The sequence below is a fragment of the Puma concolor genome, chromosome E1 (assembly GCF_028749965.1).
Source record: "Puma concolor isolate L17-30 chromosome E1, mPumCon1.1.hap2, whole genome shotgun sequence".
Lineage (NCBI taxonomy): Eukaryota > Metazoa > Chordata > Mammalia > Carnivora > Felidae > Puma > Puma concolor.
In genome coordinates, this window is record NC_141680.1 from 47825202 (window position 1) to 48056529 (window position 231328).

The window sequence follows — 231328 nt, forward strand, 5'->3', positions numbered from 1 at the left end:
CAGCAGTATGGTTGCTGGTAAGAGTGAGGACGTCTGTCTTCAGTGGACAGATTTTTCTCTGGGTTTCTGGATGCAACCCCAACTAGCAAAAGCACTGCACCCCTTTGCGCCAAGGACGCTGACCCAGGGGTCGCGTAAATGCTAAAACGACGTGCAAGTGTTTGCGCTCCGCACACGGCCGGGGGCCCTGCCTCCCCCTCCCCCAATCTTCGCCCTGGTGGCCGAGCCCTGGGCTCCGCCCCTTTCCCCCCAGACCCGACCAGGGGTCCTCCTAGGCGTGGAGGTAGCGGATGCTCGCCAGAGCAGACGTCCGCAGAAAGGCGGGATAGAGGGGGCGCCCGCGGCCGGGCTCTGGCCGCCTGGGTCGGCCGCGCGCCCCCGCCCCACCGAGCCTCGCAGCCCAGGTCCCGCCACGCCGTGAAGTTTGCGGAAACTTTTGCAGTCGCTTCCCCGCCCGCGCCAGCCGGGGAGCTGTGACGCAGCGTCTGGGGCTCCAAGCCCGGACTGAGAAGAGAGGGAAGGCGAGGCGGGGAGAGGGAGGGCGACGGAGAACGAGAGAAAGAGCGCCCGCCGGGGTCCTCCTCGACCCCGCGGATCCTCCTCTCCGCTTCCCCTTTCTTTCCCCCTTGGCGCTCTCTCTGCGGCCCGGGCCCCGGCCCCGCGCCCGCCGGCGCCTCCTCCCCTTCCCATCCCACGCTGCCCGCTTCCCTTCCCCTCTACCCCTCAAACCCTCCTCCGGGTTCTGCGCTCCTCCCTCCGCCCTCCCTCCCCGCCCCCCCCAACCCCCGCTCCGGGCCAGCCTCCTTCCCTCCTCCTCCCCTCTTCTCCCCGAGAGGCATCACTTCGTCCCGACCCGAGGAAGACGCGAGCCCCTCGCGGGCGGTCGTCACAGCCCAGCGCCCGCGCTGCCACCGCGCGCCGCGCCCGTGCGCCCTCGGTCCCCGCGTCCCCCAGCGCCGCGGGCATGGGGCCCCGCCGGCCGGGCCCCGCGCCCTGGTCTCGTCACCTGCTGCGCTGCGTCCTGCTCTTCGGGGGTCTGCACCTCGGCCACCCCGGCGCCCCCGGGGACGCCGCCGCCGCCGCCCTCCCGGGTAAGGCGCTGCCAACTTGGCCAACTTTGGGGGCCGGGCCGGGGGAGGGGGGGGCGCCGGGGAGCGGGCCGCTCTCGACTTTTCCCTCCTTTTTTTTTTTTCTCCCAGAAGCGCGTGTGCGTGTTCGTGTGTGCGTGTGCGTGCGTGTGTGTGTGTGTGTGTGTGTGTGTGTGTGTGTGTGACTGGGTTTTTAAAAATCGTCTCCGCTTTTCTGAAAGCGGGGTGGGGAGGAGAGGGGAGGAGGAGCACGCCGGGAGGTGGGGGAGGACCTGAGTGGAACCAGATGTGGCAGGCGGCGGGGGAGGGGAGCTCGGGGGTCTCGAGCTGCCTCGGAGGAAGAGGGCGGGCTCCGGGAGGACCCCCGCGCCCGCCCTCCCGGACCACCCGGCGCCGGCCCTGCCCTGGGCCCGGAGACCTGCAGGGCGCGTCCGGGGAAACCAGAGGCTCCCTCCAGGCCAGTCTCCTTGCTTTGCCCCAGGACCCATACGTTATTATTGTTTTCGAATTATTCGTAAGGGCTCCTTTGCCCTTCCTGGCATCTCGGGGGCGTTTATATTTTCTTTTCCACACTTGTTTTTCAAGGACAGCTTGTGGCATGTGGCAACCTCACTGTTTGAAGGAAACACTGTGGGGCACTTTTGTGCCCCCAGGATGCAGCGACAAGCTGGGCACTGTGTGTGTGTGTGTGTGTGTGTGTGTGTGTGGTGGTGTGTGGGTGGTTCTGACCAAACTGGCACCCCTCCAGAGTAGACAGATCTTGGGCCCCAAAAAAACTGCTAAAGATGCAAAAATCCAACCAACCAACAAAACAAAAAACCGAACTTGTGCCTTTTCTTTCTGCTGCTCTTTCAAAGGGTGACAGTGACGTGTGGGGACAGACAGACCCCTCACCAAGAATCTGAGAACTAAAGGGAAAGATCTACTTCCGGAGGTGGGGGGGGGGGCGGTGCAGGAGTCAAAGCTGGAACCTCCCGGGAGTGTAGTTACTACAGCCCCAGTGCTGGGCCCAGCTTCATCTTGCTTTATGTTTAATTTGCGGATGGGGGTCAGTGGAAGGGGACAGTAGTGCAGTGTTTGCAGTTTTGCGCAAAACCCAAACAGCCCCCCGGAGGGTCTGGGTTCTCTAGCCATGGCCAATGCTTGCTTGCTTGCTTGGCCTGGGCAGTGTGACGTAGAGGACCAAGACCCGTATTTGCCTGATTGTGCTGTCCGGATTGTGTGGATGGGAGCGATGGGGTTTGGAGTGACCCACATTCACGCCATGTAGACACCCCACCCCCACCACTGAACTCCACACCCACCTGGAATTGAATGTTAGACGCAAACCAGGCAGCATCTCCCTACCCCCCGCTGTCCCCTGCCTCCCTGCCCTCCTGCCTGTGTCTTGCTCCTCTGTGAAGGATCCCCGAAGAGGCAGGGTGGGAGGGGTGGAGGAGGATGGCCCTTCTAACAGCCCAAGAGCACATTTGAAAGTCAGGCCCTGGGAGAGTGGTGGCCTAGATGCTGACTCGGCCTTTTCCCTCATGGAGCTTTTGACAGAGGGAGCTGGAAATGCCTGGGGAGAGGCCCCATCAGGGAGGGGGAGAGGGTCCCCTCTGCCTTGCCGTCCCCCCTCTTCTTGCCCTCCCTCGGACTGCGTCTCAGGACGTGTAGCCCCCGCAGCCTCAGAGGGGCCCCTTCCCAGTGGCATCGCATTGAACACCCCCGCACGAAGCTTAGGTGTGGGCAGGGAGGTGGCGGCGGGGGGACGGGTCCCCACAGCGGCAGTGGAGTGACGGGAAGGAGAAGTTGTTACCAGTGCTATCCCTGCACATCATTGTTCCCTCGGCTGGAATGCCGCTCCTCTAGGCCGCAGTCGTTCCTCATGCCCCTGTACCTGATGAATTTGGTAGTCACGGGTGGGAACAGTTTACCGCCATCAGGATCCTAATGGTCCAGGAAATGCTTGGGGGGGGCATGGATTGGGCTTGGCAGGCCAGTGTGCTGGGGCGGAACTTAACCCTGGGGGGTGGGGGTTGTCTGCGAGTGGCTGTCTGACCACCAGCAGGGGAGCCCTGTGGGGTGAGAGTATGGGGCACCACAGCGCCCCTTGGGGGCAGCGAGGCAGCAGTTTGGCAGTGCCTTTGTGGGTACGTGATGGCAGAACCCATCTCTTCTCCAGCTCCGTGGAGTGCCCCACACAGTGTGGCTGGAAGACCTCTTTGTTAATTGCAGGGTTGGTGTGGGTTTTTTTTTTTTTTTTTTTTTTTTTGTAGCATTCACTGCTCAAGGCTGAACCAGATACTTGGGGCGGGGGGGGGGGGGGCGGGCGGTGGTGGAAGGTACAGAAGAGTGTAAGACGCATCCTCAGAGCAAGTTTTGTTGGAGGCGGGAGAAACTGAGTGGGGCAGAGGGTCCCCAGGGCTCTCTGTGGGACCAGGCTTTGCAGCGGCAGGGAGGGGAGCCGAGAGGGAGACCCGGAAGGTGGGCTAGCTGTCTGGGAATGATGTGGAAGCTTGCTAGGCTGGGGTGTAGAGTTGGTGAGTTGGGTGGAGGAGAGGCTTGAAAGGGGAAGCTGGCCAGGTGGCTGGGAGGCTAAAATGGGGGAACCACTTGCTGGTGGGGGTGGGGAATCCCAGGGACCCCCTGGGGTTTCTGAACAGAGGAGGAACGGGATGCGGATTGGAAAGAGGGTTGCTGGGGTCCCGGGGATCAGGTACCCAGGTTGAAGGGTGAAGAGACCTTGGGAGGTCTTCCTGTGGGGACAGACCACTGTCTAGAGAATGAGACGTTCCTTCTGAGAGGCAGGCAGGTATCCCTGCTGCTGCCAGTCAGCCAGACAAATAGCTTGCACTTCCGGCCCTGCTCCTGGTGAGTCACAGAGTTCAGAGCCTCCTTATTACCCGCCAGCCCCCCAAAACCCAATCTTCCCTGCTCCACCCCGCTTGCCTTCTGTGGGCTGCCAGGGCCGGGGTGGCGCCTGGCTTGAGCCGCAGGTGATACTGGGGAGCTGGCCCTCCGCCTCAGGCTCACCTGGACAAGGCGAGGGCGCAGGCAGGGGAGGAGGAAGCCCAGGTCTTTGTCCCCATCAGTGCACATTAGAGAAATCTTCCCTTTCTGATGCTTGCATGGTGCAGGGATTTGGGCCGATGAGATGATTTCAGAAGTGCCATGAAATTCTCAGAAGAGTATTCGTTTGGATTCACCGCTAATTTAAGCCCTGTTGCACCCCGCGGAGGGATGAGGTGATAACAGTGATGGCTACCATTATTCATGGGCCGGGCGCCTCGCCCAGGGCTTTATAGGCAACAGCTCTTGTATCTCACAACCCTGGGAGGGCGTCACCACCACTGGCAGTCAGCAGATGCGAGATGTTAAGTCATGTGCTCGAGAGCACACCACCACAGCGCTAGAAGGTGGTAAAAGCAAGATGCGAACTCAGGTGTGGCTGCTGAGCCTGAACACTTCAGTACCAGAACATGCTGCGTCTCCGAATTACGTGGTATGTGTTAGGAAAGGCTGGAAAATTCTGCTGGGTGGGTTTTTCCCCACTAGCTCTAAGCCCTCTAGAACATCCTCTCGATGAGTCTGTCCTGAGAGGATCCCTAGGAAGACGGTAGAGCGGGCAACCCTGTGTTTATTTATACCTTGGCTGTGTCAGGGGGCTTGTCTCTCCCCCAGTCCCACTGGGCCCAAGACACAGGGACTGAGACCTGCTCAGCGTCCTCAGGATATCTGAGATGCCCCCTCTGAGGAGGCCTCCGTAAGCGAGTGACGGAAGGGGTCTGATGGAGGAGGAGCCAGCCCTCCTCCCCCCGCCCTGCACCCCAGCTTCCCAAAGGTTAGGGATTCATAGGCTCATTCATTTGGTCCGAGGATCGTGGGGCTGCGCTGAGAGCAGGGATGGCTGTGGCCTGTTCTTTTGAACCCACCTCCGCCTACCCCTCTGGTGGGGGTCCCTGGACTTGGAGGGCCTGGGCACTGCTGACAGGAAGAGTCCCTTCCTGTTTGCTCCTTCATGAGATGGGAGGGGCCGCTTCCCATGACTGGATCCTATAAATCTGGGTGGGGTGGGCCATGGCAGTGGTGATGCAGCTCTTGGATCTCACCCTGGGCACTGCAGATCCCCATTACTCCTCACTCCTCAGTGGTGTCAGTAAACAGGCAGGCTGGGTGAAGGCCACACAGTGGCATCTGTGACCCTGGGGACCTGCCGGCATCAGCCAGCTCCAGCCACTTAGGGGACAGATTGAGTCGGCTCCCAAGCTTCACACGTGGCCTGATGGGCAACGCCAGGGGGGTTCCTGCCCTTCCCCCTCCTCTCCCCTTGGCTGTGCAGACCCCTCCCATCCTGCTTGGCCGCAGGGTGGGGGGATGGGGGGGCTGCTTCTCTGCTTCACCTCAGCCCTGCCCTTCCCCACTTCGGTTCCTCTGACTGCATTCTGCCCCCACAACTCTGGTTGTGTTTCTAGATGATGGCTAGGAAACCATAGCCTCTTCCCAGGTCCCCCGGCCCCCACACCTTCCCCCTGTCCTTAGCACAGTCTGCTCCATCTCCCCTGAATCTTCCTCTGCCCCGGGATGCCCTTCCCTTTTTCCTCCCTGGCTCCTGCCACTCTGCCTTTCAAGACTCAGGAACCCAGGGGCGCCTGGGTGGCTCAGTCGGTTGAGCATGCGACTTCAGCTCAGGTCATGGTCTCACAGTTTGTGAGTTCGAGCCCCACGTCAGGGTCTGTGCTGACAGCTCAGAGCCCGGAGCCTGCTTCGGATTCTGTGTCTCCCTCTCTCTGCTCCTCGCCACCCCCCCCCCCCACCCCTGCCCATGCTCTGCGTCTCAAAAATAAACAAAAAAAAGGGCTCAGGATGCTGGGAAAGACACAAAGGAGTCTTGGTCACTGCCTTGGGCTCACCTGGGCTAAGGGGAGACCAGCATCCAGACACTGCACGTGGGGCTAAACCCCAGCATGGAGTGGGGGGCCCTCTCTGTATCTCTTTCTCTGGGTCACCTCTGGGATGACACAGTGACATACTTGTGTCCTGAGCTTCCTACAGGTAAAAACAGGAAGCCAGATTCCCATCTGTTCCTGGCACCCTCCTGAGAGTGTCTGGAAGGGGAAGCTGATGTGGTCCCCCCACCCGGCCCAAGTGTAGACTGAGGCAGAAGCAAGGTGTGGCCAGGAATGTCCCACCTCCCCTCAGTCCTCCAGAAATGTAAATCGGGACTGAGGTAAGGCCGCTCACCAGCTGTGTGAGTTTCTTCATTTGTAAAAGGGGAAAAATAAAACAAAACCCCCTCCTTAGGGGTATCATATTACACAGAGATGAGATAATATGTGTATGAGATGCATGCCTGGTACGGAGTCGATTTCCTAGCAAACCGTATTACATTATTGCTATTTTCATTATTATTAGGAAGGGAGAACATGAATACCAAGGGACTTAAATGTGAAAAAACACAGTCCTCAACAGATGAGATCCTAACTATAGTACTTTTGTTTTGAGATCAAAGCCGGTCTAAACCCGTTACATCTCAGTGACACTTCGCCGGCTACTCTGAGTGCCTGAAAGTAACCATATTTTTTCTGAACCTCAATTTAAATCCAAAAGGAAAAAAAAAATCCTATCCTCAGTTGTTCTTGCTCCTAAAACCCTTCAATCCCCCACCTTCCCTCTTCACTTCCCTTCTTCATGAAGCTTCTCCAGCTGACCTTCACGTAGGAACTGAGGAGTTTCCTAGACTGGACTTTCAGTGTGAAAACCCAGACAGTCCCCGGCAAATGGAGTTGCTTCCTGACCCCCGGCCACTGTAGCGTGCTGCGTCTCGATGGTCATGGTAACTAGGCTTCTGGATTATTAATTTCAGTGACCCTCCTCAGGCCTCACCTTGCAGTGTGGGGGTGCTGTCGATACCCTCGGTTTAGAGAATGCATGCTCGGTGGAAAACAGACCATACGGAAGTGAAACATAAACAGTTTGGGGTCCTCCCTCCCCTCAGCTCACAGCTTACAGTAACCCCTGTCATGGGGTCATCTTCCGGTTTTTATGCATATGCACACACACACATAAATACTCCTTTTAGACAGTTGGGGCCTCATTTTATACTGTATGATGTAACAAAGTAATTTTTATTTTATAATATTCTTGTGGGTCTTTCCATGACAGGCTAGAGAGCTGCCGCATCCTTTTTTTTTTAATTTTTTTTTAATGTTTATTTTTGAGAGAGACAGAACGCGAGTGGGGGAGGGGCAGAGAGAGAGACGGAGACCCAGAATCCGAAGCAGGCTCTAGGCTCTGAGCTGTCAGCACAGAGCCTGATGCGGGGCGCAAACCCACAAACCACGAGATCATGACCTGAGCCAGAGTTGGATGCCCCACCGACTGACCCTCCCCCCCCCCCCGGGCGCCCCACTGCCACATCCTTAATAGTGCCCAGGATTCTGGTGAAGGGGTGTACAAAAAAACTCCTTTCCTACAGATGGACACTTTTTGAAAATTCTCTCCTCCTCTGGCCTTTGTCACTCAGTTTGCATCCGTGGTCTCTGCCTCCTGTCTTCCCCTCCATCCTCAGTGCAGAGCCCAGCATTGCTGCCACATTTGTTCCTAAAAGGCAGATTTAATCCTCAACAGAACAAGGTCTGAACTTTCAGAATTGGGAATTTGAGGGCCTGCTCAGTTCAGGTTCTACCCTTTCTCTTCAACCCCTGGCACAAATCAAACCGACCTACTTGCTGTCGCGCACAGATGGCCCTGGTTCTGCCCAGCGCAGCCTCTGCTCAGGTTTTTCTCCCAGCCTGGAGTGCCTGCTTCCACAGGTCCGAGTCCCGGCTCATACCTGAGGCCTCAAGTTGCCCTCAGCTGGAAGAGGCCTTTCTTTCTAGAACTCCTCTCATGTTTCGTCCCTGCCACCTGCCTGGTGGAGCCACTCCTTCTCTTCCTGGACTCCGGGACAGGCAGTTATGGCCCCACACTGGCCCCGCACAGTGCCTTGGACACAGTGGCATTTAGTAAGTACTTACTGAAACAAAAAAAGGAATGAAAGAAAAGAGCAGACCAGTGTTCAAAGAACCTCCCGTCACCGGTTTTACTGAGGTATAATTGACCTGTAACATTGTATTAGTTTAAGGTGTGCAGCATAATGATTTGACACACATATATGTTGTGAAATGATTGCCCCATCCATTGCCTCACATGGCTACAAAATTTTTTTTCTTATGATGAGAATTTTTTTTTGTAATAGAAAGGCAATAAGGAGAGCTATCCTTCCAGCGTTTTAGATGACGTCACAGTCATGAAAAACATATGGCATGGAATTAAACAGAAAAGAATCCAATGGACTGGAATAAATTCCAGAAGTAGACTTAAACTTGTTATAAGAACTTAATGGGAGAAACACCAGAAACAACACATTAGTGGGGGAAAGAATCTTTACTTTTAAATATTATTGGACAAGTAGATTATAATTATTACAGTTTTAATTTCAATCTATAGCTGATCACACTTAAGGGAATTTATAGGGCCTGTTGTCACATGGAAAGTGAAAAGATCGCTAGCAATTAAAGAAATTAACTTTCTTTAAATATGTAATTAAACTAGCAAAAACAGAATACCTAAACTTGACAGCTATGAAGACACCAATCTGTATGACTAGGGCACTATAAATTGGTTCGGTTTTTCAGGATTCAGTCTTTCAGACAATATGTAAGAAACTAGTTATGTAAGACTCCATATCCTTTGACCTCATTATTCCACTTTGGGGAATTTATAAGGCATTAATCCCAAAGAAAAAAAAATGCTCATAGTAGTGCTATTTATAGTAGCAAAACAAACTGGAAACCATTTAAATGCCAGATGGTAAGATAATGGATAAGCACCTAAGATGTCTTAACACAATGGACAATTTATGTAGCTCTAAATGGTAAATACACAACTAATGTCAGTGCATGCAGATATGTCTAAGAAGGCAAGGTCTCATGACCACAAGGCAGTCTTACAAAATACTATGCACATGCTAGTAACAAGCGGGGACGCATGCCTTATCATGGACCTTCCTTTTTTGTTTATTCACTTAACTGTTTTGGTTTTGTTTTCCTGAGTGCTGACAATGTGCCAGGAGGACCCCCAGGGGTGGCTCAATTAGTTAAGCGTCTGACTCTTGATTTTGGCTCAGGCCATGGTCTTGCAGTTTGTGAGTTTGAGCCCCATGTCAGGCTCTGCACGGACAGCTCTGAGCCTGCTGGGGATTCTCTCTCTTTCCCTCTCTCTCTGCCCCTCCCCCATGTGCGCTCTCTCTCTCTCTCTCTTCTCTGTCTCGCTCTCTCTCGCTCTCTCTCTCAAAATAAATAAATAAACTTTAAAAAAAGAAGAAAGATGGGAGCCATAGACATCTCTGCAATCTCAGACATGGGGTTGGGAACCTGTCTGAGAGGAGAGAAGCCCTGAGTGAGACCAGCCTGGGCAAATAGGAATTCAACTGGAAACAGCCTTGCAGTCAGTCATGGCCCCCAAGAAAGGATTTTCTGGTATAACCCCAAAGATGCTTAACCTCATTTCCGAAGGATCTGAGGCTAGAAGAGCAATGCTGGTTTAGAAGAGCCTGGAAGCACTTTATAATAGCCAAACAAACAAATGTACTTTGAAAGAAATGTGGATAAATTACAGAGTATAGACACACAATGAAATATAATGCAGCAGTGAAAGTAGTGAACCTCAGCGACATGCATCATCATGGGTGAATCTTGGAGACAGAATGTCGAGTGGGGTAAAAAATCCCAGAGTACTACTTTGATATTATACTTCCTCAAGCCATTGGAAAAGCTGAGAAAATAGTGAACACCCATATACTCTTTACCTAGAAGCACCAACTGTTAACGTTTAGTCACATTTGCTTTAGCTCACTGTGTGTGTGTGTGTGTGTGTGTGTGTGTGTGTGTGTGTGTGTGTGTGTCTGTCTGGTGAAGCTTTGAGACAGTTGTAGGCATGACATTTCACACCTAAATACTTCACCATCAACTCAAAACATAGACGTTATCCTTTATAACTATAATACCATAATCACATTCAAGAAATATACAACCTTTTTTTTTTTCTTACATGCAGTCCTTGTTTGGATTTCTCTAGTTGTCCCAAGAATACCCTTTACAGCTGTCTTTTTTAAAGTCCAGGATCCAATTTGTTGTCACGTCTCCTCAATCTCTTTTATTCTAGAATAGTTGCTTGGTCTTTTTGTCTTATAAGCATTGCATTTTTTTAATGGCTTCAGGCCAGTTGTTTTGTAGAATGTCCACAGTCTATATTTGTCTGATGTTCACTCATTACATTCATGTTAAACATTTTTGGAAAGAAAACTACATGGGAGATGTTGTGTCCTTTCCATTGTGTCACATTAAGTATGTTTGTTCCTCTGTTGGTAATGCTAACTTTGGTCGCTTGGTTCATGTTGTTTACCAGATTTCTCCACTAAAAAGTTACGTTTTCCCCTTTGTGTTTAGTAGATAATCCAAGGAGCTTCAACTAAAACAAGGAAAGGAACAGCTAAAAAAGCAAAGTTATTAATAGCAGCACTATTCATAATAGCCTCAAACTGAAATCCAGCCCCAACTAAAAACTACCCAAATGCCCATCAACAGTAGAAGGGATACATTAGAGTAGCCCCACACAAGGGCATAGTATAGAGCAATGAGAAGGAACAATCTGCAACTCCGTGCAACAGTGTGGATGAAGTTCACAAACACTGAGCAAGACGCAAGGGAGCTCATGATCCCGCTAATATAAAATACAAGAGGCAAAATTAATCTTTGCTGTTTGAAATCAGGAGAGTGGTTACCATTAGTGAAAGCAGTTGTGACCAGAAAGAGTCTTAAAATTTATTTATTTATTTTTTTAAATTTTTTTTTCAACGTTTTTTATTTTTACTTTTGGGACAGAGAGAGACAGAGCATGAACGGGGGAGGGGCAGAGAGAGAGGGATACACAGAATCGGAAACAGGCTCCAGGCTCTGAGCCATCAGCCCAGAGCCCGACGCGGTGCTCGAACCCACGGACCGCGAGATCGTGACCTGGCTGAAGTCGGTCGCTTAACCGACTGCGCCACCCAGGCGCCCCAAGAAAATTTAAAAAGAACAACACACAGGGAAGAGAGATCTATTATGTCTTTGGCAAGAAGCTCATAGAGGCCAATAGGGAAAAACACAGGAATCTCCAGTAGGTGTTTTTTTTTTTTTTTTAAGTTTATTTATTTCAGGAGAGAGAGAGTGAGAGGGGAAGAGAGGCAGAGGGAGAGAGAATCCCAGCTGGCTTCACGCTCTGTGAAGAGCCCAACGCAGGGCTCGATCTCACAAATGGTGAGATCATGACCTGAGCAGAAATCAAGAGTTTGGCGATTAACCGACTGAGCCATCTAGGTGCCCCTCCCCGGTAGTTCTAAGGCATCTAAAATCAGAATAGGTAAGACAGCAAAGGCTGTGAACAGAGTTTTGCAAAGAAGACGAGTAGCAGTATCTAATAAGCCTATGGAAAATGTTTAAAATTACTAGCAAACAAGGTACCATTTTCACCCCTGATGATAGTGCCAACAAAGATTGATGTAACAATATGTTCAATATAACATTTATAATTATGAAAATCTATAAATTGAAGACTATTAATAGGGAATAAATGAAAGGTAGTATACAGCACCTCATGGAATAGCATAGCCATGAAAATGGTTTTTACAAAAGTTTTTAGAGACAGAAAAATCCTTTTGCTGAGATGTTAAGGACAAAAACAAGATTCAGAAACGTCTGTGTAGGTGTGTGATGTATCTGCATATATAATGTGTGTATATATATACACACACTGTACACATATATGCATATTATGTGCATACACATGAGTATATAGTGTATTTTGAGTCTATAGATAAAATTGGTAGAAAAGTCATACCAAAATTTAGCAGAGGTTATAGGTCACATTCTACTGTTCTATACCATATTGTGTTACGTATTATCCAACAAGGGTGATTATAGATAAGGCCTTTTTTTTGTTTGAACACGTCTGCGTGTTTGGCGATTGGGAGGCAGGGGGCAACTTTCTCCTCGTCCAACCACGTGACGCCAGCAGCACTCCCCTGACTCCCACCGCGTAACTGGTCCGAGCCCGAAGCACGTGACTCGGCAGAGCCAATCAGGGGCGCGCTGGAAGGGCGGGCCTTTCTTGGGCGGCCAGGACGCGAAGGTATCTGTCTTGGGCTGCGGTTCGGCCAGGCGACAGCGGCCTGGCCCCGGGAGGCGGGAGGGATGCTAGGGAGCGGGGTGGGCGGCCCTGGGGCCTGAGACGCTGACCTGCCGAGACCTTGGCTGCGGTTTTCCCCCCGCTGTTACCCACCCTCCTCTCCCGTCGTTTTTTTAAGTGCCGAATCGGAGTAGGGCCTCTCCACCCGGGGCTCAGCCTTCGGGGCGGGTTTTCCGAAAACGCAGGCAGGTTCCCGGGGCGAGCGCAGGGTCGCGGAGCGGCTGTGGGGACCCACCTCCACGCTCTTCCCCTTAACAGGAAGAGCCTGTTTGGAAAGCCCCTCCAAACGCGAGGCTGCCCCTCTCTACCTTGTACTTAGCCGTCGAGTATGTACAGAAGGGGGCTAGGGGAGAGGACCCACGACGCTGAAGTGCAAGTTTGCACTTAGACAACAGCAGGACACAGCACTCTAGAAGCACTCAGTAGCACTACGTACGTCCCATACTGGAGAGCACATCAGAAGGGCGCCAGTTAAGGGGACGGGCTTTTGGAAGGCTTTGTGCTTTTTAAAATTGTATACGTTTCTGTATAACACTGTTTGTGCAACAAATGGGAAATGGAGACTACACGAATATTTACTGAGCGCATCAAGTCGGCCAGAGTCAGTGTTAAGCAATTCCACGTATACAATATTTTAAGTCTCCTATGCCTCCCTTTCACAGATGAGGAAATTGAGACAGAAACACTCAGAGCCAGGATTACATAGCTGGTGAGTGGCAGAGCCAGGGATGTAATGCTGGCCTGTTTGGTTCTTTCCATGGTCTTCTTTTATTTTACAAATAAGTATTGATTAATATATAATGAACGTTTGGGAACCCACCACCTAATCCAAGACAGAGGACATTCCAATACTTCTGTCTAGCTATGTGCTTCTCATCTGTCTTCCTCTTCATTCCCCCCAACCCAACTCTGCCCTGAACTTTGTGTTTATCGATCCCTTGGTTTTAAAAGTTTTAATTCTTGGAGTATAATATAAATATAGGAAAGTGAACATACAAATGTTCAGTTCAATGAGTTTTCACAAACAGCACACCCATGAAGCCAGTGCTCAGATCCAGCAAATAAGAGCATTACTAGTATTACTAGTATTCCAAGTGCTTGTAAAGATGTTCCGTGGCCTAATTAGACATGAGCATTTTTTCTTTGTGAACTGTGTTCCTATCCTCGATCATCTTCTCTCTTCAGATCTAAGCGGCTTAAAATTATGCAGGTGTCTGTGTTTTTCTCATTGACTTACATAAGCTTCTTGCTGCATTTGTTACAAGTATTTTCCAGTTTGTTCTTAAGTTAAATTTTTTATTTGGGTGGCACCTGGCTGGCTCAGTCACACAGCATGTGACTCTTGATCTGGGGTCATGAGTTTGAGCCCATTTTGGGTGTAGAGATTACTTCAAAAAATACATCGTAGGGACATCTGGGTGGCTCAGTCGGTTAAGCGGTTAAGCATCTGACTTCAGCTCAGGTCATGATCTTGCGGTCTGTGAGTTCGAGCCCCACGTCGGGCTCTGTGCTGACAGCTCAGAGCCTGGAGCCTGTTCCAGATTCTGTGGCTCCCTCTCTCTCTGCTCCTCCCCCACTCATGCTCTGTGTCTTTCTCTCTCAAAAATAAATAAACATTAAAAAAATACATTTTGGGGTGTCTGGGTGGTTTAGTCAGTTGAGCGTCTGACTCAGTTTCGGCTCATGTCATGATCCTGGGGTAGAGGGATCGAGCCCTGCATGGGGCTCTGTGCTGAGTGTGGAGTCTGCTTAGGATTCTCTCTCTCTCTCTCTCTCTCTCTCTGACTCCTCCCCCACTCGTGCTTTCTCTGTCTTTCTAATAAAAACGGAATACATTTCCGTGATTGTAAAAAATTGCACTTACTTACAGCATTAAAAAAATCAAATAGGAACAAGTTACCAAAAAAGAAAATTTACCTGAAATCTCATCACTAAGAAACAACCACTGTTAACATTTTGGAGAATATCCTTCCAAATTGCCTCCCTTCTCTCTCCCCCTTCTTTTACGAAACTTGACATAAATGTTTTCATGTTGTTTTGTAACATTCTTTTGTATGCCAATACGTTATTGATGTATTTCTACCCAATGCTTCTGTTGGTTGGGTAGGATTCCATTGTATGGTTGTACCATAACTTATCCCTTGTTGGACATTTGGGTCATTTCTCATCTCGCTGTTGTGGATAACTCTGTATGCATCCTAGCACATTGGATCTACAAAATAATGGGTATCCTGGCTCAGGCTGGGGAGGTGGCTTGACTGGCATCAGTTTAATGCATCCGGACTCACCCAGCTTCTTTGTTGTTACGCGTCTCTGCTCCTTGGCACAAGGACTAGGTGTTTTGTCTCCCCCACCTGTAGACTTTCCCGGGGAGCGTCTCTTCTGGTTTATTTCTGTAATCTCCCTTTCCAGATGGGCTGAGTTTAGTGTAGAACTCTGCACATATAGGTTGAGGTCACTTAGGGGTTACATTTGAAACAAAGGACAGACAGACACACACACACACACACACACACACACACACACACACACACATTATCTTTTTAAAATTAGCAAATATGTTCATTGTAGAAAATGCAAGGAAGAGAAAAAAACCCACCAGCTATCTCTTAAGTCAGTGATAACCACTGTTGACACTTAGGTGTATACAGTGGTTCTGAAACTCTGGGGTGCCTGGGAATCTTGTTTACAATCCAGATATTCCTTTACTCTGCGGTTCCAATTCAGTAGGTCTGTTGCCAGGCCTGGGCACCTACATTCCTCCCCAGGCAATTTAGACACTCAAGTTTAAGAACAAGAAAGTACCAACGTTTTTCCAGACATTACTTGATTTAAAAGAAAATAGAGGGGTGCCTGGGTGGCTCAGTTGGGCAACCAACTTTAGCTCAGGTCATGATCTCCCAGTTTGTGGGTTGAGCCCCGCATCAGGCTCTATGCTGACAGGTCAGAGCCTGGAGCTTGCTTCGGATTCTGTGTCTCCCTCTCTCTCTGCTCCTCCCCCACCTGTGCTCTGTCCCTCTCTCTCAAAAATAATAAGTAAGCGTAGACATTTTTAAGGAAAATAGAAGTGAGATTGTTTTATTTTAATATTTTAGTTTAGTTTTTAAAAATATTTATTTAAGTAGTGTCTACACCCAACATGGGACTTGAACTCATGACCCTGAGATCAGGAGCCGCATGCCCCACTGACTGAGCCAGCCAGGTGCCCTGCATTTGTGCTTTTGAAGGCTTTTTTTTTTTTTTTTTTTTAATTTTTTTTTTTTCAACGTTTATTTTATTTTTGGGACAGAGAGAGACAGAGCATGAACGGGGGAGGGGCAGAGAGAGAGGGAGACACAGAATCGGAAACAGGCTCCAGGCTCCGAGCCATCAGCCCAGAGCCCGACGCGGGGCTCGAACTCACAGACCGCGAGATCGTGACCTGGCTGAAGTCGGACGCTTAACCGACTGCGCCACCCAGGCGCCCCTGAAGGCTTTTGATAAAAGTTGTCAAATTCTCCTCCAAGAAAGTCACCCTCCTACTACCATGGAGGTTACTGCTACTTCCATAAGCTCACTTTTTGCTGGGCAGGTTGGTGAGGCCTTTCTGTCCGTGGGCTCAACCAGTACTGCCAACTACCTGGTGGGTAGTACCCAGCACGGCTCCTGGCACAGGCTGACCCTTTTCTCCACTGAACAGATGACAATACTGAGGGATGAAGAGGTCAAATAACCAGTTTGAGAGCAGGGATTCAAACCCAGCCTTGTATCTGGAGCCTGAGAGCTCTTAACCACACCATGATTTTGTTTATTTTTTATTTATTTTTAAATACATCTTGTTTTCTTTTTCCTTTTTAATTTTTATTTTAGAGAAAGCACAGGTGAGCAGGGAAGGTAGCAGAGGGAGAGAGAAAGAGACAGTGAGAGAGAGAGAGAAAGAGACAGTGAGAGAGAGAGAGAGAGAGAGAGAGAGAGAGAGAGAGAGAGAGAATCTCAAGCAGGTGCCACACTCCTGGAGGAGCTGGACTCAGGGCTCGATCCCATGACCCTGGGATCACGTCCTGAGCCGAAATCAAGAAGTGGCCATTCAGCCAACTGAGCCACCCAGGAGCCCCACCACAACATGATTTTAAATTGATATCAGAGAGTGATGGTTGTGGGAGCAGTACTTTTTTTTTTTTATATGGTTCTAAAAAATGTACAAAAGAAATCAGGAAAAGGCATCGGAGGCTGGGGAAAGAGAAGTAATATGAGGGGACCGGCACAGACATTCCTTTGTAGGTCAGGTCTAGTGTGTTACTGTGGGTCTGGGAGATGTCACAATGGTGGTGGCCGTAGTGCGGTGTTGTGTATGAGACCCTTTGTTTCCGTCCAGGGCAAAGCAAGTTACATTCACAAACATTGGACACTGAGGCAGGTTCTGTGGGATATACAGAAATATTTGGTTTCTTCAGAGGTGTTAAGATCTCCTGTGTCTTCCTTCCCTCAGTTTTATTTGCTCTAGAAACATTGTAACAATATAATCGAAAGTTATGTGTAATCCCAACCTCCTGTCACAACAAATAATTTTGTGTTTTCACTTTATTCCCTTCTGTTCATTGTCCATATGGAGATCTGTTTTTAAGAGGGTATAATTTATTTAGAGGATGTTAAACCCTTACCCATAGGACACAGCTTGCCTTCTCCCTCCCCTGGTCCTGTTCAATTCAGCACACACGTAGGGAACACCTGCTGTATGCCATGTGCTCAGGAGGCGCGTGGATGAGACACAGCTCTTGTTCTCCAGGAACTGGTCACTGAGGGAGACACACCCTAAAAGGATCGTGTCAGTATTCCATAGACTGCTCTCCCTGTAGATCTCCCCAGGAGGAGTCTGTGAAGAGTCAGGGAGAATATTTTATAATTCAGTTTACGGGTAAGAAGACAGAGTCCCCTAACGTCATTGAGATTGTAATGGCAGGATCAGAACCTGAACTCCTGAGCCAGATCTGAGATTTCCTTTCCAGCCTCCTTCTTGTAGGTAACGGGGCCCCGCAGCCGCATGACTGCTTGAGCCCCAGAGAAGGTCCCTTGCAGACTCTGTCCACCCGCTGTCCCAGCATCTGCCAGGGTGAGGGGTGTGGGCACTACCCCACTCCCTTCCACACTCTCCCTTCCAGCTGCGTATTTTGTGACCTCATTTTCCCTTTACAACGGCCCTTGGAGTTTATTTCTGCAGAACCGGAATGTGGTAGGGACCAGGGTACACCCCAGGCCGCCCTAACTCTCCCAGAGACCCCCCTCGCTTTGCCCTGACACACTTTGCGGCCTCTTCCGCCTGTATCTCCCTTCCAGGCACACCTGGGGAGGGGCCGAAAGTTGAGAGGCCAGAAACAAATGGTGGTTGCCAAGGCACCCACGGGAATTGGGGGGAGGATCCTGCGTCTGGACTGTGAATTTATTTTTCTTTTAATTCTGTGGAAGACCAGCTTAAACACTTTCGTCCTTGGCCTTATTTCCTCTTATCGTTTCCTCTCATCCAGATAGCAGCATCTGCTAAGCCTGGTTCCCAGGCTCTCTGCTGCAAAACAAAGATTCTTGAGCTCACAGCCGCAGTCAAGGCAGAGGCTCTTGCTTAAATATCAAAAAATAGTTATGGCCCTTCCACTTACCGAGGACTTACCAGGTACAGAGCATCTTCAAGCATTTTCTTGCATAATCCTGCCAGAAACCCAGGAGACGGGCCTTATTAATGTCCTTCCAAGAGCAAGGCTTGCAGAAGTGAGGCAGCCAGCCCCAGGGCCCACACAGGGATTTGAACCTGGGTGGGTACAGATTGCAGAGCTCATCTCCTAACTGCTCGACCGCTGTGCTTCCCGGAGAAGGTGTGGGCAAGGTGCTCTCGGCCTGTCATTCCAGAAGCCGGCAAACATTTGATCTTCGGCATATTGTGTTAGGGAGATCCTGAAGAGTGCCACGCTTTGCTTCTAGAACCAAACAAGTCATCTTTGGCTGCTGCCACGTCAGAAGGTCAGGAAATTGCCAGAGAGCAGAGGAAAAGGGTCATTATGAAATGTGTCATGATTTCTCAAAGTCTTGTGCTGCGATTCAGAAATGTGTTACGAAAGGGATACGACATGTCACAGGGACATTGTGCTTGCAATAGAGCCTCACTTAGAGGACCCTCCCCCCCTTTTTATTTTTGGTTTTGAAATAGGCATAGCTGTCTGGTCATTTTTTTTTTTAAGTTTATTTATTTATTTTGAGAGATAGAGAAAGTGCAAGTTGGGGAGGGGCAGAGAGAGAGGGATAGAGAGAGTATCCCAAGGAGGTTCCACACTGTCAGTGCAGAGCCCCAGCCCAACCCGGGGGGGCTCAAACCCAGGAACGGCCAGATCATGACCCTAGCCAAAGTCGAAGCTTAACTGACTAGGCCACCCAGGCGCCCCCTCTGGTCACTCTTAATAGAGACCAGGATACTGAAGAACATTTCTCCTCTCTGATAAAAACAGTCGTGCAAGCATGATAATATGTGGCTGCTTTCATTCTACCTCAGTGTTGGGTTGGGGGCTGGGGGGTTTGCAAAAGGGGTGGGTGGGGACTGTGGCAAGCTAGTGAGCGCCCTCCCAGGTGGGCAGCTCCACCCATGAACCGGGACTGGCTGCCTGTGGACACACTGGAAACTGGAAATCCAGATTATTATGTAAAATCTGTCTGTCTGTCTGTCTGTCTCTCTCTCTCTCTCTTTTTAAGTAGGCTCCATGCCCAATATGGTGCTTGAACTCACAACCCTTAGATCAAGAATTGCATGCCCTACTGAGCCAGCCAGGGGACCCTCTGAAATCTCTTCAGTTTTAAATGTTGCCTCACTTTTCTTTCACACACTGTGATGACCAAATATAACCCACCTGTAGGTTATCAATTTAAAGCACCGGGAATAAGTTGTTCAGTGCTCAGCTCTGTACCCGGTCCTCTTGGACTCCCCTCTGAGCTCTGCCCCTTATCAAGCTGTTATCAAGCTGTCTTAATCTCTCATTTAATACCTTATGTTCCTCATCTGTCAGGTGGAGATGGTAATTTTACCTACTTCTGAGGGCCGCTATGAGAATTAACGAGAAAAGGCTTGAAACCTGGCACCTGGTACCTACCAAGCCCACAGTAAACATTAACTTTTATATTTCAATACTTTTACATCTCATTATTTGTGTCTCTTTCCATAAGCGCAGGGTGACGTTATGTCCTAGTTTGCCTGGGACAGCCCTGGTTCAATCTTGTGGTTCATGTGTAATTATCATGAACTCCCCTTTTTACTCTCAATATTAGACAATAAATTATATGGTCAACCTATTTAAGCAAATACTGGCATTGTGCCATTTAGGACTTTAACAAATTGTATTTCAAATGAAAAGATCATGGTTCCAGTTGTATGAGGATCTTTGGACAAGTCACTTAGGCTTTCCATGTTTCTGTTTCCACATTCTTGTCAAAGTTTCAGAAAAAAGAATGAATCACTGAAGTATAATTAGTAAAAGTTTCTTGTGCACACACCAAAGATTGCAAACCAGGAGGACTCAAACCGAAACATGGAATGAGGCTCAGAGGTATATTATTATAAAGCACTTAGATAGTGTGGAGGCAGTGGCTGTTTATACTTCACAGCGATTAATTATAATATTAGAGCTTTCTTTTTTTTTAAAGTTTATTTATTTATTTTTGAGAGACACACAGAAAGTAAGTGGGGAAGGAGCAGAGAGAATGGGAGAGAGAGAATCCCAAGCAGGCTCTGCACTGTCAGCACAGAGCCCGATGCAGGGCTCGAACTCCCAAACCGAACTCACCAACCGTGAGATCATGACCTGAGCTGAAACCAAGAGTCCCATGCTTAACCGACTGAGCCACCCAGGCACCCCTAATATTAGAATTTTCTTAAATGAAAGGGAAATGGTTCATGGTTATCTCGTATGAATTTTGGGGATCCATTTAAGTTTTGCTTATAATTTTCAGAGGCACACGTTAAGTATTGACCCAGTTCAAGTTAGATTTGCTTGTGTTGCAAAATAAGCTAAATTAAGCTTTGCTTTTATGACTAAACTGGTTTTGTCTGCTCAGGGAATTTTCAGGTCTGGTCTCCCTATGTGTTTGATTTCACTATTCTAAAGGATTGACAAGATGAATTCTAAGATTTCCACAGTCTGCGTTCATTTTGTCATTTGACAAACATTTATTGTGAGTCCAGACTATGCCAGGCAAATGCCCAGCATGTGGAGAGGCCAGAGACGGAGGCCAATAAGGACCTCTCGGGCAGCGGGGTGGGAATCCCTACCAGGTTTTAAAAGTGTTATTTGAAAGACTTATCTAGAAATTGTTCACAAAATGTTTCTAGTGAATGGAATGTTTATATTTGAAACCTCAGTTTCTAGCAAACAAACCATTACATGCAGTGTAATTCTCTACACATTTCTATCTTGTGAGTGGCTATCTAATTTTAAAAAATTATTTCAGTGTGGAAAATTGGAAAATACAGAAAGGCCCAAAGGAAATTCTTCCGTTGACTCTTCAATGAGCCAGGGGCCATCTAATGTTTTAGCTTTAGGTTACTCCTCGCCCCCACACACCTGAGGCCACTTTGTCAAAACTAAACTTTAAAAAGCGGCTCTCCCCACATTTGCGTATTTCCTAATAAAGTAATTCTCCAGCCATCCATCCATCCTCCATCAACCAGGTATGGAATACCCAACCTGGCGCTGTGCCTGGGGCCCCAGACGGCTCTCCTGTCAGCGATATAATGAAATTGTCCGTTCGCGACTTCCTCCTGCAGATAAACAAGCGTGGCTCAGCACTGGTAGGGGCGTGCTTTCATGCGTCGGTGGGCATTGCTGGGCAGGTGACTCGGGCGCCTCGCCTCCAGTCCTGAATCTGGCTCTTCGCGGGCGGGCCAGTGGGGTTGGACGGTGCCGGCCCAGAAAAAGCCACTTCCTGCCGCGACCGGAGCGGGCCGTCGTTGTGAAAGCGGCCCCCTGGGGGAAGGAAGTGACTTTGCGCTGTTTATTTTGGCTGCGGGCTGGCAGACGGCGCCGGGGGCCGCGGGCCGCGCAGACCCCGCGTTCGCAGAGCGGGGCCGTGGAGCTGGTGGGCGGAGGCCCCGCGCGGAAACGCTGGGGGCGCGCTGCCGAGAGGGGGCGCCGGGAAGGGGGGCGCGCGGCGCGGAGGGGGGCGCGCGGCCGCGAGGACCCAGAACTCCCGGGGACGGCGGCCCCCTGCCCCCAGGTCCTGGGGCGGGGTGAGGGAGGAAGGGGTCGAGGTGTGCCCACCCCGGGGATGCTCCCGTGAGGAGTCCAGCTGGGGAAGGGGCACAGAGGACAGGCCTGGGAGCCGACGGTCCGTCCGGAGCTTAGAGGCGTGATCGCTTCTGTAGGGGCCCGGCGGCATCCCCGTTTCATCCTGCCAGATGGGGCCCGGGAAAGGACAGGCCGCAAAGATTGTGATGCCTTAGTTTGAGGAGACAAAAGCCGGCAGAGGGTGAGATCAAACACCACTAAATCGCCAGGGGGGAGGCCAGGGCCTGAGAGTATTTGGTTCCCAGAGAGCCCGGAGGGTGGGGGCCGAGGGGTGGGGGTGGGGGGACCCGGCAGAGTTGCAGGAAGGTGAAAATCGCCTCTCCGATTTTACGAATAATCCAGGTCGCTCCCACCCGCTTCACGTACCCCCTCTCTTGCGTTTATTACGTGGACGTGACAAGTCCACCTCAAGCCGTTCCCCGCCCAGAGTCTGCTTTAACATCTTCCTGGGACGGAGCAGGTCACATTTTGCAGCACATACGTTTTAAGGGGGGAGAAGAACATCTCTAGAAATGACTGATAGAGGAAGCTCACCATGGCTGGAGGGAGAGAGGGAGAGACACCACACACACGTGTGACAGCAGCAGAGGGGGGCTGCGTGTGCCGAGTTTGGTCACATGCACTTTAAGCAATGGAGAGCAGGCAGTTTGGCCCCGCTGGAATGCAGGGGTGGTTGGGAGGAGGGAGGAGAGTGTGAAAAGCCTGGAGGGTGGAGAGTAGACGGAAGCCCACAATCGCCCAGGATTTGGGTGGAGATATCGCTCAGTTGGACAGGGCATTGGGCCCCTGTGTCCTGTAACTGTCCTGCCCTTCTGTGAAGGGATGCCCCGCCTCCCCCATCCGGGTCCAATGTGCGCATGGACCTTCTAGCAGAAGGTAGGGCAGGGTGGGGTGCTGGGTCCCCAGGGTTAGCTTTTCGACAGGGAGGGGCTGGCAGCTTCTGCTGACTCAGGACATTTCCAGGCCTGGCCTCAGGGCCAAGCGGCTTATTGAAAGCAGCTGCTCCTCTTGGCCGGTGGCCCTACGGCCCCTGGCTCTCCCTGGGATGACCCTTTGCCTCTGCGTGGCCTGAGGAGGCCTGAGGAGAAGGGCCAACTACAGAGACTCAGTGGTTAGAGGTCACCCTGCCATGCCCCCGGCGACCAAATCTGGTCAGCCCCCAGGGCTCACCAGCTTGTCCCTAGGAGCTGAGCCAGGCTGGTGACTGGGTCCCCAATCTTTGCTCTCGCCATTCCCCCACCTTGGAACATCTTCCCTTGCTCTTGTCTCTGCTGGTGCCTCTCAGGGTTTTGTTTGACATGCCTCTCGTTCAGCAGATTTTGAGAGTCTGCTGAGTGCCAGACACTCCGCTAGAATTAACTTCCCCTCTGCTTCCTTCAGCACCATGTCTTTCTTGTAATGGAGAGCAGCCGTCTTATCCGAGGTCAGACCTCTGGCTGCCTTCGCTGCTGGGCTGAGTGCCGGGAAGCTGCTGGGACAGCTGAGAGCTTTGCTCCTGAGAGACAGAGACAGTTCTGAGTCTTTTGCACTCAGCCTCAGGACTCCGCCAAAGCATTGCGTGTACCTCACAGCAGATGGGAAAGGAAAAGAGGCCACGGTGAGAGTCAACAGGGAGGGAGGAGACAGGGGCTCCTCACTGTAGGGCAAATAGCCTTAAAACCCAGTTGCTTCTGAGCACAGGCATAAATGTCCAGGCTGACGACTTGGAGATGTCTGAGAAGGAAGGAAGTGTGGACACTGCAGCAGAAAGATTGCTGTTATCTGGAAAATCCATGCTTTCCAACACTTTCATCCCCAGCCACGCAGTATGAATTGGACCTGGGGGTTTTACACACGGGCTGACGTGTTGCTTGTAACTTTTTCATGGATTGCTTCATGAGTTCTGCCTCTCCGGCTTCATTGTAAATGTCACGAGGCCAGAGGCTGCATTGTCTAATTTCCCCGTCGTACCTAGTCATTAATGCTTGTCATCTGCACAAGTGAGAAAGCCTCTGGGGGAGCAGGCAGAAGGGTGATTAAGGAGGATGGGGTGGGGGTCTGGCCTCCAAGTACCTCCTCTGACAAGCCCAAGAGGCCCATCGCTGGTCTGAGGGTCAGAGGGAATCCTGGAATGGTAGCCTCTGGGGAGTAAGGAGGCTGGGAGAGAGGCTGTGGCTCCAAGACGCAGGGTTGTGTGTTTATCAGGGTCCTTTTGGTTACAAGGACAGAAACCCTTGTAGACAAGCTCAGCACAAAAGGGGAATGTGGCTGCCAATGAGCCGGAGTGATTCACAGGCTGGAAGAAGAGCCACAGGAACTCTGGGTCTGGGACTGGGTATTCAGCACATGAAGACTAGTTTCCTCCCCTTCCACTGCTCAGCTGTGTCTCTTTCTCCAGTGTCCCCATTCTCGTCTGTAGCAGGAAGGTCTTTCCCTCATGGTAGGAGACATGGCCATTGGCAGCCGCAGTTTAGTGATCACAACAGAGAGAGAAAATCACGTATTCCAGGGGAGGCCTCTGATCAGCCCTGTTTGAGTTATGTGCCCAGTCACCGTGCCAGGGGGATGGACGCTGTTACTGGCCAGGAGTGAGCCTTGTGCCCACTCACGTAGCCAGAGCAAGAAAATTATAAATAAGAAGAAGAAGGGATGGGAAGTTCATTGGGCAGACAAAAACAAAGGCCAGAGACTGAGAGAAGTTCAGTGAGGTTCAGGGATTCTGTTACCATCTCCATATCTTCCATGTAGAGCCCAGTGCCAACCAGACCATATGGTGGTGGGGGCCAGATTATGTCTCTGTTGCTCCCCACTGTACTCTCAGAACCTGGCACCGTGCCTGACACCTGTGAAATTCTCAGTACGTGTTTGTTGAGTGAATGAATGAATGAATGCATGGATGGATGGATGGATGGATGGATGGATGGATGGATGGATAGATGTGCTCAACACATAGCTTCCTGCCCGGTTTCATTCATTTCTTTATTCACCCACTGAGCAAGTACACAAGGAGCCACACACAACCTGGTGCACAACACTGTGCTGGTCGTGGTGTGGTTGCAAACAAAATGCAGGAGGTCGTCCTTGTCCTTGAGGGATGTATGTACCACAACCCTTGTGAGGGGCATTTCTACTTCCTGTGCTGACGCGTGATGCTCCCCAGGGCATGTGGAGTGAGGCTAAGGGATGGGTAAGGCTGGAGGGGGCCTTCCCGGGATGGGGGGGCATCAGGCCTCTGTACCCTGAGCTCCCTCTGCTGCCTCATGCGGGCTGGCTGAGCACAGGGCTGCAAAGAACACGGTCTCAGCTCGAAACACCTTTGTGCCCTTCCCTCGCCCCCTTACCGTTTCCAGCTCAGCCAGGGCTGGGCTTGATCTCTTCCTGCATTGGGCCCTGGAGAAAGAGCCTCCTTTCTGTGAGGGCCCAGGCACTACCCCCTAGACTTTGGGTGGAAAATGCTCTCTCAGGAACTTGCCCCACTCAGGTCCCGGCTTGGCAAAGTCCCCGGGATCCACCTCCAAGAATCCCCCTCAGCTTCCCCTTTGTAGCTCTCTTGCCTTCCACCCCTCTGCTCCCAAATTCCTTGTTCTTTTCTCATTTGCTGCCAAGGCAGTTCTTTGACTTGCCTTCTTCACCCCTGCCTCCTCCAGACCCTTAGTGTCTTCAGAGAGTCTCCCGCCCCCTCCAGAAGCACAGCTCTCTCTGACACCCCCAGACACCTGGCTTTTAAGGGCTTGTTTGCCTCATGTTCTGCCATGTCCAAACCCACTGTCCTTCTCTAACTAGGACAGTGCTGTGTGTTTCCTCCTGGCCCCAGCGTTGCCTGGGACATGGCACACACACAGCAGGTGCACCAGGAAGATACGTGGATTTGAACCGAGAACCTAGGATGTCCTAGGATGGAGGGGACTTGCAGGCGTGGTTCATGTGACAGAGGAGGAAACTGACACCTTGAAAAGTACTGCGATTGGGCGTCCTAATCTCTTCTCCTCTCTGGGTCTCAGTTTCCTCATCTGTCAAGTGAGGGAAAGGTGGCCTGACCCTGGGACTGCCTCCCCCCAGCTGACACAGACCCCTTCAGACCCCTCATTTGCCATTTATTATGATGCACAGCCTGGCTGGAACGCTTCAGCCCACATGTGGGTTTTCTGGTTGGGGAGGAGCAGAGGGTTCTATCCCCCTGGGCTGCTGTGGGCTCCTGTGATGTTTTGGGCTGCATTGTCCTGTCCCATCTCTGAGAAACATCTACAAAAGCAAGCACTATTTTCTCCCTTTTCCGGTCCCAGGCCCTTTCCCTACCCCCTGCCAAGGGCCACTTTCTGTTACTACTGACTCTTCTCACTGGAGAGGACTTTTTGAGAATCAAACACCCAGTCCTTAGAGGAGCCTCAGGCAGGCCTGGATTAAGTCATGGGGCCAGTTTATGGTTCCAGAGTGTGGCTGGAAGGGAAGGAGCAGGCTGTGGGGAGGGAACAGAGGACGCCCATCCTGGTTTTGTTGAAGAATAGAGTGACCAGTGTCCCTGCACCATCAGCCTTCTTACCGTGGTGTTTTGAGCACTCAGTGACAGAAGCCGTGACAGTGCTCTGTTTTAAGAAAATTAATTTGGCAGCTGGATCAAGGAACAGAAAGATAGACTGATTGGTTGTGATTGTTATCTAGGCAGGAGATTCGTTCATTCATTCATTCGTTCATTCATCCACATGTTCATCCAGTATTTATTAAGCACTACTGGGTGTAAGGCCGAGTTGTAGGTGCTTTGGGTGCAGTGGTGGAAAAGACTGAGAAAGTCCTTGGGAGCTTATGAACAAGAAGAGAGACACACAAAATAGAAACATGTCAGATAATGAGTTCTGCTTCTGGAAATACCAGTGTAGTTGGTAGCAGTCTAACTCTCTAGTCAAGGGTACTTATACACAAAGGATATAATATAAAACACAGTGGTTTGAGAGCAATCAAAAACAGGTAGATTCTGGGGAGGAAAAAAATCGCCAAAAGAAAAGAAGTGGATGAAGTGAGAGGTTCATTTAAGCAGCATATCTCCCTGAGAGCACTGCCCTATTTGAGGACCTCAGACAGAAAGTGGCAGTTTTACTGGTCACCATTTGGGGCTTCTGGAAGCTCCTAAACTGTGCATGGGCAGGGCGAGGCATTCGGGAACCCACCAAGAAACAGCAGCTGAGAGACAGAGGTTTCAGATGCTGCCTGGTCCTGAGGGAACAGAGTTTGGAATTCAAGATCCACTAAGTTAGAGGGGCTTGGTAATTGCCTAAGGTTTTCCTTTGAAACTCCAGAAGGGTCTCACCTTATGATTAAACCCAAGGCTAACAGCCGCACCCTAAGACTAAAGGCGAAACCAAAACAACCCCACCCTAGCAAAGCCTAAAGCCAAGCCTCTACAGGATCAAGATGATCCACCAGTAATTTAACTGCCTGCCAGAACAAAACTCAACATTCTTTTTAGGAAGATAAAAAAAAAAAAACTCAGACTCCCTATAACATGTCATCTACAACATCCTGTATACAATAATAAAAAAAAAAAAAAATCAGACTTTATAACATTACCCACAATGTCCAGTATGTAACAAAAATCACTAGACATGCAGGCAGCTGGAAAAGTGACCCATAATCAAGAGAAAAAATAATCATTAGACAAAGGTGCACAGAGAACCCAGATGTTGAAAAAAAAATCAGAGAATAATAAATAGTGAAGATAACTACAGTTGAGCAATATGATAGAGAGTAACTGAGTAGCTACTACAGGTCCGAAGGGCCTCTTTAAAGATGTGACTTTTCTGAGAAGTGAAATATCAGGCAGGAAAAACCATGCAAAGACCTTGAGGCAAGAAAGTACGAAGCCTGGGGCTCCTGGCTGGCTCAGTCAGTGGAGCACATGGTTCTTGATCTCAGGGTCGTGAGTTGGAGCCTCATGTTGGTTGTAGGGGTTACTTAAAAAAATAAAACCTTAAAAAAAGAAAGAAGGAAGGGAGGGAGGGAGGGAGGGAGGGAAGGAAAGGAGAGCATTGTGATTTGAGCAAGGAGCAAGTGTGATCCAGGATCAGACTGGTAGGCAGGACCAGATCATGTAGGATCTTGTGGCTCATGGTAAGAAGTTTGAATTTTATTTGAAGAATGATGAATTAATTGCCTTTGAAGGACTTTAAGTAGGAGGGAAACATACCTCACGTATGTTATTTTATATCTTACTACGAGTGAGGCTGTTTCAAATAGTTACGAGCCAGTTGCATTTCATTTTTTTAGCTGTGTATGTGTGTTCTTTTCTACTACGCTGCTGATATTTTCCTCATAAGTCATTCTATTTTTTGCAGAAACTTTTTATATTAGGGAATAAGCTATTTGCCACCAGTAATTTATGTATATATTTGTCATTGGAATTCTGGCTTTGTTCATGGTATTTTTTTGCCATGGAAAAGATTATTATGTCATTGAATTCATCACTGTTTACTTTATGACCTTCAACACTCCAGTATTATTTTTTTAAAGATTTGGGACTCACTTACACCTTTAAAAAAATCATTCCAGCTGGCCAAGAGAATGACTTATAGAGGGATGATAAGACCATGGTGGAACAGAAGGAGCTTGAGGTTTGGACTCCGAAGACCAGGACCAAATTTCAGCTCCTCTCTGACCAGCCTCGTGATCGGTCAAATCATTTCACTACCCTTAGTCAATTTCTTTACCTATAACATGGAATAGTAATGATAATAAATGGCAACAGCAATAATTTACAGTGCTCTTACTGTGTGCCTGACCCTGCTCCAAACACTTTACAGGTATTCTCTCATTTAACCTTTACAATAGTCTGATGAGGAAACTGAGTCAGAGAGAGGGAATGCGGCTTGCCCAAGTCACACGTTAAGTGGCAGAGCTGGGGTTTGTACCCTAGCTGTCAGATTCATGCCTTTAAGACCTGGAAATTATCCCGAGGGGGTAGTGGTTCATGGATGCAAAAATTCCTTGGTGACAGGGATGTGCTGTGTGTGTGTTGTGTACAACTAGGTGATGAAACGTGGATGTCAGGCCTGGGCTTGCTTCCTGGCTATGTGACACCGTGAGCAGGTCACCTCATGACTCTAAACTAACCATGATCCTCTCTCTTTTTTATTCCTGTCTCCCTCCCTCCCTTCCTCCCTCCTTCCCTCCCTCCCTTCTCCCCTCCTTCCTTCCTTCCTTCCTTCCTTCCTTCCTTCCTTCCTTCCTTCCTTCCTTCCATCTCTCCCTCTCTACCTCTCTTTCTCAGCTTTACTGAAATGTAAGTCATGTCTCAAAGAACTCATCCACTTAAAATACACGATTAATTGGGTTTTACTTTATTCACAGAATTTGGCAGCTATCATGACACTCTAACTGTAGGACATTTTCATCATCCCAAAAGAAACCCTGTACCCCTTAGCAGTCACCCCCCATTCCCATCACAGCCCAGCTCCCAGGCAACCACTGTCAACTTCCCATACATTTAAGTCTCCATTTCTTAATCTGTAAAGTCAGTGTGCTCGGGGGCAGGTTGGGTTTCACTGCCTTCCCCAGAGTGTCTGCACAGTGAGGCAATGGGTGAATTGATGAGTGACTGGGGGAAGCTCTAGCTTTAGCCCAGCTAAATGCTGCTTAAAAAATGGTGTGCAATGGTTCTGGGAGGCATGAGTGGTTGGATATGGAGGTGGAGGGCGTTCTAGAAGATTCTAGAAGTCAGGAAAGGAAGGAGCCAGTGAAGCTGAGGGGCCAAGGAGAAGAACAAGACCAATTACTCCAGGCCAGAGAGGAACTTTGGTGGGAACACCACACTGTGTCATGGAGCCTGGGATAAAGTTGTGATGTGCCGAGTGATGTCAGTGTGTCCACTGCTCCTCACAAGATCTTGGGAAAAGTATACAGTGCCCAACTTGCCAGGTGGAGTCGGGCTTGCTATTTGAAGGTGGGATGGAGGCCTGAGTCCTGCCTCTAGGCTGAGCATGGGACTAGAGCAGAGGCTGGCCATGCAGCTGTTTTCAGGCTCAGGGGCAGCGTCTGAAGGTGGCACTGGCCATCAAGAGCCAGCCAGGAGAGCCCCTGGGATGGCATCATGCCCTGCCTTCCCTTCCAGAACCCAACGTCTTCCTCATCTTCAGCCATGGACTGCAGGGCTGCCTGGAGGCCCAGGGTGGGCAAGTCAGAGTCTCCCCAGCCTGCAACGCCAGCCTTCCCGCCCAGCGCTGGAAGTGGGTCTCCCGAAACCGGCTCTTCAACCTGGGTGCCATGCAGTGCCTGGGCACGGGCTGGCCGGGCACCAACACCACAGCCTCCCTGGGCATGTACGAGTGTGACCGGGAGGCCCTGAACCTCCGCTGGCACTGTCGCACCCTGGGTGACCAGCTGTCCCTGCTCCTGGGGGGCCGTACTGGCAACACATCCAAGGCCGGCAGCCCCGAGCGCGGCGACCAGACCCGCGGTGGCCAGTGGCGCATCTATGGCAGTGATGAGGATCTGTGCGCTCGGCCCTACTATGGTGAGAGGCTGCTTGCCGGGAAGAGGTGGGCCCCCGCCCCGGTGTCAGGAGGACTGGAGCCACAGAGTGACAGATGCGGGAGCGACAGATACAGACCCTTGGCAGCCGTATCTTTGTAATTGTAATGGGAAGCATTTGGGAATAATTAAGAATATTAACCTCAAAGCATTTATTTTTAAGGACTTAAAAAATTAATACATGCTTGCGAGGACCTCAAACGGTGCAAAAGCGTATCACGTAAATTTAAAATTCCCTTCTCCCAGGTCCACTCTCCAGGGTAGACCCTAGAGTAACCCCATTGGTGTCTTGCTCCCCATTTTGCAGGGGCGACCGGGGACCGGGGTCACTCGGTAAGGGGCCTTTTGTGGTGGACAGCTCTGTCCAGGGGGGTCCTCTTCCTGTAAGACATCCTGAGTTCTGAGATGGAACTTGTGGGGAGGGGCAGCTGGATTTTGGACAGGCATGAGGGGCGCTGGGGGGACCCCTTCCCAGCGCTGTGGGATGAGCAGCAGGACCTCTCCCAGGCTCCCTGGTTGATCTGACGGCAGAGGGGGCCTCAAAGCCTTAAGCGCCGCTTTGGCCTTCCCATCGCTGCCCCATCCCTGGCTCCCTGGGGTAGGTGGTTTTCCCTGAGGGGGGAGGGAGGCGGGCAGCCTCTGGGGTCCAGATGCCAAGACACTGGCTCCGTTCTGCAGAGGTCTACACCATCCAGGGAAACTCCCATGGGAAGCCGTGCACCATCCCCTTCAAGTATGACAACCAGTGGTTCCACAGCTGCACCAGCACGGGCCGTGAGGATGGGCACCTGTGGTGTGCCACCACCCAGGACTACGGCAAGGACGAGCGCTGGGGCTTCTGCCCTATCAAGAGTGAGAGCAGGGTGGAGAGGGTGGGCCAGGGTGGCTCCTGGAGGGAGGCCGACCCCGAGGGGCCTCAGCGTGGGTGGAAGAACTTGCCGGACTGGGGTGATAAGATGCCCCTCCTCGTAGCGCGGAGCAGCGTGTGTGGGGTCTGCACTCCTTGAGGGACTCCCGTGTGGGACCCATGTCCCGCTGTCGTGGTGGCAGGTAACGACTGTGAGACCTTCTGGGACAAGGACCAGCTGACTGACAGCTGCTACCAGTTTAACTTCCAGTCCACGCTGTCGTGGAGGGAGGCCTGGGCCAGCTGCGAGCAGCAGGGGGCGGACCTGCTGAGTATCACAGAGATCCACGAGCAGACCTACATCAACGGTGAGGCGGCAGGGCAGTCCCCGGGGTGGGGGTGGGGGGATCCTGGGTCTGGCGGCCCCGGCAGGGCAGGGCGGCGGCAGCCTGGGCCCTGCTGCCCGTCTTTGGAGGGCCCTGGGCCCTTCCTGCTGGTGGGGCACGGATGCCCTTGGGGGGGGGGGGGCACACAGTGGGAGGGCCGCGGGTGGGCCAGTCTCTTTCTCACTGTCTCTGACTTGCTGTCAGGGCTCCTCACTGGCTACAGCTCCACGCTGTGGATTGGCCTTAATGACCTGGACACCAGCGGAGGCTGGCAGTGGTCGGACAACTCGCCCCTGAAGTACCTCAACTGGGAGAGTGGTGAGGCGTGGGGTTCGGGCGCAGGGTGGCCGGGGGACTGCACAGGCATCTGGTCTCCTATTTATTCCTCCCCGGGAACCCTTCTCCAGGCCGTGTGGGGGAGGGGCGGCGGGGCAGGTTCCACCCCCTCCTGGACCGGGTCCCGCCCCATCGGGGCCCGTGCAGTGGCCTTGCGTAAACTAGAACCCGATGTCCTCTTCTCAGGGCGCAGGGCCTGGGGCACGGGCTGGATTTCAGGCCCTGTCCGTCCCTTCAGCTGCACCCAAGGCACAGGCAGCCCGGCCAGGGAGGCCCCGGGGGCCGGTCACCAGTATCGGGAGGAGGGTTTGGGGTGAGAGGCAGCGAGGGGCCCCGAGGGAGCCGGAGGCTGTGAGGAGGGCCCGGAGGAGGCCCGGGTGTGAGTGAGTATCTCTCTCCCGGGCTGCTGGCGCCCTCCCCTCCCCTCCCCACAGATCAGCCGGACAACCCGAGTGAGGAGAACTGCGGGGTGATCCGCACGGAGTCCTCGGGCGGCTGGCAGAACCGCGACTGCAGCATCGCGCTGCCCTACGTGTGCAAGAAGAAGCCCAACGCCACGGCCGAGCGCCCGTCCCCCGGTGAGCGGAGGTCCCGGCGCGGGGCGGGGGACGGGCCTGTCGGGCGGCGACACAAGGGACTCTCTGCTGATGGACTAACCGGAATGTGGTTAAATGCTGGTAATCCGCACGGTCCTTGTAGCAGTCCCACTTATCCGGAGGTGACAGACATCTCAGCACACAATTGGAATATCCCGAGTTGTGTACCACTATAAAAATATGTGTAATAAATGTTAGAGAAGACATGCCTAGAGAAGAAACTGCTTAAGCTCCTGAGAGTTAAGGAGGGCTTCATGGACGTGACATTTGATTCAGGCTTTTTAAGTTGACTGTAAAGAGGTGTGAGGGAAGGGCATTCCTGGCAGAGGGAACAGCATGTGCAAAGGTGCAGGGGCTTGGAAGTATATAGCAGCTTTAAGTTTGGTGAGGATTGCAGTCTAGTTGGAGTGTAGACTCTACATAGGGTGTGGTGTTTGGACCGGCAGCGTGATGGCGTTATAAATGCAGACTCTCAGCCCCTCCACCTGGCCTCCATTTCACAGGATCGTCAAGCAAGGTGTGTGTGCAGGTGCAGCCAAGGCACCCTGGCTTAGAGGGCATGCTGAAGAGAACAGTTCAGAAAGGCAGGTTGCAGCCAGTCCCTGAAGGGTCTTGGCTGCTGGGTCAAGTTTGGGTGGGGCCAGGTAGGCTGTGGGGAGCCTCTGCAGGTTTTTAAGCCAGGGAGTGTCTTGCTCACATTTGTGATTCACAGAGATAGCTGTAGGGGCCTATGGAGGAGGTCGGGGTAATGGGCACAGCACCGTTCTGGGGACTGCTGCGTGTGGCTTTGGGCAAGGAGCTCTGTCTCTGAGCGCAAATCGCGAATAAGCTCCTACCCCTTGCAGGGTTGTTGTAAGGCTGGAGACAGGGCCTTGCCCAAAGGAGCGTGACCGTGGGTAGCAGAAGATGTTCGTCAGTGTAGGTTGGAAGGGCTACGACAGGAGTCCAGTAGCCGTGGGAGCCACTGCTTTCTCTCCTCCTCCCCTAGGGATTGGCACCCCACACATAGGGCACCTCCCCTCTAGCTAGAGGGGGCCTGGGGCAGGCACCAAGTCAAGGTCTTCTCAGACCTAGAAGGAAGGAGGGCCCTACTGTGGGCAGGCCTGACCTATCTGTGGCCCCCTTTGGGCCTAGCTCCTCACCAAGTCCCCTGTCTCCTGGATCTCCCCAGTGTGACCCCATTGGGGGAGGTCTCCTCTGAGGCCTCCTGGATCTGCAGATGTGTCTGTGGCCTTGGACTGACTCTTTCTTCCCACTCTGCATGAGGCATCTTTTCCGAGCAATTTCTCAAATGCGTTCTGTCTTCTGGGTCTCATCATGCAAGGCATGTCATTCCAAAGGCAGGCACCGTTGTGTCCTCAAGGCATCCATATTTCCTGAGTTTCTTTCCTCCCAACAGCCAGAAGAAGGCCCCCTTGGGTCTGAACTTGGGTTCTGTCTGTGGCGGCAGCCTTGGGTCTTAGCCGGGAGGCCCAGGAGATGATTGACAAGTCAGAGCCGAGGAGTGAGTCAGCTCAGGCTCAGGCCTCTGAGAAGCACTATGCTGGACCCTGGAGCGTCTCACAGAATGGAGTGGATCCCAGAATCCCGGTCTGGGGTGACGCTTCCAGTGGGTGCATGCTTTCCTGCCTGGCTGGGCAGAGTCCTGCCCGAGCCTGACATTGTGGGTGGTTTAATAAAGTCTTGTTTTCTCTTGCCAAGGCCCAAGTGAGGGCTTGTTTGCTTCAGCTGCTCTGGGACCCCAATCCCTAGAGAGTGACTCTGAAATGCATGGAAGTGGGGGTGAGGAAGAGCCTGTCCCTGGTTAGTTTCTCAGCCCTGAGTGGAGCTGAGGGTAGGGGAAGGAGCAAGTGACTTCTTGGGCCTCTGGCCTGGTGGCCCCACTTCCCCATCCCTACATCCTGGACTGCCGAGGTCGGCCCTGGGTCCACACTCAATATATGCTCTCTGAGGTAGTGACAGTGGTCTCATTTATTAAGCAAGGTGGACATGAGCTAAGTTTGAATCTTATAATAGGAAATACCATTAAAAATGTTTTTAATGTTTATTTTGAGAGAGAGAGAGAAACAGCATGAGCGGGGGAGGGGCAGAGAGAGGGAGACACAGACTCCAAAGCAGGCTCCAGGCTCCGAGCTGTCAGCACAGAGCCCAACATGGGGCTCGAACCCACGAACAGTGAGATCAAGACCTGAGCCCAAGTCGGTCACTCAACGGACTGAGCCACCCAGGCACCCCAGGAAATCCCATTTACAGAGGAGGAAACTGAGGCTCCCAGGGCTGGTCTGACCTGAGTCTCCCCACTCATCTCTTTCTGAAAGCCCTAGCTGGATGGGCTGCCCTGTCCTGGGTGAAATTTGCCACCACTTCCTGGGGCTCTGCTTCTGGGCTTCCAGCAGCCCTGGAGGGCTTTGTCTTTTTAGAACCTTTCAGCATTCGGACCTGTTCTGGCGGCCAGGGCTGATCTGAGGCAGGTGTGGGGAGGAGGTGACTTCAGGGCCCTGCCCATGTTGACACTCAGCGGGTCAAGGCATCCTGGCTGGGTGGCTTGGTCCTGAACGGCACCTCGTGGGTCTCCGCAGATGTGTGGGCCAATGTGAAGGTGGAGTGCGAGCCCAGCTGGCAGCCCTTCCAGGGCCACTGCTACCGCCTGCAGGCTGAGAAGCGCAGCTGGCAGGAGTCCAAGAAGGCGTGTCTGCGGGGCGGGGGCGACCTGCTGAGCATCCACAGCATGGCCGAGCTGGAGTTCATCACCAAGCAGATCAAGCAAGGTGAGCGGCTGCTCGTCCACACCCGGAGTGGAGGGCAGGGCCTTCCCAGCGCCCATCCGGTCCCACCCAAGAGGCTGTGGGACTGTCCCTCTGCTGCTGGTGGCTGAGGCTGACCTCTCCGTGTCTTCTCTCCCCTGTCCCCTGCTGCATCCCAGAGGTGGAGGAGCTGTGGATTGGCCTCAATGATTTGAAACTGCAGATGAATTTTGAGTGGTCTGATGGGAGCCTCGTGAGCTTCACCCACTGGCACCCATTTGAGCCCAACAACTTCCGGGACAGCCTGGAAGACTGTGTCACCATCTGGGGCCCGGTGAGAACCCCCTCTCCGCACCCTCCTGGTGCCGCTGTCAGCTTCTGCCTCTGTACCACCACCCCATGGCCTCTCAGAATCCCCCACTTCCCCACCTGCCCCTTCCCTTCCATGTACAGAGATCTCGAGGATTTGAATCCTCCCCACCCTCAACTGGCTGGGGCACCTTGGGCAAGTTACTTAACCTCTCTGTGCCTTGGTTTCCTCATCTGTCAATGGAACACTAACAGTGCGAACCTCAGACAGTCATTGGGAGGATTAAAGGAGTTAATTCTCGTGAAGCCTTGGGATTCTGCCTGGCACGATCTTGGTCTACCGGCTGCCCTTCCCTACCGGCAGGTGGCATCAGAAGCCACATTTTGTGGACACACTCCATTGGCTGGGCTGCTCTGTGCCAGCCCTACCCAGCCCAGGGTCCTGTCTCCTCAAAAAATTATGGGGTGATGGCTGTTTGCCATGGTTTGGGCTCAGATGCAGTGTGGGTAGATGTAGGAATTGATGTAGAGCTTCAAGTAGAGACAAGAGAACCTTTAAAAAGAGACCAGGTCAGGGGCGCCTGGGTGGCGCAGTCGGTTAAGCGTCCCGACTTCAGCCAGGTCACGATCTCGCGGTCCGGGAGTTCGAGCCCCGCGTCAGGCTCTGGGCTGATGGCTCAGAGCCTGGAGCCTGTTTCCGATTCTGTGTCTCCCTCTCTCTCTGCCCCTCCCCTGTTCATGCTCTGTCTCTCTCTGTCCCAAAAATAAATAAATGTTGAAAAAAAAATTAAAAAAAAAAAAAAAAAAAAAGAGACCAGGTCAGAGGGACAGAGGATGGACTCCAGGGACAGACAGGACATTCTGCTGTGAGATGCTGCAAAACGGTGCCAGGACTGTAGAGACAGAGCCATCTGGCATAAGGGACGCTATTTAAAAATTTATAAACAATTATTTGTTGAGTGTCTGCCACGTGCCAGGCATTCTCCTGGGGACTGGGACACAGACACCTCTGCCCTCTGGATGGAGCTAAAGGCAGATAAACTGCTGGCGAGGAGACTGGGGACACAGGACAGTCTGGAACACAGAGAAGACAGGTCTCTTGCTCAGGATCACACAACAAGTTGGAGGCAGGGGCACGTCTAAAAGTCAGGTCCGCCAAAGGGTTTGGGGGAGGGGGGTGCTGAGACTCTCCCTCATCCTGTGTCCCTAGGAAGGTCGTTGGAATGATAGTCCCTGTAACCAGTCCTTGCCGTCCATCTGCAAGAAGGCAGGCCAGCTGAGCCAGGGGGCCGCCGAGGAGGACCACGGCTGCCGGAAGGTGAGGGTGCTTCTGGAGCTGCCCCTGGGTGGGGCCAACCAGAGGGGCTCCCAGAGGAGGGAGGGAGGGGAGAGCCTCCCCCGGCATCCTCCCGTGCTTGGCACATCCCTCCTTCCTACTCTCCACACTGCTCTGTTCCAGAAAGAGTGATAGTGGCTGAGGCAGGGTGGGGGTAGGGTGGAGGCTGTTGGGAGGAAGCAGAGCTCCCCACCCCCGCTCTTTTTGGGGAAGCTACTTCTCAGAGGCGGCAGAGAACAGGAGATGGGTGCGGGCAGGCCCCCAAGTCCTCACCTGAGTGAGACTGCTGGGGTGCATCCCCCACCCCCGCCCGCCAGCTCTGTCTCTGCTGGCCCACACCTTGCCATCTGACACACAGTGCGCTTGTCTGTCTCCTGGAGGAATGAAGCCCTTCTGGTGTCTCCTTCCTTGCATTCCTAGCCCCAGGGGCTTCCAGATGTTCAGGGAGGGAGAGGGCCAGGACTGCCCACATTAGTGGGGCAGTGTGTGTATGAATGAGGGACCCATGTCCTCCTCCAGGCCCTCCCAGGCTCCCCACAACCTGGCCCTCAGCCAAGCAGGGGCGTAAGTGGTGTGGATGAATAAGGGAGGTTACTCAAAAAAGACACTGAATGATGTTTTGGCCCCTGGTGTCTCCATCTGCCGAGGCCACGTTCCTGCCAGCCCCTTGCTGCCAGTCTGGCTCCTCACTCTGTTTTCCTTTACCGCACCCCCACCTCACTTGAACCCCATGCTCTCCCCTGGGGAGGAGCCCGATACAACGACAGGCACGACCTGAAGTGGGGAGGAGAGAGAGCAGGGGCCCTGCTGGAGCATCTGGGGGGCCGGCATGGGCAGGGACTGGCCCAGGGGCTCTGTCCTGGCTTGGGTGAGGTGGGGGCAGGGGAGAGAGGAGGAGTGACTAACGGCCCTGGCCCCAGGGCCACCTGAAATGTGCGTGCAATGTTGAGCAGCCCCAGTTAACACCCTGGGAGACCTGGGGTCTTAGCACAGCCTCCCCCCCCCCCCCCCCACCTCGCCCCACCAGCTTCTCTTTTGCTTGGGCTCATGCTCAAGGGGCTATAACTTTCTCCCAACCTCAAATCCACCCCAGGCCTTCCCATTTCAAGAACTCCTGGAGGTGAAGGCCCTGGCAGGCACCTTGTGTCATCTTAGGATGGAACAGGGCTGTGGTCAGGACAGGAGCAGCCTTTGTGGTGTGGGTTCAAGTCTGAGCTCCACCTTGTACTGTCTGTGTACAAAGTCTGATCACTTAATTTCTCTGAGCCTCGGCTGCTGTTGTGAAAGGCAGGAGCAGAGAGCTCAGGGTGGCCCAAGGGGCGGGAGGTCTGTTGGGTGAAGCCTTGCCTGGTCCCCTCGGGGTTGGATGGTAGAGGACCAACCACCGAGGAGCAGTGGTCTCTTCCAAAGCTTCACTGCTCCTCGCTGAGGGTCCGTCCCCCCACCCCAGGCTAGCTGCCTCCTCTGCTCGCTGTACCTTTTCCAGGACCCGAGGATTACCCAGCCTTTCCTGGCAGCTCTCCCAGCTTTTCAGCTCTGGTTTCACAGCCAACTGGCAATTTTCCCACCGTGACTCTTGGTTTAAATGCCTGAGAGAGGAGTCCAGTGGGCCGCCCATCTTTCTTCACTGGCCCACAGGCGGGTCACTGGCTGCCTCCAGATCAGCCGCCCTTGGGCCATGCTTCCACCTCTGGTCTGGCAGTTGTGGGTGATGGTAGGGAGTGGGGAAGTGAAGTGGTAAGATGCAGAACACAGCACAGGAAGAGCCGTCTCTGGTGTCCAACCAGTCCCCTCTGTCCTGTGCCCAAGCCTGTGGCACATTCAGTGATGCCACCATGGCATCCCCCACCCCAGGAATTCTGGCTGAGGGAGGAGAGTCCTTCCCACTGACGTCCCTCTTTTGCCCACTCTCTCGAGCCAGGGTTGGACATGGCACAGCCCATCCTGCTACTGGCTGGGAGAGGACCAAGTAAGCTACGGTGAGGCCCGGCGCCTATGCACCCATCACGGCTCTCAGCTGGTCACCATCACCAACAGGTACAGGCCGGGACCGTGTGCCCAGACCAGCCCTCAACACCTGTCTCAATGCCTAATGTGGACCTTGCACCAAACGGGGTGGCGTTGTAACATTAAGCACAGAGGGACCTGAGTCCTGGGAGCCTCAAATGGCTTCAGGACCTTTTTTCTAATATTGTCATGAGAATGATTCCCGTTTATTAAGTGACCCCAGTGTAGGGCAGGGCCTGGGCAGGGGCAGGAGCAGGAACAGGTGTAGATATGGGTTGGATGCCCAAGAGAGGCCTTGGCTGTGTCTGATTTTCTCTACTTTCTTCTCAGCAAGGCACGAAGGTGCAGGCAGTGGGCGGGGAGCTTGGTTGCTATGTGTCAGCTGTAGGGTCCCCATGGGTCCCCCAAGTTACTGGTTGGGGGGGCAGGGCATCTGGCCTGTGGCCCAGGGAGTGGTCAGGGCTGGGGCGAGCTCCCTGCCTGACCAGCTTCTCTTCTACAGGTTTGAGCAGGCCTTTGTCAGCAGCCTCATCTACAATTGGGATGGCGAGTACTTTTGGACCGCCCTGCAGGACCTCAATAGCACTGGCTCCTTCCGCTGGCTCAGCGGGGATGAGGTCATGTACACCCACTGGAACCGTGACCAGCCTGGTGAGCCCTTCCCGCACGGCACTTGGCCAACCCCTTCTTTGACCTTCCTTGGTGAAGCCAGGAGGCCATATGGACCTGCCCTGCCGGGACCGAGTCCCAGGGCTTCCCAGTAAACTGATTATTGGTACAGTGTGGTGAAATGGTTAGGGGCACAGGCTCTGGGGCCAAACCACCTGGTGCATCTTTGAGCCTCAATTTCTCATCTGTCAAATGAGGATAAGGTACTTTGGGGTTGAGATGGATTAATAGACGTGAAGTGCCTAATTATTGTATGTGATGCTAGCACAGGTGCTTGCTATTATGATTATTGCCATTTCACATTCATTATCTTTTGTAGCCTTTTCAATTCCCTGATGAGATAGATGGTCAAATAGCCTCAGAGAAGTTAAGCGACTTGCCTAAGATCTCATGCAGGAGCAAACACAGAGCTGGGACTCTGCCTCCATTCCCTTCCGGGTCCCTGCTGCCGGCCGAGCTGGTCACCCAGTGTGCAGGGCCCGGCTGGGGTGGTGCCCTGTGGGGAGGACTGGACCACGAGTCCTCAGCAAACGGGTCTCTTGCTCCCCCCTCCAGGGTACAGCCGTGGGGGCTGTGTGGCCCTGGCCACGGGCAGCGCCATGGGGCTGTGGGAGGTGAAGAATTGTACCGCGTTCCGGGCCCGCTACATCTGCCGGCAGAGCCTGGGCACGCCGGTGACGCCTGAATTGCCTGGGCCAGACCCCACGCCCAGCCTCACCGGCTCCTGTCCCCAGGGCTGGGGGTCAGACCCCAAACTCCGGCACTGCTATAAGGTAGGCAGCCTGCCGGCGTGGGAGGAGGGAGCAAAGGAGCTGCACGCCCGGGGTGAGGGCAGCCCCAGCAGGGCCCAGGCTCGATCCAGGCAACTGGGCCCCAGGGACAATGTTTCCCCACAGCAGCTTGCAGACAGAGGTAATTTCTGATGACAGGCTTGTCAGTGGAATGTCAGGTGTGGCACATAATAGGTGCTCGATATACATGTGAGGGGTTGAAAAAAAATCATGGAGATAATCAGTTTCAGAGGTTCCCAAATGTTGGGGCTGGGATGTCTGCTTTTCAGCATCATCTAGGCAGCTTGATAAAAATAAACTCCTGGGGCTGCCACTGTGGAGATTGGGATTTGCTAGATTGGGGTGGGGCCTAAATTTTTAAACCCTGCTGGGTTCGGGAGCCACTGACATAGTCCAAGGTTTTTTGTTACATGAGGAAACTGAGTCCAGGGAGGGGAAGGGACTGGCCCACAGCACACTGTGGCTGGTTCAGGGGTCTGGGCAGGGGTATTCTCTAGGAGCTGGCTGTGCTGGCTCCCCTCCCCGGAGCTCATTCTCTGAGGCAGGCTTGTCTTAGGTAGCCTGCACCCCTGTCCAGTGCGGCCCCAGCCCCCTTCCCCACTGCTGTCACGGGAGGGCATGTGGACCCGTGGGGACAGCTGGGACACCTGGACTTTGTTCCTGTAGGTGTTCAGCTCAGAGCGGCTGCAGGATAAGAAGAGCTGGGTGCAGGCCCAGAGGGCCTGCCAGGATTTGGGAGCCCAGCTGCTGAGCCTGGCCAGCTATGAGGAGGAGCACTTTGTGGCCAACATGCTCAACAAGATCTTTGGGTACGGAGCCTGGGGCGGTGGCCTGCACGCACCTGTGTGGGCTCTTGGTTCTGCCGGGCGCAGGGCAGGGGGCAGGGTGAGGGCGCCCCCGGTGAGGCCTGTCCGAGGGCTCGGAATGACCTGTGTATCCGCAGCGAGTGCCAGGACCATGCTGTCCTCCCTCAGGTAGCCGTCATCTCCCTGGACTTGGAGACTTTGTTGCTCACCAGTGTCAGGGAGTCAGCAGTGGCCCCCTCAGACTCACAGACTTTGACAAAAGTAACTGCCCTTCCCATCCCTCTGCAAGCTGATCCAAGTTGAGCATCAACACCCAACACCCCCAACACCATCCCGTAATAACCCACTCTCCTCAATAAACTGCTTTTCCTGGGAAAGAGGAGGACAGAAGCTACAAAAATGAGCGTTTGCCCATGGGGGTCCCTCCAGGACCCTGTGTCTGTCCTGTGGGCTCCCAGCACCCTATGACACAAAGCACGTTTAATCCCTTGGCACTGGGAAAAGGCCAAATGGACCAGGCTTCCTGAGATCTTAATTCCAGGGCCATGTCTTCCCAGCAAACATCAAGGTTACGTTATTTGACGTAAATACAGCTCTTGTCAATGGCCTCTCACCACGTCTCAGGCACTGCACTAAACATTTAATCCTCATTCAGGCTTGTTTTCAACCCTACAAAGTAGACATTGCCACTGACCCATATGGGCTGATAGAGAGATTGGGTTATTTGCCCACTGTCACAGAGCTGCTCCACGGGTGACCCCGGACTGGAATCTACTTTTATCTGAGTCCAGAGCCCCAGGTCAATGCTCCATCCCCATCAACTTACTGAAATCCTGAAGTGAAAGCCCACAGTCTTGCTGGCAGGGCAAACCCCACCGGAAGGGAGCCAGGCCACCCTCCCCCAGTGAGCTGGGCGTCTGGTCCAGCGAGCTCAGTTCTCTGGGTGTGAAGTCCAGACGGGAGAGGCCCCAGGCCCTTGGGACTGCTCCTCTTATCCCCGTGTCTTCTGTCCCCACCCCTGTGTTGTGCTGAAGTGAATCAGAACCCGAGATCCACGAGCAGAACTGGTTCTGGATTGGTCTGAACCGTCGAGATCCCGGAGCGGGACAGAGCTGGCGCTGGAGCGACGGCTTGGGGGTGAGCCGGCCTAGAGGGGACAGGCCAGCAGGTGGGCGGGGCTCGGTTGTAGGCGTGGTCTTTCCGGGCAGGACTGGTCCTGGAGGTGGGCGAGGTTTAGAGGATTTAGGGTATTTGGCTTGACCCCGCACGTTAAAGAAAGGGGGGCGGGGCGTCCAGCCCAGGTTAGGGGTTCCCAGCTCAGGTCGGGCCCCTGTTCGTCTGTCCTTCGGACGCTGAAGCGTGTGCCTCGTGGCTGATAACTCTCTCGTACCTCGACCTCCAGTTCTCTTATCACAATTTCGACCGGAGCCGGCACGACGACGACGACATCCGGGGCTGTGCAGTGCTCGACCTGGCCTCCTTGCAGTGGGTGGCCATGCAGTGTGAGACGCAGCTGGACTGGATCTGCAAGATCCCTCGAGGTTGGGTGGGATGGCGCTGGGAAACGGGGGGATGGGGTGAAGGGCGTCGGTGCCGGGAATCCAGGGGAGGCGTCTCCGTTCCCTGCAGCGTCTCTGTCCCTGTTGTCCCTGTAGGCACAGACGTGCGGGAGCCTGACGTCAGCCCACAAGGTGAGGCCCCCGCCCCGCCCCCCCACCCTGGGCTGTGTGGAGAGGGTGAGGGGCGTCACCTCCCGGGCAGGGCCTGGCTGAGATGGAACGAAAGGAGTTAGGGATTCGAGTCCAGGGAAGGGGAATCGGGACGCCTGGAGCCCTGTCGGCCTCCGTCTCCAAGCAGGGGCAAGCGTGGGCCTGGAGTGGTTCCTGCCCCGGGTCCTAGCGGCTCGAAAGCCACCTACTGCCTGCCTTTGGACCGGGCCTTGCCCACCGGGAGAGCAAGCAAACCCTGGCTGGCCGCTACTCGCATGCTCACACTGCCCCCGCAGGCCGGCGGGAGTGGCTGCGTTTCCAGGAGGCCGAGTACAAGTTCTTCGAGCACCACTCCACGTGGGCCCAGGCGCAGCGCATCTGCACGTGGTTCCAGGCCGAGCTGGCCTCCGTGCACAGCCAGGCCGAGCTGGACTTCCTGGGGCACAACCTGCAGAAGGTGAGCACTTGAGCAGGCAGGGGCCTGCGGGCAGGACCTGGAGGAGAGGCCCTGCCACCCCTCATCTGCCTGACCGGTTTCCCCAGTTCTCTCGGGGCCAGGAGCAGCACTGGTGGATCGGCCTGCACACTGCAGAGAGTGACGGGCGTTTCAGGTAGGAGCCTTGGGGGGGGGGGGGGGTAGCGGGTGTGGGGGGTGCACATGCCTGGATGGCCACCCACGGTCCAGGTGGGAGCTAGGGAGGCTGAGGACAGAGGCAGATAGACCTGAATTTGAATCCAGCTCTGTTCCTCACTGGCTGTGTGGCCTTGATCGAATGGGCCTTGATTTTCTCACCTAAAAATGAGAATAATGCTGCCTGGTAAGATTGCTCTGAGGATTAGAAAGAAGTTATGTGAAGTCCTTAGCACAGCATCCAGCATATAATTGGGCACCAAATAATGGCAGCTCATATTATGCTGGGGCCACTCTTGAATAAGGCCCCCTCAGGACATGGGCAAGAACATATGATGTCCAGAGGGCTCTCTCTGTATTCAGTACCCACCTACCATGCATGAAGAGGCTTGAGGCAGCGAGGACCAGGAGCACATAGGTATCTCAGCACACTGTTGCCCTTGGGCCTCTGCTCTGGGATTCTTGGGCTTTTCTAGGTAGAGAATGAGAGCCCAGGGAGGGCTGGGCTTTCCCTGGAGGCACCAGGTCTCTGGGTCCCCAGCTGCCCTCAGCTCAGTAGCCTCATTCTCAGCCTGGAGCCCCTGGACTTGGGCCCTTTCCTGCCCCCCTTTTGGTGGCCTTCATTGCTGCATACAAGGGAGGTTGGGCCCAGGACCAATGCTGGAGTCACCTCTGCCTGGTGCCATTGCAGGTGGACAGATGGTTCCATTATAAACTTCATCTCCTGGGCACCCGGTAAACCTCGGCCCATCGGCAAGGATAAGAAGTGTGTGTACATGACCGCCAGCCGAGGTGAGAGCAAGGCGGGGGCAGAGAGGGTGCAGAAGCCCAGGAGAAAGTTGATGTTGGGGGCAGTGAGGTGAGCCTAGGCAGGACCGACAGTCTCTTCTCATTCTCTTTGTTCCCACAACCCAAGAGGGGCTAGACCCAGAGAGGGGACCTGTCTCCACGGTCCAGCAGCCATAGAGGACTAGAGTTTAAATTTTTTTTTTTTTAACGTTTATTTATTTTTGAGACAGAGAGAGACAGAGCATGAACGGGGGAGGGTCAGAGAGAGAGGGAGACACAGAATCTGAAACAGGCTCCAGGCTCTGAGCAGTCAGCACAGAGCCCGACACGGGGCTCGAACTCACATACCGCGAGATCGTGACCTGAGCCGAAGTCAGACGCTTAACCGACTGAGCCACCCAGGCGCCCCATAGAGGACTAGAGTTTAGATAGAGCTGGACACAGGCACCTGACCCCCATGCTCTTTTCTTAGGGCATGAGGTAAGGGTGCTGCCAGCCCTGCCCTATGCTAGAGCGACCGCCCCCCTCTTTCTGCAGAGGACTGGGGGGACCAGAGGTGCCTGACAGCCTTGCCTTACATCTGCAAACGCAGCAACAGCACTGGAGAACCACAGCCCCCAGACCTGCCGCCCACGGCTCTGGGGGGCTGCCCCTCTGGCTGGAAGCAGTTCCTCAATAAGGTAGGAGATGGGGAGGGGGGCCCCCCAAGGGAGTCAGGGGAGAAGATGTGAACATGGCAAGGCCGACTTTCAGGAGTCCTGGCCCTTCGGCAACATCAAATTCGTGGCCCCTTGCCTATGCCCACCAACGTCTCTCCTGCTTAGCCCTGGTGCCGGGGTTAGACTCCCTGGAAAACAACTTCTTTTGGTAGCACCTTCTAATCCACCAGGTAGAGTGTCCACATAGTGCGGTGAGTTTTCGAGATTAGTGGTTGCCAAACATTTCGATAATGTTTGATAATTTTGATAATTCCTGTTAGGAAACAAAATACTGAACGTTCAAAGAATATGTATGTACATTGTATATATGTGTGTGAATATGTATATATTTACTTCTGTACTAATGTGATTAATGTTATATGTATTAAAATATGCACAAGAACAAAAGAATATAAAGCATGAGCTAAAGATTGAAAGAGAATACAGGTATTTTTTTGAAAAAGTATTAAAAAAAAATTTTTTTAATGTTTATTTATTTTTGAGAGAGAGAGAGAGACAGAACATGAGTGGGGGAAGGGCAGAGAGGGAGAATTTGAAGCAGCCTCCAGGCTCTGAGCTGTCAGCACAGAGCCCGATGAGGGGCGGGGGGTGGGGGTTGAACTCACAAACTGTGAGATCATGACCTGAGCTGAAGTTGGATGCCCAACTGACTGAGCCACCCAGGGGCCCCTTGAAAAAGTATTTTTAAGTTAAGTTTAAAAATGTTTTCTATATTAGTGGTATGAGAAAAGGCCTCAGAAATGATCAATGATAATAATTTTTTGTATTTAAGTAATTTGGATAAGAGAAGGTAATTGCATTATTTCATTATTTAAAAAAATATCTTGGTCTGACACTTTGTGATTCGGGGCTTCACAGGTCTTCAAATTATTTTGGATTTAATGGTTATTGTAGATGAAAAGGTTGCCTCACAAAGACAAATACATCAGAATGAAAAAGTTCATTCATTGTTGGTTGGACTTTTTTCATTTTCCAGTCTTTCTACCAGTTAAACAAAGGTTTTTGTTTAAAAATCAGCTAGGAAGTTTCCGCATTCTAAACTAATCTGCCTCATAAACTAATCAGAAGACCTGATTAAGATGGTTTAAGAACAAGCCTTTGGAAGATTTTTTTTGAAACGCCATTTAGGAAATTCTTTTCCCAAGGGTTCTGAGTGTGCAGATAGGAAAGTTTGGGGCGGTAACATGAATCAGAAGGGATATGTTTCCAAACAGGGCTTCAAAATGTTCCTTCAAGAGTGTGAATTTCTTCCCCAAAGTGGTTACTTCTGCACTAGTGGGTTGATTTGTAGATCTGATTAGACCTTCATTGTTTTCACCTCGTGGTGAAAACACTGCTGAGAGGAGCAGCAGTTTTTTGTTTGTGCTGGCATCATGAGTATGAGCTTCAGTCCCTGCTTGCTTTGCCGAGGTTGTAAAACCACTTAGCCGGATTGTGAGGATTAGATTAGTTAACCCCAGATCATATAATCCGTAAATCTTTGTCCTGTAGTGGAGTGCAGCCAGCCCTTGGTGTCATGGAGCTCTTACTGTCTTCAGAATATTCAAGAGAATATTATACCTTTTCTAGAAACAAACACGTGTATTATTAAAACTTCGGAAAACACAGAAAGAAAAAATAAAATTCACTCACTCATCCTCTCCAGAAATAACCACTATTAATATTATTACTCCGCTTCTTGCCTTTTTCCACATAATTGAGATTGTACTACATAACACGATCAAACTACGTAACACGATTTTCTTTCTCAGGGCTGTATTTTGAGCATTTTTCTCATGTCATTACCTTTTTCAAAAACTTACTCTTGTGGCTTCTCCTACCTGATATAAAACAATATATCATATGTAGGTAATTGGTCTTTCTTTAAAAAAAATTTTTTTTTATGTTTATTTATTTTTGAGAAAGAGAGCATGTGAGCGGGAGAGGGGCAGAGAGAGAGGGAGACACAGAATCCGAAGCAGGCTCCAGGCTCCGAGCTGTCAGCACAGAGCCCGACACGGGGCTTGAACTCACGAACTGCGAGATCATGACCTGAGCCGGAGTCGGACACTTAACTGAGCCACCCAGGCGCCTCTAACTGGTCTCTCTGTCTTAATGCATCAGCATTATTGTGAAGATACCAGTTACTCCCCTGTCAGAAGCCTTTGAATTATGAGAGGCTGTTTGCCCCTTCGCTACCTGGCCCCAGATACCTTGCTCTGCTAGTTTTTTGCCCTCTTTGCAGCCCCATAGCATTTGGATGTAAGGATCTACCTCTCCCATTGGCCTTAAGCTCCTGGAGGGCAGGGTCACTGGCTCCTGACATATCACTAAATATACTTGCACATGATAGGAGGTCCCATAGTGTTTGTTGAGCTGGGCTGAATACTTCCTCTCTTTAACTGCTGATACTTGCTGATACGGGTGTGACCTTGCTGCTTCTCATCTTGTGACTAATTTTGCTAGTTATTTAGAGGAGGCCTCCGTGTCTCTGAACTGCTTCTGTGAAACCAAATGCATGGGCTTCATGATAAACCTCCCCCAAACTTTTGCGTTATTTCTGGGCTTATAGTTTTCTACCCCAAATCTGACGTTTGCATCAGTAAGCTCATGCTAGAGCTGGTCATAAGAGTAATAGTAAGAGCTTTTACTTGTTAAGCTCCTGCTCCTGTGTTGTGCACTGTTCTCTTTAACCTTTAAAATGACCCCAAAAGACAGATTTTTTTTATTCCCATTTTACAGAAGGGTTAAGTTAGATCTGGAATCTGAGCTGCACGTCCCCCGGCCCTCTGTGACTCCAAAGCTTCCTTCCTTTCTTTCTCCTCCATCCTACCAAGGAAGAAATCACTGGAAGTCATTCATTTTTAAATAGTCTTCACTTGAAAGATTTCCCACACAGGTTTCCTTCGACCTTACAGAAGTAGTGAAGGTGGGAACAGAGAAACAAAATTACAGAGTTACAGGCTGCTGCCTAATAAAGATCATTCGAAAGTAAAGCTAAAGTTGGGGGCGCCTGGATGGCTCAGTCAGTTGAGAGTCCGACTTCAGCCCTGGTCGTGATCTTGTGCTTTATGGGTTCAAGCCCCGTGTTGGGCTCTGTGCTGATAGCTCGTAGCCTGGAGCCTGCTTCAGATCCTGTGTCTCCCTTTCTCTCTGCCTCTCCCCTGCTTGTGCTCTGTCTCCCCAAAATAAATAAACATTAAAAAAAAAGATAAGGATATCATACAGATGAACTTTTAAGTTCATGGGGTAAAATAACGGATTTCAGGCAACACTCAAAAACGTGTTTAGCTGAAATTGAGACAGACCTTGTCTCCATGCGTGGTCCAGGCTCTGCTGTCATAGGTAATAGAGACTTTGGTGACCCAAAGAAATCCTGCCACTGACAAACTCTCCTGAGTGTAGGGACGTGTGTGTGAATGTGGGGTGCTGGGCTGAGAGGGCGCCAGAGCCTTGTTCAAGGAGCCCCAGATGTCCTGCTTCTGATTTATTGTTCTCACAGCCCTCAAAGCCTCCCAGGGCCTGCCACTGAGGGCTGCACAGCAGAGTTTCTGGGTTTGTGGGACAGGATGGTGGGGCAGGACATCATGTCTCCCCCTCCGCCCCAGTGTTTCCGAATCCAGGGCCAGGACCCTCAGGACCGGGTGAAGTGGTCAGAGGCACAGTTCTCCTGTGAACAGCAAGAGGCCCAACTGGTCACCATTGCCAACCCCTTAGAGCAAGGTAGGGCCAGCCCATGGGAGGGCCCCAGTATCCTCTGACGTGATCCCGCCCCCCCCCCCCCCCCCCAGGATGGCTAGAGCCGAGTGAGCGAGGGGCTGTCCTGTCACTCATAATTCTCTCTTCTGGGGAACTGTAGCCTTCATCACAGCCAGCCTGCCCAATGTGACCTTTGACCTTTGGATTGGCCTCCATGCCTCTCAGAGGGACTTCCAGTGGGTGGAGCAGGAGCCTCTGCTGTATACCAACTGGGCACCTGGGGAGCCCTCTGGCCCCAGCCCTGCTCCCAGTGGCAACATACCGGTGAGGAAGCCCCTCCCTCTGCACCCCCACGCCAACCTGCCGCACTTGCCTTCACTCCCGGGGTCCCCCTGTCTTCCAGCCTCTTTGCTCAGAGTGCAGCCTTTCCAGGGCAGTGGCACAGGGGAAAGCTGCCGGGGCTCCCCTGAGCAGTTCCTTTCCCCCAGACCAGCTGTGCGGTGGTCCTGCACAGCCCCTCAGCTCACTTCACTGGCCGCTGGGATGATCGGAGCTGCACGGAGGAGACGCATGGCTTCATCTGCCAGAAGAGCACGGGTACGTGTCCCCAGCGAACTCAGAAACGTCAGCACTGGGGCCACATGCTGTGGGCCATGCCAGGAGGAATGAAACATAGTCTCATAGACCCAGGACCCCCCCGAGGTCACCCCCAGAGTCTAGTATCTGCTTGGGAAGCAGATGGGCAGAAAGGCCAGGCGCCAGTCAGAGGGAAAGGCAGTGAGTGCTGAGGGTCTCAGGAGGAAGGTTTGGGAGGATGGAGGGCTGACAGGGGGCAGCTAGACACTGCGCGTGCCTGTTGTCAGGAACCCGAAGTTCCGCATCTGAGGCACCTGCAGCCCCGTGCATGTTCTACATGGGTTCCTGGGGTAGGACTAGGTTGCCCCTCCGTTTATCAGCAAGAATGTGTTCTTAGGAACAGTGCCTAACATTTCCTGTTAGTCTGTGCCAGGCACCGTGCCCGGCAGAGACCTGGTCTCTGCCCCGTGGCTGGTGCTCTCTCAGCTTCGTGCCTGGAAGTGGGGTGAGGGAGGCAGAGCCTGGCCTGAGCTCTGCCCCCTTCCCTGTAGACCCTTCCCTGAGCCCATCCCCAGCAGCGTCGCCCCCTGCCCCGGGCACTGTGCTCTCCTACCTCAACGGCACCTTCCGGCTGCTGCAGAAGCCTCTGCGCTGGCATGACGCCCTCCTGCTGTGTGAGAGCCGCAACACCAGCCTGGCCCGCGTGCCTGACCCCTATACCCAGGCCTTCCTCACTCAGGCCTCCCGAGGGCTGCGCACCCCGCTCTGGATCGGGCTGGCCAGTGAGGAGGTGGGCCCCCAACACTTGTCCTGACGCCGGGGCTGGGGACCGCTCCCCTGATTTCCCTCCCTGTCTCCTCCCGACTCCTTGCCTTACCTTACCCACCTCCCCCTACCCCCCCATCCCCTCCCCCCACTGGCCCCCTTCTTCCCACCCTGATGGCCCCCTCGTGCCCAGGGCTCCCGGAGGTACTCCTGGGTCTCGGAGGAGCCGCTGAGCTATGTGAGCTGGCAGGACGGGGAGCCCCAGCAGCCAGGGGGCTGCGCCTACGTGGACGTAGACGGGGCCTGGCGCACCACCAGCTGCGACACCAAGCTGCAGGGTGCTGTCTGTGGTGGGAACAGTGGTGAGTGCCCAGCCGCTGGGGCCGAGGGGTGGGCAAGGCGCCGGTTATCCCGGGGAGGACTCTGGGACACTTCTTCAACCCTGCATCCCCGCAGGGCCCCCTCCTCCCCGAAGAATAAGCTACCACGGCAGCTGTCCCCAAGGGCTGGCCGACTCCGCCTGGATTCCCTTCCGGGAGCACTGCTACTCCTTCCACATGGAGCTGCTGCTGGGCCACAAGGAGGCGCTGCAGCGCTGCCAGAGAGGTGGGCCGGGGCAGGCGAGTGCCCACGTGTGGGCATTTCAGGTGGTGACCCCCGGCGTGGACACTTACAGACTCCACGGATGCAGTCCCCCTGCTACGCTCCACCTGTAGGCCGCACTCACACATAAGTGCCCCGTCGTGTTCCGATTTACAGGGACCACATGTGACATTACACGCATGTAACACCTGCCACGCACACGCAGACGCCCAGACTCCACACCATCCTCTACCCAGGCTTCCAGAGAAGAGGGCTGGGGCCTCTGGGAAGGGGGAGGGGGGTCTCCGCCACCCCCTGGGGAGACCTGTCTGCCCTGACATGGGCCTCCCTTGTGTCCAGCGGGTGGGGCAGTCCTGTCCATTCTGGATGAGATGGAGAATGTGTTCGTCTGGGAGCACCTGCAGAGCTCTGAGGGCCAGAGTCGGGGTGCCTGGCTGGGCATGAACTTCAACCCCAAAGGTGGGTACCCTGTGTGTGGCATCGGGAGGGTGAAGCCTCAGGGTACAGGGGGGAAGCCCTCCTCCAGGGCTTGGTGGGGGTGAGGGCTTGCAGGAGAGGGGAATTGGTTCTAGAACAGGCCTGCTCTCTTGCACCCGCTCCTGCTCCACCTTGTGTCCTCTCCCCCACACCCCTCAGTGTCTTGTTTCCCATAGGAGGCACCCTGGTCTGGCATGACAACACAGCTGTGAACTACTCCAACTGGGGGCCCCCCGGCCTGGGCCCCAGCATGCTGAGCCACAACAGCTGCTACTGGATCCAGAGCAGCAGCGGGCTGTGGCGCCCGGGCGCCTGCACCAACATCACCATGGGCGTCGTCTGCAAGCTCCCTCGAGGTGAGTGCGCTGGCAGATGCTGCGCTCAGCCCCCTGCTGCCCCCACTCGGCCGGCCGGTGCTGGGCCTGGGCCAGGGGCCTGCTTCTCATTCTGCCGGAGACAGGGCGGGAACCGACAGGCCCCGGGGCCGCCAGGACCCTCCCCCGGGATAAATTGGTCTGTAGGAGGGACTGGCCCTTCCTACAAATTTCCAAACTAGACAGCAAACCCATCATTTTGTAGCGGTTAAGGGCAGGGACAAGGTTCAAGCCCCGGGCAAACCACTTTACCAACTCTGTGACCTTGGGCAAGTTACTTGAAGCCTGTGGCCTCAGGGTCTTCCTATGTAAAATGAGGATAATAACAGTACCTACGAAATTAAACGAGTTCATGAGCTCATAACGTGGCTGGCACTCGGGAAGTGCTGTCTCCGTGTCTGCTTATTATTTCTGTTAACTACTTCGGTTATTGACTGGTCCCTCCCTCTCCCCTGCAGCTGAGGAAAGCAGCTTCTCTCCATCGGGTGAGTCTGCAGCTGGGCCCAGACCAGCCCTCTCCCCGCTTTTCCCCCCGCATGCAGGGCAGCAGGTGGGCAGGTGGGCAGCCGACGGGCAGCCTGTCCCCTGAGTGTCCGGCTTGCCGCAGCAGCGCTCCCGGAAAACCCGGCGGCCCTGGTGGTGGTGCTGATGGCGGTGCTGCTGCTCCTGGCCCTGCTGACTGCGGCCTTGATCCTCTACCGGCGGCGACAGAGCGCGGAGCGTGGGACCTTTGAGGGCGCCCGTTACAGCCGCAGCGCCTCTGGCCCCGGCGAGGCCACTGAGAAGAACATTCTGGTGTCTGACATGGAAATGAATGAGCAGCAGGAGTAGAGCCAAGGGCGTGGGCAGGGTGGGGACAGGAGGAGTGGGGAGGCTGGGCCCTGGGTCAGCGGGGCCCCCCCACCAGCTACCAGCCCAGGTGGCCTATGGAGGGGTGCCTTTGGGATCACTGTCGGGAGCTGGGGCTGAGCAGGGCCTGGCTGGTGGGGTCCCTCCCTCCCATGAGGGCTGGGCTGAGACCTGGCTGAGTGCAGAGTGGTGTTTCCCTTTTGGGGGGCCTAAGATCTTGTCACCTAGGCCTGTGCCCCCATGGTGACCGGAAGCAGGACGGGAGCCTCTTTCTGCCCCTTTCTCCCCAGGCCCCACTGCCCAGGCCTGCTGACCCACGCCCCAGGACCCCCTTCTCATTGCAGAACCTGAGGGTCCTCCCCTGAGCCCTCAGCCAGCCTCTGTCGCTTCTCTCCTTCCTGGCAGCCTAGGCTCCCAACCCCTCTCCCCCATCCCCTCTCCCTGCTTCTCATGCAGCCCTTCCTTCTGAGCCAGAGCCCCAGGGTTTGGGGAGCCCTGTTGCTCATGGTGGGTGTCAGCGGAGGGAGCCAAGCATCTGTCACTCCTGTGCCTGCTGGAGTGGCCCATGGGGCATGGCAGGAGGGGCCTAGGTTGGGCCTGAGAACCAGGGCACCACTGGGGTGTCACCTGGGCTGGAGACAGGACTGGGAGAGACGCCCTGACCTTCTGGGGGTGACCGGGCTGAGGTGTCATCTCCTGCCGGTTAGGGGAGGGCTCTGTCCCTAAAAAGTCCCCTGTGGGGACCAAAGTAAGTTCCCTAACGTTTCCAGCTCCTGGCTCTGGTTGGGAGAGAGGAGGGGGTTGCTAGAGCCCCGGGGACCTCAGAAGCAGGAGACCGCCCTCTAGTGGGGCCCAGAGGAACAGTGCCCAAGCTCCTGGGGGGCCCAGTCCCAGGGCGCTGACTCAGTGCCTTCCGGAACCCCGGCGGGGGCTGGGGCGGGCGGCCAGTCCCTGTGCCACGGCGCGGGGCAGTGTGAACACAGACTCAAAGACGTCCTTTTTTGTAGTTCTTAATTTTTTTAATGTGCCATTATTGTGAAAAAAAGAAAAGAGAAAGAAGCAAACAAATAAAACACCTTTAAGAGGCTTGAGAGAGAAGGGTTCGTGCTTTGTTCTGTCGTCAAAACTTCCTCGTGTTGCCTCAGAGATAAATGTCGTGTTTGGAGTTCGTGTTGTGTGCTCCTTCTGCAGTCCACCATTTTGTTACTATGCCTTGGCCCCATGGAGACCCCTGCACCCTTGTCTCTTCTTCTGGACCCTTGCCTTTCTGGGCCTGCTCCCCACGTTCCCTATTCCTGGGGACGTGTGTGTAAGTAAGTGACGGCTCAGGAGCCACCTGACGGCTATGTGAGCTTCGGCAACTTAGCTCACTTTTCAATGTGTGTAAGATAGGAGGACAGGATGAGCTTCCTGGGGCTGCTTTAAGGATATTGGAGGATCAAATGAGATCATCTGTGCAAAGCAGTTAGCAGCCCAGCACCTCCGAGCTCAGCCAGTAAGGGCCTCATAAATGCCAGCTGTTACTGTTATTTCTGGGCGGGGGCCCCCAGGGCAGCCTTGGAGGTGCTCAGGCCAGCCCTGGGCTGGGGGTTCCACGTCACCATCTTTCAAGGCAGCCACATACCTGTCTCTGAGCTTCGAGAAAGTGCACATTTGTTCTTGGGGAGTTTGGGCTCTGAAACCCCCCAGAGGCGGGGTCGGTGGCTTGCAAGACCTTTCTCCCACCAGCATTCACTCCGGATATTTGAGCTGCAGACAGCAGTGAACAAAGAGAAGGCTCTGCTAGTCAACGATGCCAGGTACGTGCTAGGTGCTGTGGGGAAGACTGAACTAGGCCATGGGAAGGGGGTGTTAGTTTGGACTGGCTGGTGGGGTAGAGTCTTATCAGAGGAAGTGAGATGAACCTGAAGGAGGTGAGGGAGTGAGCAATGGAGACACCTAGGTAGGTCCAGGCCGGGGGGTGGGGGGGGGCGGTGCGGGCTGGGCCCTGCTGTGTGTTGGTCCCTGGTGCTTCAGAGGACCAGCAAGGAGGCCAGGCTGGCTGGAGGGTTGGGAAGGGGAGCATGGGGGAGTCCAAGGCCTTGAAGGCAGTGGTAGAGAGTATGGACATTGTTTGAGGTGTAATAGGAAGTCGGTGGGAATGGCTAATCCGATTGTCCTTTGAAGATGGTGGTGTGGACCTGTACCTCGGTGTGGCCAGGTTCTGGGCACCGGCACATATTACGTGCATGTTTTACCTTGTTTGTGATTTTTGAAAACAAGTTTCTGTTTTTTGAGTAAGTTGTAACACCACGTGGTTCAGCGTCTAAACCTAAACAGTATGAAAAGATACACATTGAGAAGTCCAAAGCTTTTGGCCTGGACAGTAGGGTAAATGGGATGCCATTTTTTGAGCCGCCCCCCCGCGCCCCCCCCCCCCCCCCCCCACCGAGGTTGGGCTTGTGAGCTGCTTCTCTGAACCCGTGACTGAGGCCAAGCCCGAGGCCATCGTCCAGCTCTCGCCTCCCTGCAGTGGCTCTCCTCTGACGGGCAGCAGCAGGACCCGTGGAGGGAGCTGGTCACTTTGGGGAGGGAGCCCCAATCCCACAGGGGAGGGGTCCTTAATGATTAATCCACTTCCCCCTGAAGCGATTTGCTCCCCAAATTAGGGAGCGGCTCCCTTTGTGCGCTAAGGGCCCTGCCATTATCTGCAGCTCAAAAGACTGCTTGACCAGCCTGCAGGGAGCCACCTGGGGGCAGAAGCTCCCTGGGCCTCTGCTGACCCCTTGCCCTGGGAGGGAAGAAAAGCTGAGGGGTAAAGGCAGGGTCACGGGATTCCTGGGGGTGGGAGGAGCAGCCAAGGAACCCAGGACGCAAATGTCTAGTGCTGCCTGGGGGTAGCGATGGTGAGTGTCCAGAGGTTTAAATTATTCCAGAAATACCTATCCTGGCCCCTCTATCCTTCCCTCAGGTGGCTGTTGTTCTCACCAGAGCCCTGTTCCCCGGCTAAACACTGGACTTCACAGACACCTGGGGTCTCCCTGTAGACTTTGTTCTTTATGCTTGGGGGCTCCTGCTGGCCCAGAGGAAGGTAAGGGGAGGCTCTGGCAGCTCTCTGTCAGGGCAGGAAGAAGGCTCTGGGCCGGGAGCAGCCATTTCCCTCGGGCTTCTCAACAGTGCTGGTTCTGATGGAGTCCGCCGAACCTCCTGTCTTTCTGTTCATTTCAATTCCATAAACATTAAGGACGCCTCTGCATTCCCTCTCTGCCGGCGGCAGGATCTCATCCCGGTGGGCCTGGCCGAGGGCACTGTGTGCCAGGCACCAAGGCCAACCTCCACCTGCAGGGCTAACCTGGCTCAGCTCTGGCCTCCTGGATGTTCGGTGACAGCTCACTGAATCCATGAATGAACGGGAGAGTGGGGCCGCCCTCCAGAGAACAGTGTCAGGCCTTTTCTCACAACCTCTCCTTGTCGAGGCAGAGATGGCCTCCTCCCAGGTGTCCTGGCAGAGCTGGGCTGGCCCAGTGGGCAGCACTATGAGGCCGCAGGGGTGAGGAGCCAGCCAGCCACACCACATGGCTTTCCTGGAACGGGCTGTCTGAGCCCTGCCAAGCTGCCTGGAGCACTGGGGCTCTGGTGTGTGACAGGCACAAGGTAAAGAATTGCATCTTGAGGGCAGACCGGAGAAAGAAGGGCAGGAGGGGGAAAGGAGAGGAAAAAGGGAGGGGCCTCAAGGGGGGACAATGAGGTCCAAGTGCCCAGACGTTCAGGCCTTTATCATAGGGCTCAGGGCTGCCAAGAGGCCCCAGGAAAAGGCTGACCTCAGTCTTGACTGCCACCAGAGTCGCACAACCCGAGGTGTGATTTCAATCCTTCCTTGTCCGGAAAAGCAGGCGGGCAGCCAGCCCTGGAGGGAGGAGAGGAGCTAAGCAGTAAGCAGGCATCCGCCCCCCTCCCCTTGAAATGGATTCGTCGCTGGCACTCAATGCAAAAAATTGACTATCTTCTGATAGCAGATGGTGGAAGTTTAGTTTTAGCCGTTTCCAGGGAATCCTGCTCGGCTAAGGCTTTCTGGTCCACTGGGCGGTTTTCTCCTTTCCTCCCCGGCACCTCTAAGTTCTGTGGTCCTTTGGAGTATCCAGCGACACGGTCCCTGGTCATTGCAGCTCCCTGCTGGTTGATGAAGAGATGCCCTTCTTTTGCCCTTGTGTGTGTCTCTTTGGGACTTGGGAAACTTTTGGACAGTGTCTTTCCCCATACGGGGGCTGCAGGGGACTCAGGACACTGCCTCAGACAGGCCATTCCTCCATGATCGTGGTAAAAATCAAAATATTCATTGAGTATTTACTATGTGCAGCCCTGTTCTGTTTGCCATGAACTAACTGATTTTATCCTTTCAAGACACCACGAACAGGTGAGGAATGGAGGCACAAGAGGGGAGGACTTGCCATGTCACCTCTTCCCCACCCCACCCCCCACTGCTCTATAGGAATTGTGGCAGAGTCAGCCATGGGAACAGAGAGCCCCTGGGATCTTGAAGCCAGTCTCTGAGACCCAAGAGTTTTGTCTCAACCTATCATTTCTGCTTAGAGTTTCAGAAGCCTATTTTGAGCTTAAGGGTGGAGAAGGACGGCTTTCTTTTTGCCCTTCCAAGGCAGTGGAGGAGGGAGACGTGGGTAGCCTGGGCTGGGGTAGGGCTGAGGGTTACAATGTACGATGTGCGGAATTGCAGGGAATACACAGAAATGAGGTGGGCACTCGGTTGATATGTTAGACATTTACAAGGTTAAGGATATTTAAAAACTCATATTCGCCTCCTCAGTGGGAGTTGACTCATCCAGCGTGCTGTTGTGACAGGGTGCACTCCCCTCTTTCCTACTGCCTGTTCTTCTGGGTCCTACTCTCATTGTGCCAGCCTGGGTTGTGACTGTGGAAGCTCCCTGCTGCCTATGTGTGGACTCTCAGCTCCCTGTCTTGGCCCCACGGTCCCCTAGCTCCCCTGCCCAATGAGCCCTTTCTAGCCAGTGGCTCCCACCATACCCTATGTTTGTATGTGCTCCCCACCTGCCCCTCCCTCCACCACCTCTCTGCTTACCTGAGCTCCACCATCCTTCAAGGCCCTTTTCTCCTCCACAAGCCTTCCCTGAACCTTTGGCCCTCCTGGAGCTGGTTAAGGATATTACCCCCTCTCTTAGGCAGTCTGGGAGCCTGGCCTTGGCCAACAGACTTCATCCTGTAAACTTCGGTGCATCACACAAGGTTAGGTTTGTGATGGTTAATTTTATGGGTCAATTCGACTGGGCTAAGGATACCCAGATAGCTGGAAAAGCGTTACTTCTGAGTGTGTCTGTGTTTCTGGAAAAGAGTAGCATTTGAATGGGTCGACCGAGTAAAGAATATCTCCTTCTCCAGGGTGGGTGGTCATCACCCTATCTGTTGAGGGCCTGAAAACAACAAAAAGGCAGAGGAAGGGTGAATGTTCTCTCTGCTTCAGCTAGAACATTCGTCTTCTCCTGCCCTCAAAAATAAGCCTTTCTGGGTCTTAGGCGTTCAGTTTTTGGTGATTGTTTTTCTTTTTCTTTTTCTTTTTCTTTTTCTTTCTTTTCTTTCTTTCTTTCTTTCTTTCTTTCTTTCTTTCTTTCTTTCTTTCTTTCTGATTCTTATTTTTAAGTAATCTTTACATCCAACGTGGGGCTTGAACCCACAACCCTAAGATCAAGAGTCACACACTCCACCGACTGAGCCAGCCAGGCACCCCTGGCCTTCAGGTTTGAACTAGAACTACCTCACAGACTTCACTGGAACTTCAGTTTGCACGTGGTAGATGGCAGGATTTCTCAGCCTCCGTCATTGCATGAGCCAATCCTTCATAATGAATCTCTTTCCATATATTTATAAATTATACCTTATTGGTTCTGTTTCCATGGAGAGCCCTACTACAAGTTTCCTCTCAAGTAATGTGGGGTTAGTAATATCTGCCTCACAAGCTTATTGTGAGTCCCCAGGCCCAGCTTATAGAAAGTGCTCTATGGGTGGCATCTATATAACCTTGATTTGACTTTTTCTGTATATATCCTATTGCCCCAGAAAGGCTATGTTCCTAGGGGGCGGGCATCATTTGTTTTCTGTGTGTCCTTACAACCTGGCACATGGTTGATGGTTGATAAATGTTTGAGGGTCATGGTGAAGGCAAAGGTTTTGCTTTGTTTTTTTTAATCCATATTCCATCTACTGTGTCTCAACCTCTAATAGATTTTGACAATATTTACTCAGTTAGAAAGGGGCAATGTAGCCCTTTTCACCAGGGTCTTTTTTTTTTTCTTTTATTTAACAGAGATTTTATTTTTATTTTTATTTATTTTTTTTATTTATATATGAAATTTATTGTCAAATTGGTTTCCATACAACACCCAGTGCTCATCCCAAAAGGTGCCCTCCTCAATACCCATCACCCACCCTCTCCTCCCTCCCACCCCCCATCAACCCCTAGTTTGTTCTCAGTTCTCAACAGTCTCTTATGCTTTGGCTCTCTCCCACTCTAACCTCTTTTTTTTTTTTTTTTCCTTCCCCTCCCCCATGGGTTCCTGTTAAGTTTCTCAGGATCCACATAAGAGTGAAACCATATGGTATCTGTCTTTCTCTGTATGGCTTATTTCACTTAGCATCACACTCTCCAGTTCCATCCACGTTGCTACAAAAGGCCATATTTCATTTTTTCTCATTGCCACGTAGTATTCCATTGTGTATATAAACCACAATTTCTTTATCCATTCATCAGTTGATGGACATTTCGGCTCTTTCCATAATTTGGCTATTGTTGAGAGTGCTGCTATGAACATTGGGGTACAAGTGCCCCTATGCATCAGTACTCCTGTGTCCCTTGGATAAATTCCTAGCAGTGCTATTGCTGGGTCATAGGGTAGGTCTATTTTTAATTTTCTGAGGAACCTCCACACTGCTTTCCAGAGCGGCTGCACCAATTTGCATTCCCACCAACAGTGCAAGAGGGTTCCCATTTCTCCACATCCTCTCCAGCATCTATAGTCTTCTGATTTGTTCATTTTGGCCACTCTGACTGGCGTGAGGTGATACCTGAGTGTGGTTTTGATTTGTATTTCTCACCAGGGTCTTTTAATAAATGAGACTTGATCCTTGAGGTACCTCAGGCCATGAGAAGCCCCATCAGTGGAGCCCTGGGCCACAGCAATGTTGAATTAATGGTGCAGGTAGATATTAGTTCTGCTGTGTCTTTCCCACCGAGACCTCAGAGGAGGCACTCTGAGGCACCCGAGGAGGGTAAATCCTTGAAATAGTTTTCAAAAAGTCAGTGTTGGCTGATGTAAACCTGTGACAATCTCAGGGTAGCGGCCTCAAACATTGTCCCATCTTATAGTGGATTGGGCCTGTCAATGTTTATACGGCCACCTCAGATTCCATCAAGCTCTCTATAAAACTTATTTTTTATTTTAGAGAGAAAGAGAGCACAATTCGGGGAGAGGGGCAGAGGTGAGGAGGAGAGAGAGAGAGAATCTTTTTTTTTTTAATTTTTTTAACATGTATTTATTTTTGAGAGACAGAGCATGAGAGGGAGACCCAGAATCCGAAGCAGGCTCCAGCCTCGAGCTGTCAGCACAGAGCTTTACACGGGGCTCAAACTCACAAACTGGGAGATCATGACCTGAGCCGAAGTCGGACACTTAACCGACTGAGCCACCCAGGCACCTGAGAGAAAGAGAGAGAGAGTGAGAGAGAGAGAGAGAGAGAGAGAGAGAGAGAGAGAGAGAATCTTAAGCAGGCTCCTCGCTCAGTACAGAGCCTGACTCAGAGCTCCATCCCATGACCCTAGAATCATGACCTGAGCCAAAGTCAAATGTCAGACACTCAACTGACTGAGCCACCCAGGCGCCCTAAAACTTATTTTTTTTTTTAAAAATATGTATTGTTCCTTCTTAGACATTTCTCAGTATTGGCTCCTGGACCAATTCTTTAGTCTTGAGTCAACCTTTGAGTGCAGTTGAAAAATAAAGGCCCATTTTCTCATAGAATGATTAGGGCTTGGGGCTGCATTTGTGAATGGAAGAATTTGAGGTTTTAGGAGTTTTATTTACATCAGAGAGATATTTTCAACTGGAATGGCTCTTGTAGATTCTATTAACATTCAAAGGCGTCTCTGTGCTTTGCTCTCAGCTCTTGGAGCTAGGCTGCCTGGCCACACCCACCAGCTTGCAGTAATAGAGTCACTTTAACTGGATCGTGTCAGGGATGGACAAGATTTTGAGGGAATTCAGTCAGAACTCAGATTTCCTAAAACCCTGCCGACACCGTCACTCATCTCAGGTGACCCCGTCTTTGTGGCAAAATCTGCAATGGCTGCTCCTGGTCTTGGAAGGTAGGAGGGAGACATACCTCTTTCTTCTCATTTTCCCTTTCTCTCTCCCTCTTCTCTCTCATTCTCTGTCTTTTCCTCCATTTTTAGAGAAAATTTATTGAGGCGTATTTTACAGTTATACCACAGAGTTCATCCATTGTGAGCACCCAGTTCGATGAGCGTTAGTAAATTTGTCCAGCTGTGGAAGCATCACCCAGGACCCAGCTTTAGAGCAGCCTCCTCACCCAGATCCTCTTGAGCCCGTGTGTAGACAGTCTCTCCTTCTGGTCCCAATCCTGCCACTCCCGGTCTATCTCTATAGTTTTGCCTTTTCTAGAAATTGTGTGTAAATAGAATCATACAGTGTTGTCTTTTATGCCTGGCTTCCTTCACTTAGCATCATGCTTTTACATGTATTAGAACTTCATTCCTGCCATCTTTTATTATTTTTTTGACTTTTGTCCCTCTCTCATACACACACAAACCTTCTCTGAGCTTTTAATTTTTTTTAATATTTATATTTGAGAGAGAGAGAGAAAGAGAGTGCGTGAGGAGGGGAGGGACAGAGAGAGAGGGAGACACAGAATCTGAAGCAGGCTCCAGGCTCTGGTCTATCAGCACAGAGCCTGATGTGGGGCTCGAACTCATGAACCGCAAGATCATGACCTGAGCTGAAGTCAGATGCTAAATTGACTGAGCCACCCAGGCACCCCTGACCTTTTTTTTTTTTTTTTCTTAACCTCACATGTTGGCCTAGTCTTTGGGCCCTACAGTGTCAATAGGAGAGTTGTATGGAGTCCACACACCAAGCCCGACCTAAGTAGGTACTACAGGGGCTGCTGGCCATTCCAGCCTGTCAGAGTCCACAGGGTCCACGACATGTCACCGTGATGGTGGGGAGCAAGGAGAGGTGGAGGTGGGGAGAGGGGTGAGATATGCTTCCCTGTCCCCCAAGTTTGAGGCCCTGAGCCTTTGTGCAAAGAGACCAAAACAAAAAACAAAACACACACACACACACACACACACACACACACACACACGGAAGCTGGGTGAATTAAGTCCGTTTACTGAGGATGTGGCTCGATTCCACTCAGCATGGAGTAAGGCCTGACCAGGTACCCTCAGCAGAGGGCCCCCCAGGCTGCTGGGCTGGCAGGGCCGCTGGGTCACCTGGGCTTCTGGCTGAGCCAGCAGCAGGGCCACCTGCAGGGTCCCAACAAGCCCCGGGCTGCTTGGCTTGCGCTGTCTGGGACCGCACTGGGGCTGCGCCGGTCGCTGCTGCCGTCCGTATTGCTCGGGCCAGACCCCGAGAAGAGAGGGGCACAAGGGGAAAACGGTAATGTAAACACTTTGGTTTCCGTTTCAGTAAAGAGGAGGAGGAGGAGGAAAGGAGGCATACGGGGATGTAGAAGAAGCGACTGTGGGGCGATGTCCTTGGAGAGCTCCAGGGCCAGCTCCCTTGCTAGACAACGTGGCCGTTGCTTTCGTTTCCATCCCCCAGCTCGGAATCTGGAAAGTAAGAAGGCATCTCAGGCTGTGGAGCCATAGTGGACAGCGAGCTCTGTCAACCAGGGTGTGGCTGGGCTTCCCCTCCTGCCCCCACCCCAGCACCTGCGTGCGCACACACACACACACACACACACACACACACACACACTCGCCGCAGTGCCGGCAACAGCGCAGATAAGGGCCCGCTGTCCGGGGAATCCTCGAATGCCCCTCGGGGCTTCCAGCCAGGCCAGGGCAGAGGGGACTGTAAGCCCCTCCACAAAAGCACCTTAGTCCACATCCTCGCCTGACCTGGTGTGGCAGATGTTTGCAGGGTGAATCCCCAGAGGAGCCTTGCTGCCTCTCAGGGCGATGCCTCCACATAAACCTTTACTTGCTGGGTGGGGGAATGGGGAGAGGGTTGAGCTAGGTCTTTAAGAAATCTTTCAGAGATCAAATGGCTGGAGGTAGAGGGTCCTGCGATGGGAAGACAGGGAGCAAAGAGGCAGTGGGGTGGCAGTGGGGGCCCCGGGGAAGAGGGGGAGTATGGGGGAGTTGTCTTTATTCTTGGGGGAACTCTTGTTCTCAGAATACTTTTCCCATTGGCATCAGGAGTGCTCCCTGACTTATCTGGAAACCACTGAAGAAGGGCAGGGAGCAGGATTAATTGACATCCTGGACCCTCTCTGCCTCTGCCTGTGCTACAAGGAAGCTCCAGCCCCACGAGCTGCCCCTGTGCCCTGGCCTATCCTGTTCTTTCCCCCAAAGCTAGTTGCCTAGACTTGTGTCTATGGGGGTGAGGTGGTCTGGCCCAGCCTTTGGCCTGAAGACCCTCAAGGCTGCACCTGTCCACACCTGTACAGCTGGCTACAGGAGGCATTGTTCCCCTCCCAGGCCTTGGACTTGGCTGTGGTGACAGTCATTTGTGTCAGTCATTTGTGAAGTGCCTGTTGGGGGGGGCTGGGTCACAGAGCCATATGGCAAGTGGTGGAACTTGGGCACACCCACCCAGGAACTCTCCGAAGCTGCTTTTGCCTCAGTGCTGCCGGTGGCATTTGTGTGCTCCAGATCCAGGGGAGGGGGGAACCCAGTGAGAAGCCTGGCATGGGCACCACGGAGCCTCAAAGAGGTTGGCGTCTCCTTGTGCCACCTGATGGGCCCCAATGTTTCGTCTTTTTCCTCCCTTTTTACCTGAACTGAGCTAGGGCAGCTGTGACTCAGCTCTGGCAACCCAACTTAAAAAAGTGCTGCCGACCAGGTGAGCCATGCCAGGCTTCTGGGGAGCAAAGGAGAGTGTGGCCGGAGGAGGACCGGAGGCATGTGCGTCTATCTGCCTCTGGCTGCCCCGCTTGTCTGGGTCTTGATTGTGGCCCCGGCCGGAAGCTAGGCAAGCGCGGCACCTGACCAGCGTGCCAAGATAGCCCCTCTGTGCAGGGCCCTCCTCCACCCGGGCTGTATCCCCAGTGTCTGGGATGGTGCAGGGAGAGAAGGCCTAGACCCGCGTTTCCAGGGGAGCATAGGCTGCCCCGCGTTGGGGCAGATCCTACAGCTAGTCCCAGCTTCCTGAAGAGGGGAGGGCAAGTGACGATCAGCGGGACCATCTGCCTCTGAGCGACACAGGGGGGCAGCAGCGCAGCGCCAGGCACTTGCAGGGAGGGCTCCCGCAGGTCTCGGCGGAGACTCTTTTTTTTTTTTTTTTAAGCAGAGCCCCAGGGATGCTCTTCCCCTGCTCTCCAGAGAGGGCAGGCTCCCCTGCGGCCCGGGCGAGGAGGCCCCCAGACCCCCGGGGAAAGGCTGCGTCCCCGGGACCGCAGGGCGACAGCGACCCGCGCTGGGCAGTAGGGGTCGCCCCCGCCCAGCCCAGCCCAGCCATCGCGCGCGGGCCGCGGGTTTCCCGGGACCGGTTAGAGCCTCCGGGGCGGGGGCGCTGGGAGGGGCGCCTCCGCCGCCCTGCCCGGAGCCGCGGCCCCCCCCCCCCCCGCCCCTCCCCGGCCGGAGCGCGGGCCCAGGCGCCCGAGGTCTGCTCCCGGCCGCGCCCTTTCGGAGCAGGGGCTTTCGCCGAAGGCTGCCCCTGGGACCTGCGAGCGAGGCGCAGAGGCGCTTTCCCCGAGACACAAAGGTCTTTTCTAGATCTCCACGCTCCCTTCCCGGCTGCCGCAGGGGGAGCAGCGGCTCCGGGTGGGCCCAGGCGGCAGGGCCGGGAGGCGGGGCCCCGAGCGGCCCCGGGACCTGGCGAGGGCGCCAGGGGACGCGGGGGGGGGGGGGGGGGGACACCGTGGCGCGCTCTGGGCTCCTTTTGTGAACGGAGGGAAGCGTCTCCTCCCCGCGTCCCTGAGAACGGTCAGCCCGGGTTCTCAGCGCTGCGTGCCCCGAATAATAAATTGGGTTCTCTGGGGGTCGGAATCCGGGCCCCACCCTGTGGGGCTTTGAGCTGGTCGGGGTTCCCCAAAGCATCGCCGCGATCGGCTGCGTCGGGATCCCCGGGGGTCCACCCCACCGTCTGAATCCGAACCCCTGGGAGGGGCCCAGGAACCTGCCCTTTTGGTAAATCGCCCAGGTGATTCCGATGGCGAGGCCAGTGTGGGAATCGTCGTTCTAAACCTTCCACCTGCCTTAGGGCGGGCGATTGTAAAATTTCTCCCCTGAACTTCTGGAGATGGGATTGTCACACCCGCCTCAGTCCACGGTAACGTTCATTCTCCCTGCTGATGGAGGAATCCTTCCTGAGTCTGGCTGTAAACCCTCCTGCTTTAATTAAGCACATTTTCTTCCGTGTGGTGGGGTTTTTTTTTTCCTTTTCTTTTTTTTAATGGGATAACGAACCTGTTGGAAGACAGCTGTGCTGCCTCCTTTGTGGGACCTTTCTCGGGGGACCTGCTTTCCTCGTTCAGCCTCCGTATCCGGCTGAGCCGCCTGACTGGACCGCGTGGTGAGAGAATCCAGGACAGCCACTAGCCCGTGAATGAACGTGGTCCCTTCCCGTGATGGCTAAACAGCTCCCTTCCAGGGTTTAGAAGATAACCCAGGAGGCTCCCCAAGTACCGGATGCTGGAAAATCCCAGCAAAGGCGAAGGGAAAAAAGCCTGCAGCCAGCCCTCCGGAGCCCGCCTGACCATACCATCTTCCCTTTGGCTGGCCCTTGTCCTTGATTTCAGGATGAGTTAAAATTCTTATCTGCTGTGCCTCCAGCCTACTCGGACTCGCTTTCCTGACTGCTGCAGCTAGACTTTCCCAGGCTTGGTGGGGTTATTTTTGCCTCTGGGTGGTGGTCATTACTTCCTTCCACAGTATGAGGTTCAACACAGCCACGGGGGAAAAAGAGTAAGTTAGCAAAAACACCCTCAAGATGGCAGGACTGACCCCCAAACCTACTTTCATTTTCTTCCGGTCTGGGTTGTGGGTAATTTCTTGACAACTATGAGAAAGAAGACAATGAAAAATGAATTTTTTTTTTTCTCCAAAGCAATTGTGAACAGATGTATAATTCCCCGGTCTCAGGAATGTCCTAGGACTCCCTTACATCACCTTAAAGGGGCAGAGGTGCCAAGGGCAGTGTTGATATTCACCCGCAGGGCTTAGCCTCTCCTAAAGACGCCAGCGGCCACGACCCAGGTCACCTTTGCTGGTTCAGGGCTTCTAAATTTGGCCATGTGTGCGCAGACTTGCTTCCTTTCAGCAATTGATCTGAGTAGCAGAATCCCATTCTGGATGGCCCGAATCATCCACAAGCCAGTGGGGGTGAAAGCCGTGCTAATTGGCCACTTGCCTCACCACTGGCTTTTAAACAATCGGTTGTATTCTCTGCCCGGCAGGAAGCAGCAGGCCCATCAAGGCTCTGGGCTCCCTCTTTGTTCTGACTTTATGGCATTTTATGCCACAATGAGAAACACTGTGTACTCCGTGGGAGCCCATTGTGCCAGGCTGCAAGGATGTGGCTCCTGTGCGGAAGGGCTGGTGGTCTTCCCCCCAGCAGAAGAGGGGCTTTGTGACAGGCTGGAGGACAAAACGAGGGGTGCCAGACGCTGTTCCTAGGGCAACTGCTGGCCATTGTGGAGGCAGCGTTGGCCCCTGGGTCCCTGTCACCCGCAGACTAGGGGGAGGGCAGGAGAAGGATGGACTCTGTCCTAAGTAGCAGTCCTGGGGACGGGGTAAATTATACGCCAGGACTGAGCTATCCGCAGCTCCCATGCCCTCCTGCTGAGCCGGCCACATCCCGGCCTAGACTCAGAGCCAGGTGACCGCATCTATATTAACCAGGCCTCATTCCTCAAGGAAATGCCTTCTGGGTGAGCGGGGAAGTTTCCCCAAATGAGGGCCAAGCCTGGGCCTCAAATATTTTGGGTCGACTTGGTCCTTTGAGGCAAGAGTTTTGGGTTTTCTACGAACAGTGTGAATGGGAGGACCTGGAGAAAGTCCCTGTGGCCTCACACGTGAATGGGCCAGTGGGGTTTCAGAGCTCCTTCAAGACCCTGCCCGCCTCCCAGGCCAGCCGCTGCGTTCCCTGCCCCTCCTCCCAGTTTCACACAGGTGGAAGTTGCCCTACAGGTGAAATGTTAATACAGCACACCCGGGGCAGGAAACCAGGGCGGTGCGGGTGCTCACTCCAGGAGGACGCAGGCACTGTCATGATCCCTGAAAGGCCCGGGGTCCCTTCTGCTCTTTGCCTTTTAGCTCATGGACCGAGATTCTTTCTATGGTTTGACGTAGTCCATGGAGGTCGGCACTTTGGGGCATCGGGGAGCTGCCTTGGGCAAGCAGGGAGAGGGATTCAGGGTACAGGTACATTTCATCGAGGAAGTGGAGAGCATGATACTGACAAAACCTATGGCTAGGAGAGAGCCCAGGACAGGGGACTTTGTGGGTACTGGCCCTGAATAATGGAGTACCCCACATGGGCACTGAGAGGGAGGGAGGTGAGGGAAGGCGAGTCCATTTAGCTTCCCCACAGAGGACAGCCCTGTGTCCCCATCAGCTTAACAGGCAGCTGGTGGGGTCCTGCGTTCTCTGGAGATGCTTCCACCGTGAGCATTTGGAGAAAAGGCCAGTTTCCTGCTGGGCCCTTGCAGAGAGTAACAGTCAGTGTTTCCTTCAGCCTGGACCTCACTCTGTGCCCTTTCCGTCTCCAGTGCCCCCACCTGGGCCCCCTTAACCCATCCCACTGCAGCAGCAGCTGCCCGCCCTCCACGTAGCTGCTGCAGTTTTCGCTCAAAAATGCAAATCTCCCGGCCTGCCAGCCTGGAACTAGAAACCCTCCCAGAGCTGCACACAAACCCACCAGCCCCTGCTCCCTGCCTCCGCCTCCACACTCACTTCCTGCCAGCTCCAGCCGCGCTCCTCTCCTCGACTCTCTCATACAAGTCTTTCTCATTTCTCTGAGCCTCTGCCTTTCCTTCTGCATGGAATGCCCTTTCCCTCACCACCATCCCTTGTCCAGCTGCTAAACTCCCCAAGATTTGGTTGGGACATCACCTCCTGAGCTGATCATGTTGGGGGGGCAAGCATGGAAGCAGCTTTGGCATGAGGCTTCTCAAGCAGTGGGAAGGCCCATGGCAGAGGGTACAACCCAACTGGATTAAAAGCAAGTCCTCTTGGAACGTTAGTTTGTGTCTCTGAAGACCCTGCCTGGACAGTTGGTCCTGGAGAAGGAGTGGTAGGAAGGGGTGAGAAGGGTGGTTCCTCCCGGGACCTAACTGCTCTGGGCGCTTCCGCATCTGGCTCCTTCTTCCATCGTAAAGCACATTTCTTGATACTCTTGGTTACATGCTTATCTCTCTTCAGACTCGGAGCCCCTTATAGGCAAGGAGTTTGTATTCCCAGAATTTAGTTTAGAACCTGGCACGTAGTAGGCATACAGAAATTCTTTGAATAGACAAATATATACCTTGAACTTGAGAGGGTTCCTTTACCTAGAATACTGTTCACGCTCCACAAATTTGTGCTACTACTTTCTCCAAAACATAACTCAAAACTCACTTCCTAGAGAATAGGCTTTGGTTTATTAGTTCATTGATTTGAGCATCAAAGGTTACTGAGCACCTACTATGCGGCAGGCATTTTCTAGGCACTGGAGGTTTGTGGGTCACAAAGAGAGATAAAAATTCCACGACCGAGCTGCCAGTGACCGCCACCCTCCCCCCACCCCCGCCCCCCAGGAGACCATGTCCTCATTTGCAGTCATTTAGCATTTTGGTAATCACTCAATGGCCCTGGAGTCCACAGTGCCTGGGACATGATCATCAAATATGATTGGTTCACTGTATGCCCAGATCATCAGACAGGTGTAGAAGGCCCGGCTTTGCCTTCAAGTAACACAACCTCATGAGGGAGACAAATGGTTTGTTTATGGGATCACTGGAAACCCCAGAAGTCCCAGCCAGGGAAGATCTGGTTAATTCACAGCCTCTAGAAATTCACTGGATCCACTGGTTCTCTTGACCAAGTGCTACTTTCCAGTTATTTCCAGTCTTTACAAATATGTGAGTCTCATCTTCCAGCTTGGTCAGAATGGGACAACATGGCGTCATGTCAGGTGTCCACTTCCCCCGATTCCCATCTCGGCACCCGAAACAAGCCAGGGCATGGATGAGAGAGTGAGTGAATGATCATCGCCATGGGCAAGCATTCATCACTGGGTGTCTTAATGAGACACCACCAAGGAGTCAGACATGAATGGGTTCTCCAGTTCTGATAGGTAAAGGACAGAAGGGTTTTTTCCCCAACATAGGGCCTTTTTTCTTTCTTTTTTTTGCTACATGTTACACTCAGATTCTTAGTATATTCTACAAGAAGATCCCGAGACTCAAATCCAGGAGAGTGTGAATTTGACAAAAGTCATTTGTTTTTGTCCTTCCATTTGGGTCCCTCTTAACTGGCTATTTGTACTGGTTATTGTGTGGTGGTTTTAGTGCGTGAGATCTATTTCAGGGTTTCCCAAATTAAATGTAAGCCTAAGAGTGTTGCCCTGTCCATTCTGCTTCCTTCTTCCTTCCCAGCAATCTGGGTTCCCAGATTGCTCCTGGTGTCACTTACTCCTTCTCTAAGATAGTTTTACCAGAAAGTTCTGCAGACTCAATGCTTTAAGGCCTTGGTTTTCACCCATGGGGTTGTACTGTACGTTGTCCTCTCGTGTTTGTCCTGCAGTCCTGGAGGCTAGCATTGCTTACATTAGCCTGTTGAGGTTTTAGCCATCTGTAACCTATATCAAACACTGGGTGCTTTGAAGTTCAATGTGCAATAAAAAGTTCATTAAAAAAGATGTGGAATCATGAAAATAAGGTTACAGAAATGTTAACAAAGGATCGTTTCCTGCTTCCTGTATTTTTTTTTTAAATGTATTTCTCTGAGGAATTTATGTCACCATTAAAACTACGGAAGAGTTAAAGGAAGGACAGGCCTGGGTCAAAAAGAGGGTGAGATTCCTGAGGAGATATCTTGGCCAAGACCCAGCCTGTTTTCTTAATTGAGAGCTTGAGGTCTAAGGGGAGAATTTATGCCAGAAAAAAAAAGGAGGGACAAATCTAGAATTCTTATGACTGATGGTTTGAACCCAGCATCACTAATAGGGATGGCTCAGAAGCCTGCTGTCATTGCAAGGTCTGGGCTATGTCAGGGACCCTCAGAATCACTGGGTTCCAGCCTCCAGGCAGGTGCCTCTTACCCACTTGAGGAAGAAGAGGAGAGAGACATGAAGAGAGACAGAAAGTGGGGGACAGAGAAGAGAAAGTCAAGAGAAAGAGAGATGCATAGGGAAAGGGTGGCAGAGTGTCACCAAAACTGCCTTGTGACACGACTGGTGGCTTGCCCGTCGCCCACACTGCCTTGCTTGCCAGTCACGACCTCCTGATAGGAGCAGAGGTCAAGTTTCAGGCCCCGAGGGGCATTGAACGCTAAAAGCAGACCAGTCCCTGGCATGACTTTAAGGTAAGTGAGGTACCCGTGTCTGGCTACGGAGTACGCTTTCCTGGCCTGGCCACAGACAGGCATTTGGCCAAGAGGGAAGTCCCTTGGGGCTCTGCGTTCTGACTGGACAGTGACCAAATGTACATTTTGCTGGACTTTGCTAAGTCCAGGCTCCAATTAGTAGCGGGGCCAGGCTTCTCCCCCCAAACTGCGTGGCCTCATAGAGGGCTCCTGGTTCTCCTGTTAAACGAAGGGCAGCCCCAGATGACTATTCCCGGTGAACACATTGTCCCCTCTCTAATGACAAATGGGACACTGTCGGCACCTTTATTTCCTGGCCTCACACATGCAGAGACACTGGAATAACACACTCTGGGAGCCGAGGCAAAAGAAACAGTTCTCCTTGGGGGAAGGCCCCTGTTTTTTATGGACCCTCTGAGCTTGGGCCATGGGCACGCCTCACAGCCTTGCTGGCCTCTACTTGGGGGAGCAAATATCTCCAGAGACTCACTTGCTTATATGACCAAGAGTGACCATTTAATTGCTATTTATGTTCAATAGGAAGCAATCATGTGATTATCCCTTACTTTTCAGCCAGAAGGCCCACTGTGCATACACTTAGCAGCCACTACGTCTTAGTCCTAATGATGGCAGTGCCATATCCTACCAAGTGACCGTGAAGGCCTCAACAGATTGCACATGTATTAACCAGCGCTGCAAGGTTTGGGGGACTGCTGCCGACGGCCCGGGTCGGAGCCACACTCACCCTCTCTCTGATGACTCGGTTGTAGTTGCGTCTCATGAGTTCTGCAAACCTCTGCTCATAGAGGTGAAGCAGGAGCGCCAGGTACAAGCCTGAGTTCATCAGCTCATTTTGTGCCTAAATATGGAAAAGAGACTCCTAAGTGCATCTATAAACTATTCACGGTCTACATCACAGGGCAGAGGGTAGTAAGGACACCGGGTGACAAGAAGTGGGACAAGACCCCAAACCCCAAGGCAAGGCCTGCCTTTGGGGATCAGAGAACAGAGCAAGAGAGGGGGGATCCTTTACTGCTCTCTCAGGGCAGAGGCTGGAAATTCTTTACTGCTTAGTGGAGGATGCCCTGAAAAAGCCCCGTGCTCCAGGCTCAACCCCATGCCTTGAACGTTTATTGAGCAGTTACACGTCAAAGCCTTGAGCAGGGTGTTGTGGGGAATATGAGGTCCTGCTGGGAGCCCATCGTCTGGTGTGGGACAGCCTCGTTCAGAGACGGTTCTAGTACCAGCTGCAAGTGTCACATGCTACACTGGAGATGCACGGGGAAGAGAGACCAGTTTACTAAGACATGGGGAAGGCCCCTTGGACTGTCCCGAATGGATGGGAGCACCTTGGGTGGGCTCTGAGGGTCGGTGAGGGCCTTTCAGACAGAGGCATGGAATGCCAGCAAAGGCACAGGGGCGGAGAGAGCAGAGCACGTATTGGGTAACATCCCCTACGCACTGGTGTGGCTGGAGTGTATGGGGAAGGTGTTTGTCTTGGACTGAAAAACTCTTTGGGCATGGGCTGGCGAGATGGGAAGGTGGGAGGGTATCAGGCCGAACCAAGAGTTTGGATGTCCTGCTGTGTGTGTATACCTAGCTACCTGAGCGGAGGAGTAAACACAATGAGATGTGCATCTTAGGAAGGAAAAGTTTTCTGTGGGAGAATGTGGAGCACAGATGCCACGGGCATTTTGTTTTCCTAGATCCCTTGTTTGTCCAGAGAAAAGGCCCCAGGTCTTAGTTCTGTGTGTTTCTCTCTGTATAATTGGGCTTAATGATGGTCTCACCTAAAGCCCCCAGCCCTGGCTGGTCCATTAACTCCCAGAGGGCAAGCTGAGCATGTGCCCAGTAGAGTTCCAGATGGACTGAGAACCTCAGGGCCTTGGCTCACCTCTTCCTCATTCCATCGGTGGGCTTGGTTTGTTCTTCTGTTTTGAGTGCCCCCCGCCCCCCTCCCCCTCCTCCCCACCCTCCCCTACTCCTTTCACAGGACTTCCTTCGCAATGTCTCCTGCTTGTAGAAGCCTTCCTGATGAACCTTATTTTGCTTTTCCTCAGCGGTGGGTTGTGTTTTATTTTTCTCACGGGTGCTGGGAACATAGGGAGGTACACAGGGAGGGTCTGGCTGTCTGGCTGAGGACAGCTCCTCTGTCCTCAGTGCCTTTGGTGGTCTATGCCACAAGGCCTGTGGACCCTTTCTGGACCTTCAATAAATTAGGGGCATTAGAAACGACTCCTCCTCCTCCGCTTTGTTTCCCTGCCTGGCCTCCCATCAGATCCCCATGGGTGGGGGAGGGGGAAAGGCCAGACCAAGCTCGGGAAGCCCCTGGGAGACTAAAATCCCTAGCAGAGGACATGGCCCTCTGCATCACCCTGGGCAAAGGTCAGAAGTGTGACTGTTTCCCTAGGATAACTGAAGCTCAGACCTGACGCAGCGACCACCTCAGTGCTTTTCCCTTCCTTCCGGGCCTATCTCCCTGTTCCCATTGCATCAAGGGTAGCTCAGGAAGAACAACAAAACAGCTGCCAGAAGAGGTGCCCAGGTTGAGCAAGGATCGGTGCACTCTTCCTTCTGGATCAGGTCCAACTCTGGATCTTGACCACTGGCCCCAAGGTCACGGCTCAAGGCCCTTCCGCTCTCCTACGGACCTGTCTTTAAAGGCTCTAGTCAGCTGTCCTTAGCAGTTAGCCTCCTATTTTTAGCCTTTGGTCGTGTTTTCTGTGCTCTCCTGACCTTGGCCTAGAGCGGGCAGAGAGGAAGTTGCTTGTTTTCACTTTTTTCCTAATTGCCTCCTCCCACCTGCCTCCTTGTCGGCTGTCTCGCAAGCCACCGCCTCTGGGAAGCCTTCCTAACCCACACCCTTCGGCTCCTCCCTGCACACTGAGCCTTCTCCCTTGCTTGCTTCTATCCCTGGCTGGCGGTGGCCTCCCGCGAGCTACTGCTGGTTTTCTCTCCAGCACCCTCTTCGCCAGTAAGCCTTTGTGCTGAGAGACACTCCGATGCATAATGGCAAATCAATCAGCTAGAAAATGGCTTGGAACGATCAGGTTTGTCAAAGCATTCAGGGAAATCATTTACTTTTTATGACTCAATAAGGCCCGGAGGCATGCAGATGGGGAAAATATCCACTAATGTTTTCTGCAGATAATTTGAAAAGTCACTTCTAGCAGATTGTGTCTCTTCTCTGGCCTGTGGGAGGGAACCTGTCACGTGGCACCATAAATCTCACTGGCCGGGGCCCCTTGATGTGCGCCCTTTGCAGAGCTGGTGATGCACCACAGAGGGGCTGAGCTGACCAATCAGAGCATGCGTTTGCTAGTGAACTCAGTCATCTCAGGCTCCGAGCCACAAGTGGGAGGGACTTGTTATCACAGAGAGTTCCAGGGCATTTGTTCGGCAAGGGCAAAATGAGCTGGGTTTTGGAGCGTTATTTTTGTAGCTCTCCTGACCCTCCCTCCCCGAACCATTCTGGTGGGGCATTGACACCCATGTGCGGTGTCGGCAGTGGGTGGGTGGGTGGGGGGCAGGGAGGCTCGAAAGAGAGGAGGCTCATGAAGCCATGGACAGGAGCCCCGAAGAACTCAGGCTGCCTGCCAGATGTTTTTCTTTCTTTTCTCCCACCTCCCTCCCACCCCTTCATTTTGTTACTATTCATTTGGGCCAAGAGATTGGCTACCTATGGAAATTCTCCATATAATCCACTCAAAGACGCAGACAGCCTGGCTGAATGTCCTATCAAGTCTTCAGATGTGTTCAAGAGATGCTCCTAGGTGTGAGGGTGATTAGGTGGCTGCGTGTGTCCAAGGACATCTGTCCGTGGCGGCGATGGAGCAAAGCCAGGCCTGTGCTTCAGAGCAATGACAGCCAGAGGCCCGCTGAGACCCTCCTGTGCAGCCGGGCAAAGAAGACAGCAGCACATCTCCATCACGCAGTGGGCGTGGGCCCCCAGAGCGGGGCAGCCTGGGGCCATCGAGTGCTGAGACTTCGGGTGGAGTTTTAACTGGGCCTGACCCAAGTGACTCCAGTTATAAAAAGGGGAGAAGTAACCTCTATCCTGCCTGTTTCTCCAAGGTGTTTTTGGCAAAATGAGCTAATACAAGTGGACGTGGTATGTTGCAAAATAAAAATATCCTATGAGAGGCAGAGAGGAAAGATAGGACTCAGGGCAAGGACCACATGTGCCTGTTTGATCCTGTGCTCGTGCCTAGCCCTGGATATTTGGTGTGTGCTCAATAAATATATGTACAGATGAAAGAATGACAAAAATGTATGATTTTGGACCAGACGGTGGCCCATTTAGCCGTGTTTTTTGACCCTAGTCACTCCCAACTTGAATGTGCATCAGAATTACTGAAAGGGCCTTTTAAAACATAGCTGCTGGGGGTCACCTGGGTGGCTCAGTTGGTTAAGCATCTGACTCTTGATTTCAGCTCAGGTCCAGATCTCATCGTTCGTCGGATTGAGCCCAAGCCTAGCATCAGGCTCTGTGCTGATAGCATGGAGCCTGCTTGGGATTCCGTCTCCCTCTTTCTCTGCCCCTCCCCTGCCTCTGCTCATATGCACTACACATGCTCTCTCGCTCTCTCTCTCTCAAAATAAATAAATAAACTTAAAAAAAAAAAAAGCAGTTGCTGGGCACCACCTCTCCCCCTCCCCCAGATTCTGATTCAGTGGGTCTGGTGGGTAGAGCCAAAGAATGTGTATTTCTAACAAGTTCCTAATTGATGCTGATGCTACTGGGGATCACCCCTCTTGGAGAACCACTGCTCTAAGCTATGGATCAACAATGTGGTCTGGGGATGTGCTCTGGTGGGAAGGAAGGAAGGAAGGGAAGGGAAGTAGGGAGGGCGGAAGGAAGGGAAGGAAAGAAAGGGAACGAAGGAGAGGAAGGATGGGCAGACAGACACGAACTTCTCCAGTTGGAGACAGTACTCTCCATTTTGCCTCGGTGACCACCTCCCTTTATTATAATGACGCCTGCAGGATTCCGACCGTTTAATATGGGCCTGGCCTCTATGGCGTCTGAGTGTACAATCTGTGATCTAAACTGTGCTTCAGCCTGCTTTCTCCTGGCCTGTCTTGGAGTTTGGAATGTTAGTTCGAGCTCTATCTGGGGGGTTCTTCCTTGCACCCCAACACTGAGTGCCCCAGCCAGAGCCAGATCTGAGGCCTACTTCCCAGGTGAGAAACGTCACACAGGACTCCTCCTTCCCGGACAGCACCCACAGAGCGAAGGATGCTTCTTGGGCTTACTTTTCAGGCATCCTTGAGTAAGGAGGGTGGGAGGGTTGAGCTATGATTGGGCCACCAGGTGCCAGCAGCCCCAACGTGCTGAGTCCAGGTCCTAGGGCCCCCGCAGTTGTTTCTGCTTCATGGGGCCACTCTGCACACAGCCTGTAGGAGCTGCTAATCCAGCCACTAGAAGCCAAGTAACAAGCCTTGATCTACGGGGCCTACAGGAACCACCCAGTGTCTGAGGGATGGGGCATAATCACATTTCAATGCCCTGTTAAAACCCATGGGCAACATTCACTCTACTTCTACTCAGGTGCGTTGAAGCAAACCAGGAAAACACTGGTCTAAGCCCCTCCACACCCTCAAAGCCATTGACAATGCTGACTGGACACCCAGTGGGCATGACTGCGATCTGGGATCAGATCTGGTGTCAGGTGTCTTTCTTTGATGTCTCAGATTTTGCCTTCAAGGGCAGGTGGATAGAGAGCTCACTCCTCTTTTTCCTTCCTGGTCTTAACTGTCTCTGCCTCAGGGAATCTTTCTCTGGTCCTGAGAACGGGTCAGACCTCTTTGTGGCTGTTCCCAAGCTGCCTGCGCATCCCTCGTTGTGATGCTCCCACACTAGGGTTACCCTCCCTATGCCCTTCCCGTTAGAAGGAAGTGACTGTGCTGGTCTTGGGCACCTCGGTGTCTCCAGCAGAGCATCTGATATACAATAGGCTCTCAATATGTGTTTTAAAAGTTAAACTTTTATGTTATGTGTATTTTGCCACATTTCAAAAAAAAATTTTTTTTTTGATACCTGGGCCCATCCCAGATCAATTAAATCAGAATCTCTGGGGCCCGGCCTAGACATGAATACTTTAATAGGAAAATAAAAAGGCATGCAGCTAAATGTTAATTATAGGGGATTTTTGCATGTTTGTGATTTTTATAATTGAAGAAAAGCAAACAAAAACAAAAACAAAAAAAACCCCAAAACCACCTAAAGAAAAAATGCATAAGATAATAAGTTAATTGTTAATTAGTGAGTTAGCAAGTTAGTTGAGGTCAAGTGAGACCCAGACTGGGCTGAAGTCAGTTCTAGGCTTCTTCTGGTTTTGATCTTTTCCTTGTATATGTCTGTTTTGGGGACCAGCTACCTCACGTCTCAACAAAGGAACTTGTTTGCCAGGAGTGAAGGGCACTGGGCATTGGCTAAGATGGCCAGAGGACCAAGGTTTGAGAGTCGGGAAAGGCCTGGACCTCAGGAGCCCGTGTAGACATAACAACTCCAAGGCCAGGCCAAGGGGCCTCCCCAGCTGGGGACGAGCCGAGAGCATATTATAGCATATTATATCCTCCATATCTTTCTGTTCAACAATAGTTACTTCCGCATTGGTCCACGGAGTTTCTGAACTTGTCTAAGTCATGCTTCCCTACTGTCTCAAGTTTAACTCAGACTGTTGGCAAACAGACTCCATTAAATCCACAAGGGTCCATCAGAGCAGTCAGAACCATTGCGAAAGGGTGAGCCCGCAACTGTTTTCCACCTGCAGGTGAATACTTCTCGTTGGTTCTTGGGACTGTTGTTCGCCCACCAGGGTGGGTCTGTCAGTCTAGTTTCCACCTGTGGTTATAATGAAGGGCATTTTCAAAAGGCTTTGATGGCCTGTCAGGTTCTTGCTGAAACTCATTTAAACTCTTTTCTGCTTCCATGTAGAGTAATCACTGTGCTAGGTATTTTCTGCTTTCCCCTCCAGATTCAGTTTCCACCCTGTGCTGTGCCCTACACGCCGATCTCAATGGATCGCATTAACTAGACCCCCTTGTTCTCTGGCTTCCCGTTGGGTTTGGCCAATGGGAGGCCCTGGCAGGGGACCAGAGGGCGGGAGGAGAGGGAGGCCGGGTGGTTATTCTTCTTGTTCCCTCTCTGCTGGAGAGTGGTGTGGCAGTGGCTGCTTTCCGTTACTGAAGGTCACAGGCCATTGCAGACTCTCTCTCCTATACCTATGGGTCTCTTGATCCTGGTGGTTGCACCCTCCCCTTGTCACTTGAGGCCTGGGAAAGGTCACAATGCCAGTCTCAGGATACTTCATCCTACCTTGTTGGTTTCTTTTCCTGCACATTTCTGCTCTTAGGTCAGCTCTCCTTACTCACCCCTGTTGAGGGTGCCTCGATCTCTTCCACCAAGATTCTGGCTAACACAGTTACTTCCATGGTTCTGGTTAGGACATGCTTGTAGATGCTTCTCTCCACTGGTAGGATGCAGTGAAGCCAAGGTTACGGGTATGACCCCTGCATGGGCTGGTTGGCTTTTTTCAGTGATGGACTCTAGCCTTGTCCTGGCGTGCTTAGCTGCCTCCCTCGAGTCCAGAGACGTTGGGCATCTCTGGGGCTGTAACACGGTGGATCTCATTTCCTGAGCGCCTTCTCTGCACAGGTCCTGGATTAGGGGTTATCCTCAAGTCTTTTCCTACCTCTCATCCTGTGGGGTAGGAACTATCTCCTCCTTCCTACAGATGAGAGAACTGAGATCCAGAGAGCTTGTGTAGTTTCCCCGAGGTCACACAGCAACTTTGGGGAGGGGAATAGGGATTTAGGTTCATACCTTCATCAAAGCTGGTGTGCTCTTCGGTGGGGTAGGCTGCCTCTGGCTACGTGAGTGCAAACATTTTACTACAACTTGAAAAGTCTGCTGTGAGTGAATTCTACAAATACCAATGGTAAACCAACAGCGCACAGTGGTGGTAGCTGCTTTGCAGAGGGTGAACGATGCAGAAATACTTGGAACCAACAGGGGTCTTCCCTAGACAAGGCAATCCCTTGGGCTGCACTGTGTGATGTCTGCAGACCATTCTGGTAGTATTCCACATAACCTGGCCTTGTCTGGACATGTCCTTCTCAGGAAGTCCCACAGGTTCCATTTCCGGAAATAATCATCCAAGATGACCACGTGGAACCTTATGCACCCTGGCTGGCATCCTGATCTCAGGCGCTCACGGGCCCTGGTTCCCTTCAGTAGTGTGGTTCCAGAATCACTTCTGTTTCTCATCTCAGTGCCTGGGGTTTGTGACCGAGTGATTCAAGACCCTCAGGCCTCAGAAAGGATGGACTCAAAATACATTTATTTCTCAGGAAATTCTTTCTTCCTTTTTTCCAAGTTTTCCAAGAAACTTCTTGGTTGTGCTATTCAAATATTTCATTCTTATCAATAGTTTGTCCTTCTGTCTTGAAGCCTTAGGGTTTTAAAAAAGGTAACTAAACAATTGCCTAGACTCAGATGCAGCATTTTGACTCAGCTGTGCTTTTTTCCAAAAAACAAACAAACAAACAAACAAAAAGGTCTGGGCACAGGCAAATGATTTAAAAGTCAAAGGGACTCCTCTGAAGAATGACATTTTATTTACTAACAATGATTTTATAGTTTTAAAGTAATGTGCTTTACAGTTACGGTTATTAATCCTTTTTTTTTTCCTAATCATGTTAAATCATAATGGTAATGATGACTATTTTCATTTGATAAATACTTATTGACTGCTTATTACATGCAAGGCACCTTGTAGATAAACATCACCCGATGGAAATACAATGTGAGTCACAGATGCAAGCCCGGTATGTAACTTGATTCTTCCCAGTAGCCACATTAAAGAAGTGAAAAGACACTGGTGAAATTAATTTTAATAGTATGTTTTATTTAGCCCCGTATATTCAAAATATTATTTCAACATATAATTAATATAAAATTATTTATGTGATATTTTGCCTTTTTTAATACTGAGTCTTTGAAATTCAGTGTGCATTTGACACAGCACATCTTTCTTTTTAATTTTTTTTTTTTTAATTTTAGAGAGGGGTGGAGCAAGGGAGGGGCAGAGGGAGAGAGAGAGAAAGAGAGAGAGAGAGAGAATCTCAGGGAGGCTAGTGTGAAGCCCTACATAGGGCTCGATCTCACAACCCTGGGATCATGACATGAGCTGAAATCAAGAGTCAGATCTCAACGGACTGAGCCACCCAGGTGCCCCTCACGTAGCACATCTTGAGTGGCAGTAGCCACTTGTTCATTAGCCACATGTGGCTTGTGGCTGCCATATTGGACAGTGCAGTTCTAAAGAAAAGATCGTTTGCCTGAGAACTGAACAATTAACTATTATTCTGAGCACGGATCACCTTCCCACATAAGGTTACCTAGCTTTTTTTTTTTTTTAAATTTTTAACATTTATTCATTTTTGGAAGGCAGAGAGAGAGACAGAGCGCAAACGGGGGAGGGGCAGAGAGAGAGGGAGACACAGAAACAGAAGCAGGCTCCAGGCTCCAAGCTGTCAGCACAGAGCCCGATGCGGGGCTCGAACTCACGGACCGCGAGATCACGACCTTAGCCAAAGTCGGCCGCTTAACCGACTGAGCCACCCAGGTGCCCCACTAGCTTTTTCACAGTATTAGAATTGCAACCCAAATGCCCCAGGAGAATTAATTCACCGGGTGTTAAAAAGCACACACTAGGTGCTTACTACCTGTTAATAAACAGTAAAGCAGTTTCTTATTACCCTAGAGTTACTTGCTATGTAAATTAGGGACCATTTTTTCCAAGACCCTGATTTTTTTTTCCCTTGTCGCTATTAAATTTAAATTACTTCAGCAAATCGGGGCATGGAGCTTGCCAGAGTATTCCTGTTTCTGTGTCCAGTCGGCTACTCTGCCTTCCTACTTTTGCCCCTGACAACAGCGGGACCTCAACCCCAGGTGACCAAGACTTTCGAAACCTCCTGATGGCCTGATTTAGTAGCAGACCTTCTTGGAGACGCCAGCCGGGGTGGGGGGGGGGACATTCCCAGACTCATGCCATGCACAGGCCTAATACTGTCCCTTTATCAGGGAAAGCATGTCTTCCTACCATGCGCTGCCTCTAACTGACTTTGACCCGTGGAAGCAGATCGGCGTGAGTGTCTCTTACCCGGGATTGCTGGTGTTTGTGGTAGAAGTCGGTCACGTTAAAATCATCCAGATCGACCAGCAGGCCTTGCTTACACATTTCGCAGGTCTTCGCGGCACCTAGATCCGCTCCTGAAATTAAAGGATTCTTTGTTACATGTAGCCCTGGGTCTCTCTGTGCTGACATTTTGGGAGTGAACTTGTGTCTGTTATGAATTCTGAGTTTCAGTGACCTTTTTAAAGCCAGCCATTGTCTGTAGAAAAGGACCTTGAATCTGAGATCTGGAAAATTTCCTTCGTAATCGTTTTCATTATTATGCATGCAAGCTTTGTATACGTGAAATTCTCGTGACTTTTAAATAATAGGCCTTGCTTTCTGTTTAAATATAAACACGCTGCTTCATAAAATTGGAGTTGCTATATGGAGGCAGAGAATCTGTAACATAGGTGTTTGCCAAAAGAGTGAAGATTGGCCTATGTTGTTGTTTTTGTTGTTGTTGTTTTTCTGACAGACGTAACACAGGTCCAAGCAAATAAATGAGGACCACATTGATGGCAGAAGCTATTCTCAGTCTGTGGCTTAAAAATCTGCCTTTCCTCTCACCCAGGTGACCTCCTGGGGGGGTGAGGGAGCCGGGGGCCATGTATGGGAACTAGCACAGCAGTATCTCTGGCCAGCCCCTGAGACTGAGCTCAGCCTCATCTGGGAAAAGAAACATGAGAAGCCTTCCTTTGTTGCTGTGGGGTTGTTGGTTTTTTTAATTTTTTTTTTTTTTTAACATCTATTCTAGATCAGCATTTTTTCTCCGCTTATCCTGGTCCCCAAAGCAAAAATGGAAGATGCAGAACCGTGCTGTGTTGAGGCAAACACCATGCCCAGCGGCTTTTCCTGGCACGTGGGTGCTGCAGTTTTGCTAATGATGTCCTGGTGTTTATTTTCATGCATTAGAAACTAGAGGCCTGGTTAGTTACCTGCATTTATTTGGGAAAGGTAGGTTTGGTGCTGTTTTATACCCCAGTTCTACTCTGCCTCAATGGGGACGTAAAGAAATAGTAAATGGTAGAGAACATCAAAAGACAAGGATGAATGGTGATCCCGTGTCTGCATTTTGTTTGCTTGATTTTTTTTTTTTTAGGGCCTCTCGGTAGTGCTTTAGGCTACTGAGTGTCCCATGTGCCTCTGATCTTGATGGCGCTCAACACACCCCTACTGATGCTCGCGTTTTACAAGCAGTTAGCAGCGCTTTCATTGCACATTTCATGAGTGATCTTTTCCTGTGCTAGATGTTTAATTGGCCCAAATTTGCAGTAAGATAAAACACTGCATGACAGGGTCATTAGCGGCCAAGATCCCCGTTTCCTCCCCGTCTGAAGGACTTGAGTACCAAGCTCGCTACATGGAGATGTGTTTAAGCAGCTTCGATGATGGGCCCAGGTTTGTTTCCCTTGCTCGGGAAAATGCAGAAGGTGGACAGGGGATCAGGGAGGAGACGGGTAATGTGATCGGCCCACGGTTCCTGCCTCTTTCTCTGGAGGGGACGTGGCCACTCCCTATGGGGACAGGATAAAGCTCTTAGGTCTCCCAGGCTGCCTGAAAGAGTGATAACCAAGGAGGAAAACACGGAGAGAAGAGAACTAGGATCCAGCTATGGGGTAAAAGGTTTTCAGGGAGTTGTCTCTGAAAGACATAGCAGCTATTTTGTAATGGGTTCTTTGCATTGCCGTTTCCTGTTTTGGGTTTTTTGTTTGTTTTTGTTTGTTAATTTTGTTTTGGTTTGTTTGTTTGTTTTTGGTTGTTGTTATTCAAGTTGCCCTTCTTCCTCAAACCATGTTTTAAAGAAACCCCCTGTTTTCTGCCAAGAAAACCACAGCTGACCTCCCCATGTGGCCGTATTTAGGTTATAACCTCCCCAGGGAGTTGAGAAAGGGCTTCACATTCAGTTACAAGATCTGCAAAAGACAGAGCTGACAAAGCCAGCACGCGGAAATCTCTTTACCTAATACGGTTCTAGAAAATTAGATCAGCACTCTTTCCCTGCCCCTACTGCCAAAACGCAGCTTTGCTCAGTTTCTTAGGTGACACCCTCCTTCCCCCGCAAATAAAAGGAAGCAGAACTGCTTTTGCCAGGTGTCTATTAGCAGGCATGGCTGCTGTGTGCTTTTGCTGAGGTGCAACCACTGACCTATTTCAGTTTCCTTCCTCCTGGGAGGGAATCTTAGCATCTCTGCTCGGGCTCAAGTGGGGTAGGATTTAATAGCATCGCCAAGATTCTTCTCTCAGACTTGGGAAACAAATTCATTTCCCTCCCATAATTTAAAGGCAGCATTTAGACCCGCTACTATCCATCAGCGCTGTGAGCAAGAGTCCTGGGGTCAGGGGCCATGGTTCTTCTGGCTACTGCTTAGGAGGAGAGGGGACAGTTGTCCAGGCTCGGAGTCCCGCACGGTGGTGTCTCATATTAATTATATGTTGGCTCACGTTTTCCGCTTCTCCTTCCCCACCCACCTGATGTTATTTTCACTTTCAGCCACTTTTTCAGGCACTCCTGATGAACAAACCGCAGGCTTCCCACACAGCCGCAAGGCTCCAGGAGGGGGTTGGTTGGGGAACCCCCGGCTATCTGACAGATGCGACACAAGTCTCCTTCCTCCTCTGAGTCCTCCTCCAGGAGACTAAATGGAAAACAAGCTCTGGTGAGCAGGGGTCTGCACAGTTGCAGTGTCTACAAACTACAAATACCACATCCCAGGATGTTCAAGGGGGAGGCCCCCCCCAGGACTCCCCAGGCCCACCCCCTGCTCCCTCCCACCCTGCTGAAACTTCTTCCGGGTTACTGATAGCAGGTGCACAAAGTCTTGTGTCAGGCTCCTCTGCAGCTAGTGGTACGTGTGAGCTGACCAGGAGAACCAGCAATGCCTCCATAAATCTAGAGGCGTGGGACAGGGCTACAGAAGAAAGTCATGGAAAGGGCTGGGCGCCCCTCCCCCTGTCGTGGCCACTGTGAGGGAGTTGGCGGTGTGGCTTGTTGTTGAGTACGTGGGATTTGCAGGCAGGGGGCCTGGGTTTGAGGCTTGTCTCTGAAACATGTGGGTTTGGTGACTCTGGACCAGTTCTCGAAGCTTCTCAGGTCTCTGTTTCCTCACGTATAAAGCCATGTGGTGCCAATACCACCAATACTTATCTAACAGGGTCTTGGGCAGCCTGGATGCCATGATGGCAGTGTCACCGCTCTGCAAAGTGCATCGAGAGTCTGGCAAAGTATTTGCACACAGAGACCCCTCACTAGATGTCGTTTGGGATGATGATGAACCAAGGAACCTGGATGTGAATTCACCAATAGCATAACACTTGCCAAGAAATTTTGCCAACATTCCAGAATGTAAGCTGCTGGGATCTGATAAAGACGGAATTAGTGAAAATGTAAGCAGATATGTTTGTGTCTAATCGACGGGGAGTGAAGACTAGCTGGTTGATGTTCATGTTGGGAGGCCCTTAGGAAGTCTATGGTTTGTTCTTTAGAATCCTCATGGCCTGGGGACTGTCTGGTCAAGGAAAGGAAACTGGCCAGAGACTCAAATCAAAGGAGAGGAAGAAATGGGCATTGCTCTGGAGATAGAAGTGTGTGCTGAGTTTCTGAAGAGACCTTCCTCCCCAGGAAACAGAAGTCATGAAAAGGAACCGAATTATAGTTTTCCATTATGGGCACAAACAAAAGAGGAGATAAATCATATTTTTTAAAGACTCAGTATCTCTAAGATGTCAGTTCTCCCCAGAATAATCTACAGATTCAATGCAGTTTCAGTGAAAATCCCAACAAGCTGATTCTGAAACGTGTATAGCCCAGGACTCTTGAGGAACAAAGTGGGGAGGCCTACCAAAGGGCACCACTGGCTACCAAAACTTATAAAAGCTACAGACATTAAGATGACGTCGTATTGGATTAGGGAAAAACAAAAAGGAACAGGCCAGAATAGAGAGCTCTGAAGCAGACTCGTACATTTATAGTTATAAGACAGAGGTGGCCCTTCAGTTGAGCAAGGAAAGATCTTGGGACAGTTGGGCATTCACAAAGCATACCTCACATCACATATTAAACATTACTTCACATTTAAGACCAAAATCCATTTCACACTAAGTCCTAAGTGTTCAAAGTGAAACTGTACAGATTTTAGAAAAAAATAGGAAGAATATCTTTAAAACAATTTTTTATGCCATTTATTTTATTTATTTATTTATTTATTTATTTATTTATTTATTTATTTATTTATTTATTTTATATATGAAATTTATTGTCAAATTGGTTTCCATACAACACCCAGTAAAAAAAAAACACACACAATTTTTTTTAATGTTTATTTATTTTTGAGAAAGAGAGAGAGACAGAGCGTGAGTGGGGTTGGGGGGGGGGGGCAGAGAGAGAGGAAGACACAGGATCCGAAGCGGGCTCCAGGCTCTGAACTCCAGAGCCCAATGTGGGGCTCGAACTCATGAACCACAAGATCATGATCTGAGTCAAAGTCACTCAACCTATTGAGCCACCCAGGTGCCCCAAATAGATAGAACATGTTAATGACCTTCAGTTAGTAAAGGATTTCTTCATCAAGATAACAAGATACAAATCACAATCCATAAAGATGGATATATTTGACTCCAGTAAAATTAAAAATTTATTTTCATTAAAAGACATCAAGAGGGGGCCCTGGCTGGCTCAGTCAGAGGAGTATGCGGCTCTTGGTCTCAGGGTTGTGAGTTCAAGCCCCACGTTGGGTGTAGAGATTACATAAATAAATAAATAAATAAATAAATAAATAAATAAATAAATTCAAAGGAATGATAAATACAATGCAAGAATGGTTTCCTGGGGGCAGAAAGGATATTGGGAGGGGGTAGATGAGATAGGGTGGGTGAGGGGCTCAAGGGCTCCAGTAAAGTTCTATTAGCTAGAAGGTAGGCACAGGGATATCTGGGTTTTGCCTTATTTCGAATTCTCTATTTGTATGCATTAAAGTAACTAAGGGAAAATTTTTAAAGAGTATAAGTGGCATTGAGAAATGGGCTTGAAATATTTAAATGAGGCATATTATAAAATATGAGCCAATGCTTACTAAAAATTGCATTTATATGCAAAGATAAAAGATGGGAAGCAAAGTTATTTTATAGTGCTTATCTCTGGATTATAGGATTACAGGTGATTTTTCTTTTAAGTTTATATTTTTCATACTTCCTAGAATGAACATTTTTGAGATAAACAGAAAAGCATAAGGTTTATTACATACAGAAAGAAAAAGGGTGTCTGATAGGCGAAGTACATAACTCATAGCTGTTTAATGCATTGCCATGCCGAGACGTGGATGTATTTTTAAAAGAAATCATTTTTAGCTCCAAGGCATCACTTTGGGATGGTGGAAGACCAGACTCCTGACAAGTGGGTCTGAAGCTGTATTTTTGGACAGGTGTAGATGGGTGAGTGTGAGGCCTTTTGGCCCTTAACCATGAGTCGGTCTGCTGGTAGCTCGTATAAAGGAAAATTGGGGTGCCTGGGTGGCTTAGTCGGTTAAGTGTCCACTTTGGCTCAGGTCATGATCTTGTGGTTTGTGAGTTCGAGCCCCCTGTCGGGCTCTGTGCTGACGGCTCAGAGCCTGGATTCGGTGTCTCCTTCTCTCTCAGCCCCTCCCCTGCTCATGCTCTGTCTCTCTCTGTCTCTCAAAAATACATAAATATTAAAAAAATAAATAAATATGGAAAGGAAAAGGTACTGCTAATAGGAGAGTGACTTAACTCCTGCAGTTGGATAACAGACCTCAAGGAGTAGTAGGTGTGTGTCCTGTGTCCTCTCTTACCCTCTACATTCTAATTCATTGCCTTAGAATTTCCCCACTTACAATGAATATCAATAGATAACTAACGGCTGAAATGAGCCACACTAACGTACACAAAGGCGGCTTGCATTCACAGAATGCGTTTCCTGATCAGTAAGCCAACATCAGGGTGTGGTAACACCTACGTAAAGGAAACAGAATCCTGACACGGTGTCTAATGATGGCTTTAAAAAGTATCAAATTTCATATATTGTGGATGTTGTGAAATATCCCCACATCATCTTACAAGACAGGGAAGATCAAAGGAAAGGGCAATCCAGAAAAAAGACCTGTTTCTCTCTCATGCATGAGAAAGAACACATAAAATGGAAGCTGTGGTTACCCCAGCGTAGCCCTTCGGAGAACCGAGGTAACCATGGTAACGGTTTGGGACAGGCCTTTTGGTTGGAAAGATTCAAATTCTAGAACTGTTGGTTGGATTTGCACAAAGTCCCATGAGGGAGAGCTGGTGAACCTCAAGTGTGGAGTGGCTCACTCTCTGGGGAGATAGCAACCTTTTCGTAAAAGATCCTGGTTCCTAATTGCCCATGAGAAGAGCTAGCCCTATGTAGCAGTCAAAAATCCCTTATGTCTAGCAAACTTGCCTTCCTTAAAGTTATGGAATTTAGGGAAAAAAACATTTGGGGAATACTGGAGAGATTGAGCTGGAACACCAAAATTTTCCTCATAGATACACACATTTTAAGAGCAACAAAATAGATAATGTTGTCGATAAAAGCAATCATTAAAATGTCAAGGAAGGGCCTACTTAGGATTTAAAATTCCCATGATGTTCTAATGAAGGCAGTGGTTATTTCTACCTGGAAAAACGGAATAAAAAAGTATATACATATCATTATGAAAATTCCTCACCTTTCTTGCAGTTTCTTGAGTTTCTCAGAGTCTGCCTTTATCTTATTGGCTTCCTTTTCATCTGTGAAAGCAGAGGCTGCCATTCTGTTCCCGTTATCACTTGGATTTGGGAAATTAGAGACCGCGAAGAAAGTAAAAGGCATATTTTCTTGCAGGGACCCAGGCACGTGCAAATGGCCTTGTAAGTTCATTCTTGACGGTGAGGAGCTAGAAGACTCCCCCAAGGACAAGTTGCTTTGAGGATTTAGTAAGAGCTCTTCCGTATATTCTAGAGCCCCCTGGGATGGGTTCGTTAAAGGAATATCTTCTGCTCCCCTGACATCAAATTCATGTGCACTGTTTACTGGAAAATAACTGTGGTTCTCAGCACTGGCGAGTGGATTCCTATTTCTAATAGGGGACAATGGTCGGCGAACATTCAACCTTGAGTTTCCCTCTGAGTCTGAACTGTGAATAAATGTAGACGACATCGACAAGTCTACTGGAATATCATCTCTCATGGCAGAATGCATTAATGATCCAGGAGAGTTATAAGATAAACTCACTGGTGATCTTGGAGCTGTTGGTCTACCAGAAAGAAAACAGTCAAGAGAATTACTAGAACTGCTTAAGTAGGCATGCCAATCTCTTTCATAATCACGGATACCAGGCCTGTCTTCCGTGGAGGTACAGTCTCTAAATCCATTTTCGGCACTGAGGCCATCATCTAGACTAGCTGTGGATTTGGTGTCCCATGAAGGAAAGGTGCTTTTCTCATGTTCACTGTCACCACTGTCATTCTCGTTAGGAGACCCTCCACCAGGTTGCTTGAGGTCTTGAGACACCCTTGCCCCCACAGGAAGCTGCTCTGTCACTGGTTCCATTGCATTGCTCATTCTTAATGAGCCACGACTGGACTCAGTTCTTCTTACCGAATTTGCTCTGCAATTTTCAGGACTTTCTTCAAAATTTTTACTTTTGGCCTGAGTGGCCGACGTCCCAAGAAATCGACTTCTCTTATGACTGGGAGGAGAACGAGGCCGGTGCATACCAACCAACAAAAGTTCTTCCTCTATGAGGGTCTCCTCCTCAGTGTCATCATTTTCTCCTCCAGGGTTTAATGATAAAATGGAATAAAAATCTTCATCTCTGAATCTAAATGGTGCCCTTCTTGACCCTCCCATGGTGGTGGTTAGGAGTGGTGGCCCCAAGGACTCACTCGACACTTGAGGGCTGTTTGTTCCTAGGAAGGCCTGAGATAGGCCCGAATGTGGCTCATTCTGAGAAAGAACACTTGAGTCTCCTTTTTTGGCTCTCTCAGAGGTATTCTCAGTCATAGTCATTAGCTGTGAAGATGGGACTAAGTGTCTTCTCTCTTGAGTTGGCCTCTTCAGCTTGGTGCCACTGGCCCACACTGGGCCCTCTTGTTGAACTATTGGATCTGCATGGAGAAAAGACAAGTTTATCATTCTTCTATAGGTGCTCACGGATGAAAGAGCTCGAACACTAAGAGTGAGAGTCCCTCAAGGAAACAAGCAAGCCTAGAGAAGGAAATCTGCACGCTTTAAAACGGCTGGAGGTACAGAAGCAGGACAGTAGAGGTAGCTTCATTTTACGCTTCTGGAGTCTTCTTTGTACATTTTGTGGAGCTCGGGCTGGTTCTGGGGCGACAGGGTGACCCTGAGGATACAGGTCTTTTTTTTTGTGGAAGCTTTGGGAAGACTGTCCAGCCCAGGTCAGTCAGGGCCGATTATGGGGAAATCTCTCAAATGCTGGTTTTCATAACAGTGTTTGTGGATAAGGAAAACCAGCACTCCAGGAATGGCTTCTACAAAAACCACCAGTGCCTTTTCATCTGGATTCATTCAACATGCATTTATGACACTCCTGCACCACACACAGCTTTAAAAAATCTTAAAATATAATCTACCTGGGCAGATTGGGAGGAAGGCTCTAGAAGCTGGTGTCCAGTTACCCTGATGACTTGGGTTACATTTAGTGCTTAGTGCAATAAAAATGATAACTCTCTCATGACATCATTACCTTCTCTTTGTCACTAGCTCCCAGTCGATTTGTAACCTCGAGTAATAATAGAATTCCTCCCCCGCCCCCTGATTCTAAATTATGAAGAGATGTATGGAGAAGAGGAGGCAAAGTGCCCAAATGGGTAGCAATTTCTAGTGGTGAAGTCACTCGGTCAAAACTTGCCTTATAAAAATAACGACTAAGCACACCTTACTGCGGGCTTATACTGAATGGGCCAGGCACCATACTAACTTTATTACATACACACATTTTGCCTCAGAATCCTAGGAAATAGGTGCCACAATGACACCACTTTATGATTGAAGGCACCAAGGCTTAGGTCACAAAACTTACCCAAGGTCACATTTCTAGGAAGCCAGGGTGTGATCATTCAAACTCAAGCCCGCCTGACACTATGGTTTGTGTTCTTAACCCCGACCCTGTGTTCCCCTTAAGAAAATGGCTGGACTTCCAATTTCCTTGTGAAAATGAGTATCCGTTTAATTCATTGTGATGTGCATGTACTGTTCAGGATTTTTTTTTTTTTTTTTAACCCTCTCAGTGCAGATAGGACACTGAAAGTACTTACTTCTCTGATCCCACTTCTCTTGGTTTCCTCCTGGCATCAGCCTCCTCCCGGCCCCACCCCCCACCTCCCCTGTGCTATCCTGCAGGATCTGGTCCTTATCATTTACTTTCCAGAGCCGTTCGCCCCCTAGAGTGGACAGGACTCCACGGGGTTGGAAAGGCCTGTGTGGTAATAGCTCAGGCAAGTGAAATGCAAATCCGCAGAGCCTCCGTCCCAGCCAAGGGCCAAGTCAATACTGACTCACTTTAATTGAGGGCCTCCTGGGAGCACCAGCTTCTAAAGTCCTAATACTCCCTAAGCCTCTTTTATTGTTAACTGCATGGGACACTCAGCGACGCAGTGTGAATTTTTACTCATCAGCTCTTCCAGAAATCAGTTAAGCTCTCCCAATCAGGCCCCTCACGGGTTTTATAAACCCCAATAAGAGATATATCAGCGATTCCAGGAAGCTCTGAGCATCTGGCTGTATGTGTATTAGGAGTAGAGCCGGTATGCCCACTCAGATTCCGTTTGGGGGGACAAATTCTTCTAAGTGACCAACTGAATTCTCTTGATTTTTTTTTTTTTTTTTTTGAGAAAAAAAAAAAAGTGATACAGAAGATTCAGAAATGCAGGCTCCGGTCGATTGCTTTTCATTTTGAATCCGATGAAGCACCGTGGAGATTAGCAAACAAGTTGCTGGAACCTGAATCTTCTGGTCTGTCCCTGAACACACAGCTGTCCCTCTGCCCTGAGCCAATTCAGTCTGGGCTTCAGGAGACACCTGAGCAAAATGATCGGCCAGGACAACTTTTGCAAATCAGAACTGGACACTCAACAGGAACCACAAGCTTATTTCAAGGAAGCCAGAGAGCTGTCGCCCAGCAACACTGGCTTCTGAATGCTGCAAGGCAGCTCCTGTGTATCCCAAAACACCCCAGGGAATGCGTCTTCACTCTCCTTGTCACCACCACTGCCTTCCTCTTTAAAGGTTCAATCAGCGTTTCCTTGGTGTGTTTCCCCTAAAGGTGGCAGACTGTGCCATTCTATATTTCCACTATTTTTTTTTTTAATTTTTTTTTTCAACGTTTATTTATTTTTGGAACAGAGAGAGACAGAGCATGAACGGGGGAGGGGCAGAGAGAGAGGGAGACACAGAATCGGAAACAGGCTCCAGGCTCTGAGCCATCAGCCCAGAGCCCGACGCGGGGCTCGAACTCACGGACCGCGAGATCGTGACCTGGCTGAAGTCGGACGCCTAACCGACTGCGCCACCCAGGCGCCCCTATATTTCCACTATTTTAACCCTATTTCTTGCGTCTATCAGATAGGGAGCAGACTTCATAGTTTCCGGCTGGGAATAATCACCCCATTTGGTATGCCAGGATGCGCTATTCATAGACCAGACCCTACAGATGCTGCCGAACGCCTCTTGGGCCCTGTGTGGACTCCAGCTCAGAAGGGAGGGGCTCCCATTTCCAGAAGTTCAACCAGGTGCCACTGAATGTTCCAGGTGCAACAAGATGAAACCAGAAAAAGCATCCATCCTCTCTGTCTTTGGTCTAGATTTCTTCATGTGCTTGACCAACCAGTCCTAATGTAGGAACCATATACTTTTACCTGTTTTCCTCTGATTATACAAGTAGTTGATGTTCATTTGGAGAAAATTTGGAACTTTCAGAAGAGGATGAAGAAGAAATAAAAATCCCCATAATCTGAGACTCAGACTGCCCTTGTTCCTGTTCTGGAATTCAGGGGTGGGTTGCAAACCCAAGACCCCTGGGCCATTTTCATCCTGCAATAGTGGTTTGGCTCGGCCTCTGAACGCTGAGTTAACTGCCTTTAGGTGGAGCCTGTACGTTCTGGTTTACCTCAGTCCCCACAGCCTCGGTTACGTGTTTCCCCTGCCATTTCCATGGGTTCCCTGAAGTCATTTGAATTTATAAGTCAGCGCTCTTACCTAGAAATACTTTTTTTCAAAAAAGTCAATACTGGAATATTCGGGTACATAAAACTTTATGTCCTGCTTTCTTTCCCTAATTTTTTTATTGTGAGCATTATCTCCTGCCAGAAGTTCAATTATTCTTCAAGAGCATGATATTAAGGACAGGTTAAGATATACAGGGGCGCCTGGGTGGTTCAGTCGGTTAAGCGTCCGACTTCGGCTCAGGTCATGATCTCACAGTCTGTGAGTTTGAGCCCCGCATCGGGCTCTGTGCTGACAGTTCAGCCTGGAGCCTGCTTCCGATTCTGTGTCTCCCTCTCTCTCTGCCCCTCCCCTGCTCATGCTCTGTCTCTGTCTCAAAAATAAATAAAAACATTAAAAAAAGATACATTATATAAATGTATCATAATTTGTTTCATTCTTCTCCTATTCTTGGGTATATAAGTGGTTTCACGGTTTTTGCTATTACAGATTACACCATGATAAATGTCCTTGCTCGTACGTCTTTGACTACGTGTCTTCTTAGAGCAGATTCGCGGGCATGGGATTGCTAGGTCAAAAGGTATGACCCTTCTAAAGACTTTCCACACATGTTGCCAAATTCCAGTTTGTAACCAAATTACCCTACAGGTACGAAATGAAAGCATCTCTCATAGCTGTGTCACCAGCAACTCCTGCCAAGGGCTTGGCATGACATTGACACAACAGTGCGCAGGAAATGTTATTCGTTTCACTATCAGTATTGGGTATTATTGTTACCCAGTATTGGGTGACAATATTGTTATCAGTATTGGGTGTTATTGTTAAAACCTTAGCCAAGTTCATGGGCCAAATCGATCTTGTGCAAATTTACATTTATTACTTAGTGAGGTTCAACTTGTTGTTTTCTTCCACATGTTTACTAGCTGCCTGCATTTCTTCTGTGAAATTGTCTGCTACGCCTCTTCCCATTTTCCTATCAGGTACTCGTGGGTTTTCTTATTGATTTGTAAGAGCTTTCTATATATTACCTCTCTGTCACATTGGCTTTGAATTTCTCACGGATGCGATTCAAACATCTGGCTCCCACTCCAATTTATACAAACCACTTGAGAATGTGAGAGAAAGAATGAAAGAGAGACTAGTGAGGAAAAAAACTGGGGGAAGACAAGGAGGCCTTATCCTTATATAATAGAAAGCTGAATATATACTAGAAAATTGGGATAAATTCTCAGTGAATCTCAGGATAACAGAAGATGTCTTCCAGGTATAGGTGGAGGATTGTATGAGCCTCATGGGATGTTTCATGCACGGGGAACCTGACCTTTCATATAATATTCAAGGGTTTACTAGGACCATTGGCGCGGTGCAGGAGAGAAACTAACAGTAATTTGGAGCCTACTATAGCTAGGTGCTGGTCAGTGTATTACTTCCTTTAGTTATTACAGCAATACAGTGAGGTAGATTATATTATCTTTTATTGTTTTAAGTTTCTTTATTTTTATTATTTTTGAGAGAGTGTGAGCTAGCAGGGGAGGGGTGGAGAGAGGAGAATTCTGAGCAGGCTCTGAGCTGCCAGAACACGGAGCCCAACGCTGTGAGATCCCATGAACTGTGAGGTCATGACCTGAGCCAAAGTCAAGAGTCGGACACCTAACCTACTGAGCCACCCAGGTGCCCCTCGTTAGCATCATTTTAGGACAAGGGGACTGTAACCCAGAGGGGCTACTTGACCATCCCAGGCTCCAAGGCAGGGAGGAAGAAGACCTAAAATTAGAAGGGAGGTCTGCCCTTCTCAATAGGAGGTGTTACATCACTGGGGGCCTGTGACATATGGTTGTTGCAGGTTCACATATGCTCTAATTGCCCCTAATTCCAAGCCATCCAAACCACTACCCTGTTTGATATTTATAGGTGTCCACTGAAGTATATACCACATTTTAAAATAAAGCCTACTGTGTTCATCGGGTGGTGAGGAAGTGTGATGCTCAGTGGTTTCTCCAAGGGGAAGACTAGGTCCCTGGCGAGGTTGGCTGTCCAGTGTCACTTTCTTTGAGTCCCATGGAGACTCTTCGGGTCCTATTCCTTCTGCCATCACAGGGGAGGGTGATGTGGTCAGTGGAGCAACATGGCCTGGGCCTTTGGATGAATGCTCAGGACGGAAAGAGGACGTATCCACCAGACCAGGGTTTTGAAGGAAAGTGTGTATTTGCTTTGATGTTATTTCTTACACACTGAGATCTCAACACTCTGGATGGTGAGGCGAGAAGATCCCTGCGGGAGGTGAGCAGTCTGCCACCCACAGACCCCCCTCCCCGCCTCTTGGGCCAGGTGAGACAGCCCCAGACCTGCAGACTGCTTCTCCACCCCTTGTCCCCCACCACCCAGATGCCCTCTCCAGAAGCCGAATGGCTGGCCCCCACTCAAAACCATGCACAGTCATGCTTATGGAATAAATGGGAGAAAAAATAAAAACAAATTCCCCTGCCCTACCTTTTCCGGCCAGCCTCTCTCCGAGAAGGTAACTAGATCCAATAGTTTGCTTTCAAATCCTTTTAAGCATTTCATTTTAAGGTACACTGTCCTCCACATAAAATCCCAAGTGTCTGAAAACCATATGGAATTCACCAGGTAACCACACAAGTCTGTCCTCTCTGAGGACCAAGACGCATGGGTCCCAGGTCCTTACCTGGTCCCCTGAGGGCCGGCGACTTCACTGGCAGCTGCGATTTCTGTCTGCTCCTGTCCCCTGGCACTCTTGGGCTCTGCGTTTCTGGGCTGACTGTCAGTCTCCCCAGGTTTGGCCTCCTCTTCCTTGATAAAATTTGTGGTGCCTGGGCTGCTGAAAGGTGCAAAATCTTTTCAATAATTTTTACAGGGAAACAGCTTCTGCATAAAGAATGCTCCAAAGGCCCAGCAACGGGGAAGGCAGGTAAGGGACTGGGGCCCAGGTGGTCAGAGAAGAGCTGGATTTGAAACCTGGTTCTGTGACCTTGTAGCTGTGTGAAATTGGGCAGATCACATCACCCCCTTGCAGCCTCAGTTTCCTCCCCTATCAAATGGAAAATCATAATACCTACTTCGCAAGGTTGTTATCACTCACCGTTAATGAGCACCTGTGACACCTGCAAGCAGGGTCTATAAGGGGTGTGCCCTTCTGCTAAGATGCTTCTAGCGTCCTGTTCATAGATGTTGGGATGGGCATGCTGGGAGCCCTGTCGAGAGCCCTCTGCCGTTGGGACATGCAAAGGCCCTCTCTCCAGCTGCTCTTCCAAGGTTGAATCACAGCCTATTTTGTACCCTCAGGTTGTTTATTAGCAGCTAAGATGGCCTTCCAGAAAAGTTCCAATGTCTGGAATACCAGGTATACCTATTTGCTTGGCTATGTGCTGGGAGGATAAACTCACGGGAAAGACAGTAGTGGGAATGCTAACGTGGAATGAGTTCCCGATGACTTTTTTTTTTTTGGAAATTCACATTTTGAACTAGGTTGCTAATTGGTTTGAATAATCTCAAATGTCTTCTGCACATGTAGGAAGCGTCAGTGCCCGCGGAGTATGGGGCAAGCGTTTCAGTATTTTCCATACCTCTCTGCAAGTTCTTGAGTTTACAAGGCAGTTGAATTGTGAATATCTGAACTAGATCTTTCCAGGGGAATTTGCCTGGCTCATCCCCTCTTGGACAGTTCAGAAGTTTCACAAATAACCGTAGCCAGCAGGCAACACGGGTAAAGCTGGGAAGGTCCTTGAGTTGTGTGCGAGAGAGCAGCCGTTCTTGGCCTGCGGAGACAACTGGATTTATGTTCCAGAGAGTCAGTTGTGGTTTTTGTCCAGATTCAGGAAATGAATGAAAGTTCTTCCTGGCAGCTCACGAAGCCGAGTTTAATGCGATTAGGTACGGCCCGCTTCTCCTGATGGGCCCCAGGAGGGGAAGGCACTCAGTTCTGTGTCCCCAAGACGGAGGGGACCATGTTCTACTGGGGATTTGCGGAAAGAGGGGCACGGCCGGTGGTGGTGGCTCACGTAGGGTGAGCTGGTGGGGCCTGGAGGGGTTGCAGGTGTGACCGCAAAGGAGAGAAGGGAGTTCTCCAGAAGATGAGGATATATTCTTCAGAGGGTGTGGGGTGGTGATGAGACACAATTTCACTAACCTGGAGGAGAGTGAGAGGGGATTTACGCTACGGGAGCCAGGATGGAGGGGGGAGCGAGGCACTTTCTCAGCACCCAGATTGCTTTCCTGCAACCCATGGGTTTCTCCCTGGTCATCTAGGACCTCATCCCTCCAGCTCTCAGCAGTCAAAGACTGCCTCCTACCTCTCCCCTGACGGCCAGGGCGGGAGGCAATGGGGTTCCTACTGAAAAAGCAGCAGCTGGAGGGCCGAGGGAGGGGCAGTCTTGGGATTCAGGCCCCAAGGTCCTGGTCACAAGGATTGCACGTTGATGCCTAGCGGGAATCCCGTTAGAATCTTTGCATTTCCTTCAGAGCCCAGGGCAGCAGAACCTCACACTGCCCACTGCCCCATGCCCTCACCCCCCTCCACACCCTCCCAGGGTGCAGGGGTGGGGTCCTCCTCCCCAGGGGCCTTTCTGCCCCAGCCTGCCCCAGCTGGCAGGTCCTTCAAGGCCTATTTCCACTTTTATGCCCACCCACATGCTTTTATGCTCTGACTCTGCTTTGGCCAGAACTTTCAGGATTCCTAGGACCTTTAGCATTGAAATAGTCTAACGTCGCCCGAGGTATACATCTTTTCTCTCCTTAAGGATGAGGACCCTGTCTTAGCCTGCGTGTGGCCTGGTCTCCTTCAGGACAAAGAGTAATTGCTTAGTGTGATGTGCGAAGGTGCGTTCGGCTACCCGGCTACCCCGGGGGAGTCCAAAAGTAGAACGAACTTTTTCTTGTGCTAACCATCCAAGATGACTTAAGGTGATTTTGTCTTGTTCCAAAAAAAGCGCGCTTTCTTCGAAGCATCAGCTCTTTTAAATGATTTCCAGAAATGAGCCTGTCTGTCTCTAACCGAGAGTTTCAGCAGACTAAAGTAACAAAGCTGAGAACCCGGAGATGGTTTTACGAGGTCTGGCAAGCGAAGCTGGCAGGGTGGGCAGGAGCCCCTGACTTTGGGCAGGTTGGACCTCAGGCTCGGCATCTCTGAAACGGGAATATTCCTATGTTGCCGAGTTACTGCGACGTTTCACAATAATGTACGTAAATGGCCTCAGTGTCCGGTGCTTCTCGGCCGCTCTCAGTGGTTGTTGCAGCATGTGCCACAAACAGTTTACTGCTACTACTACTAATTGGGGATCTGAAGTCGCTCCCCGGAGAGAATTGCACTGGCCCAGAACGTGTTCTGCAGGTTTCATCCCTTGAGAATAACCTACTCGATAACCTTCATTTCTGTGCTGTTCTTGCCGAGCCGTCCTCCCTCAATCCTTTATAAAATCCAAAAGGCAAATAGCAACTCCCTATTATAATCTGCTCGACAAATACCCGTGTGCCTTTGCTATGTAATAATTTGAGGGTTCGCAAAGATGAGTAAGACAGTTTGGTCATGACCTTAAAAACTGTAATCCAATTTGGTGGTACTGCTGACTTCTTCCTTGTGATTACCCTCTCAGAGTCTATGGAAGGCAAACTCTTACAAAATATCCCTTTTCACCATCTGCCGTTGCAGGCACAGATGAGGTGACCTGGGCCGCACAGCTTCTATGCACCCTGTTTCCGGGTCCTACTCACCTTCCCCGTACCCAAATCAAACCAAACTTCAGACCTCTGGGGCCTTTCTAGCATGGTCCTCCCCGTGGCATGGTACAGACCTTAACCTACAGAGAGACCCAAGTTAGAGTCACACTGGAAGAGGAAGGAAATAGAGCTTCCTCTTCAGGTTGGAGGACAGACCCGTTGCCTTGGAGAGAAGGCATTTGTGCTCAGCAGTCCCATTGCTGCCACTCAACACCCTGAAGTTTGTTAGTGAATTTGGGGAAGACTGGTTTGCTTTGCACTGGACCCTCTTCTAGTGTCTGAGCGAGGCGATGCCTCCAGGGACAAAGAAACCAAATGGCTGTTTCGATACAAGGTGCCTGTCCTAGTTCTCTTGACGATGCTGGGATGCTGTAATTGTTGATTGAATAGTTCTTAATTTGACTAGAGGGGAAAAATGTAGTAATCTCCTATTTACCCAAGGCCCTGATGACTGAGAACCAAATCCACTTAATCGTGCATGTTGATTCCATGTGCCTCATCATTGCTCAGTTCTTTACATGCTTGCCAGACACAGACACGGTTCTTGATAGACCAGGTCGAAGAGAGAGAAAAATACAACTCCTAAACCTTTACTCCCTCCCCCTGTCTTGACAAGGAGGTGCCAAGATTCTGTCTAAGAGATGCCTTCTTAAAAAAATGTCTTGCTTCCTTTACTCTCTCAACATAAATAAATAAACTTAAAAAAAAAAAAAAAAGGCTTGCTTCCTTTAGATCGTGGGAAGAATTACAGCTTAGTCGCAAGGGCCAGTGTTGCCCTGGAGTAATAGGCAGCTTTCTGTACACTCACAAATAACAGGCCGCGTCGATTTGCCTATTTGGGTGTGCTGGAAATGTGTGCTGTCTCACATACCCAGAGGAGATCTTAATTAAAGCTTAATTATGTACCATAAATATGTTTTATTTTGGAGCCCAGGAGGTGGGATTTTTTGATTTTGGGAAATGTGGTGCCTAATAAGTAGGCAGGAAAGGGAATGTAAACAGTGAGTGAGCCCTTTAATTTGTCCCCTTTCGGCACGGTTCTGCGGGGCTTCTCAGTCCCAGCGTGTGCCTTGGGAAGGGCCTGCCCACCCCCCCCTCCCCGCGCCGCCCTCTCGGGGCTGCCATCGGACACAGGAGGGCCTGCTCTGTTTCTGGGCGTCATGTTCCAGAGTGTGCCAGCCACGGGAGCGAAGAAATCAGATGAGTCTCGAGAGAGGACGGGATTTTATTGGTTGCTCACGCCTTAGCGCTACGAGGAGGTCGAGTCAAGTGGCAGCTGTCTGGTCTTCCTGCTCCCCTGCACACCTCACCGCCTGGGTGTTGCTCGTGACCTTGCCCTCCGGCCCCCCACCTCTCCACCTGCCTTCCGGAAGCCCGAAGTCCCCCTCTCCCTGACTCCTCTGTGCTGTGTGCCCAGCCGAGGGCGACTTACCACACGAGGTAAATCTTACTGGGCCTCCTGGGGCCCGGCAGACACAGCACAGGGGTCTCCGCTGGGGTCAGGCAGGACACGGGGAAGTAACACAGGGTGGCCGGGGACTGGGGCACGGGGCCCGGGGACAAGGAAGAGGGGTTGGTGAAGGAGGGAGAGGGGGCAGGAGGGAGCTGGGGGAAGGGGTCCTGGGCCACCGGGGAGGCTGGCGGCAGGAGCGGCAGGAGGAGGCAGCAGGAAGTGGTATTGGGCTGCGGGAAGGGGGAGAAAGCGAAGACAGAGCAGTAAGGGGAATATTCAACACAGAACAGGGGGTGCTCGCTGCTGTCACCTGCACAAAAGAAAAAGAGCAATCAGGAGGCAGCACTCACGGTGGGAAAGCCTGTGAATGAATCAGAACACAAAGAGGGTTCTTCGGGCTGGCCTGTCCAGGTGTCAGAGGGGTGGCCGATGGGATCTCAAAGTCACCCGAGAGTTAACTGAGGGACACGGCCTCATCATCACACCCTCTTCCAGCCAATAGTCTCTGGCGTCCCTGACAGACGCCGGAAAGTTCTTCCCCCACTAAGTTCCTGCGTGGCAGCGCGGGGTCCCTTCTCCGCCCCCACGGCCAGTCTAATTAGCTGTGCCCGCAGCAACATACGGTGGCTGGCAGGGTCTCACCTCGGTAAGGCTCTCCCCCTCCAGTCCTCCAGCTGCCCGCAGGAGGAGGCGGCAGTCATGCCCTAATCTGGCCTTTCTGCTGCAGAGGGGAGGTTTGAGAAAAGAGAAAGAAGCAGAGAGATCCTGGTGGGATCACGGAAAGGGGGAGGGACCAAGGAGGGGAAGAAGCAGGTGGACGAGGGAGGTGTCCAAGTGAAGTGAATGATTCGCCCGCTAAACCCACACTTAATCTGCCAACCTTCTGGAGGCGGAGTATGGGCACCTGATGGAGACACGATCCAGAGAGACCCCCTCGTGCATGACAGATCTCTCAGCGCTGCCACTAGCCAGCTGGGTCACCTTGGATCATCTGTTTACCTTCTCAAAAACTATTTCCTCATCCGCAAAATGAGACAGGTGTTTTCTCTAGGCCTTGTTCCCCCACGGGTGGTCCTTTGACCACCAGCATGGATGTCCCCTGGAAGCTTCTTAGAAATGCAGAATCCTCGCCCCCTCCTCCCAAACCGACCGAATCACAACCTGCAGCTTATTGGAGTCTCCAGGTATCTCATCAACTTTAATGTTCTAGAATCAAGGCTGTGAGACAGGTGTCCAAACCTCCGTGATGAGAATCACCTGCTGTGCTTGTTAAAGATGTGGTTTTACAGGCTGCCTCAGTGGAGATTCTGACGCTCTGGGTCAGGAGCGGGGACCAGGAATGTGTCTTTTCATCAAGTACCTCCCGGGTGACTCTTATCAGAGAAGTTTGGGAAAGGCTGCAGCTGCAGTCAGTCCCGATTCTAAAATGCCATCATTGGAAGCATCCAGTTGAAAACCATGATCATTACCTCCAGTATAATTGGGGGTGGGGGTGGGTCTCAGCCCTTAGTTACTCCTATCCTGTGCAAGATCTGACACAATTATCTGTTCCTTCGTTTCCCAGTGCCTCCCTAGGCATTTGCAGTGGCTGCTACTTCTTGCATTGTTTCTCTGTGGTTGTCTTCTTCTGCCCTTTCCCCACATCATCCCTGCTTGCTCCATGAGCTCTCACAGGGGAGACCCTCTTCAGCTCCCTTGCTCTCTCTCTAGGCCCTTGGATTCCTGCTGGTGGCCAGGAGCTCTCTGCCCAGCAGCAGACCTGGGTCCTCCGGTGTTTCCTGGCATTTCCTCCCGGCCATCCTGCCTGCCCCTCAAAGACAACACTCACGGAATGGGGCCCATTCTCTTCTTGCTTTCTCAGCCTTGACAAAGGCAACCTCCACAGGCCTAGTTTTCTGGGCCAGAGCTCCAGCTTCTCTTTGGTTCCTCCTTTTTCCTTATCCCCACACCCAGGAGTCACCACCAAGTACTGCCAGGAGTACTTCCTTGAACATCCCTCAAGCCCAGCCCTCTTCCCCATCCCCTCTGCTTTTACTCCAGGCCAAGCCCTTCTTATTTCTCTCTGGGTGCAGTGCACGTACAGCTTGTCTGGTCTCTCGGCCTCTGTCAGGCTGCTCTCACTCCCCTTTCAGGCCCCTCTCCATGCCACAGCCCACTTGTAAAAGTGCCAGTTGGGTCGCACCACATCTCACTTAGATCCCCTCCCAGGTTGATGCGCCAATGCCTTTCTGCTTGACATTCAAGGCCCTCAGGGACCTGGTCCTTGCCTCCCTATAGGGTGCCAGCTTTATACTCTCCTCTTCCTAATTTAATTTGTAGGCCGACCCTAAAGCAGAGCTTCTCAAACTCATCTGTGCACACAAATACCCCAGAGATACTATCAAAGGCAAGTTCTGGTTTGGTCAGTCTGGACTGGGATCTGAGGTTCTGTATTTCTACCAAGCTCTCAGGTGAGGCCTCTGCTCCTGGTCTGGGGACATTTTAAGGCCCAAGGCCCTAGACTACTTGGAGTTCCTCAATTTTTTACAAGAAAGTTATAACCTGTCTTACATCTCAGACTAAAATGGCTTTGGTTGAGCAGCTTATAAAAAGATGCCAGGCCTGGAGCAGCAGGTGGTGGGGGTGGGAGTCGGGATTTCCAAGCAGAGGGAGGATTGAGGACTGACCTTTCCCTACGGCCTAGTCTCCCCACAAGGTTTTAATCCTCCCATCTACCTGGTGAGGTAGGTAACAACTCGACTTTACTGACAAGGAAACTGAGTTCGGGGAAGTTGCCAGCTCACATTTAGGGCTATAAAGTAGTAGACCAGGATGCTGAGCCATGGCTTCCCGTTCTGGGCCCTGTGACCTCCCTGAGCCCCACGGTCTCGGAAGCATTACCATAAACGACTGAGGATTAGTATTCTCTACGTAGAAAGAGCGTTCACTTATGGTGGTTGTTTTCTAACTTGGGCAGATGGCCTGGAAAGTTGTTGGGACACCAAGGGACCTGCCTGGAAATTCATTAATCTTGGCCTTTCGAGAAAACCTTCCACAGAATTTATTTGCAAGGTAGGTTATGAAGATTTGGGATTTGCGTCAAATTTCTCTTCCAGGCCGCCCTTCAAATAAATATTTCCCGACTCACAAGAGACCACAGTTATGTTAGATGTTTATCTTTTTAAATCTGAGTTCACTGCTTTTTCTTGGTTTTACAAGAATACGTCCTCACGAGAAGCCATTATTAAGCTGAATAGGCTTTGCTACTCCCACAAATGTGAATCTGGTAATGACTAACATTGAACTCAGTAATAAGTGAGGATAATTTCAGAACACTTGGCTTTGTTTAAAAGGGCAAGACTTTGGAAGCAGGCTCTAGGACTCCATCCAGATCCATTTTCCTGGCACAGAACTGGGAGACCGTGCCCAAGCTCTAGGTGACAGGAGAGGGCATGCTCTTTTCCCGTGTGCCGGGCACTGAGGCAGAGAGGTCTGCAGGACTCCAGGCGCCAGAACCCCGCAGCACAGTGGCCTTTGGATGCCTGTACGCATCCTGGAAAAGGAAGATGGCTCCTTTACAACTCAGGCTAGCACTGGGCGGGGTCTCGGGTATAGGCAGGAGGCCAGGAGGCCATAGTAGCTCCCTGTGCTTCTCTGTCCCCCAGCGTTTGCGGGGCCTGGAGACCTGCTCAGCCTCTCCCAGATCCATGCAGAATTCTGAAAGACTATGTAGCTCTTTTTCTGTCCCTCCCTGGACCAGAGTTCACCTTGATCGTGAAATAGGATTTCTGAATCCATTGCACATCAGACACAGCTGGGTCTGGACTCGCTGCCCGACTTTTCCATGTCTTTTTGGAGATGAAGCAAATCTCTGGCTTGGTGAATGCTTTCTGGTTATTCATTTCTCCCCCTTTTGTGTTCTGCTCTGGAAATTCAGGGTGTAGTAAAAGTGTTTGTACCTGCATTTATATTAGGACTTAAAAAATATAACTCGATTTTTGGTAAAGGGGAAAAAAAGGATTGTGGGGAGTGGGGGCAACATTAAGACAGAGAAAACAAGGTTTTATAATTCATTCCCTACTAAACATAGTTCTTGTGTCCTGGATATCAATATGCTGTAATTTACCAGGTACTTAATGGTAACAGGCACTGTTCTAATGGCTGAGCGTACATTTTATCATTGAAACTTCACAGCAATCCCAGGAGGTGGGATCTGTTTTGACCCCCCACTTTACAGATGAGGAAACTGAGGCACAGAGAAGTCACTTGCCCAAAGGCACGCAAGCAAATAAGAAATGGCACCCAGATGCTAATCCAAGCATTTTGACTCTAAGGCACTTCCCCGACACTACACGAAGGGGGGGGGGGGTAACACGGAGAATTACAAGCCAACTCATTTAGCAGCAGTTTGATGGAATATATGAACTTACTTAATTTAAAATGCGTGAACTCCTTCTAAAAGAGTGTGAAGAACAATGAAAATCTGACACCTTCTCAGTTATAAATCTATTGGTAGAGGGCACCATGGGTTCCTCTATTGTAAATAGCCTTCTCGGGGGTTCTAGATGGTAGGTCACATGGATATAAGGAAAAACTTGATTTCAATGGATTATCATTACATAGATTCGCGTGTAAGGCAATCCACATTTCCCAGCTATATTATTTTATTCAGGAAAAGCCTAGTAGACCTCGGTATGGAAGGTTAGTCTATTACACAGGTGTTGCAAAGGGATTTCACTGGCTTGGATGCTTCAGTTTGACACAGAATCTCAGTTCTGAAATGGGAGGAGTTTTGGTGACTCACTGTCAACTTTGGCTCACCCCCAAAATGCTTTAGGAAAATATTCCTCTACAGAGGTAAAGAAAAACAGGAACCTGGTGAGCTGGATCAATGTGTCTAGATAATTCAGACCCCCAATCCTCTTTTTCTAGAACCACAGGAGAGTCCTTTGAATTTTCTGAGTTGCTAGCGTCACTCAACTAGACTTTTCCTGAAAAGACTCAGCTTAAATTCTCACCATGTCTCTGGGCTCTCATTTCACTGTGCTAATTAAGGAACTCTGAGGGTGCATCTACACATGTAGAACGAGTGGATCTTAACACGCCAACGCTTTGCTTTTAGCCAACTTCGTGAATCCAGTTTGCTGTACAACTGATCAGGCTTCTGTAGCAACCGGCATTGATCACCAGGACCGCTGTGCTCACTGGACAGCCAGGCCCCAGTCTAGCCCCTTCCTGCGCGGGTCCTAGACGTGGTCTGGGGTCATAATAGGACAATAAAGCTGGTACTTTTTAAAAGCTTTTACTCCAAGTAACATCCCTCATTTGATGAAATAGGTAGCCTTCTGCCAACTTGGCTCTCTTGCCTAAACCTTGGTGTTTCCAGGCTAGTAATTCTTCAGATGTGATGTTTTATAAAATGTAAAGTGAATTAATTCTTCCTTTTGTCAGTGTTGTAAGGTCCATCTGGAGTTTGCTCGGTCAGAAAAGCATCTGTATTAATCACACAAACTAAGATCATCTAGTGGGCCTAAACCGTACATTTTAATGATTTTACTTGACAGATGACAAAGTAGCCCAAGCAAATAGCTACCCAGTTTTAGCAAGAAGGTTAGAAATCATATCTAGTGAATGGAATTGCATTATTTAAACTTCAATTTTTTTTTTATTAAAAACCTCCCCAATTCAATAAATGACCACATATATTTTGAAGCAATTGGGGAATCATCTTATCTGCCCTATTCCATTCTTAAACAGCTGAATTTAAAACATGCTTCCTACTGGGGCGCCTGGGTGGCTCAGTGGGTTAAACGTCTGACTGTGGCCTGGGTCATGATCTCATGGTTTGTGACTTTGAGCCCCCTCATAGGGCTCTGTGCTGATAGCTCAGAGCCTGGAGCCTTCTTTGGATTCTGTGTCTCCCTCTCTCTCTGCCCCTTTTCCGTGTGCCCTCTTTGTCACTCAAATATAAATATTAAAAAAAATTTTAAACACACTTCCTACTAAAAGTCTTAAAAATGAGAAATTGTTAACTATTAATGATACTTTCCCCTAATTAAATAAGGAAAAAGTGTTGGGGCTTTGCTTGGAAGGACATCATTTCAGATTTCTTTTTTTTTTTTTTTTTTTTTTTTACCTCATTAAAGCAACAAAATGTGGGTGGTTAATCTGAGGGAAAGCTGCCATTTTCTAAAAATGCATTAAGACTTAACTGGACGGGTGGTTGCATGACAAGAGCTATTTAGGATTAGAGAGTAGTTGTGATTTGTATTTAAATGAATTGCACACTATTTACAAATTCTTCGGCAGTTAATCTGGATCCTTTCCATTCTACTGCAAGCAGAAGGCAGACCTTTCTGCCTAGTTACCCCAACTTCGAAGTCAGTTCCTGGAGGAATCAAGTTTGTCCTCCATATGTTGGCTTTGATGGGGATGAGCCTGAGGGACTCTACGCTTTCACTTGAATTTATCCTCTTTCTGGATACTATTAAATCATTCCTGCCTCAAGCGGAGGACTGATCTCTGCTTCAAAGGCAGCTAAAGAGTGAATTATTTACCAAATTGCACAAAAGGGAGGATGTATCAAGCCCCCTTTCTCCCAGAGAGGACAACCCCAGTATTGGAGGACTTTATTACTCTCTCTTTCTTGGCTATAAATTATGCCATTCAGATGCTTTTGAAAGCTTCTCTTCATGCTCTCGCTTGAGTCATAAAATTTGATACCTGGGGCCAAATGCCTTCCTTCCCCCATCCCCACCCCAGAAGGGTAAGGAAGACGAAAAGGCACCAATTCTAGGAAAGTGTCACACAAAGCCAATGACTGGGCAGCAAATTTGGGCAGTGGGAACAGTTGTTCTGCATAAGTCACACCTTCTTGACTTGCTCTTCTACTCTAGAATGAATTTTACCACTTGTATAAGATCACCGGACCCTCCAAAACCTGAATTCGCCACTCAGAGGGCCCTTGGTGTAACCGGTACCACCAGTCTGAGTGTTGGCATTACCTGTAGTGCTGGGATTTTAGAGTTTGTGAATTTCCACACATCAGTCACTCACCTGAAGAGGGTTTGCTGGGGCCCACCTTCTCCGGTTTCCGTGGAGTCATGGTACTTTTATGTTTCTGTTTGACTGATGTTTGGTCAATTGCCGGAAGTCTGGAATCACCCTTGACAGCAGAACTCTTGGTGGATAGTCTTGGTTCGGCTACAGAATCCTCCTCACCAGAACTCTACCGGAAATGAAAGGTGTCTGAGTATTAATGGCCAAATAGGTCATCTCTGCTGGGCAGAGGGAAAAAGAGACTAGCTGACTGCAGGGATCCCTCCAACACTAACACTGGAATATCCCGCCATGCTTAATATGCCCTTTTACCAGTGAGGTTTTGATGGACTGTATCAATTTAGAAGAATCAATTAGAAATAATAGCAAAGTTAATGAGACTATTTTGCAGAACACCATAAAAAGGAGACACTTCTACGAGTCTATCTTGTAGAACGTTATGAAAAGAATACATTTCTGACCCTTAAGTAATTTGATGACCAACAAACAGCTCATGTTATGAAAGCTATGTATGAAAGCAAAAGAAACAATCAATGCCCTTAAACTTCTTGCTTTTGTTATCTGAACTGCTTTGGGGGTGGGTGAGGAAAGATGTTCCTAATGGTAATCATATACTTGACAATGAAAAGGAAATTTAGACAGTGTGTTGGGACTGAAAAAATTAGACCTACGTTTACCGTTCTGAATTACTGGGTGCAACGTGAGACAGACTAATCTTTTTAAGAGTCTCCTAGTTGTCCGTCTTCTATAAAGAAGTCATTATAAATCTACGCACAGCCAAATCATGATTCCTGCAGCGTCAGAGTGTCTCAGCGCAGCCTTGCCAACACAACAAAAATTATCCAGGCATTCGATAGTTTTCTACTTTGCCGCCACTACACTCACCAAAAGAATAATGAAAGCAACGTAACTGGCTATGGGAAATCTGGTCACAGTGGGTGAGTTAAGTCCTACCTCATGGTTTTAGGTCCTGGTGTTATGATTTGTGATACACTCTGCAACAAACTAAACCCCAAGGTCTCCGCCCCTCCCTCCCCAGGGGGAGGGTCTCTCAGTTCTTCTACAGGCACATTAGTCCAGTCTTGGGAAAGTCCTCTCAGGATGCACGGTCTTCTGCAGACAGAGTGCTACATTAATGGCCCCCTCTTCCCCAAACGTGGCGATTTGTATTGATCTTGCTCATCGTTCCAGCTGACAATTGTGGCATTTTCATTTCAAGGGCTCCTGACTCAGGAAAATACCCTGAGTAGCTTTGAATTATTGGGTGCAACAGAAGACAAACTAAATTCTAAAAAAAAATTCCCCTGCTTGTCAGTCTTCTTCAAAGATGTCTGTATAAATCTACAGGTGGACAGATCATTATCCTCTAAGATAATAAATTGTTGTTTTGTAATTTAGAGTCTGGAGACAGCCTTCAAACAATTATTGTTTCTCCCTGTGTTTTCAGAAAACAAATCAGATAAAGAGACAGGAAAAAGAAAGGACTTAATGAACTGGTTGTTCTCCATTTTCCTTTTCAATTCTGGAATTTAATAGAAATCCTTCAAAATGATTCTGAAATGTCAAAGGTGAAGCATTAAGTCATTTTTTTAAAAAGTTTATTTATTTAGTTTTGAGAGGAAGAGTGTGAGCAGGGAGGTGGCAGGGAGAGAGGGAGAGAGAAAATCCCAAGCAGGCTCTGCACTGTCAATGCAGAGCTCAACATGGAGCTTGAACTCATGAACCGTGAGATCATGACCTGAGCCAAAATCAAGAGTCAGACACTTAACTGACTGAGCTACCCAGGCACCCTATGAAGCATTACGTCATTTCTGAACATGAGACAGGTTCTCTGTTTTCAGAGTAGGAAATGTGGGCAAATTTTAATTATGATTCCCAAGACTGTCCTAGGCAAGGAGAACGTCAGTGAACATGGGATGGAATTTTTTCCACAAACTGCCCCACAAATACCTCATGTGAGTGAGTGGACAATAGAAAGGGTCTATTCTTCAGCCCTTTATTTCTAGCCAATGCAAAGGCAGGAAAAAGATACTCTGGGTTACGACTACCAATATCCATGGTTACAGTATCAGGAGCAATAATAGCGTCCACCGTTACTGGTGGGTCTGTCACCCTCAGCCAGGGCTGGATTCTTTGCTTGTCCCGGGCAGTGGTGAATTGGGAGGAGTTGGTTACAAGACTTTTGATTGGGTGGGTGTTAAGCCATATTTTATCCTTCCTTCACCCACTCATTATACTTCAAGCCTTTAATAGCACCAAAGGTGAACGAAAGTTTGGTCCACGAGACAGTGCCTATTACATAGGGAATAGTGTACCTGTGCTCTGAATACATCCTTTTCCGGTTCCTAGTTCCATCAGCCTTACTTGCTTCCAGTTGCTAATCATTCTTAAGAGTCTAGAAATTGCCGCTGGAAGGGGGTGTTTTGTCAGTGGGAAACTAAAGTCGCAATGGCAGAAATAATAATACTTATGATGAATGTGCTTGCTTCACTAATCGTAAGCAAATCATTTCAACTTTTTTTGTGCCTTTGTTCACGTCTTCTTGTGTTCTCTGCCATTCTCTCTCCTCTCTTATGAAAACGCATAATATTAATCAGGGAGGATGATCCTTGGTGTGACAAGTGTAGTAACTCATTCTGGCACCAAAGTGTAGTATTTAAGACTTCCTGGGAGGGGATTCTGGGTTTCCCAGGGTTATTGTGCGACATAGTGTTAATTTTGGTTCATCTCTCTGCATCTCAGAGTTTTCCATCCATGAACCATAGTGTCTACCTTGTGGTGGTTCTGCGAGGATTAAATGAGTTAGGACGTGCTCGTAGCACTTAGAACAATACCAGGCATGCAGTAAATGCCATGTGAGTGTTGGCTTTTGTAATTACCCATTTAAAAAATTAACTCGCTAACAACCGAATATTAACTACCTGTGGTTGAAAGCAAAACCCAAATCCCCAGTGAGAAATACTATTGGATTTTCACTTCATCCGAAGAAATGTGAGCAGAGAGGTAGATCAGATCTTACATCAGACTCTTGATTTATTTATTGATTGATTTATTATTTTTGAGAGAGAGAGAGAGAGCACACAAGTTGGGGAGGGGCAGAGAGATAGGGAGACAGAATCTGAAGCTGGCTCCAGGCTCTGAGCTGTCAGCCCAGAGCCCAACTCGGGGCCCGAACCCACGAGCTGTGATATCATGACCTAAACTGAAGTTGGACACCTAACCGACTGAGCCACCCAGGCGCACCTGGACCTTTGGTTTCTTTCACAAGCTATTGAATTTATGATTGTCTTCTAAGTATCCAGCTGAAATTTGTCTGGTCTTAAGAAAATATGGCACGATTTCTTTTTCAGACAGTAAAGCTCTAATGGAAAATATTTAACAACAGTCAGAGATTATCAAACAATAATCATTAAGTTATTTTGATTTAAAGTTGATTTTAAAACTGTCTTTTCCCCCTTGTAATTTTGAACAGTAATTACAATGTTCATTTCTTCCCCCATATGTTCCTAAGTTGAAATGTCACATGGAGGTGGAGGCAACAGCACATTTTGCTATTCCTTTGGGGGAAGAAAACCAGCTTTGTCTTTCAAAATCAAAGTCTAAAGCATTTAAAAAAAAAAAAAACCTAACTAGAAAGAAACTTTTAAAAATCAAGCTACAGGATACATGTGAGGATTCTCAGTTCCCTATTCATAATTTGGTAAGAAAGTCCTAATAAAGCCATGTGAATAGCAATAAGCTATTGTCAAAATGAACATTTTTCTAGAGTGTTATTACTTTTGTATTTATCATTCTCCCCCGGTCCCCCACTTGCTCTTCTGGCAGAATAGAGAGACTACCTTGCCCAGGGCAAGGCTCTCTCCAAAGTTCAGAGGAAGACTCCTGTCTGGGAGTCCCATTAGGGACTTCCACAGGGAACGACTTATTGATGCTATAATGGTTCTAGTTAGGCCTCCTGGAAGACGGAGACCCAGGGGTTGGGAAGTGGAACACATTGCCTCAGGGACGTGAGAATGATGAGATTATTTCACCTGGGACCTCACAGTGTGGGATCTGGAATGGCAAGGTGACAGTGAACAGAGACAATTAGAAGAGAAGGAGACCTAAGTAGTCAGGGATGGACGAGACCAGATTATTTTCCAGCTCTTGCCTGATGGCTCATTTCCAAGACCCAGGAAACTGGTCCTCAAATGGGATGGCCCCTCTCTCCCGCCCTCCCTCCTTCAGGGCGTGCTACTGCATTCTGATTGACGTAGACTAGCCCCATTTTTGCCACATGTCATGTGATGGAAAGCTGGGCTGAGCAGATCTCCCGATATGGTGTGGATCAGGGTACAACCTGCTGTGAACAAGAGGAAAAGAGTAGTGTCGGGCTATTGCCAGAGAAGTGTGTTTATGACACTTGAAATAAGTATGTTTTCATGAGACCATGAAAGACAGTGACCAACGCGGTGACACTTGACGTCCAAACAGTAACAACACGGGAAGGGTGACTGAAGGACTGTGGGTGCGAACGTGTACCTTCAAGTTTCCAAAGTCTACGTTCAAATTGTGCCTCAGACACAGAAACAGCCTTAGAGAATCGAAGGTAGCTTGTATATGTAGCATTCTGGGCAGGGTGGACTCCTTTGTGCATTCAAGAAGCATAAAAGCATGTTCTACACAGAGGGCTGGCTTGTCACAAAGCAGGCTAACCTGTCTCTAATCTAGAAAAAACTCTAAAAGCAGCAAAGTCCTTCGCATGTTCAGGACAGTGTTGAGCTCCATTTCGCCGCAAGATGCTTTTTGGAGTCAGGGGGGCTGCCCCGTGTGTAAATATCACGTGCACCTGTGTCTACCGTGGCCTTCGGGAAAGAGCGCCCCACCCCCCACCTGCCACGGTCTCTGTGATTTTCATGCTAGCAAGTTGGAATGACTCAGCCTGAGACACTGATCTGTCACTAGTGGCCTTGGTCAAAGTCTTCCCAACATCTGATGACCACGGCGTCGGCTCCCTGAAGGAGGGGCACGTGAGACCATAGAATTTGCTTCGTGATGACTCTCCATCTGACTGTGGAATGGCCTCTGGGTGAAGCTCAGAGCTGCAAGCTACTCAAATGGCAGACATGACAGGTTTTCTGACACTTGCTAGCTATTTCTTGTAATGCAAATTAATCCCTTGTGAGTTGTAGAAATCACTCTTGTGGGTGGTGACACATTTTCATGCTTTTGGGGACCTGTGCAAGTGAGTGAGTGCGTATGATGTGCTCTGGGATGGAGTTCTGTGTGGTGGGCAGCAGGTGTGTGGCCAGAAAATGCTGGATTTTTAAAATTTGAACACTAAAGTGTAGTGGTTAGTAGCACATCGAGACTGCCCTCCGTTGGATATTTCTCAAGTAGAGTTTGGCTACAATAAATTTCTCCTCCATTCTTTATTTGAATTCCTGTGCCCCTTTTAGCTGAGAGGAGCCTCTGAGGAACATGAAAGATTTGGCCATCAAATGGAGATCCTCTACAAAAGTACCTCCTACTCGAAATAATATGTCATACAATGTGGGAATTAATTGAGAAGCATCATTTGCAACGACTATGACTTCAACCCTACTCAAGCACCAGGAAGGCATTTAAAGACAAGAAGCTTGCAGTGGGAGAGATGAGATTATAATCTCATGAAATGCAAAACAACATTTAATTAAGCGATAAATCGGGTGGCACCGATTCTGAATTCCAAAGGAACGCACAGAAAAAGATGCGAAGTCAAGGCAGGGTTCCTGAGGTTTCTGGAACCTGAAGTATGAGTGGTGACTGCCTTAGGCTGGAGGCAGCACAGGAGCCAAGGTATGGATGGAGTAATGAGTAGGGCATGATCCTCAGACGACAGGGCAAGGGGCCAGAGCAGAGAGTGGGGGAGGAGGGGGAGAGAGAAAGCTGGATGGCAGGGTGGCGTCAGATTGAGGGGGGGGGGCCTGAGATGCAAGCAAAGAATTGAGAGTCAATGTGATAGAAAATGGGGTCCAACTGAAGGTTTCTGAGTAGAAAAATGCTTAACATGGTTTCTAAGATGAGCATGTATGTTTCTCTCAGAGCGGGAAAAGAAAGCATCCTGAAAATTTGCCAGTGAAATGATCTTTTCATAGTTTCAATGGCTTTTTTTGGTGAAGTGTAACTCTTCATTACAAAAGGAATGCATGCTCATAATGGACATATAAAGAGAAGCCTAAGAAAGAAAATGTAAAACATTCAAAGCCCCATTAACCTAGAACTAAAAACTGCAAGCAGCTTGGTCTATATTCTTTAAGACTCCCTTTTAATGACTGCGATGGATTTCCACTGAAATCCCTTCTCAAGCAATAGGGTGAAGCTGGGATATGGCCACCCTCCTTGAACAGAACGTTTCCGTCTCCCCTGCCACGTGGTTGGCCTCGGAGGAAAGTCTCACCCACCGAGTGGGAGTGAAAGTGTCTGTCTCACTTCTGCCTCAGTGTCTGGCCCGGCACTTCAGCTAGAAAGGCAACAACTTTGAAAGTCATGCATTGAAGACAACCGAACTGTTATCAGCCCGAGTCTCTGAAAGTCTTGGTGGAGGAGAGCTGTCTGCCCATCTGGTTCATCCAGCCTGAACTGTCACACATGCAAGAACTAAACTGCCTTGATTCACTCATCATATTTTTGGTCCCTTTGTTACAGCAGCTGACGTTACGCTAACACATGTTTATGCCTATACAAGTCTGATTAAAAAAATAGAATTGTACCATACATACTGTTTCACTTAACAATACGTTGCATCAACAGATACCTTTTAATAATGTTTCAATCTTATTCTGAAAATGTCAAATCTATAGAGCAGTCGAAAGAACGGTACAAAAAACAGCCATTACTCTATTTGCACGCTACGCTCTCTTGAGCCCGCTCTCACACAAGTATGTGCACACTCTCTCTCTATATATATTCTTTTTCTAAAGAATTTCAAAGTCACTAGACTTCGTGATAGTTCACCCCTAAATACTTACACATCCATCTCTTATCAAAATAGACATTCTCCTGCAAAGCCACAGTACCAGCCATCTTACCTAAAAAAATGTAATAGTTCCGTGACATTGTCTAATACGTACAGCATATTCAAATTGTCCCCCAAATGTCTCTCCAGCTGTTTGTTTTGATCTATAATCCAGTCAAGGTACTTAGATTGCATGCGGTTTTTATGTCCCTTTACTCTTTGGTTTTCTGCCTTTTTGGCTTTTTCATGTTTTTTACTGTTTTGGAGAGTCCCAGCCCCATAGAAGGTCTTACATTCTGAATTTGATTGTTTTCTCATGATAAAATTCAGGTTAACCATTTTGGGTATGCATATTCTATAGGTGGTGTGGTGTCCTTCTGTATAACGCCACACATCAGCACCTAACAATGCTATTGGTAATGCTGTTTGATCTCTAGCTAAGGTGGTGACTGCCAGATGTCTTCAATGTAAACTACATTTCCCCCCATTGTAATTAGTAGGTAATCTATGAATGATTCTTTGACACTGAATAGCCTATTCATAAACAACACTTTACCCAATGATTTTAGTGTCTCTTGATGTACTTTTCCTGAATTGATAATCATTTGGGGGTAGTAGCAAAGCAATTTTTTTTTCCAATTCTGTCATTTCTCCTACAATTAATAACTGGCATTCTTCTCTAGAGAAGAACATTCCCCCCACCTTCTCTTTTATTTATGTACATATTTAATTTATTTATTATCACTGCAGTCTCAAGGATATATTTTCTTCAGTTATCTCATCACATTCTTTCATGCTCAAATTGTACCAAAATTGGTGAGTGGGAGTCCACTGAAGTTGACTTTTGACATGAGTTTTTGAGCACTTCTTTACTTTCTGGTACAATAAAAATATCATAGTTTCCCCCTTGTATTTTACCTGTCTCAGACCTGGAATCCAAGTAGCTCTGGTTCCTTTTAGTTAAAATGGTAGTTAGGACTTAATATCAATGCTGGGTGTGTTCATTGCTACCGAAATGACACTGTTCCTAAGTCCTTTCAATAGAATTCATTAGAAATATGTATTTAGGGGCACCTGGGTGGTTCAGTCGGTTGAGTGTCTGACTTCGGCTCAGGTGATGATCTCATGGTTCGTGGGTTTGAGCCCCGCATTGGGGTCTGTGCTGACAGCTCAGAGCTTGGAGCCTGCTTCAGATTCTGTGTCTCCCTCCCTCTCTGCCCCTCTTCTGCTCATGCTCTGTCTCTGTCTCTCTCAAAAATAAATACACTTAAAAAATATGTATTTAAAAAAATCATGAGTTCACAGCAATCTTTCTAATTAAAATTTAACACTACATGGAGCTTTCCATTCCTTTGAAAAGTTTTATATTCGTATTTTACATTTAGCATCTTTATTCCTTAATTATATTAATATTTTTATTCATGTTTTGCTCTGTAATAAATGTGAAATAATGTCAGAATTACAATACAAATATTACTGTAAGAATAAACCCACTAAGTAAAGTTCATTCTTTCTTGGTAGTTCTCTTTGTTTGTTTTTTAATCTTTGTTTACAATTTCTTTTTTTAAGTTTTTATTTATTTAAGTAATCTCTATATCCAATGTGGGGCTCAAACTCACAACCTCGAGATCAAGAGTCACATGCTCTGCTGGCTGAGCCAGCCAGATGCCCCAGTTCTCTTTGTCTTCAGAATACACTCCTCACTGAATGGATCGATCATAATTCTTTTTGTTGATCATGTACTTTGCTTCCAGCTTTTTGCTATAATAAATGGTGCTATGATGAATATTCTTCTAGATTTATGCACATCTTTAATTATCTCAAGTTTCCCAAAGTGGGAATTTATATTAGTAGATTAAAAGCATCACAAAGATTTAAAATTTTTTGTTCCCAAATTGTCCTCCAGAAATGTTGGTATCAACTTACATTTGTAGATGTATGTGAGAATGCCAACTTCCACATAACTTTTCCAACTATTATCTTTTTTTGAAAAGTCATTTTGGGAGATTATAATTTTGAATTGTAACTCATATGTAATTTTAATTATTACACAGGCTCATTTATCTCAGCGATTTAGAATGTATATTCCACCTATTTCTAAAAAGGTTCTGAGATTACTTAAAAGAACTCCAAACCGTTTTTAAGAAATGGAACAAGAAAAGGCAGAAACTAATTTATGGAGAAAATACTTAGAATAGCAGCCGTCTCTGAGAGGGACAGGGACGGGAACTGGCTAGAAAGGGGCATAAAGAATCTTCATGGGGTGATGAAAACTTGATGGGGGTGTGGGTTACAGGGCACATGCATTTGTCAAAACTCATTAAATATTACTCTTAAAATCTATTTTATACAATTTACTTCAGGTAATTTCTACTGCCTAAGCAAAAACTGGAAAAAAAAAATGAACCATCAAAACCACAAAAGCCATAAACAGGTATTTAATGCTAGTTAATGACGTACATGCTGAAGTATTTTGGGGGGCAGAGTACTGATCAAGTTGCAAGTCTGCAACTTGCTTTGAAATGCATCAAAACATGGGCGCCTGGGTGGCTCAGTCGGTTAAGCATCCGACTTTGGCTCAGGTCATGATCTCACGGTTTGAGTTCCAGCCCCATGTTGGGCTCTGTGCTGACAGCTTGGAGCCTGGAGCCTGCTTCAGATTCTGTGTCTCCCTCTCTCTCTGCCTCTCCCCTGCTCGTGCTCTCTCTCTGTCTCTCAAAAATAAACGTTATTAAAAAGAATTAAAATGAAATGCGCCAAAACCCAAGGTGGATCTGTGGATGGATAGATGGATAGATACGTGATAAAGTAAATATAGCAAAATGTCAACAATTGTAGAATCTAGGTGGTAGGTATATGGATATTCACTATACAATTCTGTCAAGTTTTCTCTATGTTTTGAAGTCCTCAGAGTAAAATATTGGGGGGAAATGGAGCAGAAATATAGATATTGTCGGGCTGTGAGGATAAAGTAGGTACTTTGTGGGAACACTGCCAGTTTCTTTTTATACCTCATAATGAACGTTTCATTAGATTTAAAATGTTTCCTTCATGATACCATCTGGTAACAATGAGAGATCAATGATCAATACAGAGAAGTCAATGCAGGATAAATTTTAAAAGATATGCCTCATCTTATACTTGGTGATTTAGGATGAACATAAATTTATACTAACAGGGACCCTCCACGGAAGAGACAATATAGCCACATATGTTGGGATATGCGAATGACGAGTAAAACAAAGACTTGGTTCTTACAGAGCTTACAGTCTAGGTAGGAAGGTAGATCATTTAATCAAATAATTATTAATGTAAAATTACAAGTCCTAAATTAAAAAAAAAAAAAAAAAGGAAGCATATGGAAAACCATAGAAGATAGGGCAGAAGGGTCCGAATCTAGTTGCGGGAGGGGACAGTTGGGAAAACGCTCCCTGAGGAAGTGACCTGGACTGACATCTGAGGCATGGTGGGAAGGCAGGGTGCGTGTTGTAAGAGAGGTGGCCTGGCAGGTAGGAAGACCCGAAGCCAGGGTGGACGGACTTGGGGCAGTACGGAGGACCAGATCCATCAGGCCCTTATTGGCTCCATGACGAATTCTGGTTCCCATTCTGAAAGTCACAGAAGGCCACGGAAGGGGTTTCAGCGGGCCAGGGACATGATCTGAGTTCCACTCGTCACTGTCATTCCATGTGGTACAGAAAGTGGAATTTAGGGGGAGGAGTAGAAGTGTGAAGACTGGCCAGGAGGTGTCGGCAGTAACCCAAGTATGCAATGGAAGAAAAGCACACACAGACCAATTAAAAAGCTCTTGGGGAAGGGGTGCCTGGGTGGCTCAGTCGGTTAAGCGTCCAACTCTCCATTTCGGCTCAGGTCATGATCTCACAGTTGGTGAGATCAAGCCCTACATTGGGCTCCGTGACAACAGCGTGGAGCCTGCTTGCGATTCTCTCCCTCTCTGCCCCTCCCCTGCTCATGCTCATTCTCTCTCAAAAGAAAATAAACATTAAAGAAAAAAAGCAATTGGGGAAGTAAATGGCATAGACTTGGTGATTGAATTGAATATGAGGGTCAGGAGGAGAGAAAGTGCCAGATTTGGATGATGCCACACAAAAGGAATCGTGAAGGACCAGGCTGGGGACTATGGTGTTGGGCCTGTTGAGACTTCCAAGTAGACGTATTGAGTAAACAGTTGAATATTCAGACCTGGAGATTACAAGTGAGTTTTGGGTTGGATATGCAGATCTGGAGGTCTTTGGCAGTTAACATCTTGACTTTGGCAGTTAACATCTTGATGAGGTGACCTAAGGAAAATTTATAGAGCAGGGCTTCTTGGGGGGCGGGTCGTGAACTTGGATGGGGGAAAAAATTATATCGTTATTTCCACTAACCCCCAACTGGAAGCTAAGCGTAGCTTTCATTTCTGAATGCAGGCAACGAACCACGTGGTATTGGCAGTTCCTGTGACTTTGTCGCCAATAGAAATCACAGATATTTTCACATTTCATTAAATTTGTTGCAGATGTCTCAAAATACCCTTTACGCCCATCACTTGTTATTTAATGTGTTAATAAAGAAGCACATACATTACTGAATCACAGATTTCTAAAAATATTTTGATGACTATTTCGATAAAAGTGGCTTCCTTTGAAATCCTTTGTATTATTATTTTATGCGTTTGAAATATTCTGAGAAGAGGATCTAAGAGAGTTCACCATAGTGCCCACGAGGTCTGTGATACAAAATTAAGATAAACCCCTAGGTATGGAGTGGGAAGAGAGCCCGAGCCTCGAGGAATCCCGGGACTCAGGGCCTGGGCAGCAGTGGAGGAACAGGAGGAGAAATCACCTCCAGAGACACGGGAGGAAACCCGGAGGAGAAGATGGCTTTGCAGGAGCTCAGGGGCACATGCTCTGGGGGGACTGAGTGAAGGGGCCAGTGGAAGCCACTGGGAGGGCAAATGTGGAGAGGACCCAAAGACCTGCCCCATTCATAGATGTGGAAGTCGTTTGACAAAGTGCCATTTCAGTGGAATGAGGGAGCATGAGAGCCAGATTGGAGTGGGTTGAGGAGTGAGTGGGAGGTGGGGAAATGGAGTCAGTCAGTGTAAATAATTCTTTTGAGAATTCTGACTGTGAAGGAGAAGAAATAAATGGAGGGACAGGATCAAGGGAGAACTTTTTTTTTTTTTTTTTTTTTTTTTTTTGGTGGGAGACCGTGGATCACGATTAGATGCTGATAGAAGGTTCTGGGTCAGCTGGGGGTGCAGGCAGGGTGAGGGAACTGGATGGAAAAGGGTCTGTGGGCAGCAAGGAGGCGGGATCTTGAGGAGAGGGTAATGCACAAGAGAGGGGATGGGTGGGCAGGGCAGCAACGAGCCAGGGAAAATTCTGAGGACCACCAAGGTGTGGAATGGAAGAGAGGAGGGATTGAAGACTGGGCAAAGGGAAAGAGGATCCAAGTGAGAGAGCTGAGCAGGGCAACGCGGCAGCACTGAGGGGTTCCAGGAGATTGGTGGCTGTGACCTTTCAGTAAGACCATTTCTCAAATTTGAGTGACTTTTCTGCAGCAGTTACCAGGGGCCTGGATATGGACCCAGAGACCACGGAAGGCTGAGACTGCCAGAAAGGCGAGAAAAAAAGACAAAGGGCAAATGGACCAAAGGTTCCCAAGAGGTGGGAGAGACGTCAGAGTAAAAGTGGATGAGCAGGAGAGCTGGAAGACTGTTGTCATCAATGGATTTTGGACATGGAGACCTTTTGGTTGATGGCGCAGTCTGGGATGTGCCGTGGGCTGGGGGAGGCGGCGGCTAAGGGGAGTGGAGGGGGGCACTTAAGACGCATCAGGAATTGAGAAGCCAGGGTGTGGCCTGGTGGGTGCCAAAGTCATCCAGGATTGCGGCAGGAGATCAGGGGATGGGTGAGCAGAGACCAAGCCACTGCCAGCGTCTTCACTGAGTAAGAGAGTGGCCAGGAGACAAGAGGGATGATGTGGGGGGGGCGGGGGAGAATGGTGGAGCGAAACAGCACAAGCCTTAGGGCACCCGTGTTTCCATCAAAGCCTGGGGAGCAGTGGTCTGGGAGCAGAATTGGGAGTGAGAAGGGCACCCTCCTGTGTCCTGATCCTAAGGCAAGGGTGCAGGGGGGTATGACAGGTGTCCCCCAGGGAGGGGAGCTCTGAAGAGAGGTCTTATGTACATTTCCTGTGCTGCAGCAAGACTGGGCGGCTCACCCTTTCCCGAACGTGCCCATCTCTCTTTGATTTCAGCTCTTCCTTCCACCTGTGACGGTGCCCTGCCTCAGCTCCCCACCCCCCACTCCCAGCTCCCCAAATCCTGTCGCGCCTTAAGATCCAGATGAAAATCTGCATTCCTCTAGGAAGCTTTTCCAGGTTTTCTTTTGCCTTTTTATTACACTCATCAGATACCGTCTTGAACTGTAGGCATTAGTGTAACGTCTTATTTCGCCCACACTGTGAACGGGCGGGGGCACGGCTTTGTTATTACCGTGTGCCCACAGCATCTAACACCGCGTCTTGGACACAAAGTGGTTTGCAATTCCTTAGTGAGTAAAGTGGTATAAAAGCAAAACAAAAGAAAGTTTCAGGATGAGATGTTGTATGTTCTAACTCATGTTTCACCCAGTTATGCACCTGAATAATATCTTGCAAGTGAAAAAATTTTTAAGTTTGATAGCTGAGTTTTAATTGGTTTTTAACAAGGTTTGGGTTTTTTTTTTTTTTTTTGGTTTTAAAAATTAATTAGGGTCATTTTTTTTAAGTAAGGAATTTTAATAAAAGGTAGTAAACCAAAATACATAGCACTGCATAAAATGGGCAAAAATCTACTTTGTTATAATCTTCTGTCATGCAATTTCGGAGCTGCTGAGTCCAATTAACATCAGGAGCCCTCTGGATCAGAGGCCACCAACTCTCGGCATCCACAATTTCACTGAACTGGGATAACAATTGGTGTTTGTATCACCCGGCCACATGGCAGAATCGCCCTAGTGGAAGGATTCACTCTAGGCTTGTCTTGCTTATCTGTTAAAAAAGGCAGGACAACATTCTGGAAGCAGCTGCAATTTGAACTGACAGTTGCCCCATTTTACTGCCATGGCCTATTTTTAAATTACCTAGTGGAACTCAGACAAAGCCCAGAAATGAAGGAGAAGTGAAGCATTCCTGGCTTTGCCCACGATACAGTTATTGTTTGCTTTCTCCATTAATGCTGTTAGAGACCTTCAGCACCCTGGTTTGCCCACAGAAGGGCATGCACGCCAGTGTATTCCAATTAATCTATAACCTAATTATAAAATAAATATCCAATTTAGTCTGGTGACTTATCTGGTGGAACATGAATTCACATCTTTATAACAACATAACTTCTGTTATAAAGTACAGCGGAGTCCCGGGCCAACTTTGGGCTGTTCTGAGTTTCCTCTGTCCACGGAGAGCCTTGAACCCAGACCTTCTACGTCCTCGTGTTCTTGCCTATCTGTGACAAAAGGAACTTACCCAGAGCTTTGAAGAAGCCATCTGTCCATTCGCGGAAGGGTATGCACGGAAGAGTGCTCTCTTTCATTGGTCACTCTCTGGTGATCACCACTGTGTAGGTTTCCAAGTGGTTGATTGGAATGGATTCCTCTTCAAGCCCAAACTGGCCATTGCACACTGGCAACCTTACTAAACTACTTGCCTCTCAGTAATTGCAAGCAAGGTCAGGGAGCATTCACCACTCCACTCCAAGTAACAACATCTCCTATTTTCTCTCGTGCGGAGTGAGGATTCCTATTTTGGCTGTTACGGCTATATGCCTATAACACGTGCGTGTTCCTAAACCATTCCGGTAACTGTCAGCCATCAGCCATTCCTTGAGTTCCTGTTACATGGTGGGCATTGGAGATATGACAACAAATGCACCTGCTCTCGAGTGGCTTCCAGCTTAAGGGAGGAGGGAGATAGGAAGAGGAACCCCAAGGTGGACTTGAGTCCAGAGTGTGTTATGGGAATACAGAAGAAAGACAACAGCAAAGTCACCTGACTCCCAGGAGAAGCTCTAGAAACTTCACAGAAGAGGTGCCCTCAGGGTTGAGAGGTAGGCCAGCCAGGGCCTTGAGTACCTTGCTAACGTGTTTGAACTTGATCTGTGGGGATCCACTAAAGAATTTTCAACAGAGGAGTGACACGATCCAGACGGATCACTCTTAGTACCGTCTGGAAGACTGGCTGGAAAGGGTGAGGTGAGGGCAAAATGTCCAAGGAAATGACTCTGACAATTTCCAGGCAAAAAAAAAAAAAAAAAAAGAGATGGCCCGGCAGAGGAGAGTGTTGATGGACAGATTCCCGAGAAAGGAGACAAGATGATCTGGCTTTGGTGTGTGATTACTGTGAAGTGTGAGAAATAGCAGCAGAAGGAACCCAAGATAATTTCTGGAATTCTGGCTTGGGCAGAAATTAATTCAGGAAGAGGGACCGTTTTGAGGGAACCAGATGACGCAGTCAGCATCTTGAGTCTGAGGTGCTTGTGGGACACGCCATGGGGAAAAGATCAACAGCTAAAATGGAAAACAAACTCAGATGAGAATTCTCACAGATCTGCACTTGTCAAACTGTGAGCTGCACATTCTCTCTCCATGACGTACATTTGGAGCTTGAGATGTCGTGTGCAGAGCCACGTTATTGCTCAGGTGCACCTTGAGGGTGCGGAATCTGAGCTACAGTCGAGAGGGTGGCTAGGACAAACAGCACACCAGGTGCTAACGGTGACTCATAGCCTCCCAGGGTGGGGCCTTCTGGCAGTTAGAACCCGTGTGTGCGTGTGTGACCTGCCTCAGCCGCACACCGGCCTGGAGCCAGAAAGAAGGGAGGCCCGACCCTCAAGGAATCCAACAACGGACAAGCAGAAGTCAGAAAAATGAGAAGGATGAGTCATGGAACGCTTATGCTATGTGCTAAGCCCTGGCTGCTTTCATGACACCGGTAAGGGTGTTGGTGGGTTGACACTGACAGATTAATGGGAGAATAACTTCCCCAAGAGCTGTTTGAAAGAGGAGAAGCTGAAGGTTTCACAGGCAGGGTAGGCTGAATAAGAAGGTAATGAAAAGAGGCATGCAAATATAGCGAGGTCACAGAAAACACAAAATGCAAATTGAGCCAGCCTTCTTGGACAGCTGCACTGTCCTCAGAGAGCTAACATTTGCAAAGAGCCACAGTATGTAAAGCAGCGTATTGTGGATTATACTTTCTGGCCCATGGGCTCTTGTCTTGTTTTGTTTTTTTGAACTTGACCACAATCTGGAGCAGCGCTGTCACATAGAACTTTCGGCAATGGTGGAAATGTCCTATATCTGCGTGGTCCAATATGGCAACCACGGGATACATGTGGCTACTGAGCATGTGAAATGTTGGCTGGTGCGTCTAAGGAACTGAATATAAAATTTTTCTTTTGATTAATTTAAAGTTAAAGGTAACTAGCCACACATGGCTAGTGGCCACCTTATCGGACGACACATTTCTAGACTTTCGCCGCCCTCATATATGGATGGACATTCTGACTTTTTAAGCCACTGCAGGTTACTTGAAGAGGCTTTCTTTTTAATTTTAACCTCCAAAGTTTGTGTGGATCATTATGGACAAAACAATTAAGATGTTTATGTTGGGTAGTTGCCTTCACACTTGAGAGTACCGTGCTTTCTGGGAGGTTCAGGTGATCTCACTGGTCAACATCCCACCAAGCCAGGCCTGGGGAAGAGCCAGTTGCTACTGTTATCAGGTTTACTGCCTCTTTCCAATGTAACGTTGGGTCCTTGTGACCTGGAATCTAAATATTTAGTTGCTGGTTGCTGATGGTAAAGGACAATAATCTTGTTCCTATTAGCAAAGCAAACAGTACTCTTGAAAAACCGAGAGCTGGGTGGTCTCCGCCTTCGTTGCCGGCAAAGTAAATGCAGTGACGATCTGTCCTAAGTCCTTGAGGTATGTGCATTTGGACCAGCAAGGATAGATGAGAAATGCTCATGATGTCCCTTTTCACAGAAGGTTGCTGCCTGCAAAGTCATGGGCTTATCATTTTCATCATTTTCTTTCTTTGAAAAAAAAAAAGATTTTTTTTTTAATGTTTATTTTTGAGAGAGACAGAGCGTGAGCGGAGGAGGGGCAGAGAGAGAGGGAGACACAGAATCCAAAGCAGGCTCCAGGCTCTGAACTGTCAGCACAGAGCCCGGCGCGGGGCTCAAACCCATGAACTGTGAGACCATGACCTGAGCCGAAGTCACACGCTCAACCGACTGAGCCACCCAGACGCCTCTCATTTTCATCATTTTCTATGGGGAAATCAGGGCTCCTGTTTCTTTTCTGTGAAGGTTTGAGAAGGCAACATATCCTGTCAATCACAGCAGGGAATGATCCAGGCGATGTGTCCTCCTCTAGGCCAGCAGCTCTCCTGGGGACACTGTTTCCTGTTCATATTGAGAGACTGCTTTGTTTTTAGTCTACTGCTCATCCAACTCCTAGTTGATGACTTTGTGGAGCTCTTATGTATTTCCCTTTTTATTCTAATCTGATTCGTTAACAAGGTTGCATGTTAACTTTGAGAAGGGTCTAAAATTAAGTTGCCACATAAGGTTGGCTTTTAGTAATGTGGCCTGGGATTGGGCTGAGGCAAAAGAAGGTATTCTAGAAGTCTCAGAACCCAATACCTACTGGAGCACCATTTGTAAGAACAGCCGGACACCAAGGCACTTTATAATGTAATCAAATGTTAGTATGAACGCAAGAGTCTCACTTGTTCTTGCATTGATCCCACAAGATAAGCATTAATAATAAGTACCTCCGTGATGGGAAACTGAAGTGCTTACAAGTGCTTTGTCTGAATTCACACTGTAATGAGGGACAGAGATGGCCCTTGATGATAAATGTTCTTTCTATGCCACACCATTAACTTAAATGTATTTAGGAGGTACCACTTTAAAGAACATCTCAGCACGAGCTGGGTGGTTACTGCTTTATCTTGGATTTAGACGTAAGACAACCTCTGCCCGAGGCACTGGTCGTGGTGAGGCGCTTGTGCGGAATGGTGGGGCCACCGCGTTGGGAGATCTGCCCCCTGCCAGGCAGGTGTCTGGAAACGATGGCTTGATACTGGATCTGTTACTTGATGATAAATGTCTCACTTATTCCAGGTTCATCAGAACTGTGACAATCTGAGATTGGGGCAAGGAAGGAACGAGTGACAGAAGTTGCAATACCAGTGTCAAAATACGGGTGGTGGTGCACTTCACCTATTGACCGTGTGGTGGAAAACTTCCCATGGATTAAGCAGTCCACTTCCCTACCACCCGCTCAGAATGAACTTCCCTTCACAGATCAGAGGCAAAGCGTTCCTTGGAGTTTTCAGCCACAGGAGTCTCTAAAAGGGAATTACTTAGGGGAATGTTTACCTAGGGAGGAGGGCTAGGTTAGGTTTATGTCTGCTCATGGACACGTATCTTTCTCCTGGTCTTTTCTCATCGACCAATGATCTTTTGCAACTCTAATTGTCTGATGTGACATTCAATACACTGAGCTCTGGAAACTGGGACTAATCTGGCCTGGGTTCTCCTTTGGGAGGTGCCCATGTTCTTATACCCTCCTCTGGGACCTGAGGATCCCATCCTCAGGGATCCCCTGGGATCCTCATCCTCCCTGGCACTGAGGTTTGATAAAGAGGTTTGATAAGTTCTGTATCCCCTCAGGATTCAAAATATAGCAGGGCAGGCCCAGACTATGAAGGCTTAGCAACAGCCAGATTTTCATAGAAATTTGGGTGGGGGTCCAAACCTGGGAGGAGAGCTCTCCAAACCAACCCATGATCCTGGGGGTTGAAGAGTTCTGGATACGGTTTGTCTCATAAGGGATCTCTGGCTTCACTTGTACCAAGAAAAAGTGGAAGGATTGAGCGGGGGGGTGGGGTCAACACTAGGCGCACACAAGTCATATGGCTGTTGAGTGATGCTTTCAGTGACATTCTTGCTCCCCCTGCCCTTCCTGTGCTTTTGTATCTGGGGGAAATTCTCCAGTATCCCCCAAAGAATATCTGTAATACAGAGAGGAAAGCAGAGGTGAATTTCATTGGGGAAAATTCTGATTTCATCACTCTTCTTGACACAGAAGATGTGACCTTGGAGGCACTTGTACAATCAAGGCCCAAACCCTTGGGATATCATTAACTGGAAAATAAATCTGAGATTATTTAAGTAATGTTGTTTTGGGGTTTCTGGCAGGTTGAGGTACAGTGGCATAGTGCAACATGAAAAATCCTGTTCTTACACTTTAGAAATTGCCAGCTTTATGCGTTTTAGCACATATTTTTGTCCTTATTTCATAATTACTTTTATATGTACAACCATATCCTTTTTTAGATGTGGTCTGAGCATTTTGCCATGATGATTTAAAGAATGAATAATTTTTATAGCATAAAGAAGAAAACTACAGAAATCTGTCACCAGCCTGTCCCCTAAACAAAGTTTATAGAGAGGAACATAAAACTTCTAGTCCTAGAATGTCCCAAATGTGTGAGTATTGCCATACAAAATGGCCACGGCTATGCATGTGAATCTTTGCGTGAAAATAGAAGAACCCAGCTGCCCATTTCTTTACCAATCTAGGAAGATTGCTACATGCTACCGTTCGACTTAAATTGCCTTTTTTCTTATCAGTCCTTGAGTTTTGTTTCTAAGTGCAAAAAATGTGAGAATTTATCTTAATGCTAGAAGTGTGCTGTTCGAGCCAAACTAGATTTAATTTTTGGATTAATCTCACTCCCTAAGTTCAATCAGCAGCAGGCATTATATTTAGTCTTCGACTAACAGGGAGCGATCCAGGCGATGTGTTCGTCTCGATGCTGCCAATGTTAGAAGATAGTCTCTTTCACCTTTAGACTCTAGGTGGAATATCTGATTGTGTGATTTAACGTTCCTTAATAGGGAGTATAGATCACACCCAGGGATACATCTACACCCATATACATCAATCGCTGATGTTTCTGAGGGATCCTTTGAACATTAAATAACTGCAGTGTGAACCTCCTAGATTAAAAAGAAATCCAAACAAGAAATCGATTGATATCAGGTGTCCAGGATCTATCTCAGGGATCCACACCGCTGACAGAAAGCGAGAGTCCCTCCTCTAGAGTATATTGCAGGCATAAAATATTAAATAAGAATTCATAAAAGGCGTCTGGCTCATCTTAAATCAATTTGCCATGCTAACAAATGGGTGTTGAATGCAGCTTGTGGTGTTTGGTGCTTACATAGGATAAGTAAAATTCTTACTCGGATAAGATCTTAAACATGAAATATGATCGTATCGTTCAGTGGTTCGGAGCACCTTCCCCGGGGCTGGGCTCCCTGGGAAGGAACTCTGACTCTACCACACACTGGCTATGGAGTCTTAGGTCAATTTTCTGGTCTTTTCTGAGGCTCAGTTTCTCATCTGTGAGGGGAGGTAAATATATAGAGATTTATGAGAATTAAATAAGCTAATATGTATAAAACATTTGGCACAGTGCTGGAACACTGCCACCACTCAGATGATGGTAATGACGGTGACTAGTATTGTCATTGTCTTATCACTATTATTTGGATCTTATCCTTTTTTATTATCATCCAGACAGAAATATTTGAGCAATTTCTAGTCATTACACGATGCAGTTATTACTACATTTTAACTGTATTTGAAAGACCAGACTAAGCAATGCAATGAGTTAGACTATAAGTCCATACACAAATAAGATATATCTTCGTACCCATATCTATGTATGGCTGTGGTTATATGGACCGATCAGATAGACACAGGTGCAGGCGTGTAGATGGAGAGATGATGCTGTGCTTTAGAAAACCCAGTGCCTCAACTCTTGAAGTGGAAGAGTTGTAGCATTTCTGATTTGGATGGTATCTCAGAGACCATCGCCATGGGATCCATCAGGAAAGAAGAACGAGGCCCAACCTGGGTGAAGGGGGACAGTCACACAGCAGAGGAGCAGCCCCAGGCGGCATCCAGGATGGGATCTCCTGCCCCTGTATCTCCCTGCTCTGAACTGTAGGATTTGTTTCTTTGTTTGCTTGTTTGCTTTATGAGAGAGAGGGTGTGCATGAACCTGAGCAGGGGAGGGGCAGAGAGAGAGGGAGACAGAGGATCTAAAGCAGGCTCCGTGCTGACAGCAAAGAGCCCGACGTGGGGCTCAAACTCACGACCCGTGAGATCACGACCTGAGCTGAAGTCAGACGCCCAACTGACTGACCACCCTGACTTTCAGGATTCTCCAGTACACCTCCTTTTGGAGTTGGCTTTTTCCTAAGTGACGTATGCATGTGCACACATGTGTATACACACACACACACACACACACACACACACACACACACACACGCACACGGCAGCAGGAGGGTATCTCCCAGATTTCTAAGTACCTGTTTGGAAGATGACCCAATTGAAAACCGGGGTCTCTCCAAATTTGTCTCTTGCCCCCCAAATTGATCTTGTTTCTTCTCATTTGGGTCTCTTCTGTATTCCTGTCGTCTCAGACAAGCCTGCAGAATACAATTTTATAAAAAAGTATCTTTGGCTTAGGTCTGCGACAAACTTTCATGACTTTTTGCTTAATTCCTATCGTGAGGAACATGAAATACACAACGTCCAGCTTCAAGAGCTCATCAGCACATTTAGCAAGTGTCGAGACACTCAGCCAGGCATCACGACTCTCTTCCCTTTGCCCCAAAATGCCAGGTCAAAAATAGTCGTCTCTGCTTTAATAAGTTACAATGACAAACACACTAAGAGGCGTTTTGACAAGTGTGTCCCCAACAATTGCTTCCTTAAGGCAGGAAGTACCTGAAAGGCAGCATTCACTTCCCCTCTGTCTTCATTCTCTTCAAAGCTCTGCTCATTCCAGCGTGGCTCTCTGTCCCCCTGGATCCCTCCCAGTTACGGGATCAGACCCTTCCTACCTGAGAGCTTTCGCACCTGCCCTTCCTCCACTTTGAATGCCTTTCACAGGGGTGTTCACAGCACGGCAGGCAAATCTGTGGATCTACTAAGATCCAGCTCAAGAGACATCTCTCGCCTTGCCAAGCTCTTCTTCCCCAGGCCGAATTAATTGCTCCTTTATACAAAAGCAGCTGGAATCACACAATTTTCGTTTTTACTGTTGTATTTAGTTGCTTTGTTTTGAGCCCGTGTCTCCTGCTGATCAGTGAGGACCCCTCAGGGTAAGGACCACCTCTTACCTTTTGAATCCCCTCAGCGTCTAGCACTGCATGTTAGCTCAATTGCATTATTGTTTCAGGGGGAAATATCAGTCCCTGAATGCAAAATAATAAAAACAAAATAACCACACAAAAAAATTCCATTTTCAAAAAACGAAATTAAGAGAAAAATCTAGTGCCAAAAGATTTCTTCTCCAGTATCAGGACTGAACAAACCCCAAGAAATCATGTGCTATATGGGGGTTTCCAGTGATATTTTAAATAGTTTAAAATAGGAAAACTTCTTGGAGCATTTCTGTAGATCCAGTGCCCAGATTCACCTTTGCTCTGCTAGAGACAAATTATCCCCTGTCATGGTAAAGAAACCCAACGTAAGGACCCAACAATACTGTTTCTAAACAGGGCCTGACATCTCCCTTTCCTGGCTGGGTTAAGAAAGGAAAGATTCCTTCCGCATTTTCCCCCTTTGTTAGAAAATGCATCTCCTTCTTTGATGTGGAAGGACATGCCAGAATTTCACACCGCTGGGAAAGCCTAATATCATGCTACATGGTTAAAAATAGAAATGACCTGATATTAACAAAACATTTACCACTTGGAATTGGGAACAGCAAGTTGGTTTACATTGTGCCTCACAACAATTGCTGGTGAGGCACTGGCCTGGGGGTTGGGGCGGTGGGGGGGGGGGTGGCTCATGCACTGCTGGCCAGGTGATACTTGCAGCAAGTGGAATCCTGGATTCCCAGGAGAAGGGTACTGTTCCACCCTGCCTTATTGGGGAAGGGAGAGCACTCCAAAATGGTTGCCGCTTTATTTTCCCCCCTGTCTCACTGTTAACCTTATTTTCAAAACTATGCTATCTAGATAGCAAGCCATTTTAATAAACTGTGGGCAGTGTTTGTTTTCATCAATAATTGAAGAAAACCCCCCAGAATACTGGACATTAACTATAATAAATAAGTGAAACAAACACCAAGTAATAAAATAAACCAAGGTAAACCTAAAGAGAGTTAGCCAGAGAGTTCAATGACGTTCAAGTAAATATGGGCCTCTTCTTTTCCATTCCTTTTACAATGACTTCAGATTGGAGCTCGTTTGGGAGGAGTCCTGGCTGCCACTGTTGTTTCCTGGAGCAGCAGATGTCTGTGTTATCCTAACCGACTGGGATTAAAGGCGCAAGAGGCAAATGCTGATAGGCTAAAAGTGCAGGACGGTGTTAGCAAATGCACGCAGGACCAAAGCAGATTTTGTGGGATGAACAGAATTCTTGTGGGTTGAGTGTTTTTTGAAAATTCTCTCCAAGAATGCATGCAACTTAAATATTTCTTTACCAAAGGGGGAGGAGGAGTAGAATGGTTTGCAATGTAAAAAAAAAAAAAATTTTTTTCTCCCTCTGGTTCCTTATGCCTCCTCTCACAGAGGAGCAAGAGAACAAACCAGCATCAGGGTAGGTCCTTCCTCATTTTTATCTTGATAAAGCCAAGCAGTCTTTCTGTGTAAATCAAGCATTACTCCTCTCAAAGTTACAGCTTTGCAGAGTTGAAGGGACACCAGGACAGAGAGGCAAGTCTAGACTTCCAGTCCTAGAAATAGCAAGAACCTAGCCATAACTGCCACCTTGTCCTCCAGGGGCTGGTTTTCTTATTACTTGCTTTTTTTTTTCATCTTTTTTAAATGTTTATTTATTTTTGAGGGAGAGAGAGAGTGTGTGTGAGCAGGGGAGGGGCAGACAGAGAGGGAGACACAGACTCCGAAGCAGGCTCCAGGCTCTGCGCTGACAGCAGAAAGCCCCATGCGGGGCTTGAACTCATAAACTGTGAGATCATGACCTGAGCTGAAGTTGGATGCTTAACCAATGAACCCCCAGGCGCCCCTGGTTTTCTTGTTATTTGTAATGTGAATGATTTTTGTTGTTGTTGTTGTTGTTGATGCTGGAGTTGCTTCCTCTTTGGGGGTCCTGGAGTGACAAGGGCAGAGTGTGAAACCTTAGGATGCAGGATGCAGAGGTTGAATTGATTTGTAATGATCACCAGGGGCTCCCCTTCCTCTGGAACTTTAAAAATACTCCCCTTTCAGAGTTCCACATGTCTGGAGCTAGATTGCTATAAATAAGTTTCTGTTCATGTGACAGAACTGGCTGAGGGCAGTCTTAAAATGGAAGGCTTCAGGTAACTCCTCATTTCCTCCTTGGGATGGGCGGCTTCCTCCTCCCCTCCTCCTCTGGTGTAGCAGCCCCCCACCCCCCAGCCCATCCCTGTGACTGCAGGCACGCACAAAGCACAAGCTACCACTGTGGGGGCAGAACACAGAATGTGCACATGTGCCTGTGGGGCATGACGTGGTTTCTGTGACTCACGGTAACTCAATACGGGTAAACACGACAGACCCGCACTCTGCCACTTTCTCCAACGTGACCTTGGGCAGGCTGACTACCTCCATTGATTCTTGTTTCCCTCATCTGTACGAGGGAGATGCCCTCTGCCGCCTGACTGCTGGAGAGCCTGGGGCCCCATTGGCAGGACGCTCAGCAGAGTGAGTGGCTCATGGGGAGTGTTCAGTGAAAGACACTCATCACCACCGTCACCGGTCACCGCCGTCATTAGCATCATTAGGCTTTAATTGTTGTTTCTGATCCCATTTCTTGGTTTACTTCTATTTCTAAAGTCAGCCTTTGCCAAATCATGTGACTCTGATTCTGGTCAGGGAAGAAGAAAGGATCTTTCTGTCTGGGCCTGAGGTTCATCCTTGTTTTTGTGCTCTGGGAGCAGAGGTCTGTCTCCTGAGCCCGCAGTTCCCCCGCCAGACAACTGAGAAAGTCCTGCTCTCAGTCAGTCAGGCTGCCTTGGAAACTGATTTTTCTTCAGTGTTACAGATTCCTTCCTTTCCTTTCCTTTCCTTTCCTTTCCTTTCCTTTCCTTTCCTTTCCTTTCCTTTCCTTTCTCCCTCCTTTGTTTTTCTTTTTTTCTTTTCTCTTTTCTTTCTTTCTTTTCTTTCTTTCTTTCTTTCTTTCTTTCTTTCTTTCTTTCTTTCTTTCTTTCTTTCTTCTTTTCTTTCCTATCTTCCTTCCTTCCTCCCTCCATCTCTCTCTCTCTCACTTTCTAAGTTTATTTATTTTAAGAGAGAGAGAGCACAAGCATGAGCAGGGGAGGAGCAGAGAGAGGGGAGAGAGCAAATCCCAAGCAGGCTCTGTTCGCATAGCACAGCACAGCGCAGAGCCCTATGATGCAGGGCTCAAACTCATGAAGGGTGAGATCATGATCTGAGCCAAAATCAAGAGTCGATTGATCATGTAACCTGCTGAACCACTCAGGCGCTCCAAGTGTTAACAGCTTTCGGAACCTACAGGGGTCCTCAGTTTCTCAATCAGTCCCTCCTAGTCACCATCCAAGCTCCTGGTGCCTTAAGAAGCCACATACCCCAGGAACACTTCCCAGACTCACTGGGTTCTGGTGTGAACCACCCCCCCCTTCCCGCCCCCCCCCCCTCCCGCACCACAGCACATCTCTGCCTCTTGAGCAGGTGGCCCCTGTCAAGGTTATTGTTGCTTGAAATCTCCAAGCATTTTAAAACGTGGGAGTTGTCCCTGCTTCAGTGGGTACGTTTTTGTTGTTCTTATGATCCAACATTTTGGGATTTAATTATCATTGGGGGGCATTGTTCAAGCTCATTAGTTTTAAGAGGTTAAAAAAACAAAGGTGTAAAAATAATTTGACATGATATTCCCCTCAAATGAGTTTCTTTTCCTGTTCTGTCTGTGAAGAGTATAGAAGCATGTACCGCAGAGGTGAGCAGAGCAGGGAACCCACCTGGCTCCTATGGGAGACGAAGCCGAATTATCTCTACTCCTTCAACCCCCGATGGTTCCCGAGCCCCTGCTACCTGGTGTAGTCACCTAGCACGTCTTTGAACAAGTTTATATCGTCATGTTGAGTTGTTTGCCTGGTACGTGAAAAATCAGGATGAATAAATGACGGGAAATGAAGCCCATCTGAACACATTTGATAGATTACCGAATGACATTCTGAAATGCCAAGTGTAATCTTTCTCTCCAGCTTTCAGTAGACATTAATGGCTAAATTCTGCCTTAAGTTACATAAACACGTTTGACCAAAAAAAAAAAAAAAAAAGCCTATGCAGCATGGGCACCCTTGAAGAAATAAGAGCCAGATCCTGAGATGGCATATAATTATGTACTAGTTACCAGATTCCGAAATAGCGTGTAATATGCCAAATAGATGTTTATTTCCTCTTTTTTTTTCAAAAGGGCCCCACCCAACCACCGAAAGGAGTAGCATCAAAATAACTCAGGGAGGGTTTAACCCACCTCTCCTGTTGCCAGCAGACAGACCTGCAAAGGCACTGCTAATCTGGTGCGTGCCAAGCCTTCGCATATTTTAGGATGTAGCAGGAATAGTGCATACAGGAGGTTTCCAAGGGCTTCAATTTGAGCCAGTTCATTAAAGGCAAGTGAAGCGCAGGAAGGAATCTGTGGCAGGTGTATGATTTAGGAGTCATATCTAGTTATTAGGTCTTATGCTATTTGTACACCCTGAAATGGGACTCACGGGTGTCCAAGCAGGTTGCTGTGCTAGGAGCGAGAGCTGGGATTTCTTGGGCCACAAGTAACCGGCCAAGCTCATTGATGACCCAGGATTTCAATACTGACCCAATGCAAAGTCTACCTTGGTCAATTATCTAGATATACACAAGTCATATATGGACCAAGTTATTGAGGGGTTATTAAGGTCACGTAACAGATTCTTAAACCCCTAGTTTAAATCCTTTCTGGAACAAGACAAGGGATAGACTAAATAATACAAATAACTTATTACTGTTCCCTTCAAAGTAGTTTTGCTGGGTTGCTACATACTTCATTCAACAAGACTCAGAACATATTAAAGACAACCATAATTATTTTCTGCAGACCTTGTGGTGAGTGGTTTTGAAAATGCTCAATGGGGGTGGACTTGGCCTTGAGGAATAGTTACAAGTCAGCTGAATCTAAGTCTGATAAACAGAGTTGGTGGTCAAGTTGGGTAATGCTGACTCACATCAATGACAGGGCATTCAGTTCGACGTAGAAAAGTAAGACTCCATCACTGCCCTTAAGAGGCTGTGGTCCGGATTGAGAGGAAGTCACACAAAAGACAATTTCAATACTGTTTCATAAGCAGTGTGAAAGAGTTAGGAAAGGATGTTTTGGTATTGGGAGTGATGGAAATGTTCTAAAACTGGATGATGGTGATGGGTGCAACTTTGGTAAATGTTATGAAATTACACACTTAAAACAGATGAATTTTATGATATGTAAATTATACCTCAATAAAGTTGTTTTTTGTAATTTTTTTAATGTTTATTTTTGAGAGACAGAGCAGGAGTGGGGAAGGGGCAGAGAAACATGAGACAGAAGATCCGAAGCAGGCGCTGCCCTCTCAGTGCAGAGCCTGATGTAGGGCTTGAACTCACAAACTATGAGATCATGACCTGAGCTGAAGTTCGGATGCTTAACTGACTGAGCCACCCAGGTGCCCCTAAAGTTGTTGTTGTTGTTTTTTTTTTTTTAAAGAAGGGTGTGGTGGGAGTACAGACATTCCGTTTAGTTCTAAATTCAAACTGCAGTCCTCACCACCCTTGTCAAGAGAGTAAAGGAGGGAGGAGAGGAGGTCGGAGACGTGGTTAAGGTTTAGGCCGGTCTTGCTGTGGTTCTTGGGTCTTGGGCCTGCCTTTAAGTGAGGGGAAATAACTCAAGAGCTGCATGCATTCCAACTGCATAGTCAAATTCACATTTTAGATCCACTTCAAAAAAGCAATCTGAAAGATGCCAAGGTTGGAGGCAAGGAGACCAGTAATAAGGACAATGGAACAATCCTGGAGACAAACGGTGGCGGTGGGAACCAGAATGGCAGCAATGGCATGGGAAGGAAGGCACGAGTTCACGAGCATTTGGGAAATGGTGGCAGGACTCGGTAACTGGTGGGGTGTGGGTGGTGAGGAAGAGAGGGGAGTCGGGCAGGCTTAGGTCTCTGTCGTCAGGGAGGGAACGCAGAGGAGGATGGCAGGGGGTGGAACAGGCTGGCATCCCTCTGCAACATCCAGCTGGAAATGCCCAGCAAGCAGGCGTGCACGTGATGTCGACACTTTGGGGGAAGACTCAGGATTGCAAGTCGTTAGTCTAGGAGTGGTGGTTAAAAACACAGGAGGGATGAGATGGGTCACAGGGACCATGTGAATTAGAAGAAAACTGGGCTGATGGAAACCTGGGGGAATTAACATTTGAGGGGCAGAGAGAAGACTGTGACAGGAACAGAAGGAAAATCAGAAGAGTGTGATGTCAGAAAGGCAAAGGAGTAATGTTTTGAGAAGAAAAGAGTAATAGTGTCAAATGTAGATAAAGCTTTAGAAAACAAAGCCTAAAAAGGTGTCTGCTGGATTTGGCTACTGACCTTAGTGAGAGAACAGTTTCAGGGGAGGGGAGGTGACAGCCAGGCCACAATGGGTTAGGAATGAATGGGGAGCCAGGGAGGGGAGGGGGGAGGTGATAGAAATGTAGCTGTCTGGGGACATCTTGGGCTGTGGCCAGAGAAGGACACAGGGTCCTCAGGCAGCTTTGTTCTTTTGTTCTGAGGACAGGAGGGACTTGAACGTGTTTGTAGGCTGAGCCAATTAGAGGAAGGAAATGTCCATGATACAGATGAGAAGTGCCTGGATGGAGAGGGGCTGGGCACAGCGGGGTGTGGACCAAGAACTCGGGCCAGGCACTGGCAGGGAGAGTGTCACTTCACCCTCGGGACTTGAGGGGCTGGATGGATGCGTAGCCTGGAATGGAAGGGGAGGAGTGCCGTGGCTTCCCACCTGATGGCCTTGCTTTGTTTCCTGTGTGTGTAAAACAGGAAGGGAAGTTCTTTGTTGAAAGTGTGGGGATGGGAGGTCCAAAAAAAAAAAAAAAAAAAAAGGAGAAAAGTTTAAAATGGACGATAACAGAGGAAGCTGATGGACAAGTAAACATGTTGATGTGAGTCAACCTTCACTCCTTTCTCTCCCCCACTCCGCCTCTCCATCTATCAGCAAGATGTCTCTTCTGCTTCTGTTTCCTGGGTTGGGCCACATCTCACCGCCTCCACTCCTACCCTCTGGGTCCAAGCCGCCATAATTTCTCTCCTAAATTTCTACCAGGGTTTCCTTACTAAGTTTTTCTGCTGCTTCCCTAGCCCCTTTTGGTCCTTTCCCCACACAGCAGCCAGAGTGATCTGTAAAAGCTGTAAATCAGGGGCGCCTGGGTGGCTCAGTCAGCTAAGCATCTGACTTCTGTTCAGGTCATCATCTCATGGTTTCTGAGTTTGAGGCCCACATCAGGCTCTGCGCTCTGAGCACAGAGCCTGCTTTGGATCCTCTCTCTCTCTCCCTCTCTCTGCCCTTCCCTAGCTCATGCACTCTCTCTCTCAAAAATAAATAAATAAATACCACCACCACCCCCCACCTCCCCGTAAATCAGATCATACCACTCCATTGCTTAAAATCATCCAATAATTCTCAGTGAGATAAGTATAAACTCCTAACACCAAGCTTTGTCCTGAGAGATTCAGGCATCATCTGGCCCTTTTTACCTCTCCTACCTTGTCATGTGCCACATTCTCCCTTGGTCAAGGTGTTTCAGCTACTCTGGCCTTCTTTTGTTTCTTCCAGGGCTCCAAGTTAGTTCCTGCCTCAGAGCCTTTGCACTTGCCTTCCTGCTACTCAGGATGCTCTGGCTGACTCTTTCCCATCTTTTACCTCCATGGCCAAATGTTACCACCCAAAACTTCTGTTTATTTGCTTCCTTATATATATCAGTAATTGAAACTATCTTACATATTTATTTCCTTGTGTGTAGTGTTTGTTTCAATCCCAGAATAAGAACTCTGGGAGAGAGGGGACTTCATTTAGGACATAGTAGGTACTTAAGAAGTATTGTTAAAGGACAGTGTTGAAGGCTCAATGAGATTAGAAAAATACGACTATGGTGACTTTAAGCCACACATTTGTGTGATTTTCTTAAGCACAGACCATCAAATAATGATGGATTTTCTTACATGCCTATTCTGGAGACAATTTCAAACACGTATTTCCAAAGGAGGGTCAGGTGGCAGAGGCATCCTGGTGAAAAGTAGATGGATTCCCAGTGTGACCAGTTCAGATATTTATGTTCTTATTCATTGTGCAGAAATTCCGTCAATTTTACAGTCTTGTATGTGGGTTGGCAAGTTGTGGGAGGAAATTGCTGACTTTGTTTCCAATCCCAAAGCTAAGCTGTGTTATACAGGTGAAATCAGGTTACTAAGATAGGTCTGGTTTCCTTGGTGACCCAGGAGGTTTGGTTATATTTGACATTGCTAAGAAGGAGAAAAATCTGATAACGACAGTTTTGTGTTTTCCTAAGGGAAGGAGCACTTTTCAATCCTCGGCTGAGGCTGAGGACATGCCTCCTTGATTGGCGAGGGTTGACCTCTGGCCATCCGGCTGAGCGACACTTTCTAACTGCTCCCAGAATCCCACACCCAGTCTGGCAAGCTTGTCCTATGCCAGCTCTGGGTAATTACATCATGACTCCTCAGGCTCCCTGTCTGGTTTGTTTTTGCATGTAAACACTGTAACTAGGGTGACGAATAGTTAGCTTGTTGGAGAATGTGCTAACACCTTTTTTCTGGTGGGATGACAGTGGAAGGCCATATTATTTTATAAATGGTGCGTCGATCCAGTTAACTCTTTAATGGTTTTTTTCTTGATAGCTGTTTTATCAAATGTCATTTGTTTATCAAAGGTTTGTGAGCCAAGCTCTGTGCTAAATACTTTTTCAGTATTATTTTATTTTCATGACAATATTATGAAGTAGGTACTATTTTTTTTTTAATTTTTTGAGTTTATTTATTTATTTGGAGAGAGACAGGGACAGTGTGAGCAGGGGAGGGGCAGAGATAGAGGGAGAGAGAGAATCCCAAGCAGGCTCTGCACCAACGATGTAGAGCCTGACATGGGGCTCGAACTCACGAAATTGTGAGATCGTGTCCTGAGCCGAAACCTGAGAGTCAGACGCTTAACCGACCGAGCTACCCAGGCACCCTGAAGTAGGTACTATTATTAGCCCCATTTAAGTTAATGTTTATTTAGTTTTGAGAGAGAGACAGAGCATGAGCAGGGGAGGGGCAGAGAGAGAGGGAGACACAGAATCCGAAGCAGGCTCCGGGCTCTGAGCCGTCAGCACAGAGCCTGCCGCGGGACTCGAACTCACGGACTGCCAGATCATGACCTGAGCCGAAGTCGGACGCCCAAAGGACTGAGCCCCCTGGGCGCCCCATTAACTCCATTTTAAAGATGAGGAAGCACAGAGAGGTTCAGTGGCTTTCCATGGTCACACATCTAGGACGTGATGGGTTTTGGATTTTACGAAACGATTACTGCTGATCAAACACTGATACTGCACCCTGAATTCTCTCATAAAGCTGTAGGCGGAGGGGGAGGATAGTTCTAGTTTTCTACACTTACCTGATATTCAGAGTCCGCTTTGTGCTGCATGTCCCGCAGATACTGAACATCACTCACGAACTTCTGCCTGTCCCTTGCTTCGTGCAACATGATCCTTAATCCCCAACCTGCATATACAAGATAAATGAATGCGCTGTGGCACAATTCTTTGTTGCTTTGCCATATTTGGATTTATCGTAGTATAACTGCTTTTATTCTCTTACAAATCCAATTTCCATTGTTTGAAAGCCACAGATGCCCCTTTCAGCCTGCAAAGACTCTTTGTATTGGTGTTGATGCCCTTACAGCCCTCCTATTCCCGGCATAAATAATGCAGCCACGTTCATCAGCTGGCTTCAGTGATCCTGTCCTGGTTATGCAGAGAGGGTTAGATAGACAGACACCTGCTTCAGGAGAAGTTTTACAACTTGACAAAAAAAAAAAAAAAAAAAGAAAACCTAGCTAAATTAGTGATGACTGAAGTTACGAGCCCTTGGTAATTTAAATTCACTCAATCAACAATTGTTGTGTCCCTACTCCAGCTAAGGCACTAGGCTGGGCACTGGGATAGAGCAGTTGGCCAGAGGAACATGCCCTTTGCCTTTGCCTTTGTGTTGTGAGACCCTCTGGGTTCAAATCTTAAGTCTTTGAGCACTGACAAGGGAACATTGATTGTGATAAGCACTATGGAGTGGAAATGTAGGCTTTTTTTTTTTTTAACATTTATTTATTTTTGAGACAGAGAGAGACAGAGCATGAACGGGGGGAGGGTCAGAGAGAGAGGGAGACACAGAATCTGAAGCTCCAGGCTCTGAGCTGTCAACACAGAGCCCGACACGGGGCTTGAACTCACGGACCACTGGATCATGACCTGAGCCGAAGTCAGACGCTTAACTGACTGAGCCACCCAGCTGCCCCGGAAATGTGGGCTTCTATGAGAGATGGTTATTATGGGGAGGGCATCACATGATCTAGGGGGCAAGGGTTCCCTTAGGAGATGACGCTGGGCTTGCTAAGGAGTGAGCCAGGCAAGACGCTGAACAGAAAGGACAGCAGGTACAGGAGCTTTGGGGGCAGCAGTGAGGTTGAGGAACAGGTGGGCCAGTGCAGCTGGAGCAGAGAGAGGGGAGGACAGCAACAGAAGGGCTGCAGGGTAGGCAGGAACCAGTTCACTTGGAGTGTGGAAGGTTATGACTGGAAGGGCCACACAACGCCACTGGAAGGATCCAACCTGGGGAGTAAATGGTTAGATCTGCATTTTAAAAGGCCCCTCCAGATCACGTATGGAGAATGAATGGGGGTGAGGGGTGGAGTAAAAATGGAAGTCGAAAGACCACTGGGAATATATTACAATAATCCAGACAAGATGGTGACCACACTTGGGTAGCAACAGGGGAGAGGAGGAGGAGGAGGAGGAGGAGGCTATAGGTGCTATTTACTGAGCCTGCTGAAGTGCCAGGCACTGTTCTAAACATTTCCACACGTGAACTCATTCCATCGTCCGGCCCATGCTTGCGGCAAGCATCACATTTCTCTTTTGCTGATCAGGAAACCGGGGCCCAGCGGGAGTAAGTCACTTGCTTAAGGTTACAGAGCTACTAAATGGTGGAGTTGGGATTTGAACTCAGAGGGTCTCACAGCAGGGCCCCTGTGCTAACCACGATGGGTTGGAGGGCTACTCAGGGCTGGTGATTATATGGATGGCGCAGGAGAGGGAACGTGGAGGAAGCCGCCCAGGTTACCGGCTCCAGCAGCTGGCTGGTCAGGGAGAAGGTCCTCTCAGACGATTCTGGAGGAGGGGCAGATAAACAACATGGAGATGCCAAGCAAGCCGTCAGACGCAGGGCCCTGGAGCTGGCTGGAGAAGTGAAGGTCTGGGCACCACTGGCTTTTGGGGGACAACCGAAGTCGAAGGCAGCAGGTGTGCTGCAAAGAGGAGACCCCCAGACGGGGTTCTGAGGAACGCTCCAACTTAAGAACATGGAGAAACTGCAAAGGAGCCAGAGAAGCAGGAGGAAAACCAGGTGGGTGCAGTTTCAGAGATTCTGGGAAGAGCAGGTTATTTATAACCTTGGTGAGAGCACTTAGCCGAGAGAGAGCGGTGGGGCTGAAGACAGATTGCAGGGAACCGCGCCTGAGAGGTAAGGAAGGAGCGCCAGTGCTTCCAAGGGCTTTGGCTCGGATTGGCGTGGCCTAAATTTATGGCCAAAATATTTAAGTCCACAAGGTTATTAAACGCCGCCGTTCATAACGAGCCTGCTAGACCTCAGCAGTATGGTCATCTAAGGTCCCGCACCTCCTGCTGATTGGCCAGAGAAGTGCTCTCTTGATTTCTCTAGGTATTTTTTTTTTAATTGACATATAACATTCGTTTCTCGCATACAACATTCTGATTTGATAAGTCTAGTTAACATCCATCACCCACACAGAGTTAAAATGGTTTTCCTCTCGTGATGAGAACTTTTAGGATCTATCCTCTTAGCAACTTTCAAATATACAGTATTATTTTATTTTCAATGTTTATTATTTTTGAGACAGAGAGAGAGAGAGAGAGAGAGAGAGCGTGAGCGAGGAAGCAACAGAGAGAGAGGGGAACAGAGGATCCGAAGCCAGCTCTGAGCTGACAGCAGCGAGCAAGATGCGGGGCTCGAACTCATGAACTGTGAGGTCACAACCTAAGCCAAAGTCGGATGCTCAATTGTCTGAGCCACCCAGTAACCCCAGTAACCCCAAATATACAGTATTATTAATTACAGTCACCATGCTGTATGTCACATCCTCAGTACTTATTTATTTCATAACTGGAAGTTTGTGCATTTGGACTCTCTTCACCCATTTTGCCCACCCTCCCCACCTCCTGCCTCTGGAAACTGCCAGTCTGTTCTCTGGATGTTCTCTCTGCCTATGAGTTTTGTTGTTTTCTTTTTTTAATCCATTTGAGGTTATACAGTATTTGTCTTTGTCTCTCTCTCTCTCTCTCTCTCTCTCTATATATATATATATATATATATCTATATATATATATATAAAATCTAATATATATATATATAATTATATATCATATAATATATCTCCCATTTATCTATTCGTCCATCAGTAGATACCTAGTTGGCCTCCATGGCCTAGATGGCCTAACATGGAGTTAGTTAGTGTTTTGGATAAATACCCAGAAGTGGAATTTCTGGATCATATGGTAGTTCTTATTTTTAGGTTTTTTTTGAGGAACCTCCATACTGTTTTCCATAGTGGCTGTACCATTTTACATTCCCATCAACAGTGCACAGGGACTCCCTTTTCTCCACATCCTCACCAACCTTTATTTCTTATCTTTTTTGATACTAGCCATTCTAACAAGGGGGAGCTGATATCTCATTGTGGTTTTATATGCATTTCTCTCATCATGAGTGATGTTGAACACATTTCATGTACCTGTTGGCCACATGTATGTCTTCTTTGGGAAAAAAAAAAGTCTATTCAAATCTTCTGCCCATTTAAGAATCAGGTTTGTTTTTGTTTTTGTTTTGCCATTGAGTTGTGTACATTCTTTATGTATTTTGGATATTAACCTTTTATCAGATATATGATTTTCAAATATTTTCTCTCATTCAGTAGACTGCTTTTTCATTTTGATGATAGTTTCCTCTGCTGTGTAGAAGCTTTTTAGTTTGGTGGAATCCCACTTGCTGGTATTTGCTTTTGTTGCCTTTTTTTTTAAGTTTATTTATTTAAGTAATCTCTACACCCAACACGGGGGTCAAACTCATGACCTGGAGATCAAGAGTCGCATGTTCTTCTGACTGAGCCAGCCAGGTGCCCCGCTTTTGTTGTCTTTGATGCCTTTGGTAGCAAATCCGAAAAAATCTTGCCAAGACTGAGGTCAAGGAGCTTACCACCTATGGAGTATTATGGTTTCAGGTCTTAGGTTCAATTATTTAATCCATTTTGAGTTAATTTGTGCATACAAAAAAAAAATACAAAAAAAAAATTTGTGCATACAGCGTAATATAGTCCAGTTTCATTCTTTTCCATGTGCCCATCCAGTTTTCCCTGCACCATTTATTCGTGCACCATTAAGAGACTGTTTCCCTGCACCATTAAGAGACTGTTCTGTCCCAATTGCAAATTTTTGGCTCCTTTATCATAAGTTAATTGACCACATATGCATGAGTTTTCTGAGGCTCTCTATTCTGTTCCACTGATCTACGTATCTGCTTTTATGCCAATATCATACTATTTTATTATTATAGCTTGGTAATATTGTTTGAAATCAGGAAGCACCATGTCTCCAGCTTTGTTGTTCTTTCCTACACACATTTTTAAATAATTACCATGTGACAGGTGCTGCTGTAGGTTCTGGGGAAAACAGTAGGATAAGACAGACAACATCCCTACCCTCAGGTGTCTCTGCATTCTGAACCTTTCCTTCCCCTCTCCATTTTTTTTCAGTTGTGTAGATATTGGCAAAATCAGGTTGCCCCTGACTCGTGGTGACTCCATGTCTGGACTGGTCATTGTGAAATCTCACCAGGTTTTTCACCTAGCTCTGAGCAATATCATCTAGCAACTTGTGCTGCTTCCTGCAGAGTTACTGTCTCTCTAGTACAGAAAGTTGGTCTTTGAGGGTCCGAACCTGAAACTATAATCCAACGGATAGTTCCACAGACTACACACAAAACCTAAAGTTTGCCTCTGACCAGTTTAGTAGTCATTTATGGAACTGCACTTTAAAAGATCACTTTCAACTTTTCCTATGAATTTGTACCTGCACAGAATGAAGTTATGTTCCCACTCTTTTCAGAAAACAATGGTGTTAAAACAGGCAGAAAGATGAACCCTTGCTGCTACTGTTGGAAAGAGAAGCCTGTCTGAATATTAATCAGGCAGCCAACATAAGGATTCATAATGAAAATATGTTAATGGTCACTAAAGGGGCACATCCCAGAGTCCACTTGGATGATACATTTTGGTTACAAAGTTCACATAGAAAAACTAGCTAATAGAGTCTGGCTTTAATGTGGTGTTATTTTAAAGAGGCTCCTGAGTCAAGAGGCAAAACTTTGTCTAACTAGGTAGGAAATAACACTATTTGAACTACTTGTTAGGTTACCTCTGACTTCACAAACACCTACCAAATAAAGGACTTTGAAATTACCTACAAAAGTCTCTTTATCCTCCCATAAACTCTCTATTACTGTACTTTACTATAAAATGTATATTTAGAAGCATCATCGTGCCACAAGTGCTTTCTTATTTAAATACCCCAGTACTCTCTGAGAGTAAACGAATACCATAGGCACTAGGCAAACCGATTATTAGGAGATCACCACAGTTTAAGTAAACAGGTAAACACTTTCCACCTTTCTGAAGTATCACTTGAATTTCATACTGTACTGCAGGTTCGAAAACTGCCCAGGATGAACAAGAAACAGAAATAACTGCATGGAAGTAAGTTCACGTGAGATCATGCTTAATTTGCAGATCTCAGTTTAGTGGGCCTCTCAACCAGATGGCCATTTGAAGCCCCCAAATTTTTCCTCAGCAAATACAGACAGGGAGAGAGAGAGAGAGAGAGAGAGAGAGAGAGAGAGAGAGAGAGAGAGAGAGTGTGTGTGTGTGTGTTGGGGGGGTGATAATAAAATGTGGGCAAGGCACATGTGTCTAAAATAGCACCCTGTATTCTCTCCCATTTCTCACCTTTGAACTGCTTCTCAATTTAAAATCCACTCATGGTCATGCACACTTCTGTTTTAAGTCTCTGGTGACAATAGATTGGGCCAAACTTGTGCTTTAAAAATCAACATAAGAAGCCATATTAAATTGGGAGAGGGAGAAGGAGAGAAGGGTGTAGGAGGGATGTGGGGAAGGGAGATGAGCCCCGCTTTGCTGAAAGGAAGAGCGAGTGCTTCTTCTTGGCCTCAAAATTCTACATATCTGTGAAATTTCAATGAGGAATATTCTAAGAACTTTGTGACATATGTATTCCTCTCTAGTGTAAGATTGTGATGAATTCACACCAAGTTTCCCTGACTAAGGAGAACAGACTCTGATTGCAGAATATATTTCAGTTCTCTAAAATATCATACATACTGTCCTGCTCAGTGACCACACTTGTCCAAAGAATTGAAGGGAGCTCTTTTTAATGACATCAAGCTATTTCACTCTTTTCTTATTAGAAGTTTCTAATATGGTCTTTTAGAAGTATTAAAGTGAGTATTTTCTTGGTTCAGCAATCAAGAAAAATGTAAATTTAAGCCCCTCTTTAGGCTGAAGCTTCCTTTGAACCAAAATCTAAATGGCTATATGAATACCTGACAATCAGGTTTCTAAAGTCCCCCTTTTCCACAAGTGGGTGCTTGGAAGAAAGACTTCAGAACTTAGTTCTCCTTTTAATTAATTTGTAATGACAAAGATTACAGGATTCCTTTAAGTCTCGGCTTTAAAAAAAAATCTTAAGAGTTTTAAAATCTTATAAAAATGACTTGAATATAAGCAAACAAAGATGAGTGATCTGGGGCCAATTTTCCTAACACCCCGCTACTGAGAGACTGCTGTGGCCCAAGGGAAAGTGGAGGAAATGAGATGGATGGGGGGTGGGGCGTGCGCAGATAATCGGACTCTCCCAGACAATTTGGTTTAAGAGCTCAAGGGCTGGGTTGGGGGTGTGTGTTAAGGGGCTCATAAGAAAAGCTCTTTGGCGGTGACTCTTCATTTTATTGTGACACCGTGGCAGAGATGGGCGGCCATACCCTGGGCTTGCAGACCACAGGAGCCTGCGGGGAAGTTTTGTAGCTGCGGGGCGGCTGCCAGAGTGCGAATATACGTGACCACAGAGCCCACCCCCACCCACCCACCCACCCCGCCCCCGCACCTGTCCCTTTGAGGCAGGAAAGCACGGGGGACAGGGAGCGGCCAGGCCTCCAGGCCTCGGCCCGATTTCCCTCCAGAATGGCAGGAGTCGAAAGGCTAGGTTGTCCCCCTTCTCCTCCCCACGCGTCGGAGGAGGACCGGGGGGCGCAGGGGGCGCGCGCGGCCGGGGCGGGCAGGCCGTTACCTGGCGGGTCAGTCCTTCCCCACCTGCGAGGGCTGAAGGGGCCGAGGGGCGGGGCAGGCGGGCCGGTCCAGGGCGGAGGAGCCGCCCATCAATCACGCGGGGGGCCGTCTCGGTGCTCCTCTTCCCCCTCCTGTCTCGTCTCCCCTCCCTCTACCCTGCCCCTCTTCCTCCTCCTCCTCCCCGGGGACAGCTTTCCGCCGCGGCGGCCCGGCTTTCTAGGGGCGGAGGCGGCGGGGGCGGCTGCCTAGCGTCCTCCCGTTCCCTTGGCAACGCGACCTCCTCGCCCTGCGCGCGCGAACGTGGGGGGGAGGGGGCGGGGCGGGGGCCGCGGCCCTGCGGTCCAGAGCCCGGACGCGCGCCCCGCGGTTGCCGTGGGAACGGGATGCGGTCGGGAAGGCCTAGCGGTGATGGCGGCGGGCGGAGAAGACACGCCGAAGGAGGAGGCCGATTGGCTTTGTCTTGATGCCCGAGCCCAGGCCCAGATACTGAGGCCATCACTTCTGCCCTGTGTCGGTGCTGGGCTTTATAAAGAACGTGGTTAGAAAACGAGAGGGGAAAATGTTTTTAACTGAATGAAGTAATATGAAAGACAATGTACGGGTAGAGGAAAGATAGGGCAGCCCTGGAGTTTGAGGGAGTTTGGGGGATCGCGGAAATACCTGCTCCAACGTAAGCAGAAGTAGATGATCAAGAGGGGCACCCCGCCAGTGGTAGAAGGGAGACCAGACCCCAGTCATCTCCTGGTTATCGGCAATCTTGGCTGCCTTTCCCAAGGAAGGAGGTTTTTAGAGCTTTAGACTAGTGCCCACAGATTTGGAAAGAAGGACCGGAAAGCGGTGCTAGCCTCACCTTCTCTCTGCCAGGTTTATTTCTGTCCGTGGCTTGGGGTATGCAAAGATGACTCTTACATTTATTTTGCACGCGTAGGCACTCAATAACTTGCCAACTGATGTCAAGTTAGGGCAGTTTTGATTGGGTGGAGAACAGGGAGAAAGGAGACTAGAAATTCTTGGACTTTTTGTCAGTGCCCGGTGTCCCTAGGTGTCCGTGGCTTGGGGTGTCTTCTCAGCAAACCCCCAAATCCAGTCGGCATCTATATCTCCTGCAGCATGGCACCATTCCTAATATTCTTTTTAAAATTTTTTAATGTTAATGTTCATTTATTTTTGAGAGAGAGAGAGCGAGCACGAGTGGGGGAGGGGCAGAAAGAGAGAGAGACACGGAATCAAGAGCAGGCGCCAGGCTCTGGGCAGACAGTGCAGAGCCCACACGGGGCTTGAACCCATGAACCGTGAGATCATGACCTGAGCTGAAGTCAGCTGTTTAACTGACTGAGCCACCCAGGCTCCCCTCTTCCTTCTATTCTCATCACCACCATCCTAGTTTGGACCTCCAGGACTTCATAACTGGATTATTGTAAGGGCCTCCTGCCCGCATCTTTAAAATTTTTTTTTTCCAACGTTTATTTATTTTTGGGACAGAGAGAGACAGAGCATGAACGGGGGAGGGGCAGAGAGAGAGGGAGACACAGAATCGGAAACAGGCTCCAGTCTCTGAGCCATCAGCCCAGAGCCTGACGCGGGGCTCGAACTCACGGACCGCGAGATCGTGACCTGGCTGAAGTCGGACGCTTAACCGACTGCGCCACCCAGGCGCCCCATGCCCGCATCTTGAGCCCCTGTCTTCCTTACCCTACCCCCCCCCCCCCCCCGCCCACCCGTTTCCCTTATTCCATAAGCAGCTTAGGTCTCATGGTGTGGTGCCCTTGTTAAGCAGCTCTCTGAGATTCCTCACTGACTGTGGAATGAAGTCCAAACTCTTGACTATGGCTTTCCCTATACCCTCCCCCAGGGCTTGCTTTCTTGGTTCTCCTCTGTCAGCACTTCATTCATACTTCAGGCAGAACAGACTGCATATTACACCCTGAACATTACTCGCTGCCTTCACGCCAACCTCTAAGGCATATCCTGAGCCGGGCAGACTCCAGATAATATGTACTTAGGTAAAACCTTTTTGGGGGGCATTTTGTCATTTAACCTTCATTGGTCCTTCAGCATTCACGAGTACCTTTCCATCCACAGTAGCTCAACCCACGTTCTGTTCTTGTTCTCAGCTGGCTATCAAGTAATCCTTATCAAAGCATTAACTGCGAATTAAAGCATTGACTGATAAGTACGAACCTAAGACCTCTCCCCATGGGTTTTACATTTGAATCTTTTTAAAAATTGTTTTTTTTTTAAATTCAAGTATAGTTGACACACAATGTTACATTAGTTTCAGGTGTACAACATAGTGATTCGACAAGTTTATACATAATGGTTTGCTCACCACAAGTATAGCTACCATCTGTCACCATGCAACGCTCTTACAATATCATTGACTATATTCCTTATGTTGTGCCTTTTATTCCCATTACTTATTCATTCCATACCTGAAAGCCTGTATCTCCCACTCCTCTTTACCCATTTTGCCCATCCCCTCCCCTCTGGCAACCAGTTTGTTCTCTGTATATACTAGGTCTGATTCTGCTGTTTGTTTGTTTGTTTAGATTCTACGTATGAGTGAAATCATATGGTATTTGTCTTTCTCAATCTGACTTACTTTACTTAGCATAACACCCTCTAGGTCCATTCATGTTGTCCCGAATTTGCCTTTCAATCTTTTTTGTTTGTTTTTTAAAGTTTATTTGTTTATTTTGAGAGAGACAGAGAGTGAGGGTGTGAGGGAGAGGCAGAGAGAGGGGAAAAGAGAGAATCCCAAGCAGGCTCTGCACTGTCAGCGCAGAGCCCTATACGGGGCTCGAACTCGTGAACCGTGAGATCATGACCTGAGCCACAATCAAGAGTTGAATGCTTAACCAACTGAGCCACCCAGGGGCCTCTGCCTTTCAATCTTTCAGACACACGAATCAAAACTATAAGTGAAATTCTAGATGTAGACCTTGTTCTGTTGAAGCAAGGACCCCCTTCAAATAAAAATAATCATAATGATTAATGATAATCAATAACTAGTAATGACTAACAGAGGGAGGAAGTGAAAGCCAGGCGCGAAAGTTGGAGAGAAGGGACATGCTGGAGGATGCATGGTAAGTAGCAGACCAGGGCTCAACAGTAGGGCTTCCCATTCTCAGCTCCTGATTTTGCCTACTAGTAAGAAAAGCACCTTAGTATACATTAGACCCAGATTTTCCTCCTTCCACTTCAACATCCATATAAAATAAAACATTGCTGTGCAGATTAAACAAGAGAGGACAAAGCATTTAACATCATACTTAGTATATAGTAAGCACTCAATAATCAGTACCTTTACTTTCTGAGGCACATTTTAAGACTTTATTTAATGCACATGGATGCCAGCTGTAAATATTTTCAGATTTTAATATATATATATATATATATATATATATATATATATATATATATATATATATATATTGCCTAGCACGGAGCCCAGTGTGGGGCTCGAACTCACAACCCTGAGATCAAGACCTGAGTTAAGATCAAGAGTCAGACACTTAACAAACTGAGCCGCCCAGGTGCCCCTACTTTTTTTATTTTTTAAGTAATCTCTGTGCCCAATGTGGGACTCGAACTCAGAACCCCAAGGTCGAGTCACATGCTCCACTGATAGAGCCAGCCAGGTGCCCCCGTATTTTCAGATTTTTAAATAACAAGGTTTGGAGATGGCACTTCATACCTCAGTTTTAAACTCTTCTACGTTTCAAAGTTGTTTCTTAAAATTAAGTTCCATGAAAAGGATCTTGGTGCTCTTGAAAGAACGTGGCAGTGCTAGGGGTCAGCCTGTAAACGGTTACCCAGTGACTCCAACTTTAGTGTTTAATGAGTGAATTTACGCTTGGCATGTAAGTAACAAATAAGCTTGGTTCTAGAATTAAGAAGCAAAGTGCTAAGGAAGAGAAATATTAGCGTGGGGAGGAAACACAATTTCTGCTTGGACAAAGAATCCTACTCTTCCTTATCCTTTGCAAAATGTCCCTGGTAGATGATGAATAAGTGAAGAAAACAGACTCAAGTAGATCATGGGTTCTAAAGATAGAGATATTTGGTGTTTACAAATAAGCATCAGGAAGTTCTTTAGCTTAATCTAAACGTTCTGCAAAGGGCAGCTTTAAGTATAAAATTTCAGAAATGTTCCATGTCTTAAGTTTCAGAAATAACATTTTTGAGGGAAATAATTGAATTCGTGCAGAGAGTAAGCTGTCCAGAGGGGGTAGCTATGCATTCTAAGCCTCCCAAGACTGGGACTACGCCCTAAGCCTGGGATATCCAAGAGCCTCATGGAGACCTGGCTCAGCTACTCACTCGATCCCGAACAACACGTACTTTTTCCATCTAATATTTCCCCTTCCTAAGAGAGGAGTCTAACTAGGTCACTTTGTTACTGTCTAATCAGGAGCTCTCCTGAAAGGTAGAGAGCTGTATACTAAGTGGCCTCAGAAGCTGATGGCCTCCCTTATACGCAACATGGTCATTTTTGCCTTGGGTCTTGCCATGACTAATGGGTTTCTGTTGTCATCAGTTGAGGCCAATGTGGCGATGTTGCTTTCATGCAATGTTGCTTTCATGCAATGCACAAAGCATGGGCCAGTTTTACAGAAAGAACCTCTAGGAGAGGCTTCCCTGAGAAGGGGACTGTGGGCATGGTAGTCCTTTAAAGATTCACGGGTTCTCCTCCAGAACCCCTTTATGCAGGGGATTAATCTGATTATTTTTATTTATTTATTTATTTATTTATTTATTTATTTATTTATTTCATTTTTCAGTTTTGAGAGAGAGAGAGAGAGAGAGAGATGGAGAGCAAGTAGGGGAGAGGGGAAAAGGGGGGGGAGAGAGAGAGAGAGAGAGAGAGAGAGAGAGAGAGAGAGAATCTTAAGCAGGCTCCACACTCAGTGCAGAGCCTGATGCAGGGCTCGATCCCACGACCCTGGGATCGTGAGCTGAGCTGAAATCAAGAGTCAAGATACTCAACCCACTGAGCCACCCGGGCGCCCCTTCATCTGATTAATTTTAAAAACTGGCTAATAGCTTTTTTAATTTGCCATGGGCTCGTGTGACATTCTGTGTTCATCCCACAGCTATATTTGGCCAGGCTAAGCATGCAATGTGACAGTCTCTTGATGTCACTTATTAAAAGTGGCCTGTATAGGTGTCATTAAGATGGCTAGAGAGCTTGGGTAGGCTGTTCCAAGGTGTGCCCTCTGGACATTTTGAGGGAGGTCACTGAAGACCCAGGATTAAACCCTCGATTTTCTAAGATCAGAAACACCATTGTAGTTCATTTGGAGCCGATCTTTTTAGGAAGTGATTCCCAGTAGTTTCACTCAGCAGACACTAAATGCCCTCCACTTGACCAAGTTGTTTTATCTCAGAGAGTATAGCCAGTAGCTGACCAGCCCTGGTCAGGTACCAAAAGTACTTTCCCCAGGGAAGGGGGTGGAATGGGGAGGAAGGCATCCCCAGGAGAGCAAATTAAAGATCATAAGGCTTGGTGAATATTGAATTAGATCCAAGCGACCTGAGTATTCTTCAGGGATATCTCCAGCAGGCTGAGGAGGCCTTAAGGAATAATGTGCCTTCCCTCCAGAGTTGTTTCAGTCTGGAATAGCTGCTGTGGATTATTCACCTCAAGGCGTTCAGAGACCACATCTTTTTTTCAGTTAACTGACTTTCTGCTTAACTTCACGGGACCATTTCTCTTCCACTTATGGCATTAACAGCATAGTTTGGGATTGAGAAGAGCGGGGTTGGAGTCCCAGCAGTGACACTTGCTGCGTGACAGTGAACTTTCAGCCCCCTCACACTTCAAAATCCTCATAGTTAAAATGGGAATAGTCAGAGCCTCCTTGCCATCCTTGTGAGGATTAATGAAATAGCAAAGTTTCTGGCACTGAGTCGGCGACGTAATAGCTGCTCAGCAAATGGTGGCTATCATTATCATTTATATCATGTAGATTTAATTCTCCTGGCTGAGATCTGAGGACACACCAGGGTACATCACCTACAAATTTACCAAACCGCTCCAAAGGCTTGTTATTTCTTTAAAATGGTAATCTTACGTTGCTGATGTCATGGTGGTTAATTTCATATTGATATTTTTTTATCCTGAATTTCAGAGACTGACATTTTATGACCTCATCTCTAATTATGAGGGTGTATCCAATTTGGGGGTTGCAGTCATCCATGAGCTATATGAAACTTAGTAATGCCTTTTGGGCTTTCATAGGTCAAATATCCGAGATTTGATTCTCTTGTGGAACAAAGCAGACTCTAGTAAAGATTGGCAAACTCCCTATAATTGATTTAAAAAAAATACATCTCCTTTAGGGGATCCCTTAGAATTTTCCTCATTTGGAATTGTAGCTGGCCTATTGTGCTGTCTCACAAAGAGAGGGCAAACTCATTAATGTTTTTGGATCCTATAGTGTTGAGATACTTCTCAAAAGTTCAAGCAGGCTTTGATTTCTTTATCCGTTTTGGATGTCTCAGACTTTTCAGAACCTTCATTATGGCAATTGATGCATCTTATACAAGACTGGATGTGATTATAAGAACTCTGGGGATACAAAACATACTGCTTTTCTAAATTTCTGAGCAATTGTTACCAAAGGAAAGCATTTGACTTCTTTCCAGAAGGAGTATCTGATTTGTTTGGACTTTGGATAAACTCAAGCCATACATGTTTTTGGCCAAGAGTTTAATTTGTGGACTGATCATCAAGATCTGAGCAAGATGATCCCAGGCTTCAGAACCCAGGCTTCAGAAAGCCATGACAGTGTCAGGATTGCATGTGATCTTTAAACATGTTTCTGGATGGATAAGTACTCAGGCCAAAAAAAAAAAAAAAAAAATTCTTATCAAGAGGGCAGAAGAACATGAGCACTAAGCAACTCCTGGACCTTCAGGAAGTAGATGTCACCCTGGGATGTTCTGTTTGGATAAAAGTGCTGAGCCAATGAGGGAGAGAGCTGCACGAACGTAGCTGGATGGAGGAGCAGAGGCAGCTCTGGTTTGGGGGGCAGGTGGCCTCTTTTCCCACCGCCCATTTCCTGATGGCGGCAGCCAGGGAGCTTTGGCTCTGAGGAATGCCCTCTGCACTCACAGGGGCGCAGTGGGGATCCCCCCGCCCCCCTGAGGACCGTACCACGCAGAGGAACATTCATCTCTGACAGAAAGCATTTCTAATCTCTGTGCTCTTTGCTCTCCAGGGCTCGCTTTTTTGTGATGTTCTTTCTGTTTTTCTAATTATACAGATGGAGCAACTGGTTAGTTGCTAACTCTAATGCCCTTCTTTAACTTCTTGAAGCTTCTGATTGAATCTGCCCCACCCAAGGACAGCTGCTTGCCTCCCCTTGAACTAGTAGGTAGCCAGGAACGGCTTCACGCAGCGGGAACATCTTCAGGGCCAAGGTGGGAACGAGTTGTGAGGCAGCAGAGAGGAGGAGGAGACACTTAGTAAAGAAGGGCTGCTGGGGACTGCTACCAGTGTTCAAAGCTGGGCATCCCGAATCGGTGAATCTAGAACATTCCACCTGTTCACTTAATTCACAAATATTTGATAGGTAGGTGTCAAGGACAATTTACAGGTAGACAAATCAATAAATATACACTGACAAATGATAGTGCTGGGACATTAATAGATGCAGAGATGAAATGCTGGGGGTGGCGATGGGGAGTGTGGGACCCTATTGAGACAAAGTGCTTGAAGATGGCCTCACTGGGTGAGGTGTAGAGGATGGAGAGGAGCCAGCCCTCTGAGGGTGAAGAAGGGGCACAGGTGGATAAAACAACACTGGGAAAATCTCGAGGTGAGAGGGAGCTCACGGGATTCAGGGAACTGTAAGGCAGCAGGTATGGCCACAAGGCTGTTGTGAGGGGAGGCTGGTAAGACTCAGGAGTTGGGGTGGGTTTTATTCTAAATACAATGGAAAGCCATGGAGTGGTTTTTAAAGTGTGAGTGTGTGTGTGTGTATGTGTGTGTGTGTGTGTGTGTATGTGTGTGTGAGAGAGGGAGAGAGAGACAGAGACAGAGACATATCATGTGGAGACCTGTGAGGAGGTTCTTTACCAGAATTGCTAGTGATGACCTCATGATCCCTATCCCAGCCTTTGAGGAAACTTCAAAATGTCATTCAAGCACATGCTTGTCCATTGGCACGAGACAAGCTGATTAAAGATGAATTGCAAGCTACTTCTCCTAGTTCCGGGACACTGACACAACCAGAGGTGCCATATTGGGTGGTATATCCTGATTTTTCACTTCCAGGCTCTCATCACAGTGCGTCTCCTCATAACGTCCCTTACTGATGCATTTGTGTCACACACTGAGTCTTGCTGCTTTTACACCCCTGCCTGTCCTCCTTTCTCACTCTCCTCCACCTCTCCTTCCTCTTCTCTCCTTTCCTCAGCATCTTCACCTCTGTTTCTTCTTCCTTCTCTCTCTGCCTTTCTCATTAAGAGACAGTTATGAGGCACCTGGGTGGTTCAGTTGGTTAAGGGTCCGACTCCGGCTCAGTTCATGATTGCATGCTTCGTGAGATTGAGCCCCACATCAGGCTCTCTGCTGTCAGCTTGGAGCCTGCTCTGGATCCTCTGTCTCCCTCTCCCTCTCTGCCCCTCCTCCATTTGCACTCTCTCAAAAATAAATAAATGTTTAAAAAAAAAGTAAAAAAAAAAAAAAAAAAGAGTTACTTGCCAAACCACAGCTCTTTGATTTCTGTTTCCCAAATTTCTTGGCTCCTCATTTTTGTCATTGCTTTTCTCCTCTCATTCCATGCTAGTCCCTCCCCTGGTTCCACTCACCTCCCCTCTAGGGGCTTCTCCCCACACTCCCCTCCCTCAACAGGCCTAACCCCCAGGTCACGCGATTTGAAAAACGTCATCAGGAAAAAATGCTCTTGCTCTAGCCCTGTCAAAAGATGTGACGGAATGAACCTCAGTGACATCAGTCTGTGGCCATCAATGCAGTGGAAGACAGGTCTTGAAAACCAGACAAAACAGAAGGTATCACTGTGCAACCTCCTTTCAGTGGCTCACTGCGCCCTCTGAGTCAGGATAATGAGAGCACATTCTTAGAACATGACTTAACCACGCTCAGGCCTCAAACAAATTCCTGGATGTGTGTGGAAGACACGCTACCAGCAAGCCTGAGCACAAACGTGCGGGCGGGCTTGGTAGCATTCTTCAGAGCTGCTACCTGCACAAAGCCACCTTCTGAGCTGGTTAGTTTGTATTACGGGAAAAACAACAACAACAACACAACATGACAGCCAGTTAGTCTGTATAGTAGACACACTCTGGGGCCGTTCATGGCTGCGTTTTCATGGTTTTGTGTTGTGTTGACTGGGTCTCTGCCTTGGGGAATTTGGGAGCCTTTGACATCATACTTTAGCAGGAAGAAATTATGGAAAATTCTTGTCAAATATAGAAAAAAGAAACAGGATGTTATCCATTTCCAGAACAAAGTAGGGGTAGAAAGTCACAACACAAGTGTAGTTTGTCTTTTACTTCACCTACACCTGGAGGTGTGTGTGGGGTGTGTGTGTGTGTGTGTGTGTGTGTGTGTGTGTGTGTGTGGTTAACATAGGCGGCTTATCTGAGTGGATTTTAAGAAATTAACTGGAAAATGATTAAATTACAAAGAGGAAAAAGCATTCAGTTGGCATCATACGGGGTCAGAGGCCATTGCTAATGCAATATTTCATCAATTGACTCATTGCTATTCTTCCATTGATGTGATTTAGTTTCTCAAATAGCCCTAATCGTGGCAGGCTTGCAATGGATACATTGCACAGATGCCTTATAATCATTTCAGTGTGTTTACTTAAAAAATTTTAAAAGCAATTAAGCGATTTAAAATGTATGTGTGTGTGTGTGTGTGTGTGTGTGTGTGTGTGTGCGTGTGCACATCCACAGAGAGATTGTCTAAATGTTCGGACAAGGGTTCTGAGAACACTAGGGCAAGTGTTAAATTTATACACTGTAGTGCCCTTCATGCATTTCAAAGAGCTTCATGCAGACTAATGTTAAGCTTTCTTCATACCCATTGAATATACCACTATCTCTTTTAATGCACTGAAGAAAGCAGAAGACAAAGAATCTCCCTGTATTCCTTGTCCAAGGCTCCGCAACTGTTGCTGGAACCTTGAGCTTGCTGAGTGCCAGCCACTTATTTGCAGCACATATCGTAAGTGCTGGAAAACGGTGGTGGGTCTGTTTGTTAGAAAGTATAGTCATCAACTGTCATGGGGGTAGGGCTTTGATAGACTCTGCTTTTCATTTATTTTGATACACAACAGAGGATAAGGAGTCATGCTAGTGGCTTTTCTCATAGAAACCTACTGGGGCGCCTGGGTGGCTCGGTCGGTTAAGCGTCCGACTTCAGCTCAGGTCATGATCTCACAGACCATGAGTTTGAGCCCCGCGTCGGGCTCTGGGCTGATGGCTCAGAGTCTGGAGCCTGCTTCCGGTTCTGTGTCTCCCTCTCTGTCTGCCCCTCCCCCGTTCATGCTCTGTCTCTCTGTCTCAAACATAAACGTAAAAAAAAAAAAAAAATTTAGAAACCTACTGAGGTCAGGGGTAAAACAGTGACACATGTCCGTGGGAAAGGGCAGAGCGACAGCAGGTAAGTGGGTCTGTGCGCACATGGGTGGTGGTATCTTCATGCCCTGACCTGTCCTGTGCCTCTTCCCCTTTATCTTCGTTGCGCAACGTTGTGTCCAGAGTTGAGAAAAGCAGGCAGAGTTTGATGCAGGGGAGCCGAGCGCCATGGGCAGGATGACAGACTGTCCTGCTGCCCCCAAAGAGGCAGGGGGGCGCAGTCACACATTCATTCATCGAACGCTTATGAAGCACTTAGGTGCCAAGTGGTGTGCTGGGTTCTGGGGACTCACAGAGGAATAAGGCCTGGCCTCTGTGCCTGTGGGGGAGGAAGGAAAATAAACAAGACCATGAGTAAGTTCGACAGCAGAGGTAGGTGTGGGCCTGGGAGAGGGAGAGGGGGAGATGCGAGAGTGGAAAGAAAAGTTCTCACGGTGTCTCCACGTATCGCTTGAGGCCCTACTCAGTGTTGCCTGCTGGGGCCGGTTCCCTTCAGACGGAAGCATTTCTCACAGTGCCAGACGCTGGCTGGACCATGAGCTGGATGACGTCTGTTGTCAGCTCTCCCAGCCTTCCCGACTCTGCCCTCTTCCTCCCTCCCTGCCCTTTCTTTCCCTTCCTGTCTGGAAGGGGGGGTCCTGACGGTCTTCTAGGAATCTGCTTAGGGCGGCCACACACACAGTAGATCAGGGTTCATTGAATCGAATTGATCTGAAAGGTATTCATGTTAAGCCATAAATGACTAAGGTGGGGTGCATCTGGGAGCGTGTGCATTTATGAGGCCTCAAAGCCTTCAGCAGAAAGGGCTTCAGTCAGCTTAAGGAGAAAAGCGTTTGCTTAGTGGGCTGGAGTGTTCCTGGCACTTCTGAAATCACATATTCTGGACAGTTGCCTACTCTTTCTGCACTTAAAGCTGGCCCTGTTTCCAAACATCCAGTCTTACATGTTTCCCCTCCTGGCCCTCTATTGTGGCTGCATGATAAGGCAAGGGCGGGGGCTGACAACTGCTAATCTGAGACCTTCTGGCTGGAAATCCTGTTAAGACTGCGGACACAACCACGGTGAGGCATTTGAGAGACAAGTGATGAAAACCAAAGGTGGGTGAGTAGGACATTGAGATGTTGTCCCTTCGAAATGCACTCATTCTTCTAGTTCATTCTTGACCCTGTGTATGCTGCAAGCACACAGCTGGCGGGAGTGCAGGACTGGGGGGAGACATCGGGAGAGGGCAGATGTTTTGAAGTCACATTCCTAACGTTAGGTGGAAGGAATCACCACATCACTGTCCCCACCGTGTTCCACTAGGATTCTCCCAGGGGCCGTATGTGGGTGCACAGAAGTGTCCTACTGGTTAAAGTACAGCTTTTGATTTGCATATCCCCGTCCAACTGAGGCTGGGTAGTTCCAGTAAGTTCTATTAAGAATAGTCCCCTTGTGTGGTGCCTGGGTGGCTCAGTTGGTTGAGCGTCCAACTTCGGCTCAGGTCATGATCTCTCAGTTCACGAGTTCGAGCCCCACGCCGGGCTCTGTGCTGACAGTGAGGAGCCTGCTTGGGATTCTCTCTCTCCCTCTCTCTCTACCCCTCCCCTACTTGCATGCTCTTTCTCTCTCAAAATGAATAAATAAAAAACAACAACAACAAAGAATAGTCCCCTTCTAGGATCCTACGCAGTAAAGACTAGTAATTAAATGTTTTTCAAACCCCGACTGAGTTCATTCTGAGGAGCTGTCTTTTTTTAATGTTTATTTATTTTTGAGAGAGACAGAGAGTGTGCAAGTGGGGAGGGGCAGAGAGAGGGAGACACAGAATCTGAAACGGGGTCCAGGCTCTGAGCTGTCAGCACGAACTGTGACGAACTGTGAGATCATGACCTGAGCCAAATTCGGACACCTAACCAACTGAGCCACCCAGGCACCCTGAGCTATCTTTTTTTTTTTTTTTAATACTATCAACTTTAATTAAAGTTTAAGAAAGTGGACATCTCCTAGCACTGTCCAATAAAAATATAATGGGAGCCACCTAATTGAGAATTTTCTAGGAGTGCCTGGGTGGCTCAGTTGGTTAAGCATCCGACTTTGGCTCAGGTCATGATCTCGCAGTCCGTGAGTTCGAGCCCCGCGTCGGGCTCTGTGCTGACCGCTCAGAGCCTGGAGCCTGTGTCAGATTCTGTGTCTCCCTCTCTCTCTGACCCTCCCCTGTTCATGCTCTGTCTCTCCCTGTCTCAAAAATAAATAAAACGTTAAAAAAAAAAAAGAAAGAAAATTTTCTAGTAATCGTATTTTGAAAAGTAAAGAGCCAAAATTAATTTTCATTATATATCTTACGAACCCACTCTATTAAAACATTACCATTTCAACATATGATTGATAAAAGAATTATTAAGGAGGTATTTTATTTCTTTTTGTACTCGCCATGCAAAGCTGGGTGTGTATTTTTCACTTCCAGTGCATCTCAACAGGGACAAATGACATTTCAGCTGTTCAGGGCAACGTGTGGCTGGTGGTTATCTCATTATACTGGGAAAGTCTTGGTATCTTTCAAATGGCAGCAGTTTAGATACCTTCTCCAGATAAACGTATTTAAATTGAAGGAACGAGTGTGCTTTGCACAAGCGATACCTGAATGCGGTTGTAGAGAGTGAATTTAAGGGAGTGGGTGTTTGAATTTGGGTTTAGTGGCTTAATAAATGAAAAACTATGACCACACTTTCTTTCTTCTTCTTCCTTTCTTTCTTCCTTCATTCCTTTCTTTTTCCCTCCCTCCCTCCCTTCCTTCCTGTGAAAGAATAGTCTTGGCTTGCAATCTGATACATTACCAGGGCAAATAGCTATTCTGCTGGCACCTGCTACCAAGCCTTGAGACCACGAAATTGGAGACTGGAAAGGAACCTTGGCAATCATGTTGGACCTCGTCTCTCCTTGGAGATCATGTTGAATTGTGCCCCTCTCTGTGCCTCAGAATCACAGAGAGGAATGTCAGGAGAATACTGATTCTTGGAGCCCCCTCAGAGAATCAGATTCGGTTGATCTGGGATGGGGCCTAGGTATCAGTAGTTTTAAAAATCCCCCAGGTGATTCTAATGTATGGCCTGGGCTCTGAACGCAGAAACATCCCCTTCCTTTTACAGGTGAAGAAACAGAGGCTGGGTTAAGTGACTCACCTAAGGTCTCACAGCTGGTTAGAGGCAGGAAGTGGGGCAGAATCCGGGTATTCATCTCTACCCCATCTCATATACAGAAAGACATTTCAATAATACCTCCATAGTGGGTCTTTTTCCTGTTTGGCCTCAGAATTACTCTCATTCTAAATTGAGGTACAGTACCCAGCTCAACTTAGATTTGACATCACCTCCAAGAAAAGACTCTGAGCCCTTATTTCCCAGAAAATCTCCAGATCAATGAATGATAACTTTGAAATGATTCTCATCTGGGACGATGGCCCTAAATGCCTCCCATTTTAGGTCCACTTGGGTTCTGCAACTCTATATATAATAGAGTTTCATTGCAAGAGTAGGGAGGAATCCCAAAGGAGCAGACACCTGAGCCTGATCAGTCTTGTCTTCATTGACTCACAGCTAAAGCTGGAACAGCTCATTGACGACAGCCTTCCAGGTAAATATATCCACGCACCAAGAAGGCAACACGCGTGAGGAGGGTGGGTTGGGGAGACTCTGGGAGGGGAACCGTCATTGCCCAGCCTTCGCGTTTTATGCCTTGGCACAACGATGCAGGCTCTGTTGCCAGACCTTCCAATTATTCCAGAAGACAGGGATGCAGGTTTGTGTTTGTTTTGTTTGTTTTTGTGAAATATCCCGATTTGTGATGTTGACAATGAATTCAGTTTTTTTTAAAATTTTTTTTAACGTTTATTTATTGTTGAGACAGAGAGAGACAGAGCATGAACGGGGGAGGGTCAGAGAGAGAGGGAGACACAGAATCGGAAACAGGATCCAGGCTCTGAGCGGTCAGCACAGAGCCCGACATGGGGCTCGAACTCACGCACTGCAAGATCATGACCTGAGCCGAAGTCGGACGCTCAACCAACTGAGCCACCCAGGCGCCCCATGAATTCAGTTTTTAGAAAGACACCCTAAAGGTCAAATAAAGCCCACTCTTTCATAAGCTCTATTCTACCTGCAAGCTGTCTGAGTGCCACCTTCTAGATAAGTCTAAGACTGCTTCATACTCAATATTGAGTTGTGTTGGTTGGCAAAATGTTGATCTGATATCCTCATGCTTACTTTTGCCCTAGACCCTGAGGACACTGATGAACGTGAACATCCATACCAGAAGGAAAAATAGTAGAAAAGCAAGTACCTCAGTTCCTTTTCAAATTTTATTCATTTTCTCACTGACCACATCATTCCTTTTGGGTTTGGCACCTGTGACACGTCATAAATTTTCACAGTGACATTGAAGGTAAAGATCATTACAGTTGCTAAAATCTAGCATCGTTTATTTTTAAATTCTTTTGGAACATAAAACAAGTCAAGCAGTTACTAGCACTTGCCATGGGGGAGACTAGTTCCTCCATACACATCTATAGAAAGAAAATGTTTTCCTTCACCGTAAAATGAAATAGAAGTTTTGTAGCACTACAACAACCTCTTAGCCAATGAAACGATGATCCAAATAAAAATCAGAATTACTCGTAACCACATTTTTCATTTCAAGAAACACCCTGGGTAAGTACACGGCATTTATATTGAGAGCCCTTGATTTCAAGTAATCTAAAGTGTTAATCACAGGTGAAGTCTTTTTAGTTAACAATTTAAGAGTTGATGCGAAATTACCCTTTAATCCAAAGTATTCATACAGCAAAAATAAATGTAAGTTATTTGCGGAGCATGTCAGAGATTAACATAAAATATGTATGTCGTTTGTATCTTGGTTATTCTTCCTACACATAACCTTGAATTTTGCCTCAGTTCTTTTTTTAAATGTAAAAACCTTAGAATATGTACTTGTAAGAATCTGTTTCAGGTATATTTCTGTGAACAGTTCCACTGTCCTCAAATAACCAGAGGTGGGTAACAGTTTCTGACAAAAGCGGAAGGGAACAGGATTAAACAAGAATTAGAGCGATTATATTTTCTTTATCGAAAACCTTCACGTCTTTGGAAAGCTGCTTGGTTTCTATTTTGAGCCACACTGCCCACATATCTTAACGACAGAATCATTGCATAATTTTGCTTTTCCTCTTTTTATCTCTGTTTGGGTGTATTTATTATTTCATACGTGATGATGCAAAGCTCATGAAAAGGTCCATTTATATTCTTGTTATCTATATGGGGACCTAGCTGTTTTTCTCTTACTGTTTATAGAACCTCACTGTAATATTCAGATTTGCTGGCAATGAGCCCTTGCTAACACAGTATACATTCCATTCCCCTCTGTGACTCTATTTATGGGAGGCTGTGTGATTTACTCAAGGCTAATAAAGACAGTGTATAAGGATGGGTCACGGATTTATCCATCCATGGAATTTTAGCCCTTTTGGAGGGAGGTTTATCTTCTGGGTTTTTTGTTGTTGTTGTTGTTTGTTTCCAATTTAATTAAAACAACAGCAAAAAAGCGTTAGTTCAAATGAGTGACAGTTGGCAGATCTGCATTATTCCACTGGAGGGACTCCAGAGTTTCTGATGCTTGGAGATGGACAAGTAATTACCTCCTGTCGGCGACTATTTTCTACCAGGCGAAGCCCAATGTTTATTGTAAACTATCTGCCATTAAAAGCTGTAATAGCAAGCCTTATGTTCCCACACCATAAATTTGACTTGCACTGTTTTTTTATTTACCTTCATGTTTCATTATATTCTTTGAAATATTTCATTTTAAAGGAAGATAACAGAAGAATGAAAATTGAACAAATTCCAAATTCATGCTTGAAGAAAGATACGCTTAGCATACATCTTTTCTGAATACACCCGGACAGCTTGATGGCCACTTTCTGGATATTGGCAGCTTCTGGGTAGTTAACTATTAGATGTGGTTGCTATTAGTATATCACTTGTTCAATGGTCTGGAAAATAGCCTACAAATTAAAGTTGGACTAAACCACAGAGGCTTAGCGCAGTGGTTCTCAAACTTTTTGGTCTCGGGACCCCTTTATACTCTTGAAAGAGTTTTTGTTTGTGTGGATTTTGTCTGCCAATATTTCCTGTATAAGAAATGAGAACTGAGACCTTCAAAAAATCATTTACTTAAAAACAATGTTAAAAACCCATCACATGTTAATATAAATAGCATTTCAAAAGAAAAAAATTATTTTCTTGGGGCGCCTGGGTGGCGCAGTCGGTTAAGCATCCGACTTCAGCCAGGTCACGATCTCACGGTCCGTGAGTTCGAGCCCCGCGTCAGGCTCTGGGCTGATGGCTCAGAGCCTGGAGCCTGTTTCCGATTCTGTGTCTCCCTCTCTCTCTGCCCCTCCCCCGTTCATGCTCTGTCTCTCTCTGTCCCAAAAATAAATAAAAACGTTGAAAGAAAAAGAAAGAAAAAAAAATTAAAAAAAAAAAAAAAGAAAAAAAGTTTTTTTGAGAAAGGGATTGTTTTAGATTGTGACTTGATAGAGGAAAAGTGGGTTCTCCTATCCATTTTTCCATTCAGTCTGTCGTGATCTGTTGCTTTAGTTGAAGTATATGAAGAAAATCTGGCCCTGCACAGCTATGTAGCTGAAAAAGTGTGCATTTTCACAGCTTTTTCAAATAATTATGGGTATTATTCTTGGATTTCAAATCTAAATTTGACAAGTGGTGGTTTTTTAAAGGTTAGTTACAATGAGGAATCTGAAATCCCATCAGTGGACTTTTTTTTTTTTTTTTAATTAGTGGACTTTATTTGTTGAGTTTACTTAAATAAATAAAATCTTACACCCAACATGGGACTTGAACCCATGACCCTGAGGCCAAGAGTCACACATCCTGATGACTGAGCCAGCCAGGCACCCCAACAGACTTTGTTTTTTGTTTGTTTCATTTTTAATGTTTATTTCTTTCTGAGAGAGAGAGAGAGAGAGAGAGAGAGAGAGAGAGAGGGGCAGAGAGGGAGACCCAGAGTCCAAAGCAGGCTCCAGGCCCTGAGCTGTCAGCACAGAGCCCAACACAGGGCTTGAACTCACAAGGCATGAAATCATGACCTGAGCCAAAGTCAGACGCTTAACTGACTGAGCCACCCAGGCTCCCCCCGCCCCCTCTCTCTCTCTCTCTCTTTTTTTTTTTTTTTTTTTTTAAGAGCAGTTTTAGGTTTATAGAAAATTGAGCAGATAGTGCAAGAGTTTTGAAAGAGTTTCCTCTATGGTTAATGTATTGCATTAATGTAGTCTAACGTGTTACAGTTGATGAGCCTATATTGCTATATTATTAACCAAAGCACACAGTTTAAAGTAGGGTTCACTCTTTGTGATGTATAGTTCTATGGGTTTTGACAAATGCATGTCATGTATCCACCGGCACAGTATCACACAGAATCGTTTCACTGCCCCCAGAATCATTGTGGTCCATCTATTCACGCCCTCTCCTCTTCCCCTGAACCTCTGGTAACCATCAATCTTTTCATTATCTCTGTAGTGTTTCCTTTTCCAGGCTATCTTACAGCTGGAATCACATAGTGTATACCATTTTCAGACTGGTTTCTTTTTTTTTATTTTATTATTTTTAATTTTTTAAATTTACATCCAAATTAGTTAGCATATAGTGCAACAATGATTTCAGGAGTAGATTCCTTAGTGCCCCTTACCCATTTAGCCCATCCCCCCTCCCACAACCCCTCCAGTAACTCTCAGTTTGTTCTCCATATTTATGAGTCTCTTCTGTTTTGTCCCCCTCCCTGTTTTTATATTATTTTTGTTTCTGTTCCCTTATGTTCATCTGTTTTGTCTCTTAAAGTCCTCTTATGAGTGAAGTCATATGATTTTTGTCTTTCTCTGACTAATTCCACTTAGCATAATACCCTCCAGTTCCATCCATGTAGTTGCAAATGGCAAGATCTCATTCTTTTTCATTGCCGAGTAATACTCCATTGTGTGTGTGTGTGTGTGTGTGTGTGTGTGTGTGTGTATATACCACATCTTCAGACTGGTTACTTAAACAATATGCATTTAACGTTCCTTTATGTTTTTGCATAACTTGATAGCTCATTCTTTTTATCGCTGAATAATATTCCATTGATGAGTATATAGCAATCTATTCATCTTTTGAGGACATCTTAGTTGCTTTCAGCCTTTGGAAATTATGAATAAAGCTGCTATAAATACTTGTGTGCAGCTTTGTGTGTGGACATAAGTTTTCAACTCATTTGGGTGAATACCAAAGACTGTGATTGTGGGGTCCTCTAGTAAGACTGTTGATCTTTGTGAGAAACTGCCAGACTATTTTCCAAAGTAGTTTTACCATTTTACATTCCACTAGCAATGATTTAAGAGTTCCTATTTCAGGGGCACCTGGGTGGCTCAGTCGGTTGAGCAACCGACTCCTGATTTTACCTCAGGTCATGATCCCAGGGTTGTGGGATGGAGCCCTATGTCAAGCTCTGTGCTGAGTGTGGAGCCTGCTTGGGATTCTCTCTCTCCCTCCTCCCCTCTCCCTCCTCCCCTCCTCCCTCCTCCCCTCCTCCCTCCTCCCCTCCTCCCTCCTCCCCTCCTCCCTCCTCCCCTCCTCCCTCCTCCCCTCCTTCCCTCCTCCCCTCTCCCTCCTCCCCTCCTTCCCTCTCCCCCACTCGTGCTCTCTCAAGTTAAAAAAAAAAATAAGTTTCTATTGTTGTACATCTTCACCAGCATTTGGTATGATCAGGGTTTTTGTGGGGTTTTTTTGGATTTTAGCCATTTTAATAGATATACAGTAGTATCTGATTATTTAATTTGCAATTCCCTAATGACATATGATGTTGAGCATCTTTCCAATGCTTATTATTTTTGAAAAATGTTTATTATTTTGAGAGAGAGGGAGAGTGTGCACACCTGCACACAAACAAACAAATGGGGGAAGGGCGGCAGGGGGGGAGAGAGAGAGAGAAAGAGAGAGAGAGAGAGAGAGAATGAGAAGAGAATGAGAATCCCAAGCAGGGTCCACGCTGTCATAGTGGAGCCCAATGCAAGGCTAGATCTCATGATTCATGAGATCGTGACCTGAGCTGAAATCAAGAGTCAGACACTTAGCTGACTGAGCCACCCAGGAGACCCTCCCATGCTTATTTTTTGTGTATCTTCTTTGGTGAGGTGTCTATTGAGATCTTTTCCTGTTTAGATACTAGTCCTTTGTCAGATATGTGTTATGGAAATATTTTCTCCTGGTCTGTGGCCTGTCTTTCCATTCTCTCAAATCAATAGGCTTTCCATACTAGTACAGTATGATGCCATTGCCCTGATTTATGCTGCAGCCCCAGCAGCATTACCCAGCATTGTTGAGTAACATCAGTGCAAATCTCAACACAGAGAAAAGGCAAATAACATTTTAGTAGTATTGTAAAGACAGTTTTGTGGACACCCCCAGAAAGGCCTTTGAGTTCCCCAGGGCCCACAGACTTTGAGAACCATTGCCTTAGAGCAAACAAGTACAACTCCTACGATTTAGTTCAAGCTTCAGAAAGACCAAATAGAATTGGAAATCGTGAGCTCTCCAAATGTGAAATGTTAACTTCGTTTTCTGCAAAAATGATTTAGAAGGCACAGAAGAAATATTATGCGCTGAAGTTAGTGTTCTAATTCATTGGGCAGAGTCAAAACCAATTTTGTTTAGACACTTTTTTCCAATGATTCTTGGCAGAATATTTTCCAAGAAAGACATTTTGTGTGTGTGTGTGTGTGTGTGTGTGTGTGTGTAAAAATATCAACTAAAGTCTGTGAGCCAATGTCTCCCAATAGCCAAAAAATTGCTAGCTGATGCCCAGTAAATGGGCTTATAGTTTATTTGTATATAGAGACAATATATGGAGCCCCCAACTTTCTCGTTTTTATTCCTCCAACAGTGTCCAACCAGCATAGAAATGGGGAAAGAACTCTAGCTTGGCAAACCAGACAGACCTGGATTTGAATCTTGGCTACGTAATCTTATTTAACTTCTCTGAGCCTTCTGTTCCCCATCTGTAGAAGGGAATGGATATTATGGCTAAGGCTGCGAAGATTTTATATATATATATATATATATGTGTGTGTGTGTGTATATATATATATATATATATATATATATATATATATATATATACGTGTGTGTGTGTGTATATATATATATATATATATATATATATATATATATATATATATATGTGATATGTGAAGGAAGGGTCTGGAACCTCATGGATATCACTCAAGTAATCAACATCATCACCGAAAGCCATCCCCTCCATTTTTAATAGTTTCATAATCTTATTTTCTGGCCCAGGAAATTATGCCTTCTTGTGAGCTTAGTGAAGAAAAAAATACTAATAAGTCTTAGTGTTCCCCTTTAGGAATACTAAGTTTTCACAGGGACCAAAACCAGAGCGAGAAATCTCTAGCATTGTCCGTCTTTAGCAGAGGGACTACAGACATAAATGAACACGAGAAATAACTAGAACAGAACCTAAGGATAGGACCATAGGAGGTGTGACGTACAACTGATGAAGTGGCCAGGGCCCATTCTAAAGGCAAAGGTCTAGTAATGGTCAAAAGTTCATGATGAAGGGTGCCTGGCTGGCTCAGTCGGTAGAGCATGCGACTTGTGGTCTTGGGGTTGTGAGTTCAAGCCCCATATTGAGTGTAGAGATTACTTAAAAATAAAACCTTAAAAAAAATTCAAGATGAGACCAAACTATGGAGTGTGTCCCAAAAGTAGCGGGAGTGAAAAACCAGTGGCCACCCACCAGGCAAATGTCACAGTGATGTACTTGTCCACACAGAATTCCCATGGGCAAGATTAGTTGCCTCTTCTCTTCATCCAGAAACACCTAATGCTGCTTTTGGCAAGGATGACATACCAAGAAACAGCTGGAATATTTTTAGCGCAGAGGAGGCCACCCTTGAAATTAAAAGTTTGGGATCTGGAGCCACACTTGCTATGCGTTAAGTCCTGGCTCCTTTGCTTGGTACTGAGTGACTGAGGGCAATCACATAAGGCAGTTCTGCCTCTGTCTTCTCATCTGTAAAATGGGGGAAGTGTTCTGAGGACAACACTCCATGTAAAGCATCCAGAACAGTACCTTATGTGAAGTATGGGCTCAGTAAATGGCAACTTTTTGTTATCTTCACCCGTGTAGCTCACTCATCTGACCAATGCTGAGTATAGCTGTGTGAAACTTCTGTGTGGTTTACCCGCACGCCTTTCACCCTTAGACACCACGATGTTTTTATGAAGTGATGCATCCCACTTAAGCTTTCACTTCTATTTCCAAATTAATGCAGGGCCAGGATTACCAGTTAATTGATGGGCAGCATGGTGTTTTTAAAAAATTCTTTTTAAAAAATGTTTACTTATTTATTTTGAGAGACAGAGACAGCATGTGAGCAAGGTGAAGAGAGCATGAGAGAGAGAGAGAGAGAGAGAGAGAGAGAGAGAGAGGATCCCAAAGTGGCTCTGTGCTGTCTCGCAAACCACGAGATCGTGACCTGAGTCAATATCAAGAGTCACCAACTGAGCCACCCAGGTACCCTCCACCAATGACCACAGCTTTAGGTCACTGGGTTTTAAAAACTCTTCCATCTACCCTTAGAAGGATTTTTGTTTTGTTCTTTTCAGATATAACACATGATCTTTGTAGAAAACTTAGGACACTAAGAAATTTTCAAACACACATCATCTGAGTTAACCCTGGGATTTTGATAAATTTCTTCTAATCCTATTTTTCACCCATACCTGGAAAGCTAAGTTCTTTCCACCATAAAATGCAAACACTGATGGAGAAGGCATATCTCAAGCCTTATCAATTAATAAGCTAATTTTTAGCCAATATCAGTTCTAATCGTTGAGGTTTTAAGTCTGCTCTTGATGTGGTAAGAGTCTTTGGGGCAATGAAGCACACGCTAGGTCAAGAAGGAAGTAGAACATTAGTCATAATGCATGTATTCATTCAATAAACATTTATTAGCTTGGCACTGCTGAGCCCTGGTGATACAGAGATGAAAAACAAGCAAATACCCAAACAATCGACTCCCTTGTTTATTGAGGTGCTGTTTTTAATAGGAAAAAAATTATATTTATTAGCAACCTAAATGTTCATTAGTAATTTATGGCACAGCCCTCCACAGAGTCCTTAAAAAATAAGTAGCAGGATGGTAGAGTTGATTCACTTTTCCCTATTCCTTCCACTAAGTATAGGTAAAAACCCTAGACATTATATATGAAATGGTTCTAGGTAGTTTCACTGCAAACATTTTCACTGCTTAACTTAGAGGGCATCCATTAAAAAGGACATAATGAAACCTGAAAAATGAAGAACAAGATTAAAAAGACTTTCCTGTGAAATACAGAATAGTTGAATACACTTAAAGGATATGTAGATCCATGGCAATACAAGGCAAATAACTGATCTAATTTTGTGGATTGTACTTAAGCACCTATCTTGCAAGTCTTTCATTTAAGGTGATAAGCTGGGTTTTTTTTTTTTTTTTTTTCCCCTCTCTTGTTGATTTATGTCCTCATTCAGCATGGCATGTTTTCTTTTTTTGTTACAATTTCTTCATTAAGAGAGGTATCCATTTCCAAATACTAGGATGCACACTTTAAAAACATTTTTTTAATGTTTATTTATTTTTGAGAGACAGAGACTGAGCATGAGCAGGGGAGGGGAAATGAGAAAGAGGGAGACACAGAATCTGAAACAGGCTCCAGGCTCTGAGCTGTCAGCACAGAGCCCGATGCGGGGCTCAGACCCATGAACCCTGAGATCATGACCTGAGCCAATGTTGGATGCTTAACCGACTGAGCCACCCAGGCTCACCTAGGATGCACATTTCTAACTAGCTTTGTGTTGCATTATAAAAGCCTTCTACATGGTTGTTCTTGGCATATTGTCACATGTCTGTTGATAGACGTTCTAAAGTTCTATGGGAAATGTGGTTCAAAACTCTATACCACTGTATAGATCATTATAAAGGCTATGATTTATATAAAAATGAGAGTACTGCATCAATGGGGGAAATGAAACCAAACTCAACCAGTTGATGAAACTAAACTGCCAAACAAACCAAACTATCAACTGGTTATTTTTTCTCTTTCATGACAACATTTCCTCACAGCCAATTAGTTACATGGCAAAAAAACTTGTAGCAAAGATGCTTACAGTGAAAATGCCAGACATGACCTGAAACAGGAGAATGAAAGGTGGAGAAGAGACAGAATGGCTAGGGATTTCGGGACCCAAGGAACAACATGGCAGCAAGTTCCTGGAGTTTTCTTTTTGCCTCCTCCGTCCCAGACTTGGAGCTGAAGAAGCTAGCAACCTAGAAATGCCAACAGAAGTAGACGAGAAAACCCTAACAATAACATGCTGTCTCTAACTAAAGGACTGGGAGAGGGGCCGCCTAGCAAGACAGAAAACTTCTCCATAATGCTATGGACTGAACTGTGTGCCCCCAAAATTCATATATTGAAACCCTAACCATCAATGTGATGCTATATGGAGATGAGGCCTTTGGGAGGTAATTTGGGTTAGAAGAGGTCATGAAAGTGAGGCTCTCATGATGGGATTAGTGGCTTAAAAGAAGAGAAAGTGAGAGATTGCATGTTCTCTCTCTCTCTCCCTCCCTCCCTCTCTTTCTCTCTCTCTCTCTGCCTTATGAAGACACAGCAAGAGGTGGCCATTGGCAACCCAAGAAGAGCGTCCTTACCAGGCATGGACCCTGTTACATCTTGGACTTTCAGTCTCAAGAATGGTGAGGAAAAACTTTGCTTAAGTTACCTAGTCTATGCTGTGTATTTTGTTACAGCAGCCCAAGCAGACTAAGACAGATTTTGGTACTGAAGTGAGTTGCTGTTGTGATAAATACTTACACATATAGAAGTGACTTTCGAACTGGGTAATGAAGAGAGGCTGGAAGAGTTTTGAGGTGCATTTAGAAATACAGATGTTAAGTGATTCTGGTGAGATCTCAGAAATGAGGAACAGGTATCTGGACACTGAAGGAAAGATGATCCTTGTTATAACATAGCAAACAACTTGGCTGAACTGGGTTCTAGTGTTTTGTGGAAGGTAGAACTTGTGAATGATAGAATCGGACATTTAGCCAAGGACATTTTGCACAAAAAGCATCAAAGGAGAAACTTGGTTCCTCCTGAATACTCACAATAAAATGTGAAAGAGGAAAGATGAATTTAAGAATGAACTATTAAACGAAAAGGAACCGCACTTGAAGATTTGGAAAATTGTCAACCTATCCATACTGCAAAAAATGAGAAAGGGTTTTCCAAAGAGAACTCTAAGAGTGGCTGAACATCTATTTGATAAAGAGATAATGGGTGTGATTCATGAAATTAATCTGCCATTTCAACAGAAGGCAGGAAAAGAGATGGGATTATATCAGTAAAGACACTGCCAATTTGAATGAAACAGGACGTTTAAAAATAAGATAAAATGAAGGAAGGCTGTCAGATTGCTTAGTTCCTACAGGACTAGACCATAGAGCTATTCAGTTGCAAACAGGTGCTATTCAATAAAAGGGAAGAAGAACCCTGAGGGCAATTTAGAGATCAAGGCTACCACCTGGGTTCCAGCAGGGTTCATGACCTGACTGAAGATAGGGTTCCTGAATCCTTGGGGGTATGATTCCTGCCTGGTGGAGCCAGAGAGGTGGGACTCCTGTCCCAGTGAGTACAGAAGGCAGAGCATCCAACCAAAGAGGATTATTCTCAAGCCTTCAGATCTAGTGGAATTTGCCTCGGTGTGTTTGGGATTTGCTTGAGATCCATCACCGCTTCCTTCTTTCCTATTTCTCCCTTTAGTAATGGGAATGTCTATCCTGTGCCTTTAGGCATCTACAAAATGTCTACAACAGCTAACATTCTAGTTAATGGTGAAAGACTGATGCTTCCCCTTAAGATTGGGAGCAAGGCAAGGATGTCCACTCTAACCATTCTTAATAAACATAGTGCTGGAAGGTCTGGCTAGTGCAATAAGGAAAGAGAAGTCCCATAAATTGGAAGGAAGGAATAAAAATTCCTATCTGAAGATGACAGATTGTCCACATAGAAAATCTCAAAGAATTTGCAAAAGGGGAAAAAGAAAAAAACAAAAAGCCATGTGAGACTAATAAATTAGTTCAACAGGGTGTGTGATAGATCTTTTTATATGATTTTTATATGTGGATCTTACATCTGTATACTAGAAATGAACACATGGATACCAAGATTAAAAGTATAATACTATTAACAACCAAGTACTTAGGTATAAATCTAATAAAATAAGTACAGGAGTTATATGTTGTAAACTATACAACATGATGAAAGATATCAAAGAGGATCTAAATAAATTGAGAGATTCCATGTTCATAAACTGAAGTCTCAGCATAGCAAAGATGTCTCTTTTCCTCAAATGATTATAAAGATTTAATGTAATTCCTATTAAAATCTCAGCAAGATATTTTTATAGGTATAGATAAGGCTATTGTAAAATTTATATGGAAAATTAAAAGCTAAAATAATTTTGAAAAAGAATAAATTGGGAGTAATCAGTCTATCTGATTTTAAGACTTACTATAAAGCTATAGTAATTAAGATTGTCTAGTATTGGCAAAAATACACATTAAACACATAATAATAGAATAGAAAAAATAATCTAGAGATAGACCCACACAAATATGCCCAAATGATTTTTGATAAAGATGTAAAAGCAATTCAATGGAGGAAAATCTTTTCAAGAAATGGTGCTGGAGTAAGTGGACATCCATTGGTGGGGAAAAAACAAAAACAAAAACCCTTGACCTAAATCTCACATTGTATACAAAAATTAACTCAGAGTCACAAACTTTTATATGAAGTGTAAAATAATAAGATTTTTAGAAAAAATAGAATCTCTGAGATGTAGGACTAGGCGGAGTTCCTAGATAACATGAAAAGCATGAGTCATAAAAGGAAAAATTGGTATTTTATTAAAAAAATTTTTAATGTTTAATTTTGAGAGAGCATGAGCAGGAGAGGGGCAGAGAGCAGGAGAAAGAGAATCTGAAGCAGGTTCTGCACTATCAGTGCAAAGCCCAATGTGGGGCTTAACTCCTGAACTGTGAGATGACGACCTGAGCTGAAGTCAGACACTCAACTGACTGAGCCATCCAGGAGCCCTGGAAAAATTGATAAATTAGACTTCATCAAATTTTGCTCTGCAAAAGACTCTATTAAGAGGATAAAAAAAAAACACAGTTGTGGACACATTTCTACAGGGAAAATATTTGTAAGCCATATATCTGACAAAGAACTAGTTCTATAGAATATATAAAGAATTCTTAAATCTCAACAGTAAAAGAAGCAAAAATCCAATTAGAAGATGGCCAAAAGACATGAAGAAGATCTTAAGGAGGGCAAATAAGCACATGGAAGGGTGTTCAAGATCATTGGCCATTAGGTAAATCCAAATCAAAACCATGAGATACTACTATTTCCCTGTCCAAATAGTGTCAATACCCAGCAAGGATACCGAGAAACTGGATCACTTGGAAAACATGGGTCATCTGGAAAACAGTTTGGCAATTTCTTAAGCATGTAACAACCATATGATTCCACCATTACACTCTTGGACATTTATTTCAGAGAAATGAACATGTATGTTCAATTTGCACAAAACCCTGTACACAAATGTTAATTACAGCTTTACAGCCAAAAATTGGAAAACAACCCAAATGTCTCTCAACAGGTGAATGGTTAAATGAAGTGGGGTACAGTCAAAATACTATTGAACACTATGAAGAAATGAACTACTGTTACACATAATGACCCCTACATGACCCTCCAGGAGATTATGCAGAGTGAATAGAGCCAATCCCCAAAGCTTATACGTGAGTCTATTTATATGACATTCTTGCAATGACAAAATTACAGAAATGGATTAGTGGTTGCCAGGGATTAAGGAGGGGAGGGGGCAGTAAGAGAAGCAGATATAGTAATAAAATGCCTAACATGGGGGATCCTTGTGGCAAAGGACATTGACTGTATCAATGTCCATCCATATCCTGGTTGTGATACTGTGCCATAGTTTTATAAGAAGTTACCAGTGGGGGAAACTGGATAAGGGTATATGAAAATTTTCTGTATTACTTCTTATAACTCTTGTGAATCTACAATGATCCCAAGATAAACATTTAATTAAAAAGAGGTAATGTTTTTACTGCTTGGGATATGGCTGATATCTTAAAGGGTCCTCCAGCTTTGTCCCTATTCCAAGCCCACCTCAGAATGACTGTTCAACTACTCACTGTCAGTGGTTCCCTGTTGACTCTATCTAGAACATTCCATTTAATGCTTACTGCAACCCTGTGAAGTGCCATTATTCCCAGTTCTCTGATGAGGAGCCTGAGGTCAGTGAGGTCCCTTGACTTGCCCCAGACCACACAGGTACAAACCCCAGTGTTTTCAGACTCTGATGACAATGTTTTAAACCACCCTCAAGATACAGAAGATCACAGTTAAAGTAGGTAAGAGGTGGAGAAAAGAAATACAACACCTGAGGTGTTCAGTCCAATTATAGGTCTCCACCCATCCCATCTTGCCTTTTCAAAAAAAAATTTTTTTTTAAGTTTATTTATTTTGAGAGGGACTGAGACAGTGCGAGCAAGGGAAGGGTAGTGACAGAGAGAGAGAGAGAGAGAGAGAGAATCCCAACCAGGCTCCACACTGCCAGCCCAGAGCCAGACATGGGGCTGAAACTCACAAACTGTAAGATCACAACCTGAGCCAAAACCAAGAATCAGATACTCAACCAACTGAGCCACTCAGGTGCTCCGCATCCCATCCTGCTGTGATCATTCTGCCCAAAGGCCACTCCTTCCAGGATGCCTTTTTCTAATTTCTAAGCCTGTGACATCTTGCCCTTTTCTCCCAGATTTTAGAGCCTCTGGTTCAGTGTAGTCCACACTGCTTGTTGGTCAACCTCAAGGAGATCTATCTATTGAAGATGATAAACATGTACCCATGGAAAACCCCCATCCTGTGTGACAATGCCAGAACAATCCAGGAGCCCAGAACGACCAGGTGCTGGCGAAGGGAGAGGGTTGAACAGGACAAAACCTTCAGGGGCAGCAGGTCAAGACTGTGGGTCTTGTCACACAGAATTCAAAGGCAGAGGATGGGGAAATAGAATGAAGAGGTTGGCAAGAACCAACTGCACATTTTAATCCCTTGGATGGAGGGTTAAAGATAGCACCACTTGGGCATCACCTTGAGAGATCCAGAATATAGTTCATCTGCAGCAGGTGCAGCCTGGCGGTTCTGACATCCCAGGTTTGGGGGGATGGGGTGGGGCTCGCACACAGGCCCTGAGTTTCCTATAGCTTCCACAACCAGTCCAGTATGAAATTATGGCTATGCTAACAACAAAAAAGTCATGGTTTAGAAATACATACAGAAGTATTTACAAATGAGTTGGTTTATGAGGAGTGTTGAATTCCAAGCTGAAGAGTTTGGTCTGTATTTTGAAGGCTAAAGTTGTCTTTTGAAGAATTTTAAGGAGAAGTGGTTATAAATCAAATTTGTAATTTTCAAAGGTCATTGGCATTTGTTCCAGTAATGTCCTTTATAGCAAAAGAAAGTCCCAAATTGCATTCCGTTGTCACAACTCTTTAGTGACCTTTAATCAGAAATGCCTCCTTAGTGCTTTTGCTGTCTTTCATGAACTTGACATTTTTGAATGGTCTGGCCAGTTATTTTGCAAGTATGTCTTGATTTGGGTTTGTCTGATGTCTCCTCATGATTATATTCAGGTTATGCATTTTTAAAAATGTTTATTTATTTTGAGAGAGAGAAAGAGAGAGTGCATGCAGAGGAGGGGCTGAGAGAGAGAGGGAGATGAGAATCCCAAGCAGCCTCCATGCCCAGCATAGAGCCCAATGCAGGGTTTGATCCCTTGAACTGCAAGATCATGACCTGAGCCAAAATCAAGAGTCGGATGTTTAACCAACTGAGCCACCCAGGGCCCCTCAGGTTATACACTGTGACAGGAATTCTCCAGAAGTAATGTTGTGTCCTCCTTAGTCCATCACATCAGATAATGTCAGCAGGTCCCATTAATTGTATTAATTTAGCTCACTTGGTTAAAGTGATGCCTGTCTAGTATTTTCATTGGAAAGTTAGTTTTCCCTTTGTAACTTAGAAGATCATTTTCTTTTGAGGAAATAGATTTTGAGACAATTATAAATATGCTCTTACTCTTCAAATTTTTACCCTTTAGTTTTAGTAAAAATGAATGACTTTTACTTGGATCTATTATTACAATGATGGTTGCCAAATGGCAATTTTTTACTTCCAACATTCCTTCCATATTTATCAGTTGGCTTTATTCTGTAAGATAGAAATGTCCTTTGTCTTCCATTTATTTATTTACACACATACAGACTCCTATTCCTATTTTATTCAATAAATTTCTTGACTTTTAATCTCTTTGCATCCTGTCTTAGGTGTTTCTCTTATAATCAGCATACAGATAGGCCTTCCCCCCCTCCCCACCCCCTGCCCTTAGACTGTCTTTCTAACCTTTAAATGGTAAGTTTTATTCATTTATATACACTGTGAAAATAGTATTATGGATTTATTTCTTAAAAGTTTTTTTAGGGGCGCCTGGGTGGCGCAGTCTGTTAAGCGCCCGACTTCAGCCAGGTCACGATCTCGCGGTCCTGTGAGTTCGAGCCCCGCGTCAGGCTCTGGGCTGATGGCTCAGAGCCTGGAGCCTGTTTCCGATTCTGTGTCTCCCTCTCTCTCTGCCCCTCCCCCGTTCATGCTCTGTCTCTCTCTGTCCCAAAAATAAATAAAAAAAAAAAACGTTGAAGAAAAAAGTTTTTTTAATGTTTATTTTTGAGAGAGAGAGAGGGAGAAAGTGACAGAGTGTGAGTGGGGGAAGGGCAGAGAGAGAGAGAGAGAGGGAGACACAGAATCTGAAGCAGGCTCCAGACTCTGAGCTGTCAGCACAGAGTCTGATGCAGGACTCAAACTCATGAACCATGAGATCATGACCTGAGCCGAAGTCGGACGCTTAACTGACTGAGCCACCCAGGTGCCCTTATGGATTTATTTCTTAAAAAAAAAAAAAAAAAAAAAAAAAGATATCTGTATGTAGTCACGTAGAAAAATGGCTAAGATGTAGTTCAAAGGAAAAAACAAATTGCAGGAAAGTATATATAATATGAGCCCATCTGTTGGAGGAAGAGTGCATGTAGGTGTATTTCCATAGTCCTAAAAGTCTGGAAGGTTACACAAGAAGTGTATGTTGTTACACAAGAAGGTTATACAAGAAGTTAACATTGATTACTTCTATGGAGCTGGGGTGGGGGTCTACCCATACTTTTATACATTATTTGAATTTTAGTATCTGTGAATATTTTGGTGTTTTGTTTTTGTTTTTGTTTAATAATTAAAAGGTCCAACATCTGCCTCCTAGAAGCTCACAGCACAGGACAGAGACTGATGAACACTTGTACTGCACGTTAACCTGAGGCCAGTAGAGGAAGGGCTGGCCAGGGTACTGCAAGGGCAAGCAATGAGAAGAGTCAGGGGAGGCCCCCAGAGAAGACATCTGAGTGTAGTTTTAAAGGGAGGCCTCTTGGCTTCATGGAAAGAATGTAGGCACTGGAAGCAGGCAGGCCTGGATTGAAATTTACCCATCGGCTGCATGATCTTCAGCAAATTCTGCAAGTCCCATAGGGTTGGTGGGAGGATTAGAAATTAGAATCTATGTGTAGAGCACCCAAGCAGTGCCAGCATCAACAGTCCATGTATTTTTGAAGAATGAGTAGGTGTTTAGCAAGGGAAGAAGGTGGACCAAGAGGGGAAGGCCATCCTTCAAAGGAATAGCAGGTGGTTTACTGGGTGCCGGCTTGGGGCATTAGGGGGGCACTGAATTCCAGGCTAAGGAGTTTGGTTTGCATTCTGAAGGCAAGGGGCATCTGTTGAATAATTTTAAGTAGAAATGGTTACAAAATCAGATTTGTGATTTGGAAAGGTCATTGGCAAGTGATTGAAGGGAGAAGGGCTAAAAGTGGGCTTAGGAAGGCCAGTTCAATTTTATTCTAACCCCTTCTGGGTTCAGAAGGAAGAAGAAGAAGGCCTGGACTAAAGCACTTAGTTATGAAGGAGGCAGAATCAAGACCTTAACATCTATGATCTCTGAGAGTCAAGAAGAAGGAAAGAGTCCAGTTATCTTTGTCTTAAGCATTGTGTGTATGGTGATGGTGAAGGTAGACAGAGGAGTAAATGTGGAGGAAAGAAGAATATAGTTTTGGCATGTTGAATTTAAGGTGACTTTGGGACATCTGAGTGGTGATTTAGCGAGCCCCTGGGTGTGTGAGGCTAGAACTCAGGAGGAAGTCTGTGCAGGAGTTAAACTCTACTTCATTTAGTGCAAGAGAGGATAGATGGTAAGAAAGGCATGATAATTTTGGGTAACGATCAAGCATGACAGGGTATGGACTTGGTAGATTACTTGGTCTCAAGGTTCTAAATAAAAGGCTCATTAAAAGTTTTAGTATCAATAACAATTAAGATCTAAGGGAGTATGAGAGGTTTAAGGATGACACCAGGAGGCCATTGCTGTTAAAAGAACCAAATAATTTGGATGTCTCCATACCAGCCTGAACTGTTTGTGCTTCCAAGGGGAGCTATTAATGTGACAACTGTTGAACACATTTGGCAAGTATCACCTGAAACTGACAATTTCAGTATTTCTTCCAATTAGAGATCTAAAGATATGGTTTGGAGAGTCTCTGATAAAGGCTATTAAATCAGATAAGAATCCTCAGTGAAATACTTGAAAGGCCATGCTCAAAACCTTAGGTGTGGTTCATAGTCACATCTACATGAGAATTAGGTAAAGTGATCAGAGCAGCATTAAAGTTAAGAATCCAGAATTTTGCTTCCACCACCAGCACTATATAACTAATAGAGTAACCCAAGGTCATTGCTATGGGCTGATGATGCCTTCCTATGGAGGTTTTCAACCTGGGTCCCTAGGTGAGGGACTTCACAGTCATAGAGACCTACAGATGATTTGCAAAGTATTAGGTGAATATGTGTATATGTGCATTGCTGGGGAGAAAGCCCACCCCCCAAATTACTATGGAAGCAGTTGGCTTTTTTCTTTCTCTGACTTCCCTTTTTTTCCTTTATCTATTTCCCTTTTCATTTTTTCTTTCTTGACTATGCCTTGGTTTTAACAGGCCATGGAAAGAATTTACTTATCCCATTGTCTAGCCCTGTTCATCCCACATATGGTTAAAATGACTGCTGACCCTTGGTCTAGAAGAGTGATTTCAAGTACCCTCATCTCTTTTTTGAAAATAAATATATAATAGAACCTCCCCTAATCTTTTCGTTTTATCAAACAAAATCTTGCATGGAGACCAGTTTAGCAAATGGATTTAAAACACAAAGAACAGCTGAGTGTGTACTAAGTGGGGAAGCCTGGTCCCACCCACTAGGCTATCTCACAGTTGTGTATTTGAGGTACATTGTCAGGCAGGTCATGGAGATGGAGATCAAGAGGACAGCTCCATGATAATCCCTACAGGGGAGCTGTGTTACCTGAGGTGCCAAGGAGTACAAGATAAGTATATTGCTGACCTGCTAGGCTTAAAAGCTTACTCAGATGGGGTGGCCCTTGAGGAGGGAAAGGAGGCAAACTCTGGCTCTCCTCCGTTAAGTTGTGGAGTATAATGTGAGCAAAATGGAGGCTTTGTGCCTGATTTCTTCTTTGGTTTGAGCAGTTTCAGGTTGCAGCTGGGCTATTTGTGAGCGAGATAAAGTAGGAGAGTTATGTACAAATCCACCTTTTAATGCCAGGGAAGGGAAAAACCAACCCTGCAAAACAGTGCATATGATTTGTCAGTTATGACAAAAGGATCCTTTTGTACACGTGTGTCTTCTGATGGCTACTGGATATTTAAGAAATCAGTAGGAAATTGTGTCCGAGTCCTTAGTCCCTGTTCCATCTTAACCCTTTATTGACTGACTATAATGAATCTTCATTATCTTCATCCTCTTCATCCATATGCTCCTTCATCCTCTTCTTGGGACAAAGGAGGGACCAACCAGGTGGTCTTGAAGGTTTTAAAGTAGTTGTGGCTGTTCCTACAGCGGAAGTGCCAGATGCTTCCAGGGCACCACAAAGCCATGTGGCCTGGCCACCTTCTTGTCCAGCCCTAGGTGAGGCCAGATCATCGTCTAGCTCCTAGTGGCCAGGTTGTCTTGGATATCGTGGAAACTTCTACTCACCTGGGCTTTGGTATCCAGGTTACTGACCTAGTTCCCATGCTTCCACATCCAGTTTTAGATGGATTCTCTTCCATACTTAGCCAAGTTTCTCCAACCATCAGGGTTCAACTCTCTGAGCTGGCCTTACTTAATGCTTTTCTCCCTCATGATCCACTCCTTCCTTTATCCAGGGATTTTATCACCTTCCTGGCCTCACCCCACCTAGTTTCCTGCCACATCCCCTCCCCTGACTCTTTCCTGCCACGTCCTCTCCCCTGCCTCTTTCCTGCCACTTTGCTGCTGTCCCGGGTAGATGTCCTTACTCTCTTGTAGGAGCATAAACTACACAGGTACTTGGAGAGGCCAAGCCTTTATTCCAGCGATGATGGCACTACCCAAAAATTTATTTGTACAGCTCTGGTCTTAAAGCGTGTATCACGTTATTCTGAATATCTTCAGTGACTCTACTTCAGGGGTTGACTTTTTTCAAACGGCCAGACGTTATTCAGGGTCATGCACAGTAATGAAGACTGTGATCAGACGCAACACCATTATTTGTGTCACTAAAGTAATCAGATTGATTTTCTTTTGCAGTTTGTAACCTGGGCTCCAAAAGAAATCCCACTCGACTGTAGGTGTGAGGGCAGGGGCTGTGTGTGCTCCACTCATCACTTTATGCTCAGCTTGGAAAATCGTAGGCGCTTAATAAATAACGTTGAGTGAATGAGTAGGAGGACTTTCAAGAATGTCTAGAGCAGAAGCTTCAGCATTGGAACAAGCAGGTGACCTCTTAAGGTGACAGTCCTTAGAGGACCCCACTGGCTTAGCGCAGAAATCCTGATACGCCCGGTTCCTCTCCTTTATGCTCACATGGAAATAAACTGCCGACAAGTTGCAAGCCCAGCGAGTTAGTAACAATTAAATCAGGAATGTAAACCTTGGGATCATCTACATGTTGAAGCCATGTGTGCAGACATTGTTTCCAAGTGAACTGCCGTAGAGGCTGATGGTCAGTACCATGTGCCTCGAATCTTTCCATTGTAAATCATTATTCCCAGAAAATTTTTTAAAAATGTTTTCAAGTACAGCTCAGTGCTTTAGATAGATTTGTTTTTCGCTTCATGTGGTAGACTCACATCTGGACATTAGTGAGATATATTTCATCTAAAAATAGCATTTATCCAATTTACTGTCACTTGAGGAGAGAAATCTTTTCTTTTTTTCTCTGAGGCAGATTCCACTTCTTATTCTCTGAAGTCTTTCATGGCTCGCTGCCATTTAATATGAAAAAAAAAAAGGTATCAGGTTGTGTGTGTGTGTGTTAGAACGTGTGTGTGGAAAGGAAGCACAATGAAATAATTATTTTATAGCCTGCAAAAATATGACAACTACCTTTTCATTCTTGTTCTTGTTTAAAGTTGTCACTGATCTTGGTGGTTATGTTGTTAAGCCCTAAACTCAGCCCTGGTATGAACTCCATCAGACTTTCCTGAGTCATTACTTCAGAGCCACAGCACATGAGTTTGGGGATTCTTACCTGTTTTCTTTCAGACTGTCTTCTCGTTACTCTGCTTGATTGTGTCTTCTCAACAGTCTGTGGTTTGGGGTTTGGAAACAAAGGAGCGGAGAGATGAGAAAGGAGTCCACAGTAAGAGGTGAAGCAGTGTTGTTAAAGCGCCAGGCTCGTGGAACTCTGTGGGGCAGTCTGCACACATTTAAGCCAGAAACTAGAATTAAATCTGACTAAAGAAAAATCAGTATGCTGCTGCTGCTTCCTAAGGCACTGACGCTAAATAAGTCAGAGTCGGCTCTGGAAGGGACTGGTTGTAAATGAGGAGGCACGTACTAGTCCATCCCAACTTTACATTTGTCAAGGTCCTTCGTAGTTCTGGAAAGATTTATCTTTGGGTTCAGGACTCAAATGCTTGTCCTGTCTCCCTGAAGAGAACTCTGGCTTTTGCCTTTTTTCTCTGAAGGCACATCTCTCTCCTCAACCCTCCACTTGCCAATGGGATCATTACCATTGGGATGGGCATGGTTTCGTTTCTTTTCTTTTTTTCTTCACACCTTCCAATCAGAACTAATAGTCTGACCTGTAATTGTTAAAATGTGTTAAAGTGGCTTCCCTTGCTTTTGGTACAGCTTGTGCTCGGCATTCCTTTCCATGCTGTGGGTAGGGGTTTGCCTGAGTTCATCCACAGCCTCTGCCCTTCTCATTTGACCTCCCATAGGGGTGCATGGAATGTAAAATGACAGAGAAATGCTAGGGCTACCGCCTGACCTACGGAATTAAGCAACACTGGCTGAGCTGTATGGTCATTCAATCCAGGCCCTTGGTCTCATCAGTATCCTGTTTAAGCAAGTCTGCTAATAGCCCACATGTCCATCCAGATGAGTTTAAACACATCTGCTCAGAGGATTTTCTTCCAATCCGTCAACACAGGGGCCTTCCAATTCCTAAGCATGTTCAGTCTGTACAAACTTTTGCAACATCAACCCTGAGATTGGACCTATTGAACCATTTTCAAATCATGAAGTATTTTTATAGATTTTTTTTCCTCTGGGTATGTCTCAGCATAAATGAAACAACAGACACTTTAAGAGGGGATTTTCATTTGAGTGCAGTTATTTGCAACCTCCATTTCTCAACTATAAAAATTGAACAGATATGTAGGTATCATGGGTGGAATGAAATTAATTTTTACCACCCACAACAGTTCATTAGTGAAATAAGGAAAGTATTTAATGGATCTGTGCTTGGTGTGCCTAAAATTATTTCACCGTAACAAAAGGTCTTGAAAGACTAAGAAAAGGTCTGATGACAATTAAGTTGCCTATCTGAACGGTATTACTGTATGAAAGAAAAACAGTCTTAAAAATAGCTCATTGTAGAGCTGAAAGAGATGGAGAAATTCATAAAGGAAGCACAAAGATGTTGCAAATGGAATGAAAATCTTTTTAAATTTTTTTTTTAGCGTTTATTTATTTTTGAGACAGAGAGAGACAGAGCATTAACGGGGGAGGGTCAGAGAGAGGGAGACACAGAATCTGAAGCAGGCTCCAGGCTCCCAGCTGTCAGCACAGAGCCAGACGCGGGGCTCGAACTCACGGACCGCGAGATCGTCACCTGAGCCGAAGTCGGCCACTCAACCAACTGAGCCACCCAGGCGCCCCTGAAAATCTTTTTAAAAATACAAATGTCCCTTGCTTGCACAGAGTCCCTGTTTTGCACAATTTTTCATGCTTCCATTTCATTCTTGTGGAGGTGCAGCTTGCTTCAGTTAGTTGCCTAAGCAAGCTCTATTTCTCTGCTCTACAAGGTAAACCAGAGCACCCGGGTGGCTCTTGAGCATCCGACTCTTGATTTTGGCTCAGGTCATGATCTCGGGGTTCGTGGTTTCGAGCCCCACCTCAGGGCTGACAGCAGACTGACAGCAATTCCTGCTTGTAATTCTCTCTCTCCCTCTCTCTGCCCCTCCCCCACTGATGCCCATGAGCACACTCTCTCAAAATAATCTTAAAAAAAAAAAAAAAAGGTAAATGTTCATTCCTCCCAAATGTACATCTTTGAGACCTACTAATTAAGAACTTGACACTATTGGGGCACCTGGGTGACTCTCTCAGTTGAGCTTCTGGCTCTTGATTTTGGCTCAGGTCATGATCTCATGGTTATTTATAGGATGGAGCCTGGTGTTTGGCTCCGTGCTGAGCATGGAACCTGCTTGGGATTCTCTCTCCCCCTCTCTCTCTGCCCCTCCCTTCCCCTAAAAAAAGAAAAAAAAAAAAAAGAATTTGACACTATCTATGAAAAAAGGCCACCAGGACAGAGAGACAGGAGAGAATATTTAACAAACAAACTTTGCCCAGTCCTTTAAGAGTGCCGCCTTTATGACATCAGAGGGAGAGGGCATTTTAGCAGCCTCTAGTGCAGACCCTCTTTTATAGACCAAGACCATGGAGCAGGGAGAGGGAAAGCGATTTGCTCAAGGGCACAGAACCAGCGGGTGGCCAAAGAAGAGGTGCAGCCTGGTGCGTTCCCTCACTATAGCTCCTGGACACCCATGATCACTTGTTTACCTGATAAAGGCTTTCAGGACTTCAGCACGAATACATTTGCACAGAGATTCGCCTTTATTAACACATGTAATTGAAAGAAATAAAATCCCTTTAAAATGTCCTCTAATGCAGACTTTGCAGAGGTACCACCTGAGCACTGTGCCCTCTGCTCTACATCCTGAGCCCAGGGCTCGTTTGCTTTGAAGATGTTTTCCTACAGACATTGTTGCAAGCCCAAAGGTAACCAGCAGCCTTTGGTTTCTTAGGTCAAAGAATGGTGACCCTTCTCAAAATGAGGAGGTTCTGGAATCCTCACGGTCCCATGAGACCTGTTTGTCTAAGTCTGCCTCTCCTCTGGTTCTCTTGACTCTGAAAGGCAAAAGCAAGGAATAAAGCCCAAATTTCTTTTTTCATTACCTGGTAATGGTGTGCTAAAACAACTGTTTTACTTTTCCGGCTGTCCAGCTGCTTTTCTACTGTCTGAACTTAAAAAAGAAAATTAAAAAAAAATTTTTTTTTAACATTTATTCATTTTCAACAGAGTCAGAGTACAAGCAGGGAGGGGCAGAGAGAGTGAGACACAGAATCTGAAGCAGGCTCCAGGCTCTGAGCTGTCAGCACAGAGCCCCACACAGGTACAGCGAGATCATGACCCGAGCTGAAGTTGGACGCTTAACCAACTGAGCCACCCAGGCACCTGTAAAAAAAAATTTTTTTTTTTAATGATAAAGAGTTGTGTTGTGAAAGGTCAAGAGAAAGGCGGCTGTGAAATCTGGATTCAGTGTGGGTCCTGCGTTCAGTGCTTAACTCTGTGCTTGGCATTTGGTATGTGGAAGGAGGGATAAAAAGCAAAATAAACAATAAAGCAGACCAGAGGGTCCCCCTTCTCAAAGAATTTTTAGGCTGTAGGAAACAAAACAAACAACAGAAACAATGAGAAAGTATAGGTGGCTTACTGATAATACAATAACTGTGTGGCTGTCACCAGGGAACTTTGTAAAGTGGGCCACATTTCATCCCTTCTTTCCTCATCAGGCAGCTCACCCAGATGTAAAGAAGGGCTGGAACCAGGGCGAGGCCAGCAAGGCACTTACCCTGCGTGTACAGTTTCAGGGGGCACCAAAAATTAAATATTAATTAATTAAAATATTAATCAATATTTTAAAAATCCAAATTAATGCAAAAAATCAATGATGAACAAGATATCAACATTTTAAATAAAGAGAAGACCAGTATTAATGATTTTTCTTTCCTCTGTTGCTTTAGGCTCTAATGTGACTCAGCATGGCGTTTGAGTTAATATCCAGGAATCAGAATAAGAAAGTGTGTGTATGTGTGTGTGCGTGTGCGTGAGACAGAGACAGACTGATGAATGACAAAGCTGGAAGAAATCTTAATCCCAAAAGGTTAGACCAGTCAACTTTACAGGTGAGGAAACTGAGAAGTTTAATGATTTATCTCAAACCAATCATATATATCTTCAAAGATACTAAAGCCTAGGGCTCTTGACCACCCGTCTTCTGGATACTTGCACAGTGGTGGCTTCCAAGGCAGGGGAAACACCTCCCCCAAAAGGAGGCAAGCTCAATGAATTTGTCAAATTAGGGTATTTTTATTGGCCACAGACCCAGAGATAGAGTTTTTGTTTATTATTTTTAGAGAGAGAGCACAAGCTGGGGAGAGGGGCAGAGGGGAGAGAGAAAGAGGATCTCAAGCAGGCTCCACACTCAGTGCAGAGCCTGATACAAGGCTCGATCCCATGGCCCTGGGATCATGACCACAGCCAAAATCCAGAATCAGATGCTCAACTGACTGAGCCACCAGGGCCCCAGAGATAGAGCTTTTCAAATAGAGGTTCAGGGGTGCCTGGGTGGCTCAGTAGGTTAAGCGTCCAACTTTGGCTCAGGTCAGGATCTCAGGGTTCGTGGGTTCAAGCCCTGCGTTGGGCCCTGTGCTGACAGCTCAGAGCCTGGAGTCTGCTTTGGATTCTGTGTCTCCCTCTCTCTCTGCCCCTCCCCTGCTCATACGTGGTCTCTCTCTCTCAAAAATAAATAAACATTAAAAAAGTTTTTTTAATAAAGTGAAAATAAAGTAAAATAATTAGAGGTTCAGAGCACACGCCTAGTCTGTTCGGATACTGTACCTGTAAAGATTCCTGAAAAATAAAGCATGGCCTGGAGACCCAGCCACTGCCTCTTTTTGGATGCCAGTGCTTCCAGAGAGTTGAGGAATTATTGAGGAGCTGGGGGTAGTAGTTTCAGGCCCAACTGACACACCTAATGCCCTCGCTAGGAGACCTGCCTGGCTTTAGCCATTGGTGCAAATACTGTCTTGCTTTGTGCCCTGGCCTTGTTCTTTGGTTGTGCTCACCAGTGACTCTCCCGACATGGCTTTTCCTCCCATGGCAGTGGTTTGAGCTAAGGTTTGGATTTTGTGCTTTGGTTCTGATTCGGCCAGAGGGAGCCTTTTCAGGGACACAGGCCAGTTCACTGGAGTTTGACAACAGGGTTTGGGGCCAAAGTGCCAGCAGAAGTAAGTGTTCCTTTGCCCTCAGTGAGTGTAGACTCCCTTGTGACCTTGCAGGAAGGAGTATAGGTGGAGGAAAGGAAGGTTTGGGTGTTGCAGGTCCCTGGTCCAATTCATAACAGTCCTATATTTCTCAGTCTACAAATAACCTAGCAACATCCCACGTTGACAAGACTTAGAAATGTACTCTAGGTATGTGATGATTGTGAAAATCTCTGTTCCTTCTTGCTCCTTCCCCATCCAAATCTAGGGGGACAAAGCCTGCCTTGTGTACACATGAGGGTTCTGAACGCAGCAAGAGTTCTGAATAAGGCAAAGGACAGCTACCGCCTGCAGTTCCAGATCTAGCTCTTTGTCCCCCCACAGATTTGCCTAAGCTGTAGGTCCCATGGATCCTGGGGAACAGGTCTGAGACGATAAGTTATAGTTAAATTGATCAATCTGTATCAGGTTACTTGGGACTTTTCTGTTTTTAACAGTGAACTCCCAAGTCCCAGGAAATAGTTACAACGGGCCAGCCTGGCTCTAGTGACCAGCAGCCAGTAGTCATTAAGCTACACAGGGATCTCTAGTCATTATTGGAGGTGGAGCATTTGACTTTTTCTTAAGAATAGGAGGGAAGTCCAAGTGTGTAAAGGGGTAGATGAACTTGCTTTTCAAGTTTGGGCATAGGAACTCTGGTAAAACCTGTCCTTCAGCCTCTGATAAGAATCAGATGCTTTTGGCCAGGGTCTGTGCTGAAGGCCGCCCTTCCAAAGCAGTAGAGTTGACTACCACCCCCATGGCAGTTAGGCTGCGGGCCAGAGGTGTCTAGAAAATCCTGGGCATTGGATTCCTACAACCATTAGAATCAGGGCAGAGGGAATAAAGGCAGGAACTACTGTATCCAACATCCAGGGACAGGGTGGCCAGGATGATACTTTGTGGTTGGCCTTACAAGACACTGTGTCTTCACAGGCACGAAACCCATCTTGTCCTCGGTGTTCAGGCTGTCTCCAGAGACAGGCTGGTGGAGATACGTAAGTCAACATGAATAATATGGAGCAGCCTCTCACCTGGATTTTGAGAGGCAACTGTGGACAGGAAGGCAAGAGAGAGAATGAGGGTTGGCAAACCCCTCAGAGTTCTCTGATGTGTGCATGCACGCACATACTCCAGTCTGATCAGAGCATAAAGAATCCTAATGAGAGAAATCAGAAATGTGAAGTCCCAAATGAAGCCGGAAATGAGAGCCCAGTAAGTGAGTAGCAAAAGGGATCCAGTTACCCCACAGCTCAGGCAAATTTTCAGTGTGCAGGGTCTCCCTGAGAGAGGTGCATTGCATCAGTTGACTCAGATTATCTTAAAGGCTGTACTTAGCCTCCAGTGATAACTCCCGTCATACTGGAATAAACAAATGCTATAGAGGTTCCAGAGAGACCACATGCTGTGGAAGATCTGCCAAGACTGGTTATGCAATGAATAGGATGAAGAGAGGGGTAGGTTTTAGACAGAGACTGGGGAGACGTATGAGAGATTGAGGGGTGGTCAAAGGCTCCAGTCTCAGAGCTGGGAATGCTTAAAGAAGAGCCTGCATTGAAGCTGACAATGATCTTTATTGCCTTGATTGCCTTACAGTTACTGGTATATATGTCTAATTGTGTCTAATTCTCCTTCCACTCCCCATCTCCACTTTCACATTATAAGATTTATAAGATCCCTAAAGACAGGGCTATGCTTTGCTCATCTCTGTTCCCATATTAATGTTTAGCACAGTGCCTTTAACATGATAGATATCCGGGGTGCCTGGGTGGCTCAGATGGTTGAGGCCAACTCTTGATATTGGCTCAGATCATGATCCCAGGGTTGTGGGATCGAGCCCTGCATTGGGCTCTGTGATGAGCATGGAGCCTGCTTGAGGTTGTCTCGCTCTCGCGCGCTCTCTCTCTCCCCCGCCCCCACCCCGCTCATTTGCACTCTCTCTCAAAATAAATAAATAACAAACAAAAACCAAAAATACCCCATCATAGATATCCAGGAAACATTTCTGATAAAAATTGAAGTAGGATTTAAGCACGGATTTATTAAAGTTCAGGGCATATATTTTGGGACAAAGAATAGCCATCATATATGTGGAAATAAACTTAGTGAAGCAAACTGAAGTCCACTGTAACAAGAAACATCAGAGTAGCCTGAACTACAAGTACAAATTATTTCTATCGCACATGTAAGGCAAGTTATTAAAGCTTTAAAACTAATGTATAAAAAGTACATATGTGGGGGGGAGCATGTGTGGCTGGCTCAGAAGGGGGTATGACTTTTGATCCGGGGATCATGCGTTCAGCCCCTCGTTGAGTGTAGAGATTAAATACTTTAAAAAAATACATGGACTTCGTCAAGTTCGTGCACATCATTTCCATTAATACAACTTTAACTCTTTAAAAATAGCTCATAAAATCAAAATGTAAATTAGAATGACCAGTTCCATGTGAATCACAAAGACCAATGCGGTAACTTGAAAGGGCTTTGGGTCTGCAGGCTGCCACTTCATCAGGGACCGCACCTCTTTAGCGCCAGTGAGCTGCTGACTGCTGGCCGAAGCATTTGTTGATGACGATGCTTCACTGCTCTGTTCCTGCAATCTTTTTCTCTTCAGTGCCCCACCTTCTTTTCCTTTTTGCCTTTCTACCTCACAGAGGCTATCGTCTGCGTGCCTGCTCCCTTCTAGGGGCATCTGCCTGCCTTCTGTTCACCACCTAGCTCTCCAGCAACAACTGCTGCTTGTTCCCACTCTTCCTGAGGCCTGATTGCTCAGATTTCTGCAGGGTTCATGAGATTTTACAGCCATCGCCCTCACGTGAGCTTGTCTGATATTTCTGTTCTTGTACCCAAGAGCACCTCAGACCCCTTCCCTCTCCTTCCTCCATTGGAGATAGACCTGCCAGTCACCCCCTGATGAAGCTGAGCCTCTATGGTGTCACCCAGGACATACAAGGGATGACGCTCAACCTGGATGCTCTGAAGCATCAGAATATTTTGAAATGGGTACATGGTTGAATTTTCTTTTTATTGAAGTGTTTTAGTATCTTGTGGACAAGGTTCTTGGGCTACATTTGAGGACCTTGCTGAGACCATCAAATGAATCTTGTTATGCAAACAAGGGGGATTCATGTTGGTATTGCCACTAAGCCCTGTCCATGTGCTACATGGAGGTGGTCAGGGATTTCTGGTATTTTTTTTTTTTAAGAATGACATTTAAAATTGAGAAATAAAGTGAACTTTATCTCTGTAAAAGTAGGGCTGTAGAACAGTAAACCGTTTTCTATCTCCAGAAGGGAACTGTGGCAAGAGAAGAGAAGCTTTACAGGGAATTACTGGTATTATCAAAGGCTTTTCAAAATAGACTTGAAATGAATAGTTGTGTGCTGGTTTTATTACTACTTTGTGAGTTTACATTTTGTTTTTGTATGGTATTTTTCTCCCCACTATGAGATGGTTGCTAGGGCAGGAGCACAAATAACCTTTATTGTGTTAAATTTGGGACTGAATACAATTATCTTATAATTTGGGTTCATAGTGCCATTCTTGACAAGTTATATTATGAGCTTTTTTGAGGAAAATTGAGCCCACATGCTGTAAGCTGCTTCCTATTCAGTTGCCCTTCGAGTTAGGGTGTCTCTGCTCTCCCCTCCCCCATTCCTCTGCACTGGGGCAGCCTCAGGACCAGATGCTGCTGGAGGCAAACTAGATGATTTTGGGTGCAAGCCCCACCGAGCTCCAGCACTGTGTCTTCTGACAAGACCCTTGTGCCCAAGTCAGCATGTTTTTCTGGAGGACTCCACGGACGTAAGTCTCAAGGGTGCTGCCCTTGGCTATCACTACAGGCATGCTGCATTTCTCCGCAGGAAAGTCGTGAGTAAACAAATTTTGTAATCAAGCCAATGTTCCTAGGAACTTCCAGGACTGTTTCAGAGATGCTTCATATCTCCATTTCTGATTGGTCTGCAGCACTTCTTACCATAGCATTTCTGGAAAGGTAGGTAACAAGCTCTAAATAAGCTCTTAAATGTACCATGGGAGCATACACTTACGGAAATTATTCATTTTTGGGAGACAGAGACAAAGCACAAATGCGGGAGGGGCGGAGAGAGATGGAGACACAGAATCTGAAGGAGGCTCCAGGCTCTGAGCTGTCAGTATAGAGCCTGATGCAGGGCTCAAACCCACAAACCATGATATCATAACCTGAGCCAAAGTCAGATGCTCAACTGAGCCACCCAAGAACCCCCAGAAATCCTTCTTTTGATCAACATTTTTCTCTGTTCCTTCTTATGGGCCTAGAAGAAGTTGGGGCTCCCCTAGCAGCAGGCCTGGAGATAAGGGTTTACATGCAAATGGTTTCCTAGGGAGGTAATGCCAGGAAACACCAGCAGAGGCTGGAAAGTAATAAAGGGAAGGAAGTCCATTCAAGATAGGACGCGGAAGGCACTAGGTGGGCAAGTGGGCTCAGTCCTGTTGGGAACCTCTGGGTAGAAGGCACACCTCAGGTTTATACCACCAGGGGGTGAGGGAGCCTGGGGCTGTTCACACACTGGCTCCAGTGTCATTGTTTGAAGACTGCATTCAGGGAAGGGGGTGTTAATTTCCCAGCCCTTCTACCCTCTACATGGCAAGGCCTACCACAATCCAAGAAAGCTCTTGGATAGTAGGTGCTGGCAGTTGGAAGCCAAGTCATAGGTAAATGCCTGAAATGTGAATGGCTGTGGGCAGGACACCAACACATCTGCAACACTTAGCTTCTCAGAGCACATGTGCGATGAGGGTAGGGCTCTCCATTGCTCCTGAAAGTCGCTAAAATAACTATTCCTTACTGATGTCTTCTAGGTGAATTTTCTGCAAATCAGAAAAGGTTTTTAGGGTGCCTGGCTGGCTCAGTTGGTGGAGCATGGGACTCTGGATCTTGGTGTCGTGAGTTCAAGCCCCATGTTGGGTGTAGAGTTTTTGTTTTTAGAGACTCATTATTAGGAAATTAAAGTATACCCCTCAAAATATCTTTATTGTGCAGAAAGCCTAGGAAATGTGGCCTGTGGCCACACCCAATAGATTAATATCAAGCCCTTTCAAAATGCTCCCATCCATCACTTTTAGTGGATGGAGGGTATAGAAGAAAATAAATACAGCCTTTACTCTAAGATGATCTTTGATCCACCATTAGTGGATTTCCAGGGTTAGCATATGCTTACTGCTTAGATGATTTTCAAAAGTGCTCTCCTATCCTGGGTACCTTGGGGACCCTGGTGTGGGAGGCAAACTATAACTTGCCCAGATGGGCAGGGTCCAAAAGGAGGTATGTGACACTATACTTTATTTAGGGACCAGCTCCAAACACGGACAACTGGAAAAGTGTGATTAAATCCATGCATCCTAATTCCCATTACATAGTCTTGGTGACCCTGTAACCTCAAGTCCTTTTGCTCTTTATCTGTAATGTCACTTTGGCAGGTGCCCCAGTTGGTCTCTTGAGAGTTGATAAGTTCCTCCTACAGCATCAGAGAGACCTTGGCAGGAGCTCAATGAATTGAGCTCGTGGAGTCTGTATTGCACACACATGCCACCGACAAGTAGAGCTGAGATTCCCTTGAGAAGCATATTGATGGATTGGCATCTTGGCAAAATGGAATCCAGAACACTTCTATATCAAGTCCGCCTAAGTGGCGGCCTGTATCAGATCCGTTGACCATTTCCACTTGGACTCCTAACTCTAGTCTCTAATATGTAATTCGTGAGGTTTCAGAGTTAGGAAAGACTTTAAAGATCATTTAGCCAACCTGTCTGCTTAACTGATAAGGATACTGCATTCCAGTCTAGTTAAGTAATTTGCCCAGAGTCAAACAGCTAGTGAAGAGCTGGGCCTAAGAGGGAGAGGGCCATCTTGTCCCTCTTTGCTGTGAAGCTATTAAGGCAAAATTTCTCAGTGGATTCAGAAGAAGTAAATGTTTGGTTCCACACATTTTGTTGAATGCTTACTCAAGACAGCTCAAGGCACAGTGGGAGATTTGAAGAATGAGACATGGTGTCCTCATGGCCCTTAGTAATGCAGGTGTAGAGAAATACAGTATAGAACAGTTTTTTGTGTGCTTATTTATTTTTATTTTTGAGAGAAAACGAACATGTGTGAGCTGGGGAGAGGCAGAAAGAGAAGACGACAGACAATCCCAAGCAGGCTCTGCACTGTCAGCACAGAGCCTGGTGCGAGGCTTGAACTCACGAACTGAAGAGTCAGACGCTTAACTGACTTGGCCACTCCGGCACCCGGTAGCAGAACAGTTTTAATATGTGACTACACATCATAGACTGAGGCACTCGCCTTGCACCTCAGGTTTGATGAGGCTACTGTTACCGGCAAGGAATCCAGGCTTCCAAATCTGTGCTGGGACACGGGGCTCCAGGGGCATGGCAGAAGAGACAGGAGAGGACATCCAGGTACAGGTAAGAGAGTAAACTCCCCAGTCCTCAGCCTCCCTTGACCAAGATGACCAAGTCTGTCTGAGGTCTGCTGTGTGGAAAGGTGCCCAGCTACTACCCACCTGCAGCCACTTTCCAACTCTACAGCCTTGGGCAGGTACTTCATCCTAAAGTTCAATTTCCCCATTTCTGAAATGCTATAAATAACAGCATCTACAGTGTTGGCTGGTATGAAGACTAAGTGAGGTAATGCATGTCAAGTTCTTAGCACTCAATAAATATTATCGTCAATGTTATTTTCCCCCGTTGCTACCGCTGCCAGTGTCCCATAACACCTCCCCCTTTCTCTATCTCTTCTGTACAGTTTTCCCACCCTCACTTCCTCCCCTGCTCTCTTGCACTGTCTGCTGAAGCCTTTGGCTTCCCAGCTCTCTTTCCCTCCTGTTTCTGCTCTCCACTCTCAGTCTTTATTCCTTTCGACTCATCCAATTCACTCTCCATCCTGCTTTCTTATAATTTATGTCCTTCATTTCAACTCCCCTCTTCTACCACCTGCCTCTCCCCATTCCACCAGGTTCTCTTTCCCTTCTCTGCTGTTGGTCTCCCATCCCCCCTCCAATCCCCCTAGCTGCCCCTTCTAGACACCTTTGCTCTGCCCTCCTGTGTGTTCCATGCCTAACTGGGAGCCCAGTCTCCACCCCTCGTCTCTCCCACTCCCAGTTTGGGTCCAGGAAGCATACTTGATCACTGTGGTAGCCTCTGAGATGGCCACCCATGGTCCCCACTTCCTGGCACCCATACTGTCATGGAATCCTCTCCTTTCAGTATGTGCTGGACCTAGTAACTTGATTCTAATGAATAGGATGGGAATGATGGGATAGCACTTCTGAGCTTAGGTTAACTGGCGGCTCAGCCCGTTGAGTGTCTGATTTCAGCTCAGGTCATCATCTCGTGGTTCATGAGTTTGAGCCCCACATTGGGCTTGCTGTGTTAGCCTGTCAGTGAAGACCCATTTCAGATCCTCTGTCCTCCATCTCTCCGCCCCTCCTCTGCCTGTGCTCTTCCCAAAGTTGAAAAAGAAAAATAAAGACTGCTGCTTCCATCATAGGTGTCTTAGGTGTTCTTTGGCTTGCAGAAAGCCGGCTGCTGTGCCGTAAACTGCTCTTATGGAGAAGCCCACGTACCAAGGAACTGAAGTCTCCGGTCGGTGAGAAGTCTCTGCCAAAAACCAGGTGAGTGATCTACCCCATTTGAGCCTCAAGATGACTGCAGTCCCTCTACCACCTTGATGTAGTCTGTGAAGGATCCCTGAAATCTGAGGCACCCAGCTGAGATGCTCTGGATTCCAACCCATGGAAACTGTAAGATAATCAATGTTAACTCTAAAATTTAGCAGCTTAAAACAGCAATTTGTTATGCATCAGTATTAAAAATGCAGAGTTGTGCTTCATAGATCACCCTTCAGCAATGTTTCCCTTCTATGACCTCGAGCAAATCACTGCTGTTCTTTGGGTCCGTCTCCTCCTCTATGAGATGGGGATTAGAGGCCAGTGTCCCAAGTCTCTCATCCATGAGGAAGTGGTCGGTGATGCTACAGGGCCTCTCTCTTCTACTGTTTAGCATAGGAAGCCCCGTTAAACCTGCACATCTTTGTATTTTAAACTCTATGTCTTTATATTTGCCTCACATTTTTCACTCCTATTATCTGAAGTCTGTTTCTAATTTCTGACAGAACTGCAGTGGCCTATTGTGTGCCGTGCTCCGCATGACATGCCAATTTCATTTTGGAGTCACGGCTATTGTCTTTTTCCCTGCTAATCTCTCTTGTTTTCCAAAATTCCAATAGAAAGTGTGAACATAGAGAGTTGCCCTTGTGCCTGATCTTGGCGTTGTGTGGCCCCCAAACAGGGGTGGATGATAGACAGACAGACAGCCTGTCTGCCACCCGAGGCATCTTTTCTTGCTTAAAAATTTGCTTTCCAGATTGCAGACTCCCTTCCAACTCGAGCAAAGACTGGAACATATTAAATAAGAGCAGAGCTGAAATTGGATGGAATGTCTCAGCCACTTAGATTCAGACCTCTCTTTCAGAGGAACACGTGGAGAAGCAGGGGATGGGACGTGCCTACATGGATAACGTAGGGGAAGAAGGCTTCCATACCTTTCTCATACCATTCAAGCCTTAAGCAGGGGCAACATTTTTTCTTAAGCAGGGCCTGTAACCCAGGATCCATCACTTATGTATGGTGTCCATGGCAACCAGGCAATGGTATGGGATCCCTTCTCACTGGGGAATTCCTTTTATGGCTCATTTCCGAAACCAGCATGGCCAGTACAGGAGTCTGCAGTTTGCCAGTTGCTTAGCAACCAGCTCCAATGCTCTAGTCACTAGGAAAAGCAGAGTTTTTTTTTTTTTTTCTTTAAGTGTTTGTCGTCAGAATCATATGTTACATTCTCTCTACTTTGTCTCTTTAGAATAAAATAATTAGTGTGTGATAAGGATGCGGGAAAGGGCAACTGCTCCCTGTTGTTAATGCCTCCACTGCTCCTGGCGGGCTGTTGCAGGCAGGGAGAGGGAGGAAAATGTTAGCATGCTTTCGGCTGGTAATTAAGCAGCGCGAGCCATCTGCACATTGAAAGCTCTACATTTTTCACGTCTCGTGGGGGCATCAAGTAAGTACAGGGCCAGCAATTTGTGCTGTTCCCTCCCCCCAACCAGAAAAGCCCAACCCCACCCACAGGTGTCATCTCTCCTTGGCTTACCCTGGGGGGGGGGGGGCAGGGTAAGGTGGGAGAGTGAGGTTTGTTGGGTTTTTGGTAGAAAAGGATATCCTATAGCTCTCTCGGACTTACAGTAGTGGTTTTCAACCAGGGGTGATCTCGGGCAACATTTGGTAAGGTCTGCAGACATTTTGGTTGTCACAACTGGTGAGGGAGGGGAGAGGTTACTGACGGCTAGTGGAGGATACTGCTAGCTGGTGGTCTAGAGACCAGGGATGTTGCTAAACATTCTACAATGCGATGGACATCCCCCAACAACAAAGAAGTATCCTGCCCACATATCAATATGCTGAGGTTGAGAAACCCTGAGTTAGAGCAATCAGAATATCCATCTGTCTTGTGAAAAACCAGCACTACAGCTGACTAGGAAAAATGTTGACAAGGTAAAGGGTGGGACTGATCACAATCTGTTTGACATAATTCCAACCTGAATATCTGTATGGCACAGAACTCCTCCGCCCCTGCCAGCAGTGGACTTAGCAAAGGTGTAGAGCAGAGAGCCCTCTGTGGTTTGTGGTAATGGAGGCAACCTCTGAGGTTATAAGGAAATAGCACAGAGATGTAATGGTCTCTCCTTCCAGGGAGGCAAACTTTGGTGCCAAACAGATGTAGTTTTACATACTGGGTCTATTGCCTATGCACCATGGGCTCTTAGGCATGTGACATAATCCGAGACCCAGTCTCAACTCCAAAATGGAAATTCACATGGGGTGCTGGGAGAATTACATGTCAAAACACTCACAATGCCTGATCTGTTAGACTCCTCCATTCGCCATCTTGTCTCAGCCCCAGGATCCTAATGTCCCCCTCTCTCCAGCTGGGCACTTTGAACTGTAGAAGTCTATGAACAAATGTGCAAGTCCTGTGATGGCTGAGATAATTTTTTTTTCCAGCAATGAGCAAAAGACAAAACCAGCAGTTTTGGAATTTGAGGTGGTAAAGTCTTAGGCTAAATTTAAACATGAAGGCCAGAAAAGAAATGTGTGAGAGGAGAGGCAGTAGGGTCATTAGGAGTGTGTCTAAGCCTCAACTCTCAGCTCCTCCAGTTACTGGGTATGTGACCTTGAGTCATTATTCAACTTGAGTGGTTTCTCACCTATGAAATGGGGGTAATTATTATCTCCTGCAGTATAATGAGGATTAAAGATAATGTATATAAAAGTGCTGACCATGATGCCTAATATTAGGTAGGCACCTGATAAAGAGGACAATACTTTAAAAAAGTAAGATTGGAATGTGTGGTCCAACGCAGGATCTTTTCCACCGATGCTGAGGGTGAGGATAGGGCTGTATTTAGGAAGACACACTTGGCCTCTCTATTATCTACAACAATCACCTTTCCCTCAACAACCCAGGATAGTTCCAGCAGCCACAACGTTATGTAAGCAGCTTTGAAGCTATTTCTATTTTCAGCCTATGCCACCTCTTGGGGGGTAAGGAGTTCCATACATTTAGTAACCTTTTTTTACTTCCTTGACCCTATCTCAGAATACTTCTCCTTCTAATAAGTGGGTTTTGGTCTATGTTCACATTATCCGTGCCTTTCAGAATTTTCTAGACTGGAGCATTTCCCCTGTCAGCCTCCAGCCTCCACCCTGGTTTCAAACTGAAGCTCCTGCAGCCCCCTGACTTAAAATGCCTTGCGAACTCCATTATTCCTTTCTTGAAATGCATCCACTCGAACTGCACATTCTTTATAAAGGTAAGGTAATATCTCTGTATTTTTGTTCATTATTTTTCCTAACATTTCCAAAAATTGGTAGGCCTTTTGGGGCCACAGTCTTTGCTGCCCACTCTTACAATGAATCCCAAGTCCTTTTGTGGGGTCACAACAGTTGATTTATAGTGGCAGCATCTCATTTTCTATAGTTTTACTTGCCTGGCAGGTCAATGCTCTTATTCCCGGCAAAGTTTTGGCCACTCACCCAGGCTGGTTTAATCTCACCACAGTTGGCTTCTTGTTGAGTGCCTAATGGAGCCCTGCAGATCTCTAAACACTTAGAGATTTCACACCCCCTTCTAGGACATTGTATGATCCCATCTGATTTTGCCCAATCAACAGAAGCTTCTGGGGAGTGCAGCTCTAAACACATCACTGCTAAGATTCTCCCCCTCCACCTGAGATAATTAAATGATGTGAAATTTAGAGGATTCTTGTTCATCCCTCCCAAGGGGAATTATGGAATCTCACCTGGACGTCACCATAACTGGGAAGAGTAGCAGAAGGGTATTTACTGGGCATGCATCAGCCCAGCCCCCCAGAATGTAGCACACAGGTGTCTTGTTTCTGATCAAGCAGCTGGAGCCACAGGTACCCCAGAACAGGGAGCAGCTGGAGATGGGACATCTCCAGGTTTACCAGAAGGACCAGAAGTGCTCAAAGTATTTAGAGGTCAGGGCAGCAGTAAAGAAAGAATACAGGCAGGCTGGGGAAGGGTCAAGGGGCATCAGGCAGCACATCTGGGGTCCAGGCTGACAGACAGGAGATTCCAAACATGAAACCATTAGAGACCTGAAACAAGGCAAAATTCTTTCAGGGCAAGAACAGAGCTCCAGGAATGAGAGCAACTGGGTCTGGCTGAAAGGAAGGCAAAGGGTCAGCTGCTGAAGGCAGCTCCTTGTAACAGTAAAGCAACAGGGGAATCAGGGAGGGAGGGAGGGGATTGAGGCTGCTTTGGGGACAAATGATTGTCTCCCTATTTGTGCAACGACAATATAGGTTTCTAGAAGATCAGTCAGTTGGTCTATTGGCAGGTAATGTTGATTACTACTTTCATAGAGTTCCTGCGGATGCTAATCTCATGTGGTGCTCCAAGAAAGACAAGTTTATGATCACTAAGTTTGGGATTTTTGCAAACTACAAGCCTGTCTGGGAAATTCACAGTGTACATTAGCCTTTTAAAAGCTCTAAAACCCCCTGCATAGAAATTTGTTTGTTTTAATTCAGTGTTTCTCCCACATAGTTCACAGCAGGATCCTTTTGTTACGTAAAAAGTATGAATATCCTGTGGACACACCTTGAGAGACATTGTTCTAGAACATTCCTAATCTGGTGTTCCCAGGCCCTTTACAACCTGGGCCTGCCCTTGTTTCCCAACTTGACCTTCCTTTATTTTCCTACCTTCCAGCTGCACTGAACTCTTCCCATGTACAGGCCACTGTTTCACATTTCCTTCTTCATTACGGCAGGTGATTCATCATCTGCCCAAAAATGGGAAAAAAAAAAAAAAAATGAGCCTTCCTCATTTCACTCCTGCTCCCCATTTCTATGTATTAAGGCCTACCTCAGAAGGGACACTTGATCCATCTCTGCCCCAGCCTTCCTGTTACTATAAACAATCCCTTCTCTGATGCCTTATGTCACACTATTACTTTTAGAGCACTTAGCACTTTAAATTTATGTATGACCACTTATGCTTTTCTTTTTAGAACACAGAATCCATATCTGATTCTTTTTCGTGTCTCCACCCCAGAATACAGCACATTTGTAGGACTATTATGGGGTGCAGTTAAAACAAATTTCTCAGCAGGCCAGAGATGGCAAAAATCTGGCTCATCTGCTGCCAAGCCACACTCACCTGTGGCAAAAAGACCCATCAATCACCATAGGAGTTCCCCTGGGGCCCAGATAGTCTCCTAGAATGCTTCTCAACAGTCATAATCACTGGGTTAGGATTAGCATGACAGAGAAAATCTAATTGTCATCCCTGAATTGGGCTTTTCCATGAAGTGAAGAGAGAATCTAGCAAGCCAAATATGGGAGCCATTTAATACTTCAGATCAGGAACTGTCCATAACAGAAAAGAGCAATTAGCAAAACTATTCATTATACTTTCATGTTCATGTCTAGTCTCACGGCTAATTATTTGTATAATTAACATGTTACCAAATGCAAATAATTGATGAGCCTGATTTCTTGGAATGAAACACGAGTCTTGTGAAGTGTAAATAGCTGTGAATTATCAACAGCTTTCCTTTACTTAGGCTTTCTAATAGGGCAATGCCTGTAAATTAAAGAAACAATGTAACTATAATTCTCATTTATGTTAAAACAAACTGACAAAGACAATACAATGTGTTTAAATGCATAGAAAAAAGACACGCTTTAAGTCTCTACCACCTTCCAACTGGGTGACCTGGGCAAGTTACTTAATCTCCGCTTACTCATGTTAATTTGTAAGTCTTAGTTTCTGTAGTTAGTGAATGGGTGTCCTATGGAGCCCCTAGTTCACAGGGTTGTTGTGAGAATTAGAGGAGAGTTCGCTCATTTGTACAAAGCACATGGTAAATGTGAGCCATTGTTTTCATTATTACACTTACCTTGCTTAGATTTTTTTACATCGTGCCTAAGAAACACTGGAGGGAAAGGGACACAAAGGTCTCTGCTGTCACACCATCTATTTGTTCCTGAGAAAGCTCCCATAGTCTACAAAGTGGGCTGGTGTGGACAAAATTAGGTTGGGGCAGACCACTCAAAACCTATACAACTTTGTAACTAGAGGGCTAGCAAAACCTGTCAAAACTAATAAAATGTGAGCTCCGCTAAACCTCAACTTGCACAGTCATCTGCACATTGCGTCCTGACCTTGAACTGGGGGCTACTGGTTCAGGGTGCTTTTGAGATAAAAGTCCTGGAGGACAGGAGCACCTGGGTGGCTCAGTTGGTTAAGCATCCTACTCTTGATCTCAGCTCAGGTCTTAGAGTTGTGGATTTAAGCCCTGCACTAGGCATGAAGACTACTTAAAACACACACACACATACACACACACCTGGAAGACATTAATTTGTAATAGGGACCAGTTGAATCACAATTAGGCATTGGATTTAAGGAGTGATGTTCACTAATCTATCCTGGTTGAAAGTTAGGAAATATCTTCCCAGCTTCATTTGTATCCTCATTTTCTCCAGAAAGCTTGCTATGAGGGTAACATGGGGATTCTTAAAATCAGTCAGTCCTTTTCTGCAGGTAAAGAGGGCAGCTCTATGTATTCTCAACGTTTCCTAAAGGCCTTCATAGAATGTTAAGTTTCCTCTTATTAAAGAGGCAGGTACTGTGGAAGGCTTACCTCTGGTTGCTTCAAACATTAAGAGGCTAGAAAAAAGTTACATAAGAACTAACATGACTTCATGTTATACCAATTCCCCATTTACCTATAGCATGTGAGACCATTCACTTAAGGGACACATAGTGTAGCAAAAGAGCATGTATTGAATATCTCCTATCATTTGCTGTGGTAAGAGCTAAATATAAACCATGTGATTTAATCTGCACATTAACCTAATGTGGTATGTGTCCTTGTCCCTGAGACCCAGGGACATTAAATAACTTGCCTGAGATCACAAGTTTTGTTTTGTTTAGCAGAATACTTTTTAATTTTTTTTAAATATTTATTTTTGAGAGAGAGAGAGCGAGCGAGTGAGCATGAGAAGGTGGGGGTGGGGACACAGAATCTGAAGCAGGCTCCAGGCTCTGAGCTGTCAGCACACAGCTGATGTGGGGCTCTAACTCATGGACTGTGAGATCATGACCTGAGCTGAAGTCAGATACTTAACCAACTGAGCCACCCAGGGGCCCCTGAGATCACAAATTTTTAAGTAGCAAAGCCAGGATTCTTAGCTAGAGTCCAAATGACACCAAAACTCATGCTCTTTGAGACCACAATACCCCGTTAAAAGTGGATGGAGGCAGGAAAGAAAAGACACCCCCCCCCCAACCTCCCACTATTGACTGGAAATGAGGGCAGGCCTGATTCCTAACCACAAGCCACTAACATTTACTCTCATTTTTAAAAAAGTTTTTTGTTTTTAAGTAATCTCTACACCCAACACAGGGCTCGAACTTACAACCCTGAGATCAAGAGTCACATGCTTCACCAACAGAGGTAGCTAGTTGCCCACATTTAATCTAATTTAATCATCACAACAACCTTGTTACTTAGGGATGCATTCCACTACTTTATAATGAGGAAAGTGAAGCTCAGAGGAGTTATAATTGGCTGATAGGGGAGCCAGGATTCAGACCTAGACCCGCTGTTTCCTAAACTGGGATCTTTCTCCCTAGTTCCTATTTATGTTCATGCCTTCGTGTTTATTTTTTTGTTTTGTTTTTTTGTTTTGTTTTTCAATATATGAAATTTATTGTCAAATTGGTTTCCATACAACACCCAGTGCTCATCCCAAAAGGTGCCCTCAATACCCATCACCCACCCTCCCCTCCCTCCCACCCCCCATCAACCCTCAGTTTGTTCTCAGTTTTTAACAGTCTCTTATGCTTTGGCTCTCTCCCACTCTAACCTCTTTTTTTTATGCCTTCATGTTTAAAGACACCATTTCTTGAACATCTTGGTCAATCTGCTAGTTTTCAAAAAGCTACAAGTTGGACACCCCCATCCCCCCATTTTCTTATGTGGCAAGTTTCAGTATATGAAACACACACACTCATACAACTGGCAATTCTTATGGGTGCAGCTTATCAAGCATGTTTCATAGCATAGCCATAAAGTAATAGGCTCTCACTTTGTCAGTGTTTTTGAATATTTTCTTTTTGCTATTTCTGTTTACTTTTAAACATCCCCAAAAAAGAATTCATCACCGGAAAAATACTACCTACTTAGGATCCAAAAGAAGAAGTCATATCATTTATTGATTCTGTTAAAAATTAAGTAAAAAAATATATTAAGGTGACCATGCATTTGATTTTTACCAAATTATAAAATTTTATTGCCATAATACTGTTCCTCATTTGGAAATGTGTTCTCTACTGATCAGACAACTAAACAAAATTAGATAAATGATGCATGAGCAAAGAGTTCAAAGAAATAAAAACCATCAAAACACCCCCAAATAGAAATTATACAACTGGGGAAAACAAAACAAAACAATGACTGTACTGAAGAATTCAATAGAGAGCTTTAAAACTGGACTCAACCATGCAGAAGAAAGAATCAGTGACCTAGAACACAGAAGATGTGATAATATCCAGTCAGAGAGCAAAAAGAAAGTGAAAAATAATGAAGAAACCTTACAGGCCTTCTGGGATACAAAAGAAACAATATCCACATTATGGAAATGCCAGGAAAAGAAGAGAAAGAGAAAAGGACAGAAAGTAGTATATTTAAAGGAATAATGGCTGAAAACTTCCCAAACCTGGAGAGAGAAATGGACGTCAAGATTTGTGAGGCCCAAAGGACTCCAAATAGGTTGAGCCTGAGTAGGGCACAAGAAGATACATTAAATGGTCAAAAGTCAAAGACAGAATTTTGAAAGCAGCAAGAGAAAAGAGAAGTTACATGCAAGGGTACCCTCGTAAGTTTCTTGGCAGATTTCTTGACAAACATTTTAGCTCAGATGAGAATGGGATGATATGTTCAAAATATTGAAAGAAAAAAAAACCTGTCAACCAAGAATTCTATACCCAGAAACACTGTCCTTTGGAAAGGAAAGAGAAAGACTCCCCAAACAAAAGCTGAGGGAGTTCATAATCACTAGAACAGCCTTACAAGAAGTGCTAAAGTTCTCTGAGTGGAAGTAAAAGGATGCTAATTAACATTATAAAAACAAAGTATTTAAACCCACTGGTAATGGTGTGTGTGTGTGTGTGTGTGTGTGTGTGTGTGTGTGTGTGTATGTATATATATATATATGTATATACATACATACAAAGTTAGATTCTGTATTGTAACAGTAGTGTGTAATTAGCTTGTAACTCTGGTTTAAAAGTTAAACAGGTGGGACACCTGGGTGTCTCAGTTGATTAAACATCCAACTTCTCAGGTCATGATTTCAGAGTTTGTGAGTTCGAGCCCCGCATCAGGGTCTGTGCTGACAGCTCGGAACCTGAAGCCTGCTTCCTATTCTGTGTCTCTCTCAGCCCCTCCCCCACTTGTGCTGTCTAAAATAAATATTTAAACAAAACAAAAAACAACAAGGGGTTCTTGGTAGGTTAAGTGTCTGATGCTTGATTTTGGTTCAAGTCATGATCTCATGGTTTGTGAGTTTGAACCCAGAGTCATACTCTGCGCTGTCATCAAGGAGCCTGCTTGGGATTCTCTGTCCCTCCCCCCACTCTCTCAAAAATAAACATTAAAAAAATAAAAGTTAAATATGTGTAAAAATAACCATTACTGCAATAATCTGTTACTAGTTACACAATATAAAAAATTTGTAAACTGTATCAATAAGCTAAAATGTGAGGGGGAGAAGTAAAAGTATAATGTTTAGGCTTGCTATTGAAGTTATCACTTTAAAATAGGGCATTACAATTTTAAGATATTTTATGTAAGCCTCATAGTAACAAGAAAAAAACCTATAGTAATTATACAAAAGAACATAATAAGAGAGGTCAAAACTTATAACAAAAGGTAATCAAAATACAAAAAATAAAAATTAAAAAAGACAACTGAAACAAGAAAAAATAGAGCTATAAAACCAGAAAACAACAAATTGGTAACAGTAAGTCCTGACCTATTAATAATTACTTTAAATGTAAATAGATTAAATTCTCCAATAAAAAAAACACAGCATGGCTGAATGGATTAAAAAAATAAGATCCAATGAAAGCTGCCTACGGGACTCACTTTAGACTTGAAGATACACATAGACTGAGAGTGAAGGAATGGAAAAAGATATTTCAAACAAATGGTAACCCAGAAAAAGTCAGGGGTAGCTATACTTAGACAAAATAGACTTTAAAAATACTAAAAAGAGACAAGGTCATTATACAGTGATAAAAGGATGAATCCAACAAAAAGATATAACAATTGTAAATCTTTATGCAGTCAATATCAGAGTACCTAAATATACAAAGCAAAAAATAGCAGAGCTAAAAGAAATAAATAGCAATATAAGAATAGTCAGGGACCCTAATATTTCACTCACAGCAATGGGTAGATATTCACACACCAAAAAATGAGACAGATTTGAATAATACTATTGACCAAATGGACCTAACAAAGATATACGGAACATTATGTCTGTATTAGCAGAATACATATTCTTCTCAAGTACATATGAAACATTTTCTATGGTGAACCATATGTTAGGCCACAAAAACAGTCTTAGCACAATCAAGAAGACTAAAATCATATCAAGTATCTTCTCTGACCACATGGTATGAAACTAGAAATCAGTAACAGGAAAGCTGGAAAACTCACAAATACATGGAAGTTAACACTCTCCTGAGCAACCAATGGATCAAAGAAATTAAAGGGAAAATGAAGGAGACAAATGAAAATGGAAACACACCATACCAAAACTTATGGGATACAACAAAAGCAGTTCTAAGAGGGAATTCTGTAGTAATAAACATGAAGATAAAGAAACAAGATCTCAATCTATGCCTTTAGGAACTAGAAAAAGAAGAACTGAACCCAAAGGTAGAAGGAAGGAAATAATAAAGATTAGAGGATAAATAAGTGAAACTGGAAAGCAATAGAAAAACATTAAGTTGTTGTTTTTGAAAAGACAAAATTGACAAACCTTTAGCTAGACTAATCAAGGGAAAAAGAGGACTCAAATCAACAAATCATAAATGCAACTAATCCTACAGAAATGCAAAGGACCATAAGAGGCCACTATCAATGACTATATTTAAATAAACTAAACAACCTAGGAGAAATGGAAAAATTCTTAGTAATGTACAACCTACTAAGACCAAATCAGAAGTAAATAGAAATTATGAATGGACCAATTATTATTAAGGAGATTCAATAAAAAAAAATCTCCCAATAAAGAAAAGCCCAGGATCAGACGGTTTTACTAGTGCATTTTGCCAAGCATTTAAAGAAGAAATACCAATCCTTCCCAAACTCTTCCAAAAAAATCAAAGAGGAGGGAACACTCCTCAACTCATTTTATGAGGTATTACCATGATACCAAAGCCAGAAAAGGACACTACAAGAAAATTATAGGTCAATATCCCTAATGAATATGGATGCAAAAATTCTCAATACTAGCAAACCAAATTTAGCTGCATAGTCAAGGGATCATTCACCATCAACAAGTGGGATTCATCCCTGGGATGCAAGGCTGGTTCAACATATGCAAAGTCAATATGATACAGCAGATTAATAGAATGAAAGAGAAAAATACTATGACTATCCAATAGACACAGAAAAAACATTTGACAAAATTAAATATCCATTCATGATTTAAAAAAAAAAAAACAACCTCTCAATAAATTAGGTATAGAAAGATTGTACCTCAACACAGTCAGGCCATTTCTAACAGCAATGGTGAATGTTTGAAAGCTTTTTCTCTACCGTCAGGAAAAAGACAAGGGGGGCCCACTCTCACTACCCCTATTCAACATAGTACTGGAAGTCATAGCCAGAGTGATTTGCCAGGAAAAAGAAATAAAGAGCATCTGAATCGGAAGAAGTAAAATTGTCTCTATTTGCAGATGACATGATTTTATATAGAGAAAATCCTAAGGACTAAAACAAAACTCTACCCACCCCTCAAAACCCCACAAAGAACCTCTTAGACCTAATCAATGAATTGAGTAAAGTTTCAGTGTACAAAACATACAAAATCAGTAGCATTTTTATACACTAAAAAATCATCTGAAAAAGGAAAATTCTATTTACAATAGCATCAAAAATAAAATGCATAGGGATAAATTTAATCAATAATGTGAAAGAGGTCTACATTGAAGATGTCTATAAAACACTGGTGAAAGAAATCAAAGATGACAGAAATGGAAAGGTATTCCATGTCCATAGGTTGGAAGACTTAATATTGTTAAAATATCCATCCTACCCAAAGTCATTTATAGGCACAACGCAATTCCTATCAACATCCCAAGGGCATTTTTTACAGAAGTACATAAAAAGCAATCCTCAAGTTTACATGGAACCACAAAAGACCCTGATAGCCAAAGCAATCATTAGAAAGAAGACCCAAGTGAGAGGTATCACCTTTCCTGATTTAACCTATATTATAAAGTTATAGTAATAAAAAGTATGGTATTGGCATAAAAACACATAGACCAATGAAACAGAATCGAGAGTCCAGAAATAAATCCATATATATATATATATATAGTCAATATTGACAAGGGAGACTAGAATACTCAATAGAGAAAAGATAGTCTCTTCAATAAAGGGAAGAAAATTGGATATTCACATGTAAAAGAATGAAACTAGAGCCAGAAAATAGATTAGTGTCTGCCTAGGGCTGGGGGAGATAGAGGGATTGTGGGGGGTACATGGTTGGGGAGTAAGGTTTTTTGTTTTTTGGGTTTTGGAGTGAAGAAAATGTTCTAAAATTGTGCTGAATGCACAACTCTGAATATCCTAAAAGCCACTGAATTATAAACTTTAAATAGATGCATTGTATGGTATGTGAATTGTATTTCAATAAAGCCATTTTTTAAAAAGATCTGAATGACCCTAAAGACTTCACAAAAAAACTGAGAATAAATGATTCAGTGAAGTTGCAGCATACACAATTTTTTAAATGTTTATTTAATTTATATTTTGAGAGAGAGTGAGTGAGTGAGCAGGGGAGGGACAGAGAGAGAGGGAGACAGAGAATCCCAAATGTGCACTAATAGTGCAGAGCCTGATGAGGGGCTCGAACTCACAAACCATGAGATCATGACCTAAGCCGATATCAAGAGTCCAACACAACCGACTGAGCCACCCAGGTGCCCCAGGATACAAAATTAATATACAGAAATCTGTGGCATTTCTATACACTAATAATGAAGTAGCAGAAAGAGAAATAAAATATCCCATTTACTACATGAAAAAGAATAAAATATCTAGGAATAAACGTAACCAAGGTGAAAGACCTGTATTCAGAAAACTATAAAACACTGATGAAAAAAATTGAAGACCATGCAAATGGAGAGACATACCATGCTCATAGACTGGAAAAAATAATATTATTAAAATGTCCATACTACCCAAAGAAATCTACAGATTAAGTGCAATCCCTATCAAAATACCAATAGTATTTTTCACAGAACTAGAACAAATAATCCTAAAACTTTCATGGAACCACAGAAAACCCTGTAATAGTCAAAACAATATTGAGGAAGAAGAACAAACTGGAGGTATCATAAACCCAGATTTCAACAGATGCTACACAGCTATAGTAAGTATGGTACTGGTACAAAAACAGAAACATAGATCAAAGGAACAGAATAACAGCCCAGGAATAAACCCATGCTTTATGGTCAATCTATGACAAAAGAGGCAAGAATATATAATGGGGGAAAGACAGTCTTTTCAATAAATGGTGCTAGAAAAACTGTACAGCTACCTGCATAAGAAACTGAAAACTTTGTTATATCACACACAAAAATGAACTCAAATGGATTAAAGAGACCTGAGACCTGAAACCATAAAACTCCTAGAAGAAAACCTAGGCAGTAATTTCTTTGACATCAGTTTTAGCAACATTTTTGTAGCTATATCTCCTCAAGCAAAAATAAACTATTGGGACTGTATCAAAATAAAAACCTTTTGTACAGTGAAGGATACCATCAACAAAACAAAAAGGCAACCTACTGAATAGAAGATATTTGCAAATAATGTATCTGATACTTAACTCCTACAACACCAAGAAAATCCAAATAATCCAATTAAAAATGGGCAGAGGACCAGAATAGACATTTTTCTAAAGACCACATGCAGAGGGCCAGACACACAAAAAGATGCTCAACATCACTAATCATCTGGGAAATGCAAATCAAAATCACAAGGAGATATCTCCTTACACCTGTCAAAATGGCTAGTATCAAAGACAAGAAATAACAAGTGTTGGGGAGGACACTTGTGCACTGTTAGTGGGATTGTAATTTGGTACAGCCACTGTGGAAAACCGTACAGATGTTTCTCAAAAAATCAAAAATAGAAATATATGATCCAGTAATTCCTCTACTATGTATCTCCCAAAACAAAAACAGTAATCTGAAAAGATACATGCACCCTATGTTCATTTGCGGCATTATTTACAATAGCCAAGAAACGGAGGCAATCCAAGTGTCCATCAATTGGTGAATGGAATATTACTCAGACATAAAAAAGAATGAGATCTTGCCATTTGCCAACAACATGGATGGAGCTGGAGGGTATTATGCTAAGTGAAATAAGAGAAAGTCAAGTGCCATTGTGCTTATATACGGAATATGGAAAAAAAAAAAAAAGACCAAACAAAAGCAGAAACAGACCCATAAATACATGAACTGGTGGTTGCCAGAAGGGAAGGGATGGGGGCATGGGCAAAATGGGTGAAGAGGAATGGGAGATATAGGCTTCCAGTTATGGAATGAATACATCGCCAGGATGAAAGGTAGCATAGGAAATATAGTCAAAGGTATTGTAACAGCACTGTATGGTGACGGATGGTAGCTATACTTGTGGTGAGCATAGCATAATGTATAGAATTGTCATTATGTTGTACACCTGAAACCTTTTAACACTGTATCAGCTATACTTCGGTTTTACAAAGTCATTGATAAAAGGTTTGAATGGACACTTTCCAATGGAAGATATCCAGATGGCTAAACATATAAAATGTTCAACATAATATTTATCAGGGAAACACAAATAAAAGTCACAGGGAGATAGCTGTCTCTACATGCCTACTAGGATGGCTAAAATTATGAACACTGATGACACAAAACTTTGGCAAGGATTTCGAGGAAATGGAATGCTCATACATTGTTGATAGAAGCATAAAATTGTAAAACCATCCTGGAAAACAGTTTGTAGTTTCTTACAAATTTGAAGTTATATATATATCCTATGATTTTGAGCATTCCACATCTAGGTATTTACCCAAGAGAAATGAAACTGTAGGTCCATAAAAAGCAGTTTTATTCATAATAGAAAACTGTAACCAGTACAAGTATCCATCAATTGGAGAATGGATTTTTAGAACTTTGGTATATTCATGCAATAGAAGAATACTCAGCAATAAGATGGAACTACTGATAACATACAAAAACATGGAGGAATCTTTTAGGCATTATGCTGGGTATAGTAATCCTGACACAAAAGAGTACATACTGTATGTTTCTACTTATATGAAACTCTAGAGCAGGCACAAGTAATCAATGGTGAAAAAATCAGAAAGTAGTAGCTGAAAGAGTGTAGGATGGATTGAGAAGAAACACAACAGAACTTCCAAGGTGACGGAAATAATCTAGATCTTATTGATGTATGTATTTGTCAAATTCAGAAATTTGTATACTTGTATACTTAAGATCTGTGCATTTCACTTTATTTGTAAATTTGACCTTACAGGAGAAACAATCTTGAACTCTAGTAGGCTTGCTTTTCACAGTGGTACAAGCTAGCAATTCTGAAGCTTTATTCTGCTTATTGCAAATAAGTAAAAATATTCAGGATAATGAGATCCAGCCTTCTCACTATAGAGAATAGAGTTAGTATGGAAAAGATGTTAAAAAGAAAAAAAAAAAACCTCTTAAATACAGAGAACAGATTGGTGGTTACAGAGGCAGCAGAGGGTGAGGGGTAAAAGAGAGGTCAAAAGGTTGTTAAGTTTTGATTTATTCCAGTTATAACTAAGTGCTGTGGATGTAATGTACAGCATGGTCACTATCGTTAAAACTATATTTGAAAGTTGCTAAGAGTAGATTTTAAAAGTTATCTTAAGAAAAAAAAACCTTGTAACTATGTGGTGACAGATGTTAACAATGCTAATTTTGGTAATAATTTCCCCAAATATAATCAAATCATTATATTGTACATAAAATGAATACCATGTTATATGTCACTTATGTCTCAAAGGAAAACAAAGGATGTATCCTGCAGTGTTGGTTTGGAATTTGGAATTGGATATCAATATGAACTCATGATTGTGTGTGTGCACGTGTGTCTGCTTCCTGTCAGAGCCTAGAAATAATATCACACCAGTAGAAATGAACACATCAAGAATGAAGATCTTAGTTTCAAAGTATTTCCCACTGAAAGGAACCACTGGGGAAAAGATTAATTCCAGGGTTGAAATAGGGAAAGCACAAGATGAGCCTAGATCTTGTTGCACCAGAGAGTGTCTGAAGGAGCTCCTACTGTCCAAATCTCAGACAATTGGAGCATCATAGTAAATAATGATAGTGATAGGTTATAACTGTTCAATAAAATAGAATTCTGAGTCCATAGTTGATGTAAATAAATGAAAAAAATGCAGAACAGAAAGCTCCTTGTAGTAGCAAGGCAACTGATGTACATAGAAGATATGATGGTGTTAGGTAACCTGTGGATGCTAAAACCAGTAGGCAATTTTTTTATGGGAAACAGCATATTTACATAATCTCAAAGTATTTCTCCCCAAAATTACTAATCATAAATGGAAAGGTAGTAACTTTACAGTGGAGAAACTGAGCAGACACCACCTAATCAAGTGATCATATTTGATATCATCAACATTGGGACACACATCTATCATGTGACATGTTTCCAACTTATTCTCAAGTTGCTCTGAAAATTAGATATACACAGGAAAAAAAGGAAGGGGGGGGTGGGAAAGAGAGGCAAAATGTAATCAGCAACCACAGGGGTATAAGAGAGTTCCTTGCACTATTCTTGCAACTTCTCTGTAAGTGTTACCCAAAACGTTGGAAAAGATGCTGGAGACAATTCTCCATAATCTCCCATGTTTCTCCTGGTCTTGTGGCAGGTGCACTGATAGCTTTTGTTCCAGGCTAGTTTTACGAGGATATTTATTTAGTGAAAGAGCCTTAGAAGATAAAGATTGTATCCCTCTTGTAGAGCAAAGAGCAGGTTTGTTTACTGTCAAATATAATGTCTCCCACCAGGGCAAAGTTTGGGCAGTTTCTCTTGTAGTCCATTATAAAAGATTCAGATTCCCTAAACTCAGGGTCCTCAGCTTTGAAGCAAATCTGTGTGCACAGCATCTACCTGCACCCCTGTGTGTTACCCGTTATGACTTTGGGGACAAGAGGAACAGGTGGAATTGTGAAGCTAATACTGCTTGATATGCCATGAGTAATACAGTTTTTTTTTTTTGTCTCTGACCCAGTAGTCTCATGCCTTCTGTCAGCATTTATGAAACAGTGATAGGTTAACCTCTTAATTTGCAAGTACAGGAAAATCTCAGACCCTTCACCATTCGTGGCAAAAGGAAATGTAAAAACAAGCACTGTCAACCAATGTGATAAATGTGGATATGTGTTGTTTTACATTCGCAGGCACACAGTGGAAGTCATGGGGAGCTATATATGTATTTGGGAAAAGCGTGGCTTGAGAGGAGTCTGGAGAGAATGGATGTCAAACAACAGGGAAAGGAGGAGGGAACAAAGACAGCAGAACAGTGGTGGGGGAGCAGTGATTAAGATCAGAATTCCAAGGTATACAATACAGAAGCAAGTGTCCCGCAGCAGTAACAGCAGTGAAAAATTGATTTTGGGGGGATTCTGGGGGATTATTTAGTTCCCATCTCTCATGTACACACAAAGTAGAGACTCCGGAGAAATTCTTCATTTGGTTTTTTAAGCTAATTGAGGCCAGAGAAAGTGACCTATGTTCCTTTATTTTGCCCCTACTAGCGTGTAACTCAGTGGTTAGCCCAATAAATGACTTTTTTTTTTTTTACAAGTTTTTATTTAAGTTTCAGTTAGCATAGAGTATAATATTAATTTCAGGTATAAAATATAGTGATTCACCACTTACATACATCATCCGGTGCTCATCACAAGTGCACTCCTTAATCCCCATCACCTATGTCACCTATTGCCACACCCTCCCCCTCTGGTAACCATCAATTTGTTCTCTATAGTTGAATCTGTTTCTTGGTTTGCCGCTTTTTCTCCCTATGATTTTTTGCTTTGGTTCTTAAATTCCACACATAAATTAAATCATATGGCATTTGTCTTTCTCTGATTGACTTATTTTGCATAGCATAATACCCTCTAGCTCCACCCACATTGTTGCAAATGGCAAAATTTCATTCTTTTTTTGTGGCTGAGTAATATTGTGTGAGTGTGAGTGTGAGTGTGTGTGTGTGTGTGTGTGTGTGTGTGTGTGACATCTTTATCCATTCATCAGTCGATGGACATTTGGGCTCTTTCCACAATTTGGCTATTATTGATAATAAATGACTTTTAATTGATTAATTCTATAAGAAATAGCCCTATTTTTGTGCTGGTAGTAAAGAAACAAAACAAATTTTCATGAATTCCCCTCATACTATTTCACTTAAAAAATGCGTTTTAAATCCTCCTTATGGAAGCAATAAATGTTTATTATAATAAACATAGAAAATTAAAAGAAAAACAATTAGATCTCCCTCATTCCACTATTTAGAAAAAAATCATTAATATTTAACATATTTTCATTTTGTACAAAATTAAAATTCTATTGTATAATTTTGTATCTTGCTTTTTAACCTAATGTTATACTAAAATAATGTTTACATCATGAAAATTTTTTTGAAAGCATGACTTTAATAGCTACATAATATTATACCTAATGAATCTACCATAAGACATTTAATTATTTTTCTAGTCTGGGTCATTTTTATATTGTTTCCAATTTTTTCCTTTTGCATGATAAACTGATTATTTGTTTAGGATTTACTTCCATGGGTAGGACTCCTGGATGAAGTCATTGTCAAGTAGCTTCCTAGAAAAGTTCTACAACTTTGCCATTCCATATAGAAACACACTGGTATGCATGTATTGCCTGGGAAAACCTTAATAAAATGTAATAACCAAATTTAAGTTAAAATATTTGTTTTATTTTCTGATTAGTTAAAAAGATTTTTTTTTAATGTTTGTTTATTTTTGAGAGAGACCGAGTGCAAGCAGGGGAAGGGTCAGAGAAAGAGGAAGACACAGAATCTAAAGCAGGCTCCAGGCTCTGAGCTGTCAGCACAGAGCCCAACACGGGGCTCAAACTCACAAACCATGAGATCATGATCTGAGCCGAAGTCAGACACTTAAGTGAATGAGCCACCCAGGTACCCCTCCTTGTGATTAATTATCAATGAGGTTTATACTTTAAAATTATTAATAAAACACTACGGTATTGGCTTAAAAACAGACACATAGATCAGTGGAACACAATAGAGAGTCCAGCAATAAACCCATGCATATATGGTTAATTAATTTCTGACAAAGGAGCCAAGAACATACGGTGGGGAAAGGGAAAGGGTCTCTTCAACAAATAGTACAGGGAAAACTGGACAGCCACATGTGAAAGAATGGAACTGGACCACAGTCTTACACCACAAATTAACTCAAAATGGATTAAAAACTTGAATGCAACACCTGAAAACCATAAAACTCCTAGAAGAAAACATAGGCAGTTAGCTCCTTGACATTGGTCTTGGCAACAAAAGCAAAAGCAAAGGCAACAAAAGCAAAAATCAAATGGGATTACATTCAACTAAAAAGTTTCTACATAGCAAAGGAAACCATCAACAAAATGAAATCTTAAAACTTGAAAGGGAGAAAATTTTTGCAAATCATATCTGTCAAGGGGTGAATATATTCAAAATATATAAAGAACTCATACAGCTCAATAGCAAAAACACAATATCATTTTAAAAATGGGGAGGAGATCTTATAGACATTTTTCCAAAGAAGACATACAGATGGCCAACAGACACATGAAAATATGCTCAACATCACTCATCACCAGGGAAATGCAAATCGAAACTCCAATGAGGTATCACCTCACTTGCGAGGATGGCTTTTATCAAAAAGATAAGAAATAAGTATGAGGAGAATGTGGATAAGGGGAGCCCTTTGCACCACTGGTGGGAATGTGATTGGGACAGCCCCTAAGGAAAACAGTATGGAGCTTCCTCAAAAAGATTAAAAATAGAATTACCATATGAACCAGCAATTCTACTTCCAGGTATTTATCCAAAGAAAGTGAAAACTCTAAGGGTATAGAAAACTATACAGGATAGAAAACTCTAAGAAGGTATATGTTCATAATAGCACTATTTATAATATCTAAGACATAGAAGCAACTTAAGTGTCCATTGACGGATGAATAAAGAAAATGTGGTGTATATACACACAATGGCATATTATTCAGCTATAAAAAGGGAAATCTTGCCATTTGTGACAACCTGGATGGATCTTGAGGGCATTATGCTAAGTGAAATAAGTCAGATAAAGAAAAATACTACATGATCGTAACGATATATGGAATCTAAAAAAACAATCAAAAAACAAAACAAAACAAAACCCAAACCTATAGATACAGAGAAGAAATTGGTGGCTATCAGAGGTCAGGGGTGGGAAGTGAATGAAACAGTGAAGTGAAGGGGGTCAAAAGGTACAAACTTCCAGTTATAAAATATATTTTATTTTTTAGAGAAAGAGGCAGGAGTGGGGGGAGGGGGAGGTGGAGGGAGGGAGGGGGGGCGAGAGAAAGAGATCTTAAGCAGGCTCCATGCTCAGTATGGAGCCCAACACAGGGCTAGATCCCTCAACCCTGGGATCATGACTTGAGCAAGATCAAGAGCCTGGGCAACCCAGGCGCTATCTCCAGCTGTTATAAAATTAAGTCATGGGCATATAATGTATAGCATGGTGACTGTAGTTATTATCGTATTTCGCATTTGAAAGCTGCTAAGAGAACAGATCTTAAAAAATGTTATCACAAGATGGGGCACCTGGGTGGCTCAGTCGGTTGAGTGTCTGACTTCAGCTCAAGTCATGATCTCACGCTCTGCGAGTTCGAGCCCCGCATCAGGCTCTGTGCTGACAGCTCAGAGCCTGGAGCCTGCTTTGGATTCTGTGTCTCCCTCTCTCTCTGCCCCTCCCCCACTCATGCTGTCTCTCTGTCAAAATTAAAAAAAAAAAGTTATCACAAGAAAAAAATTTTAGTAACTACGTATGGTGGCAGATATGAACTAGACTCTGTGGGCTATAAAGGAATACAGAGGGAGGAGCTCAAGCTTAGGAGCCAGAAACCCTGGGGTTTAATAATTCCTCAGTGTTGTGAAATTAAACTCGATAACATTTATGAAATATATACTGTATACAAAGTACCTAAAATAATGTCTGACACTCAGAAAATGTTGGTTTTCTTCTCCTATCTGGTTTTCTGGGACTGCAAAAAGGAAATTCTTTGATAACAAGCATGGATAGGAACATTTTTTTTATTTTTTTATTTTTTAACTTCAGAAAGGCAAAGGAATGAAAAAAATGTGCCTTTCTGTTGATAGACTGATTGCCCAGATCCCAAATGAACTGGAATTTCCAAAAGGTAAACCTGATTTTGGAACATTTTTAATCCAATTTTCTATGTACTTCATGAGAATTGTTTTCTCGTTGCCTATACCTTTATTGTCAAACTGTCAAAATAGCCACTTCCTACTTAAGTTATATTTACACAAGCATATAAAGTGCTTTCTATTAAATTTAATCTTGGTTGAATTAGATGGAATCTTTTAGAGGAAATAAATCATTCTAATAGCAGTAAGAAGTTGACCTTATGGCACCTTCCTGAGAATGATGTTTCATTAGTGCTGGATCAGCTTTTAGTAGCTGCAAGACAGTCTGAGGTCTGGGGACTTGGAGCCGTACCTCTCACATCCATACTTTATCAAGCTTTCTGCCTAACCCACCTTGATGGTGGCTTACTTTGTTTTTATTCTCTTTCCCTGTGACACAGACTGATGCATTTGAGACAAAACCAGTAAGAAAGCAAGAAGCAGGAGCCATCTTTAAGCATCCCAAGTAAAGTCAAGCCTTTAAAGGTAGAAATGATAAAGAAGTTGTTTACTATGGTCCATTGTGAAAGAGATCATTTGGCACACATCTCACAAATGGAGAACAAAAAATGGGAGTGGAGGTGGGAGAGGGGGGCATTCATATGTAGAAATTACCAGAGTTTAGGCCCTTGGCTTCTCAGCCTGCGAATCCTGGCTATGATCAGATTTGGGTACACGAACTTTCCAGAGATTGCTGGAGAAGAAATCACCTGCTGGCTGTGTTCTGCTGGTTGGGTCGGGAAGGAATAGGTTTACCCAAGCACTCAATTTTTACTGCAGTTATACATGCCAGCACCAGGGGAAATGGATGGTAACCAATTGTCTGTGTCCTTTTGTTAGTGTCTCTTTTCTGTGGGGTTGGTCTACCCAATTACCGGAGCCCTTGAGAATGCTTATCATCAATGGGAGTAATTTCACATCCTATCCATTTAGTGAAAAGCTGTGAAAATTGATCTCGGTTCTGTGGTAAGATTGGAACCAGAGCGCAGGCTACAGATGCCTTGGAAATAAATATGTGCCCATCATTGTTTTCATTAGGTGTTGCAGTAGACCAGCCTCCAGGAGAATGAACTCTAGTCGGGCTCTTTCTGTAGAAGTTCAGATGTGTCCTCAACCTGGTGAAGTAGGCTGGCAGTTTCATTTATTGTTAGATTTTTTGTAGTGGTTGTCAAGTAAGGGGCTGGCAGCCCTGAAGAGCGCAGTTCTCTGTTTTACCCGCAGACAGGAGACAATGTAATTTGACACTTACTGCCAAGGAGGAACCTGTCCTTCCAATTCAGCTTATTGGTTTTTGTTTTTTTTCTTCTTTTTCTTACGGGCTCTGTAGGATTTCAAAAGTCTCTTCAAAGGGCAGCAAAATTAGCCTTAAATAGTATTTCTTGGATGGTTTTTAACAATGGCAGTAAGGCCAAAGCTTCTCATCTTGACATAAGTGGTTCCTTTACAACTTGTTTTTATCTTGCCAGAATAAGCAAAATACAGTACTTTAAAATGTATTTTCATTAAGGCGAAAGACCTTGTTTTAGCTGAGATCTGCAAGGAGAGAACCAATCTGCAAATGTGTTTCTTACATCTCTCTTTAGCTTTCTGCTCCTAAAGCAAAAAGTAGGCGGGTTTTGTTTGTTTGTGTTGTATTGAGGACTGGCCTTCACTTAGCACAATTAACATAGCAACAAAAATTTGTGTCGCCTAAGTTCTACATTTCACTGTCAAGAATCAAACTTTTAAAGTGACATTAAAATTTTTTTTTTTTTTTAAAGGAGCGCTGGGTGGCTCAGTCGGTTAAGCATCCCCCTCGGGCTCTGTGCTGACAGCTCAGAGCCTGGAGCCTGCTTCAGATTCTAGATCTCAGTCTCTCTCTCTCTCTCTCTCTCTCTCTCTCTCTGCCCCTCTCCCACTCATACTCTGTCTCTCCCTCTCAAAAATAAACATTAAAAAAAAATTTTTAAGTGACATTCATTTACCAAGAGCTGGAATCAAGATAAAAATCTTTAAAATTAAACTTGGAAACAGAAGGCTAAATAAAAGCATAACATAAACGATTTTGTTAAGTCTTCTTCCCTTGCAGGTTGACATTAGCCCAACTTTGATCTACAGACATGATATCATCTACAGGGTACGCCCAGTGCCACATGACTGCATTCTTTTGACCAAAACAGTGGTTTTGTGTAGCCTTACAGATACAGCCTAAGTAGCTTCAGAGTTGGCCTGCGTCTTCCCAAACAGGTCAGAGCAGATTTGAGTTACACAACTTCTGCGGACAGAGCCTCTTCCCCCATGGCCAGCTGGAGAGTTTACGTTTGTCAATTACTTCCTTCAGGGCCTGGCTCAAGATTCATTTCCTCCAAGACTCCCTCTTTTACGAACTCACTTCACTCAGCCGTTCCCTTCTACCACATCTGCTTATTACTCATCTAATACTCTTTGTTCTGGTCTGCCATGCGCTGTTATGTTTTACCTCGTGATCATTCTCTAAATTTTTACTTTATCCTTCAGCTAAATTAAAATTGCCTTGAAAGTAGGGCCTGGCTGCTCCTTCTTTTGTGTACTCCTGTAGCACTTAAGTATAGTGCCACACGTATAATCGTTTCTTAATAAAAGAGGAATGTTTTGTGGTTGTTGGGTTGGGATCCTGCCTTTGTCTTGTTCCTGAAAACCAAATTCACTGCTTCAACATCACGGGTTTTCCCAGTCTGCTCTAGTGATGGTCTCACCCTGGCATATTCTTCTCTGCTCCGGCCCCAGAAATTTCTCTCCTAACATCTCATGGATTTGATCTTTCAAGGTCAGACTTTCCACAATCAGGAAGGTAGGGATGAGGAGGCAGGGAAAAACCATGTCTGTGCAGAGTGATATTAAGTGGATAGGACAGGATCCAAGAAGGGATGGCAATAAACCTATATGTGGTAGATGGAACAGTGTGGGGCATAGGTAGTTGGGATAGGGCACAGCAAAGAGCTTGAGCTCTTAGCAAGAGGCTCAGATTGGGGAGGGGCTGGGGAAATTTAGAGCAAAGTGTTCAGAATCAATGCCCATTTGAAGAAGAGGCCCAGGTACATTTTGGTATCTCTGAAAAAGACGGTCTCCTACATCTCTAGGGGGAAACACAGCAGTGTGCTAGGGGAAATATGAAGCCGCAGGATAAACAAGGCACTTTTTCTGGAATGTCTATTTTACTCAACAATTTAGGAATCTTTCAGCTGCAAATGGTCTAGCCCAAGCAAACTCACCCCACCCTTTGATGGAGGGGGTTCACTCGACTGGAAAACCTATGAAGCTTCAGGTATGGTTGGATACAATGCTGCAATTACATTCCCAGAGCTCCAGCTCTCTATCTTTCTGCTTTGCTTGGCTTTATTTTGCGTGCAGGCTTTTTCAAGTTACATTTGATTGCTGGCAACTCCAGATCTTCACCCTTGCTTAGCCACCCACAAGAAGAAAAAGGACTTCTCTTGGGGGTGCCTGGCTGGCTCAGTTGGTAGAGCATACAACTCTTGGTTTCAAGGTTGTGAGTTTGAGCCCCACACTAGGTACAGAGATCACTTAAAAATAAAAGCTTTAAAAAAAAAGAAAAAAAAGAACCTCTCCCCATATCCATACACCTATTTAAAAAAGAGGCTGTTGGGCCTTGCTTGAGATATGTGCCAGTAGGGTACGGTGGTCAGTCTTGCCCATGTCAGCAGCCCAGCCCTGTGACCAGGGATCAGTGCCATCATGAATGATAGCTCAATAGCAATGATGCAGCAGGGGACTAGGGTTTCCTCCAAGGAAAGGATGCTAGCAGACAAAAACATCATGTCCAGAACACTCGATGTTCGGTAATCTAAAACATTTTTATATTCAAATAAACCCACCGTGGGGTGGGGTACATGGTTTACTTTTTTCTGATAATAGAACTTTGATGAAAAGTTTGAGGAACACTGATCAATATACAAGCTTTTTAAAACCCACAGCTACTGTGTGGAAGTAGGTGTGACTGTATTTATCACGCTGGATGGCTGTGCCTTCCAGAGGGAAGGCTGGCACTGTGGATGTTGTAAAATTAAAGGGTGTGTTTCCAATTTCCTGGACAGCATCAATCTCCTTGCTCCATGGATCACACAGACCTGAATTGTTGACTCGTGTAATAAGAGCCATTCATGGGTGCTGCCACCCATCTTCACCCCAGTGGAATGGACACCCTAGAAAGTGATAGGAGGGTAGGAGAGAGGACTGGAGAAATAACAGGAAAATATGCAGAAGTATGAAAGAGAATTGGCATGGAGGAACACATTGCTCTAGTCAGCACACAAGGTATCCCGCTGCCGACCTGCCCATGCTTGACATGCGTAGCACCAGACCCGCCACGGTTTCATGCTCTCAACATAAAGGTAAAACCAGAATGAAGGAGTAGCAAATGCTATCAGTGCCCCACCTTTATCCCTTTGCCTTACCGCTTCTAATCCAGGACTACCAGACTTCTAATCTCCAGCACCGACATTTCTTGCCTTATTGGTACTCCCTGGCTACTGCTAGTGTGTCTGGCTAGTAATGCCTGGGTATCATTTCTCCTGTGGCGGCCCTTAGCCAGTGACTGACCGGCAAGAGCTGAAGAAATACACCAGCTCCTCACCTCTTGGATGGGATTCCTCTGAGGTGCATTCTACACTGGCTCTCAGACTCTCCCAGTGGGATTAAGTTCCAGTTGTTGTTCACAGTAGTAGCTGGCTTGGTAACACATCTTTTATTGTCTGCTCTTCCTTCCTTGCATCACTCCCTCCCACACTTCTATCACTTAAATAAACTACTGGCACTTGCACCTTTATCTCAGTGTCAACTTGTGGAGGAACCCAAACCAAGATGGAGCTTCCTGGTAAAGTCTTGGGATCTTTCCTTAGACTGGGGGAGACCTTCTGTCATTTTGGATGGGAAGAGTGGGCCTATTATGCCAATATCCACTAATGTCTCTGTAGATTCATTTGGTTATTAACCCTCAAGATATCAGGCTGATTCTGAGGTTACAGAACCACTGGAGAGCCAATATGACCCCATAACACCTCTGTTGGTTAATTATTATTGCACAACAGTAATCCACCATAATAATAATAATCCCTTGTTATTACAGTTCATGCACCTAGGAGTTTGGGTTGGCTGATCTAGACTGGGCTTGCTCATGCAGGCACAGTCAGTTGGGGTGCTCTGGTAGGCTGAGCTTAGCAGGGCAACTCTGCTCCATGTGTCTTTCCTTGCACCCTGGGACCAGGCAGCCAGCTTGGGCACATTATTTTCTTGGCAGTGGCAGAGTAGAAGAGTAACGTGCCCAATGGAGTGCTTTTCTAAGCCTCTATTTGCATTGTGCATATGAGTGTTTCTTTGACAAATGTAAATCAAATGGCCAAACCCCGAGTCAAAGGGCAGGAAAATCTATTCTTCCCCTTTTGGGGAAATCTGCAAAGTCACAGGGCAAAGGGTATGAGAGAGGGAAGAATGAGGAATTGAGACCAAATCTACTCAGCACCTAAGCATTTGTCCTAAGTCCACTTTTCTACTTGTCTGTCCCTGGGAAAGTTGTGCAGGAAATACTTGGCTGTCATCAACTTTAGTAACATGTAAATTATGTTCTGACTTGCCTCTTTTTCTTAAAGAATTTTATATGTATTTTTCTCTTATGCAATAAACCTGTTTTTATAATTTAAAAAGAATCCAATAAAGGTGCTCATCTGAGCTTGCCTTAGTACTGAACTAATGAATTTGAAGTGAAGTGTGCATTTCAATAGCTGAAGCATGAAAGGAACAACCAATTAGCAAGCAGGAGCACAGCTTTAAGACAACACACAAATTTCCAGAGGTGTTTAATTGGAGGATTCCTTTTCATGAGGATTCAGACAGCCTTACTTCTTCAACTTGACACAGACCATCCTCAGGCCTTCCCCAGACATGCTGAAATGGCAGTGGTATGGAAACACCTATCATCAGTATTCATGTTAGTCTTTTTTTGTATTCTCTGTCCATCAGAGGAAGGAAAAAAAAAGTTTTATGACTCATTGTTTTTCAAGGATGCTGCTTCCTCTGCAGTTTTTAAAGTTGTTTTTGGATAAGATTTTCACCTTGTTTATATACTGCCCACTGAAGTTCTTTTTATATCCCAGGTTTGTACGTTTAAGGGCCCATTAGCAAACTTCATAATACTATTTTCTGCCTCTCAATAGTCTGGTGCTTTGAAACTGACTTGATAGACCAAAGAGAAAGAAAGGTGGCTAGATTTAGCCAGTGCCATTAAAAACAATCCTATTGTTTGACCCATTCCTCTGATGATAACCTTTTATGATAGTTCTGTTTCCTTAGATCTGCCTTTTGGGATGGCCTTTGGCCATTTCTGAAGTGGTAAGTTTCTGAGATTCTCTGGGGAATTGTCCCATAATATGTGGGAGCCCAGGAAGGAATTTTACAGTAATTCTGCTACAGTGAAACATTTGCCTCCAGGCCAGAATCAAAAATAGCAGCTGGAAGGACATTTGGAAAGGGGGGCGCGGTGTGGGAGTGCAAGAGAGGTGGAGAGGGAGAGCTTTTCACATTTGGATAAAAACATTAGCAAAAACACTAGGCAAAACTGAGACAGGGCTGGCATCTTTTACCCTTGAAACCATCCCATCTCCTCAGGCTTGGCTCTCCAAGCCAGTGATTTCAGTGCCGAGAGGGCTGACCGGGGTCAGTGCACTGCGCTTGGCAATAGACAGTGGGCACCAAGATTCCTGGATGTTGACCAGCAGCACTGGCTTCTCTTCTACCACACCAAGAAGCACAGAGAGACTGCTGCTCCTCCCACAGCAAGTTAGCATCCAAAATGTAGACCAGTTTCCTGGAGTAACTAGAAATTGAATGACTAATTTCAGCCCTCTGAAAACTTTGGGGAAGAAATGCTCCAACTTTACCAATAAGCGTCACTGCAATAAAGGACACAGATTATAGAAGGGTTGCACAAGAGCCCAGGAGAAATAAACAAAGGAATGTAAAGGAGGATTAGGAACATCTACATAATCATGATAAAAGAGACTGTGGCAGCCAGTTTGCAAAGATGGCCTCCAGTGAACCATGCATCTCGGTACTGTATTAGTGTCCTTGTGAAATTTCCTCCCTTGAATCTGAGCTGCCTTGTGACCTGGGACTATTAGAATATGGCTTAAATGACACTGTGGGGCTTCTAAGTCTACGTCATAAGCAGCCTTGCAGCTGCTGCCTGGATTTCTTAGGCAAAAGGAGATTCCTCTGGGACACTCCCTCTCAAACCCAGCCACCAAGCTGTGAAGACCCAAAGGTAGACACTCTAGTGGGCGGCCCAGCTCTACTCCGCCCCCAGCATCAGAGGACTCTGAAGCCAGTCATTTCAGAGGACTCCAGCTGCCACTTGACTGCAACCACATGAAACATCCCAAGAAAAACTGCTCAACCGAGACCACTGAACACACTGAACAGGAGATAATAATGTTGTTGTTTTAAGCCTATTGTTGGTTTGTAATCCAGCAATAGGTAACTGGAACAGAAGTTATACATTTACACACATGGCCGTATACATTTATGGAAGGAAGTATCAATTGATGGATTAGCTGAATGGCTTTTTATTTACTCATTTATTCATTTACGCAACAAATATCTATTGAGCCTACATGTGCCAGGCACTGTGCTAGTCTCTGGGAACACAGTGGTAAAAAAATTAATTATGTCTCTGTCTCCAAAGAGCCTGTAGTGGGGATGAGGGCTAGACAATAAACAAGCACACACATACTTGTAAGATTATAAGTTACATCAAGTTTTATGATAAAAAAAAGACCTTGGTCCTATGCCAGAACAAGACAGGGAGACCCAACTTAGCCTGAGTGATCAGGAAAGGTCCCTATGAGGTGATGATTTTGACGTGGATATCTGACATATAAGAAGGAGCTAGCCCTGCTAGGGGTTGGTATTGCAAAGAGCTTTCTAGAATAAGGGAATGATGAGGGCCCTAAAGTAGGAAGGAGCTTGGGGCATGGGGAGGAAGGAGAGAAAGCCAGCATGGTTGGGCTGGAGGAATTCTCAGGGGGAGAGAGGCAGTAGAGGGAGACCTGGGTCACAGTAGGCAGGCTCGTAGGAGTTTGGATTATCTCCTAAATGTAATGGGAAACCCTTAAAGGCTTTTAAACAGGAGTGACAAGATCCAATTTACATTTTAAAAAGGTCACACAGGCAGCCTGGTAGATAACAGATTAGAAGGGGGCAAGAGGGGAATCAGGGAGGCCATCATCTGAGTGAGAGGATAGGGGCCTGGGACACTCAGCCCTAAGAGGCACCACGTGGCACCTGCTTCCCGCCCTGTCACTGGGGCCGCTGCTCCTCAAACAGCCCCAGCAACATTTGTTCTAAGGCAGTTGCTCCATGGAGTGTACGTCTGATTGATGACAAATGCCACAGAACCACCAATTCTTATTCAGAGAATCTAAATTGTTTCAGCCAGTGCAAACACTACCCTTGTTTCAGCTTGATAGAGATGAACCATGCTTACAGCCAACCCACCCCAGTGGCCTCCTCACCCACCTCTCTCTAGCACACCATCATTTTACGTAAGACACCACCCCAGGGATGGCTGTGGGTGTGGGGCTGTAGGATGTAGGAACATCACTATCCCCCATAGCAAATCCTGTATCTTGGGACTCTTGAGGTCTGTGGGGCCAATCCATTTGGTTGACCAGATTTACTGCCTGGATGAGGCCGTGTTTCCTGACCAAGTTGCTTATTATAACCAGCAGATACTGGGTCCATGTGTTGTTGTTACAGTAGTTGTGAACAAAAGGAAACCTGAGTAACTAAAGCCTACAGTAGCCATAGGCTAGAGAAAACCTGTCAATAGTCATTATTCCCCAAGATCATCATTACAAAGGTATTTAGCTCAGCATGTTCAGCTTCCCTCTTTCTCAGGATTTATAGATTGTACTTTCATAGAAACTGCCAGACACATTTCTGACACCCCACTCCCACCCACCCACGTACAGCCAAGTGTGTGTGGCAGGCACTGAACTGAGCCTTCAGGGGAACAGATCCTGTTGCCTGTCCCCAACCCTTCCCTGGTCTTTGCACCCCCCCCCCCCACAAACCCCCACCGGTCTCCCACCTCCCCCAGCACCATCTGCCCACTGCCTGCCATAAGTCTGGGAGTCAGCCTTGACCTTGTCCTTCCCCCTTCCTCCCAACACTCACAGAATACCCTTCCAAACTATTCACTTTGTTCCCTCTGCCCAGGGAGTTCAGGACGCCCACAGCAGCAGCAGCCACCGCCGCCTCTGCCACATCTCCAGTGTCTGCATCCAGACTCCTCCCACCCAAAAATCTGAGGCCTCCTGTTAACTCCACCCCCTGCTCCCACCTCCTCCTTTATGCAGCAGCGATACCCATCAACAGTCCCACAACTCTGCTTTCCCCCAACACTGGGCCTTCCCATATGCCAAGGAGTCAGCAAGCTAGGATCTGTGGGTTTGCTGCCTGTTTTGTAACTAAAGTTCTTTTGGAACAGCTCCATACACATTCACTTATGTGTTGTCTACAACACAACATGCAACATGCAATACTCAGCAGCAGAGTAGTGGCAACAGAGACTCTATGGCCTGCAATGCCTCAAATATTTACTCTCTGGCTCCCTATGGAAAAGCTTTGCTGTTCTTGCTACAGACCATTCCTTCTGCCTGGAACTCTCCTCTCCTTATGTCCTTTTGCCTCATCCACACCTTCCCTCCCTTCACCTGGTTAATACCTACTTATCCTTTAGCTGTAAGCCTAGTGATAATTTCCTGCAGAAAGTCCTCCCTGACCACACCCCATCTCATTTATAGGTTTTTCTAGCACTCTGGTGTTGTATCACAATAACTACATACATGCACCAGTTTCCCCCACAAGCCTTGAGGGGCTGGAGGCTGGGTCTGTCTTATAGGCCTGCTTCTCCATTTGTGGGCTGTGAGGCAAGAGTATAAATAAAGTCCCAGTTTCCATTTGTTTAAATATTTAAGCGTTATAAACTATATTATAAACTACAAGCTAACACAGTTAAAGAATAGGTCTTTATAATCTTACTCTGACAAGCAGTCCTTCATATGCAGTAAAAAATATATGTAAAGCTAGGATTCTGAGGGGATTAAAAGTTGGCAAAGTATTAGAGGCAATTATCGTGTCTGAGGGTTCCCCTAATAGACTAGTGTTATTTAGCTGAGCCATGAAAATAACACACAAGAACTAGCGTATATATACATATATATTTTTAAAGATTTTTTTTTATTTTTAAGCAGTCTCTACACCCAACATGGGACTCAAACTTGCAACCCCGAAATCAAGAATCGCACGCTCCACCAACTGAGACAGCCAGCCGCCCCAGAACTAGCGTATATTTTATAAAGTTTATTTTTCTGGTCTTGGTTTCAGTTTAACTACTGTTACCATAACCTGATTTTTACATAACGTATGTTCATTTGCTCATAATCTAAAGTATTAGAAATAAAAATTGTGGGGCACCTATGTGGGTGGCTCAGGCAGTTAAGCAACTGACTCTTTCTAAAATTAATTAATTAATCTATTTATCTGAAAGAGAGGGAGAGACAAAAGAATATTAAGAAGGCCCCATGCTCAGCACGGAAAGCGACGTGGGGCTTGATCCCATGACCCTGGGATCATGACCTGAGTTGAAATTAAAAGACATTCAATTGACTGAGCCACTGGGTGCCCCAAGTGTCTGACACTTGATTTCAGCTCAGGTCATAATCTCACAGTCAAGGGATCAGGACTGAGCCCTGTGTTAGGCTCTGAGCTCAGTGTGGAGGCCGTCTAAGATTCTTTCTCTCCCCCTCCCCTGTGCATGCTTGTGTTCTCTCTCTCAAAAAAAAATAAATAAATAAATAAATAAATAAAAATAAAAATAAATTTAAAAAATTGTCTTTAAAGTACAAATTTGGGGGGCGCCTGGGTGGCGCAGTCGGTTAAGCGTCCGACTTCAGCCAGGTCACGATCTCGCGGTCCGTGAGTTCGAGCCCCGCGTCAGGCTCTGGGCTGATGGCTCGGAGCCTGGAGCCTGTTTCCGATTCTGTGTCTCCCTCTCTCTCTGCCCCTCCCCCGTTCATGCTCTGTCTCTCTCTGTCCCAAAAATAAATAAATGTAAAAAAAAATAAAAAAAATAAAAAAAAAAAAATAAAGTACAAATTTGGGTTAATTTCAAAAAACATTTGAAATTGAAAATAAAAGCAAATTGAAATAAAACTGAAATAAAAGTTGAAAATTTTTGAAATTGAAAAAAAAAGTAAGCAAAACATGATTATATGTGCTATTCTTCTAAATTATTAAAAACTATATCTTAAGGGGCAATACAATTAATGAATTAAAATTGTTCAAAGCTACATTTTTTTAATTTTTTTTTTTTTTTTTTTTTTTTTTGAGAGAGAGAGATAGTGTGTATGAGTGAGACAGGGTCAGAGACAGAGGGACACACAGAATCTGAAGCAGGCCTTAGGCTCTGAGCTGTCAGCACAGAGCCCAACATGGGGCTCGAACCCACAAACCACAAGATCATGACCTGAGCTGAAGTGGGACGACTTAACTGACTGAGCCACCTAGGTGCCCCCAAAGCTACATTTCAAATTTAATTTCATAAAAATAATGAAATCTTACTAAATACATATGAATAAAAGGATTCCAATGCTAGTGTGCAATGTCTACTAGTTAAGAAATGGTATCAGTCTTCACAGGCTGTAACTAGACCTACACATGCACAAATAGGAATGGTTTAATACAGTTAATATAACACTCTTTCGTAAGTACCCTCAGAACTAGGACTTAAAATAATATGAAGGGTGGAGAGCCTGGGTGGCTCAGTCAGTTAAGCATCCAACTTCGGCTCAGTCACGATCTTGCCATCCGTGAGTTCGAGCCCCACATCAGGCTCTGGGCTGACAGCTCAGAGCCTGGAGCCTGCTTTGGATTCTGTGATTCTCTCTCTCTCTGCCCCTCCCCTGCTTGCACACTCTCACTCTCTCTCAAAAATAAATATTAAAAATAAATAAATAAAAGAATATGAAGGGAAGCAAGGAAGTGGACCTTCAGCCCCACTGGGAAATCGTTTCTACAATTATCTATTGCATTGATGCCTGAAGGAGGTTTTGACAACTTATTTGCTTTTTCTCTTACCGAAGCCCTTCCACTGCTCAAACAGGCTGAAGAAGTATCTTCCTCTGACATTAGCAGTGGCACAAGCCACATCTTTGTGGCACTGACCCGTTGTCTTTAGTCTTTTTAGTCTTAAGGACACACACTGCCAGGGATGCAGCAAATAGTTTTCATGAGGGCCAAATGGCGTGAGCTGCAAGAATAGTTGCTCAGAGTGATAGGTCATGCTGTGCCAATGCTGAGCACTGGGGCCCAAGGGACAGAAGCAGAACATAACCCTTCGTGTTTGGTTCTGTGTGTGTCTGTAAGATGCATAGCCCTCTATGGTAGGGGGCCCTCTCGCTTGAGTGTAAGGGTAATATATCCCTTATCCATTGTTGTAGCCCTACTTCTTACCATAGAGTCTGACACACAGCAGAGCTCAGTAAGGGCTGACTTAGGTACACTGCAAAGGATTTTTTATTGTTTTGGACCAATGAGGCACTAATCTATAAATGACTGGTCTCTGGCTTAACCACCATTAGTGTAGCCATCTACTGGAGCAGGGATCGGCAAACCTTTTCTTTAAAGGGCCAGATAGTAAATAGTTTAGGTTCTGTGGGCTATATCCCCTCTGTTGCAAATATTCGACTCTGCTCTTTTCATACCAAAGCAGCCATAGGCTATGTACACACACACACACACGTGACCATACTCCAATAAGACTTTATAAAAACAGGTGGTAAGCCAGATTTGGCCAGTGGGCTGCTGTTTGCCAACCCTCATACTAGAGTATAGGGGGAAAGGGACAGTGCTGATGGAGAGGACGGAGAGTTGGAAAATACTTAGGAATATTAGATTATCAGGAGATGACTGCTAAGGGCATGGCCTACCTACCCTGCTGGCCTTAATTACTCTGGCATGGTAGTGGAAGTCTCAGCTGAAAGTGCCAAAGGATGATCAAGGCATCCTCTAGGCTGGCTTTCCTTCATCTGGGCGGTTCCTCTCTGCTTCCCTGGTTTGTCACCTCGACTATTGGTCTTCCTATAGAGATCAGTTTTCTGTCTAGCTCAGTGCTTCTCCAACCTGAGTATTAGAATCACCCAGGGAGTTGATGAGAAAGACCTGTCCGGACTCTCCCAGGTGTACTAATCTGCTTGGGCTGTCATAACAAAATATAACAGGGGCACCTGGGTGGCTCAGTTGGTTAAACAAGCGTCCGGTTCTTGATTTCAGCTCAGGTCATGATCTCACAGTTCATAAGTTCGAGCCCTGCATTGGGCTCTGAGCTGGCCGGGAGGAGCCTGCTTGGGATTGATTCGTTCTCTCCCTCTTTCTCTGCCCCTTTCCCGCTCACTCTCTCAAAATAAATAAAATTTTTAGGAAAGTTACTATAGACTGGGTGGCTTAAACAGAAATTTATTTTCTCATAGTTCTGGAGACTAAGAGTCCAAGATCAAGGTACTGTCGAGGTTGGTTTCTGATGCAGCTTTTCTCCGTGGTTTGCTAATGGCCACCTTCTTGCTGTCCTCACATGGCCTTTTCTCTGTGCAAGTACTGGCAGAGAGAGCAAACTCTGGTGTCTTTCTTTAAGGACACCAGTCCTATCAGATTAGGGCCCCACTCTTATGACCTCATTTAACCTTAATTACCTCTTTACAGGCTGTATCTCCAAATATAGGCACATTCTGAGTTAGAGCTTCAACACAGGAATTGTTGGGGTAGGGGAGAGAGGGGCACAATTCACTCCTGCAATACTGGGATTTATAAGAAATATATATTTGGCCCACCGCTCCTGGCACATAGCTCCTCACACCCTTGCAAAGAGCCTCTTTGTAAAGGGGCACCTTTTGTTACAATATTTAGTTTTTCCTCAGTTCCTGAAATAGCTTCCGAGCAGAAAGTGAGTGTCTTTTGTTATTCATAACAAGCCCCTTTCAACCACACTGAGTTTATGTTAATGAGGTGACTTTTGGAAAGCCCCTAAGGATGGGGGCTGGTTGCCAGGGGAACCAACCAAGATTAGAGGGTTGGAACTTTCAGTCTCCCATCTCCACCCCCACACAGTCTCTGGGTAGGGGAGAGGGGCTAGAGATTGATTAAATCATCGTCCGCTCATGATTGAACTCGGTCATGTCTACGTAGTGAACCCTCCATAAAAAATCCAAAAGGATAGGGTCTGGAGAGCTTCTGGGTTGATGAATAAGTAGGCATCCATGTGCTGGGAGGGTCACAAACTCCAAATTTCACTGGGACCGAAGGTCCAGTGCTCAGGACCCTTCTAGACCTTGCTCTACGTATCGTTTCATTTGGCTGTTCTCATCAGGGTCCTTTACTGTTCCTTGTAATAAGCCAGTCATCTAGCAAGTAACCTGGTTTCCTGTGTTCTGTGAACCACCCTAGCCAATTTGTCAAACCTGAAGAGGGGAGTCTGTAAGTTCAGATTTATAACCAATCTGTCAGAAGCACAAGGTGACAATTTGGATTTGAATCTGAAGTAGGGAGGAGGCAGTCCTGTAGGCCTGAACCCTTAGCTTGTGGCATGGAATACCATCTCCAGCGTCAGAATGGAGTGAAATTGTAGGACATGCACCTGGGAATACAAAATTGCTTGCTGTGTGTAAAACCTACACATCTGGTGTCAAAAGTGGTGTGATAGTATTGAGAGTAAAGACACAGACACATAGGAGATGCATTTTTCCTTTAGAAGTCCACAATACCAGATCTGGAGACTAACTGGTTTCAGATGGGGTCTAGGTACACAGATAATTCTAATGCTCAGTTCAACTGAGAAGCCATTTAGAGGGTTGGGTTTTTTTTTTTTTTTTTTTTTTTTAATGCTTATTTACTTATTTTGAGAGAGAGACAAAGTACGAGTTGGGGAGGGGTAGAGAGAGAGGAAGAGAGAATCCCAAGCAGACTCCACACTGCCTCACGTGGGGCTTGATCCCATGAACTGTGAGATCATGACCTGAGCTGAAATCAGGAGTTAGACGCTCAACTGACTGAGCCAACCAGGTGCCGCAAGAAGCCATTTTGTACCTGGCAGTGAAGGATAGGTTAAAGAGGGTCAGAAATGGAAACCTGGAGAATTTTAGCACTTAAAGGTAGACAAAGTTTCTAGTGAACAAGACTAACAAGGAGCCATTTGTATTAGTTGAAAACTAGAGGGGGCAGCGCCTGGGTGGCTCAGTCAGTTAAGTGTCTGACTCTTGATTTTGGCTCAGGTCATGATCTCACAGTTTGTAGATCTGAGCCCCGCATCGAGCTCTGAGCTGACAGTGTGCAGTCTGCTTGGGATTCTCGCTCTCTCCCTCTCCCCTGCTTGCTCGCTCTCAAAAAATAAAAATAAACTAAAAAAAAAAATTTTTTTTTTTTAAAAACTAGAGGAGAGTATATAAAGGAGGAGAAAATTATAAAACATAAACAAGAAACTAGGTTTAAAAAAAAATCTTAAGTATCTCCAGGATTTGACAATTAGCAGGCAAGGACAAACTTCAGGAGATGTTTGGGGGTGTGTGGATACCAGCCTCAGTTTGTCCCTGTTCTGAGCCCTGGAGGGTCCACCCGTATGGGCAAGACCAGTGGATTTCCTGGCTCTTGGCTTCAAGTCGGATTTGGCCAATGGGGAATATTAACAGGAAATCAGAAGGAGAGAGGAGAGAAAGGTCGAGGTATTGATCCCTTCACGTGGGTCAGCACAGGCTGGCTGCATGCCTTATGAAGGCCATCACTCTTGTTGGTGGTCCTCTCCATACAGTACTCTCTCTCAGCCTGTGCTCCTCTACAGGAACCTTCCGCTTTTCCTGCAGGCCTAGGGTAATGACAGCTTCCTGCTGTTACCAGCCCCTGGGGTGCCACACTATTCTTTTGGCTACAGTATCCTGTCAGCATCTTTGTAAATAGTCGCTATGTTAAACTCTCCTCAAATTACCCCATTTGGGCCCTTTGTTTCCTGCTAGGATCCTGACTGATGCAGGACACAATCCAGACTGCAGTGGACAGGGGAATGAGTGGGAGCTTGCAGAATGTACAGAATATGTTATTTTGAAAAGTACCATAGAAAAGTACAGATAATGTAAAACTATGTGCCACCAGAATAAAACATTTTATCATTTTCAGATTAAAAAAATAGACGAAGTTTCTTTTGTTTTCCATGTCAATCCCTATCTCCTCTTTAAGAAAAACATTTTTTAATGTTTATTTACTTTTGAGAGAGAGCGAGCGAGCAAGAGAGAGGGAGAGCTCGAGCAGGGGAGTGGCAGAGAGAGACACAGAATCTGAAGCAGGCTCCAGGCTCCAAGAGGTCAGCCCAGAGCTGAGCCTCGAACCCACGAACTAGGAGATCATGACCTAAGCCAAGGTCTCATGAGCCGAAGTCAGATGCTTAACCGACGACTGAGCCACCCAGTCACCCCTCCTCATCTCTTCTCGTAACAGAGGCCACTTCTCTCATGAATTAGGTATGAAACCTCCTAGCCCTCAAAAAACCCAAAACTTTACTATTTGTATGTGTGTTTTAGAATTTACCTAAATGCTGCCATACTGTATATATCACCCAGCAGATCCTTTCTTTTCTCACAAATACATCTTTGAGAAGGATCCATATTGTTTTAACTGTTGCTTAGTATTTTTATATATATTCTCCTGTTCATGGACATTTTTATGATTCCAGTTTATCTACTATTAAACAATACTGAAATGAACATCTTTGTACCTTTCTCCTGATAGAAGGTAAATTGCTGATCATAGGGTTTATATATTTAACTTTACTGGGTTTTACCAAATGGACACCTTTCCCAAGCTCCCGAAAGTAGTTCTACAAACTCCAATAAGCAGTGAGTGCAAATTCATGTCTCTTCACTTCATGGTTAACATCTTAAGTTGTCAGAGTTTGTGATTTTTGAAACTCTGATAATGGTAAAGTCAGTATACAAAAACCAATATACA

At 46.6% G+C, this 231328-nt stretch overlaps 2 protein-coding genes and 2 long non-coding RNA genes across 14 annotated transcripts; 2 read left to right on the forward strand and 2 right to left on the reverse strand.

Annotated features, from left to right (window-relative positions):
• Positions 1-806: 806 nt before the first annotated feature.
• Positions 807-53214, forward strand: MRC2 (mannose receptor C-type 2). 3 transcript variants are annotated; one of them, XM_086687653.1, is made up of 30 exons: positions 807-1091; positions 29712-30113; positions 30809-30982; positions 31181-31345; positions 31568-31681; positions 32134-32277; positions 34875-35063; positions 35219-35373; positions 36559-36666; positions 38606-38721; positions 39194-39342; positions 39916-40133; positions 40818-40960; positions 41992-42094; positions 42360-42498; positions 42613-42648; positions 42963-43123; positions 43210-43277; positions 43989-44089; positions 44624-44766; positions 48393-48507; positions 48644-48807; positions 48972-49080; positions 49611-49849; positions 50018-50186; positions 50281-50430; positions 50767-50886; positions 51081-51260; positions 51737-51763; positions 51886-53214. In XM_086687653.1, exons 1-30 carry the CDS (start codon positions 965-967, stop codon positions 52107-52109), a joined length of 4452 nt encoding a protein of 1483 aa, XP_086543779.1. In that variant the 5' UTR covers positions 807-964; the 3' UTR covers positions 52110-53214. The 3 variants fall into 3 exon arrangements, with proteins under 3 accessions (XP_086543779.1, XP_086543780.1, XP_086543781.1); XM_086687654.1 differs by having other exon boundaries at positions 51889-53214; XM_086687655.1 differs by lacking the exons at positions 50767-50886; positions 51081-51260; positions 51737-51763; positions 51886-53214 and adding an exon at positions 50584-50709 and having other exon boundaries at positions 808-1091.
• On the reverse strand, positions 16881-18353 carry LOC147574465 (uncharacterized). The gene is made up of 2 exons (XR_015244226.1): positions 17980-18353; positions 16881-17190 (listed from the first exon to the last, which is right to left on the reverse strand). It is a non-coding gene; the product is annotated as an uncharacterized LOC147574465 (long non-coding RNA).
• An 8470-nt stretch (positions 53215-61684) lies between the features above and the next one.
• On the reverse strand, positions 61685-144519 carry MARCHF10 (membrane associated ring-CH-type finger 10). Of its 9 annotated transcripts, none has more exons than XM_086687662.1 (11): positions 144252-144519; positions 137222-137328; positions 126908-127027; positions 105485-105656; positions 93950-94099; positions 86765-88184; positions 82539-82705; positions 80055-80164; positions 70628-70741; positions 65335-65377; positions 61685-61983 (listed from the first exon to the last, which is right to left on the reverse strand). In XM_086687662.1, the coding sequence occupies exons 2-11, from the start codon at positions 137309-137311 to the stop codon at positions 61937-61939; spliced, it is 2433 nt and encodes an 810-aa protein (XP_086543788.1). In that variant the 5' UTR covers positions 137312-137328; positions 144252-144519; the 3' UTR covers positions 61685-61936. The 9 variants fall into 9 exon arrangements, 7 of the variants coding, with proteins under 7 accessions (XP_086543788.1, XP_086543787.1, XP_086543790.1 ...); XM_086687661.1 differs by having other exon boundaries at positions 93950-94102; XM_086687664.1 differs by lacking the exon at positions 70628-70741 and having other exon boundaries at positions 93950-94102.
• On the forward strand, positions 98148-111368 carry LOC147574466 (uncharacterized). Its single transcript, XR_015244231.1, has 3 exons — positions 98148-98436; positions 101406-101500; positions 110926-111368. It is a non-coding gene; the product is annotated as an uncharacterized LOC147574466 (long non-coding RNA).
• Positions 144520-231328: the final 86809 nt, after the last annotated feature.

Excerpts from the sequence above, each read along its gene's own strand:
- MARCHF10 (XM_086687660.1), bottom strand. The coding sequence starts at position 137,311 with ATGTTGCACGAAGCAAGGGACAGGCAGAAGTTCGTGAGTGATGTTCAG. Across the intron at positions 105,657-126,907 it reads TTGGGTCATCTTCCAAACAG|AGTTCTGGTGAGGAGGATTC; the intron begins GTACTTAGAAAT and ends CATTTCCGGTAG. Across the intron at positions 80,165-82,538 it reads GAAAGTGAAAATAACATCAG|GAGCGGATCTAGGTGCCGCG; the intron begins GTGGGTGGGGAA and ends CTTTAATTTCAG.
- MRC2 (XM_086687653.1), top strand. The coding sequence starts at position 965 with ATGGGGCCCCGCCGGCCGGGCCCCGCGCCCTGGTCTCGTCACCTGCTG. Across the intron at positions 44,090-44,623 it reads GTACATGACCGCCAGCCGAG|AGGACTGGGGGGACCAGAGG; the intron begins GTGAGAGCAAGG and ends CTCTTTCTGCAG. Across the intron at positions 48,508-48,643 it reads TGCCAACCCCTTAGAGCAAG|CCTTCATCACAGCCAGCCTG; the intron begins GTAGGGCCAGCC and ends GGGGAACTGTAG.